At 36.8% G+C, this 288,358-nt stretch overlaps 1 long non-coding RNA gene across 1 annotated transcript; it reads left to right on the top strand.

Moving 5' to 3' along the window:
• Window positions 1–135,116: 135,116 nt before the first annotated feature.
• LOC129022468 (uncharacterized) lies at window positions 135,117–270,633 on the top strand. The gene is made up of 3 exons (XR_008496438.1): window positions 135,117–135,179; window positions 196,378–196,518; window positions 270,345–270,633. It is a non-coding gene; the product is annotated as an uncharacterized LOC129022468 (long non-coding RNA).
• Window positions 270,634–288,358: the final 17,725 nt, after the last annotated feature.

Below are 288,358 nucleotides of genomic sequence, written 5' to 3'. Positions count from 1 at the left end.
TTTAGTGTCAGGGTCTTGCTCTGGAGTGGACTTTAACGGTAGCAAGAGAAACCCTACATTATGTGATGTGATGGATGATAGACAATGGATACTTGGAAAGATGAGGGGATGAAAGGAGGGTGGATGATGAGAGATTACTTAATGGATACAATGTACACTATTTGGGTGATGGATACAGTAAAAGCTCTAACTTCACCACTACACAATCTACCCATGTAAGAAAATTTCACTTGTACCCCATAAATTTCTACAAATAATTTTTAAAAAGGAAATCCTACATTATGTGATGAAATGAAGCCTAATTGTAAATGAGTATAATTAATAATCTTGGAGTTCTAATAAAATTTTTATTTCATCTTATAAAGAGACACAATTTTCTCAAACTTTGAATCTGGTTTTGTTTGAATACCTGTTCCCTCTGTTCTCCTGATTCACTTTTTCATTCTAAAGTGTTCTTGTCCCACTGCCTTCTGTAGTTTGATGTCATATTTGTGTACCCGTCTTCTAATTCTCACCCTCTATTAATAGGCTTGCTCCAAGTACAGCCTTTATCACTCAATAGTTAGAGAGGATTGACTTTTCCTCTCAGGTTGCTAGAATTCTTGCTGTTTTTATGCATTATCAAAGTGAATTTATTCTCTTATGCAAACTGCCTACTAACACTTAAAATTTCTGCCCCAAAGTATTTCATGCCACTTCTATTTGTATTTCTTGGTGAATGCCAGTCACACGGTCACACCTCATCTAAAGGAGCAAGGAAGCAGAAAGCATGCCCTAGAGTCTTTCCATATTTGGTTCTCATATAACAATGATTTCATGATGGTCAACGATATTGGCTTTTTGTAGTGCGTGGTTGTGTCTTGACTTCTCTGTTTAGGTCCTGTGGATAGTTGAAAGCTTTGCTTAGAAAGCTTTCAACACATTCGGCCCAGCACAGTGGCTCATGACTGTAATCCCAGCATTTTGGGAGGCCGAGGCAGGCGGATCACGAAGTCAGGAGATCGAGACCATCCTGGCTAACACGGTGAAACCCCATCTCTACTAAAAATACAAAAAATTAGCCAGGCGTGGTGGTGGGCACCTGTAGTCCCAGCTGCTCAGGAGGCTGAGGCGGGAGAATGGTGTGAATCCAGGAGGCAGAGCTTGCAGTGAGCAGAAATTGTGCCACCACACTCCAGCCTGGGTGACAGAGCAAGGCTTCATCTCAAAAAAACAAAAAAACAAAAACAAAAACAGAAAGATCCACTCATCCTTGAATGTAGTGTTCAAGCCAGCCTATCATTCACTTATTTCCCTGCCAGACACAGCCACAGCATGTTACTTGAAGATGTACATCACTGCTTCCTTAAGCCGTTGTTTCAGCAAAGTACTGCTCTCCTTTAACTCACTGCTCAAACAACAGGTGGCTATTTGGCTCTAATCCTTTATAAGGCCACTTCAGTTAAGAGGTATGTGAGTTATGTCATGATAAATTTTCTTTCAAGTTCCTGTCTTGTCATTGTTGCTGACTTAATTACTAATATTGGGTGATCTTGAATATGTTGTTTACTGTCACTAGGCTTTAGATGTCTTATCTGCTATGAAAGTTGTAATTTTTTTTCTGTATACGGTTCTTCTAACTCTTCGTTATGCCACTTCACTCCATGGCCCCCACTAGTCCCTCCATAGAAATCATGAGCATTTTCCCTCAGGAAGAAAGATCAATATTCAGAGAGATTCTCTTCATCATGTTGCCAGGAGCACATATGCCTCATAACAATAACAGATTAGAAAATATAATATGAAATGAGTGTAACCTTAATTAAAATGCCTTCCTGTTGCTAATTCTATAGTCAAATTGCAAAATTAATAGGATTTTTTTGGTTCACTTTTAATGATCTTTGGACTCTTTCCAAACTATTTCTTCTTCTTCTTTTTTTTTGGTTGGGGTGGAGGGGACACACTGATGATGATGAATCAGATTAGACTTGCTAAAGTAGAAATGTTTACATTTCCTAAGAAGCTTCGTGTTTCCCTCAATATTGGTTGTGACATATTCTCCCTGTAATATATTCAGGTGGAATTGAATTCAGTCTTAAAGTGTATTTATTTTTACATTCATTACACAAGCTTTAAATGATTTTGGCATCTAAATGAGTGCATTTTTATCTCACTAAAATGGAAAAAAAAAGAATTCCTAAAAACTGTTACCTTTTCTGCTTGATTTGAAATTGTACCTTTCCGAAGATCAGTTGATCTTAAGTTCATATTATCAGTGGACTGTCTCAAAAATAGCTAGTTGAATTTTGCTGGGAATCCATCTCCTAGTTTACTTACTTACTAAGAACTATTTTTATATGAGTTTAAATGTTTATAGAAATTGAAGGATTTTTAATGGAACAAAGATTATACAAAAGTGAAAATACTTGAAATTATAATATACTTAAATCTATTATTTGTATCATATTTATTAACGTTTAAAATGCTTTGACATTTTGATGATTTTTCTAAAAAAGTCTAAGTGAACAGTATTTATATCCATATATTCATGTTTAAACAGGAAATACTTGGAGGTTGGCTATCTTTTAGTCTGAAATTTTCTGTGCTTATTTTTTTAGGTATCAATTCAAAATGTTCATTATTTCAGATGTGGCAATTCTGTAACAGTTATTTTTAGAATGATTCCAGCTGGTTTATGTCAGAGTTCTCAGTATCAATTTTCTCTGTTCTTTTAGGAGTAGTTTTGGGTTATTTTAGTTATCTATTGCTGTATTATAAACCACTCCAAAACTTAGAAACTTAAAATAACTGTTTTATTACTCATGATTCTGTGGGTCAGGAATTCAGGCAGTGCTCAGAGGGGACGGCTTGTCTCTGTTTCACCTGGTATTGGCTGAAAAAGTTCAACTGGGGCCAAAGGATCCAAGATGGTCTACTGGTGGTGAATGTTGGCAGGGTCTTTTGGTCTTCCTCCATGTGTCTTGGCTCTCTTCACATTGTTGCTCATCATTCAGTTGTCTTGCCCGTGTTTCTTTATGTAAAAGATAAAATTCTGCAGAAACTAAGAAAAATATTGCAAGACCTCTTAAGACATAGACCTGTAACTGCATAGGGTCACTTCCACCACATTCTACTGGTCAAGCAAGTCACAAGGATATCCTAGATTGAAGGAAGGTAAAAACAGACTGTAACCTTGCTGGGATGGGTGGCAAGGTCCTATTGCAAAGGCACACATGGGAAAGGAGGTATCATTGTAGCCATTTTGGAAAACAATATACCACAAACAGAAATGAATAAATTCCATGTCTAAGGCTACAGCTTTATGTTCTTCTGCCCAAATTATAAGCTAACAGTTTACTGTATGAAAATCTCTGTCTTTGTATTTCTGTTTGGAAGCTGTTGAATGTCTCAATAAATATAATTGAGGAGTTCAACATCCTGTGTTTCAAATCTTTGGTAGTTTGATGTGGTTTGGATTATGCCTCAGGAAACGAATGAGTGTGGGAACACTATCAGCAGTATCAGAGCGTTCATTCTTCATACGTGTATTGAGGACTCACAATGGTCAAGTATAGTCCCAGGCACTGGATATACAAATAAAGATAAATGAGAACTGGTTGTTATTCTATAGTATTTGACCTGTTGGTCACAACTCTTCACTTCTTTGTCATGATAATATGTACTCACAGCCTCCTCTGGGGCTGCACCCTGATGTTGGGTTTGTTCATATGATTTGCTCTTGCCAAAACAATGTTAGCAGATGTGATGAAAGCAGTTGTACAAAATGTGCTTGTGCAGTGCAGGTTGATTTATTGATTGCTGCTCCATCACCATAAGTAGATACTGGGCCCCAGAGGTAATACACATACAGATCTAAGCAAGGACTCATATCCACTCTGACCCACAGCTTGATGAAGAATAGGCCAAAAAGGCAGCCTCAATCAGGCAACTACTGGGTTATTCTTCTACACCCAAAGCTACCTGAAGCCAGTCATGGTGATCCATGTCTGTAGTTCTATCTACTCCAGAGGCCAAGGCAGGAGCATCACTTTGCTCAGGATTTCAAGAATATAATGTCCCATAATTGTCCCCATGAGTAACCACTGCAGTCCAGCCTAGGTGCATAGAGAGACTGTCACTTAAAAAATGAAAAACCTTCCTGAAACAATATTCTGTCTTGTAAGGAAGAATGACATATAAACTATTAATTGTACCATAATGCCATATGTGCAGCAATAAAGATCTTTATAAAGGGGCATCATTTTGCCTGGGAGTAGGTATGTGTGGTTTTTAGTAGGGCAATAAAGAAGATGTTTTAGAAGGTGACACAAAGATGTGTCTTAAAGAATAAATGAAAGGATATCTAAGACTTTACAAAGGAGGAGGAAATATTTTAAGCCCAACTCAGTGTGAGCAAAGGCATAAGGATAAGTTCCAACATGGTGTGAAGAAAACTATATAAGCAGTTTATTGTTCTTTGAAATGTAATAAGTGAGAGAGTCCTGCTTTACCAAGATACAGAAACCTTTAATTTGGCTTTACAATGGATTCTAATTCCAAGAGATTTCTAGGCTGATAATAACTAGGATTGACATAAACTTTGTTGCTCTGGCTAAACATTTTAGAGTGCATGCTCTACTAAAATTAATATGAGCACAGACAGTTCCATTGTTTCTGCCTTTACAAATAATGAAATTACACTTCAGTCAAAGATTTCAGTTGCACAGCTGAAAAAGGGCACAGAAAGTAATTGGAGACATGATTTAAAAAAGGAAAATTGTTAATTGAAAATTAACAAGAAGTAATATTACACTGCATGGCATTTTATATAAAAATTAGAGGCCGTTCTCCTTTCAAATGGTAGCTGTGCATCTAAAATAAGTTTATAAATTAAACTATGTTAGATATAATTATAAAGATATTCCAACAGAAAATTATTTTTAGAAATATGGATGTTTCTTAAGTATAATTTTCATGATACTTTTAAAAAAGAAGTCTTGTGTTTATGTAAAGTTAAAATTCAGTCAGTGACTCCTATTTTACTCTGAATTTTAGAACTTAAAGGGTCTCTCAATGTCTTTTATTCTTAATTCAGACCTTATTTAATTTTCTGGTTATGACCTTTGCTAGCTGTGAGAGCTTACATAAATTTCTAAACCTCTCTGAACCTCAATATCTTCATCAGTAAAATGAGGAAATCATTGACTGTATATAAAGCTCTCACGGTAATGAAATGAGATCTTATAGAGACAAGCGCCCAGCTCACAAAGTGACACATGGCAAATACCCAGTAAATATTAGCTACTTACTGTTATTTTCAGAATAACAGTAATAACATCACTAATAATTACTATTGCTACTTAGTCTTATAGTTGAAGAAACAAGAGCCTTGGAGAACTTAAAGAATTTGGGCAATGATGTCTGCTTAGTAGCTTCAGAACCTGCAAAACATTTTGGTCAGTGACTTTCACATGGTGCCTTTCTCTGCGTAAGGCTGTTCCTCTCACTCAGTTTTTAAGAAGTTCATAATGGAAGTGAGAAGTGATTCTGGAAACCACTGTACCAGTGAAGCTGCTTTGAAACAGAAAGGACATGAATTACTAAATGTAAACATAAAAAAGGTGGGCGATTGTCCTCAAATATGTGTGTCATCAAATACAAACATTTTAATTTGAATAATTGCATTAAGATAAGCTTTTGTTTCTGGGAATTCTCCATTTGTGATAAGCAACTTTGCTTGTAGTTTCAAAGCTTGTAGTTGAATTCCAACAAAAGAGGTAGAAAGTTTTTATGTGAAACTATGAGACCATTAACTAAAGTTAAACAAAAAGGCTGCTATTTCATTTAGAGTGTATAACTGATGGCACTTTCAATTTTATCCAAATGACTGCACACAGCCCTACTTCAATTTCATTATGAAGGTAAAATTAGAAAAGCTAAACATTAAATCTTCTAAGAAAATATAATTTGATTTAATGTCATTAAAAGCCAGTGCAAAATAGAGGAGAATATGAAGCTGTCTAAACTGCTTCTGTGCTGAATAGAACAACAGCCCTTACACCATTCCCCCGCATGCTCCCAGCTATACCTGTAGAAGCTCACTTTTACTCATTACCCCAGTCATTTCATGGTCTACCATTTGAGGAACACACATGTATTCTATTAGCAGGAATGAATTAGTAGGGGATGTGTGGTAATATGATAGCAAAATTCAGTAAAAATTCTATTTGAACTTCATTCTGTGGGATACGAACATAACCCACAAATGAATACTCTGATCTACAGTGAAGAACAATTTGCCTACTGCTCTGGTTTACAATTAGTGAAAAGTCCTCAGGAAATCCCAATTTCTGATTAAAGAGAGTTGATTATGATTAATGTATCCAAATTAACTGCTAAAAAAGAAGCCACCTCACAATGATCTACATTGTTCCTCCAATTTTGAATTCCTAAGGCTATTCCTATCTGTTTCCTTTTCTCTAACCCTTAAAGATATATATTTTGTTTTTAACTTTTGGCTTTTGGTTAGCCAGACAATATGTGTCATTTGTTTCCATATGTAGAAAATATTCAAGGGCCTATGAATTCTCTTTTCTCCCCTCTCTAACCTTCTGTAAAAATAGTGTCATTGGTGTTTGCACCAAGTTGCCATAAAACCAGGATGTCAACCTTGAATGCACCTGATTCATACTTACAAGCACAGCCTCACTCCAGAGTCTTAACTCTTAGCTGTTGTCCCATGCTGTTTCCCATGGCACTTGGGTGAGGTTTGAGAAGAACCAAAGACATATTTTCAGGCAAATAGGGCATGGAAGCCTGCTCATTTCATTTTTCAATTTGGTTTCCTTAGGTAAGTAAGTAAATACATTCTCGCAGACCAAATTTTTGTAGCATTATACATTTTTGCATTTTTCAGAGTATTTACAAATGCTTTTGTGGGGAATTTGGATATCACTAGATGCCATTTTAAAGTAGAAGTCTCTCATGCGTAGTACAGTCGACCCTCAGTATACGCAGGGCAGTGGTACCAGGACGTCCACAAATACCCAAACCTATGCACGGTGAAGTCTCACACTTGGCCCTGTGGAATCTGTGTATATAAAAAGTTGGCTTTCTGTATGCACAGGTTTTACATCCCAGGAAGGCTGTATTTTCCATCTGTGTTTGGTTGAAAAAAAAATCCGTGTCTAATTGGACACACGCAGTTAAAACCCATGTTGCTCAAGGGTCATCTGTATTTATGTCAGAAAGTTTCTCCTTCTATCAGAATCATATATGTAGTTTAAAAGCAGCCAGAAATTATTGTAATTTGTGAGCTACAATAGTTAGAGTAACAGTCAAACAAATTAATGTTTAATTCAGTTAGGTTGCATAATGTAATTCAGTTAGCTTACACAATACATTTTCTCCTACCGGAATTTATTTCCATACTTCTCTTATACATATTTTGGTTTTTAATTTTTAAGGATTTCTTTTCTTTTCTTTTTTCTTATTATACTTTAAGTTCTAGGGTACATGTGCACAACATGCAGGTTTGTTACACATGTATACATGTGCCATGTTGGTGTGCTGCACCCATTAACTCGTCATTTACATTAGGTATTTCTCCTAATGCTATCCCTCCCCCAGCCCCCCACCCCATGACAGGCCCCGGTGTGTGATGTTCCCCACCCTGTGTCCAAGTGTTCACATTGTTCAATTCCCACCTATGAGTGAGAACACACAGTGTTTGGTTTTCTGTCCTTGCAATAGTTTGCTCAGAATGATGGTTTCCAGCTTCATCCATGTCCCTGCAAAGGACAGGAGCTCATCCTTTTTTATGGCTGTGTAGTATTCCATGGTGTATATGTGCCACATTTTCTTAATCCAGTCTATCATTGATGGACATTTCAGTTGGTTCCAAGTCTTTGGTATTGTGAATAATGCCACGATAAACATACAAGTGCATATGTCTTTATTGCAGCATGATTTATAATCCTTTGGGTATATATCCAGTAACGGGATGGCTGGGTCAAATGGTATTTCTGGTTCTAGATCCTTGAGGAATCACCACACTGACTTCCACAATGGTTGAACTAGTTTACACTCCTACCAACAGTGTAAAAATGTTCCTATTTCTCCACATCCTCTCCAGCACCTGTTGTTTCCTGACATTTTAATGATCGCCATTCTAATTGGTGTGAGATGGTATCTCATTGTGGTATTGATTTACATTTCTCTGATGGCCAGTGATGATGAACATTTTTTCATGTGTCTGTTGGCTGCATAAAGGTCTTCTTTTTGAGAAGTGTCTGTTCATTTCCTTCGCCCAATTTTTGATGGGGTTGTTTGATTTTTTCTTGTAAATTTGTTTAAGTTCTTTGCAGATTCTGAATATTAGCCCTTTGTCAGATGGGTAGATTGCAAAAATTTTCTCCCATTCTGTAGGTTGCCTGTTCACTCTGATGGTTAGTTTATTTTGCTGTGCAGAAGCTCTTTAGTTTAATTAGATCCCATTTGTCTATTTTGGCTTTTGTTGCCATTGCTTTTGGTGTTTTAGTCATGAAGTACTTGCCCATGCCTATGTCCTAAAGGGTATTGCCTAGGTTTTCTTCTAGGGATTTTATGCTTTTAGGTCTAACATTTAAATCCTTAATCCATCTTGAATTAATGTTTGTATAAGATGTAAGGAAGGGATCCGGTTTCAGCTTTCTACATATGGCTATCCAGTTTTCCCAGCACCGTTTATTACATAGGGAATCCTTTCCCCATTTCTTGTTTTTGTCAGGTTTGTCAAAGATCAGATGATTGTAGACATGTGGTATTATTTCTGAGGGCTCTGTTCTGTTCCATTGGTCTATATCTCTGTTTTGGTACCAGTAGCACACTGTTTTGGTTACTGTAGCCATGTAGTATAGTTTGAAGTCAGGTAGCATGATGCCTCCAGCTTTGTTCTTTTGGCTTAGGATTGACTTGGCAATGCAGGCTCTTTTTTCATCCATAGGAACTTTAAAGTAGTTTTTTTTCCAATTCTTTGAAGAAAGACATTGGTAGCTTGATGGGGATTGCATTGAATCTATAAATTACCTTGGGCAGTATGGCCATTTTCATGATATTGATTCTTCCTATCCATGAGCATGGAATGTTCTTCCATTTGTTTGTGTCCTCTTTTATTTTGTTGAGCTGTGGTTTGTAGTTCTCCTTGAAGAGGTCCTTCACATCCTTTGTAAGTTGGATTCCTAGGTATCTTATTCTCTTTGAAGCAATTGTGAATGGGAGTTCACTCATGGTTTGGCTCTCTGTTTGTCTGTTATTGGTATATAGGAATGCTTGTGATTTTTGCACATTGATTTTGTATCCTGAGACTTTGCTAAAGTTGCTTATCAGCTTAAGGAGATTTGGGCCGAGACAGTGGGGTTTTCTAAATATACAATCATGTTATCTGCAAACAGGGACAACTTGACTTCCTCTTTTCCTAACTGAATACACTTTATTTCTTTCTCCTGCCTGATTGCCCTGGCCAGAACTTCCAATACTATGTTGAATAGGAGTGGTGAGAGAGGGCATCCCTGTCTTGTGCCAGTTTTCAAAGGGAATGCTTCCAGTTTTTGCCCATTTAGTATGCTATTGGCTGTGGGTTTGTCATTAATAACTCTTATTATTTTGAGATACGTCCCATCAATAACTAGTTTATTGAGAGTTTTTAGCATGAAGCACTGTTGAATTTTGTCAAAGGCCTTTTCACCATCTGTTGAGATAATCATGTGGTTTTTGTTTTTGGTTCTGTTTTTATGACAGATTACATTTATTGATTTGTGTATGTTAAACCAGCCTTGTATCCCAGAGATGAAGCCAACTTGATCGTGGTGGATAAGCTTTTTGATGTGCTGCTGGATTCGGTTTGCCAGTATTTTATTGAGGATTTTTGCATTGATGTTCATCAGGGATATTGGTCTAAAATTCTCTTTTTTTTGTTGTGTCTCTGCCAGGCTCTGGTATCAGGATAATGCTGGCCTCATAAAATGAGTTAGGAAGGATTCCCTCTTTTTCTATTGATTGGAATAGTTTCAGAAGGAATGGTACCCACTCCTCTTTGTACCCCTGGTAGAATTTGGCTGTGAATCCATCTGGTCCTGGGCTTTTTTTTATTGATAGGCTATTAATCATTGACTCAATTTCAGAGCCTGTTATTGGTCTATTCATAGATTCAACTTCTTCCTGGTTTATTCTTGGGAGGGTGTATGTGTCCAGGAATTTATCCATTTCTTCTAGATTTTCTAGTTTATTTGTGTAGAGGTGTTTATAGTATTCTCTGATGGTAGTTTGTATTTCTGTGGGATCAGTGGTGATATCCCCTTTATCATTTTTTATTGAGTCTATTTGATTTTTCTCTCTTTTCTTCTTTATTAGTCTTGCTAGTGGTCTATCAATTTTGTTGATCTTTTCAAAAAACCAGCTCCTGGATTCATTGATTTTTTGAAGAGTTTTTTTGTGTCTCTATCTCCTTCAGTTCTGCTCTGATCTTAGTTATTTCTTGCTTTCTGCTAGCTTTTGAATGTGTTTGCTCTTGCTTCTCTAGTTCTTTTAATTGTGATGTTAGGGTGCCGATTTTAGATCTTTCCTGCTTTCTCTTGCAGGCATTTAGTGCTATAAATTTCTCTCTACATACTGCTTTAAATATGTCCCAGAGATTCTGGTATGTTGTGTCTTTGTTCTCATTGGTTTCAAAGCACATCTTTATTTCTGCCTTCTTTTTGTTATTACCCAGTAGTCATTCAGGAGCAGGTTGTTCAGTTTCCATGTACTTGTGTGGTTTTGAGTGAGTTTCTTAATCCTGAGTTCTAATTTGATTGCACTATGGTCTGAGAGACAGTTTGTTGTGATTTCTGTTCTTTTACATTTGCTGAGGAGTGCTTTGCTTCCAACGATGTGGTCAATTTTAAAATAAGTGTGATGTGGTGCTGAGAAGAATGAATATTCCACTGATTTTGGGTGGAGAGTTCAGTAGATGTCTATTAGGTCTGCTTGGTGCAGAGCTGAGTTCAAGTCTTGGATATCCTTGTTTACCTTCTGTCTCATTGATCTGCCTAATGTTGACAATGGGGTATTAAAGTCTCCCATTATTATTGTGTGGGAGTCTAAGTCTCTTTGTAGGTCTCTAAGGACTTGCTTTATGAATCTGGGTGCTCCTGTATTGGGTGCATATAATATTTAGGATAGTTAGTTCTTCTTGTTGAATAGATCCCTTTACCATTATGCAATGGCCTTCTTTGTCTCTTTTGATCTTTATTGGTTTAAAGCCTATTTTATCAGTGACTAGGATTGTAACCTCTGCTTTTTTTTTTTTTTTTTTTGCTTTCCATTTGCTTGGTAGATCTTCCTGCATCCCTTTATTTGGAGCCTATGTGTGTCTCTGCATGTGAGATGGGTCTCCTGAATACAGCACACTGATGGGTCTTGACTCTTTATCCAATTTGCTAGTCTGTGTCTTTCAACTGTGGCATTTAGCCCATTTACATTTAAGGTTAATATTGTTATGTGTGAATTTGATCTTGTCACTGTGACGTTAGCTGGTTATTTTGCCCATTAGTTGATGCAGTTTCTTCCTAGCATTGGTGGTATTTACAGTTTGGCATGTTTTTGCAGTGGCTGGTACCAGTTGTTCCTTTCCACATTTAGTGCTTCCTTCAGGAGCTCTTGTAAGGCAGGCCTGGTGGTGACAAGATCTTTCAGCATTTGCTTATCTGTAAAGCATTTTATTTCTCCTTTACTTATGAAGCTTAGTTTGGCTGGATATGAAATTCTGGGTTGAAAATTCTTTTCTTTAAGAATGTTGAATATTGGTCCCCACTCTCTTCTGGCTTGTAGAGTTTCTGCTGAGAGATCCGCTGTTAGTTGCTGTTAGATGGACTTTCCTTTGTGGGTAACCCACCCTTTCTCTCTGGCTGTCCTTAACATTTTTTCCTTCATTTAACCTTGGTACATCTGACAATTATGTGTCTTGTGGTTGTTCTTCTCAAGGAGTATCTTTGTGGTGGTGTCTGTATTTCCTGAATTTGAATGTTGTCCTGCTTTGCTAGGTTGGGGAAGTTCTCCTGGATAATATCCTCAAGAGTGTTTTCCAACTTGCTTCCATTCTCCCTGTTACTTTCAGGTACACCTATCAAATGTAGATTTGGTCTTTTCACATGGTGCCATATTTCTTGGAGGCTTTGTTTATTTACTCTTTTTTCTCTGAACTTCTCACTTTATTTCATTAATTTGATCTTCAGTCACTGATACCCTTTCTTCCACTTGATCCCATTGGCTAGTGAAGCTTGTGCATGCATCACAAAGTTCTTGTGCCATGGTTTTCAGCTCCATCAGGTCATTTAAGTTCTTCTCTACACTGTTTATTCTAGTTAGCCATTCGTCTAATCTTTTTTCAAGTTTTGGCTTCCTTGCAATGGTTTCAAATATCCTCCTTTAGCTTGGAGAAGCTTGTTATTACCAACCTAAGAAGAGCTAACTATCTTAAATATATATGCACCCAACATAGGAGCACCCATATTGATAAATCAATTTCTTAGAGATCTTCAGAGAGACTTAGACTCACACAATAAAAGTGGGTGAATTTAACACCCCACTGTCAATATTAGATCATTGAGACAGAAATGTAAGAAAGATATTCAGGACCTGAACTGAGCTTTGGATTAAAATAAACCTGATAAATATCTACCGAACTCTCCACCCCAGAACAACTGAATATACATTTTTCTCATTACCACATAGTATTTACTCTAAAATTAATCACAGAATGAGAATTACAGCATTCCTCAGCAAATGCAAAAGAGCTGAAATCACAACAGAAAGTCTTTCAGACCACAGCAAAATTAAATTAGAACTCAAGACTAAGACGTTAACTCAAAACCATATGATTACATGGAAATTGAATAACCTGCTCCTGAATGACTTTTGGGAAAATAATTAAATTAAGGCAGAAAGCAAGAAGTTATTTGAAACTAATGAGAAAAAAAGATACAACCTGCTAGAATCTCTGGGACACAGCTAAGGCAGTGTTAAGATGAAAATTTATAACATTAAGTGCCCACATCAAAAAATTAGAAAGATCTTAAGTTAACAACCTAACATCATATCTAAAAGAACTAGAGAACCAAGAGTAAACAAATTTCAAACTTAGCAGAAGACAAGAAGTAACCAAAATCAGAGCTGAACTGAAGGAGATAGAGACATGAAAGACCATTCAAAACCCCAACAAATTCAGGAGCTGTTTTTTTTTGAATAAATAAATAAAAGAGTTAGACCACCAGCTAGACTAGTAAAGAAGAGGGGAAGATTCAAGTAAACACAATCAGAAATGATAAGGGAGATACTGCTACTGACCCCACAGAAATACAAACCATCAGAGAATATTATAAATACTTCTATACATACAAACTAGAAGATCTAGAAGAAATGAATAAATTCACAGGCACATACACCTTCCCAATACTGAACCAGGAAGAAATGGAATTCCTGAACAGACCAAAAGTGAGTTTTCAAATTGAAGTAGTAATAAATAGCCTACTAACCTTAAAAAGCTCAGGATTAGACAGATTCACAGCTGAAATTTACCAGATGTTCAAAGAAGAGCTGATACCATCTCTATTGAAACTATTCCAAAGAAGTGAAGAAGAGGACTCATCCATAACTCATTCTGAGACCAGCATCATCCTGGTACCAACCTGGCAGAGATACAACAAAATAAGAAAACTTCAGGCCAATATCCTTGATGAACATTGATGCAAAAAATCCAAAAAAATACTGGCAAACCAAATTCAGCATCAAAAAGTGTATTCACTATGGATAAGTAGCATTCATCCCCTAGATGCTAGGTTGGTTCATCATATGCAAATCAATAAATGTGATTCATCACACAAACAAAAGACAAAAAACTAAGACAAAAACCACATGATTATCTCAATAGATGCAGAAAAGGGTTTTGATAAAATTTAACATTCCTTCATTTTAAAAACTCTCAATAAACTAGGTAGTGATGGATCACACCTCAAAATAATGAGAGTCATCTGTGACAAACCCACAACCAATACCATACTGAATGGGCAAATGCTGGAAGCACTCCCCTTGAAAGCCAGCACAAGACAAGGGTGCCCTCTTTTACCACTCCTATTCAACATAGTATTGGAACTTCTGGCCAGGCAATCAGCAAGAGAAAGAAATAAAGGGCAGTCAAACAGGAAGAGAGGCAATCAAATTATTTCTGTTTGCCGATGACATAATCCTATATCTAGAAAACCCGTCGTCTTGGCCCAAAAGCCTCTTAAGGTGATAAACAACTTCAGCAAAGCCTCAAGATACAAAATCAATGTGCAAAATCATTAACATTCCTATACACCAACAACAGTTAAGCCAAGAGCCAAATCACGAACAAACTCGCATTCACAATTGCCACAAAAATCATAAAATACTTAGGAATACAGTGAACAAGAGAGGTGAACTACAAACCACTGCTCAAAGAAATCAGAGATGACACAAACAAATGGAAAAACATTCCATGCTCATGCATTGGAAGAATCAATAGTATTAAAACGACCATACTATCCAAAGCAATTTATACATTCAATGGTATTTCCATTAAACTACCATTGACAATCTTCATAGAACTAGAAAAAAACTATTTTAAAATTCATATGGAACCAAAAGAGAGCCTGAATAGCAAATGCATCTGATATGGTTTGGCTGTGTCCCCACCCAAATCTCACCTTGAATTCCTACGTATTGTGGGAGGGACCTGGTGGGAGGTAATTGAATCATAGGGGCAGGTCTTTCCTGCGCTGTTCTCATGACAGTGAATAAGTCTCATGAGATCTGACAATTATATAGGGGGTGTTTCCCTGCACAAGCTCCTTCTCTTGTCTGCCACCATGTGAGACATGCCTTTCACCCTCCACCATGATTGTGAGGCCTCCCCAGCTACATGGAACTGAGGGTCCTTTAAATGGCTTTCTTTTGAAGCTTGCCCAGTCTCAGGTATGTCTTTATCAGCAGCATGAAAACAGATGAATATAGCATCCTAAGCTAAAAGAACAAAGCTGGAGGCATCACTCTACCCAACTTCAAACTAAAATTCAGCAAAGAATTCATCAGGTCCCAGGCTTTTCTTTGCTGTGATACAGTCTTTTATGGTTTAAATCTGTTATTTGTTATTTGTCTATTTATGTCTTTTATTGTTTTGTTTTGTTTTTTGAGATGGAGTTTTACTCTTTTGCCCAGGCTGGAGTGCAGTGGTGCAAATTCAGCTCACTACAGTCTCTGTCTCCTACATGAAAGAGATTCTCCTGCCTCTGCCTCTTGAGTAGCTGGGATTACAATTGCATGTCATCATGCCTGTCTAATTTTTTTTGTGTGTTTTTAGTAGAAATGGGGTTTCACTATGTTGGCCAGGCTGGTCTCAAACTCTGGACCTCAAGTGATCCACCTACCTTGGGCTCCCAAAAGTGCTGGGATTACAGGCATGAGCCACCGTGCCCAGCCTCTATTTATGTTTCGAATTTCTTCATGGTTTACTCTTGGTAGGCAGACATCTATGCCTAAGAATTTCTCCATCTATTCTAGATTCTCTGTATTTTGCTTTGACTTTATTTATTTGGGTCATCTCTCTTTGTTCTTAATTTGTCTGCTAAAGGCTTATCAATTTTGTTTATCTTTTCAAAAAACCAATATTTTATTTCATTGATCTTTTGTATTGTTTTTTCATTTCAATTTCATTTATTTCTGATTGATCTTTATTATTTGCTTTCTTCTACTAATTTGGGGTTTAATTTGCTCTTGCTTTTCTAGTTCTTTAAGATGCACCATTAGATAGTTTATTTGAAGTTTTTATACTTTTTTGATGTAGGCACTTACAGGCTTAAAATTTACTCTTTGTACTTCTGTGGCTGTATGCCACACATTTTGATATGTTGTGTTTCCATTGTTATTTACTTAAAAAAGTTTTAAAATTTTCTATTTATTTATTCATTAACCCACTGGTCATTCAGGAACATATTGTGTGATTTCTATATTTTGGTATAGTCTCCAAAATCCCCCTTTTTATTGACTTCTAGATTGACTCTTTTGTGGGCAAAGAAGATACTTGATATAACTTCAAATTTTTTGAAATTTTTAAGACTTGTTTTGTGGCTTAACCTATGGTCTAGCCTCAAGAATGATCAATGTGCTGAGGAGAAGAATGTGTATTCTGCTGTCATTGGTTGAAATATTCTGTACATATCTATGAGGTCCATTTGGTTTACAGTTCAGATTAGGTCCAGTATTTCTTTGTTGATTTTCTGTCTGGATAATCTGTCCATTGTTGAAAGTGTGGTGTTGAAACTTCTAGCTATTATTGTATTTGGGTCTCTCTCTCTCTTTAGCTCTAATCCAATTAGCTTTATATATCTAGGTGCTTCCGTATTGTGTGCATATTATATTTACAATTGTATATATTCTTGTTGAATTGGCCACTTATCATTATATAATGACCTTCTTTGTCTCTTTTTATGGTTTTTGTCTTGAAATATATTGTGTCCCATGTAAGTATAATGACCCCTGCTCTTTTTTGGTTTCCATTTGCATATGATATCTTTTTCTGTTTATTTTCAGTCTACGTGTGTCTCTATAGGTAAAGTTTGTTTCTTGTTGCCAACATATCATCAGGCATTTTTGTTTAAATTCATTCAGCCACTCTAAGTCTTTTGATTGGAGAGTTTAGTCCATTTACATTCAATGTTATTATTTATAACTAACCATTTTGTTATTTGTTTTCTGCTTGCTTTGTGATCTTTTCTTTCTTCTTTCCTTACTTTCTGTCTTCCTGTTAGTGAAGGCGATTTTTGCTGGTGGTTTTAATGTCTTGCTTTTTATGTTTTGTGTATCTGTTGTATGTTTTTTAATTTCAGATTACCTTGAGACTTGTGAATAATATCGTATCACTCATTATTTTAAACTAATGATGACACTGATTACAGGAACAAACAAACAAAGAAAAAAACTAACAAAAATAAAAACTCCACACTTCAGCTTTATCTCCTGGCTTTTTAAACTTTTTATTGTTTCTATTTATATCTTATTATACTGCCTATGCCTTGAAACATTGTTGTAGTTATTATTTTTGATTGGTTCATATTTTAGTCTTTCTACTCAACATATGAGTAGTTTACACACCACAATTACAGTGTTATATTATTCTGTGTTTTTTGTGTACTTTCTATTACCAGTGAGTTTTGAACTTTCAGATGATTTCTTATTGCTCATTAATATCCTTTTTTTTCTGACTGAAGAATTCCCTTTAACATTGCTTATAGAACAGGTCTGGCATTGATTAAATCCTTCAGGTTTTTCTTGTCTGGGAGAGTCTTTATTTCTCCTTCATGTTTGAAGAATATTTTTGCTGGTTATACTATTCTAGGATAGGTTTTTTAATTCCTTCAGCTCTTTAACTGTGTCATACCACTCTCTCCCAGCATGTAAAGTTTCCACTGAAAAGCCTGTTGGTAGATTTATTGGATCTCCTTTGTATGTTATTTGTTTCTTTTATCTTTCTACTTTTAGGATCTTTTCTTTATTCTTGACCTCTGGGAGTTTAATTATCATATGTCTTGATGTAGTCTTTTTTTGGTAAAATCTGCTTTGTGTTCTATAACTTTCTTGTACTTTAATATTGATATCTTTTTCTAGGTTTGAGATGTTTTCTGTTATTATCCCTTTGAATAAACTTTCTGCCCTGATCTCTCTCTCTCTATCTCTTTAAGACCAGTAACTTTCACATTTTCCCTTTTGAGGCTGTTTTCTAGATCTCGTAGTTGTGTTTCATTCTTCTCTGTTTTTTGTCTTCTCTGACTGTGCATTTCCCAATAGTCCATCTTCAAGGCCACTAATTCTTTATTCTGCTTGATCAATTCTGTTCTTGAGAGACTAGATGCATTCTTCAGTATGTCAATTACATTTTTCAGCTTCAGAATCTTTGCTTGGTTCTTATTAGTTATTTCCATTTCATTGTTAAATTTATCTGATAGGATTCTGAATTATTTCTCTGTGTTATTTTAGATATCATTAAGTTTCCTCAAAGAAGCTATTGTCAGCTGGGTGCAGTGGCTCACACCTGTATTCCCAGCATTTTGGGAGGCTGAGGCAGGCAGATCATCTGAGGTCAGGAGTTCGAGACTAGCCTGACCAACATGGAGAAACCCCATCTCTACTAAAAATACAGAATTAGCCGGGCGAGAGGGCACATGCCTGTAATCCCATGTGCTCGGGAGGCTGAGGCAGGAGAATTGCACGAACCTGGGAGGTGGAGGTTGCGGTGAGCTGAGATCGCACCATTGCACTCCAGCCTGGGCAACAAGAGCAAAACTCTGTTTCCAAAAAAAAAAAAAAAAAAGCCAAAAAACAGCTATTTTGAATTATCTGTCTGAAAGATCACATATCTCTGTCTCTCCAGTATTGGTGATGGGTGCCTTATTTAGTTTGTTTGGTGAGATTATGTTTTCCCGAATGGTCTTGATGCCTGTGGATGCCTATCAATGTCTGGGGAGTTAGTAGTATTTATTGTAGTCTTTGCTGTACCCGTCCTTCTTGGGAAAGCTTTCCAGGTGTGTTGGTGGGAATTGAACGTCTTGATCTAGGTTTTCGGCCACTGGAGTCATTTCTTCATTAGAGGGCACTCCAAGCCCAATAATGCTATGGTTCTTGCAGAGTCATAAAATCCTAACTGGCATGCCAAAGGTGTCACAAACACAAAAATTAAGTATCTCAAGAAGAAATGTAAATAATGTTTTATGTTTATTCATTAATTTTCTATTTTTTAAAATGCTTTGGAGAAGCATCATTAAGATACTCCTCAAATGCTGAGGACTGCCAGAAGCAGCTGATATATACCCTGAAGACATGACTCATCACCCAATAAGGTACTTGCTATTCTGTCCCCAGAATGCCTTTATTTCTCAAATTTTAAAAGTCAATCTGGTATTGAAGAAGACTTCTCAAATAGTAGCCACAAATAAATAAATACCTCCACTACTAGAATTAATGCAATGATAATAAATAATGGGCAATTTAAAAGTCTACTTTGTAATATGCTCACTATATCAGTGTTTCATCTGTGACCAAAACAAACTAGAAATATTTACTTAATGTAGCCACCTATTTTTCCCTTGTGCTTTTCTTGTTTTATTTCAAGAGGGGAAATGTCAATGAGTAAACATGTAGCCTCATTAGCAAGACATTATAACTTATTTTATTTTATTTTATTTTTTGTTTTGTTTTTTTCTTTATTGTGACTTAACTTATTAAGAGGAAATGAAGGCAATATCTATCTTCCTTAGTTTCTTCACCTGTAAAAATGAGAATGATGTTTCCGCAATATTAGATGTTATTGTCATCATCATCAATGTCATCATGATTGCCTTTACCTAAGTTCTTCACAAAGCATACCTGGAACACAGGGTTAAGGACAAATGCTTTATTCTAGTGTTTGACCCCAGAGATCAAATGAGAGTGACAGCGGAAGGAAGCAGAAACAGGAAAGAGGCAATGCAAAGATGTCTTCTTTAGTTGGCTACTGATAGAGGTGATTAGTTTCTTAAATTTTATAGGACTACCTGAGAAACAATATAATCTACACCTTGAAATCTCATGTAGGCAAGGTTTGGGTGGGGAGCATACATCTACTGGCTTCTGTCCTTGATTGCTTACTGTGTGCCCACATGGGGAGTTAACTCTCATTTACCCTCAGGTTGTGAAAATATGGACATCAAGCAGATCCCAGTGGGATTCCACCTGGAAAAGCCCCAAGTAAGGAGAGAGGAGGCATACAACACAGACCTGAGACAAAGTGTGGTCAGAAGTTACCTACAGGAAGCTGGACAGAGCTTATACAGGACCGTTGTCCAGGTGCTGGAATAAAAGCCAGATGAAGCTGAAAGAATTCTCTGTGGTGCCTTAAAAGTAGTTGCTATACCTGTCATTATAATCATATGTAGTCATTCTCTGCCTCTAATTACCAGAGATTACCATTATTTACCAAAAAAAAAGAAAGTCACAGCAGATGTTGGTCAAGTTTGTGTAAGTAAGGTTTTTAATAAAAGAAAAGCATAAGAAGTTTATTAGTTTTACATGTGCATGAGGATCTTTAATACTTCCTTTAACAAAACAAATTACTTTCTGTTATACAATCTTCTTTGCTTTTATTGACATTTGGATAATCCTGTCCATGTCTGATTCTCAGGTTGATCCTATTATATGTTTTGTCTTCTTACTCAGAGCCACCATTTTTTTGACAAGAATCTTTTATGTCACTATTCAAACATTTTTTCCTTCTTGATCTCTCTTTGTCCACAGTGCCTCTGATATACAGTTGCTTCCACCTACTGCCACCTAATTGCTTTTTCTGAAAGATAAATTTCATTCTGTCACTTTACTGCTCAAAACTCCACTTCCAGGTAAAAAAATATAAGACCATCCTGAATCTGGCCTTAAGCAATGGAGTATATCTTTTTTTCTCTGGAGAACTCATAAAGTTTCCCAAAATAGTACATTTTCTGTTTTACATGACTTTTTTTTTTTTTTTTAAGCTAAATCCTAAGTTATTTCTCCTCCAGACACCTCAGAAATGCTGTGTTCACAAAACAGGTATGGTTTTTTTTCTAGGCTGGCTTTTGCTCTCTACGCTATAAAAATATAGATTGAGCACTTATCATTGATACCACTTATGTAGCAATCAGAGACATACTGATTTATGACATATGTCTTATTACTACCTGTGCTATTATTTGAATAGTTGCTCTTATATTGCAAATTAATAAATTTAAGCCATTTCTTCTTCATGGGCAGGACCTATGACTTTCTTTTCTTATTGCCTCCCACAACATGACAGTGTCTGGGTGTCTTATTTGATATTTCTTATGTCAGTGAATTCTAGGGTTTCTCAAACATGGCCCCATTGACATTTGCGCTGGATAATTATTTGTTGTAGGGGGCTATCTTTTGCATTATAAGATATTTAGCAACATCCTTGGTCTCTATGTATGAGATTCCAGTAATGCTAACATCCTGACCCGTGTTATCACAGCAAAAATGTCTTTAGACATTGCCAACTGCCCCTAGAGGGAGGGGGATGATTCACCCCTCATTTACAACCAGTGGCTTACATGAACAAAGGGTGAAATTCAGCACGGAATGAAAGTTTAGTCTGACAGAATCCGTATTTATTTCATTTAGATGTTAACTGACTCTACTTCTCTTGGTCAGACTTTATCAGGGTGCAAATGCTTCTTCTCTCTTCTATCCTCTACACAGGATTGAATATTTTTATTTTTATGCTTTCTTCACATCCTTTTTTTCCCTGGGTCACCTATGTTTTCTTCATCAAGCTATATTTCATCCTGATTAAAACTCTATCACCTGCAAAGAGTTTAAAACTCTATCACCTGCATGGAGTTGTTCACTAGTAGCTACTGTTAGAGACAGATTAGAAGGGAATGTAAAACCCATTTCTAGTAGTATGTGTTAGATTGTCATTCCACATATCTTATCACCAAGTTCTAGCCATTTTATTTCCTAAACATCTTTCAAATCTTTTGTCTTTACTCCATCCCTGTTTCAGTCCACCATCATGTCTCACTGAGATTGGTACCCTACTTGTTGGCTCTGGTACTTTCATATGGGTGCAAAAATCAGGTAAATTTATTGGAAAAGGAAAGGTGTCAAGGAGACTTGTCTTAAAACTGCATTTGCTTAAACTTTCATGTATATTTTAAGTTAAAGGTAAAAAAATAGATCTCTCATAAAGGTTTTTACCAAAAATTTACTCATCAAGAGAATGTCAATTGTCTGTTGACAATTGTCCAAGGTTATTATCTTGGGTAGTACAGTAATAGCAGTAATAACACAGGTAATTGTAGAAGTAGCTTTGTTTGAGGTGAATAGTGGGAGTGAGAGTTGATGAAAGCCAACAACTTGTTATCACTATGGTTGCCCAGTCTTCCAGCAGCCATTTGGATATTCACACTCATCCTCATCATTGATTCTTCATCCCTCAGGTATGAGCTTGCGGAGGGATTAGGGAAGACTGGACTAAAAAGGTCATTTTCTCTATGATATGCATACACACACACACACATACGAATGAAAGATGTTATGACACAACTTAAATTATGTCATATTTGTGTTTTATTACTAGAGGCAATGGCCTGTGGTGCCCTGTGAATTTTTCCATGTGTTCTATAATATAATTAGCAAAGCACTATGTTATGCCATTGATCTTTTTGTATGTGTGTTAAAGTGTTGATAGTGTATGTGGAAATACTTAAAATATATCTCAAGTTTTATGAAAAATTTTGGCAATTTTTTATTTTAAAAATACTCATATACTGTTAACATGAGTGTGCATTCTAGGAAATGGATGCACAAAAGAGGTTGTTAGAGATTTTTAAAATAAAGACACACTTGCATGACACCATGGTGATAGTTCTTCTGATATTTTCATATCTCTGAAATCATAATGTGCCTCCATCTCTAGTTTCTTTTATCTGTCTTTCCTGTAATTGTTGTTCAATCTTTCCAAGCTGTTTTATCCATGATGTTCCCTAAAGCACAGCACCATATGACAGCTTGCATACAGGTAGTTTATTTTGAGAAATGATCCCAAGAAACAGTACTAGGGACTGGAAAGAGTGAAGCAGGGGAAGGGAGAAAACCAATCCCAGGGTGCTTTATTCATCTAATCGCTACTGTGGACAACTGGAGCTCAATCCTACCAGATACCCTTGAGGACCTGTGTAAAATGAAACTCAGAACTGTCCAGCTTACAGATGACTGAGGGTACTGTTTATTCACTACTCTCCTTCTTTTTCCATTGGTCAAGGATTGTCCTTGTAGTGTTAGCTTCCTCACTCCTCTGATTTATGCGTGAGTCAGAATGGCTTAGCAAGTTCTTAAAGGAGTCCCATGAGGTGGTGGCAAAAAAGCCTGAGGGATGAAAATGAGAGATACAGGAGGCAGCTGAAGCAGCTGCTGTCAGTTTACAAATAGATGGACCTGATTTCATAGCAATGTCTGAAGTAAAAAGATGGGTTGTAAGAGTGTGAGATGGGGCCCTATGGGTATCCATTACATAGGTGTTAGTGACCATCATGATCGTCTTCATAATGTCAAAGGAGTAAATAGATTGACCATTGTCATTTAAACTTGGAAAGTACTTACTTTGCATGACTTGATGATCTTTAATGAGAAAAATGTTGACTACACTGCCCACAGTACTGGATTTATGAATTTTTACAAATATAAAACTTAATATTAAATGTTCATTAGATAATCAGCACTTTAATAATCTGGCATTGCTTGGAGCTCTACTAAGTAAACTATGCAGTGTAGGAAACCTCTCCAAACAGAAAATAATAGAAGTAGAGAGTTCCACTTTCACTTAATTTGTGGTGGATAAGGAAAGACCATTTCACTTGCTCTGGCAATGACACAATGTTGGCTAAATTCACAAGTCATATTTTCCTTAAAACTATCAAAAATTGTGGATGCAAAAGTGTCTACATGCAGTAAAGTACAGTGAGGGATCTGATATGAGCAGAGAGTGGGAGCTACTTTCACCTCTGAGCATACTTACTGCATTTGGGTGCCCAGGCAGTCAGAATAACACACTTGACATGAGCAGAAACACTTCTGTGAGAAGGAAAATCCAGCCAGACTTTTATTGGCTGCACGTGGGCTGGGATGGTGACTTGAAACATGCAGGAGTTTCAGATGTGTAGTGAATTCTTCCTGCCCACCAATTCTTCTCCATAGGACTTCTGCTGAATAAATGGTGGCATGGGAGCCCAAGGACCAGGCTGAAAAGCAAAGAGAAATCTCAGTCTTGCAATGCTTAGATCTCAACGTCCTGCTGGAGAAAGGGTCTTGATCTCATACTCAAGACATTTGAAACCAGGCAAAACTATCTAAAGCAACTACTAATTCCTAATCCAGCTTTAGTCTTGGTTAGATCAAAGAGCTCATCCCTCATCCTGGCTTTCTGACAGGGTAAAAAGCAAGCCCTTTATAGAGGAAAATATTACTTGCTCCAGTGTCTTAAGATCATTTGACTAAACATGAGACAGGCACAAAAGCAGGAATATGAGACTCATAATCAAGAGGGAAACCTCAATAAAAATAGACTTACAGGTGACCCAGATGTTGGAGTTAGCAGACAAGAAATTTTAAATAATAATTACAAATATGTTGAAGAATTCAGAGGAAAATAAGTATAATAAGTAAAATAAGATGGAGGATTACATTAGAAAAATGCAAACTCTGAAAAAGAACCAAATGGAAATTCTAGAAATGAAAAATGTCATATCTGAAGAAACAGAAGTAGGTCAGGCCTCTCTTGACCCACTGAGAGGCCTTACACATTGGTGATACGACTGTTTTCGTTTTCTCTGCTTCAAATATTTTAACCCAGCTTCCACACTTGGATTATGATGCCCTGTTATATTTGACCTCTTCTTACCTCTTCATGTCTTCATTCATACTTCTGACCTCAACCATAATAAAGCAAGTTTTGAAGGGATGACCCTATGCCACAAATAATGTGGCCTGCACAATTCAAGGGAGGACCTCATGGGCTCTGGTACTCTCCTCAGAGATGTACAGTATAGAAGCCCAGACTTTAGATTTCATAAAATGTCTCTTTTTGATATGTATGGTGCTAATGACTTTTCTTCATCTGGACTTTGTCACCCCTTCACCTGGTCAATTCTTATTTATATTTTAGGGTGATATATGTCACTTCCTCCAGGAAATGTTAACCCTTTAAGTCAGAATTAAATATTTATCCGTGTTCTTATATGCCTCACATGCCCCCATCATAGTTCTTAGCACCTTGCTTGTGTAAATGCTTGCTAATCTGTCTTTTCCGGCAGCCCTTAAACTCTGTGAATACACAAAAGAGATATCTCTATTTACTGTCGTAGGTGAAGCATTTGGCACATTATCTGACAGATCATAGGGGAATTAATAAATACTTCCTAAATAAATGTATGAATGAATCTTATGATCACATTTGGAACACTGCAATTCACAGAAGAAATTATATGATATATCAGAGAAATTTACAGGTTGTATATTTTTTCCCCATAGTACATTTCAAATTGATATGATGAAATAATATGGGATCATAGACAATTACAGCTAGGACTTTGGAAATAAATGGGCAACGTAGGATTTCACAGAAGGGGAATTTCAACCCAACCCCTTCCAAAGTTAATGTGTTGTTAAGATTGTGTACTCTGAAAGAAATAGTTCTTGAGTCTAAGTTTTCCGATTTCTAGTGTAACGGTCTTGAACTGTGATTGGTATCAGGTTGTGCAATCTACAGTTCTCAGGAGGAAGAATGCACAGTGGCTTTGTTGTCTACTCCTTCAGATGAGATACTGCACAGGCCTGGAGGCAGAGGAACAACATCGAGAATGAAGGAAAAAAATATGAGTAGAGCAGTTTTGTTTTCATTTTCATTTGCACCTGAATTTTTCAGAGTGTCTTTAGCTGAGGAAACAAAAAAATTGTGGTTTACTAAAGACAAGGAGGTTTTAAAACAATATATTAGACACTAAAATCTTTAGTTGTTATCAGTTAGTAGTAAAGCACTAGTCTTTTTTTTTTTTTTTTGATAAGAGGTTCTCTCTGTTGCCCAGGCTGGGGTGCAGTGACGCGATCTCAGCTCACTGCAACCTCTGCTTCCCAGGTTCAAGTGATCCTTTTGCCTCAGCCTCCCAAGTAGCTGAGACTACAGGCATATGCCCCAATGCCATGCTAATTTTTTTTGTATTTTTAGTAGAGACGGGGTTTCACCATGTTGGCCAGGCTGCTCTTGAACTCCTGACCTTGTGATCCACCCGCCTCGGCCTCCCAAAGTGCTGAGATTACAGACCTGAGCCACCGCACTCAGCTGGCACTAGTCTTTACTTTTACACTGTATTTACTTTCTCTTCACATTCCCTCCCTCCCTCCCTCCCTCCTTTCCTTCCTTGCTTCCTCTCTCACATTTTCCTTGTGCAGCTATGTTAGCTATGTGTGTTATGAGTTAGCATTATCCATTTCCAGAAACACTGAACTTTATGTTTAAAACATGTTTCCTTTGTTTAAAATTGTGCTTAATTTTGTTTTTCTTCAAAGACTTTGCTCCTGTGGACTCCTGTTATTCTAAAAATTTGCTACAGTATAGTCTAGAGGCAATGTAACAATGTAAAATTTCCCTTATTGTTTAGGTTGGTGCTTTTCAAAATTTTAAATTTCTGTCTTTCTCTCTCTCTTTTTGAGACAGGGTCTGACTCCATCACCCAGGCTGGAGTACAGTAGCATGATCATTGCGCACTGCAGTTTCGACCTCCTGGGTTCAAGTGATCCTCCTGCCTCAGCCTCCCGTGTAGCCGGGAACACAAGTGCACACAACTATACCTGGCTTGCTTGCTTGCTTGCTTCCTTCCTTCCTTCCTTCCTCACACAACTATACCTGGCTAACTTTCTCTTTTCTTTTCTTTCTTCTTTCTTCATCTTACTACATTCCCCAGGCTGGTCTCAGACTACAATCCCAAAGTGCTGGGATTATAGGCATGAGCCACTACACTTGCCCTTAATTTAATTTGTATTTCTATCAATAAGTATATTTGAGCAACCATGCACCCTACAATATAAAGATAATTATCTATACATTAGTAATATGTGCCTTGTTAGTCTAAATATTAATAAAGCTTAATCACCAAATTTTGGGTAAAAATTATTAGAAGTTCTAATACATTCTTCACATATCTCCATGACCCCTCTTTCATGTATTCTGGGGTGTATGTACCCCAATTTGGTGCCCACTGGCAGAAAGTAACTCTATTTATAAGCTGGTGTACTTTCACTACTGACACTTTAATTGTTAATTTTTATTCTGATGAATATCATGCCTAAGATGATAAGGAAAATTCCCATATAATTACCCTCTTTTCACTTCTTTGTTTTGTTTGTTTGCTTGTTAGTTTTATTTAAAATTTTATTTAGATTCAGAGGGTAGAAGTGCAGGTTTGTTACTTGGGTATATTGTGTGATGTTGAGGCTTGGGGTATGATTGATCCTGTCACCCAGGGAGTGAGCATAGTACCCCATAGGTAGTTTTTCAACCTTTGCTCCCCTTCCTCCTCCTCCCTTTAGTAGTCCCCAGTGTCTATTGTTATCAGCTTTACTCCCATGAGTAATCAATATTTAGCTCCCACTTCTAAGTGAGAACATATGGTATTTGGTTTTCTGTTCCTGCATTAATTCCTTAGGATAATGGTGACTACTTGCATCCACATTGCTGCCAGGGACATAATTTCACTTTTTAATGGCTACATAGTATTCCATGGTGTATATGTACCACATTTTCTTTATCCAATCCACTGATGATGGTCACCTAGGTTGATTCCATATTCTTGCCATTGCGAATAGTGTTGTGATAAACATATGAAGGCATGTGTCTTTTTGGTACAGTGGTTTATTTTCCTTTGGATATATACCTAGTAATGCGACTGCTGGGTTGAATTGTGGTTCTATATTTAGTTCTTTGAGAAATCTCCAAATGGCTTTCCACAATGGTTGAACCAATGTACAGTTCCACCAGCAGGATATAAGCATTCCTTTTTCTCCAAAGCCTCACCAGAACCTGTTATTTTGTTTTTATTTTTTATTTTTTTTGAATGCTTGCACTGATTTCTTCTCATCTGTGGGGCTGGTACTTCCTGTTCTTTTTAAATTGCTATTGTTTGGATGGGGTTTTTTGTTTTTATATTCTTTTTTCCCTTGAGAGTTTGACTGTGGTATATATTGTGTACCATTAGTTGGCTTCATTTCTGGATGTTCTTTGTGCTTTCAGAGTGCCAAGGCTCTGCATGAGTTCCTTAATTGTGGTTAGTTTCCTGCACTGGGTTTCATAGGCATTGCAAAGTGAAGGAATTTGTTTTTATTTGGTGGTATAATTCAGGTTCCGATACAATAGATGGTGCTTAAGAGTAAGGTCTAGCAGATAGGCTCTGCCACACACCTGTTTTGTATTTCAGTGCATTTAGAGCAGTCTTCTGGGGAAGGAGAGATAGAGGGACAAGAGATGACCGTTTCACCAAGGTCATTCTTGGGCCTTAGGGGAGCCCTCTGCAATCACTGGCACCATGCCTGTGTTTCCTCAGCCTCAAGAGGGGACCCTGGCAAGTTGCACTCCCCCCTCCCTTAAGGGTGGCCTGAACTGAAGGTTAGGTCACTACGAGATCTGTAGCTTCCCAGGGACCCACTGATCTAAGCTGGGCAGTCAGAGAAGGTTGTAGGATATGTCTGTGGGTGATCTGGTGATGCAGTTAGTCAAGGGTGAAGGATCCGCTGGCAAGACTGTGATGCCACAGGCGTGTAGCTGGTGTGGTGTGCATGGCCTGTGGTTTTTAACCAGCAGGTGGCCTTGGGGCCACACCAGCTTGTGTTCCCCTGACCCAGTTTCCCTCTGTTGTCTGCTCCAGGAGTAGGCCTGTATGGCTAGATTTGTCTGAAGCCTTCTGCACCCAGATCACTAGGCTATTCCAGGTGTTCCATGCCATGGGGCTGCCTTGGGCAAAAGCTGTGGCTGGCCAACAGGCTACACCCTTCCTGCACCAGTCTTGCTGAGGGAGGGATGCTCAGTTCCCATGCCTGAACATAAACCTGTGCCTCAGGGGAGGAGCCAAGATGGCCGAATAGGAACAGCTCCAGTCTACAGCTCCCAGCGCGAGCGATGCAGAAGACGGGTGATTTCTGCATTTCCATCTGAGGTACCGTGTTCATCTCACCAGGGAGTGCCAGACAGTGGGCGCAGGTCAGTGGGTGAGTGCACCGTGCACCAGCCGAAGCAGGGGCGAGGCATTGCCTCACTTGGGAAGCACAAGGGGTCAGGGAGTTCCCTTTCCAGGGGTGACAGACGGCACCTGGAAAATCGGGCCACTCCCACCCGAATACTGTGCTTTTCCGACGGGCTTAGGAAACGGTGCCCCAGGAGAGTATAGCCCACACCTGGCTCAGAGGGTCCTATGCCCACGGAGTCTCGCTGATTGGTAGCACAGCAGTCTGAGATCAAACAGCAAGTCGGCAGCGAGGCTAGGGGAGGGGTGCCCGCCATTGCCCAGGCTCGCTTAGGTAAACAAAGCAGCCTGGAAGCTTGAACTGGGTGGAGCCCACCACAGCTCAAGGAGGCCTGCCTGCCTCTGTAGGCTCCACCTCTGGGGGCAGGACACAGACAAACAAAAAGACAGCAGTAACCTCTGCAGACTTAAATGTCCCTGTCTGACAGCTTTGAAGAGAGCAGTGGTTCTCCCAGCATGCAGCTGGAGATCTGAGAACGGGCTGACTTCCTCCTCAAGTGGGTCCCTGACCCCTGACCCCCGAGCAGCCTAACTGGGAGGCACCCCCCAGCAGGGGCAGACTGACACCTCACACGGCCAGCCAGGTACTCCAACAGACCTGCAGCTGAGAGTTCTGTCTGTTAGAAGGAAAACTAACAGAAAGGACATCCACACCAAAAACCCATCTGTACATCACCATCATCAAAGACCAAAGGTAGATAAAACCACAAAGATGGGGAAAAAACAGAGCAGAAAAACTGGAAACTCTAAAAAGCAGAGTACCTCTCCTCCTCCAAAGGAATGCAGTTCCTCACCAGCAATGGAACAAAGCTGGACGGAGAATGACTGACGAGCTGAGAGAAGAAGGCTTCAGACGATCAAATTACTCTGAGCTATGGGAGGATATTCAAACCAAAGGCAAAGAAGTTGAAAACTTTGAAAAAAATTTAGAAGAATGTATAACTAGAATAACCAATACAGAGAAGTGCTTAAAGGAGCTGATGGAGCTGAAAACCAAGGCTCGAGAACTACGTGAAGAATGCAGAAGCCTCAGGAGCCGATGCGATCAAATGGAAGAAAGTGTATCAGCCCTAGAAGATGAAATGAATGAAATGAAGTGAGAAGGGAAGTTTAGAGAAAAAAGAATAAAAAGAAATGAGCAAAGCCTCCAAGAAATGTGGGACTATGTGAAAAGACCAAATCTACGTCTGATTGGTGTACCTGAAAGTGACGGGGAGAATAGAAACAAGTTGTAAAACACTCTGCAGGATATTATCCAGGAGAACTTCCCCAATCTAGCAAGGCAGGCCAACATTCAGATTCAGGAAATACAGAGAACGCCACAAAGATACTCCTCGAGAAGAGCAACTCCAAGACACATAATTGTCAGATTCACCAAAGTTGAAATGAAGGAAAAAATGTTAAGGGCAGCCAGAGAGAAAGGTCGGGTTACCATCAAAGGGAAGCCCATCAGACTAACAGCGGATCTCTCAGCAGAAACCCTACAAGCCAGAAGAGAGTGGGGGCCAATATTCAACATTCTTAAAGAAAAGAATTTTCAACCCAGAATTTCATATCCAGCCAAACTAAGCTTCATAAGTGAAGGAGAAATAAAATACTTTACAGACAAGCAAATGCTGAGAGATTTTGTCACCACCAGGTCTGCCCTAAAAGAGCTCCTGAAGGAAGCGCTAAACATGGAAAGGCACAACCGGTACCAGCCACTGCAAAATCATACCAAAATGTAAAGACCATCGAAACTAGGAAGAGACTGCATCAACTAACGAGCAAAATAACCAGCTAACATCATAATGACAGGATCAGATTCACACATAACAATATTAACTTTAAATGTAAATGGACTAAATGCTCCAATTAAAAGACACAGACTGGCAAATTGGATAAAGACTCAAGACCCATCAGTGTGCTGTATTCAGGAAACCCATCTCATGTGCAGAGACACACATAGGCTCAAAATAAAAGGATGGAGGAAGATCTACCAAGCAAATGGAAAACAAAAAAAGGCAGGGGTTGCAATCCTAGTCTCTGATAAAACAGACTTTAAACCAACAAAGATCAAAAGAGACAAAGAAGGCCATTACATAATGGTAAAGGGATTAATTCAACAAGAAGAGCTAACTATCCTAAATATATATGCACCCAATACAGGAGCACCCAGATTCATAAAGCAAGTCCTGAGTGACCTACAAAGAGACTTAGACTCCCACACATTAATAATGGGAGACTTTAACACCCCACTGTCAACATTAGACAGATCAACAAAACAGAAAATCAACAAGGATACCCAGGAATTGAACTCAGCTCTGCACGCAAGCAGACCTAATAGACATCTACAGAACTCTCCACCCCAAATCAACAGAATATACATTTTTGTCAGCACCACACCACACCTATTACAAAATTGACCATATACTTGGAAGTAAAGCTCTCCTCAATAAATGTAAAAGAACAGAAATTATAACAAACTATCTCTCAGATCACAGTGCAATCAAGCTAGAACTCAGGATTAAGAATCTCACTCAGAACCGCTCAACTACATGGAAACTGAACAACCTGCTCCTGAGTGACTACTGGGTACATAACAAAATGAAGGCAGAAATAAAGATGTTCTTTGAAACCAACGAGAACCAAGACACAACATACCAGAATCTCTGGGATGCATTCAAAGCAGTGTGTAGAGGGAAATTTATAGCACTAAATGCCCACAAGAGAAAGCAGGAAAGATCCAAAATTGACACCCTAACATCACAATTAAAAGAACTAGAAAAGGAAGAGCAAACACATTCAAAAGCTAGCAGAAGGCAAGAAGTAACTAAAATCAGAGCAGAACTGAAGGAAATAGAGACACAAAAACCCTTCAAAAAATAAATGAATCCAGGAGCTGGTTTTTTTGAGAGTATCAACAAAATTGATAGACCGCTAGCAAGATTAATAAAGAAAAAAAGAGAGAAGAATCAAATAGATGCAATAAAAAATGATAAAGGGGATATCATCACTGATCCCACAGAAATACAAACTACCATCAGAGAATATTACAAACACTTCTACGCAAATAAACTAGAAAATCTAGAAGAAATGGATAAATTCCTCAACACATACACAATCCCAAGACTAAACCAGGAAGAAGCTGAATCTCTGAATAGACCAATAACAGGAGCTGAAATTGTGGCAATAATCAATAGCTTACCAACCAAAAAAAGTCCAGGACCAGATGGGTTCACAGCCGAATTCTACCAGAGGTACAAGGAGGAGCTGGTACCATTCCTTCTGAAACTACTCCAATCAATAGAAAAAGAGGGAATCCTCCCTAACTCATTTTATGAGGCCAGCATCATCCTGATACCAAAGCCTGGCAGAGACACAACAAAAAAAGAGAATTTTAGACCAATATCCTTGATGAACATTGATGCAAAAATCCTCAATAAAATACTGGCAAACCGAATCCAGCAGCACATCAAAAAGCTTATCCACCATGATCAAGTGGGCTTCATCCCTGGGATGCAAGGCTGGTTCAATATATGCAAATCAATAAATGTAATCCAGCATATAAACAGAACCAAAGTCAAAAACCACATGATTATCTCAATAGATGCAGAAAAGGCCTTTGACAAAATTCAACAACCCTTCATGCTAAAAACTCTCAATAAATTAGGTATTGATGGGTCATATCTCAAAATAATAAGAGCTATTTATGACAAACCCACAGCCAATATCATACTGAATGGGCAAAAACTGGAAGCATTCCCTTTGAAACCTGGCACAAGACAGGGATGCCCTCTCTCACCACTTCTATTCAACATAGTGTTGGAAGTTCTGGCCAGGGCAATTAGGCAGGAGAAGGAAATAAAGCGTATTCAATTAGGAAAAGAGGAAGTCAAATTGTCCCTGTTTGCAGATGACATGATAGTATATCTAGAATACCCCATTGTCTCAGCCCAAAATCTCCTTAAGCTGATAAGCAACTTCAGCAAAGTCTCAGGATACAAAATCAATGTACAAAAATCACAAGCATTCTTATACATCAATAACAGACAAACAGAGAGCCAAATCATGAGTGAACTCCCATTCACAATTGCTTCAAAGAGAATAAAATACCTAGGAATCCAACTTACTAGGGATGTGAAGGACCTCTTCAAGGAGAACTACAAACCACTGCTCAAGGAAATAAAAGAGGATACAAACAAATGGAAGAACATTCCATGCTCATGGGTAGGAAGAATCAATATCATGAAAATGGCCATCCTTCCCAAGGTAATTTACAGATTCAATGCCATCCCCATCAAGTTACCAATGACTTTCTTCACAGAATTGGAAAAAACTACTTTAAAGTTCATATGGAACCAAAAAAGAGCCCGCATCACCAAGTCAATCCTAAGCCAAAAGAACAAAGCTGGAGGCATTACGCTACCTGACTTCAAACTATACTACAAGGCTACAGTAACCAAAACAGCATGGTACTGGTACCAAAACAGAGATATAGATCAATGGAACAGAACAGAGCCCTCAGAAATAATGCCACATATCTACAACTATCTGATCTTTGACATACCTGACAAAAACAAGAAATGGGGAAAGGATTCCCTATTTAATAAATGGTGCTGGGAAAACTGGCTAGCCATATGTAGAGAGCTGAAACTGGATCCCTTCCTTACACCTTATACAAAAATCAATTCAAGATGGATTAAAGACTTAAATGTTAGACCTAAAACCATAAAAACCCTAGAAGAAAACCTAGGCAATACCATTCAGGACATAGGCATGGGCAAGGACTTCATGTCTAAAACACCAAAAGCAATGGCATCAAAAGCCAAAATTGACAAATGGGATCTAATTAAACTCAAGAGCTTCTGCACAGCAAAGGAAACTACCATCAGAGTTAACAGGCAACCTACAAAATGGGAGAAAATTTTCACAACCTACTCATCTGATAAAGGGCTAATATCCAGAATCTACAATGAACTCCAACAAATTTACAAGAAAAAACCAAACAACCCCATCAAAAAGTGGGCGAAGGACATGAACAGACACTTCTCAAAAGAAGACATTTATGCAGCCAAAAAACACATGAAAAAATGCTCACCATCACTGGCTATCAGAGAAATGCAAATCAAAACCACAATGAGATACCATCTCACACCAGTTAGAATGGCAATCATTAAAAAGTCAGGAAACAACAGGTGCTGGAGAGGATGTGGAGAAATAGGAACACTTTTACACTGTTGGTGTTACTGTAAACTAGTTCAACCCTTGTGGAAGTCAGTGTGGCGATTCCTCAGGGATCTAGAACTAGAAATTCCATTCGACCCAGCCATCCCATTACTGGGTATATACCCAAAGGACTATAAATCATGCTGCTATAAAGACACATGCACACGTATGTTTATTGCAGCATTATTCACAATAGCAAAGACTTGGAACCAACCCAAATGTCCAACAATGATAGACTGGATTAAGAAAATGTGGCACATATACACCATGGAATACTATGCAGCCATAAAAAATGATGAGTTCACGTCCTTGGTAGGGACATGGATGAAATTGGAAATCATCATTCTCAGTAAACTATCGCAAGAACAAAAAACCAAACACCACATGTTCTCACTCATAGGTGGGAATTGAACAATGAGAACACATGGACACAGGAGGGGGAACATCACACTTCGGGGACTGTTGTGGGGTGGGGGGAGGGGGGAGGGATAGCATTGGGAGATATACCTAATGCTAGATGACGAGTTGGTGGGTGCAGCGCACCAGCATGGCACATGTATACATATGTAACTTACCTGCACGTTGCGCACATGTACCATAGAGCCTAAAGTATAATAATAATAATAATAATAATAATAATAAAAAGAAAAAAAAACTTGGAAAAAAAACCCAAAAAAAAACCTGTGCCTCACTGTTTTCTGTGTTCTGAGAGTAGAGGCTCCTCCCCTGCTCAAGCTTTAGCCACAGATCTCAGCTCAATACCTGTGGTTGGTATACTCAAACTCTAGGGGTTTGGGAATTGGGCCACAGCTTTTTCCTCTGGCCCCTCAGGGTCAAGCACCAGTTGTACTTGGGGTGCTGAACTAATCCCAGGTTGTGAGCAAAACACTCAGATGGGAAGTGCAGGCTGTTCTGAGTTCACTCTCTTGTGGGAGTGGCCAGACCGGTGGCCTTGGAAGGGGCTGGCAGACAAGGGGGCAGCACATGGATCACATGTTTTCTGGTCCCAGAGGAAAGACAATCCTGCTCTCTCCTGGCCTGACAGTCAGCAGGTGTTACAGTCACTTGGATCCAGATGGAGAGCCTTGGGGGATGAGTGCCTGGGGTCATGTTTTGCTGCAGCTGTACCATGTGCTATGACACCTTCTGAGCTCCACACAGTTTTGAGTTCTTCTTCTTACTTTCCAGGCAGCTTCCCCTGCCAATTCAAATGTCTATGGAGTCACGGGATCTTTCGTAGCTAGGATCCCAGAGGTCCATGATGGAAGTGTGGTGCCCTGGAGTTCCTTCACTTATCCCTTCCTTAGGACTTGTTCACGACCAGGAGCCAGTCTGACACTCAGTGACTCAGTGTAAGCTTCCCAGCTTTCTCTCTCTTCAACCTCAGTTTCTGCATCCCCCCTCTGTTGACTTTCAGTATTTTCTCTCAAAAGATCTGTTCAAATTATGATGGTTTACTTCATATTTTGCTTTCTTTCAATGGGAGAGGTATTTCCTAGCTGCATCTAGTTGGCCATCTGGTCCTTTCCCCCTATTCTAACTTTTTTATTGCTTATTGAAATACTTGATGTAACTTACCCAATGATTCTAGAATCAAGGTGAAATTATATGAAGGGTTTGAATAAAATCTCATTTTATCATTCTGAGTTGCTTCAAAATACATTCACAATTTTTGTTACACAACCATGAACCAATTAGAAATGGCAGAACTTTTTAAATGTTCACAGTGACATTTTAGAACCTCTAATTCAATTAATACCATTTGGGATTCACAGCAACATACAGCCTCTCTTGATAGACACATATTTGTGGTTGGGAGGAGTGGAAATATTCCAGCATAATGATTTTCAGGTCTGTAGCACCCATCACTCAAGAATTCTAAAAAAAGAGATACAAAAGGATAATTACTATGACACGTGTTTCAAATTTGAAAGACAATTAGCTGCAAACCTCAAACTTTCCTTTCTTATTCAACACACACAATAAAAACAGTTTCATATTGGGTAAGCATTTTATACCTTATGAAGTACATGAATATTCATCATTTCATTTGATGTTTATAACAATCCTGTGAACTAGCTAGGGATAATTTTGTGGAAAGAAAGGAAAGAATTGATAAGGAAGAGATAAATGGCTTACAGGCAATACAACAAATTTGTATGGAACACACTAAGGACAGGTCACTAGTGCTCTGAGATTGCCTTTCTTTAATAATTTTTTATTGTTTTGTGCCTCTTCAGTGTTAATGTGATTTCTTTGCATATTTATGTAAATAAATTTTTGCAATGTTAATTAAAATCCTGACAAATTTCTTAACATAAGAACACTCTATGTAACACAAGTGGAATAAATATTATTTGTAAATCTCGCTCCTCAGCTGATTCTCCATTCTGAGGATGAAAAAATTGAAAGGAAACTCACACACTATTGTTCCACTGAATTCTCTTGTTCTTAACATAACTAAGGTTGCACTTATTTGCTTATCCAGTTCTTAAAACTCTTTTGAAATGATGACTTTGTGCAGCTGTGCTTAATAATCTGTTTGCATTTTATAACAATAGAATATAAAGTTAAATGTACCAATTTAGACATTTTTCAATAGAATCATGACATTTTATATATATATATAAAATTTAAAGTGTGAAATTGAATAGGAAAATCTTACATTACTGAAAACTCAAGATAGTATTCTAGCTGACATTTAAACTTGCCTGTCTTTGCAAGGTAGGGGCTTCTGTAAAACAACATTCCCAATTCACTGTCTATCTCAAACATAGTATCCAGTGTCTGATCACCAGGAAGAATGTTATTTACTATTGCTTTTAGAATTGCTTTAATTCTTAAGAAAGTATTTTAATCTTTAGTAATAATCTATTATTTTATATATCATGATCTAAGCTGTTTATTTGCCTTATATATGTTTTCCTTTATCAGGTATATGAAGTAATTTAAATTCTCCTTTCTTCAATACTTATTGTAGAAATGATAATAAAATTGAATCTTTTTTTCAGGATGCCTAAAATAAATATGTTTTGTTAACTCTTTTAATGAGCTTTTATTTATTATCCAGTAATGGTGAGAGTGATAAAAATATATAGTAAATGCTAGTGCAGCTCATAGATATAAAAATTATATTTAAGGAAGAGCCTTCTTATAGATTGATTTGGAAAGAAGCTGAATTTTGGCAAAATCTATAAAGGTTGCTAGAATTTTCTTAAGTCAAAATTGATGAGCAACAACATCAGGCAAAAACATGAAAATGAGAAAGAGTGGATGAGTCAGGGATAAGAAGTAGTTTCTTTTTCTCCTCTAAATAATATTTAAACTTCTTAAAATAAGCTTAACTATCCAACTCTAGTTTTCTAACTACGCTTTCACAAAGTTCATTCCTTTTTTTTTTGAAATGGAGTTTCACTCTTGATGGAGTGCAATGGTGCCATCTTGGCTCACTGCAACCTTCACCTCCTGGGTTCAGGTGATTCTTCTGCCTCAGCCTCCTTACAGGCCATGAGCCACTGCGCCCGGCCCACAAATTTCCTTTGTATTATCTTTATAAACTATTCATTATGGAAAACATCACTCTTAATTCTCTAAGGAAAAAAATATGAATTGTTCCCATTATGAGGGACTGCTGCAAAGCCCCCAAAATCTGTGTTCCTCTGCAAAGCTGGGAATTGTTCCCATTGTGAGAAATGTCCATTCTTCTTAATTGTCTCCTAGAAGCCTTGGGGCCATGACTTTTTGAACATCCTGGTCACTTGGTTATAAATGTTGGTTTAACTTTCAGATATCATCCCTAGAAGCCAAAACCATGTGTTTTATTTTACAGGTCATTTTTCTGTGTAGTACCATATTATTCTGTTAAGGTTCTGCAATTATCTCTTTTGACAAGAGATCCTGAAACTGTTGAATACTATGTATTATACTCCTTTTGACAGAAACTAATTTTTTAAATCACAAACACACTTCCACTATTAAAAATATAAAAAGAACCAGATGTATTTTATTGGGGAAATGTGAACAACAGTTTTACAGTGTTCTGGTTCATGGGATAGAAGTACATTCCTGAGTGTTATTATCCACTAGCCACAATAGGGATCTTCAGGACACAGAGGAATCAGTCAGTGGGGTGCTCTGGAGAGGTGGAAGGCATCCTTGCTGAAGCTTTGACCAGGAGAATTAGTGTTTAGAGAAGAGTTTGAAGTTGTATATATTTCCTTTTTGGGTTTAGGTAACATTAGGTGAGTGGGGTAGGAGAATTGGAGAAAGGCAGATTGATAGGTCCTCATTGTCTCTGAGCTGCCACCATCGAAAGAATGCTGGGAGAAAGATCTGAAAGAGCCTAGCCCAAGGATGCATTTTCCTCTTTATTTCCTGTGTGGCCTATCACAAGCAGGCCCCCAAAATGGCATATCTCATTTCATCACCCATGAAATGTGGTTAGTAGTAACTCACTTAACATGGTTGTGATGTACATTAAGCAGAAAGTATACTTGTAATCATTGGTAAACTATACTGCACTGGCCTTCCATGCATGCAATCCAACCTCATTTGGATTCATCTGTGTTACTCTGTTTTATGTGATTTATGATTAAATTTAAAATGTACATCCAGGTAACGCAGGTGGTGAGGAGGAATTGAAGGGAGGCTTTGATTCTGTTTTCCAGACCTCAACCTGAAGGATGAGGAAAGCTTTGGTTACTGTGGTCCACTTTTCTTTCTTTTTGGTTGAAGTCCAGATTTGCAAAACAGTGTCTCCAATGAGTTTTTGTGGAATTCATTTAGGGTCAGGGTGACCTTGTTCTGAGATAGGTTCTGGCATATTCCATTTGACACCGTTTCCTTTGCTAAGCAATCTTTCACCTGCCAAGAGAAGCTCTGCTTCCACACCAAAGCAGGACCTCGAGTTTCAAACTGAGGGGATGACAGTCAGCAGCTTCCACCAAGACAAACCTATGTCTGCTTTGCAGGAGCTTGTCAAGAATCCTGGTGACTAAGGACTGATTTGAAAATAAGTGGTATTGTCCACAGGCTGATCATAGGAGTTGATCTTTGGTGAATTTCAATGACTTTAAAGTTCCTGATGAGCATGGCTTTGCCTTCATTGGAGCAAAACCAGTCAAAATATATGAGCAAGGGGCATGTGATAAATAGAAAGGAAAGGAAAACAGGTTAATGTGTAAAACACCCTTGGGGGAAAAAGCACTCTTTATCTTTCATAGCGTGTAAAAACATTTTCCACTTCGCGCATTGAGTTTCCTTAAAAATAGCACAGAATGTGATATAAAATGAGAAAAGAAACAGGAAAGTGCTCCAACAGGTTTTCAGAGAGTTATAAATTGAATTTCACCTGTATGCTGAATCTGAAAAAAGCTGTTCTAGAGTTTTATTTTTAAAGTAGAGCTTTTTACTAGTGAAAAGTCATTATAATTGTTTGTCTTAACTTTTTTAAACAAACTTCAAATAAAGTTTTGGCAGGAAGGAGCAGTTGCTCCACATTATTATTCTGTCTCTCAGAATGCATTGTTTTTCTGTTAGAAAAATGTCAACAAAAACACTTTTATTAGTTGAGATCAGCAGGGCTGAGTCCGAAAAGAGAGTCAGCGAAGGGAGATGGGGTGGGGCCATTTTATAGGATTTGGGTAGGTAAAGGAAAATTACAGTCAAAGGGGGATTGTTCTCTGGCGGGCTGGAGTGGGGGTTGCAAGGTGCTCAGTAGGGGAGCTTTTTGAGCCAGGATGAGCCAGGAAAAGGACTTTTACAAGGTAATGTCATCACTTAAGGCAGGGACCAGCCATTTTCACTTCTTTTGTGGTGGAATGTCATCAGTTAAGGTGGGGCAGGGCATTTTCACTTCTTTGGTGGTTCTTCAGTTACTTCAGGCCATCTGGGTGTATATACTTGCAAGTCACTGGGGCTGCGATGGCTTAGATTGGGCTCAGAGGCCTGACATTCCTGCCTTCTTATATTAATAAGAAAAATAAAACAAAATAGTGTTTAAGTGTTGGGGTGGTGAAAATTTTTGGGGGGTGGTATGGAGAGAGAGAATGGGTGATATTTCTCAGGGCTGCTTCAAGTGGGATTGGGGCGGCATGGGAACCTAGAGTGGGAGAGATTAAGCCGAAGGAAGATTTTGTGGTAAGGGGTGATATTGTGGGGTTGTTAGAAGAAACATTTGTCATTTAGATTATTGATGATGGTCTGGATATGGTTTCATATGAATTGAAAAACTAAATGGAATAAGAAAAGGAGAAAAACAGGTATTAAAGGTCTAAGAATTGGGAGGACCTAGGACATCTAATTAGAGAGTGCCTAAGGAGGTTCAGCATAGCCTTGCCAGCAAAGACTATTTATTTACTTTAAGAGTTAAGTGTGGCGGTTTGGGGATAGCACCAAGAGATATCAGCTGTAATGGCTTGGAGAAACAATGTAAACTGGCAATGTAAACAAGAGCAGGGCATGTATGAGTAGTTGAGAATGGTGAATAGGAGTATGACTAGACAGAAGATAGTAGGGATGACAAGTTTTTTGGGGCAGAGTCCAAGTTGGTCTGGTCTCTGGAATGAGACTGGGGCCTAATAAAAAGGACCATCTATACAGGAGCTCAAATGGGCTGTACCTTGAAGCATTCTGAGGACAGGCCTGAATTCTGAGAAGGGAAAGTGGTAAAAGTATTGTCTAGTCCTTTCTAAGTTGGTGGCTGAGCTTGGTGAGGTGTGTTTTTAAAAGACTATTAGTCTGTTCTACTTTTCCTGAAGACTGAGGACTGTAAGGGATATAAAGGTTTCACTGAATACTAAGAGCCTGAAAAAATGCTTGACTGATTTGACTAATAAAGGCCTGTCTGCTATCGGACTGTATAGAGGTGGGAAGGCCAAACTGAAGAATTATGTCTGACAGAAGGGAAGAAATGACCATGGTGGCCTTCTCAGACCCTGTAGGAAAGGCCTCTACCTATCTAGTGAAAGTGTCTACCTAGACTAAGAGATAGTTTAGTTTTCTGACTTGGGGCATGTGAGTAAAATCAATTTGCCAGTCTTGGGCATGGGCAAATCCTCGAGCTTGATGTGTAGGAAAGGGAGGAGGCCTGAACAATCCCTGAGGGTTAGTAGAATAGCAAATGAAACACTGAGAAGTGGTTTCCTTGAGGATAGATTTCCAGGATGGAAAGGAAATGAGAGGTTCTAAGAGACAGGCTAGCGGCTTATAACTACATGGAAGAGGCTATGAAATGACGACAGAATAGAATGGGCCTGTGAGGCTGGAAGGAGATATTTTCCTTGGTCTAAGAACCACTTGCCTTGTGTGGGAAGAGATTGATAGGTGGAAGTTTCAGTGGGGGAGTAGGTGGGAGTGACTGATGTGAAGGAGAAAAACTGGCCACGAGGGACAGGGGGTGGAAAGCTAGCTGCTTGTCTAGCAACCTTATCAGCATAAGCATTGCTTAGAGCAATGGGATCTGATGCCTTTGATGGCCTTTGCAGTGAATGACTCCAGCTTCCTTTGGAAGTAAAGCGGCCTTGAGCAGAGTTTTTATTAAAGAGGCATTAATGATGGAGGACCCTTGCGTAGTGAGGAAACCTCTTTCAGCCTATATAACAGCATTGTGGTGTAGAATATGAAAGGCATATTTAGAGTCACTATAAATATTGATGCATAGTCCTTTTGCAAGAGTGAGGGCCTGAGTTAAAGCAACTAGTTTGGCTTGCTCAGAGGTAGTGGAGGAGGGCAGAGTGTTAGCCTCAATAACAGATGTGGAAGATACTATTGCATAGCCTGCCTTTGCTGGTGAGTGGTGATTAGGCCTGGTGGAACTGCCATCAATAAACCAAGTGTGATCAAGGTGAGAAACAGGGAAGAAGGAAATGTGGGGAAATGGGGTGAATGTCAGGTGAATCAGAGAGATGCAGTCATGAGGGTCAGGTGTGGTATCTGGAATAATGTGGGAGGCCGTACTGAAGTCTGGGCCAGGAACAATGGTAATTGTGGGAGACTCAATGAAGAGTGAGTATAGCTGAATGGGCTGGGGAGCAGAAAGTATATGCATCAGGTGTGAGGAAGAAAATAGATTTTGGAAGTTATGAGAACTGTAGAGAGTGAGTTGAGCATAGTTTGTGATTTTTAGGGCCTCTAAAAGTATTAAAGCAGTGGCAGCTGCTGCACGCAGACATGAGGGCTAGACTAAAACAGTAAGGTCAAGATGTTTGGGCAGAAAGGCTACAGGGTGTGGTCCCAACTCTTGGGTAAGAATTCTGACCGCACTAACCATGCCTAGGAAGGAAAAGAGTTATTGTTTTGTAGAAGGGGTTGGGGTTTGGGAGATTAGCCAGACACAGTCAGCAGGGAGAGCACATGTGTTTTTATGAGAATTATGCCAAGATAGGTAACAGATGAGGAAGAAATTTGGGCTTGACTGAAGTAATGGGAGCTGTCTGTGAAGCCTTGCAGCAGTACAGCCCAGGTAATTTGCTGAGCCTGATGGGCGTCAGGGTCAGTCCAAGTGAAAGCGAAGAGAGGCTGGGATGAAGGGTGCAAAGAATAGTAAAGAAAGCATGTTTGAGATCTAGAACAGAATAACAGATTGTGGAGGGAGGTATTGAGGATAGGCGAGTATATGGGTTTGGCACCACAGGGTGGATAGGCAAAACAATTTGGTTGATAAGGCGCAGATCCTGAACTAACCTGTAAGCCTTGTCTGGTTTTAGGACAGGTAAAATGGGGGAATTATAAGGGGAGTTTATAGGTTTTCGAAGCCCATGCTGTAGCAGGCAAGTGATAACAGGCTTTAATCCTTTTAAAGCTTGCTGTGGGATGGGATATTGGCATTGAGTGTGGTAAGGGTGATTAGGTTTTAATGGGATGGTAATGGGCATGTGATCGGTTGCCAGGGAAGGAGTAGGCATGTCCCATATTTGTGGGTTAAGGTGGGGGGATACAAGAGAAAGATGCAAAGGAGGCTTTGGTTTGGGGAGAAGGGTGGCAATGAGTTGCAGCTGTAGTCCAGGAATAGTCAGGGAAGCAGATAATTTAGTTAAAATGTCTTGGCTTAATAAGGGAACTGGGCAGGTGGGGATAACTAAAAAAAAGTGCATAAAAGAATGTTTTCTAAGTTGGCACCAGAGTTGGGGAGTTTTAAGAGGTTTAGAAGCCTGGCCATCAATACCCGCAACAGTTATGGAGGCAAGGGAAACAGGCCCTTGAAAAGCAGATAATGTGGAGTGGGTAGCCTCCATATTGACTAAGAAGGGAACGGACTTGCCCTCCACTGTGAGTTATCTAGAGCATCTGTGATGGTCCTGTAGGCTTCTGAGGCAATTGGGCAGTGTCAGTCTTCAGCTGCTAAGCTGAGAAGATCTGGGAAGGAGTCAGAGAGCCTTGGGCCAGAGTTCCAGGGGCTCTGGAAGTGGCTGCCAGGTGAGTTGAACAGTCCTATTTTCAGTGGGGTCCTGCACAGATGGGACTGAGCTTGGGAGGAATCCTGGGCTGCAGGCATTCCTTGCCCAGTGGCCAGATTTCTGGCACTTGTAGCAAGCTCCTGGGGGAGGAGGTTCTGGAGGAACCCCTGGCAGCTGTGGTTCAGGTGTTTGGAGCTCTTGTGTGCTGGAAATGTGGCTGGGATTTGTCTCACAGTGGAGGCAAGGAATTGCAACTCAGAAATACATTGCTACTTGGCTGCCTCTACTGTATTACTGTACACATTGAAGGCAAGGTTAATTAAGTCCTGTTGTGGGGTTTGAGGGCCAGAATTTAATTTTTAGAGTTTTATTTCATGTTGGGAGCAGATTGGGTAATAAAATAAAATGCATATTGAGAATAAGACAGCCTTCTGACCTTTCAGGGTCTAGAGCTGTAAAGCATCTCAGGGTTGCTGCTAAACGAGCCATGAACTGGGCTGGGTTTTTATATTTGATGAAAAAGAGCCTAAATGCTAACGGATTTTGGGAGAGGTCAGATAAAGTAAAAGGAGCATTAACCTTGACTATGCCTTTAGCTCCAGCCACATTTTTAAAAGGAAATTGCTGGGCAGGTGGGGGAAGGCTAGTCATGGAATGAAACTGTAAGCTGGACCGGGTGTGAGGAGGGGAGGTGATAAAAGGATTATAGGGTGGGGGAGCAGAGGCTGAGGAAGAATTGGGACCTGGCTCAGCCAGGTGAGGAACGGAGAGGTCAGATGGGTCTGTAGAAAAGGAAGATTAGAAAGACTCAGCGATGCTTGGGGTTGGGACTGAGGGGACAGGTGGGAGGGAAAGAAGGAGGATCTGGGATGAGTCACATTGGGAACAGAGACTAGGGAAGGAATGATGTATAAAAGAATGTCTGGACATCAGGCACCTCAGACCGTTTGCCCATTTTATGACAAGAATTATTTAGATCTTGTAGGATGGAAAAATTGAAAGTGCCATTTTCTGGCTATTTGGAACCACTGTTGAGTTTATATTGGGGTCAAGCAGCATTGCAGAAGAAGATAAGGTGTTTAGGTTTTAGGTCAGGTGTGACTTGAAGAGGTTTTAAGTTCTTGAGAACACAGGCTAAGGGAGAAGGAGGAGGACTGGAGGGTGGAAGGTTGCCCATAGTGAAGGAGGCAAGCCCAGAGAGAAGAGAGAGTAGAGACATGGAGGGAAGGGGTTCAGGAGTTCTTACCCTCCAGAAAAGCAGGAAAGGGATTAGGGCATGGAAATAAGGGGTGGGGGTGGAGAGATAAGAGGTCAGGGTGTGGAAATAAGGGGTTGGGGTGCAGAGATAAGAGGTTGGTGCACAGAAATAAGGGATCAGGGTACAGAGATAAGAGGTCAGGGTGGGGAAATAAGGGATGGGGCACAGAGATAAGAGGTTGGGGCATGGAAATAAGGGATTGGGGCACAGAGATAAGAGCTCGGGGCACAGAAATAAGGGATTGGGGGTTCTTGCCCCTAGAAAAGCAGAGAAGGGGTAGAGACATGGAGAGAAGGAGTTGGGGGGTTCTTGCCCCCCAGAAAAGCGGTACTTGCCACTAAGGGTGAAGGACCAAGGAAGGTGTCCCCGCATGGTCAGACACCTCTGAAACCTGGGTGAATAATCAGAGAGGCATCCCTGCAATGATTAAACCCCAAGGAAAGGCTGCCTGCCTGAGTCTGTGACCAGCGCTGGAGTTTTGTGTCCATGGATAAAACGTGCCTCCTTTGTCTCTACCAGAAAATGAAAGGAATTGAAATTAAGAGAAGGGAGAGATTGAAGGGTGGTGCCAAGATCGAAAGGAGAAAGTGGTTGAAGGATAGTGAGTGAGGGTGGAGAAGAGAGTAAGAAGAGGCCGCTTACCCAATTTAAAATTGGTGAGATGTTCCTTGGGCTGGTGGGTCTGAGGACCCGAGGTTGTAGGTGGATCTTTTTCATGAAGCAAAGAGCAGGAGGACAGGGGATTGATCTCCCAAGGTAGGTTCCCCGATCTGAGTCACAGCACCAAATTTCATGCGCGTCCATGTGAAGAGACCACCAAACAGTCTTTGTGTGAGCAATAAAGCTTTTAATCACCTGGGTGCAGGCGGGCTGTGTCCAAAAAGAGAGTCAGTGAAGGGAGATAGAGGTGGGGCTCTTTTATGGGATTTGGGTAGGTAAAGGAAAATTACAGTCAAAGGGGGGTTCTGTGGTGGGCAGGAGTGGGGGTCACAAGGTGCTCAGTAGGGGAGATTTTTGAGCAAGGATGAGCCAGGAAATGGACTTTTACAAGGTAATGTCATCACTTAAGGCAAGGACTGACCATTTTCACTTCTTTTGTGGTGGAATGTCATCAGTTAAGGTGGGGCAGGGCATTTTCACTTCTTTTGTGATTATTCAGTTACTTCAGGCCATCTGGGTGTATACGTGCAAGTCACCAGGGATGTGATGGCTTAGCTTGGGCTCAGAGGCCTGACATCTCTCTTGCCACCTTTGTAACAATTTGTTTTCATTGCTCTTTATTAGTTATTATGACAGCAAATTTTATTAGAGTTAAAAAAGCTTTTTATTAGATGAAACATGAGACATAAGCAAAAGTGGAGAGAGAGAACAGTAGCATGAACTTGAACCATCTACCTGCAAAGTTCCACTCATGGCCAATCCATTTGCATTTGTAGTCATCCCCTCTACTTCCCTCTATTGAATTGTTTCAAAATTATCACCAGGTATAATATTATTCACACTGTAATTATTTTAATATAAAATATAAAAGCAATTTAAAAATGTAACCACAAGCACGGTATGGTGAGTCACACCTGTAATCCCAGGACTTTGAGAAGCCAAGGCAGGAGGATTGCTTGAGCCCAGGAGTTTGAGACCAGCCTGGGCAACATGGCAAAACCCTGTCTCTAAAACTACAAAATTTAGCCAGGTGTGGTGGCTGGTGCCTATAGTTCCAGCTGCTCAGAAGGCTGAGACAGGAGGATTATCTTGGCCCATGAAGTTGAGGCTTCAGTGAGTCATGATCACACCACTGTACTCCAGCCTGGGTGACAGAGTGAGACCCTGTCTCAAAATAAATAAATAAATAAATAAATAAGTGTAACCACAGCATAATTGTCACACCTAAAATATTGTGTCTTTAATATAATCAAACATCCATTCAGTGTGCAAAGTTCCCCCAAATGTCTTGTAATTTTTAAATTGGTTTGTTTAAATCATTATTCAGACAAGATTCACACATTTTGTGGAGATGCATATTGTCATGTCCTTTATGTCTTTTAACCTTTAGGTTTGCTTGCTGTCTTTCTCTCTCTCTTCTCTCTCTTTCTGTTTTTCTCTTATGGTTTATTTTCTGAAGACTAGGTCACTTTGTCCTCTGGAATTTGCCGCATCCTGAATAATGTTAACTGTGTGCCTGTTGGGTCACATAAGTTCTTCTGTCTCATATAATTTTTGAGCCTTTGTGGTTATATCTAGTGGTTTGATTGTACCCAGGTTTGATTTTCTTCAGAGGTGGTGTTGGATACTTATTGGAAGGCATGTGATTCTCATAGTCTCTTTGGTTTTGAGCAGCCATTGATGATTATTTCTTAGACTCATTAGAGATGGGGAATCTTCTAATTCTTTCAATTCTCTTTATTTCTGGATATTGAAAGTACAACTATCAAAATTTTCCATTGCTTCTGTGTAGTCTCAGAAAAAAACAAAACAAAAAACAAAACAAAACAAAAAAATGAATCAATGATAGCTTTGAGAATTGGGCCAGAGCAACTGGAAGGATGGGGTTACCATCGGCTGAGATGGGAAATATCTCATCAGTATACGTACAAGCTACTATTTCTCTTGAGTTTACTCTCTCATCCTACTACTATTCCATTTTTTTTCTTTTTATATAGCAAAACTGCTGGGAACAGTTGTCTACATATTCTGTACCCAATTTCTCCCTAGTGGTCTCTCTTGACTCCTCACCAATCAGCCTCTCACTAGCCTATCCAGAGTCAGGAATCCATCAGTTCACTTTGCTAAATCCTTATTTAGTGCGTGCTCCTCATTTGTTTTGACATAACTGTAGCATTTGACATGTTGATTACTCTGTCCTCCTGAAACACTTTCCTGACTTGAATTTCAATGACCATGTTCACCTATTCTCCTACCGGAATGGCTGCTCTCTGTCTTTGTTGCTGGCTCCTCCTTATCTTCTCCAAATTAGGTTCAGCTCAACCCTCTCTCCCAGACTCCAGACTCCTATCTGTCTCCACTAGGATAATTAATAGACCTCTAGAAGTTAACAAATTCAAATCAGAGATCCAGAGAATTCCCTGCCAAGCCTATTTTGCAATGCTTTCTACTTCAGTGAGTCATCAGTTTCTCATGTCGGAAATCTTGTAGTCATTCTTTAACTCTCATTTTTTCTCACCCCCCACAATCCAGATTTTTATTAAATATTGTCAGCGCTCCCACAGAAATACACCTAGAACCCATTTGCTTCTTACCACTCCCACAATACCATGCTCCTCATGCCACCATCAGCACTTTGCTGGATTATTGCAATAGTACTTCATGGTCTCCCTAATTTTGCACTCATCCCTTTGCAGTTTAGTCACAACAAAGCAGCTGGAGTTATTCTGTTAAATACAGATAGAATCTCTCCATTGTTTAAAATTTGTCTCTCATCTCACTTAGAATAAAAGCCAAAATGCACTTACTATGCATTGGCCCTCAGTTTTGTCTCTGACCTCATCTCTTGCCACCCTCTGTTCCTCTTACTCCACCCTTTCCACAGTGGTATTCTTGCTTTTTCTTTAGTACACCAGTCACACTTATGCCTCTGGGCCTTTGCACTTACTTTGCTCCTCCCATATACCTGCAATTATGTTTCCTTAGATAAGTCAAGTTCTTCCTTCTGATCTTTGCTAAAATGTCACCTTTTAAAAAGGTCTTTCCTGATCTTACTATCTAAAATGTCAAACCTTCTTCGCAATTCTTCTTATTCCCTTTTCCTACTTTATATTTGTAAAGTTTTGCTCTTGAAAGACAGGTCTCAAATGACCATGGCCAAGCCAGCTTATCTCCCTTTTATTGGCAATTACTAGGCAGAATGTACTGAGAATGCAACATCCTGAGATAAAGAGAAAATGTCTGGAACAACTTGAGCTGTGTCTTCCTCTTCCCAGGACAGGATATTCTGCAATGCTTGGGTCAGTGAGCCAAGAAATGCCCAGGGTACAAAACCCAGAGCATAGTGCTTTCAAGGTTGCACAGCTGTGGTGTGATAAGGGGCATTCACAGAGGAGAATCCATTTGCCCTGGGCAGGTTTTCCTGACCCTTGAGGGACTGGCTCACCATGCATCCTGGCTTCTGTTTGTCTTTGCTACCTATCTGTGAATATTAAAGTTGGTTTGCTTGACTTGTGGTATGAGTGTTCTGTCTCACCAGACCAGATTCAGGAACCTTTGAACTTGTCATTCTCTAGTATAGCATGTATTTTATGTATTTACATTGCTTATTTTTGGAGTGCAAACTCTACAAGGACAGGGGTATTTAAATTTTTTTTTTTTTTTTTTACTTCTTTCTCCCCAGCACTTATGCCAGTACTCTCAGTATTCTCAGGTAGTACATAATCAATACATATTTGTTAAAAAATGAATGAAGATAAGTAGTCACTTATGTCAAGTGGAACAGAGAAAAATGAGTGCTTAGATTTTATAAGATAGTAGTCAGAGGTGACTTTGGCAAGATCACGTATAGTGGCATGGCAGGGAAAATGCCAGCTGGAATGGGTTGAGGAGATAGAAATCATGAATGACCAACTCTGATTATATGTGAAGGGGAGGAGAGAAATTGTGTTCTAACTAGAGGGAGCATTTGTCAGAAAGGACCGACTATGGCATGCTGGAATGCCGTGAGAATATTCCCATGGAAAGGGAGAAGATGATGCAGGAAGGGGAAGTTTGAAGTCTGTGTAGTCAAGAACAGTCACAAGTATTGAGGTTGGTCCTAGATTTTATAAGGGAGGTTTCATCAGTTATAAAAGATAGAGTAGGTTATTTAGTACAGATGGTGGGAAAGTTGATAGAATTTTGTGGTGACAAAATGAAACCTGAAGTCCACATTTGATTGTCTCTTTTTCTCAGTTTTGAGGAAAACTCATCACAGCTGAGATGAGAGTACTGTGCTGAGTGTTTAACCGCACTTGTGAGAGGAGTTGGATTATAGATAAATGGAAGACATGCATACAAAAACAGACTACCATTATTATATTGTGAGTGCCCCCTTTTATTGAATAAGTACACAGATGTTTACTGAGTGTCTATGATTTGCAAGGTATCTCACTGGAAGGGTAAAGTAACAAGAGATTAAAGTTCTAAGATCATATTTATTTTATTTTCCAGATCATCAGAAGAAAAGTGGGTTAAATTGGCCAAACATGCCCGCTCCCATCCACTGTCTGTCTTCCAATCCCTGAATCCCAAGATAAATAATAATCAACTTTCACTGTACTTTACTTTTATGTGTGCAGATCTGGCATTGTAATAAGGCTTGAATCTCTTGAGAAAATGGCAAGTAAATATGAGCAGAGAAGAGCACTTCACCATCCTGTGTTTTCAAAATTTGCTCTAATTATTTTATTGGCTTTCTCAGATTTTTATAGAAAAATAAGAGCAATGTCAAGCCAAGGCCTCCAAAGCAACAGGGTATAATATACATATGTAAACAATTCCCTTCTTGTGTAATTTTCTATCCTTCCACAGGTTTTAATTCAAATAATTCATAGAATTGGCACCCACCTAGACACTGGAAACTAGCTTAACAAGAAACATTCAACTAGTTAAAAATAATGAACTTTTGTATTTTAAAATAGTAAAAGAGAAATTTACATGATTCTAACAGAAATTTCTCTTATTTTTAGTGACGTGCCTTTCCTGACCTATTAGCTCACAAGTCAAATCAATACGCTCCTCAATTTTATTGTTTTTATTATGACATGGCAAAAAAATAAAAGCCTAAATGAGAAAAATAATGCCCTGAAGAACCCAACTAACACAAGTTCAGAGGACTGGGAAACTAGATAAATAATTAAGAGACTGGCTTTGAACTATGCTGGTTGTTGAGAAGTTTCTGGGTCACTTAATAGGAATTAACAACCTTTTAGGGTCAAATAATAGATTTAAGAGTTAAAATGTGTGGAATTTCAGCTTGCTGCCTGGCCTTGGTTTCTTTCTGTGAAAAATGTGTAAATCCATGAATTAAAGAATGACTAGGGGATATAGTTTGCAATTGACAAAAAATGGTAAGAAAAAATAAATGAGGTTAGATTTTATAAGGAAGGAAAACAATTAGGAGTTAAAAATTAGAATAGCAGCAAAAATATATGAAGGAACTTTCACAACAATTAGGAAAGAATGTATGCTAAAAACTGACAAAGAATAAGAACAAGCAATTAATGAAATTGAATTATCAATGGCTAATTCTGAAAAAAACACCATAATCTATAATCTAGCTGTTATGAACTGATCCTCCAGTATAAGGTAGCTAGAATTCCTTTCTTTCTCTCCAGTTAATTATTTGGGACCTCCAACCTGCTATTATTGGTGCCAATAAATATTTTTTTCCTGAGATTTCTTCATCCCAAATTGTCCAAGGACCCTTCAGGTTTACTCAAGCCAGGAGCATAAATCCTGCTTTCAAAAACCAGATGGGTTTGATTTGCATTTCCCTGATGATTAGTAATGTTGAGCAGGAGCGTATTTTCATATATCTGTTGGCCACTTGTACTTTTTTTTTTTTTTGAGACAAGGTCTCACTCTGTCACCTAGGCTGGAGTGTGGTAGCATGATCACGGTTCACTGCAGCCTCAGAGCCTCCTTGGCTCAAGTGATCTTATCACCTTAGCCTCCTGAGTAGCTCAGACTACAGGCACACACCACCAAGCCTCACTAATTTTTGTATTTTCTATAGAGATGGCTTCTCCATGATGCCCAGGGTTGTATTTCTTTGGAGACATTAATAAAAACCACAATGAGATATCCCCTCACATCTGTTAGAATAGCTATAATAAAAACAAAATCAAAGATAAGTGTTGACAAGGATGTGGAGTAATTGGAACACTTTTACACTGTTGTTGGAAATGTAAAACGGTGCAGGCTCTATGAAAAATAGTACAGACTTCTTTTTTAAGTATTAAAAAAGTAGAACTACCATATGATCTAGCAGTTTCACTTCTGGGTATTTAAAAGAATTGGAAGAGAAATGATGAAATATTTACACTCCCAAGTTCACTACAGCACTACTCACAATAACCAAGATGTGGAAATAAGTTAAATGTTTATCACTGATGAATGGATGAAGAAAATGTGGCATGAACGTACAATGAAATATTATTCCACCTTAAAAAAGAAGGAAGTCCTGCAATACGTGACAACAGGGATGAAACTTGACATCATGCTAAGCGGAATAAACCAGCTGCAGAAGGACAAATATTGCATGATTCTACTTATATGAGGCATATAAAGTAGTTAAATTCATCAAAGCAGAGAGTAGAATGATGGTTGCCAGGGGATGAGAGGAGGAAGGAATAGAGAGCTGTTAATCAATGGGTGTAAGGTGTCAGTTATGCAAGATAAATATATTCTAGAGATCTGTTATATAACACTGTTCCTGTAATTAGCAATATTGTGCCCTTAAAACTTTGTTAAGAAGATAGATCTTGAGTTAAATATTCTTATCACAATAAAAAATTAAAGGATAGGTGGGAAGGAATTGGTAATCTGCTCCATTCACTGATACTATCCTTGGTCAGGTCGCTGTCTGAAGTTGCTGTTAAACACTGGCTGTGTTCCTTCTGATGTATGCACATGAGTTTCTTGCTGTTCTACATCCCTCACAAATTTTATTATGCCCTTTATTTGGGCTGCAAAAGAATGTGTACTTCTGTTCTAATTCAGAGGCTCAGATGGAGATGGAGTTTCCCTCTTGTTGCCCAGGCTGGAGTGCAATGGCGCAATCTCGGCTCACTGCAACTTCTGTCTCCCAGGTTCAAGCGATTCTCCTGCCTCAGCCTCCCAAGTATCTGGGATTACAGGCGCCTGCCACCAAGCCCGGCTAATTTGTATTTTTAGTAGAGACAGAGTTTTGCCATGTTAGACAGGCTGGTCTCGAACTCCTGACCTCAGATGATCCACCCACCTCGGCCTCCCAAAGTGCTGGGATTACAGGTGTGAGCTGCCATGCCTGGCCTACTTTTTGTGTTCTTAAAAGAACATGCAGTTTTTTTAATATAAAAAAGTATAAGAAACAATAAGACATGGTGAAAAATTGGGAGATCCTTGATATAAATAATTCTGAAAATGCAACTTTTTATTCATAAACTCAAAGGGATAGTAAATAATAGCATAGGATGCATCCCGAGTTTGCACAGGTTAATTCTGACACACAGATTTTGATCTTTTAAAATTGTTGTTAATGGATTGATTTTTATTCTTAAGTAATATTAATTTGGATAACACTAATCAAAACATCCAAAAGCATCTACTGGAATATCTTTAAATCAGAGCTTAGACTGTCAGCGTCCTGTGATATGGGGAGGATGTATAGTCATTCTCTGGGGATTTTAATAACCTAGACTATTTTCCCAAAAATTAGAATTAAAAAAGGAACATAGAGCCACCTTTTGGTTTATTGTTATTCACTTGAATTTATAACATCAAGCTGATTAGAAAAGGCTCCTCTGATGCATCATAGTTGGAAAGCAGGAGCTTTTCTTGCATGTACTATGTCAGAAGCCCTGAATGGATTTCCAACCCAGAAATGTGAATGCCTGTGATGGTTGAGAGTTCTCTAAGGCTGTTTTAAAAGAGGCCATTGACTTTCTTAAAAGGCGTGTATATTCAAAAGAACAATACATTCTGTTTTTCAACTCCTCCAGCAATAGGGTATTTTTAAAGTTAATTCACACATTCATTCCATTTAGCCTACTTGATTTGATTTTTTTCAGACTTGCCTGCTACATCTAATACCTGGGGCACAGGCTAATTAAGTGAAACATTTGGATGGAATTGTAGGGACTGTGCAAATTATTTTTCCCCCTTAAATATCAAATGAATGTAGTTTTAGATTGGTAAACTAAGTAAATAGCAAATATATAATAAAGTTAATATAAGTATGATGCTATTCTGAATAGACAGGAGGAGAAGGCAGAAAGCAGAAACAAACTCCAATATTACAGATTACACTATTGTGGGACCTGTTAGCGAAGAGGCAAATGGCTTATAATGCACAATGGTTCCTGGGGCATTAATATGTTATATTTCATTCCAGTGGTCCTAATTTTCAAGGTAAGTTAAGAGTCTAGGAAGAGAGGAGTATAAATTGCATGATTTTAATGGGTCTATCAATGGTGATCTTATTAAAAAATATTTGCTGAAAAAAGAAACTTCATTTATTTAGAAATTTTTTAAAAAAACTTTTAAGTTCAGGGGTACAAGTGCAGATTTGTTACAAGTACAGATTTGTTGTACAAATTATTTCATCACCCCAGTATTAAAGCTAGTACGTACCTATTGGTCATTTTAACTGATGCTCTCCCTCCTCCCACCTTCCATTCTCTGAAAGGCTCCATTGTGTTTATTTAGAAAATTCTTTTTAAAAATATTTATTTATTTATCTTCATTTTATGGTATGGAGCAGAGAGTCCATAATCAGAACACTTTATGGGAAGTTCTAACACCTAGCCCTAATGCCAAGACTGAGAATCTGATAGCATAGCTATTAAAAATTAAGAGCTCTGAAAGACTTCCATTTCTGCTAACAGAAATGCCCAAGGCAACCAGGCACTGTGTCTCCCTTTCTGTTTTAATGTAGTTGCATCAATTCTGCTATTCTGTTACAAAGCAAGCACCTAGAATGACATTTACAAAGCAGGCAAAATAAAAACAGAACAAAAACTAGAACTATCACATGCAAAAATCTTCACCCATGCTGAGACGCTATAGGTAATGTTGAAAGAGCTTTGGGAAAATTTAAAATCTGGCTGCTCAAAGTATGGTTCTTTTTTTCCCCACTTTAAAGTTCAGGGGTACCCGTGTAGGATGTGCAGGTTTCTAACATAGGTAAACATGTGCCATGGCAGTTTCCCTCACAGATCAACCCATTACCTAGGTATTAAGCCCAGCATCCATTAGCTATTCTTCCTGATGCTCTCCCTCCTCCAACCCCCGACCCTCCAACAGGGCCTAGTGTGCTTTGTCCCTCTCTCCCATGTGTCCGTGTGTTCTCATTATTCAGCTCCAACTTATAAATGAGAATGCATGATATTTGGTTTTGTGTTCCTGCATTAGTTTCCTGAGGATAATGGCTTCCAGCTCCATCCATGTCCCTGCAAAGGACATGATCTTGTTTCTTTTTATGGCTGCATAGTATTCCATGGTGTGTTCTTTATCCAGTCTCTCACTGGAGGGTGTTTAGATTGGTTCCATGTCTTTGCTATCATGAATAGTGCTGCAATGAACATACACGTGCATGTATCTTTATAATAGAATTATTTATATTCCTTTGGGTATATATACAGTAATGGGATTGCTGGGTCAAATGGTACTTCTGCTTCTAGATCTTTGAGGAATTGTCTTCCATAATGTTTGAACTAATTTCCTGTCCTACCAACAGTATATAAGCATTCCTTTTTCTCACAACCTCATGAGTATCTGTAATTTTTTGACTTTTTAATAATAGCCATTCTGATTCGTGAGAAATGATATCTCACTGTGGTTTTTATTTGCATTTCTCTAGTGATTAGTGATGTTGAGCTTTTTTTTCAATGTTTTTTGTCCACATGTATGTCTTCTTTTGGGAAGTGTCCACTTATGTCCATTGCCCACTTTTTAATGAGGTTTTTTTTTTTTTTTTCCCTGTAAATTTGCTTAAGTTCCCTGTAGATGCCGGATGTTAGATCTTTGTCAGATGAATAGATTGTAAAAATTTTCTCCTATTCTATAGGTTGTCTGTCCACTTTGATGATAGTTTCTTTTGCTATGGAGAAGCTCTTTAGTTCAATTAGATCCCATTTGTCAATTTTAGCTTTTGTTGCAATTGCTTTAGGCATTTTTGTCATAAAATCTTTGCCTGTGCCTATGTCCTGAATGGTATTGCCTAGATTGTCTCATAGGATTTTTATAGTTTTGGGTTTCACATTTAAGTCTTTAATCCATCTTGAGTTAATTTTTGAATAAGGTATAAGGAAGGGGTTCGGGTTCAAATTTTTTTTTTGCATCTGGCCAGCCAGTTCTCCCAGCACCATTTATTTAATAGAAGATCCTTTTCCCATTGCTTGTTTTTGTCAGGTTTATTGAAGATCAGATGGTTGTAGGTATGTGATCTTATTTCTGAGTTCTCTATTCTGTTCCATTGGTCTATGTGTATGTTTCTGTATGAATGCCATGCTATTTTGGTCACTGTAGCCTTGTAGTATAGTTTGAAGTCAGGTAGTGTGATGACTCCAGCTTTGTTCTTTTTTCTTAGGATTGTCTCGGCTATTCAGGCTCTTTTTTGGTTCCATATGAATTTTAAAATAGTTTTTTTTTCTAATTCTGTGAAGAATGTCAATGGTAGTTTAATGGGAATAGCATTGAATCTACAAATTACTTTGGGAAGTATGGCTATTTCAATGATATTGATTCCTTCTATCCATGAGTGATATGGTTTGGCTGTGTCCTTGCCCAAATTTCAACTTCAATTGTATCTCTCAGAATTCCCATGTGTTGTGGGAGGCACGCAGGAGGAGGTAATTGAATCACGGGGGCTGGTCTTTCCTGTGCTATTCTCATTATAGTGAATAAGCCTCACAAGATCTGATGAGTTTATCAGGGGTATCCGCTTTTGTTTCTCCCTCAATTTTCTCTTGCCGCTGCCATGTAAGAAGTGCCTTTTGCCTCCCACCATGATTCTGAGGCCTCCCCAGCCATGTGGAACTGTTAGTCCAATTAAACCTCTTTTTGTTCTCAGTTTTGGGTATGTCTTTATAAGCAGTGTGTAATGAACTAATACAGTAAGTTGGTACCAGTAGAATGGGGAGTTGCTGAAAAGATACCTGAAAATGTGGAAGTGACTTTGGAACTGGGTAACAGGCAGAGGTTGGAACAGTTTGGAGGGCTCAGAAGAAGACAGGAAAATATGGGAAAGTTTGGAACTTCCTAGAGACTTCTTGAATGACTTTGCCCAAAATGCTGATAGCGATATGGACATTAAGTTTCAGGCTGAGGTGGTGTCAGATGGAGATGAGGAACTTGTTGGGAACTGGAGCAAAGGTGACTCTTGTTATGTTTCAGCAAAGAGAGTGGCAGCATTTTACCTCTGCCCTAGAGATTTGTGAAACTTTGAACTTCAGAGAGATGATTTAGGGTATCTGGCGGAATAAATTTCTTAAGCAGCAAATCATTCAAGAGGTGACTTGAGTACTGTTAAAGGCATTTAATTTTATAACGGGTGCAGAGTGTAAAAGTTCAGAAAATTTGTAGCCTGACAATGTGATAGAACAGAAAAACCAATTTTCTGGGGCGAAATTCAAGCTCCTGCAGAAATCTACATAAGTAACAAGGAGCCTAATGTTAATCCCCAAGCCCATGGTGAAAATTTCTCCAGGCCATGTCAGAGACCTTCACGGCAGCCCTTCTCATCAGAGGCCTGGATGCCCAGGAGGAAAAAGTGGTTTTGTGGGCCAGGCCCAGGGTCCCCATGCTGTGTGCAGCCTAGGGAGTTGGTGGCCTGTGTCCCAGCCACTCTAGCTGTGGCTGAAAGGGGCCAACATACAGCTGGGGCTGTGGCTTCAGAGGGTGGAAGTCCCAAGCCTCAGAAGTTTCCATGTGGTGTTCAGCCTGCGGGTACACAGAAGTCAAGAATTGAGGTTTGGGACCTCCACCTAGATTTCAGAAGGTGTATGGAAATGCCTGGATGCCCAGGCAAAAGTTTGCTGCGGGGGTGGGGTCCTCATGGAGAACCTCTGCTAGAGCAGCACAGAAGGGAAGTGTATGGTCGGAGCCCCTACACAGAGTCCCTACTGGGGCACTGCCTAGTGGCGCCATGAGAAGAGGGCCACCATCCTCCAGACCCCAGAATGGTAGATCCACAGCAGCTTGAACCGTGCATCTGGAAAAGCTGCAGACACTCAATGTCAGCTTGTGAAAGGAGCCAGGAGGGAGTCTGTACCCTGCGAAGCCACAGGGGTGGAGCTGCCCCAGACTATGGGAATTCACTTCTTGCGTCGGTGTAATCTGGATTTGAGACATAGAATCAAAGGAGATCAGGCCAGGTGCAGTGGCTCAAGCCTGTAATCCCAGCACTTTGGGAGGCCGAGGTGGGCGGAGCATGAGGTCAGGAGATGGAGATCATCTTGGCCAACATGGTGAAACCCTATCTCTACTAAAAATACAAAACAATTAGCAGGGCATGGTGGCGGGCACCTGTAGTCCCAGCTACTCGGGAGGCTGAGGCAGGAGAATGGCATGAACCCGGGATGCGGAGCTTGGAGTGAGCCGAGATGGTGCCACTGCACTCCAGCCTGGGGGACAGAGCCAGACTCTGTCTAAAAAAAAAAGAAAAAAAAAGAATCAAAGGCGATGATTTTGGAGCTTTAAAATTTGACTGCCCTGCTGGATTTTGGACCTGTATGGGCCCCATAACTTCTTTGTTTTGGCCAATGTCTCCCATTTGGAATGGCTGAATTTACCCAATACCTGTACCTCCACTGTATCTAGAAAATAACTAGCTTGCTTTTGATTTTACAGAATCATAAGTGGAAGGGACTTGCCTTGTCTCAGATGAGACTTTGGACTTGTGTACTTTTGGGTTAATGCTGAAATGAGTTAAGAATTTGGGGGACTGTTGGGAATTCATAATTGGTTTTGAAATGTGAGGACATGATGATATGGTTTGGCTGTGTCCCCTCCCCCTGCCCAAATCTCAACTCAGATGGTATCTCCCAGAATTCCCATGTGTTGTGGGAGGGACCCAGGAGGAGATAGTGGAATCATGGGGGCTGGTCTTTCCGGTATTATTCTTGTGATAGTGAATAAGTCTCACAAGATCTGATGGGTTTATCAGGGGTTTCCGCTTTTGCTTCTTCCTCATTTTTCTCTTGCCGTTGCCATGTACGAAGTGCCTTTCACCTCCCACCATGATTCCGAGGACTCCCCAGCCATGTGGAACTGTAATTCCAATTAAACTTATTTTTGTTCCCAGTCTTAGGTATGTCTTTATCATTAGCGTGAAAACGAACTAATACAATGAGCATGGAATATTTTTCTCTGCTTGTGTCCTCTCTGATTTCCTTGAGCAGTGGTTTGTAGTTCTCCTTGAAAAGGTCCTTCACTTCCCTTGTTAGCTGTATTCCTAACTATTTTTTTCTTTTTGTGGCAATTGTGAAAGGGAGTTCATTCATGATTTGTCTCTCTGGTTGCTTGTTGTTGGTATATAGGAATGCTAGTGATTTTTGCATTTGAGCTTGTACCCTGAGACTTTGCTAAAGTTGCTTATCAGCTTAAGAAGCTTTTGGGGTGAGATGATGGGGTTTTCTAGATGTAGGATTATGTCATCTGCAAACAGACTTCCTCTCTTTCTATTTGAATGCTCTTTATTTCTTTCTCTTGCCTGATTGCCCTAGGCAGAACTTTCCTATGTTTCGTATGTTGAATAGGAGTGGTGAGAGAGGACATACTTGTCTTGTGCTGATTTTCAAGGGGAATGCTTCCATCTTTTGCCCACTTAGTATGATATTGGCTATGGGTTAGTCATATTTGTCATATATGGCTGTTATGATTTTGAGGTATTTTCCTTCAATACCTAGTCTGTTGAGAGTTTTTAACATGAAGGAATACTGAAACAGATCAAAAGCCTTTTCTGCATCTGTTGAAATAATTAGTGGTTTTTGTCTTACTTCTGTTTATATGTGATGAATCACATTTATTGATTTGCATATGTTGAACCAACCTTGCATCCCGGGGAGGAAGCCTACTTGATTGTGATGGATAAGCTTTTTGATGTGCTGCTGGATTTGGTTTTCCAGTATTTTATTGAGGAGTTTTGCATCAATGTTCATCGAGGATATTGGCCTGAAGTTTTTTGTTTTTGTTTTTGTTTTTTTTTTCTGTATGTCTGTCAGGCTTTTGTATCAGTATGATGGTAGCCTCATGAAATAAGTTAGGGAGGAGTCTCTCCTTTTCAATTTCTTTGGTATAGTTTCAGTAGAAATGGTACCAGCTCTTCTTTGTACCTGTGGTAGAATTCAGCTGTGAATTCATCTGGTCCTGGGCTTTTTATGGTTGGTAGGCTATTTATTACTGCCTCAGTTTCAGAGCTCATTATTGGTCTACTCAGGCATTCAATTTCTTCCTGGTTCAGTCTTGGGAGGGTGTATGTGTCTAGAAATGTATCCTTTTTAAATATATATTTTCTAGTTTGTGTGCATAGAAGTGTTTATATTATTCTCTGATGGTTGTTTGTATTTCTGTGGGGTAAGTGGTAATACACTCCTGATCATTTCTGATTGTGTTTGATTCTTCCTTCATTTTTTCTTTATTAGTATAGCTAGCAGTCTATTTTATTAATTTTTTCAAAAAATCTGTTCCTGAATTTGTTGATTTTTTGAGGGGTTTTTGTGTCTTTATCTCCTTCAGTTCCACTCTAATCTTGGTTATTTCTTGTCTTCTGCTAGCTTTGGAATTTGTTTGGTCTAGGTTCTCTAGTTCTTTTAGTTGTGATGTTAGATTTTTAACTTAAGATCTTTCTAGCTTTTTGATATAGGCATTTAGTGCTACAAATTTCCCTATTTATCATGCTTTAGCTGTGTCCCAGGAATTCTGGTACATTGTATCTTTGTTCTCACTGGTTTCAAAGAACTTCTTGGTTTCTACCTTAATTTCATTTTTCACCTAAGAGTCACTGAGGAGCAGGTTGTTTGATTTTTATGTAGTTGTGTGGTTTTGAGTGAGTTTCTTAATATTGGGTTCTAATTTGATTGTGCTGTGGTCTGAGAGCATTTTTGTTATGACTTCAGTTCTTTTGCAGTTGCTGAAGAATGTTTTACTTCCAATTCTGTGATCAATCTTAGAGTAAGTGCCATGTGGAGACGAGAACAATGTATATTCTGTTGCTTTTGGGTGAAAAGTTCCACAGATATCTGTCAGGTCCACTTGATTCCGAGCTGAGTAAGGTACTGAACATCTTTGTTAATTTTCTGTCTCTATAATGAGTTTAATATTGTCAGTGGGGTGTTAAAGTCTCACATTCTTAACTGTGTGTGAGTCTAAGTCTCTTTGAAAGTCTCTAAGAATCTGGTTTTTGAATCTGGTTGTTCCTGTATTGGGTGCATGTATTTTCAGGCTAGTTGGCTCTTCTTGTTGAAATGACCCCTTTACAATTGTGTAATGCCCTTCTTTGTCTTTTTTGATTGTTGTTGGTTTAAAGTGTGTTTTGTCAAAAACTAGGATTGCAACCTCTGCTTTTTTCTATTTTCCATTTGCTTGGTAAATTTTTCTCCATTCCTTTACTTTGAGCCTATGTGTATCATTGCTTGTGAGATGGGTCTCTTGTGAGATGGGACCCTTTTTAAGTGGCCTGGCCTTTCTCTCTGGCAGCCATTAACATTTTTTCTTTCATTTTGACCTTGGAGCATCTGATTATTATGTGTTTTGGAGATGATCTTCTTGTGGAGTATCTTACTGAAGTTCTCTGCATTTCCTGAATTTGAATGTTGGCCTGTCTAGCCAGGTTGGGGAAGTTCTCGTGGATGATATCCTGAAGTATTTTTTTCAAATTGGTTCCATTCTCTGTCTCTTTCAGGTATCCCAATCAGTCATAGGTTCAGTCTCTTTATATAATTCCATATTTCTCAGAGGTTTTCTTTCATTCTTTTTCATTCTTTTTTTCTCTATTCTTGTCTGCTTGTCTTATTTCAGAAAGATAGTCTTCAAGCTCTGAAATTCTTTCCTTCACTTGGGCTATTCTGCTATGAATATTTGTGATTGCATTGTGAAGTTCCTGTAGTGTGTTTCTCAGGTCTAACAGGTTGGTGTTTCTCTCTAAACTGGCTATTTTGGCTGTCAACTCCTGTATTGTTTTATTATGATTCTTATCTTCTTTGCATTGGATTACAACATGCTGCTTTAGCTCAGCCAAGTTCATTATTACCCACCCTCTGAATTCTAGTTCTATCATTTCAGCCATCTCAGCCTCAGCCCATTTCTGAGCCCTTGCTTCAGAGGTGTTGCAGTCATCTGGAAGAGAAGGGGCCCTCTGGATTTTTGAGTTTTTGGTGTTTTTGTGCTGATTCTTTCTTATCTTTGTGGGCTTATCTACCTTTGATCTTTGGGGATGCTGACCTTTTAATGGAGTTTTGTGGGGTCTTTTTTGTTGCTGTTGTTTTCTGTTTGCTTATTTTTCTTTAAATATGCCACTCTTCTGTAGGGCTGCTGAAGCTTGCTTGGGGTCCACTCTGGACCCTAATTGCCTTGGTTTTTCCCATATCTAGAGGTATCACCAGTGAAGCTTGGGAAACAGAAAAGATGACAGCCTGCTCCTTCCTCTGGAAGCTTCACCCAGCGGGGTATTGACCAGTTGCCAGCCCAAATGTGCCAGTAGGAGGTAGCTGGAGACTCCTGTTTGGAGGTCTCACCCTGTCAGGAGGAACAGGATCAGGTGCTCACTTAAAGGAGCAGTCTGGATGCTTTTTGGTAGAGAAGGTATGCTGTGTTAGGGATCCTTTCAGACTCTGTTCACTATGGGCTCTTCAGGGCCCACAGGCTGGATTGACTGAGATGCCTGAACAGCCACCATGGCAGCCTGCCCCACCCATGGGACACTTTGTCTCAGAAGAAAATTAGAGCTCTGTTGGCCATAGAATATGGGAAGGGGTGGCTCAAGACCCCCAGCTGGGAAGACTTGAACCGTGAGGAGGAATGGATTAAAGTTCTGCTTGAAAAAGATATCTCTCCATGATCTGGCAAAGTGGCTGTGCTGCTCTGGGGGTGGCCTTTCTTGGCTGGATTGTTTGGACTTTCCAAAGCCAGATGAAATGGCTAAGTCAACCAAAGAGTGGTGATCATGGCTTGCTCTTCCTCCAGGGGCTCCACCCGAGGGAGAGATCAGAGCTGTGTTCATAGGAAACTGGCTGGGATAGTTGAAGCCCTGGCAGGGAGGTCCTGCCCAGTGAGGAGGAATGGATCAGGGCCCCATTTGAAGAAGTAGTCTGGCCATGATCTGGTAAAGCAGCTGTGCTGCCTTGGTGGGGACCCTTCCTTGACCAGGCCATTTGCACTCTCCAAAACTGGCAGGCTGGAACAGCTGAGTTGACTGGACTATAGACATGGCAGCCACTCCTCCCCCGGAGGACTGAAACTCTGTCCTGTCTCAGGCAGGCTCTACCCTGTTGCCACTGGCTCACTGGAATTCCAAACCAGTGAGTCTTATCTTGTGAGGTGCCATGGAAGTGGGGCCTGCAGAATGACACTGCTTGGCTCCTTGGATTCATTCCCCTTCCTAGGGGTCTGTACAGACCTCCTGTTTTGCCTGAGCTGCAGACATGTTTGTTGGAAATCCCAGGGCCAGAGTATGGAAAGCTCCCGGGTCTCTGTGTCTGACTGAGTAGCTGCTCTGCTGAGACTACACAGTTTTATATGTTGGACCCAAGGTCCTGGTGGTGTGTGCTCATGAGGGGATCTCCTGATCTGAAGGTTGCAAACATCTGTGGGAGAAGCATGGTTTCCCAAGTGGGGTCACACAATCACTCATCGCTTCCTTTTGCTTGAGGTGGGGGTTCCCTTGGCACTGTGTTGCTCCCTGGTGGGCCTTTGCCCCACCTTGCTTTTCTTCATTCTCCACGGGCCGAGTTGTTTGCCTAATCAGTCCCAATGCAAGAATCTGGATATTTCAGTTGAAGGTGCTGTATTCACTCACCCCTTTTGTTCCTCTTTGTGAGTGCCATGGACTGCATATTCTTCTAATCAGCCATCTTATGGCTAACTCCTAGAAAATTCTTTATGTTCTCTTTATCTTTCATTATTTTTTGTCTTATAAAGATCAGGTTATTTGGTAAAGTGATGGGGAGAGATTTGTTCCTTTAAACCCCACAATGGTTTCTCCCAATGAAAGCTTATCTAGAGGTCTAGCTTATTGCATGGAACTTTGACAGTTGGAGCAATGGTATAGGAAAAAGATCTGGACTGCTATCTGATTGGCATCCTTGATCCAGTTCTCTTGTTGACCTTTAATACAGCTTTAGAGCCCTCCTGGCCTCTACGAGAATCTGGTTTTAACCACTGATTTGAAGTATAAAGCAAGACAGTGTTGTTCTCAGAAGTAAATCCATATATCATCCAACTGACCACTACCACTTTAAAAACTTCACTAAAAATCTATAAGCTTATTATGGTCAGCTTTCAGGGGTTTATAATTTCTATCAAGAAAATATTTTAATTTCAACATTTCCAGTAAGATGATTGTACCCGCATCTATTGGAGGCAAATTTAACATAGTATTACCTATAATTAAGGTCATGAAAGATTTATTTAGGCACTTACACACAGGGTTTCTTATTTTAATGTGAGAAAAAATAATCTGTGGTTTGGTATCAAGGAACCAAGGTTACGGAGTACAGGTAACATGAGAAATAGGAGACTTTTTTTTAAATTTATGAAAACAGGCAGATGATCTAGTGTTTTAAGTCCTGGCAAGACAAAGGAAGCTTTGAGACTTGCACCATGCAGTTATTACAAGAAGCATTGAACATTTAGAACTAAGCTATGCTCAGGAAAGGGCAGCAAAAATGTTACTGAATTCCTCCAAGGTTTTGATCTTAATGAAAACCAATTCTGCATCAATTATCTTATGCTCAAACCAGTCAGATGGTAGGGGTACAGGGTCTTATGTAATTCGTGAGGCCTAGTAAAAATGAAAATGTGAGGCCTCTTGTTCAAAATTAAGGAAAAACATCCTGCTAAAGGTGTTAAAATTTGTTTTTTTCTTCACTTCATGTTTCTCTCTGAGTTATTTATTTTTATTTGCTATTTAATGTCAAGGTAAAAATAAAATAAAATTTTAAATCATTAGCATAATTTTTACTGTTAATCTTTGTCTCATACAATGACAGTTTTAATACAAATTTCAGAGAATCGAATTCTTATGAATCAACAAAATCACATAATTCAGATTTGGTAGAATGTATATGCAAATATATTTTCTGAAACAGTGCAAACAGTACCCTAAACTAATGCAACAGTTTTCATATCACTTTTTGATATGCACACATTCTAATACTTTCTACTTTCAGCCTACTGATAATTAAGGAAGGACTGAAAGGAAAAAGAACTATGGTTACTCTATTGAATTAGTCCATTTTCACATTGCTGACAACGACATAGTCGAGACTGGGAACAAAAAGAGGCTTAATTGGACTTACAGTTCCACATGGCTGAGGAGGCTTCAGAATCATGGCAGGAGGTGAAAGGCACTTCTTACACGGTGGTGAAAAGAGAAAATGAGGAGGAAGCAAAAGTGGAAACCCCTGATAAACCCATTGGATCTTGTGAGACTTATTCACTGTCATGAGACTAGCATGGAAAGACTGGCCCCCATGGTTCAATTACCTCCTCGTGGGTCCCTCCCACAACACGTGGGAGTTCTGGGAGATACAATTTGACTTGAGATTTGGGTGGGGACACAGCCAATCGTATCACCTTTCTTTCCCTTTCCTTCTATATTATCATTTTCAGCATGAGTGGCTGGTTAACATAGGAAAGCAATGTAAGTAAGAAAAGATATGGTAGGATTTGCTGTGTAATTTCTATCTCTTAGATTGCCTTCTTTCTGTATTTGAAACAAGTTCTTGTTTGAACTGGAAGGGTGGCCTGTCTGAGCTATCAACATCCACATTTATTCAGTCATATAGGTAATGAACTTATCTTGTACTCTCATTAAATTTTGCTGAACTCCTGTGCATTGTGAGTACACCAGAATTCTCTGCTCAGGGCCATTTTGCAAATGGCAAAGGGATCTAAGTAATCATTATAATTATAATTATTTTTGTTATTGTTTGTTTATAGAATTCCTCCACCTTGGATTGGCCATGCCCTCAGATATTTCTCTTCTTGGGCACATTGTCCATGCCTTCTGTTTCTCCTCTGCTCAGCACTACCTATTTTATTCGTCATGTCCAGTGTTTCTCCTCCTAGTTGACTTACTGGTAAAAGAAGAGCTCAGAGTCAATGGGAGAAGAAGACATTTAGGAGGTGGTAAATGCAGCTTTCCCAGAAATACCACTTTCCATCCTCCTACCTTTCTGTTTTGTCTTTTTGTGAAACTTACCACTTAGTCATATTTAGGTTTTTCCATCCTGTTTAGAGATTTTTCATCACCTAGAGAACACAGTGATCCTCTAGACATATGGCTCTAGTGGTTGTGATTAAACTTTGTGTTTTCTCAAGATTTTAGATTGTAATACTTTCTGGATTAACCTTTTGTAGTTTTGATAAGGTCATCCAAAAATGTCCATATTCTAATCCTTGGAACCTGTTGCAAAGCAGATCACTCTTCACTGGTTACTGCTTCAGTCCACTGCACCTTGGAATGCAGTTTCTGCTGCATACATGAATCTGAGGAGAAAGAATACACACACAACACATTGAATGAAGCAACTTTATTACTCACATATCGGCAGCAAGGGACAGTAGAAGCCTGGGCTTCGTGGAGCTCATCCAAGGCTCAGGAAAGCTACCTAGTGTGGAATCTCATCTGTGTGTGGCCCATGTTGCACTGTAGCTGAGGGTCCTGGAAAAGCAGCCTGTCCTGTGCTTTATCCTTTGTGAATTCGAGTTACTGGGCTTAAAGTATTGTAGGACATCTTGTTCTAGAAAGAATAGGAACAGGTCCCAGGCTGTTCTGGTCGGTTCCTCCTTATCTCAGGAAGTTAAATTTTGAAGGGGACAAATAAACAAACCTTAGCACAAACTAGTAGGATAATTATGGTTCTCATATAGATTATTTCTAGGTTACTTTTACTAACCTGGTCTAATAGAGTTAATTAAAATTAATTTCATTGGGTCATTTAAACAAAATTCAGAATACAGTGATGATGGAAATAGGAATTTTTTTTGGTCTGTTACCTAATTTTAGCATATTTGATTATAAACTATGACTAGAAGAGGTGTATGATACAAAGAAGAATATTTGACCTCATGGGGTTTATAATCTATTAGTGAAATGAAACAAATACAGAAATAACTGCAAATCAAGGCAAAATGTAAGTTCAGAGAGAGATACAAAGTGATATTGGAGCTTAATGTATAAAAGTAATATATTCCAGATGACAGGATGGCAGGTCATCAGAGTGGGCACCATTATATAGCCTTTACTTGTGTTGAATTAGGGAATGGGAAAGGTAGGTGGAGACAGCAGGAGTAGTGAAGGAAAAGGATGTTTTATTGAGAGAAGTAATATAAACCAAAAAACGGTGGCAAAATAAAACAAGTATTTTTTTCTTAAATTTAGGAAGAGGGGAAGAGACTGGTTTGCTTGAAATATGTGAAAAAAGGCCTAACAGGAGATAGGATGGAAAGGTAGACACCAGTTCAAAGTTTAGAGAACACTGAATGCCGTGTTTAGAAGTTTTGGACTTGGGTCTACAGGCAAAGAAGTCCGATGTGTTTGAAGAGCCAAGAGTATTCATAGCATAAGTAGAGATTTTTGAAAGGAGGGGTTAAAAAATTTCAGGATGAGCAACTTTTATGTCTCTGATATATTGAGGGGAATGGATTTTCTGAGAGTGAAAGAAATTGAGTGGTAGAAAATCTAAAAGAAGAGGAAAACTGAACAATTACAGCTGAAAGTCTAAAAGGGAATTAGCTAGAATTATTTTTTAAGGTGGTTTGCAAAGATGAATAATGAGGGAACATATACTTGATAAAATATTAAAACATGAAACAAGGCTGAAATAACTAAAACATCATGAATTTGCAACATGACCTGTCTGAATGATAAGTGGATCAAAATACACAGTTCAGAAATAGATTTGAGTAAATTGGAAAAGTTAGCATATGATGGGGAGAATATCATGAATCAGCAGAAGAAAGGATTTTTTTAAATATATAATGTTGGATCAACTTTGTAAAATTGCTAAAATTTTACAATTGTTAAAAACCTGGCTAAACTTGTAAAACAATCCTATATTTTTCTCATTCCACGTATCAAAAATTGCAGATGACTGTTTTCAAGATGGAACATTGGTCTTCACGTTCTGACTGGAATTATAGGGGTCTCCTGGGTTTCCAGCTTGTAAATGGCAGATGGTGGGACTTCTCAGCTTCTGTAATTGCATGAGCTGATTCTCTGTAATAAATCTTGTTTTATTTATACTTATATATTTTACTGGTCCTGTTTCTCTGGAGAAACCTAACTAATACAGATGTTGTTATCAAAAGAACCCCAAAATTATAAAAATATAGTAAATAAAAATAATGGATATTTTGCTAATTCTTGAGGTGGTTATTTGTAAGCACAAAAAAGTCATAACTTAGAGAAAAAGACTAATAGATATGAATCTCATAGATATATATAATATATAGGTAGAAAGAGAGAGAATTATAGAAAGACATTAACCAAAATGTTAATAATAATTCTCTCTAGATATTCAAACTTGGAGTCATTTCCTTCCTCATTTGTATACTTCTCTATATTTTTTACAGGAAAAGAAATTCTTATGAGTAAACTAACTTTTAATTTTAATAAAAGGTAAATTAAAAAGTGATTATGAATTAGAGGTGTTTAAATTATAAGAAATTGAGGTAAAATGAAGTGAATTTGTCACTGCTTTGGCAGCCTATGGGTCAAAGTGGAGAAAAAGGTTGTGACATCTACTAAATATTAAGAGATAAATAAAGTGGGTGGTAGAGGGGCTTCTAAGATGCTGGTGAGAAACTGGTTAAAGGGACAACACGTGGGCTTCAAGGCAGACTAGGAGGCAAAGAAGTGTGGAGAGACAGATTGGCTATGGAAGAAATAGTGCTTGAGAGGACAAATGATGCTGGATTCCTTAGGATGGACCTGATGGCAGGTTAAGGGAAATTTCTGAGTTCTGGGTTTCAGAAGTTAAAACACTGAGAGTAATGGGATTCAGAGTAGAAAGAATTAATGTTTCCTTTAAGGAGTTGAAGTAAGTTTGCCAAATGAATGTCATTTGAGTTGTGCAGAGTAAGCAACTGTCACCCAATATTTTCCTAGAGGGTATTATTTGAAGAAAAAACTAACAATGGTCTTAAGTGTTAAGAATTGGAACACTATGTTTTATATATTTGTTAATATTAATAATATTATTACATTTATTTAATTGACTAGCAGATGTGTGAGCATAACAGGGTAAATTAATTATTTTCCACAACTCACAATCTTTAGTCACCCCCAAGTCTTTTTACTGATATAAAATATTTTACATGTTTATGGGGGTACATGTATTTTTTATGTACATAAAATGTATAATGACTGAGTCAGAGCCTTTGGGGGTATCCGTCACCTTGAGCATTTATCATTTCTACGTGTTGGTAACATTTCAAGTTCTCTCCTCTATCTACTTTGAAACATATACTATATTGTTGCTAACTATAGTCACCCTATTCTGCTATTGCATATTGTAGGTTGTTTCATCTATCTAACTGTATGTTTGTACCCACTAATCAACCCCTGTTTCCTGCTCCCACCCACATACTCTTCCCAGACTCTCATATCTATCATTCTGTCTTTGTAATGACATAATTGCTTTTAAAAGGTAATGACATTAATAAAATTTAAACCATTGCACAAAGCCTGTATTTACACAATTTGGACAATCTCAGTTCAATATACCAAACTGTCCTTAAATTTTGCATTGTATTATACTATCTTTTCCATTTTCTATTTCAAAAATAGCATTTAACTTTTCTTCAGGACTCATACTGGCAATATTGTTTTGTCAGCAGAAATATTTGTGCAGTTAAGAAAATATTTTTTTTTAAGTTACACAGTCTTGGCATGTGTAAATATATTTAAAATTGATTAGCTTTAATGTAATCAGCATTATCCCTTGTGTTAGGTGACCTCTAAGAGTTACATGAGTTGAAATATAGTTCTTTGATTAATAAAGGATTCAATGAAAAAAATATGAATTGAATTTTGAATTTGTTTTTACATCTGTAATAGAGAAGAGAAGAAATGAATCCTACAAAGATTAATAACCTTTCTCTGTTGATAGTTCAGCATCTCCAGCAACCCCTCATAAAACTCAATTTTTATACTTAGGAATCTGTATATTCTGAAGTTGGCTTTCATTACATTTTATGTGGTTGCCTATTTACAACCTATTTTCAAATATTATCCTCTCTTAAATGTGAGAAGTCAGTCTTATTATCTCCTTTTATACACATAATGAAATTAAAGCTTGACGAGGTTAACTGGTTAAAACAAGGATACATACAAAATTGTAAATACTTATGTGCTTAGTGTTAAAGTGCAATATAGGTTCATTTCGCAGAACCACATTTTGAAAATGTGTAGCACATAAATGAAAATATAGTTTTTCCTAATTCCATTGAATGAAGATCCTTAACAGTAGGTCAGATGAAAAATAAGCAACAGCACTCTAAAGGCAAATCATTATATTGACGTAATTTCTTCGTGTTGATGAGGACTAAATTATAGTTTTTGATATCAGTTTTTTACTTGGAATTCTCTTCTCTTAAAAAATATTTAATGATAATTGAAACAGCATTGTGTTAGTCCATTTGTGTTATTATAAAGGAATATCTGAGACAAGGTAATTTATTTTAAAAAGTGGTTTATTTGGCTCATAGTTCTGTAGGCTGTACAGGAAGCATGGTGCTGGATCTGTTCCTGGTGAGGGCCTCAGGAAGCTTCCACTCATGGTGGAAGGAAAAGGGGAGCTCGTGTATCACACAGCAAGAGCAGGAGCAAGAGAGAGAGAAGTGGGAGGTCCCAGACTCTTTTAAACAACTAGATCTCTTGTGAACTGAGTGAGAACTCACTTATCACCAAGGGCATAGTGCTAAGCCATGAACCAAACACCTCCCACCAGGACCCATCTCCAACACTGGGAATCACATTTCAACATGAATTTTGGAGGAAACAACCTTCCAAACCATATCAAGCATATTCTGGAAAAATTGAAACAGCTAATTGGAACAATATAGGCAATGTTCTACATTTTCCAGTTAACTATTTTTATTAAAATCCTGAAATAAACTGGAATCAAAGAAGATTTTGTATGGTAGTTAGAAAAATTTCTCATACTTGAAACTCTAAATTCTGCACGTAGGCTTCCTAATATTGGTCAGTCTTACTTTTGCTTGCAAATTATTTCCAACTTGCAAATCTTAGCTGCAAAGACACACTGACCGATTTGTGATGGTTCATTCACTCTGACAGGCTGAACTGTGTCCCCTGAAAATTCATTTGATGAAGTCCCAACCCCCAGTACCTCAGAATGTAACCATATTTGGAGATATGGCCTTCAAAGAGATAATTAAGGATAAATGAGTTCATATGGGTGGGTTCCAATCCAATATTCTAATGAGAAAGAGACACCAGGGATGCACATGCACTGAGAAAAGGCCACGTAAAAACATGGCAAGAAGATAGCCATTTGTAAGCCAAGAGGAGAAGTCTCAAGAGAAACCAAACATGCTGACATTGTAATCTTAGATTTCCACCTTCCAGAACTGTGAGAAATTAATTTCTGTTGTTTATGCCAACCAGTCTGTGATATTTTGTTATGTCAGTCCTAGCCGACTAATACATTCACTAACCAATGATGACTTCCAAAATATTCTATAAGATTGAAACTTCAAGTTCTGTAAATGAATGCGTGCCTTGCCTTGCTACGTCTCTGCACTAAGGTAAATGAAAGGTTGACTTTTCTGGACCCCCTGTGGATGCAAGGCCTGTGCTACCAGTTCTGAAGTGTTTAATTGGTTGTGTAGGAATCTGTAGAATTATTTTCCCCCATCCAGGTGATTGTGGGAACATGAGGTAGGATATTTCCCTGATGTACTGAATACTTTTATCCACAAATTTTTATGCTATGAAGCCATCAAGATTGGGAAAGTGGGGGTTTATTTGTGACCACAGCATAATGTAATGTATTCTTGCTGTTACAATTGTATGTTAAATTTGTTAAAAGTGAGTGACAGCTGACTATACCGTCCTGCAATTAAGGAAGACATACCAAAAAATCAGGTATTGGCTAATGTATACATGACCAGCAAAAACATTCCAATACTTTGTTTTTGCAAATTGATGCTAAATCTGCAGATAATTTCATCATTCCTATTCATCTCCATAGGATAACGTTAAAAATATTTTATCCATATCAAGGGAAGGATATTTAAAGGCCTAGAGCTGGCAAATGTGACTCTTCACTGTTTATAGAACAGGTTTGGCAAGATTCCTAAACATCACCATTTATAAAATCATAAAAACCGTCTATTCAATATGAAACAAAGCCAAAGTTCATTTGCACAGTTTTGCTGCTGTAATTGAAACCACTTAGGGCTGTTTATTGTTCTAAGACCAGAAACAATAAAGACAGAATAAACAAGAAACTGACCCAGTGTGATGCTATCGGATGAATCAAAGAAAAACAACTAAGTTTTTACATACACAGTTGAGCTCATTCTCTCCCTGACTGTGATTAACTTGCCAACATGAAGCTTTATATTATCTTTTTTGAAATTGAGATGAGGGAAAGGGCAAGTCCACAGCAGTTATAAAGATAGCTCTGTCTCAGTATGTTTCTCTTCTCTCTTTCTCTTTTAAAATTTACATGTTACAACATAAATCTGACTAGGGAGAAAATGAAGCTAGTATTTTAGTGCAGCCAGTCATTCCACACTTTACAAAGAAAAGACAAAATGTTTTCTTCTTTACTAACAAAGTTTGGTTAAAAAATTGAATGTGCCTTACATAAAGACAATACATTTGAAGCAAACCCAATAAAGGCCAAAAGTTAGAATAATGTGAACTGATTCACAAATATTCAAACTCTTAGAAGACACTAGCAAACTGGAACAGGGCTTGCAAATTCAGAAAGTAACGGAAAGCAACCGAGTGGTTGTCGTCATTCTAAGAAGACCTTGGGTCATTCCTTCTGCTGTGTTTGGTTTTCAGTTTCAACCCTGTTAGTTGAATGAGTGTGTGAATGAGATTCAGGTAAAAGAAACAAGATGGCAAATGGAGGTTGCAGAGTGAATCCATTTAGCCACCCAGACACCACTGAAGGGCTGCTTGGACCAAGCCATCAGCTACATCCATCAATAGCCAGAAATTCGACATCAGGTGTGAGGACACTGGAGTTAGATTCAGGAGAGAGGAGACAAGGGTTCTGCTAGCTACAACTTCAGATGGAACAGTATCCAGCTGTGTGGGGCCCTGATTGGAGCATCCATCCATCATTACACAACAGTGAAGTCCTGGGGGAAGGTGAGTGACAGGCTCCTCCTCCATCTTGGCATGTTATTTCTTTGCTTTATTTGATATATATAGAGTATGGTTGGGAAATTACTGAATGTCTAGAATTTAGAGGCTGGGTTTACCTGAAAGATGATGTTTTATTATGGAAGAGAGTAAGATAATTCTTCAATTCTTCGTCCTTCCTCCTCCCTCCTCCATCCTTCCCCTCCTCCCTTCTTTCACTGGCGTCCATGTGAAGAGACCACCAACCAGGCTTGGTGTGAGCAACAAGGCTGTTTATTTCACCTGGGTGCAGGCGGGCCGAGTCCAAAAAGAAAGTCAGCCAAGGGAGATAGGGGTGGGGCCGTTTTATAAGATTTGGGTAGGTAAAGGAAAATTACAGTCAAAGGGAGTTGTTCTCTGGTGGGCAGGGGTGGGGGGTCACAAGGTGCTTATGGGGGAGCTTTTGAGCCAGGATGAGCCAGGAGAAGGAATTTCACAAGGTAATGTCATCAGTTAAGGCAAGGACCGGCCATTTTCACTTCTTTTGTGGTGGAATGTCATCAGTTAAGGCATGAACAGGCCATTTAAATATCACTTCTTTTGTGATTTTTCAGTTACTTCAGGCCATCTGGATGTATACCTGCAGGTCACAGGGGATATGATGGCTTAGTTTGGGCTCAGAGGCCTCCTTCTCCTCCTCCTCCTTCTCCTCCTCCTCCTCCTCATCCTCCTTCTCCTTCTTCTTCTTCTTCCTCTTCTTCTTCTTCTTCCTCTTGCTCTTCTTTTCTTCTTATAATTCTTCTTCTTATAATTCTTCTCCTTCCCCTCCTCCTCCTCCTCCTTCTTCTTCCTCTTCCTCTTGTTCTTTTCTTCTTCTTTTTCTTCCTCATCCTCTTCCTATTCTTCTTCTGCTGCTATTTTTCTCCAGACACCCAGTGGAAGACGGATTCACAGATGGTAGATTCATATTCATTATATAACAACAACAAACTTTTGCACAATTCGAGTTTTATTGTGTACATTATTGCTTGCTGTACAAATGCTTATTGATACCTGCTATAAACAAGGCACTGGGCTAAGGAATTTTTATTTTTAACTTTTTAACTTTCCAGTACACAATTTATTATGGCTATATGTTGCCCTTTTCACTAATTAAGTACAAATTTACTTAATTAATTTTAAATACATTTGTTTATTAAGGTTTAGTTTAACATGAAAAGTATAATCTGCCATCTATTTGGGAATATGGCTTATCTGTAGTGGTTTTATTAGAATTATATGTTTTCAATTCTTGTTTATCTTCATTACTGTGCTCCTGGTCAGAGTACCCATTTGACTGCTCTCTTTCTGTCTCTCCCTTTTAAATCTACCACACCTATTTTGGTGCCTACAGTATGACAAAATCATAGGTATATAATAAAAATTTGGAGAATAAATTATTATGTGATTTTCTAGACTGTTCAACTTGAGAAAAAATTGCAGGTAACTTTTAATCCTGAACATACTCTATAATTCAGATTTATCTCTTTAAAATATATATGTATTTTTAACAACAGACTGGTAATGTTGATTGTAGAAAATCAGGAAGATACAGACAAGCAAAAGATAAGTAAGTGGATATGTAAGTGTCCAATCCATGTTGTCCCCTAACTTCCGCTTATTCTTATGGTAACAAGAGATACATACAATAGTAGCTGATAATAGCTAAGATATAACTATCCTTGGAAATACTTGTGTTGTAAAAAGTAGCTCTCAGGTCAAAATATCTCAAAGATCCCATGAAATAACAGTGCAGAATGGCAGGCTGTTCAATTCATATTTTAGGTTGGGTTTAAGTTGTAAGAGAGGCTAGAATGTATACTGAGTTACATTGCCATAGCACGCACAAAAATTATTTCAGTACAATCTCTCTTGACTCTGATTTAATTTCTGATTTTTCATAAATATGCTCATTTTATGAATAAAGGAAGTAACAGTTTAGATTTAATCTAATGAACCAGTTTGCTATAGAGAGACAATGTTTTAGAGTAGTTAAGAATAGGCTCTGGAACCAGAAAATCTGAGTTCCAGGTCTAGTTCTACTACGTAACTAGATGAATAAACACAGGTAAATTGCTTAACTTCTCCATACCTGTCGCTCATCAGCCTAAAATACTAGGCTGTACCTTATAAAACTGTTGTGAGGATTGAATATGTTAATAAATGTTAAGAGCTCAGATCATCAACTGCACAGGGCAGCTAATATTGGTGAATCTAATCACTTCAGATTTGGAAACAATATTGGAGGAGAAGGATTCAGAAGAGAGTAATATAAATCATTTATGAAGCAGAAGTGATTTTATAAGAGAAAATAAAGGGTATAAAATATGCATAATCTGGCCAAAGAACAGAGAGGAGAACATAACATTTGAAAAATTTAGAGAGCAAAGAAAATTATTTAACATGGTATGAAGTAGTAAAACTATAATGAATAAGACAGCCTAAAAAGAAAAAACATTTTGGCTAAATATCAGGAAAGCAAAAAAGATATACTTATTAGTAATGAGAATGGTGTAATTTTGAAACACTTCCAAGAAATCTGAGTGAAGTCTTGCTTGCAAAAGCATTTTAACACTCTAGTGTATAAGATACTGTAAAATGTCACTGTCCTGTTCAGCTTAAAAAGCAAACTAGAGCAGCTTGCAATATACCAAATACAAGCTCAGTCTTCTTCCTGCTGTGTCAGCAGAGAAAATAGTTCATTGGTAGGTGTTTCAGATTTTTGTGATATTTGTCTTCAGGACCCAAATCTTTAGTTCATAACAGGAATAGAAATGCTTAAATAAAGCAAAAAATGAAAATGCATTTTATTTCTAGGCAATATTAAAGTACTTTTAATTTCATAGGTCACAAGAAAGCCAGATTACCATTCTTTGTTTTTGAGGGTTATTGAGGATCTCATTCCCCTGAGCTAGCTTGCATCCTGACTTTCCTTCACCTTTGTTGGTCTGGCCTGGTCTACCCAAGTTTATGTTGAACATACATCATGGGAAGGACCATTCAAGCCTTCTCCTTGGAAACTTGATCTTCTTTCATACTGTTAGAAAAGCTGAAGCTACATTACCATGCCACATGAGAAAAATCAATAACAACACCAGTGACCCAAGTCGATATATATATATATAGATATATCTATATATCTGTTTCTCTCTCTCTCTCTCTCTCTCTCTCTCTATATATATATGGCTTCTAGAAAAAGAGAATAGAGAAAAACATATATGATTCCTAACATGTAATCAGGTGAAAAGGCAAAATAAAAAAATGCACGAGAACTGCAAATACAATATACAACTCATTTCCTTGCTATAATAATTTTTTAAAAGTGATTTGATTACCTCTTTAGAAGTATTCACAGGATTTGCCTTTAATACTCAGGGATACAATATTTTAGATTTTGTTTGCTTTTCTCCCTAGACTATACTATAGTAGAAATTCTAACAGAGGTAATGTAAACCAATTATCAGTTTGGAACTATCAGAGGAAAAAACTAGATGGTAGAATGCTAGTCTTCAGATGGTTTCATTGAGTGCAGTTAAATACTAGTATCTTACATTTTTATAGCTTTTTAACTTTCAAATGATTTCACATATATTTTCTCACTTGATCAGTTTTAATTTATCATTTAAAGAAATCATTCAGGGAGGGAGGGTCAATCCACAGTTAAGAAATATATATATTGATTTATTTCTACATGGCTTTTGTATACAGAGATTTCTGTGTTTAGACAACAAGAAAAATATTGAGAAGAATTAGCAATTTAACAAATCATATTCCATTAATGCTTGTATTTACAAAGCTAATTTATTAAGGCTTTTAGCCACTTGAAATTAGATCCCAAGAGATATTATTTTATATTTATAAATCTTGACTCTTCACTGTAAGTTTTCACTATAACTTTTCACTGTAAGTGACTTTTCACTATAAGTACCTTAACTTATAGGTACTAAAACCCGATCAGAGACAAAGACCAATTGTACATTGTAATTAATAAAGGCAATCCACAGTCTACAAAAATAAAATCAATGTTTTTAGAAATTGTATTTGGTTATATCATGGTTTTATGCATAAAAATGAAAACAAAAACTTAAACAAAAATGACTGAATCTAGTCCAGGTGGAATTGTACTTGGTAAATAAAACAACTATTACTTTTAATGACATTGATAATATTGAAGTTAAGACAATAGTTTACTCAAACAATTGTCTGAAGATAATTATATGCATTTTATATAGAATTTTAAGCAATAAATTTGCTAATTGGTCATCCCTGCCATGGTTATTTCATGTTTGCTTTACAACTATATTATATATCTATGTTAGTCTGCTTTTTATTGCTGTAACAGAATATCCAAGGCTGGGTAATTTATAAAAAAAAAAAAAAGAGAGGATTATTTGGCTTATGATTCTGGTGGCTGAAAAGTCCAAGAATGGACAGTTGCATCTGGTGAGGGCCTCATACTGCTTTCACTCATGGCAGAAAGCAGAAGGTGAGCTGATGTATGCAGAGGCCATATGGTGAGAGAGGAAGCAAGAGAGAGAGAAGCCAAGAAAGCCATACTGTTTTTAAACAACCCACTCTCATTGGAACCAATCCATTTTCTTGAGAGGGAGAACTCCCTCATCCCTGAGGAAGGATTCATGAGAGACCTGCCCCCATGACCCAAACACCTTCCATTTTATCCCACTTCCAACACTGCCACATTGGGGACCAAATTTTCGACATGAGGTTTTGGCCAAGTCATATTAAAATCATAGCAATGTGGAAATTGCTTGACACTAAAAAATGGTTCTATAGCATTGGAACACTCTTTTTGCCTTCCATTCTGGAGTTAGTCTTTTAATTTTAATTCTTAAAGGGATGATACTCGGGCACTAAAATTTTCTGTTGAATACAGGGCAGTAAATCTTCATTGAAATAGCTTATCTAAATAATGTCAAACAGAATGGTTTTCTTCCTTTTCTTCAAGTACTTCAGTGTTATAATCTCTCCTAAGACCAGCCACGTACAGCACAGATCTTATCTTGCTCTGTAATAATTGAGGGCAGTAAAGGGTGGGATGGCAGGGAGTGATTTACTCCTTGATCTTGCCTGAGGTGGGAATCAGAGAAGACCTGACATTTGGCCTGCATCTGGAAGGAAGAGGGGGACTTAGTTCTGCAAGACAAAGAGGGAAAGAAATACTAGGTGTAAAGGCATACAGATGTGGATTTGAGAGAAAGCAGAGTGTTTGGGGTCTTGCATTGCCAAATAAGTAATTTAAAAACTCTAGGCCCATATGGTGTGTAAAGCTGTGTGGGCCTGCTGGGGCAGTGGGTGGCAGCAGAGGAACAGACCACTGGAATTCAGAATTTAATTTAAATAAAAGTGTGTGTGTGTGTGTGTGTCTGTGTGTGTGCATGCGCACACATGTGTGTGATTTCTGTATGCATATAGGTGATGGGGTTCAGGACATGCTACCTTCAAACCTTTTAAAGTAAGGAATTTGAGAAAACCAAAGAAGTAGGAAAAGTCCTCTTTGATTTTCTGCTGCCCTTCTCCCTCAAAGCAGGTAATAAATCCTAGGGAGAATTTTCTGACCTTCCCCTGAAGCAGGTCATAAGATCGTCATTTGAGAGATGCCCTCCCTATACCTGGAAGAAAGGAACAGCCTTATATCTGAAGACACGGGGACACAGAGAAGGGACACATAGAAGGATGTGAACAAACAGGACTTACTAAGTTCTCCCAGTTTATTACCATTAGCTCATAGCCCCTTTGTCCAATTCTACATCTTCATGACTATCTGCTTCATCAACCTTAGCATTAAAAAAAAGATACAGGTACACTTTGGGAGGTCAAAGCAGGCAGATTATTTGAACTCAGGATTTCAAGACCATCCTGGGCATTGTACAAAAAATTAGCTGGGTGTGGTGGTGTGTGCCTATAGTCCCATCTACTTGGGAGGCTGAGCCCAGGAAATCAAGGTTTCAATGAGCCATGATCATGCCACTGCACTGCACCTTGGGTAACATAACAAGAATGTATCAAAAAGAAAAAATACACAGGTAAACTCATTTTTCTGGGTCTTCATTTCCTTAGTAAGGAAAACTTATATTAGTTTCTTGTAAAACTTATATTAAATACATTTTTATGGTTTTCTCCTGATATTCTGTCTTTTATAATAGGGGCTTCAGCCATACATCTAGTGATGAATGAGGAAACATATTTCTTGTCCTCTACATAGGTATTATACTGGGCACTGAGGACACAGAGAAGAATAAGAGAGCTTTATCCTCAAGAATCCTATCAGTCTACCAGCCACAAACTGCATCCTGCTCACATCAAGCCCCTTGGTGTGTCCTGACAGATTGGATGGGAGCACTCCCAGATAAAAAGTGGTAGGAGTTGGTACTAAACCATGAAAACTTTGGAGGACATAAGGTCATTGAGCTCATTTCCCCACTGATAAAGCAACATTCCTACTCTCCTTTACCTTGTAAGGTTGTTGTGAGGATGATATAAGATGATTGATGTAAAGGGTTATGTAAACTCTAAAAAAACTATACAGATATAATGAATTAGGGTGCAGCTCAGAGGTAGGGCATTCAATGCAAAAAGTGACAGTTAACCATAGTTAACATCTTCATTGCAGTGATTAGACGTTTAAAAACCAAGTCAAACAGCGACTTCTATAGCTCCATCAGGTCATTGAGAAAATAGCCTGCACTATCTGGAACCAAAAGTGTCCAGATTATGAAAAAATACTGTTTTAATAAGTTATCTCTCTTCAGTATTTGGATAACATTTTGAGGGCCCTCTATTTTGTTAACCTCGGTGGATAAAGAATTGAGAATTACATTCCTGTATTGTATGAGGAATTTCACTTTATCAACGTCTGACATAACTTCAGAAAATGCTGATGGTTTTGAAAGTTTGTTGCTCAGTAAGTCACCCATCGCTAAAAGCATTAGAGACCCTTATCAAATAAAAATTGATTAAACTTACAACTTCCCAGAAAGGCTATTAATGCAGATTAATGAGTTTCTGGGAGATTAGAGTTAGAGAGTTTTGATATAAAACATGCACTAAAATTAGCAGAATGCCATGTTAGGGAAGAGCAAAGGAAAAATGACATTTCAAACTTTCTATCTGATCATTTCATCTTTATTTAGTGTGCAGCTATAGGATACATGCTTTAAACGATGGTGATGTTAAAATACCACGAATATTGTTTTAAAAACTAATTTTCTAGTGAGCATAGATATGTAATTTTATTCTTAAGATGCAAAACTTTGGTTATCTTCAGATAAGCTGAACTATATTGAAGATTGCTACAATTGTCACTGGGCTAAGAAATCGATGCCCGTAAATACTGCACTCCTATTTGTTTCTACGTCTTGTTTTTTTATTATACTTTTTGGAGAAGTTACCAACCACCCAAAAAGTGAAGGGTAAGATTCCTCTGCTACCCCACTAAAAACTTCAGAATCAGATTAACAAATTCTTCAAATACTGATAATTTTAAAAAATTGTATTTAAAAAATATATTGGTGACTTTAGAAAATAATTAATAATTTTATTAAATTAAATAAATATAGCCACAAAGATAAAATATTGTTTTATTAATTCACATTTTCATTTCAGCCATTGAAGAGAGCTTAACTTTTTTCTCCATTAAGCTCGTGTAAATATCTTGTTAGGTTATCTGTACATACTTTATAGTTTGTATTGCTATTGTGAACGTTTTCTCATTTTTTATAATATTTTTTCACTGGTTATTGTTCTGATGAGGAGCAGCATTTCTCAATAGCCTTGTAATTAATGTTTTGGGTTGGATAATTCTTTATTATGGGAGGCTGTCTTGTGCATCGTAAGATATTTAGCAGCACCTCTGGTCTCTACTCAGTAGATGGCTATAGCACCCACCTCTCACACCGCCCCACTGTGATAAGGAGAATGTTTTCATATTTTGTCAAATGCTAGCAAGAAAAATCATCCCCATTTTGATAATCATTGGCATTGAGGAACAGTTTTTGTTATTGTTGTTGTTGTTTTGCATATTAATCTTATATTTGACAAACTTGATGAACACATTTAATAGTTCTAAGGGTTTGAGGATTCTTTTGGTTATGCAAAAATTATTTACCAACTGCATATAGAGATATTTTTACTCCTTGTTTTCCAACCACTACACCTTAAGATTTTTAATTTTTATTTTTTATTGGGACAGAGCTTTGCTCTGTTGCCCAACGTGGAGTGCAGCTGTGCGATCATAGCTCACTGTAACCTCAAATTCCTGGGCTCAAGCGATCCTCCTGCCTCAGACTCCCAAAGTGCTGGGATTACAGGCGTAAGCCAGAGTGCCTGGACTTTTTTCCCTTATATTATTGCTTTAACTAGAATCTCATGTTTGCCCTAGAACTATAGTAGCAGTTCTGAGCATCCTTGTCTAATCGCACACCTAAAGTTTCTTCATTAAGTAGGACACTTGCTGCAGTATCATAGTTTTCATTAAAGCAGGGAAACTATCTGCTTTCAGTTTAGTATGAGTTTTTCTCCTTTTCTCAAAATCATATGTAGGCCTTGAATGTTATTTTATATATATATATTTTTTCATTTATTCAGAAGATTGTGTTTTTTTCTCTTATTTCTGTGGTAAATTGAATTGCACAGATAAGATTAAATCATCTTTGCATGATTGAAAAAATTTCTCCATAAGCATCATTATATCTGTATCTCTAAATATTACATTTTTTGGATTTGGACTAACTTTCTTATTATATCTTACTTCATATTTAGTTTATTTATCAAGATTATACCAACTTCATAAACTAGTTGGCGAATTCATTTTCCTACTTTCTTATAAAAGTTTATTAAAGTTTATCTGTCTTATCTATTTATTTTTCTTATAATGTTTTCGCTTAGTACTTGTATATCTCAGATATCTTTTATCATCCTCTACCACCCACTTTTTTCTGGAACTGTCTGACATATTCACAAGAAAAGTGAATCTGCTTGGTAGAAGAGAGGTTACCTAGGCCATAGTTTGTTCTCTTCCAAGTTATTTTAATATATTTGGAGGCCTTGTTTAGAGCAAAAAGCTTCTGGCATTGCAAGCTGGACCAACTACTTTTCATTTACTGATTTCAGCATCTTTGATGTTGAAAGCATAGTGTGTGAACAATGGAGCCAGTCATGTCAGATCTACTGTCTTTTTCCTTGGTAATCACTCTTGTGTTCATGGTATAGGGGTATTTCCCTTTTGGTATTTGATTTTATAAACATTTTACTACATTTTGCTATTTTGGGTTTATTTCCTCAGATGACAGGAAGATTCTGGACTTCTGATTCATTTCATAATTTTGCTCAAAATGTTTATTTGTTTATTTGTATTATTGTGGGTAAGGGCAGTTATCAGACACATTTTCTTAATCCTTGTTGGTCCTAGAGTGATTTTTCTTGTCACGGGACTAGATTGGGGTCATGTCCAGTTCTACCTTCTGAGATCTCAGGCTCTCTGGCTGGAACCTGAGCCAGACCAAGCTTCTTCTATTCTGGAATGCAACTGCTGTGCTCCTAAAACACAAACCAGTTTTATAATTTTTAGTGATTTCTATGACAGTGAGTGAGTAATTCTCATCCCCAAACTCAATAGCAATGCAAGGACCATTTTGTGATTAGGTTTCTAAGATTTGTAATGGAGGATGGATTTGGACCTCAAGTTTTATAGGTGAGAAATTAGAGGGCATTAACATGCTAAGTTATCTGCTTCAGGGGCAGCACACAGGTAACCAAAATGCAAAATGGTTTATATTTTAGGAGCACAGCAGTCACACTATAATGAAAGAAGCTTGATCTGGCTCAGGATCAGAAGGTAGATCTGGACATGACCCCCATCTAGTCCCTATCAGGCCAAACTCTTAAGTTATTTTCACAGTTCTCTCATCTCCTGCCACACTACCCAGCACTCACCCCCAACTCCTGCCAAGATATAGGGCTATTGGTAGCACCTGTGCTCATTTTGCAGGTTAAGCCGTGGATGTAGGTGATCATTGCCTCCTCTCCCACGTTTTTGGATACATGTAGCAGTTCACTTTTGTGGTTGCTAAAGATTTATTATAATATATATGTATTAGCTCTTGACCACTCTAGTCTAGGTCTTCTGGTTTCTTATTTCCTCAGGTTGGTTAAATCACACTTCCTAAAGTCCAGTGACTTTTCTGTGAGCAGCAGAGTAGAGAAATAAATAAATTCAAAGACAAATTAACATCTTATAGTAAGAGTGAAAACAGAGACTGTGTCTTCTGTGTGTTCTGCTCATGTCCTTCATGTTACTTCTTAGAAGAAGCCCTTTATATATTATTTATTTAAGTATTATCACCTCGGTATCCTCTTTCAATGTCACCAAAATAAAGAAGCTCAAGTTGGTGATGTTAAGAAATTTTGCCATCACCATCAGGTGATCTAAAACTGTTTCTGTGTGGAAAGTATTCACTAGCTCAAGACCGGGAAAGGAACACAAAGACTCATATTCTAGTAAAACTATAGGATCAGAACATATGGAAATTTCTTTAATTGGATTCACAGACTCTGAGGGGAGAAGAAAAAAGTAATTTGAAGGAGGTCAACCTGGGAGAAAATCAGCTTCCTGGTTAATGGGAATGAATTTACCATGCAATGAACATACTAAATACAGGAAATATACCCTGATAAATACTATCTGGAGTGAGTAATCTCAGCTATGTCTCATGATATTCAAGAGAAACAACAATTTCTTGAATGCAGAAAGTTCCTCATTTATGATTCTGTTCTTTAAATCTGTGAAGTTATAGTTTACGTGGGATCTGTGGTAGCCGTAAAGTGTATATACCACATAAAGAGGCAGCTACTTAGGGTAATGGAGTACAATGTTGAATTTGAAGAGCATGGATTCTGCAATTCTATATCCAATCTTTCTCTTGCAGATCTTATTTGTAGGAATCAAGTATAGGAAAAAAGGAAAGCTATTTTGCACTTTTGTTACTTGTGTGCTTCCCCTGGAGCAGGTAACTTAGCATGTTATTTGGGAAAGATTCCTTATCCTCTGACTTATGCAATTCCCACTTCGGTGTAGTTTACTATTCTTTATTTCTATGTCTCAGAATCCATTTCATCATGAAATGAAGTCCAATGTTCATTCCACTTGTCTTCAGTTTTGTGTCTACAACTTTTCTAAGTGTCAATCTTACTCAACTAGCTTCACTGATTTTGGAATTTCTGGTCCATAGAAGTTAAAAGTTATAAATTGAAAGAGAATAGACAGAACAAGAAGGTGCACTATAGCAGTAAGATGTAACATCTCATGATGATGATTGATAGCATAGGAAGAGAAGAAAAAATGACAAAGAGTAGATTTAGAGTTAAAAGCTTAGGAGCTTGGCTGTTTATGTATGATTAAGCAAGCTTCCAGAAGTCTTATAGCATTTCTGTCACAGAGCATGAAAATAACTTAGGTTCATAGCAATAACTGTAATTCATCAAGAATAAATTAAATAATGCCCAATGTATTTCAACACAGAATGTAAGAAGTTCTGTTTATTTCACAAATATTTTATTTAAAAATAATTTAAAAGATATGCATTCAAAAATTTAAAGATGATGGTTTCAGTCATCTTAAAAACTAACATGAGTTTATTTTGAATGATGGATTAAAGATTACTGTTTTATTTTTAACTATTTCTTAAATTGGCATTAGAAACATTTATTACACTTCCTTTTGCAAAATTTATGTTCACGTTATTTCAAACATTACTGAGAAACCATTTAAAAACCATATATGTTAAGTATTTTCAAAAGAAAGCCATATGCCTTGAAACAGCAGATGTAGAGATTCAGAAATTAGAGCCCCATTCTTTACACATAAATTGCTCTGTGCCTTTGGACAATAGAAAATTCAACTTTTAAAATTAACATATTAAAACAGTGAATTGGGGAAACATATTTTATTACCAGCTAAAATCAAATTGTTCTAAAAAAATCTTAAAAAATGGCCTAATGAAGATGTTAGGTACTAGTACAGTTAGAGGATGGAATTTAGTCTTATTTATCCTCCATTATTTGTTGAATATTACCTATAAGCAAGAAAGACAACATAGTAAAGCAGAAAGAGCCATGAATTTGAGGCGGGGTGAGTAACATTCAGGCCCTTTCATTTACTGCTGGCTGAGTGATATTAAGTATCATACTTAACCTGTACCTGTTTCTCTTGGTACATTGGGGATAATAAGTTGACTCTACAGTTTTTTAGGTTTCCAGATATTTCTGTTTATGTTATTTCATTTATTTCTTTTTTCAGTTACTTCTTAGAAGAAGCCCTTTATGTATCATTTATTTAAGTATTATCACCTCAGTATCCTCTTCAATGTCACCAAAATAAGGAGCTCAAGTTGGTGGTGTTAAGAAATTTTGCCATAGAAGTCATAGGGCTGATATTGTGGACAGCAGCCTAGATAGATTTGCTGACTCAAAATCCCATGCTCATTTTCCTTCTCCATAGCATCTAATTTCCTACAGAATATGAGAATAACTTTTAAAAAAGTACATGAAAACTGACTAGACATTTATTATCTATTTTCTGAGCATTTAGCCTTGATTTCTATTGACTTTCACCTCATGAGATCATGCTCAAGATTCTACATTTTAAAAAATGTTCTGCCTATAGTTTGTAGGAAATGGGGTTGCAAGAGAGAAAAGAAGCTGGGTACATAGGGTTTGTTATACTAGTCTCTACTTATTACATGATTGACAAAGTAGAGAAAAAAAACATTGTGAAAGGGTTATGGAATGAATGCCTGTGTCCCCCATCCCCAAATTTATATGTTGAAGCCTTAATCTCTAATGAGATGTTATTTGGAGGTAGGGTCATTAGAAGGTAATTAGGTTTAAATGAGGTAATGAGGGCAGGGCTCCCATGATGGGATTGGGGTCCTTATAATAAGAGGAAGAGAAGGGAGGGATCCACCCTCCCTCTCCCCACTGCCCACTCCATCTTGTAAGAATACAGAAAGAAGCAGCCATCTGCAAGCCAGGAAGAGGGCAAATGCTGGCACTCTAAGGTTTGCAGCCTCCATAACTGTGAGAGATAACTTTTTTTGTTTAAACTGCTCAGACTACAGTATTTTGTAATGGAAGCCTGAGATGACTTAAGCAAAAAGGCAGCAAAACCTTTACACATGCCATGGTTCTCTCTCTCTTTCCTTGGCTTCTCAGCTAAACTTGCAAGAAGAACTGTATCGCTGCCTCATTCTCCATTCTCTGGGCACACCACTGTGGTCCATCATCTACCTCCTCTAGACCTTTGAAACTGCAAAAAGGTCACCAATAAACTATTGAAAAACTAAGAAAAAACCATAATTCTTACTTCACTTGATATTTTCTTGGGATTTATTATTGTTACCCAATGTTGAGGCACACAGTATTTTCTGAATAAATCAATATTTTTCTCTTGAATTTTATGACAAGAAATGAAAACTATTCTGTTTTTTTCTTTTCAGCCCTACTAGTTGACTCTTTCATTGCTTTTGCCTTTTGTGTAGATATCCCTCATACATCCACATTTGGTTCTCTTCCTTTTCAGCCTTCACATAGTCTCTGAATGATCTCAAGCTTGTCTAAAATTTCCACCATTCATAGCTTCCATTTCCACAAATAGCTAATGATTTCCAAATGTGTGCTCTCCTTTCTAGATTTTGATTCTAAACTGTAGCCTAGCTACTGGATATCTCCATCTGTGTATCTTCACGAAACTCAAACTCAACATGTCTGTGAAGTTTCTAAAATATATCCACATATTTTTGACATTCCTCCCTTCAAGATTTGAAGCTTAATTTCCTACCCTTTGAGTGTGAGCTGGACTTAGCAACTTGCTTCTAATGAATGGAATATAGCAGAAGGGATGTGTGACTTCTGGCTAAGTCATGGCAGGCATAGTCACTTCCTTTTTGCTCTCCCTTGGATCACTAGCTTGAGGTAAACTAGCTGCCATGTTGTTAGTACTCACCAATAACCCTATGGAGAGATTCACGAGGTAAGGAGCAGGCCTCCAGCCACAGTCACATGGGTGAAAGTCTTAGTTCATTTGTGTTGCTATAAAGAAATACCTAGGCTGGGTAATGTATAAAGAAAAGAGGTTTATTCAGCTCACATTTCTGCAGGCTGAAGAAGAAGCGTGGCACCAGTATCTTCTTCCAGTGAGAGCCTCAGGCTGCTGCCACTCATGGTAAAAGGTGAAGGGGAGCCAGCATGTGCAGGGATCACTTGCCAAGAGAAGAAGAAAGAGAGAGAAGGGGAAGGTGACAGGCTCTTTTAAATAACTAGCTCTTGCAGGAACTAATAGAGTGAGAAATCACTCACCACTCCCTCAGAGAGGGTGTTAATCTATTCATGAGGGATCTGCTCCCATAACCCGAACACGTACTAATAGGCCCCAACTCCAACATTGGTGATCAAATGTCAACATGAGATTTGCAAGGTACAAGCATCCAAATCATAGCAGTGAGTTTGGAAGCAGTTTCTTCAGTTCCAGCCAATCCTTCAGATACCTATAGTCCTGACCAATATCTTGATTGCAACCTCATGAGTGGCTGAGACCCAGAATCACCCAGGAAAGCACTCCTAAATTTCTAACCCACAGAAACTGTGAGATAATAAATGTTCACTGTCTTAAGTCATGTTTTGACATGATTATGCAACAATAAATAGCTACATGGTGTTTAAAACTGAATTAATTATTGTTTTTATATTACACACTTGTGTTTTTTTTCCTTTGATTCTATAGATCTCCAAACCAGAAATATCCATTTTGTTCACCTTTCTTTTTCCCCTCCTCCTCCTCCTCCTCTTCTTCTTCCTCCTCCTCCTCCTCTGCTTCCTCTTCTTCTTCTTCTTCTTCTTCCTCTTTCTTCTTCTCCCTCTTCTTCTTCTTCCTCTTCTTCCTCTTACCCTTACCCTTACCCTTACCCTTCTTATTTTTTTTTTGAGATGGAGTTTCGCTCTTGTTGCCCAGGCTGGAGCGCAATGGCAGGATCTTGGCTCACTGCCCTCCTGGGTTCCAGAGATTCTCCTGCCACAGCCTCCTAAGTAGCTGGGATTACAGGCACACACAGCCATGCCTGGCTAATTTTGTATTTTAGTAGAGACGGGGTTTTACCATGTTGGCCAGGCTGGTCTCAAATTCCCGACCTCAGGTGCTCCACCCGCCTCAGACTCCCAAAATGCTGGAATTACAGGCAAGAGCGACCACATCTGGCCAGGCTTTCTTGAGTAGTTAGCATGTTTTGCTGATTTAACATTCATAATATCTTCCTCTTCTCTGATGCTCTATGACTTAATACCACATTCCAAGCCCTCATCTTTGGTTATTTGTCTTCTAGACCTTTTCAACATCGATCCCTCTTGCTGTATTTTTATTCTTTACCAAAATAGTCTACATGTTGGTCTTTCAGGACTCTTATCTAAAATTTAATATGTTTACTTCCTTGCTAAAAATTCTCTAATATCTATCCCCATTTTCATAATGTATAATAGTCCCCAAACACTGTGAACAATTGTTCATGTTCATGTGTAATATTAAAGTAAAACATTGGGCTGGGCGCGATGGCTCAGGCTGGTAATCCTAGCACTTTGGGAGGCCGAGGTGGGTGGATCACTTGAGGTCAGGAGTTCAAGACCAGCCTATCCAACATGGTGAAACCCTGTCTCTACTAAAAATACAAAAATTAGCTGGGAGCATGCCTGTAATCCCAGCTACTCAGGAGGCTGAGGCAGGAGAATAGCTTGAATTTGGGAGGTGGAGTTTGCAGTGAACCGAGATAATGCCACTGCACTCCAGCCTGGGTGACAGAGCGAGACTCCATCTCAAATAAATAAATAAATAATAAAAATAAAAAATAAAACATTGTGCTGGAAGTCAAAGCTGAGTGAAGCATGTGACTTTATTCAGGAAAATATAACCTCCTAAGGAAGGCAAAAATGTGTATTTTATATATTTAAATAGCTATAATAGAAATGAATATCATGTTGGTGGAATAACCATGAATATGATTCATGTTATGTAAAAGAATTTCCAGTTAAGATGACTGAAAAGGCTTCATGTGGGAAGTAACATGAGCTAAATGTCATAGCTGGGAATTTTCAGACCAGGGAAAATATTCCATGCTGTAGGAATGATCAAATATGTCTTGGGGTTTAAAAGAAAGTTGAAGCTTTCAGCTGGGCTGATGCGCAGCATTGGTGGAACAGTGGGAAATAAGTTTAGAAGCATAAATGGGGCTAAGTGTGGAAAACTTTTAATACTAGGCTGAGAAATTCAGGTGAGAATCGAGAACCATAGAAATTTGTGCAGAAGGAAATGGCTCTATCAGAACTGTGAGTTAAGAAGACTGATCTGTAGGCAGTAAGTAGATTGTGAAGAGCAAACCTGGGTATAATAAGCCTGATGAGGGACATATTACATCAGTCCAGGCAAGAAGCAAAGAGAGTCTGAGACATGGTGAAAGTAGTGGGAATAGAAGTGGGAAAACGATGCTGGAGCTGGTACTTAGAAGACATTGGCAACTAATTGAATATGAAAAGGGAAGAAGAAAAAGAGGCAAATCATATTTGAAAGTTTTGAATATGTGCTATTTGAAGAAATTAAAGAAGTTATGAGATGTTGGGTGGATAAAGGGTAAGGTCTTAATCTGACTTTATATACACTAGTTCTGGGAGGAGGAGGGGAAAGAAACTATTGTTTGAGGCAACAGTAAAATGACCAAGATGGGATAAAATGAACCAGTGTAAAAATAGCTCATTTAAAAATAAGCTAATCTAATTATGTTATAATAGAGTAAACTTGAAATCCAAAATGCATATTCTTTCTATTTCCAATTCTATCACATTCAATTGACTTCCTCCCCAATTATCCTAGTTGCAGTTATTATTGCTCTTTGCCAAATGGAAAGACATGTGACTAAGGCAGTCTAAAACTAGGCCACAACTGAACTTCCAAATGCCACAGGTACATGGGGCAAGCCCAGGCCAGATTAACAAAGGCTGGTACAGACCAGCAACTGCTCATAAGAATTGTCAGCTAAATAACTGGTTGTTGTTTAAATTACTTAATGCTGAGATAGACAACCTATTTGGTCACCTTATGATATGGTTTGTCCGTGTCCCCCCACCAAATCTCATGTTGAATTGTAGTTCCCATAATCCCCATGTGTCGTGGGAGGGACCTGAAGGGAGGTAAATGAATCATGGGGGCAGTTACCCGCATGCTATTCTCATGATAATGAGTGAGTTCTCAGGAGATCTGAGAGTTTATATAAAGGGCTTTTCCCCCTTTGCTTGGCACTTCCGCTTCCTGCCGCCCTGTGAAGAAGGTGCCTTTCTTTCCCTTCGCCTTCTACCAGGATTGTTAAGTTTCCTGAAGCCTTCCCAGCCACGTGGAACTGTGAGTCAATTAAATCTCTTTCCTTTATAAATAACCCAGTCTCAGGTATTTCCTTATAGTAATGTAAGAACGGAATAATACACCTTATTTCTTCTTGTATTATAAGATTTCCCTAATTTTACACATTAGATTGCCCAAAGGGCATGTACTATCTTATATGTGTCTTAATCATTTTTATACGAGTGCCTATTCCAGTACATTCCAATCAACACTCATTGAAGTTAATCCTAATGTTATCAGAAAATGTTGGCATCTCTTCCCCAAACTTGAATAAAATAAAAAAGAAATATTTGAAAACCTAGGTAGCTAAGTAGATAGGTAAATGAGGCTTGCCTAGTCTTTGTTTAAATGTGACTGATGGCTGATGGATGCCGACTGGCACTTGTTGTCACCTATTTTTTTTCAAAATGATTCTCATTTATCAGAGTTTGAGCTAATATATTTTTCCATTTCAAAATCATATTTCACTTCCTAGTCCAATTTTCCACAGATTTACCTTTTGGCTCTTAAGTAAAGTAAAAGTTTTCCGAAAGGCACAGCACTATATTTAATAGCTATTGCCAAGCAGAGGCAACCAGAACATTACTGAAATCAAATTAATTGGCCAGAGGAGACTGAGCCTGGAAGCATTTTAGATTAAAACTGGTTTCTTTTTTCACTGCTGTCTGGAACAATATATTTCAAATAAAACTGCTTTATGTAAAGGTTCTGTTGCAATTCAATCCTATAGAGATTTTTCTCTCCTTACAAAACATCTAGTGTGTTTTTCCAATAAAAAACAATGACTTGGGATCCTTTTTATCTCCTTCTACGTTAACTTCCCATATTTCCCATGATGAAATTAAAAATAGCTCACTGTTTTATGCATTGTGCTAGGAGTGCCTTTATAAAAGTACATTTTAAAGGTTTATAATTATGTGCATATATTTTAATATATGAGTCTATAGGTACTAAGGCATTTGAGAGATGAGAGAAAGCAAAGGAAAAAACCATCAAAGGAATACATACTCGTTAAAATCTACTTGAGTTCTATTGAAGAGTTATTGTTTCAGAAACTGCACTGGAGAAGGTAAAATGTTCACTTTTGAAATCATTGAAAACCTGAAGTTAAGAGAAGATGCTTCCAAGATTGCATACATATCTATGGGGTTGAAGCTTTTTGAATGTGTTTATATTATTTTGATATATTTTTTCTGTAAGAATAGTAAAGCCTGTAAATGTAGGAAATGAGAGACATATTCCTTAAATATGTCCCATAGCTCTGAAAAATGGTAAGACAGAGGGTTAGCTCTTCTCTTTAAGCGAGGCATTAGTTTATTTGGGTCCTACTGGATATACTTTGAGATACATTTGTGTTCTATTTTTCCCTAATCCTTCTGAAGATTGGCTGATATAGAACTTCAATTTTACTTTTTTTTCCAAAAACAGGTTTGATATGTGATTCTGATGGAATGAGGTAATGAGAAGGGAAAAAATATTTATCAGAATAGGAAATTGAAAGAAAACATTTTTTTTTTTTCTTAAGAGGTGGGGTTTCCCTATGTTGCCCAGGCTAGACTCAAACTCAAAATCCTCCAACCTCAGCCTCCCAAACAGCTGGGACTACAGGCATGGCCACCATACCCACCTACAAAGTTTTATTAAAAAAAAAATATATACACACATATATATGTGTATATATATATGTAGAGAGAGAGAGAGAGAGTAGTTCAAGTCTCCTCTTTCAGTTCAGTTAATGGAAGTAGTCTCCTGAAACATAAAAGATATAAAAAGAAAACATTTAGTGAAAATAACTAAGGTTGAGATTTCATTTTGACAGTTGTAGGAATTTGTCAGGGTGAAAATAACTGTTAAAAAAAGGACGTGGATCAGAGTCATAGAAACATAGTTAAAACAAAAGTGGTATCTTAACGTATTTTTTCTTAAAAACCACTTTGCTTGTAATGCTAGAAAGAAAAGGCTTGGTATAGAGAAGGCTGTAATCAGAATTCAAAACACAGTTAAAGTTCGTGAACACAGATCTTATTAATAGATTTGCAGACATTAGATTAGGACTTGGGTTAAATTTAACTTTAGAATTTTCCCCTATATATTTTTTTTAAAAAATAAAACCAATAGAAAAATTAAAAGAATAATATTACAAATACCCATAGAAACTTTACTTATGTTAACAATTCACCAGTTGTTAACACTTTGCCATCTCTCTCCATGTCTTTTTTCAAAAAATTCTTTGCAAAGTACATTGGTAATATCAACACTTGGTCCTTTAGTATTTTAGTAGGCAGCCATGATATAATTACAAATGCATGATCAAACTCAGAAAACTTAATATTGATACAGTAATATCTAATATATAATTTATACTCATATTTACTCAGTTGAGCCCACAATGTTCTTTTTAGCTATTTTTATGTTCAATTCAGGATCTGATTAATGATCTGATAGTATATTTGTCATTTTTAAAAACATCTTTAATTTAGGACAGTCTCTTTACACTTTTTTTTCATGATTATGATATTTTTAAGTAATCGAGGCTGGTTGTCTTACAAAGTAACTCACAATCCAGATTTGTCCAATTTCTTCCTTATGATCAGACTCAAGTTAAATATTTTGTCAAGAATAATACAGATGTACTTCCCATTGAATTAAATTAGAAAGCTAATGAAGTCTGTTTTTTTTCCTTCTCTTATTGGTGATGTCAAGTTTGATCTCTTGGTTAAGGTAGTATCTACAACACCACCCCATTGTAAAGGTGCTTTCTTCCCCTTGGTCACTAATGTGTATTCTGTATGTTGACACATTGTAATTTATGTGAAATCCTGATCCTCAACAAATTATCAGCTAAAGGTTTTAGCAACTATTGATAACTAAATCAATTCATACATTGATGTTTGAAAATGATCTAATTCTTTTAATATGGTCATTTCACATTAAGGAACTGGCATTATTCCACAAAAAAGAGCTTCCATCCACTCTTCTTTTCAGGATACATATGGATATACTAAATATATTCAGAATATATTTAGTCAAATTATTTTCTCATTCAATATTTGAAAACTCACTGTCATCATTATTCTTTTTGATATTTACGTTAGCCAAAAATTAACTAGTGAGCATCTTTCAAACTGGTTCCTGTGTCTTTTAGACATGTCCTTATCAGTACTTAATCCTTCTGTAATGGAGGGCAGGCTTTGCCACTCAGATTTCCACTTTAAGACTAAAGGATTTATTCCTCAGTTATCCCAAAGGTTGAGGGTTAAAATTTCTTAGCTGTCTACCCATTCGGAAACTTGTCCTCGACAGACAGTAGCTGCCTTATTCAAGATCATACCCCCTTCCTGGGATTGGGTTCCCTGTGGGAGAGGTGGTAGCTTGCAACCAGTGACTGGTTAATCATGGCATATTAAAGGCTTGACCCCTTTCTTTAATTCTGAAGAGATTTGCCAGCTTCAGAGCATCCTGTAAATTTGGCTGAGGGCTTGTTGTGATTTTACACACCACCTAAATTTGCTTTTGTTTCCTTCTCCCACAGTTGTTGATCCCAAGAGCATTTCTTAATGAACCCTCAATTTTCTAAATGTCATCTGAGGCTACTTACTACAGAACTAGGCCTGACAGTTGATCTGAGAATGGTCTGAAAACGGAGAGGCTAAAATGAGATTTTGAAGCTAGATCACCCATTATTCAGTGGACAATGAGGTAGAGAACAAAGATGCTGTGACACAAGATGGAAATTATAAAGCTTTCATCATAGGTAAACTGGGATGCTATACTGGTAGAAGGAAATGCATTATTAGGTACAGGGTATTAATCATTAGAGATAAATGAGACAAATAGTTATTATAAGGGCAATGGTATTGGACAGTACTTGCTGGGGGCAATTGATGCTTTGGGAAGCAAGAATGAAAGACTGAAAAAGATTAACCATCAATAAAAGGCTAAATGTGAAAGCCAAAGGAAATCTTTGGAAACACAAAGAGAGATTCCTATTTCTTGCAGCTGGAGGACAGAAAAGGCTGAGGATCAGGCTCAGGAACTAAGGACATCAGAGCTCCAGAGAAAGTAAAAGTCCCCAACTAGTTAGGTCTGCCATGACAAGAGTAGGGGCCTGGCTGCAATAAATGAGACCCAAAGTTATTGGATGAAGACATTTGTTTGATGCATTTGAAAATCTCATCCCCTCAGATTTCCTGGACCGTTTGAGCCTGCAGAAGTGCCCACCACTCCTTTAAGAGTAGCCTTGCTTGAAGGTGACACAGAGGCACTACTGCATAGGACAGCAGATGTCCCCCTCAGCATTTGTGTCTACCGTATGTCCTGGCCACTAAGGCAATTAAGTAAAGTTAAGCCAAATAACTAAGTGTATTATTGCACTAGTGGAGACCTGAGCTACAAGACCTAGCTCAGATGTACTGGAAAGAGAATGTAAAATACATGGAATAGGATATTGGGATTGCATTCTCAGGATGGAAGATTAAGAGGGGTGGGAAATAAAGCCAGAAAAGGGAAAATTTATGGATGTGCTTTTTCAGGATACAACATTTAACACACTGTCAAGAACAGTAACATATGGTGCTAACATGCCCCTGGAATGTCTTTGGGAGGCTTGGAAAACTCAATGGCTCAAAAACCTTTAGTAAAGTTTTGTTAAACAGTATTCTCAGTGTTTACTTTCAGAAATACTGAGACTGCAGTGAATCCATGTTTGAGATAGAGTTATGTTGAGAGAAGGCATAGTTTGGAGGAGATGTCTATGATAAGACAGTAAATCAAAATCACAGCACATTTGTGAGATATGTAAGCATCCTCTGGAAATTCTTGAAAATATTAAGATAGAGAAACATGATTCCAAATGGATTTTTCTTGTAGTCATTCAGGGTGGGGATTCAGATGCTTTAACTGAGTGAAAAATATTATCTGATACACAGTCTCTCATGCTGTAGAACAGAAACAGATAATTGGGGAAGATACTCAGATTTTACCAATTTATAAAACAGAACGAATTAGTGGCCTCTGATTAAATGGAGTTAGGGGCGGAAAGTTGCATCTTCTCGACACCAGCCCCTCCCTAGGAAAGAATAGACCCCCTGAAGTCCCTGGGGAGAAGGGATTGAAACCTCTGGACTGGAGCACATGTAAGATTCTTTCCAATTTTACAGTTACACAAAGATGAAACAATATTCTGTGTCACACACTTTAGTGGCATGAGTGGGCTTCCTTAATTGTAGCCAAATCATTGGGGTTTGACTTACAATTTAACGTAATTTCTAGTATGCCGTAGAGAATTTGTAGGAGAAACTAACTCATCAATTTAAATTAGATAAGCCATAAGGGCGCCTTAGTGGCTCCAAAACTCCATTGTCCCTTTATGACAATATAGCATAATTCTGAGATTTTACCTATAAGATGTAAAGGATTATCTAACTGGCAGGAAGACTGTGCTGTAGTCTACATCATAGACACTATTAAAATAATGAGAAAATATGAGAATCAAAGTACTAAAAATTTTAAAAAATAAATCAGAAAACTCTCCTGGAGAAAAAGGTATTTCCTCTAAAAGTGGTTTGTATGTAATGGACTGCATTCCCCCAAATTCATATATTAAAATCCTAACCTCAAACATGCAATATTAAGAGTTACGGCCTTTGGGAGGTAATTAGGTCATGAGAGCAGAGCCCTCATTAATGGGATTAGTGGCCTAATATAAAGGACCCCAGAGAGCTTTCAAGCCCTCTTTTCACCATGTGAGAATACAACAGTTAGGCAAAGGTCTGCAACCCAGAAGAGGCCACTCTTCAGAAACCAATCATGCTGTACCCTGTTCTTGGACTTCCAGCCTCCAGAACTGTGTGAAATAAATGAAATAAATTTGTGTTATTTATAAGCCATTCCATCCATGGCATTTTGTTATCACAGCCTGATTTGACTAAAAACAGTGTGCCTTATCAAGATTAAATTTAAAGCTAACTTTGGAATGAAACAAATTGGCTTTGATACACATTTAATAGATGTGCAGGAAAATAGGTTCTAATGGGAGAAAACAAGTAACATATTATGTATTCGAGCATTTACAGCAATGTAAAACCAAAAAGTTTAACTGAAATTTCTATAAGTCTCATAAGGGAAGACTTGCTTGGGGTAGGAAAGTGAAGATGCTGCAAAACATAAAATCAATAGATACTGGGCTTTTCAAAGTATATGTGGGGAAGGCGTGACTTGACAATTATGTTCAGACAAACACCTCCTATTTATTACTAATGCAGACAGGCATTCCAGCCTATAGAAGAATCATAAAGAAAGTTAAAAATATTTTACTTAAAGGAAAGATGTGTATGATGCTTACAAGTACTTTTTTTGGAAATAATAATATATATTGATGATTTGTTAATGCTCAGCTTTCCTTGGAAGGCATTTGAACTTCACTGAAAAATAAGAAAAATCCAAGTGAGAGGTTATAATATCTGTCTCACTGCCTGGTTGGATTAAACCAAGCACAATGCTATAAGGTTGTTGGCTCCAAACCAGAATTTTTCAAGACTAAGATTGATGGCTCTTTTATATCCAGCCAAAATTTATTATCTCTAGAAACAATATGTATGCCTTCCTCAGTTATGGAAATTCTACATGATCCTGGATATGGTACTTCATAGAAAGAACTGAATTCATTTGTTCATCATTACCCCGATGTGGCAAACTGATTTAGAAGAAAAGGGTCTCTCTATTAACTGAAAAGAGGTAACAGTCAAGGAGCTGATACCCTGTGTAAAGGCACAGAAACATAAAAAGCAAAGGTTTTCAGTTATGGGTAAGAACACTAATAGCCCACAGTCCTGTCTATGTGAGAACCTCACACCTAGAGATTTGATTAAATAGCAGTCCCATGTAGAGACAGGATACTCACCCAACACACATACACATACCCACATAGAACTCTCTTCCTTCTCTCCAAGACAGTATGAATGGGATGCGAAACAGACCCATGAATGTAGGTTGGTCAGCATGAGCTTGTATACCCACTGAACTAGGAATTTGAACAAGGAGACAGAGAAAATTTGGCTAATATTTTCTACATTTCTCTGAAAGTAGTGGAGGATTTAGGTTTGTGGAAAATGAATAATTGTACTTGGGAGAAAGGGTGAAATCAAAGGTCTAGAGCTTGAAATGTGTGTAGAAATTCAGGGCCAAAGAAAGGGGAAAGAAAAGAAGAAATACAAAAAAAGGCTAAGGTGATTTGAGCAGGGAATTTTATATGGCAGTGACTGAAAGGAAAACAAGGCCTCACAGAATATATGGGATTGGTAACTGAAGAGTATAAATCCTGGGCAATTAATCAATAATCCAAGATCTCTCAAAACCATAAGGCAAGGGAGTGTTATCATCAGAGCAGCATGCATGGAACCTAACACAGCAGTGATGTGCAGGTGAGGTCAGGGCAGAAGTACTTGTGGGAGAAGTTCCTAGCGGAAGGACAGGGGTCTGGCCAGGAAAACTCACCCCACAATACAGAATCATAATTTGATACTGTTATTGTTACCATTTTATTATGTCATTTCATCTTGTTATTCCTTCTTCTTGACTTTATTCTACTCTGCCATATTCCTTTTCTATCTCCTATCCCACTGTATATCTTGCCATTGATACTCTGTGATTACTGTTGCAAAATTTCTTGAATAATGACCCCTCTCTCCTAAATCACTGTCTAGCCTCACTAGTTAAGTTTTCTGAAGTAATAGATTTTTCTTTTTTTTTTTGCTAAGAATATATTTTACTCTGAAGAGTGAGAGGTAGTACTTTTTCTAGGATATAGAAGCTTTATTAATTTTCAGAAATCATTAAACTATAAAAATGTTATTTAAAAAATTTTACTTTAATTTTAAGTTCTGGGGTATGTGTACAGAATGTGCAGGTTTGTTACATAGGTAAACATGTGCCATGGTGGTTTGCTGCACCTATCAACCGATCACCTAGGTATTAAGCCAAGCATGCATTATCTATTTTTCCTAATGCCCTCCCTCCCCCACCCCACCTCCTGACAGGCCCCAGTGTGTTTTGTTCTCCTTCCTGTGTCCATGTGTTCTCATTGTTCAGTTCCCACTTACATGTGAGAACACATGGTGTTTGGTTTTCTGTTCCCGTGTTAGTTTGCTGGGCATAATGGCTTCAAGCTCCATCCATGTCCCTGCAAAGGACATTATCTCATTCCTTTTTATGGCTGCATAGTATTCCATGGTGTATATGTGCCACATTTTCTTTATCCAGTCTATCATTGATGGGCATTTGGGTTGATACCACGTCTTTGCTATTGTGAATAGTGCTGCAAGGAACAGACATGTGCATGTATCTTTGTAATAGAATGATTTATATTCCTTTGGTTATATACCCAGTAATGGGATTGTGGGTCAAATGGTATTTCTGGTTCTAGATCTTTGAGGAATTGCCACACCATCTTCCACAATGGTTGAACTAATTTTCATTCATTCCCACCAACAGTTTAAAAGCATTCGTAATTCTTCACAACTTTGCCAGCATCTGTTGTTTCTTGACTTTTTAATAATCGTCATTCTGATTGGCGTGAGATGGTATTTCATTGTGGTTTTGATTTTCATTTCTCTAATGATCAGTGATGTTGAGCTTTTTTTCATAAGTTTGTTGGCTGCATAAATGTCATGTCTTTTTTGAGAAGTGTCTATTCATGTCCTTTGCCAAGTTTTTAACGTTTTTTTTTTTTTGAATTTGTTTAAATTCCTTGTGGATTATGTATATTAGACCTTTGTCAGATGGATAGATTGCAAAAATTAGAAAGGTCAATTCTATTTTCCAAGACTGTTTTGGCACTGCTTGTATTTCTCCTTCATGAACGTGCTTAATAACTTTGCTGCTTCATATATCATTAGATTGAAGAATATTGAAGAATATAAGCAACTGCCTTTAATAAGTACATACTAATATCAGGGAAGCCCAAACAAAATGATGAAAGTAATAATAAAATAAAAGAAAGAAAAGAAGGATATGTTTAATTCTTAGAAATCTCACTCTTTGATACATATATAAGCGAGTCTTAGCATTTTGGAGATTCCTTTAATGACTCCTCTTCAGGTTTATTTAAGCATCAGGTGTCAAATGATTATTTTCTGGCTCATAAGAGACAAAGACCTTAAAGTCCAAAATGCTGAGGGATGATTAAACAATAATAGAAAATAAAGACAAAAGAACTGATATCGTCATAAAATTAAACTGGAAATACAGAAAGGATTTATCAGAATTTTATATATTCACGATTTCTCAGCACTTCTTTTGGGTAAGTTCAGGAGCAAACTTTATATTCTTTTTAGTTATCAACTAGAAAGGCTTGTTTTACTTTGTTGGCTATTGTACATGTGGATGAAGCTGATTTTTCACGGTGGTGTGGGGAGGAGAGGGATTTTTGTGAGATTAAGAGAAGGTTATTTACAGTGTTCTCTTCATATATATTACAAAACAGTAGACATGAGCTCTCCTTTCTCGATGATCTTACCAGTAAACTACAATTAAAAGATGGGTGTTGTTAATTGGTGCCTCATCAGTCAGAGAAGTCCAGTTATTGTCATTTTGACCCCTTACCACACCTCATATCTACCATATAACTCTGACGACCTTCAATTCTGCTTCTAAGTGGGACTCCCCTGTGGAATTGCACATGAGTTTTTTATTTCAGAAGTTACAGGGCAGTGAAGAGATTGCATTTAGCAGAGGTGTTACCAGATTAGTGGTCACTGGGCCCTCACAAAAGCTTAAACCTGTATCAACAATGTGTGAGGTTGCACAAGATTGACTTTGTAGCATTTACATCTTTTTTTTTTTCCTTCTTTGCACCCTCTGGTTTTGTCTTTGCACTTTTAGAAATGCTGTTATTACTATCATTTTCTTGTTCACACATTTTCCACCATCTATACCAATCCTTATCCTTTGTTTTTGTCAAAACTCATCTCAAAGTTAATTTCTTACAAGGGGTTATTCGTAAATAGCCTGGCTTGATATTTTTGATAACTTTATTGCTACAAAATTCTAAAATGAAATTTGAGCTAGATTAAGCTATACTGATCGTATTAAGTTCACTTACATGGTATTCCCTTATGTGTACTTCAGTTTTAGTGTTTTAGTGTAGGTTTCTGTGTGTATAAATAGTTTCGAGAATCCCTGAAGTGAGGAACGGTGTCATGGATTTCTTATACTTTCTTGTGTCTCCATACTGTCCTTTCCTCAATAAAGAAACATTGCTAGCTTACTGCCCAGGACAAGGATATAGCAGCCTCTTCATAGAGAGGTCTTTTAATAGGACAAAGGTGCTTTGGAGAACCTGGAAGTTTTCAGGGTATTCCCCTAAGTGTCTCCTTCAGTCCCAAATTTGTTCCTCCCGAATGCCACTTTTCAGGCTCACCTGAGTGTATCGTCTTCCAGCCATTGAGGACATCTTGCAAATTCTAAGCTCCTCTTGTTGTTTTTTCTGCTTTTGTTTCAATAGCAGAGTGCACACACTCCCAGTGATTTCCATAATATGACAGTTTGTGAATGTTAATATTACTCAAATTAAAATGCCTGTTTCTTTGTGTCTAATCCTTACTGATCTCCTGCTGAGTCCTACGACTGGGCTGTGAAAAGTCCCCCAAATTGTGCAGCTGTTTAATGGCTCTCACTTATTCATTGCAGCACTCATAAATGACAGATCACAGAAAATCAGAAACTCAAATGTCAAAACAGACTGAAAATTTCATCAAAATCCAAAAAGCCAGGATTGTTCTGACTTTTTTTCTCTTAATTGCACCAATAAAGAAACAGCTCGATTTACCTTGGCCATCATCAAAATGCAAATGATCATGAACTTGAAAACCTTAAAGGGAGATTTTCCAAAACTGGCTAATGGGAATAGGGGAGGCTGTGAGAATGAACTAAATACTTCTTAATCATCTATTACTATACATCAGCCACGGTAGTGAGGACCTTTATGTAATTGTCTAAGTATGTTAAATCAAATCTCCCTGTACCTACAACTGGTTTTTTTCTGCTTCCCACCTGGGCCTTCTCTTTTCCTGAGACAGTAACCAAAACAATGTACTGAAAAGAAGGCTTAGGAATAAAGAAGATTTTAGTTCACCACCTGTGGGCCATCAAAGACAATTGATAATGACAGTACAGTCACGTAAAACAACCCTCAAGGTAAAGTTAATGAACCTAAAGATCTAATGTACAAATGAGGACTATAGTTAATAATAGAGTATTGTATTTGGGATTTTTGCTAAGTGATTAGATCATAGTTGCTCTTGCCATGGGTGGGTGGAGGGAAATGAATGCTTATGTGAGATAATGTTAATTTGCTTCACTCTAATAACTATTTTACTATCTATATGTGTCTCATAGCATCATGTTTTATACATTAAGTATACAAAACAAAATTCATTCAAATGAATATAAAGTTAATGACTGACGATTGTTTAAGAGGAAATATAACACATAATCTTAGAGACATTCTCACTTCATAAATAATATTTTACATATATGATTTATTTTGTAGAATTCTCTTTAATACAAAAGTAAGCAACAAATTTGCAGATACTGTGAAGCAAAATATAATAAATTCAAAAATATTTGTATTCCTTCAACAGACAGCTATGTTCAGCAATGTATAGGCAGCTGTTGCTGCATAACATCTGCTCTAACATTGGGAGGTTTAAAATATGAATCATTTAAATCACTCACATGTCTACCAGCCAGCTTAGGGTGAGCAGATCTAGGCTAGACTTAGCTGGGTTTGCTTCCAGACCTCAAGTCTGTGGGTTGGATGGACTCTTCCCCATGTTTTCCATTCTCCTTGGGGCAGTGGGCTAGTCAGAGCATGATCTTCATGCACTGGCAGAGGGGAAAGAGAACAAGTAGGCATTGGGCAAGCACAATTCGTTTTCACACTCCTTCTGCTAACATTCCGTAGGTCACAGTTAATCATATGGTTAATCCTAAAATCAGTGGGACAGTGAAATATACTATATTCACTGAGGGAAGAACAGAGAAGTGAAGATGTCGTGAACAATAATTCATGATGTTCCTTCTTCTAGGCTTTTCTCCATCTTATAAACAGTATGAATATATAGTGCAAAGTATTTCTTGGATTCGATAACTTAGCTAAATGCTCTTTCCAGTCTCCTGGCCTTTTCTCATGCAGTTCCCTCTGCCTGAAATGTCCTTCTAGCTTTCTGACTAAATCCTACTATATTTTAAAATTTCCTCAGCATCATCTCCTCTAGGAAGATTGGACTAAATGCATATCCTCACTTTTTATGTAGTTCTTGGCATGTTAATTTGGAATTCTCTGCTTATATTTGTCTCCTGTGGTAGATAATAAGCTTCTTTAGAATAAGTTTTAGGTTTTAATTCTAGACACTTTGTAAGGTTTTCTTGAACTGGAATGCAAGCACATGTCCGATGTATGTTCTTTCCTTACCTGGTTGTCACCTATAGCCATTTTCGAAGGGATTTAAGGAATCATATACACATTATTGGACTAATAATGAAAACAATACCTCCCATCTGCTCAGGGTGTTAGAGCCTATAAGGTGCATCCATATTCACACAATTTGAAACAAGAAACCTCTCCCTGTCCCCAGTTCCCATATTTTTACTCATCTTTTTCATTATCCTCTATTAAATCTGTCCTCTGACCTCATTGTGCCTGCCTATCCTCTGTCCTAGTCTTTGATTCTTGTATTAATAAGTGATGCTGTAGAAATTACAAAACCATGAACAGTCTTTAAATTTTTAATCTCAGTTACATTCTGAAAGAAAGTCATTTGGTAATCTTTCATCTTGTCAATGATCTATTCGTCTCATCTGCTACTATAATTCTTTACAGTAATTTGAGTCTCCTAACTAATGTCCCAAGCTATTTTTTTCCCCAAATACTTACTTGGAAAAAATAATTGTAGGAATGATCTGTTTTGTACTTATCAGAAGAATATATGCAGTTGCTTATACACACAGTGTTCTTTGCCCTGGAGCTTTGGCACTTTTACTTCCTTGACATGGAATCCTGACACCTCTCCTCCCTCTCAGAAGCTCTTCATTCATAATTAATGCATCCACATTCTCCTTAGATATACATTTTGAAAACATTAATGTCAAATCCACAAATTATAATTATTTGTTTATATGTCACCAATTAGAAAATGAGCTCCTGGGATGTGACCATTTTAGGACCTGCAGCCCCTGTCATTCTGTAGTTTTCTGACCACTCCACAGCAGCTGTGTACCTATTGCCCCAACTGGGATGTGGTTTGTAGTGAGATGAAGTGTGAATCTCTTTCTTCAGCTTTGGGTGCATGGCAAGAGGGTGAGATAGAAAGTAAGGACAGACATGGAGAAACATGTCCATTTGGACATTGAAGGCAAGGGAGTTAGAGCCAAAGTTGAGATTAAGGGATCATGAGTTGCAAAATACAGACATAGATTATGGTAGGGTAGGGTCTACTGGATTATCCTGCAGGCTCTTGGTGAATATTTGAAGGTTGTCACTCATTTGTGGGGTACTAGATGTCTCTGATCTAGAGTGTATACACATACCACACTTACCTATTATAAGGCTCAGTTAGAATGTACAAATGAGTAGAGTGCATAATAAATACTTAACTGACCGAGCAAATTGGGTATGACAGGTACTATTATTATTTTTTTAAATACATAGAATTAGTACTTTACTCAAGGGCTCAAGTCAAGGATATGGAAAGCACCCAGATTCAAACTCAAGTGTTCTTTATTTAAGCAAGTTTCATAACATTTGTAACTAGTTTTTGAATTTATTTCAGAGAAAACCTTTGTCAATTAGGTACAACTCTCTCCCGTCCTTCCCATCCACTTTATACTCTTTTCACAAACATCCTATGACTTTCTTCAATATTCCTTTGTAGGCATATTTTAAGAAAGGCAAGGTAAATTTATGAAAAATTCCAGAGTGTCACAAAGCTATAATGGGCACAAAAGTAAATAGCTACATACCCTGAACTGTATCCATCTCTTGCTTTAGAAGACATTTGAAATTTGATAAAATTCAACATCCCTTCATGAACAAAGCCCTCAGAAAATCAATCATCAAAGGAACATACCCCAGAAATAATAAGACCCATCTATGAAAAACCCACAACCAACATCATACCAAATGGGAAAACTGGAAGCATTCCCCTGAAGAACTGAAACAAGACAAGGATGCCCACTGTCACCATTCCCATTCAACATAGTACTAACAGTCCTAGCTAACGCCCTCAGAAAAGAGAAAGAAATAAAAGGCATCCAAGTAAGAAAAGAAGAGACCAAATTATCTTTGCTGACATATAATTCTATACCTAGAAAATCATAAAGACTCCACCAAAAGGCTGCTGGAACTGATGAACAATTGCAGTAAAGTTTCAGAACACAAAAATCAATGTACAAAAATCAGTAGCATTTCTATACATCAGTAATGTTCAAGATGAGAGCCAAATCAAGAATACAACCCCATTTACAATAGCTACCAAAAACATAACTAAAATATCCAGGAATACATCTAACCCAGGAGGTGAAGGATCTCTACAAGGGGAACTACAAGATACTGCTAAAACAAATCCTAGATGATTCAGACAAATGAGAAAAAAGTTTCAGGATACAAAAGCAAAGTACAAAAATCAGTAACATTTTTATACACCAATGGTGTTCAAGCTAAGAGTCAAATCAAGAATGCAATCCTATTTACAATAGCCACAAAAAACTAAGTTACCTAGGAATACATCTAACCAAGGAGGTGACAGATGTCTGTAAGGAGAATATTATACAAAACACTGCTGAAAGATACCATAGAGTACACAAACAAATGGAAAAATATTCTATGCTCATGAATTGGAAAAGTCAATATTATTAAAATGGCCATATGGCCTAAAGCAGTCTACAGATTCAACACTATTCCTGTCAAACTTCCAAGGTCATATTTTACAGAATTATAAAAAAACTATTTTAAATTTTATATGGAACCAAAGAGGAGCCCAAATAGATAAAGCAATCTGAAGCAAAAAGAACAAAGCTGGAAGCATCACATTATCTGATTTCACACTATTTTTATGAAGCTACAGTAACTAAAACAACATGGTACTGATACAAAAACAGACACATAGACCAATGGAACAAAACAGGAAAAGCAGAAATAAAGCTGCACGCCCACAGTCATCTGATCTTCAACAAAGTCGATGAAAACAAGCAATAGAGAAAGGATTCCCTGTTCAATAAATGGTGCAGGGGATAATGAGCTAGCCGTGCAGAAGAATGAAACTGGACCCCTACCTTTCACCATATACAAAAATTAACTTAGGATGGATTAAAGATTTAAATATAAGACCTCAAACTATAGGAATTCTAAAAAAATACCCTAGGAAACACCATTCTGGACATTAGCCCTGGGAAATAATTTATGACTAGGTCTTCCAAAGCAATTACAACAAAACAAAAATTGACAAGAAGGACCTAATTAAAGTAAAGAGCTTCTGTACAGCAAAAGATACTATCAATACACTAAGCAGCCTATAAAATGGGAAAAATATTCATGAGCTATGGTTCTGACAAAATCTAATATCCAGAATCCATAAGGAACATAAACAATTCAATAAGCAAAAACCAAATCACTTCATTAAAAATGAGGAAAAAATGAACAGATGCTTCTCAAAAGATCACATACAAGCAGCCCACAAACATGAAAAAATGCTCAACATCAATAATTATCAAAGAAATGCATATAAAAACCACGATGAGACACTATCTCACATCAGTCAGAATGGCTATTATTAAAAAGACAAAAAAATATTGCCGGGCACAGTGGCTCACACCTGTAATCCCAGCACTTTGGGAGGCTGGGGCAGGAGGATCACTTGGGGTCAGGAGTTTGAGACCAGCCTGGCCAACATGGCAAAACCCCATCTCTACTAAAAATACAAAAATTAGCCAGGTGTATTGGTGCATGCCTGTAATCCCAGCTACTTGGGAGGCTGAGGCAGGAGAATCACTTGAACCCGGGAGACGGAGGTTGCAGTGAGGCAGTGAGGCAAGATCATGCCACTGCACTCCAGTCTGGGCGACAGAGGAAGACTGTGTCTCAAAAAAAAAAAAAAAAAAGAAAAGTCAAAAAATAGCAGATGCTGGTGAGGCTGTGGAGAAAAGGGAATGCTTATACACTGTTGGTGGGACTGTAAGTTATTTCAGCCACTTTGGAATGCTGTTTGGAGATTTCTCAAAGAATTTAAAACAAAACTACCTTTTGACCCAACAATCCCATTACTGGGTATATATTTAAAGGAAAATAAATCATTCTATCATGAAGACACATGCCCTTATATGTTCATTGCGGCACTATTCACAATAGAAAAGACATAATGTAGGTGCCCATCAACAGTGGACTGGATAAAGAAAATGTGGACATAGACACCATGGAATGCTACATAGCCATAAAAAAAGATCAAATTCATGTCCTTTGTAGAGACATGGATTCAGTTGGGGCCGTTATTCTAAGCAAATTAACACAGGAACAGAAATACCTGATGTTCTCCCTTATAAGTAGGAGATAAATGCTGAGTACTCATGGACATAAGGAGGTAACAACAGACACTGGGGACTACTAGAAGGGGCAGAGGAGGAAGGGGCAAGTATTGAAAAACTACCTACTGGGTACTCTGCTCAGGACAGCATTCATACCTGAAACCTCAGCATCATGCCATATACCTATGTAGCACACCTGCATGTGTACCCACTGAATCTAAAAAACAAACAAACAAAAAAAGTTAACATTATAAAAAAAGTTAAGAAAAGAAATTTTAAATTCATTTGAAGTGTTCAACACCAAGGTATTTTTGTTTTATCTACTTGATTTCTCCCAAGAGGATCTTTTCCATCTGCATTATTTACCTTTTATTTTTCTGATACCAATTAAAATTTTTTTTCAGTATCTTCATTAGGAATGATTTTTAATTTACCCAATTTTCTGAGTAGGTGTCATGACATAGTTTGACTTATGTTAAATTTTAAGAAAGGGAAATTAACCTCCACGTTATTTCTTCAAATTTTCCCTTTTGCCTAAAATGCTATGTCAACCTGAAACATTTGAGAAAATTCCACTTAATCTTTAAAACCATTTCAAATGACCTCTCCTCCTTCCTCTCGAGTAATCGTTGCTTCTTTTGTTCAAAACACTAGGTCAGTACTCTTTCTATTGCATTCAGTGAAATGTCATGTTTATCTGTCTCTCGTGTAGAACAGGCTTTCCTGCGGAACATCCTGTCATGGCTGTGTTTAGCCAGCCCTTATTGCATGTATGCTAAGTAAACAAATGAGGGCTGAAGTCTCAAAGGGATTATTAAGAAAATAGGTGCAAAAGGGAGAAATATTCATGAAATTCAACGAACATTCATAGTGAGTGTATAGGCCATATGTTTCCACAAGCCATCGTTGTTAGGAGTCTGGGAAAAATAAAAACAATTGGAATAAAGACATTGGTTTTCTTCCTGAGGTGATCACCTGCTGATTGCACCATTCTGGAAAAACGGGCAAAAACATCAATTTTGAGTTAATGTGGTGAAGGTAGAGGTGGAGAACGATGCTCATTTCAGTCACTAAAGCTGGCAGTGAGTGTGATCTGTTCACAGGGCAGAAAATCACCCTGAATTACCTGAAAATTTATTATTAACCAAGCCCCACCTAAGGCCTAGGTGAATTCAATAGGAAGTACATTTCAAATAGATGCATTTATCTATTCATCTGCCTCAATCTAACTTACAATTTGCAAGTATAAACCTTTCATTAATCAGTTAACAAGGCATATTTACAAGGCACATTAATTCACAGGTTACAACAGTAAACAATTTTAAAGGCAAACTTGTTATTTTAGCAAGGAAAAACTAATGCTGTTTGTTCCAGTGCTCAGTTTTTACATTAAAGTGTTGGATGGAGAATTAGGTTTAAAATATAAATCAACCAGCATGCTAACAAATGCTTTAGTTTATTGCTAATAGTTTAAAGAAGTGAATTGTTGATTGAGTCTGGATGACATATGATAGATGCAACATAAATGTAGATAGATGCAACATGAATGTCTATATTTAAAAAATACACAAGCCATAGAAGAATATAATTAAAGTTAATCTTTCATGTTAGCATATTAGCTTCCTGTCTTTGTCATCTCTGTGAAATGTGATCATAATAGCTTCACTAATCCCAAGAGACAAGTTTAAAAACACATAATCGAGAGAAAGGATGTAATTTTTAAGTTCTCAGAAGCATTTACAATCAACTATTCTAGAATATTTCAGTAACTAAATAAGTAACTGAAAAGATACTGTAATTTGGAAAAGATAATGTAATCCTGGTTTCCTACATCTGTGAATTTTAGGTCTAAATTGTGTGACTGATGGTGAATAATTATCCCAAGCAAATTTCAATTTAATCACAGATAAGCTTTCTTCTCTTGGTCTGAAAGTCTCCTTATATCAGGATAAGTTTGAATCTTTGGATTGATATGAGTTTCCTGTTCAAGTTCTTATCTATTAGATTGAACCAAAAGCAAGAAGCCACTTAGATGCTTTCTACTGTTAAGTTCTCTTTCTTTTACCTTTTTCTGCCTTTCTGAGCCAAAATGGAGTTCTCAGTCATTCTTATACTTAACCTGACATCGACCATCTCATTAAGTGTGAAAATATCAGAAGCACAATCAATGTTTGCTGAAACTCCCATGTCCTAACAGATAATCCAAAACCTCATGGTTCAATAGCAAATCTTACCTGATAATCACAACCCTACTATCATTTTAAAGAGTGCCAGAAACACGTAAATCTGACTTTATGTTTTCTGTCTAGTAGTGTTGCATATGATTAGCGTCTAGTGCCTGGAGCTTTAGCAAAAAGTATTGATTATCTTTCAAATAATGCCGTGGGTAGTAAAATGTTGAATATTGCTGCAGGTAAAATGTGTCCTGTCAAATAATCATCAGCAGGCAATTCACGTGTGTATTTGAGGAGATAATTCACATTTGGCAAGTCACAAACCAACAGAAAGAGACATTAACATTAATTTGAGCACTCTTATTAGTTCTGAATACTTGTCACACATAGTCTTGGAAACACCTTGGCTTTGGATATTTATTCACATTAGTATTATTATATACATTCTCTTAGTTAAAAACTACGTGAAAGGTAATTATCATTTCCATACTGTTTAATTTCTCACCTGTGAAGGAAAATGGCCAACTTTAAAAATCACCCTGAATATATTATCTAGTCCAAATAGTAGCCACTGAAAAATGCTTCGATATTATGTCAGAGGCCTCAAGCTTCAGTGGGAAGTCTGTGGGAAAACCACCCTCATTCAAGTCTGGATTTGGCAATGAACAGCTTGAGACTGCAAGCATGTTTCTGCCTCTCTGCATTTCAGTCATTACAAAGTGAGGAGTCTGCTCTAGATTATATCTAAAGTCATTTTGACACAGGATTCTTTTGGTGCCTCTTCACCAGCCAGAACTCTTTGCAGCCAGTGGTGCTCCTGCCTGGGCCTTGCTTGGCTCCTGGCCCGCTGCGGGGCTTGCTCCACCCACTCGGCCTGGCTGGCTGCACTCAGCTTGTGCCACTGGCCGGGATTCTGCATCTGCCGTGGTTCTGTGCTCAGCCTACGGCTGGCCTGGGCATGCTGTGACCGTCTTTCACCTTGGATGCTGGCGTCTGGATGAGGAGGATGCAGCAGTGCCCCAAAACCAGCAGATGCCAGCAACTGCAGAACCCCAAGGGGTGTTATGGCTCTTGCCTGGGGAGTCCCGAGGTCTGAGCCCAAAAGGGTCATTACTGCTGTCTCTCCTTCCTGCTACCCACAGTGCCACGAGCAGGAGGGACATGTTTCAGTTCATTTGTGTTACAGCTCGTTCAGTGCAACCCGGCTACAGCCCATGGCTCCTGGACTGGCCCAGCCCCATCACTGCTTCCTGTCGTATATGTGGTGCGGCCACCCAGTACCGGTGGAAGGCACGAGAACTACAGTGTTACAGCACCTTTTGCACCCACTGTTCAGTGGGTCCTGGGTTCTTGTCTCATGTCCAAGGAGAATGAGATTATATGGACAACCAGAGAGTGAGCAAGGCAGAGGAGGGTTTTCTTGAGCAACAGAACAGCTCTCGATACAAGATGGGACCTGAAGTGCATAGCCCCTACACAAAGGTGGGTAGTCTCAATGTGTCACTGAGTCTGGGGTTTTTATGGGCTCAGAAGGGGGAAGTGTGTGTTGATTGGTCCATGGCCTGGAAAAAGCACCATTCAATTGGCTAAAAGGCATTGAGGAAGTTCTCACTCCAGTTGTGGACTCTGGCAGCTCAGTTTTCAGGCTTTAAGCTGTCTTTGGCTTGAAGGTCTGGTTTCACCAGACCTTCTGCCCTGTCTGCCTAGAAATTTGTCTGCCTCCTGATGCTATCAATTTCCAATTCCAGAAAAAAAAAAAAAAAAACTTTCAAAATCAGCAAATTCTAATTTTCAAGCCATTAGATTCCTTCTCACTTTTCCTGTTAAATTATTTGGTATGTTTCAGGAATTGAACTTTAATTAGTCATTAAAGTGATTACTGTTCTTCAGCCCTGGCTGACTCAATTATGGCAACCTATTTCTTAGTGACCTTTTTCTGCCTAAATTAAGCAAAACATAAACAGGATCCATGTATTACATCAGGGAAAGAATATGTGAATAAACTAAACAAAAAAGTATCTAGTTCTCATATTTGAGACATTTTTACTCTCAGAAAGTCAATGTTGCGCCTTTAGACTCTGCTTTTATGATGCAGGAATGTGGAGAGTGATGAGCAGGGGTGAAGTATTCAGATAGCTACACAATTGATTCACATTACCAGAACTAAGTTGGAACCATAATGTTTTCAAGAGGTTTTTGAGTTAAGGTCTGAATTGCTACTGTTTCACCTCGGGAGGACTGAACACTTATTTAATTTTATGTGTAATTTCATTAAATAGCACTTAATACCTACAATAAACTATGTTGGAAATGGCTAAGCAGAGAGATAAATTTAAGGCAGCTTATGACTTTATCATTATCAGGTACAAAGGAAGAAGACTATTTCTTTGTATATAATTAAATTTACATTTTATGCCATAACAGTTGAAATGAGAATTGTTAGTCATTTAAAGAGGCACTTTAAAGATTAACTTAATGACACATATTTTGACTATTTAAAGAGGCCTAAAAGAACAAAGGGGAGTTTTATTTGGAAAAATCTCTTACTTCTTTGTAGCCATTATCAGAATGTATTAATGGGGCTTTGTGCTGGATAAATAGGTTTGTGTGGGTGGCTGTGGGGAGGGAAGTGAGGTGGCATTTACTCAGCGGCCTTTCATTTTCTAAAATTGAAAATTCTATCAGTTACTATAAATTAAGTTTAATTTAAATCATTTGGTATCAAATATCTAAAAACAATAACTAAACTTAAAAGGAGAAAAAGATAAAATGAGAGTAAGAAAAAGTGGCAAAGAGCTGAAAAGTCTTCTAAAGCAAAACCCCAGACTGAAATTATAAATCTCTTAAAGCAGTGTTTTGGTAATTTGGGTTATTACTCATGCACCAGCCAAGCTCTGAATTACAAGGGCGTGCAGACAGCACCCTGCCTTAGGGTTATGCAACCAGATCTGTTCCCCTTGGTTCTGCTGCTGACTCTCTGAGAGACACCCGGAGCAATCTTCAAGGAAATTCAAAAGGGAAACAATTGGTAGTTTGGTAAGATGAGAAGGAAAAAGAAAGGATGAAGGGAGAGAGGTAAGGAACAATCTGCATAGCACAGAGAAGACCTGAAGGAAGAGAGAAAAGTTAAGATGTATGGCATAAGTGGGAGAAAAAAGTGATTTAAACTCTTTCGCAATCTTGACATCTCTACATCCCAGAAGATTTAGAATAGAAAAGCAACTGTGGGAGCTTCTGAGTTAAGCAATTTCTTTCCTGAAAGAATTTACCAATCTTGCAAATCAGAAAATCAGGATTGTTTGAAATCATCATTATTATTATTTTTGGCAATGTGGGATCCTACTATGAGTTGTTTATGTTTTATAAATACTATTTCCAATCTCACAGGTTTTGACTACTTCCATTTAGTCAAAACTACATTGTTAAAACATTGTGAACCTCTATAAAGGATTCGAAATAAAATTATTTGTCATTTAGATGAGGATTTTAGTACTGGTTGTGCATTATTAAATATGCAACATTAACATCTGAATTTAAACTTCTGAATTAAGAATAATGCTTTGTTTCAAAGCAATGTAATAATGCAACATTCATACTCTCCTGGCTGGAAATTGGTAAAATATTAATACACTCAGTAAATTTTACCTTTGAAAAGCCATTCCTTTTACTATGGCTTAGATATGGTTTGTTTGTTCCTTCCAAATCTCTTTTTGAAATTTGATCCCCAATGGGATACAATTTGGAGGTGGGGCCTAATGGGAGGTGTTTGTATCATACAGCCAGATCCCTTATGAATAGATTAATGTGTTCCCACAGGGGTAAGTGAGTTCTTTCTCTATTAGTTCTCTTGAGAACTGGTTGATAGAAAGAACCAGCACCTCCTCCCTTCTCTTCTTTCCTCCCTTGTCACATGATCTGTACACCCTTCACCTTCCATTATAACTAGAAGCAGCTTGAGGCCCCCACCAGATGCTGTGGCCCAGTACTTAACCTTCCAGCCATCCAGAATTGTGAGCCAAATAAACTTTTCATCTTTATAAATTACCCAGCCTCAAGTATTCCTTTATAGCAACAAAAAATGGAATAAGATGCCTTTCTTTACAGCATTGCTAATTCAATGGGGCAAAAAATTGGGTAAGAAAAAGTTTTAAATACTAAGACAATTTTCATCAAAAGCCACAAAGCACTTTAAAAGTACCCACTGCACTAAGAACACCCATTATATTAATTAGAGATTATTTAAATTTATTTTTCAAATAGTTGTGTAAGGGTCTTACTGGGTCCTCTGTTAGCCCAATTGAATTAGTGAATGTATAAAAATAGGCAATATTTGCTACCCTTTGAGTAGGTCATTGTGGCAAGTGCTGTTAGTTGCTTATCCAATATATATTTTCCTCTTCTTATGTGAACAAAACCTGGATTTTATATGACGCAACAATATCTTCAGGTGTATATTCTCTTTTCCAGCTTCCTTTGCAGCTAGGTTTGACCATGTAACATTTATAGTTCTAATGGTTTGAATGGTTATATGTAACCAATAAAATCAAAGTGAATGTTTCCTAGGGATTCTGGGAAAGCTTTATCTTTCTTGATGAAAGGACAGAGTGTCTAGTACTGCTTTTCACATTTCTTCTACATTATAATATTGATGCAATATCTGAAGTTGTAGCATGAACTGGAGCTTGCAACCATGCAGTAACAGACATGAAGATGAAAGTCAGCACTGTTATAATGGTGGAGTGAGAGAACAGAAAGATATGAGGTCCTGATGGCATCTCAGAACAGTCAAACTAATGCTAAAAAATGCCAATCTTTTGACTTCTCATTTTTTGAGAAAAATTAATTCTGTTTGGCCAGGCGCGGTGGCTTACAATGTAATCCCAGCATTTTGGGAGGCTGAGGTGGGTGGATCATGATGTCAGGAGATGGAGACCATCCTGGCTAACACGGTGAAACCCTGTCTCTACTAAAAATACAAAAAATTAGCCGAGTGTGGTAGCGGGCACCTGTAGTCCCAGCTACTTGGGAGGCTGAGGCAGGAGAATGGCATGAACCTGGGAGGTGGAGCTTGCAGTGAGCTGAGATCTCGCCACTGCACTCCAGCCTGGGTGACAGAGGGAGACTTTTCTCACAAAAAAAAAAAAAAAAAAAAAAAAAAAGAAAAAGAAAAATTAATTCTGTTTGTTAAAATCACTCTTAGGCATTTTGTCACTTGTAGTCAAAATCCAACCATAAGTGGAAAAATAATGAAAAATGAGGAAAGAAAAGGCAAAACAGTAAAAGAAAAGATAGAAAAGATATGACTGTGAGAGAGAAAAGTAGCAGGAGGTTCTCTTGAAAGAAAAATAAAGGGTAAATTTAAAAAGAAATTTAATAGTCAACTTGAAAATGAATATATTTTATATTCTTAATCATCTGCATTAGTCTGTGTGCCTTAATTTATTCAAATATTTTTAAATGCCTGTAAAATAACAGATAACACTGTTTTACAAAGATGTGGGCATTTAATTTTGGGAAGAAGGTGGTGAAGCTTGGAGGAGTAAACACAATCTCAATTAGTGAATGTGAATTTCCACGGGATAGGTCTGTCCACTCTGTGGACATTCTCTTTTGGGTTTTCTGAGACAAAACACATTTTTTTTTCCAACTTGTCAAAGTGGATTGTAAGCATAAAAAGAAAAATAATTAAATTGTATTTATTTGTTGATGAACATTAGTTTTTATGCTTACAACATTTATAATTTTTTTAAATGGCAAGATATATATTCATGTTTGAAAAGGCATGAACATCATCAATCTTGTCAATTTCTTTCAGAAAAAATAAATTTTCTTCTAATATTTTCTTCCCCATACATCACTCTCCTTCACCACCCGGAGAAACGTACTCTGAAAACTCTTTCACTTGATCATAGCCAAAAAGGCTAAGTAATTGAAAACTCTTGCAATGAATATATATATAAAATATGAATTTATTGCCAAAACACAGATATTTATCTTTTTAAATTTACTCATCCTCTCACTACTCAGAGGAATTCACTATGAATATTTTACTTACAGTTCTTTCAATTGTGTATCTATTTATCTGACTGTTCTCATCCTCACCAAATTGTGTCCTACAGATATGTCATAGGGTTTATTATAACTTTGAATCGTGATTATGTGCTTAGAGAAGTATATTTCCATAGACTAAGTGGGATTTTTTGGGAAACAAGGTATTGAAGAGCCCATCACACCCCAGCAAATAAGTAGAAGGGAGAGGGAGATATATAGGGATGAATGTTAAATGCAGAAGCCGTGAATAATTGAAAGATGCTGGTAGTAAACAAGGTTAGAAGTCACTAATCTAGAATAGGGCTTGCAAACTGATAGCTTTTTGGCCACATCTGGCCTGCAGATGTTTTTAGTTTGGTCCGCAGAATGTTATATTTAAAAATGGAGTTAGGGGCCAGCATTGATATATTGATAGATTTCACATACAAAACCTGAACTGACATTTTGGAGAATCCAGAAGAATTGGCAAATCAAGGACCACAGTCCTACTTGGAAAATATTGGCTGGAGCCGGCAGCAGATACTCAGTGACATGGGTTATGTGTTCTCTGGTCTCCTCACTGCTTCATATCCAGTCTGGGTTCTACAGGCCTTTGAATTTACAAACACTAGAGGGCAGTCTAAATGGTGATTTCTTCATAATTTATTAATGATCATTTTTTTGAAAGCATACCTCTCACTGAACCCACAACTACATAGGACAGAGCAGGGATCACGGTTTTTCTTCTTTTTGATCTTCTTGACTTGTTGACTTATATTACAGATTCTCTTAATTACTTGATGATTGGCCATAATCTTTGATGGATAGAAAATTTTAGTTTAAAATATTTTAGCATAGAATGTGGTAAATTGAAAATGTATTTTAAAATATCATATTTCCTAAAGAATAACGTAACAGCAGTAGTAAGTTACAGCTTCCATCAAGTTTTCCTATGCATTAATTGAACCACTGAGAGGCCATTGGTTTGGTTTCAGAAATGAAAAATGAAACGATTTTCATTTAAACAAAAACTCCAGTGTTTTATATTCAACCTGCCAGAAGAACAGGTCTTTCTTTCACACTAGTCCTATATGGATGGTAGGGGTAAAGAGGAAGACAGAAGTGCTATTAAAATTCGTAATTTGTAAGCAATATAGCAGTGGTGACCTTTGTATCAAATGCTACATCTAGTTCTTTTGAGATGAAGATCATATTCCTGAGTAAATAAAACTATTCATCAGAATGAACTATAGAGTTTAAGTACTGCTTTATAACATCCAAACAAAGGAGGAGTACAGGATATAAGACAAAGAATGCCCTATGGAGCCTTAGAAATTAAAAAACAATCTCATAGGAGTAATGGTTTTTAAAATCCACATATGGATAATGATTTGGAATAGTTGGAAACTTTCTCATGTCTTATGGCCCTCTAGGTACCTTCTGAAGTTTCATGCCCTCATAGTGGAGAAAGAGAGAACTAAGGGCAAAAGGGATTTCCTTTGTATTCAAATCACCCATTTTAAACGCATACGATATGTTTTCCGTTTCCCATTTTGTGAAATCTGCTTTTTTCAGCTGTCTTTTTCTTTTAAGGAGAAAATTAAAGGGGTTCTCTTTGGGACCACTGACCTCGACTTGTCAGTTATCTAGGTCTCTGCTGAGTACCATTTGTTTCTCACTCATACCAGATAAAGCATTAGAGTTAAATGGGGACAGAAAGATAAGGGTTGAGGGGGGCACGAGACGAGAGAGCTCGCAAGAGCCATTTTTATGTGGTATAATAGAGCTGGATGTTATGTCTTCTTGGGACAACATGTCACTCAGATATGACACTTTGCTTCCTTCTTACGTGCTAAGAGAGGTTTGAATCTAAAGGCCAGGCCTTCAGGAATTCGTTGATTTATCCAAGGCACTTTGCCAAATGTAATGGCTTTCACCCAATCAACCTTAGCAGGTCTGTATTCCTCAAGCACAAATTATTGTAAAGAAGCAAAACAGACAATGCAGCCTAACAGTCAAGGATTTTAAACAAAATACATAAAAATATTTATTAAAATATAGTGGGGAATTTATTATTTTCAAATTAGTTATATATAGATATATATCTTAGAGGAAAATATCATAAGCAAGATTTCAAGGAATACACTTTGTAGATATGGATTGATTTCTTTATGCTTTTTCCAGCATTTTAAGTTAATATTAATTTCTTCTCCACAAAGTTTACTTCCAAAGCTAAATGATTACAGCTTTAAGTCACCCTCAACTTTTGTTGTTTAGAAGACTTTAGCTTCTTACAGTCAGGCATCTTCACCAACATATGGACAACCCAAAGCAAGCTGAATACTTTTTCAAGCAAAAGCATAACTAGGAAAGATGTCACAATTAGTCTCTCAGCCCACACCATTTTAATAAGCCAGCTACACCATTTGGATATTTAAGCAATACATTTGTTATACAGTTAGCTTTATGAGATGGACAAGACTTTAACTTCTTCATCAGTCAACCCTAGCTATGTCTATCCTCCTGCCCTGTGGTAAGATTCCAAACGTCAACAATAATTGTTTTTTAAAAAAATCAGGACATAAAATCATCAGATGAGATCATAGATGTAGTCTCTCATTCCAGCCTCACTGATAGTTATGAGATACCAGTTGGAATGAGGAGAGGTTGAGGAGTGGGGAACAGGAGAGAGAGAGAGAGAGAGAGAGAGAATTTACTGGAAGGGAATTGATAATCAAGTCCACCACTAGGGTTTGAAGTCCTCCAGTTAAATATTTTTGGGAGGCACTTGTCTAGATAATGATTTGGAATGGTTGACAGCTTTCTTATGTCTTATGGCCCTCTCTGTGGAGGGCCATAAGTTTCATGCCCTCATAGTGGAGAAAGAGAGAACTAAGGACAATTTGATTACAAATTTATTACAAAATTTATTACAATTTGATTACAAATTTATTACAAAATGTATGCTTCCACATGAAGAAGAGTGATTTGTTAATGATGATTTAAAATAGAAGTAGGGAAGGGCACTTATTTTTAAAAAATATTGTTCCATCGGTGCACATGAAGTTTTGTTACAGGGTTGAGGCACTGTCTCTTTAGCTTCAGGTCTAGGATCCATCTCTTCCTGTTCTTCATTATCAAATGCATCATTCTTGAATAACCTCATTTCTTCCTCCATGAGGAAAAGAAAGCAATGCTGATGTAGAGAGGACAGAGATCAGTCTGTTCTGCAGAACTTAAAGACTTAATTAACCTGACCTCAAATACATACCATTATTGTCATGAATTAAGCAAAAAGAAATTTTAAGCACAGTTGAAAGAGGTTAACATTGACCAAGGTTTATGTCTGTTCATCAGCCCTTTAACATTACAGCTTTATTATCGAGACTACTTTTCTTAAGTCCATGCAAGCCAGGCCCCTTCCCTGGTCTGAGATTAACAAAGTTTTATGCTTTTGTGTGCCATTTTCACATTTTCTAAGCCCTTCTCCCATACTTGAGAATTCAGTGCATTTTATGTGAAGCATCTGAGTCTGAACTGAGCCTCAGCTCTCTTCTAGGGGACACTTTTCAATATTCTACTCAGTGGGTGAGGTTGACCAGATGTCACAAGGAGCTCTGAGATCTGTTCCTATGGAGTTGTCCCTGAAACCCATTCCAGGTCCTAGTTCCGGAAGCCCAGACTGGCAAGGAGATCATGCTCACTGGCCAGAGTGATGGGTTTTTGTTGTTGGTGGTGGTGGTCTATTTGTTTGCATGGTTGCATGACACTGGACAGCTGTGTTAGTGTTTACACACTGAATTTGAGTGACCCTCACGCACACTGTGGACTGCAGGAAGACTTTAAGGCTGTGGGTCTCCCATGCTCATTACCACCCGTTGGGCTTAAGCAACAGTGTGGGCTAACACAATGGCTCATGAACATGTCTGTTCCGACAATAGTGCAGTCTCCAGTCTCTTGCACTCATACACAGGGGTAACAAGCAGGCATCATTTACCCTGTGCAGCCTGACCACTGACATTCAGAGCGGTTACTCCAATCCTTCTGAGCCTCCATGCTGCATGTCGGGTTATCCTCCAGAAATGGCCTCGGCTCCTCTCTCCTTCTACGTCCTCTGAGGACTTTAAGACTATTTTCTCCTTAACACTAACGCTTCACTGATGTCATACTCTCCTGGGTTGGTCTTAACACATGGTTGACAACGGACAGATATTCCTTGTACAAAATGAGATCATTCTTATCACCCCACGTAGAGACTTGTCTATCCTTTCTGCTGGTGGCAATATGTAGAAGTGAGCGTGTGAAAATATGTTGATATGTGACTGCAATATTGAATTCCAAATGGCAAATATAACATGACCAGAAAGCAAATTACCATTTACTTTCTTGCATCTTCTGGGTAAGACTTGCACTTATGGTCATCATCAACAAAACATAGTAGAACTTTTGAGAGAGACAATGAGTGCGGATATTTAGGGCAGCATGATGGATGACATAGCATCATGAGTAATGATATAATAGCAGTAAGTAAGTAGTTCAAGCATGTTCTTACTTACCAGTGGGAGCTAAACACTGAGTACACGTGGACACAGAGAAGGGAACAACAAACAACGGGGCCTACTTCAGGGTAAAGTATAGGAGGGGGGTGAGGACAAAAAAACTACCTATCAGGCACTATGTCTATTAGCTGGGTAGTGAAATAATATGTGCTCCAAACCTCCGTAACATACAATTTGCCTATATAACAAACCTGCACATGTACCCCTAAACCCTAAAATAAAAGTTAAAGACAAATAATAAAAAATAAAACTAATGTAAAGATATTGCTTCACTACAAACAGGCTCCAAAGAACAGTAACACATGAGAAATAACAGCATTAACAGTTAATGTGTTAAAGGGATTGGCAATCTCTGTCCTCTCTACATTAAGTGACCACAGCTACTGCTACTCAGTGAAGATTTCTCACCAGTATTGAAACACAACAAGGGACAAAAGTCCTCCCAGAAGCTGATATCTCTCCTTTATCCCAAGAATGTAGTGCTAAAAACATGGTTGGATATGATGGCAAAATTGCGAACTTAGAAGACAATTTCTGCGAGCAATTTTCTCCTATTCAAGCTTCCCTTTCATAATCTCATTAGATTTCACTTCTTTTCCTCATTCTCCTACTCCCTTTATTCCTCTTCCCAGTACCTGAGTGCTATGTATTTGCTCCAAAGTTGTAAAATGAAGTTAAGTAGAAATTGCAAATATATTTTTCTTGTGAAACCTCGACAGAGGGCAATTGGCAGTGGTGCAAGAGAAAGTCTAGGGATTTATTAAGAATTCAGAAATGTAAGCCATGATACAGAGTTTCATATTAAATAGTTCCAAGGGAGGTACCAAAAATCTTCAGTTTGAAAAACTACCCCTACTGATTTTGATGGAGGTGGTGTGAGAAACATCCTAATTAATATAAGAGGAAGTCATGGCTGGGCTTGGTGGCTTATGCCTGTAATCCCAGCACTTTGGGAGGCTGAGGCAGGCAGATCACAAGGTCAGGAGTTCAAGACCAACCGGGACAATATGGTGAAACCCCGTCTCTCCTAAAATTAATGATAATAATAAAAAAATTAGCTAGGCATGGTGGTGCACACCTGCAATTCCAGTTACTCAGGAGGCTGAGGCAAGAGAATTGCTTAAACCTGGGAGACGGAGGTTGCAGTGAGCCGAGATCGTGCCACTGCACTCCAGCCTGGGCGACAGAGAGAGTGACACTCTGTCTCAAAAAAAAAAAAAAAAAAAAAAAAAAAAGTCATGATTGTATAAGCCTATTTATTTATTTATTTATTTATTGTTTTATTGTTTTATTATACTTTAAGTTCTAGGGTGCATGTGCACAATGTTCAGGTTTGTTACATAGGTATACATGTGCCATGCTGGTTTGCTGCATCCATTAACTCATCATTTACATTAGGTATTTCTCTTAATGCTATCCCTCCCTCTGCCCCCAACCCCATGACAGGCGTGGTGTGTGATATTCCCCTCCCTGTGTCCAAGTGTTCTCATTGTTCAATTCCCACCTACGAGTGAGAACATGCAGTGTTTGGTTTTCTATCCTTGTGATAGTTTGCTCAGAATGATGATTTCCAGCTTCATCCATGTTCCTGCAATGGACATGGACTCATCCTTTTTTATGGCTGCATAGTATATTCCACAGTATATACATGCCACATTTTCTAAATCCAGTCTATCATTGATGGGCATTTGGGTTGGTTCCAAGTCTTTGCTATTGTGAGTAGTGCCGCAATAAACATACGTGTGCATGTGTGTTTATAGTAGCATCATCTACAATCCTTTGGGTATATACCCAGTAATAGGATCACTGGGTCAAATGGTATTTCTAGTTCAAGATCCTTGAAGATTCGCTACACTGTCTTCCAAAATGGTTGAACTAATTTACACTCCCACCGACAGTGTAAAAACTTACCTATTTCTCCACATCCTTTCCAGCATCTGTTGTTTCCTGACTTTTTAATGATCACCGTTCTAACTGGTGTGAGATGGTATCTCATTGTGGTTTTGATTTGCATTTCTCTGATGACCAGTGATGATGACCATTTTTTCATGTGTCTGTTGGCTGCATAAATGTCTTCTTTTGAGAAGTGTCTGTTCATATCCTTTGCCCACTTTTTGATGGGGTTGTTTGATTTTTTCTTGAAAATTTGTTTAAGTTCTTTGTAGATTCTGGATATTAGCCCTTTGTCAGACGGGTAGATTACAAAAATTTTCTCCTATTCTGTAGGTTGCCTGTTCACTCTGATGGTAGTTTCTTTTGCTGTGCAGAAGCTCTTTAGTCTAATTAGATCCCATTTGTCAATTTAGGCTTTTGTTGCCATTGCTTTTGGTATTTTAGTCATGAAGCCCTTGCCCATCTCTATGTACTGAATGGTATTGCCTAGGTTTTCTTCTAGGGCTTTTATAGTTTCAGGTCTAACATTTAAGTCTTTAATCCATGTTGAATTAATTTTTGTGTAAGGTGTAAGGAAGGGATCCAGTTTCAGCTTTCTACATATGGCTAACCAGTTTTCCCATCACCATTTATTAAATAGGGAATCCTTTCCCCATTGCTTGTTTTTGTTAGGTTTGTCAAAGATCAGTTGGCTGTAGATGTGTGGTGTTATTTCTGAGGCCTCTGTTCTGTTTCATTGGTCTATATATTTGTTTTGGTACCAGTACCATGCTGTTTTGATTACAGTAGCCTTGTAGTATAGTTTAAGTCAGGTTAAGTCAGGTTAAGAACAAAGCATGATGCCTCCAGCTTTGTTCTTTTTGCTTAGGATTGTCTTGGCTATGCAGGCTCTTTTTTGGTTCCATATGAACTTTAAAGTAGTTTTTTCCAATTCTGTGAAGAAAGACATTGGTAGCTTGATGGGGATGGCATTGAATCTATAAATTACCTTGGGCAGTATGGCCATTTTCGTGATATTGATTCTTCCTATCCATGAGCATGGAATGTTTTTCCATTTGTTTGTGTCCTCTTTTATTTCGTTGAGCAGTGGTTTGCAGTTCTCCTTGAAGATGTCCTTCACATCCCTTATAAGTTGGATTCCTGGGTATTATTCTCTCTGTAGCAATTGTGAATGGGAGTTCGCTCATGATTTGGCTCTCTGTTTGTCTGTTATGGTGTGTAGGAATGGTTGTGATTTTTGCACAATGATTTTGTATCCTGAGACTTTGCTGAAGTTGCTTATCAGCTTAAGGAGATTTTGGGCGGAGACGATGGGGTTTTCCAAATATACAATCATGTCATCTGCAAATAGGGACAATTTGACTTACTCTTTTCCTAATTGAATACCCTTTATTTCTTTCTCCTGCCTGATTGCCCTGGCCAGAGCTTCCAACACTATATTGAATAGGAGTCGTGAAAAAGGGCATCCCTGTCTTGTGCCAGTTTTCAATGGGAATGTTTCCAGTTTTTGCCCATTCAGTATGATATTGGCTGTGGGTTCGTCATAAATAGTCTTTATTATTTTGAGATCTGTCCCATCAATACTTAGTTTATTGAGAGTGTTTAGCATGAAGGGCTGTTGAATTTTGTCAAAGGCCTTTTCTGTATCTATTGAGATAATCTTGCGGTTTTTGTTGCTGATTCTGTTTATGTGATGCATTACGTTTATTGATTTGTGTATGTTGAACCAGCCTTGCATCCCAGGGATGAAGCCAACTTGAACGTGGTGGATAAGCTTTTTGATGTGCTGCTGGATTCGGTTTGCCAGTATTTTATTGAGGATTTTTGCACTGATGTTCATCAGGGATATTGGTCTAAAATTTTCTTTTTTTGTTGTGTCTCTGCCAGGCTTTGGTATCAGGATGATGCTGGCCTCATAAAATGAGTTAGGGAGGATTCCCTCTTTTTCTATTGATTGGAATAGTTTCAGAAGGAATGGTACCATCTCCTCTTTGTACCTCTGGTAGAATTTGCCTGTGAATCTGTCTGGTCCTGGACTTTTTTTGGTTGGTAGGCTATTAATTATTGCCTCCATTTCAGAGCCTGTTATTGGTCTATTCAGAGATTCAACTTTTTCCTGGTTTAGTCTTTGGAGGGTGTATGTGTCTAGGAATTCATCCATTTATTCTAGATTTTCTAATTTATTTGCATAGAGGTGTTTATAGTATTCTCTGACGGTAATTTGTATTTCTGCAGGATTGGTGGTGATATCCCCTTTATCATTTTTTATTGTATCTATTTGGTTCTTCTCTCTTTTCTTCTTTATCAGTCTTGCTAGCAGTCTATCAATTTTGTTGATCTTTTCAAAAAACCAGCTCCTGGATTCATTTATTTTTTGAAAGGTTTTTTGTGTCTCTATCTCCTTCAGTTCTGCTCTGATCTTAGGTATTTCTTGCTTTCTGCTAGCTTTTGAATGTGTTTGCTCTTGCTTCTCTAGTTCTTTTAATTGTGATGTTAGGGTGTTGATTTTAGATCTTTCCCGCTTTCTTTTGTGGGCATTTAGTGATATAAATTTCCCTCTACACACACTTTAAACGTGTCCCAGAGATTCTGGTATGTTATGTCTTTGTTCTCATTGGTTTCAAAGAACATCTTTACTTGTGCCTTCATTTTGTTATCTACCCAGTAGTCATTCAGGAGCAGGTTGTTAGTTTCCACATAGTTGTGCGGTTTTGAGTGAGTTTCTTAATCCTGAGTTCTAATTTGATTGCACTGTTGTCTGAGAGACAGTTTGTTGTGATTTCTGTTCTTTTACATTTGCTGAGGAGTGCTTTAGTTGAAGCTATGTGGTCAATTTTGGAATAAGTGAGATGTGGTGCTAAGCAGAATGTATATTCTGTTGATTTGGGGTGGAGAGTTCTGTAAATGTCTATCAGGTCTGCTTGGTGCAGAGCTAAGTTCATGTCCTGGATGTCCTTGTTAACCTTCTGTCTCATTGATCTGTCTAATATTGACAGTGGGGTGTTAAAGTCTCCCATTATTAATGTGTGGGAGTCTAAGTCTCTTTGTAGGTCTCTAAGGACTTGCCTTACAAATCTGGGTGCTTTTGTATTGGGTGCATATATATTTAGGATAGTTAGCTTTTCTTGTTGAATTGATCCCTTTACCATTATGTAATGGCCTTCTTTACCTCTTTTGATTTTTGTTGGTTTAACGTCTGTTTTATCAGAGACTAGGATTGTAACCCCTGCTTTTTTTTGCTTTCCATTTGCTTGCTAGATCTTCCTCCATCCCTTTATTTTGAGCCTATGTGTGTCTCTGCATGTGAGATGGGTCTCCTGAATACAGCACACTGATGGGTCTTGACTCTTTATCCAATTTGCCAGTCTGTGTCTTTTAATTGGGGCATTTAGCCCATTTACATTTAAGATTAATATTGTTATGTGTGAATTTGATCCTGTCATTATGATGATCCTGGTTATTTTGCCTGGTAATTGATGCAGTTTCTTCCTAACATTGATGGTTTTTACAAGTTTTTTTTTTTTTTTTTTTTTGCCTTGGCTGGTACCAGTTGTTCCTTTCCACATTTAGTGCTTCCTTCAGGAGCTCTTGTAAGGCAGATCTGGTGGTGACAAAATCTCTCAGCATTTGTTTGTCTGTAAAGGATTTTATTTAACCTTCACTTATGAAGGTTAGTTTGGCTTGATATGAAATTCTGGGTTGAAAATTATTTTCTTTAAGAATGTTGAATATTGGCCCCACTCTCTTTGACTTCTAGGGTTTCTGCAGAGAGATCTGCTGTTAGTCTGATGGGCTTCCCTTTGTGGGTAACCCGACTTTTCTCTCTGGCTGCCCTTAACATTTTTTCCTTCATTTTAACCTTGGCGAATCTGACAATTGTGTGTCTTGTGGTTGCTCTTCTTGAGAAGTATCTTTGCGGTGTTCTTTGTATTTCCTGAATTTGAATGTTGGCCTGCCTTGCTAGGTTGGGGAACTTGTCCTGGATAATATCCTGAAGAGTGTTTTCCAACTTGGTTTCATTCTCCTCATCACTTTCAGGTACACCAATCAAATGTAGATTTGGTCTTTTCACATAGTCCCATATTTCTTTTTTACTCTTTTTTCTCTAAACATCTCTTCTCGCTTTATTTCATTAATTTGATCTTCAATCACTGATACCCTTTCTTCCACTTGATCAAATTGGCTATTGAAGCTTGTGTATGTGTAACGTAGTTCTTGTGCCATAGTTTTCAGCTCCATCAGGTCATTTAAGATCTTCTCTACACTGTTTATTCTTGTTAGCCATTCATCTGAACTTTTTTCAAGGTTTTTAGCTTCCTTGCGATGGGTTCAAACTTCCTCCTTTAGCTCAGAGAAGTTTGCTATTACTGACCTTCTGAAGCCTACTTCTGTCAACTCGTCAAAGTCATTCTCAAACCAGCTTTGTTCTGTTGCTGGTGAGGAGCTGTGATCCTTTTGAGGAGAAGAGGTGCTCTGGTTTTTAGAATTTTCAGCTTTTCTGCTCTGGTTTCTCCCCATCTTTGTGGTTTTATTTATCTTTGGTCTTTGATGTTGTTTACCTACAGATGGGGTTTTGGTGTGGATGTCCTTTTTGTTGATGTTGATGCTATTCCTTTCTGTTTGTTAGTTTTCCTTCTAACAGTCAGGTCCTTCAGCTGCAGGTCTGTTGGAGTTTACTGCAGACCCTGTTTGCCATGGTATCACCAGTGGAGGCTGTAGAGCAGCAAATATTGCAGAACAGCAAATATTGCTGCCTGATCCTTCCTCTGGAAGCTTTGTAGAGGGGCACCCACCTGTATGAGGTGTCAGTTGGTCCCTGCTGGGAGGTGTCTCCCAGTTAGGCTACACAGGGGTCAAGGACCCACTTCAGGAGGCAGTCTGTCTGTTCTCAGAGCTCAGACAACATGCTAGGAGAACCACTGCTCTCTTCAGAGCTGTCATACGGGGACGTTTAAGTCTGCAGAAGTTTCTGCTGCCTTTTGTTCAGGTATGCCCTGCCCCCAGAGGTGGAGTCTATAGAGGCAGCCAGCCTTGCTGCACTGCAATGGGTTCCGCCCAGTTCGAGCCTCCCGGCACTTTACCTACTGAAGCCTCAGCAATGGCGGTTGCCCCTCCTCCTGCTGGGTTGCTGCCTTGCAGGTCAATCTCAGACTGCTGTGTTAGCAGTGAGCAAGTCTCCGTGAGCGTGGGGCCCACCGAGCCAGGTGTGGGATATAATCTCCTGGTGTGCCGTTTGCCAAGATCACTGGAAAAGTGCAGTATTTGAGCAAGAGTGTCCCATTTTTCCAGGTACAGTCTGTCACAGCTTCCCTTGGGTAGGAAAGGGAAATCCCCTGACCCCTTGCACTTCCTGGGTGAGGTGATGCCCCACCCTGCTTCAGCTCACCCTCCGTGGGCTGCACCCACTGTCCAACCAGTCCCAATGAGATGAACCAGGTACCTCAGTTGGAAAATGCAGAAATCACCCGTCTTCTGCATTGATCACGCTGGGAACTGCAGACTGGAGCTGTTCCTATTCCAATTGTGTAAGTCTTAAGAGGCTGTTCCAAATTGCTACATGTATATTAACTGTGACCTCATAAGGAAAATATCCAATATTTTGACATAGCACTTTAGTACTGGGGGATAATCAGACTGGATAATATGAGAAATAGGGAATTTTAACTGAGGAATAATCAGCCTAGATAATACAAGAAATAAATGGCCAGTGGAAGAATTATTCTTAGCTATAATGAAAAATTTTGTGCCATTTAAATCATAAATGTGTAAGCATTAGTTTTGTAATTTTGTTGATAATAATGAACACAATTTAAAATATAAATTTTCCTGTAATTTGAAGTGTGTACTCTTTATTTTTTGTGTTCTGCACATTTTCTTTCAAGCACAAATCTTGTGTGGCCAAAACTCTCAATGCCCCCAAAGTTCTGATGGCACGCACTATGGTTAACTTGAACCATTTTTAATTCCTTATCCAATGTTTCTATGTATTTTTTTTTAAAAAAGAAAAATAGTCTTCACACATGTGCCCATGTTTTGACTAGTGGAAGACAAACCCCTCTCTGCCTTAGTGATTTCCTTAGTGTTACTCAAAATATACATAGTGCAAGGAGTGGCAGGGCAGAGGTAACCCAAATCAGTTCATTTGGTTTCTGGGACACATGCAGGTGCCAATCAAATGGACTTTGTAACATCAATGGATAGATAAAATAGGTTAAAATTAATTTTAATGATATGAAGCTAATGACTGAATGTGTTCCCCTAAAATTTATATGTTGAAATTCTAACACCCAGTGGTACCAGGAGTTTGGATGGTGATTAGGTCATGAGGGTGCAGCCCTCACAAATGGGATTAGTGCCCTTACAAAAGAGACACCAAAAAACTACCTCACTCTTTTTATTTTTTTATTTTTATTTTTGTGACAGAGTCTCGCTGTGTTGCCTAGCCTGGATCACAGTGACATGATCTCAGCTCACTGCAGCCTCCACCTCCTGAGTTCAAGTAATTCTCCTGCCCCAGCCTCCTCAGTAGGTGGGATTACAGGCACCCACCACCACACCCAGCTAATTTTTGTATTTTTAGTAGAGATGGGGTTTCACCATGTTGGCCAGGCTGGTCTCAAACTCCTGACCTCAAGTGATCCACCTGCCTTGGCCTCCCAAAGTGCTGGGATTACAGGCGTGAGCCACTGTGCCTGGGCTCCCTCCCTCTGTCTTCTATGTGACAGTAAGAAGTATACACAGTAAGAAGGCAGCCATCTATGAACTAAGAAGGGGGTTCTCACCAGGCACTGAATCATCCAGTACCTTGATCTTGGACTCCCAGTCTTCAGAATCATGAGAAATAAAACTTGTTGTTTAAGCCATCCAGTCTATGGTATTTTTGTTGTAGCAGCCCAAATGGACTAAGACATATAGCATTGATTTATTTTGAAATTTCCTTTAAAAAATAAAATCCATCAGAAATAATTTGCTGTTATTTATGTCCCTCCTCTGTCTAGACCAGATATTGTGTTGTATTCTCACCTTATTTTACCATAAAAGGGTCCTCCCATCCCACTAAGTCTTTTGCTGTAACAGCCAAACTTCACTTCTGTTCCCAGCAGTCAGGAAGACTTTGGCTCCTAGGTTTTTGTTTTGTTGGTTGGTTTGCAGCGCCCTAGCTCTGTGAATGTTTAACCAACACAAATCTTTTTAAGTACTTACAGCAGCACTTGTACATGACTAATAGTTTAGGTCCATTCAGTGTTGCATTTAAATTGCCCAGTGTAAAATTCAAAATGGGTGCTTAGGAGGTTTCAAACTCTGATAAATGTTGGGGAATGTGGTGTTTTCAATGCCTTAACTGCTGTCATGCTGCTATGCAGAGTCACCACGTGGCACATTCCCAGGTTTTGAACCCACCTGTGAGTCAAGAGTCAGAGGAAAGATTTCAGAAAATAAGGACTTCTGTGCACAGAATTCAGTTATTGCTTGGGAAAATAAATGTAATTTATATTCATGTGTTGTACAATCTAATTATCTATAAGGTAATAATGTCTGGAAAATATTCAGAGAAGGGCATAAAATGAAAAGTTCAGGGAAGCCTCAAGGAATAACTTGATGGAGAAGAAAAATAAAGAGGCCTGAACTAAAACTTTATAATGTGGATGAATGTCTAGATACTCTTTAATATTGCTCTGATCCATTCTATTCTATTCTATTCTATTCTATTCTATTCTATTCTATTCTATTCTATTTATAAATGCTGGCCAAAATTAGTGTCATGATTCACCAATAATTATTTCTGCACAGTATGAACACACTGTTCTAAAGACTAAATTATCTACAGGGAAATCATGGGACATAACATTAGAGGCTTAGGAAAGAGATGAGAATAGGCCTTAAAGGACATTTCTAAAAAGTAGTTTAAGTAATTATTAGGCAATTGTTAGAAAATAACGTAATAGTCACTGAAGGTCTTTGAGTTTATATAGAATTCTCACTGCAAACTTTTAGACAGATCTATTGGCAAAGTGTAAGGCAGTATTGGAGAGTTTGTTAACATGCTGTAGGAATTAGTCTAAATAAGAAATCTCCATTAGAATAGAAATGGAGAGTACAAAAAGGTGACATAGTAGAATTTGTACAAAACCTATTTGAATGGAAAGAGGTACAGAGAGGAAGGAGTCAGACGGCATCAGCCCTTCTTGAGTGATTAGAATATTTGGATGTTATTATGGGCTGGATTGTGTTTCCTAGAATTCCTATGTCGAGGTTCTGACCCCCAGTATCCTATGAATGTGAGAGACAGGACCTTTAAAGAGGTAATTAGGTTAAATAGGCTTTCAGGGAGGGTCCTAATTCAATCTAACTGTTATTTTTATAAGAAGAGAAGATCAAGACACATACAGAGAGCGGAGAGTGGAGAGAGAACAGGGGTGCCTGTGCACATGTACCAAGAGATGACCACCTGAGACCTGAGAACGTGGCAAGAAGGTGTCCACCTGCAAGCCTAGGAGGGAGTCCTCAGAGGACACTAACCTTGCCAGTGCCTTGATCTTGGACTTTTAGCCTCTAGAAGTGTAAGAAAATGGATTTTTTGTTGTTTAAACCACCCAGTCTGTGGTATTTTGTTATGGCATTTGGAGCAAACTAAGACAGATATATAATATTAGCAGAGACAGAGACATTAAGAAAAGGGATACATTTGGGGTTAGGTGGTGGGGAGAAAGGAACATGTTCTGACTTTGGATCTATTGAGCCTGAAATATCAATGAGATAGGCAAAAAGGCAATGAGAAGAGAAACAAGTACAAGTGATTTTAAATTCGCTCAAAAACAAAGTAAAAGTAAACAGCTTTTTTTGAGAAAGATAGATTGTTTTTCCCCATATTTTTTGAAGGCGTCCATAAAATGCCACTTTCTGAGATGTGAGTTTTTCCTTTTGCAATTTTGTCAACTAGAGGCTTCAAATTTGTAATTCAACTTTACAATATGCTTTCATTAAAAATATTGGTTGAAGGCCAATAATAATGTGATGATTTAATTTAAAGTAACATTTTGCAGTTTTTATTAGTTATTAAGATATCTTTAGAGATGCAGCAGCAACAGCTCATACATAGTATGCATAAGGAACCGAAGGAGAAAATGAAATACTTGGTTAAAACCTGTGAAGGATATATAGCTTTTTGTGGCAGGCAATTCCATAGCTAATTTTAATTTTAGACCAGCTTTCCTTCTTTACCTGTATCTAACTATGAACAACAATAGCAACAATAAAACCACAGAGACCAAAATGTACAAAGAAATTTATTTAACTCTCTTTTAAAAATTTTGTTTGAAATAAGATTACATGTTATGAAAATTACAAGTCTGTTAAATATCTTTTATTCTGCTTGAAAGAATCAGTTTCAGTTTTAAACAAAAATCTTATATTTACTTTTCTTTTCCTTTTGTTTATCTAGAAAAAAAATTCTGTAGCATAGTATGCATAGTTCTGCTCATTGCTTTTTTCACTTAACAAGTCCTTAAGAGCTTTTTGTATTTGAAAATAGGGCTCTTCCTCAATTTTTACTCACAATTGAATAATGTTCCATTGTACGAGTTCCCATAATGTCCTTAATCTGTCCTTTTTGGAGGATTTTTAGATTGTTTTTGTTTATTTTTGCTATTGCAAACAGTGGTGCTGTAAATAGTTTTGAATATATATCAGTGTGGTAGGGAGAATTTTAACCCTATAATTTTCAACCTCTAGTGTTATGTTGTGTGCATGTTATGTTGTATGGTACAAGGAATTGTGCAGATGAAATTATGGTCATGGATCTTCAAATAGGAAGATTACCTAGGTGGGCCTAATGTAATCACACGGGTTCTTACAAGTAGAAGAGGAACTTTTGCAACTTGAGTTGACTAGAAGAGGTCAGTCAGAGTGACACAATATGGACACAGAGGCAGAAGAGATTTGAAGCATGAGAGGAACTTGACCCATCTTTGTGGCTTTTAAGATGGAAGAAGTGAGTCAGAATTCAGGGACTCCAGGCAGTTAGCCTTTAGAAGCTGGTGACTCTTCTTAGCTGACAGTCAACAACAAATCAATCAATCAATGAATAATTGAATGAATGAATGGATATATAAATAAATGGGGTTCTTTTCCTTAGAACTGCAAGAGACTGAATTCTGCAGAATTTGAATAAGTAGAAGCTTCAGATTAAAGTACAGCCCTGTTAAAACCTTGAGAGATTCTGAACTAAAAACACAGCCAAACCCATCTGTCTTCTGACCTACAGAACTGTGAGATAATAAATGTGTATGCTAAAGTTTAAATTTGTGGCAATTTGTTACAGCAGTGATAGAAAACCAATACAAGTACGTTAACAATAGAAAACGAATACATGTGTACCTACATGGTAAATTTCTAAAGTGGAATTATTGGTTCAAAGAGTTTGTACAATGATAATTTTAGCAGATTTTTCAAAATTGCTCACAAAAAGTTAGAGCAAGTCACCCTCCTGTGATCAATGAGAGTCCAGATTTTTCCACTGGTATCAGGCTTTTGGATGTTTGTTACATAGATAGAAAGTGGTATCTCAATTGTCTTTTAATTCACATTTATCTTATTATAAGTAAAATTTTGCATCTTTCACATTTTAAAAATACCACTTTTATTTCTCTATATATGAACTTTTAGTTCATATCTTTTGTTCATTTTTCAGTAAGATTGGCCAATGTATCTTGTTGATTTGTAAAGCTGTTTACATAATGTAGAAATTTGTCCTTTGTCTATAGGCTGCATCTTCCCCTCAATTGGACATTTGCCTTTGACTCTGTTCATTGTGGTATTTTAATTCATATTTTTTATTTTAGTTTTTAAAGAGTCAAATGTATTTGTCTTTTATTTAATAGCTTACAGATTTGATGGTATGCTAAAAAGGTCTTTCCTAGGTAAATGTTTTAAACAGAAAATTTACTGATTGTTTAAAATTACTTTTTGGTTTTATTTTCGAAATTTAAATCCTTGATCTCATAGAGTGAATAATAATTACTTTTTCTACTGATTTAAAATGGCACTTTAATCATGTTACAAATTCCCATTTGTATTTTGCATATTTCTCATCTTAGTCTGTTTCTTTCATGATTCTCTCTGCTCATGCACTAACAACATACTTTAAATCATTTAACCTTTAAAATCTGTTTTAATATCTGGTAGTGCTATCTGCTAAATTGTTCTTCCTTTATTATTGTTCATAATCTTTAGAATCACCTTGCTAATTAAAAAAATGTATGGCTAGTGAGTTTGTTGAGGTATTAATAAATTTATAGATTAGCTTAGGGAGAATATTTATCTTTATGATGTTGAGTCTTTTTCTCCAAGAACCAGACTTATACTTTTATTCATTCCAGTACACTTTAGTCTCCTAAATATAAATTTTCACATTTACTTAATTTTATTTTTAGATATTTATTGCCATAATAAATGCAATCTTCCATCATATCTTCTAACTAGTTGTTGCTTATGAGTATAATGTTGTATGTGTGTATGTAGATACATATATTATATGATGTGTATATTTGTTTTTCTGTATACTCTTTTCTCAGGCATTTAATAAACTTTCTGTTTTCCTATTGATTCTATTTAAGTGTAAAATTTGATAATTTTACTTCATTATAATGAAGTCATTAATATTATTAATGATAATATTACCATAATTATCATTTATGTGATCGTTATAAATGAATGATAATATTACTTCCTTATTTTATTTTATTTTTTTGAGACAAAGTCTGGCTCTATCACTCAGGCTGGAGCGCAGTGACGCGATCTCGGCTCACTGCAACCTCTGCCTCCCAGGCTCAAGCAATTCTCCCACCTCAGCCTCCCTCTTGAGTAGCTGGGACAGGCACATGCCACCCTGCCTGGCTAAGTTTTTTTTCTTTTCTTTTCTTTTTTTTTTTGAGATGGAGTCTCACTCTGTCGCCCAGGCTGGAGTGCAGTGGCGTGATCTCGGCTCACTGCAAGCTCCGCCTCCCAGGTTCACGCCATTCTCCTGCCGCAGTCTCCCGAGTAGCTGGGACTACAGGTGCCCGCCACCACGCCCGGCTAATTTTTTGTATTTTTTGTAGAGACTGGGGTTCACCATGTTGTCCAGGCTGGTCTTGAACTCGTGAACTCAAGTGCTCCTCCCGCCTCTGCCTCACAAAGTGTTGGGATTATAGGTGTGAGCCACTGTACCTGGCCCTTTCTTTTAAATTGTAAATGTATAATATTGTTGCTTGTCTAATTGTGTTCAGAAAGATTGAATAGCTATTGTAATAACTCCCAGTGTTTTAGAGTACTACTCAGCTACAAGTACTATCCTGAGAGCACCTTTTTCCTTTGAACACCGTGACTTAGACAATTTGCTGTGCTCCTTTGTGGGTGTCTCTCCAACACAGGTTGTCTCTCCAAGCCTGGTTCCAAGTGCTTCTAGCTTTTTCCCTTTTATCATTTGTCTAAGTGTCAGGCTCCATCTTGACTGCTGGGTAATTTAGCCTTTGTATGATATAATGATTTCCAAACTTGGGTATGTGTTAGAATTATACAAGGGACTTAATGAAAACAAATTAGGAAGCTTCAAAGAATATCCACTGAATCAGAAATTTGGGAGTAGAGTCTTTTTTAAAAGACATCCCAGGTAATTTTAATGCCATTACAAAAAAAATCTCATCAATCCAAGAGAGTGTTTCTCAGTCAACAACATTTTTTCCTCTCAGAGAGCATGGGCAATGTCTGGAGGCATTTTTCATTGTCTCAACTAGAGGTGGGGAGGGCTACTGGCTTCTAGCATGTATAATTCAGGGGTGCTGTTAAACATTGCGAGGCAGAGAACAGCCTCCACAACAAAGAATTTTCAGACCCAAATATTAATAGCAATAAGGTTGATAAACCTAGTCCAAGACCTGCACCTGCAAACCATCAAAAAATTATTCATCCATACTGACCATTGCAAGTAACATGTTGTTTAACAATTTAAAATAGTACAAGGTATATAAAGTAAGAATACACTATGCCAAAACCATATGATCTGATCCTTGTTATGAGCTGAAGAATAGATAGGTTTTCACTGAAATTGTGAGAATTAGAACTTTTATTTTGGTAGACACTATGACCCTATAGTCAAAATCTTTTCTCCCTAACAACAGAACTTCAATTTAGTTGAGGGTAACAATGTACCTCCATTGAAGCTAGGAAAGGCTGTGTGAAACAGAATGAGATATAAGTGGAAATACTGGCGGTGCTTCCATCAAAGCTCAAGACAGCTAGGTTAAGTTGGCACATACCTTCTGTCTTTTGTCTCCCCATCTTCCTGCCTGGGGACGTTGATGTAATGTTCAGGATGGACATGCATCTTGTGACTATGAGGTGACAATGATGTTAATGACATCTGAGTGGAAAGAAGATGAAGCCTAGATTCCTGAACACATTCAGACCTGCCACAGCAACCTAGCTCTGAACTCCCTTCAAGTAAGACAAGTAAACACCCTCATTTGTCATTTTTTTTCAGCTGAATGTAATTCCTTACTATGCAGTTTTCATAATTAAGATACATAATGTGAATAGAGTTAATCATTATTTTGAAGACATTATACTGTGTTAAAATGTCACTTATAGTAGCAAAAGATTATGATCTTAAGAGATGACACTATTTTTTTAATAAGTAAGGAAAATAACGTAAGTACTTGGGGCTTGAAAGTGAGATTTTCAAGGCATGGCTTGAAAACAAGGCATGAGTTAGCAAGTGATAAGGATTACAGAAATATTGCTGAATTCCTCTACATGAAAAATTAGCTTGAAATTATGTGTACGGGGAGTGAGCTCAGGTTATAGTGGTAGATGAGACTGGACAAATGGCTGAAAAAATTTTAAGAGTGGGGATATGTAATATTTAATTTTAAGGTATTTGCATGACTTTGATATAGAACTCTGACACCAAAACATTCAATAATGTCTACTATATACTTTGTATTTGTGGGTGTTTTTGTTTATTATTATTTAAGTAAAATTCAAGAAAAAAGAGGCCAAATTTCATGTCTAGATTGGCAGAAAGAAAAGAAACAAAAATTGTTGAATGGGAGCTGAAAATCCCATCAATAATTCAGCAGAAATGAGAATGGAGGAGGTATATGGGAGTTTGAAGAGAGAGGAAGAAAAGAGAGTGGGCTTGGACAAAGAATGCCAAAACAAGGCAGAGAATGCTGGGCAAAGGAGCATGTCAGAAAGAGAAAAGGCTGGGAATAGAGTGTCAGAGAAAGAGGAGTATAGATGTACTCATAATAGGCTAAAGGAGTTGATATTGATGAAAATCAAGTGTGCCTGGATAAGAAAGCCAAAGGGAGAGGGGAAATTAGGACACTTTATGAAAATATCTCAATAATTCTGGATATGTAAAACAGAGTCATGCTATAAGAGCTTTTATTTTATTCTTTAAAATGCATTGTTGTTTTACTATAGTCACCAAGATTTACAACAGATATCTTGAACTTATTCTCCCTTAAACGTTCAAAATTGTAACTGATTAGAATCATTTTTTATGTTTAATTTTTCTCCTGCTACATTTAATAAAAGATATGGAAGTCATTATGGGAGCAGAGGGTCTGAAAAAGTAAACTGCCTTCCCTTTGATTAAACTGTTCCTGAGAGAGAATAGAGAGAAAGAAAATCATTGCCCAGAGATAGGCAGCCATGAGAATTTTACCTTCAGGCCTGAGAAGAAGATGGTGTAAAATGTGAAACATGAGCTAGGATATAAAATCTATTAAAAATGAATGTTATGAATCAATAATAAAGATTTTCCAAGGCATTTGTTTTCTTAAGGTTGCTCAGAAAAAACACCTTTCCAAATAACAGGTTTAAAATTTTTGTTCTGCCTTAAAGAAAAGTTACAATTTTGAACATTCATACTTAAGTGAGGAGCAGCCAGCCACCACCATCTGGAAACTTCAAGAAAACAAGAGTGTGACTCAAGTTTTTTTCTGTGTCTGTAGCAAAATCCTGATACCTGTTGTCACACCATCCAAGTTTGAATAAATATACCTAAGGGAGGGGAACACTTATATGCTAAGATTTAAAAAAATTATGTTGTGAAATGACAAGGGAATGTCACAACTAGTATAAACAGAGAGTAACTAGATGAATCTATTTTAGAAAATTAGATAGTATAGCCACAAACCAAGAATATGTGGTTTCTAAAACTTGTCCATCAATTAGAAAAGATACACTATTTCATAAAAAACAAATTATGTTTCTCACTAAGAAAGTTATGTATTTCTACTTTGAGTTTCATCCAAGTCTGTACACATGCTTTAAGTTAATTTTACAAAGCAAATGGAAATATGGAAAGGAAATTAGATAAAGTATCTTTTTACTGAGCAAAACCAAAATCAAACAAATGAGTAAATGCACACAAAAAAATCTACCCTCAGAGAATATTAAGTCAAAGAACTGTAGAAAAATACCCTGGATTCAAAAAAGAATTCCAAGAAAAAAAAATTATAAATTGAAATAACCAGGTATGCCTGTTTCTAAACTTTGGAGTGTTAGTTTTGGGGAACATAAATCTAATTATAGATTTTACTTCATGATACTTAATGCTCTTTATTTAAGAGAAACTAGCTGAAAAGTCAGATGTCATTTCCACCTATGGCTACCTAATATAATTTTCCCGTAAAATTTTGCATCAGTGTTGTTTAGTTCAATGGGCACGTTAGCCAAGGGAACAAGTTACTACAGACACCTGTGAAATCACTATTTCCATAAATTTTGGATTCCAACTTATCCCATGAATGGGGCTTTAGATTTTGAAGGTGTCTAGATTATTTTAATGTAATTGGCACTTGATTCTGTGTGGAAATTCAAATAAACATTAGACACTGGGAGAAGAGCTCAACTCTAGTTCCTAAGGCAGAAATGAATTTGCCTTAATTTCTTCCTCTATATTAACTGCCTGTAGAGGGTCGAAGGACTAAAAATAAACAAATGAATTGCATCTTCTCATTATTATTTAAATATAGGAAGTTATTAAAAAATTTAATATCATTAACCTGTCAAGTACAGTGTTCTTCATCAAAGAGAGTACTATTTGTAACAATAACTTTATGGATTAAAAGCAATTATATGCACAAATTGCTGCAGGAAAAGAAAGATAATGAGAAAATGTGGAACCCCCTAGAAATAAATCAGCAAAAAAGATAGGAAAAAAGATATGGCAAGTTATCTCAGACCTTTCAGAAATTAGCAATTTAGTAGCTTGATATTATGGGTAAAAGACAGGTGGTCAAGCATGTTCTAACCATTCTTTTCACCCAGGCATTATACCTGGCACGAGGTGAGCAAATGATTAAAGGACTTATTTCTCTCACTCTTGGTTTACTCGTTTACCCCACAGGTACTTTTTGAGCATTTAGGGTTTTTTTTTTTTCTTGTTATTGTGTGACACATAGGTGACAGCAGAGAAAAGCTGAACCACATTCCTGTACTTCAGGAATTTTAAACATTGGTAGGTCAAATTTATACTGAAAAAATCAAGTGGAAGATTTGCAATAACCTGGTGATTTGGATCTTTAGAATTAGATAAGCTAAAACATTTGGGACAAAAATAAAGAATAGTCATTTTCTTGCCCAACTATCTTCTGAATGATCTAAGTGGAGGTGACATCAGCGAAGGAAGATGTAAAGGTAGGATTTCAAAATTGATAAAAATTAATAGCCATTTCCTCTTTGATGATGTCTTCATTTACAAAACAAAACAATACAAGCAATAATAAGTTATAGTGGACTTCAGAGTAGACGTCAAAAGAAAGATTTCAGCTGTCACTCATTATTATTATTATTATTATTATTATCATTATTATTATTATTATTATTTTGAGACAGAGACATGCTCTGTCACCCAGGCTGGAGTGCAGTGGCACGATCTCAGCTCACTGCAACCTCTACTTCCTGGGTTCAAGTGATTATTCTGCCTCAGCCTCCCGAGTAGCTGGGATTACAGGAATATGCCACCATGCCCGGCTAATTTTTGTATTTTTTGTATAGACGGGGTTTCACCATGTTGACCAGGCTGGTCTCAAACTTGTGACCTCAGTGATCCTCCTGCCTCAGCCTCCCAAAGTGCTGGGAGCCACCATGCCTGGCCTATTATTTTTAATTGGATTAACGTTGAGTTTATCATTAATGCCATTTTAGTGCCTATTTGTTTGTTTGTAACGTAAGACATTATAATTACACATTTCAAAAGGGAAATATCTAATAGTAGTTTTCCTGTGGAGATATTATTTAATTTTAAAGTATAACTTAAGGAAAAAGTTTAAAAAGTCATTTTGAAGCTGTTTGGCTACTGCTGGTTTTGAATGAAAAAAGCTGATTTGGAGAAAATAGAGTGTGTATCTTTGACCTCCAAGTTTTTCACTCCATAGTTTTGTTTTTCAATCTTCTCCTGCGCTTAAGCATAGCAAAATATCTTTGATCTCACCTCCTATTATTCTATATATTTTGCTGCTATTAATATCCAGACTTTCCTAATCTGCTCGAGATCTATTCTCTTAAACCTTTGAAATCTTCCTGGACTGTCCAACTGTCACGTCTAAAGGCTGCCTGAAGCAAGTATTTGATTCTGGCTTATGTAGCTATTTATACATCCCATATTCAATTTGCTGTCCTAGCCCCATAGTACGTCCTGGTTAATTCCCACTGTTATTCTTCAGTTGCTGACAATTCATTTTTTAACCATTCTCTGATTACTTTCAAGTTGATATTATTAAACTTGAGTCCTTTGATGTCTTGGAATTTTGGTCCTGTCCATTCATGTGTAGTTCCAAACATCGTATTAGGTGATTAACATGCTGATTGCAAACCTAGAGCAATAATGCTTTCTTGGAAAATCCTTGCTTTAAACTTGGGACACAGTGAGTCTTCTTTATACATTTTTTTTTAATACTCACAGAAACCAAGGCTATTTCTGAGATAATGTATTAGAATCAAAAGCACCAAGCAAGGAGTAACTCAGTCCAGAGAGGTTTCATTTATTTATTTTTTTTAAAAAAGAGATCTGAGTTTAGATTTTTCAACTTTCATGTTTTAATCATCCATCCATCTTTCCTTCAATCGATCAATTAATCCATCTATCAAATATTTCTGTGTCAGTCGTTATCCTAGATATTCTTGGGGAGATAATAATAATTTAGATATTCTCACTAACTTCATAGTGCTTGGAGTTTAATTAGCAGTATGGGTAATCAGTCAGGAAATTTAGAAATGTGTGTGTGTGCATGTGGGAGAGAGAGAGGGTGGGGGCAGAGAGAGAGAGAGAAAGAGAGAGAGAAGGAGAGGGTGTGGTAATATATAGAGAGGCAACTACTTGAGATTTGTGAATTTAGAGAAGATATCCTGAAAGAAGGTCTATTTAGGCAAAACTCTGAAGTTAGATTGACAATGAGAGTTGGGTAGAGAAATGACCTATGCAGAAGCAGCAGCACAGACATTGGAAGAACTAAAAGCACTTTAGCATAATGTGAGGTAGAAGGAGGGAAGGAAGGAGAAAAGTAGACTGGAGGGTTATCCAGGATCCTAATTATGAAAAGCCCTATAAGCAAAATGAAATCATTTGAACCTCAAACAAATAACAAAGAGGAGTTAATACAGTGCTTTGAATTGGGGAATGATGAGAGAGACTGAAGAACAGATTTGAAGGAAGAAGCAAGGAGGTGTGGAGACCAGTGTGAGGCTGTTGTGGGAAACTAGGCAAGAGATGATGGAGATGATGGCTTAAATGAGAATGGAAGTTCTAGGACAGATAGAAATTGATGGATTTTTAAAAATTAACAGACAATTGAAAATAATTAAGGGATGATTTAATATTTGAAGTAAGGATGAAGCTGATTTTAACAACTATGCTATTGTCTTGAGTAAACAATAGGCATACCATGTACTAACAAATAGAATATAAGTGTATAAGCAGTTTTGAATGACAGAGATGATAGGTTATTCTGGGACATGTTGATTTTGATATGTGACTGGGGCTGTCAAGTGAAAATGCCATTGTAAGTAGGAAGGCATCTTCTCACTCTCATGAAAGAGCTCTCGATGGGAAATAAAAATTTGGTATACATTAACATATAGTAGTTACTAAAGTGATGGGAGTTAAGGGGGTCACATGGGGAGAGTAACAGAGTGAAAATAACTTGCTAAACTGCTAAACTTGCTAAACTTTATGGACAATAACATTTAAGGACAGAATAGGAATCTCTGTCTCTCTCTCTCTCTCCCCCCCCTTATTTACACACACACACCCACACACACACCCACCCACCAAGATGTGATGAATACAAAAGAAGCACGTGTTAAAAAAGGAAGGAATAAATAATGTGTCTAATACTTCTGAGAAGTAAAATAAGATAATAGGTGAGTGACCATTGATTTTGGCAATAGATAGGCAATTATTGACCTTGGGAGTGAATTGGGGCAGAACCCAGATTATTATGCATTGAAGAATGAATGGAAATGAGATCGCGCGAGAGAGAAGTCTTTCAAGATTAGCTGTGAATGAATGAGAAGAAAGAATTAGGGTAATTACTAGATTAGGTTGCAGGACTAAGATGGAGATGTAAGTACTTCATATTCTGACAAGCACTGGTATCATAGAAAACTGTAGTATTGTAGATTTTATAATAAATGAGTAAGGATGGCAAGTTCCTTTAGGCTGGATCTTCTTGGCACTGAATTTTTGTGGACATCATTAAGATCCCTAGAATGACTCTGTTATATGGATTCCAAAAATTGATCTTACTTATATTAAAGTATATCATGGGTTAGTCAGAATATTGATTTTATTAATTGACTTTATTTTTTTTATTTATTTATTATTTTTTGAGACAGAGTTTCACTCTTGTGGCCCAGGCTGGAGTGCAATGGTGTGATCTCAGCTCACTGCAACCTCTACCTCTCGGATTCAAGTGATTCTCCTGCCTCAGCCTCCCAGGTAGCTGGGATTATAGGCATGAGCCACCACACCTGGCTAATTTTTTGTATTTTTAGTAGAGATGTGGTTTTGCCATGTTCATCAGGTTGGTCTCGAACTCCTGACCTCAGGTGATCAACCTGCCTCTGCCTCCCAAAGTGCTGGGATTACAGGCATGAGCCACTGAGCCTGGCTAATTGATTTTATGTTTTATAAAAGTTTTACATTTACAGAAAGATGGAGTAGATAGTAGGGATAATTTGCATATATCCTCCCTCTACCCTTCAATCTCACACACAGTTTCCCTTATTGCTAACATCGTACATTAGTACAGTTGGTTAAAATTAATGAACCAATATTGATATATTATTAACTGATGTCCATAATTTATTCTGATTTTTTTTTTAGCTTTTACCTAATGTTTCTTTTCTACTCTAGGGTCCTGAGTCCTTAGTCCCCTTTCAGCTCTGATGATTTATCACACTTTCCTTTTTTTTGATGACCTTGATAGTTTTGGGAAGTGCTGGTCAGATACATTGTTGGGATGCCTTTCTATTAGAATTTCATGTTTTTCTCACTATTGGACTAGAGTTATGGTTTTTTGTGGAGAAAGATCACAAAGGCAAAGTATAATTTTTAATCACGTTACATCCAGGGTATGTAAAATTTACAGCATTTGTGAGTATTGATGTTGATTTTGATGGCTGATATAGTGTTTGTCAGGTTTCTTCACTGTTTTTCTTATCCCCTTTCTTCCATACTGTATTCTTTGGAAGAAAGTTACTATGTGCTTCCAAGACTTAAGGATCTGGGACTTATGCTTCCCCTATTTTAGGGTGAAAGGTCTAAAGTTATTTGGAATTTTTCTGGATAGATGTGTTTCTTCTCTCCCATTTATTAGTTTATTTAATTATTTATATCCATAAGGACTTATGGATATTTATTTTATCCAATACTACTTTATTTTATTGCTCCAATTGCCCCACCTTTGGGCATTGGGAGCTCTTTCAGTTGGCTCCTGTGGCACTTTGACATACCCTAATCATTGTGAGTTTGTGTGTGTGTGCGTGTGTGTGTGTGTATGTTTTGAGCACTGTGCTTCACTTATTCATTCCTCCCGCTCTTGCCTTAATGCCCTAAGCTCTGGCAACCATTGATATTTTTTGTCTCTATAGTTTGCCCTTGCCAGAATATGATATAATTGAAATCACACAAAATGTAGCATTTTCAAGCTAGCTTCTGTTACTTGCAATATGCATTCACATGCATTTAAACGTAGCTTGCATTTAAGCATGACCTACCTTTTTGTGGCTTGATAGATCATTTCCTTTTATCACTGAATACTGTTCCATTATTTGGATGTCCTAGTTTGCTTATCCATTCACTTATTGAAAAACATCTTGGTTGGTTCCACTTTGGGTAGTTATAAGTAAAGCTGTTATAAACATTTGAGTACAGGTATTTTTGTGTACATAAGTTTTCAAGTGAATTGGGTAAATAACTAGGAGCCTGATCATATGGTAAGACTATGTTTAGCTTTGTAAGAATGTGCCAAACTGTCTTGCAAAGTGGCTGAACCATCTTGCGTTCCCACCAGCAATGAATGAGAGTTTCTTTTGTTGTGCTTCATTGTCAGCATTTGTTATTGTCAGATTTTTGGATTTTAGTCACTCTAATAGGTGTATAGTGGTATCTCATTGTTTAATTTGCAATTATTTAATGAAAAATGATGTTGCACATCTTTTTGTATGGTTATTTGCCATTTGTATGTCTTTTTTGATGAGGTGTATGTTCAGGTCATTTGACCATTTTTTGTTGGATTCTTTGAGTTCTTATTGTTTTTATTTTATTTTATTTTACTTTAAGTTCCAGGATGCATGTGCACAATCTGCAGGTTTGTTATATAGATATATATGTGCCATGGTGGTTTGCTGCACCTATTGACCCATAATCTATGTTTCCTCCCTTGCCCCCACCCCCCCAATAGGCCCTGGTGTGTGTTTTTTCCCTCCATGTGTCCATGTGTTCTCACTGTTCAATTTCCACCTATGAGTGAGAATATGTGATGTTTGGTTTTCTGTTCCTGTGTTAGTTTGCTCAGGATGATGGCTTCCAGCTTCATCCATGTCCCTGCAAAGAGCATGATCTCATTCCTTTTTTGGCTGCATAGTATTCCATGATGTATATGTACCACATTTTCTTTATCCAGTCTATCGTTGATGGGCGTTTGGGTTGGTTCCAAGTCTTTGCTATTATGAACAGTGCTATAATAAACATACATGTGCATGTGTCTTTATAGTAGGATGATTTATATTCCTTTGTGTATATACCCAGTAATGGGATTGCTGGGTCAAATGGTATTTCTGGTTCTAGATTCTTGAGGAATCACCACACTATCTTCCACAATTGTTGAACTAATTTACATTCCCACCAACAGTGTAAAAGCATCCTTATTTCTCCACAGCCTCTCCAGCATCTATTGTTTCTTGACTTTTTAATAGTTGCCATTCTGACTGGCATGAGACAATATCTCATTGTGGGTTTTGATTTGCATTTCTCTAATGACAGTGATGTTGAGCTTTTTTTCATATGTTTTTTGGCCACGTAAATGCCTTCTTTTGAAAAGTGTCTGTTCATATCCTTTGCTCACTTTTCAATAGGGTTTTTTTTTCTTGTAAATTTGTTTAAGTTCCTTGTAAATTCTGGATATCAGACCTTTGTCAGATGGGTAGATTGCAAAACTTTTCTCTCACTCTCTAGGTTGCCTGTTTGCTCTGATGATAGTTTCTTTTGCTGTGCAGAAGCTCTTTAATTACATCCCATTTGTCAATATATTCAGGTTATTTGACCACTTTTTATTGAATTGTTTGAGTTCTTATTGTTGAGTTTTAAGAGTCCTTTTTATATTTTGAATACAAGCCCTCTATCAGATATGTGTTTTGTGACAATTTTCTCACAGTATGTGGCTTGTAATTTTATTCTATTAACAATGTCTTTCACAGAGCAGTTTTCAATTTTAACAAAGTCAACTTTTAATTTTTTCTGTAATTTATGCTTTTGATATTGTATATGGAAACTCATCATCAAAGATTGTCTTGATTTTCTCTTATATTATCTTCAAAAATTTTATAGTTTTGCATTTTACATTTAGTTTGCAATCTATTTTAAGTTAATTTTTGTGAAAGTAGTTAAGTTTCATATCTAGATTTTGTTTTTATACAGATGTCCAGTTGTTCCGGTGTGATTTGTTGAAAAGACTATCTTTTTCTTCATGTAACTGATTTTGTTCTTTTGTCTAAGATTAGTTGGCTATGTTTTTTGGGTTCTTTATTCTAATATATGTGTCTACTGCCAATATTATACTGTCTGGATTACAGTAGCTTATACTTAGTCTTGATGTCAGATAGAGTTTGTTTGCTAATTTGTTCTTCTTCAACATAGTGTTGGGTATTCTGGGTCTTTCCTCTTTTTCATATAAACTTTGGAATTAGTTTATTGATATCTGCAAGGTAACTTGAAATTTTGATTGGGATTGCCTTAATCTAGAGATTAAGTATCCATGAGTATGGGATATCTCTATTTTTTTCAGATATTCCTTGGTGTTTTTGATGAAAGGTTTGTAGTTTTTCTTGTATAGATCCTGTATATATGTTATTAGATTTATGCCTGAGTGATTTATTGTCTTTGGTGCCAATGTAAATGGTATCATATTTTTCATTTAAAATTCCTATTGTTCATTGTTGGTATGTAGAAAAGCAAATGACTTTATATATTAACCTTATATCCTGCATTCTTACTATAGTCATTTGCTTGCTCCTGGGGATTTTTGTTGATTCTTTGGCATTTAATACATAGATAATTATGTAATCTCTAAACAAAGACAATTTTATTTCTTGTTTCACAGTCTGTATACATTTTATTTTTACTTTTTGTCTTATTGTGTTAGCTAGGACTTCTAGCACAATGTTAAAGAGAAGCTGTTCCAAGTGGAAATGCATCGGTTTCTCATCATTGAGTAGGATGTTAGCTGTAGGTTCTTTACAGATGTTCTTTATCACGTTGAGAAAATTCCCCTATATTCCTAGTTTGCTGAGAGTTTTTACCATGAATTGATTTTGGATGCCAGGATGCATCAATCTTTTCTCTGAATCAACTGATGTAATCATATTTATTTTCTTCCGTAGCCTGTTTATATGATTGTTTACATTAATTAATTATGACACGTAGTGCCAATTTTATATACCTGTGATAAATCTCAGTTAGTCATGGTATGTGATTCATTTTATATATTGTTGGATTTAATTTGCTCATAGTCTCTTGATGATTTTTGCATCTCTGTTAATGAAAGATATTAGTTTGCACTTTTCTTGCCCTAGAATAGTCTTTATCTGGTTTTGGTATTCATTTTTAATGGTGATATTTCTAGTTTATGAGTTGGTACTTTTATCAATGCAATAGCTTCTATTTTATTCAATTAAATTCAATTTGATTTAATTCAGTTTGATTCAACTCAATACCATCATTAATGTATAAGGCAGTCTGATATGTACTGAGGCAGATTCAGAGATAGATAAAACAGATTCCAGACTTCTTGAGTTTGGCAATCAGATTGAACATGTTTCCTTATAAGACCAAACCCTAGATCATATTAGTTGGTAAAGAATGAAGAAAGTTCTTTAGAAGCCATTTAACAAAGCTTTGGTAGGCAATGAATTTATGTAGGTACCTTAGAATATTTGCTCCAATTGAGCATGGATTTTACCTATTTTTGTTTCTATTGTACCCCGGGCTAGAAAAGCTCTGTGTATATAGTAAATACTAAGGATATTTTTAGTGAACAAAGGAATATATTGTTGGCATATTTCTGGATGATGATCTGTAAGTGGTACTCTGAATCTGGGCATCTTTAACTGTCCTCAAAATGTTTTTAAGTGCTAAATTTAAGTGTTTTTCTTGATCATTTTATGTATACTTTCATCACAACATGTTTTTCCTGTCACAACATTTTAATATCATTGCAATTGCAAACTATGAAGATTTTTAAAATTATGTTTTGATATATTTTTATTGATCCTTAGAGGGGATATAAAGAAAATCATTTTATTACCAAATTGCTCTATTTCCTCATTACTAAAAGAGGTTCATTCTTATTTTGATGATATTCTCACCTCACCTCATACACAGTGCCAAGTCCTCCTTTCCCTTTTCAGTGAAGTCACTTACAGAGAGCACAATCCAATTATTATGTGCACTACCATAAGTTAAAAAAAAAAAATGCCTTTTCACTGACCTATGCTTTTTTCCCCTCAGAATTATGCCTCTACTGTTCTCTTAGTTCCTTTGCTGTATAATAAAGTACATTGGCTACATGTACCTACTGGGGACTTAAAATATGGATAGTGCCACAAATTGTAACTATAATATTTTCCATATATTGGGTTAAATTAAATGTATTATTAAAATAAATCTTACCCGTTTGTTTTACTTTTTAAAATGTAGCTACTAAGAAATTTAAAATTACATATGTGGCTCACATATTTCTAATGAACAACATCGGAGACTCTTAAGGGTATGTGGAGCTGCTATTCATTTGTCGTTGGAAGTAAGCTAATTATGGCTTTTAAATTGCTCACAATGCATCTGGCGATATTTTTAGATGCTCAGAGAAGAGCACAAGCTGCTTGTCATTCAAACATTAATATATCCAACAGACTTTTCCAATAGTGGAAAGAATTGATAACAAATTAGTTGAGCTTATTATTCATAAAAGAATATGATACTGATGAGTCAAAAAAACATATCTAGGAAATGTAGATGAATTGTTATTGGCCCCTAGGTAGGCAGTTTTGCCTCCTTTAACATGAGTATTATATAATGTTAGACTCTTATCCTAAGACTTCTGCTTTGGATCCTAGACTACATTCAAGTTAGTGTAGTTTTTCAGCTACTTTTTAAATAGAGGAGGCAGCTTTTGTTTTACTTTTTAATTATTCTCATTATCTGTACTAGTAACCCTTGAAACCTAGTAAATTATTTCTCTAGCCTTGATGTTTGTGCTTTCTACATTCTGTGGACCATCACACAATTTTCCAAAAGTTGTTTTTTATCTCAGCAAGTTTCTTTTGTATAATTTATGCCTCATTTATATTTTCACATAAATAAAATACTCTCACTCATTCATCATTTTGATTGCCTTCCTCTGAAACATTTTCTATGTTTAAACTATTCTGGATTAGAGAAACCTCAGTACAGTCCCTTTCTTTCCTGAAAATAAGTGCAGACAATCTCCATTTCATGATCAGCCTGTATTCCAAAAGGACAAGCATCATGTTGCAGCTTGAGTTTCCATAACAAGGTCAGCTCACTAATCACATTGTATACAAAGTAGCGTGCTGTGTCAATAATGCTACAAACCTAACACTGCATACTAAAAAGTTTCTATGAAAAATCAATCATGCATTTTCAATTTTGGATGGCAGTAATTCATCTTCTTTTACTGTGATGGAATAACAGAAGTGTCCTCCTCAACCCTCCTATCCTTTGGAAAGAGGAATGGAAAATCTTCTAAATGAATTATTGTAGGTCCTGTGGCCAATTTAGGGATTTGAGCACTGAGGAGATAGTGATAAAAATCTCACTTTTTAGCGTTCCTCCTGCGTTACTTTCTTTTCTTTGCTTTTCTTTCTTTCCTCCTTTCTTTATCTGTCCTTCCCTCTCTTCCTTCCTTCCTTTTTTCCTTCCTTCCTTCCTGTTACTCACTTCTTTTATTCACAACCATTATCTATGGCTTAGAAGTAAAGTGTTTTTTCATTATACAAAAATATAGTGTTAACTATTTTCCTTTATTCTCCATTCCTAAAACAAACACAATCATATCTATCTATGTATTTTGGCTTTTATTGGCCATTTGTAGAGATGAGTGAATATTATTCTTTCCTATTTGACGTTACTGTTTTGTTTCTACTTAGAGGTGCATATAGATGATGAAGATAATCTTAGTGCAAAAGGGACTTACTGTGAAAGGGACTTAAAGAACATCAATCCACATTTCAGTGGAAAATCAGTCTCAGACCACATTCTATCTTATTAGAGGAGCTGTACCAAAGGCACTAGCTCTCAATGAAGAGAAGCTCTTTTTATGGAAGCCTGGGTAAGGGCTAGTGAGGACTGCCTGTGTGAATGACCAGGACTGGCAGACGAGCTGTAGAGAGATGGAACAGCTTCTAAGATACTAACATTTCCTCTTTCTTCATTTTTTTTTTCTCTTCTGTCATTGACTAATGGACGAGCTGACAAGTGGAGAGAAAATGGATCAATAAAAGGAAATTTTAGGTAGTTTGAAGTCAATGAGTAAAAGGAAGATTAAAAATTTTCTAGGTTCTTTTTCCTATTTTGGATGTATATCTACATTATCTCAAATTTATTTTCCTTGACAAGCTTTATATATGCTTTGTATAATCACTTTATCTTTTTTGAAAAGGTACTTTAGATATTCCATGGTTTATTCTCAGTTAAATCTGTGCTTATGGAATTCAACTTTATGGAAGTAATATTCATTGAGTTGCTATTACTACAGTAAGTATCATTTGAGAAGCTGAAAGAAGGCTGAGATGTTTAAAGTAGGGTTCTTGGAGTTCATAAGCTTGTAATTCATATTAAAAACCATGATTCTTCTTGGTACATTCACTTTAGGTGAAAAAAAAGTGACTCAAGGTTATTTATGATACATGAAAATAAACAAATTCAACAGATTTCTTTTCTACAGAACTTGATTGATTTCTTAACTTGATGTAAGTATTGTAACTCTCAAAAAGGGAGATGCAGTATTCATTATTCAATGATATTATTAACCAAAGAATTCTTTTTTAAACATCACTTTCAAGAGTTATGACATTAGGAATACAGTATGAAAAATGCTAAAATATACTTCAGTTCAGTATCATTTTCCCATGTTTTAAGGCTGTACATGCTCTAAAATATAAATCTAAGAGCTCAAAGGAGAAGGAAGTTTTTAGTTTTTCATATTTATTTTGCTGCAATTTCACTAGCATTACTTATTTGAAATCAACCTAAGAATTTACTTGAAAAAAAGAATTCGGTAACAAAACAATATATGATACTAACTTATCTAGCTACCGCCCTCATTTTTATAAGTGAGATACCTCAGGTCAACACATTTCTTGAAGTAATTTGTTATAGATCTTATAACAAGTTAGAGGTCAGAACCTCAGTCCAGTGTTCTTTCATATTCCGCAAACTACAGTGAATATGTCCAGTAAAGCTTGGATATAACAAAAAAAATGAAGCCTATAATACAGAGCTATCTCACAGACAACAGAACTTAGCTCTTCCCAACCTGTTACACAAGAGTATTTGCCTATTTATTTCATTCATATCATTTTCTCTCATGTTAAATTAAGGAGCTTCATCAAAATTTCAGTCCTATGCAAATTTCTTCATTAGAATAATATTTATGCTATAATATTTTCCTTTTCTAATTAAATTGATTGTGCTAATGTATGTTAAGTAACTTTGGTTTTGCTGTATATTTCTATTGTTCTCTATTTCTTACGGTTCCATTTCTCATTATTGGTTTAAAATTCTCATGTGTTGGCCATTGTGAGGGAAGACTATGATTACAGACCAGAGTGAATCACAATTATGTTTGAATTCTAACTCCACCATTTGCTAGTTGTGTGACCTTGGGCAGCTAAAAACACTTCTTGTTAGCCAAAATTTCCTTGACAGAAGTATAATGTCACATCTGCTTACTTCATGAGTTACCAAGAAGTTCACAGCTTGCTCCATTCAGACCTAGGGCAAAGTTTTCTTTTTGCTTTTGGTCTTGAAGCTGTTCTTCGTTTCCCTCCCTCCCTTCCTCCCTTCTTCCCTTCCCTCCCCTCCCCTCCCCTCCCCTCCCCTCCCTCCTTTCTTTCCTTCCTTCCTTCCTTCCTTCCTTCCTTCCTTCCTTCCTTCTTCCTTCCTTCCTTCCTTCTTCCCTTTTGGTTGTAGCAAACAAAACCTCAAGTATCCTTTGGGGATGTCATTTCTCAACCTGCATTGGATTAGATGCAATTTCTCCAGTGGCCAATCTATTTTATGACTCAAAGTTTAAGACCATTTTTTGCTTTAAGGCCAACAACTTTATGACAGTAGATTGGAAATCACAAATAAAATAGGCTGTGGAAACACAGAAAGTTTAAGAAATGTTATTTTTTATAGTTGTCCCACATCGAGAGATGCCAACTCTTTTGTTTTCTCACTATCTAGAAATCTGTATTAGATTTCTGCTACTAACTTTTATTTCTAAAGATAGGGTTCATCAGATTACACCTCTCCTCTCTTTAATTTTACTCCAGGAATGAAATGGACGTTCTTACTCATCATACTATAAGCATCCAGGTAAATGATTGCTCACTTCTTTCATCTAATGAGGAATTGGCTTTCTTGAGAATCTCAATACAGTGTACCTCCAACCTTAACAGACTGCTGTAAAACACCCTGACCATTCTTTAGTATAAGCACTGAAGAAGACAGTATGTTGACCATGAGGCACCTGGCCTGGCTCATAGTATGCCATCAAGAAATGCTAATTTTCCATTTCCTCTTTTCTCTTTTTCAAAGAGTTATTTCAAGAAAGAAAGGAGGGGAGAGGATGTTACAAATTCCATGTAAATAAAATTTGTCACTAATTCTATGAACTAATTGATATCATAATTTGATTCTCTTACCTCTTTTTAATCTCTCTATTAGTCCATTTTCGTGCTGCGAATAAAGACATACCTGAGACTGGGCAATTTACAAAAGAAAGAGGTTTAATAGACTCTCAGTTCCACATGGCTGAAGAGGACTCACAATCATGGCAGAAGGTGAAAGGCACATTTCACATCTGGCAGACAAGAGAATAGAACTTGTGCAGGGAAACTCCCCTTTATAAAACCATCAGATCTCATGAGACTTTATTCATCATCAGGAGAACAGCACAGGAAAGATGTGCCCCCATTATTCAATTACCTCCCACCGAGTCCTTCCTACAACACATGGGAATTGTGGGAGCTACAGTTCAAGATGAGATTTGGGTGGGGACACAGCCAAACCATATCACTCTCTTACTTTCTTCTAGTGTACTTCTGACTGTTCTGACTTAGGTTTAGCTACCTTACTCTTGGGATTTTCAGTCCTAGCATCTTCCCTTTATTTGTGCTTTTAATTCATTTTTTTGTTTTGATTTTTTTTTCTGCTTCAGCTTCTCATTTAAATATGACTTTAACTCTCTTGTTTATATATTCATCCAAAATGTCACTTTGCCTAAAATATCAATTTTTTGGTTTGTCTATCCACAATTTTGGTACATATACAAGCTCTCCACACTTTCTACCCTCTACTTCTCATTAAAGTAGTTCTTGAGTTTTATAAGCCAGAAACAACCAAATTGTTTCTGAACATCCAGGGATTGCTTTATCAGTGCTCCATCACAGATTTTTTTCTCACAATTGGTCCCAGGATATTATGCTAAGCAGGTAGACAGAGAAAGTCCTAAAGAGCTTAGTTATACACAAATCCCTAATTAAGAAAAAGCTGAATAGACGTGTATATTAAAAATCAATGACGTACAAATGACAAAGTTTGCATTTGAATACTTGTCTGTGTTCTGCTTTCAGGGAATGTCCAAATACCCAAACTTTTGCTCATTTAGGAAGACATTCTGCCTTTAAAAAACTTTTAGACAGGAAAATTTTTGCTGCAGCTATTACAAAAGTTGAAATGCAAGCCAAAATACTCAGGCCAATACCCATGCAAATATGCCATTTGCTATATGTATTGTTAGAATTTGGAGTAATTTCATCACTCATGACAGGTAACTCTCAAATGGCACTGTTATTAAAATTTTCATTTTTATTTTATTAAATCAGCCAAATAATATAGTTAAAATTGAGTGAATCAGTGAAATTACGAATAAAATGACTTTCATATTGTTAAAGTATTTTGGCATTTTTAAATTCTAAATTTCTGCACTGCCATAGTAGCAGAGGGTACTGGCATTATAATATTTTCTTTTGTCCTTTGAGTTGTTGCTACTGTCAAAATAATGCCATTTTTAAGTTTGTCATGTAACTCTTGGTAAAATAATTAAGAAAATTATTATTTAAATTAAGGATCCCATATAGCTTTAGCCTTACTAGATATTCATTTTATTACCTTTAGTTCAATCCACTGAAGTGTGAAAAGTAAGTGGAAGTAGGAGAAAAAAGTAAAGTGAAAGTAAAATATTTAAAGTAAGAGAAACTAAGTGAAAGTAAGAGAAAATGTTAAGGACCAATAAACTCTGGTCCCTCGGAGAGAAGTTGGCATTTTACATTAGAAACAGAAATCTGGCTCTCATTGTATTTGTTCTTAGAAACTTGAAAATGTAGGCTAGGGCTACTGTAAGAGTCTTGACATTTTATAATTTGAATAGAAATCAAGATTATAAATGAAAGTATATCTGTGAGGTATCTGGGACTCTTCCAAGTCCAAAAAAGTGACCTAAGGACTAAAGGTGAAGAGAGGGAAATAACAGATTGTGGTGAATCTACAATCATTATGGAACTTCTGTTCTTTCCCATGTCAAATTTCTATGTATTGTACCACTTACTGTTCTTCACTGTTTCCAACTACCATTAGAATTTCGTCCTATAGATAACCATCAGATTTCTATAAAGAAAAATACTAAGCTATTCCAGGTCAAACTAGGGATTTCTTTTCTATAATTTTTCCTTATTTTTGTTTCTTTTCATTTTATTTATTTATTTTTAAATTTTATTTTAATTTCATGGGTACATGTGCAGGAAGTGCAGTTTTGTTATATAGGCAAATGTGTGTCATGGGAGTTTATCACACAGATTATTTCATCACTCACTTATTAAGTCTAGTATCCATTACTTATTTTTCCCAATCCTCTACCTCCTTCTAGCCTCTGCTCTTTGATAGGCCCCAATGTGTATTGTTTCCCTCTATGTGTCCATGTGTTCTCATAATTTAGCCCACACTTATAAGTGAAAACATGCTGTATTTGTTTTTCTATTCCTGTGTTAGTTTGCTAAGGATAGTGGCCTCCAGCTCCAGCCACATCCCTGTAAAAGACATGATCTCATTCTTTTTTATGGCTGCATAGTATTTCTTGGTATATAAGTACCACATTTTCTTTATCCAGCCTATCATTGGTGGGCATTTAGGTTGATTCCATGTCTTTGCTATAGTGAATAGTGTTGCAATGAACATACACATGCATGTGTCTTTGTAATAAAAAGATTTCTATTCCTTTGGATATATATCCAGTAATGGGATTGTTGGGTTGAATGGTATTTCCATCTTTAGGTCTTTGAGGAATCACCACACTGTCTTCTACAATGGTTGAACTAGTTTACACTTCCACCAACAGAGTGTGAGTGTTCCTTTTTCTCCACAACCTTACCAGCATCTATTATTTTTTGACTTTTTATAATAATAATAGCCATTCTGACAGGTGTGAGCTGGTATCTCATTGTGGTTTTAATTTGCATTTCTCTAATGATCAGTGATGTTGAGCTTTTTTTCATCTGACTGTTGTCTGCAGGTATGTCTTCTTTTGAGAAGTGTCCGTTCATATATTTTCACCCACTTTTTAATGGTTTTGTTTGTTTATTTCTTGGAAATCGGTTTAAATTCCTTATAGATGTTGAGTATTAAGCCATTGTCAGATGCCTAGTTTGCAAACATTTTCTCATATTCTGTAGGCTGTTTACTCTGTTGATAGTTTTGCTGTGCAAATGCTCCTTACTTTAATTAGATCCCATTTGTCAATTTTTGCTTTTGTTGCAATTGCTTTTGGTGTCTTTGTCATGAAATCTTTGCCTGTGCCTATGTCCTGAATGGTATTGGGTAGATTGCCTTCCAGGATATTTTATAGTTTTGAGTTTTACATGTAAGTCTTTAATCCATCTTGAGGTGATTTTTGTGTATGGTATAAGGAAGGGGTCCAGTTTCCCTCCTCAGCATATGGCTAGCCAGTTATCCCAGCACCATTTATTTAATAGGAATTATTTCCCCAATGCTTGTCTTTGTCAGGTTATCAAAGATCAGATAGTTGTAGGCATGCAGTCTTATTTCCTGGTTCTCTCTTCTTTTCTGTTGGTTTGTGTGTCTGTTTTTGTACCGGTAGCACGCTGTTTTGGTTACTGTATCCCTTTAGTGTAGTTTGATGTCAGGTAGTGTGATGCCACCAGCTTTGTTCTTTTTGCTTAGGATTACCTTGGCTTTTCAGGCTCTATTTTGGTACCATATGAATTTTAAAAGCGTTTTCTCTACTTCTGTAATGAATGTCGTTTGTAGTTTAATAGGAATAGCATTGAGTATATAAATTGCTTTGGGCAGTATGGCCATTTCCATGATGTTGATTCTATGTATCCATGAACGTGAAATGTTTTTCCATTTGTTTGAGTCATCTCTGATTTCTTTGAACAGTGGTTTGAGGTTTTCTCCCTGTACAGATCTTTCATCTCCCTAGTTAGCTGTATTCCTAGATATTTTATTATTTTTGCTGCAATTATGAATGGGAGTTCATTCATGATTTGGATCTCTGCATGCCCGTTGTTGGTGTATACGAAGGGTAGCGATTTTTGCATATTAATTTTGTATCCTGAGACTTTGCTGAAGTTGCTTCTCAATTTCAGAAGGCCTAGCCTTCTACCTGTCTTGGCTTTCAACATGTCTTTCTCACTAAGACTAATCATTTCTAGCTTTCGATGTAAAGTGGGAGACATGTGACTTTTCTTTCACTTGAACAACTAGAGGCCATTGAAGGGTTATTAATTGATTTGATTTCAAAATTCTTGTGTCTCAGGAAATAGGGAGGCCCATGGAGAGGGAGAGAGATGGAAGAATGACTGATCAGAGAGGAAGTCAGAACACACACAACATTATTGTTTAAGTTTATCATCTTGTAGAGGTGTGGATGTGGCTCCCTCAAAACAATTACAACAGTAACATCAAAGATCACTGATTACAGATCACCATAACAGGGAGAAAAAATACAAAAAGCTTTCAAATATTATGAGAATTAAGAAAATGTGACACAGAGATGCAAAATGAGCACATGCTGTTGGAAAAATGACACCGATAAGACTTACTTGACACAGGGTTGCCGCACACTTTCAATTTGTAAAAAAAATGCAATATCTGCAAAGTACAATAAGATAATTTATACTTGTAAGATGTAAAAGGGTCAGGACCACAACTAAATACTAAGATTAGTATTTCTGAAATTCTCCCTACTGCTTGTAATGTATATTTAATGCAGTAATATATACCCATCCAGAGCACAGAATATTTTCAACTTCTTGGAGTAATTAGTTCTTTGCTTAACTTTATACTTTCTTTAAATATTAGTATCATCTAAATCCAATATTTTATGACATGGACTTTATCCATATTATTCAAGTATATTTTTATTTTAGCCATATTTTCTGAAAAATTCTCACATTTTTAAATAAAGATATCTACATTTTTTATCCTTAAATGAAAATGAGCTCATTATTCACTATGGATGCCTTTCTAGGAATACACTTTCTGGGGTTCCTTTTTTCCCTGAGATGTGGATTTCAGAGGTTCCAAAGACAAGATACATGTTTTAGTAAACAGGCAAAACCATGTAATTTTTAAAATACCATTCTTTATTAGGCTATTTTCTTCTAGGAGCAGTTATATGATTCACATTTAATTAGTGATTTTTAATTTCTTTTTTTTTTTTTTGAGAACGGAATCTCACTCTGTTGCCCAGGCTGGAGTGCAGTGGCATGATCTCGGCTCACTGTAACCCTCTGACTCCTGGGTTCAAGAGATTCTTCTGCCTCAGCCTCCCAAGAAGCTGGGACTACAGGTGCATGCCACCACACCTGGCTAATTTTTGTATTTTTAGAGGAGACAGGGCTCCACCATATTGGCCAGGCTTGTCTCAAACTCCTGACCTTGTGATCCGCCCTTGACAGCCTCCCAAAGTGCTGGGATTACATGCATGAGCTACCGCGCCCAGCCTAGTGATTTTTTAATAAATAGGTTCTCTTCCTTTTTTTCCAAGTGAAAATATCACTGTTCTGCCATCTCATTGAACTGAGTATGATTTTTTTGGGGGAGGGGGCAAATTTATGATTTTTCTGTATGAGAAAGCTTAGTGTTAACCAAAAATTTAGAGATTTCAGAGTGTTTTCTCTTCTTCTTTTTTACCTAAAACTATATTTCCTGACTTTATCATGACTGATATCTGGGAAAAACAATTTGTTTCTATGATGATTAATCCGCTTTTAAGGCTATTTATAACACAGAAACTAATACAATTTTACATTCATATGAAACTTGTAATAGAAAATGTGAAAGTATGACACCAACAGTAAAGCTCTCAGGATTGCATTTTAGCCCATGAATCATAAAGTTAAGCTACACACACAAAAAAAAAAAAAGAAAGAAAAAAAGAGAAACAGAAAGTAAAAAGCTTAATCATGAGAACTTTGTAGTTACAAAGACTAGCAAAATGAATTTGTTCACGGATCACTTCCTGGCGGTGCTGTCCAAATTAAAACTGTAAATCTTTTGAAGTCGAACTTTTTTTTTAAGTGGTTAGTTTGAAGTTTTGGCAGTTGGTATGAAAATTCCCAGTGTACATGTGAATACTTGATGGATAATGACTATATATACTACAAGAACAGACATAAAGTATGACTCCATCTACATCTGTCATTTTAGATCATAATTAGTATAGTTCTACATTGTTTGAGTTACATGATATCATTTGGTTTTAAAGGAAACAAAATACTTCATCAGAAGAAAAATGTGTAAATGTTGAGTCAGCAGAGCCTTAAAGCAAATTTCCTGCACCTTAACATCAAGATAATCTTGCAGAGAAGAGTGTTTTAGAAACTTCTGAAGCTAAAATAACAAAGGCAAGTGTCACATTGTTTCATGCAATTGAAATAAAAGTGAAGAGCCCTTGCTATAAACATTGTAGCAAAAAAAAAAAAAAAAATCATGGTAAGATGCACCTATTTCATTACTGCCTCTAGTATACTAGCTACATTTGGAGCATACAACACTTAGTATCAAATAAGAGGTTAGAAACTACAGGAATTTGATTTTTAGAATTTCTTTGCAGTGCTTTTCATTTTCCGAAAGAGAAACAGACAATGTGTTTCCAAGGAATTCCCGACTCTCTTGAATGGTATTTGGTATGGATCCTCAAGTATGTCATCACTGCCCCTTGGTAAATAAGTACCTCTTTTAAAGCAAAGGGCAAACTTCTGCAGTCAGATAATCATACATTTTTCTGTCAATACTGATTTTAGTGTGGGTTGAGGAGGGCTGAGAATGGCTATGTTCTTTTGGATTCTCCCACACTTGGGGAATTTTTCCTTAGGCAACTTTGGATGGATCCATGCTGGGCCTTTGAGAATTGAGCTCAGAAGAGGAGACTGAAAAGGAATCTTTTTTCATCACCAAATGAAAATGCAAAGAGATATGTTTGTGGAACAGAATGTAATTAACCAACGTGGAATTGGGCCAACTAAGCAGCATTAACAGGCTACATGTGTCCCCAGTTCTTGGAGCCTTCAGAAGATGGGCTCATTCTTGACTGTGTGAAGAAAAGGTAAAGCATCTACAAGAGTCTAAAATGGGTAAATGGAAGATTTGAAAGGAGAAAAACAGCTCAATTCTCTCACAAATTAAAGATGACAACTAAGGCTAGCCACCCCTTCCCCAAACTAAAAATCCATGTGACTAATTTTTCTAAGCAGTCACTGGAATGTTCCTGCTGGGAATAGGACAGATAATATATGTAGCTGGCACTCTCACTCAGGAGGAACTATTGTTCCATTTGGGGAGTGGAAGCCAACTCCCTTCAAGACTTAAAGAAAAGCTAATTTAGGACATGGCTAAAAGCAACTGAAATGAGAAAGAGGAAAAAAATCTCAAGTTTCTGTGCAGTGTGCCAGCTGACCAAATGTAAAGTAAAACAAAACAATTAACCCCCAACCCCTGCAAAAAAGAAAAAAAAAATCGAGAGAAGAAAAAGAATGAAGCATTTGTCATTGGACTTGCTCTGTGCTCATTTTGGCTTGCTTCAGATATTTTTCCAAGTTCAAATTGGAAAGTTTATGACTTTCAGGTGCAGAAATATTCTTTTCTACGTGTCATTTCTATCTATTTCTACCAAGCCTTTTAATAAGAAATCAAAGAAATAGTCACTTAAGGGAAGAAAAAAGGATACAAATGATGGCTGACCCCCATGATAAAAGGTAGGACAAATACAGTACATTTGCCTAAAGGGGGAAATATTTCTTTGGTTAGTAGAAAGAAATCTGCAAACAGTACCTTTTAAAATGTGGTATTTGGAACTCTAGTTTTCAGTGAAAACACTAGAAACACTAGAATTAACAACTTGATTAATTAAAAAAAAACTATTCACATAAAAATATCTTCAAGTTTTATATTTTACCAAATGAAATGTAAGCCTGCAATTTCCTTTTAGGTAAAAAGACAATATAAGTCTTGGAGATAAAGTTGTATTTACGTGCTTTTATAATTCAAAAGCAATTTTGATTTTAGCATCAAACTCTTTCAAATTTTGACTCATCATAAGAACAAATGCTTCAAGGCATTGTTTTAGTTTTTAACTCAAACACTTCTGTGTGAAACTTGAAAGAGATCTTCACAGTATTGTTTTCAAGGACATTTCATACGTGTAATATGGGCTGCGCAGAGAACACTAGGCTGAATGTTGAAACAATTGGATTTGAATCCCAGCTGATTGAGAGTGGACAAATTGCATAGCCATCTAGAAAATGATGATATTTGACTTCTTATCTCACAAATTTATTTAAAAAAAGTAATACATGTGAGAACATAATAAAACCTATGTAGTAAAACCTAAAGTTTAAAATAGATAATATTTTCCTCAGAGTTTGCCCTTTACTCAATGCACTTGCTTTGTATTACGATCTTCTCTTCGACTCTTTATTTTTAGCTTATTTTTTTCAATTGTACTTAGATTTCATTGAAAATTTATTAAAGAAGAATTAAATGCATAGTGGTTACATCATTCAGTTTTTTCTCTTCATTTATTTTTGTTAATAATTTCTGGAATTAATTTTAGAGACTTTGATTCAGATCAGGTGAGTAACTCTCTGAAACCACACCCTGTTGACTTTACCACAATATACAGAAATCACAGATAGGAATGGAGGCAAGGGAGGCCAATATGATTTTAAAGTGATTACAACCACCTAACATTATTTATGAAAAAATGAACACTTATGCTTAAGTATGGGGAGATTAGAAGAGGTGGGGGAAAATGACACATGAAAAATGGGGGCAGGTCTAGTAAGAAAAGGGCAGTGACATGGGACTGTGGAATCAGAATCAAAGAACATTGTAGAATTATCTAGTAACACCCAGGATATGATACCTGAATCTTGTAAACAACATCTCTGATGAGAAATTTTTGTATTGATTTTTACCTTTCATTTGAGCCAGAGCTCTTGTTTGTAGAGCAGTATGTCTCAAACTTTAAAGTACATGTAAATCACCTAGAGACCTTTTAAAAAATACGTAATCTGATCAAAAGCTCTGGGGTGGTGGTATGGCTAGTGAAAAGACTCAGTGTTTCTAAAAGCTCTCTCAGTCAATGTCAAAGCTGTCTCTTCTCAGACAACAATCTGAGTAGCTAGGCTGAATGTCACTATAATTATTTTTTCCTTCACAAGTAACACTCCAAGAGTAATATTTATGTTGGAGAAATTGTAGTTACAAAAATTTTGTCTAAGAAAAGTTTCTATTTTTGTATAGCTTTATTGAGGTGAAATTGATGCACAAGAAGGTAACATTTTAAAGCGCACAATTTGATTAGTTTTGACATATGTATACAACTATGAAATCATTATGACAATAAGGATAATAAACATTTCTATCAATCTCAAAGATTTCTTCATTCCCCTTTGTAATTTATCCCTTATTCTACCTACCCCCATTTCCATGCATCCACGAATCTCCTTTCTGTTATTTTAGGTTATTTCATATTTTCTAGAATCATATAATATGTACTCTTTTACTATTTAGCCCCTTTTACTTCTTTCATTAAGCATAATTATTTTGAGATTCATTCATTTGCCCGTTACTTTGAAAATCAGGTTGTTTGCCTTATTATTCAGTTGCTTCTATCACTCTTTTTATTACTGAGTACTATTATATTGACTAGACATACCACAATATGTGTATACATTCAGCTGCAAATAGATGTTTGTACAGTTACTAGTTTTGGGCTATAACATACTAAGCTGTGATAAGTGTTCATGTACATGCCTTTGTATTGGCATATTCTTGTATTTTTCTAGGTAAATACCTAGGTTGACCTAGGTTTAGAATGACTGAGTTGTATAGAAGTTGTACATTTAGCTTTTAAAGACATTATCAAATTATCAAATTTTCAAAAGTGATTTACAATTGTTTTTTTCACATTCCCACCAGCAATATTTGTGAATTCTGGTTGCTTCTCCTCCCATTTTTCAGTTGGTACGAACAGTCTTTAATTTTTAATTTTAGCCATTTTAATGGGTTTAAAGTGCTGTCTATTGTGTTGTTAATTTGCATTTCCCTAACGACTAATGATTTTGAAAAGCTTTTCATATGTTGATTGGCCATTCATATATCTTCATTTGTGAAGTGTCTGTTCAAATCTTTGCCCATTTATGAAAATTGGGTTATTTATTGTTGAGCCACACAAGTTCTTTATATTTATTCCAGCTCAGGGGTTGATATACCATGTCTGTAAAGGATCAAACAGTGAATATTTTAGGCTTTATGGGCCATATGATTTCTGTTGCAGCTATTCAACTCTAGCCTTCTATCATGAAAAGAGCTACATACAGGACATAAATAAATGAACATAACTTTACTTTCAAAAATGGCAGACCATGTTTGCCCCATTCCTTGGTTGGCTGATTCCTGTTCTAGCTGGAAGTTCTTTATGAGATATACATTTTTAAAATATATTTTCCCTGTTTGTGGTTTGTGCTTCCATTTCCTTAATAATGTCCTACAAAAAACAAAGGTTTTACCTTTTTATAAAATCCAACACTTTATTGATATTTTCAATAGGTCATTGATATGGTTTGGCTGTGTCCCCACCCAAATCTCATCTTGAATTCACACATGTTATGGGTGGGACATATTGAGAGGTAATTGACCCACACGGGGCAGGTCTTTCCCTTGCTATTCTCATGATAGTGAATAAGTCTCATCAGATCAGAAGGTTTTATAAGCAGAGTTTCTTTGCACAAGCTTTCTCTCTGCCTGCCGCCATCCACGTAAGATGTGACTTGCTCCTCCTTGTCTTCCACCATGATTGTGAGGCCCCCCAAGCCATGTGAAACTGTAAGTACATTAAACCTCTTTCTTTTGTAAATTGCCCAGTCTTGGGTATGTTTTCATCCACAGTGTGAAAATGAACTAATAGAGTCATAATCTTCATGTTCTCTTTAGAAATCTTTGCCTAATCACAGATTTACTTGTAAATTATTTTTCTGAATTAAGGGATGATTGATGTTTTCTCTTTTACCTGTAACTGGACATAGAATTGTTCCAGAGTTATTGGTTGAAAGAGTATCCTTTTTGTGGAATTGCTTGGTCTCTTTGACAAAATAAATTTACCATATGTGCATTTTTTTTTTTTTTACTTTCTTTCCAGTTCCACTGATCTGTGTATGTTTATATAACTTGATATGAATCTAACACTAACTTGATTAATTGGGGGTTGCAAAATAAGTCTTCAAGTCAGGAAGTATAAGTCTTTCAGCTTTGTTTTTGATTTTCAATCTTTAGCTATTTTAGCACTTTTGTATTTCCATTTAATTTCATAATAAAGGCCTGTTGGGATTTTCACTGGTATTCATTGAATCTACGGCAGGAGTCAGTAACGTACAGTCCATGTGTCAAATTCACCCCAGAGTCTGTTCTTGTAGTGCTTTCAAGCTAAAAATAGCTATAATTACAGTTTTAAGTGGTTGCAAAAAACAAACCTAAGCAAAAAACAAAGAATGTATAATAGAGATGATATATAGCTTGCAAAGCCTAAAATATTTACTATCTGGTTCCTCATGGAAAAAGTTTGCCAACCTTTGACCTTGGTCAACCTGGAAAGAATTTAACATTTTAACAATACTGGATCTTCTGATTACTGGCTGTGCTATATTTCTCTATTTATTTAAGTCTTCCTTTATTTTGAGGATAATATTTTGTAGATTTCCGTGTATAAACCTTCCACAAGTTTTGTCAAATTTCAGTCTTATGTATTTAATATTTTTATGTTTTTGTAAATGGTATTAGGTTTTTTTTCTATTTCATTTTCTGGGCTTTTTTGCCACTATATTTAGTTTTGTAGTATTGAAATTGAGTCAAGTGATTTTGCTAAACTCACTCATTAGTTTTACTAGCTTTTTAAAAAAATAAAAAATTTTCTACCTAAATCTGCTTTTTTATCATTATACTTTTTATTTACATTTTTCTTTATTGAACTTACTAGCATCTACAGCATAATGTTGCATAGTAGTAAGAGTGGACATACTTGCTTCCAATCCTGGTTTTCAATCTTAAGGAAAAAGCATTCAGTTTTTATGATTAAGCATGATGTTAGCTATTGATTGTTCTTAGATGCCATTTATTGGGCTGAGGAAGTTTTCTTCCATACTAGTTTCCTGCAACAGCTTTAACAAATTACTGCAAAGCTGGTGTGTTAGCACAACTCAAAATTATTTTCTTGCACTTCTAGAGGCTAGAGATCTGAAGTCAGATATACTGGGACAAAACCAAGGTGTCACCAGGGTCATGTACCCTCCAGAAGCTCTAGGGAGAAAATCTATTTTCTTGCCTTTCCCAGGTTCTAGAGCTGCATTCCTTGTATTCCCTATTCTGGATTGGTCCTTCCATGCTCAAACGCTCATGCAGAGGTCATCATATCCCTTTCTTCTGACTAGAATCTCCCTCTGTCTCCCTTTTATAAGAATGCCTGTGGCTGTTTTAGGACCCACACAGATAATCCAGGATGATTACCTGATTTCAAGATTTAATCATACCTGCAGAGTCCTTCTTGCCATATAAGGTAACACTCACAGCTTTCAGTGATTAGGAGTCAAGTATTCAACCTACCACAATTTCAATTTCTATTCACTGAGTTTTAAAGTCATGAGTTGATGTTAAATTTTGTAAAATGCTTTTCCACTTCTATTGAGAATATCTTTTCTTTCAGTTTGAGTCTGTATTGTGGTGAATTATGCTATTTGATTTTCCAATGCTAAACAAAACTTTTATTTCTGAGATAAATCCCACTTAGTCATGATGTATTAGTCTTTTTAATATTGTTAAATTTCATTTTCTAAAATTAGGCTGACAATTTTAGATCTGTGTTCATGAGTGTTATTGTATATAGCTCACCAGAATGAGCTGAAATAAAAGCTTGTACTATTTTTCCTTAAATGTTGTTAGAATTCACCAATGAAGTCTTATATACCCTAGATTTTAATTACTGTGACTGTTGTAGTACAAATCCAATTTTTAGAGAGATAAAGGGCTATTTATGTTATCTAGTTTTTCAGGAATGAGCTTTGTTAGTTTATTTTTTAAAGTTCATTTCATCTAAGTTGTTGAAATGATTGACATGCAATTATTTATAATATTCCTTTAATGTTTGTAGCCTCTGTAGTGAGTTTTCTTCTCTCGTTTATTTTTATTTTTATTTATTTATTTATTTATTATTATTATACTTTAGGTTTTAGGGTACATGTGCGCAACGTGCAGGTTAGTTACATATGTATACATGTGCCATGCTGGTGCGCTACACCCACTAACTCGTCATCTAGCATTAGGCATATCTCCCAATGCTATCCATCCCCCCTCACCCCACCCCACAACAGTCCCCAGAGTGTGATGTTCCCCTTCCTGTGTCCATGTGTTCTTATTGTTCAATTCCCACCTATGAGTGAGAATATGTGGTGTTTGGTTTTTTGTTCTTGCGATAGTTTACTGAGAATGATGATTTCCAACTTCATCCATGTCCCTACAAAGGACATGAACTCATCATTTTTTATGGCTGCATAGTATTCCATAGTGTATATGTGCCACATTTTCTTAATCCAGTCTGACATTGTTGGACATTTGGGTTGGTTCCAAGTCTTTGCTATTGTGAATAATGCTGCAATAAACATATGTGTGCATGTGTCTTTATAGCAGAATGATTTATAGTCCTTTGGGTATATACCCAGTAATGGGATGGCTGGGTCAAATGGTATTTCTAGTTCTAGATCCCTGAGGAATCGCCACACTGACTTCCACAAGGGTTGAACTAGTTTACAGTCCCACCAACAGTGTAAAAGTGTTCTTTTTTCTCCACATCCTCTCCAGCACCTGTTGTTTCCTGACTTTTTAATGATTGCCATTCTAACTGGTGTGAGATGGTATCTCATTGTGGTTTTGATTTGCATTTCTCTGATGGCCAGTGATGGTGAGCATTTTTTCATGTGTTTTTTGGCGGCATAAATGTCTTCCTTTGGGAAGTGTCTGTTTATGTCCTTCGTCCACTTTTTGATGGGGTTGTTTGTTTTTTTCTTGTAAATTTGAGTTCATTGTAGATTCTGGATATTAGCCCTTTGTCAGATGAGTAGGTTGCGAAAATTTTCTCCCATTTTGTAGGTTGCCTGTTCACTCTGATGGTAGTTTCTTTTGCTGTGCAGAAGCTCTTTAGTTTAATTAGATCCCATTTGTCAATTTTGTCTTTTGTTGCCGTTGCTTTTGGTGTTTTAGACATGAAGTCCTTGCTCATGCCTATGTCCTGAATGGTAATGCCTAGGTTTTCTTCTAGGGTTTTTATAGTTTTAGGTCTAATGTTTAAGTCTTTAATCCATCTTGAATTGATTTTTGTATAAGGTGTAAGGAAGGGATCCAGTTTCAGCTTTCTACATATGGCTAGCCAGTTTTCCCAGCACCATTTATTAAATAGGGAATCCTTTCCCCATTGCTTGTTTTTGTCAGGTTTGTCAAAGATCAGATAGTTGTAGATATGTGGCATTATTTCTGAGGGCTCTGTTCTGTTCCATTGATCTATATCTCTGTTTTGGTACCAGTACCATGCTGTTTTGGTTACTGTAGCCTTGTAGTATAGTTTGAAGTCAGGTAGTGTGATGCCTCCAGCTTTGTTCTTTTGGCTTAGGATTGACTTGGTGATGCGGGCTCTTTTTTGGTTCCATATGAACTTTAAAGTAGTTTTTTCCAATTCTGTGAAGAAAGTCATTGGTAGCTTGATGGGGATGGCATTGAATCTGCAAATTACCTTGGGAAGGATGGCCATTTTCACGATATTGATTCTTCCTACCCATGAGCATGGAATGTTCTTCCATTTGTTTGTATCCTCTTTTATTTCCTTGAGCAGTGGTTTGTAGTTCTCCTTGAAGAGGTCCTTCACGTCTCTTGTAAGTTGGATTCCTAGGTATTTTATTCTCTTTGAAGCAATTGTGAATGGGAGTTCACTCATGATTTGGCTCTCTGTTTGTCTGTTGTCGGTGTATAAGAATGCTTGTGATTTTTGTACATTGATTTTGTATCCTGAGACTTTGCTGAAGTTCCTTATCAGCTTAAGGAGATTTTGGGCTGAGACAATGGGGTTTTCTAGATATACAATCATGTCATCTGCAAACAGGGACAATTTGACTTTGTCTTTTCCTAATTGAATACCCTTTATTTCCTTCTCCTGCCTAATTGCCCTGGCCAGAACTTCCAACACTATGTTGAATAGGAATGGTGAGAGAGGGCATCCCTGTCTTGTGCCAGTTTTCAAAGGGAATGCTTCCAGTTTTTGCCCATTCAGTATGATATTGGCTGTGGGTTTGTCATAGATAGCTCTTATTATTTTGAGATACGTCCCATCAATACCTAATTTATTGAGAGTTTTTAGCATGAAGGGTTGTTGAATTTTGTCAAAGGCCTTTTCTGCATCTATTGACATAATCATGTGGTTTTTGTCTTTGGTTCTGTTTATATGCTGGATTACATTTATTGATTTGCGTATATTGAACCAGCCTTGCATCCCAGGGATGAAGCCCACTTGATCATTGTGGATAAGCTTTTCGATGTGCTGCTGGATTCGGTTTGCCAGTATTTTATTGAGGATTTTTGCATCAATGTTCATCAAGGATATTGGTCTAAAATTCTCTTTTTTGGTTGTGTCTCTGCCAGGCTTTGGTATCAGGATGATTCTGGCCTCATAAAATGAGTCAGCGAGGATTCCCTCTTTTTCTATTGATTGGAATAGTTTCAGAAGGAATGGTACCAGTTCCTCCTTGTACCTCTGTAGAATTCGGCTGTGAATCCATCTGGTCCTGGACTCTTTTTGGTTGGTAAGCTATTGATTATTGCCACAATTTCAGCTCCTGTTATTGGTCTATTCAGAGATTCAACTTCTTCCTGGTTTAGTCTTGGGAGAGTGTATGTGTCAAGGAATTTATCCATTTCTTCTAGATTTTCTAGTTTATTTGCATAGAGGTGTTTGTAGTATTCTCTGATGGTAGTTTGTATTTCTTTGGGATTGGTGGTGATATCTCCTTTATCATTTTTTATTGCATCTATTTGATTCTTCTCTCTTTTCTTCTTTATTAGTCTTGCTAGTGGTCTATCAATTTTGTTGATCCTTTCAAAAAACCAGCTCCTGGATTCATTAATTTTTTGAAGGGTGTTTTGTGTCTCTATTTCCTTCAGTTCTGCTCTGATTTTGGTTATTTCTTGCCTTCTGCTAGCTTTTGAATGTGTTTGCTCTTGCTTTTCTAGTTCTTTTAATTGTGATGTTAGGGTGTCAATTTTAGATCTTTCCTGCTTTCTCTTGTGGGCATTTAGTGCTATAAATTTCCCTCTACACACTGCTTTGAATGCATCCCAGAGATTCTGGTATGTTGTGTCTTGGTTCTCGTTGGTTTCAAAGAACATCTGTATTTCTGCCTTCATTTCGTTATGTACCCAGTAGTCATTCAGGAGCAGGTTGTTCAGTTTCCATGTAGTTGAGCAGTTTTGAGTGAGATTCTTAATCCTGAGTTCTAGCTTGATTGCACTGTGATCTGAGAGATAGTTTGTTATAATTTCTGTTCTTTTACATTTATTGAGGAGAGCTTTATTTCCAAGTATGTGGTCAATTTTGGAATAGGTGTGGTGTGGTGCTGAAAAAAATGTATATTCTGTTGATTTGGGGTAGAGAGTTCTGTAGATGTCTATTAGGTCTGCTTGGTGCAGAGCTGAGTTCAATTCCTGGGTATCCTTGTTGACTTTCTGTCTCGTTGATCTGTCTAATGTTGACAGTGGGGTGTTAAAGTCTCCACTATTAATGTGTGGGAGTCTAAGTCTCTTTGTAGGTCATTCAGGACTTGCTTTTTGAATCTGGGTGCTCCTGTATTGGGTGCATGTATATTTAGGATAGTTAGCTCTTCTTGTTGAATTGATCCCTTTACCATTATGTAATGGCCTTCTTTGTCTCTTTTGATCTTTGTTGGTTTAAAGTCTGTTTTATCAGAGACTAGGATTGCAACCCCTGCCTTTTTTTGTTTTCCATTTGCTTGGTAGATCTTCCTCCATCCTTTTATTTTGAGCCTATGTGTGTCTCTGCATGTGAGATGGGTTTCCTGAATACAGCACACTGATGGGTCTTAACTCTATCCAATTTGCCAGTCTGTGTCTTTTAATTGGAGCATTTAGTCCATTTACATTTAAAGTTAATATTGTTATGTGTGAATTTGATCCTGTCATTATGATGTTAGCTGGTTATTTTGCTCATTAGTTGATGCAGTCTCTTCCTAGTCTCGATAGTCTTTACATTTTGGCATGATTTTGCAGCGGCTGGTACCGGTTGTTCCTTTCCATGTTTAGCACTTCCTTCAGGAGCTCTTTTAGGGCAGGCCTGGTGGTGACAAAATCTCTCAGCATTTGCTTGTCTGTAAAGGATTTTATTTCTCCTTCACTTATGAAGCCTAGTTTGGCTGGATATGAAATTCTGGGTTGAAAATTCTTTTCTTTAAGAATGTTGAATATTGGCCCCCACTCTCTTCTGGCTTGTAGAGTTTCTGTCAGGAGATCAGCTGTTAGTCTGATGGGCTTCCCTTTGAGGGTAACCCAACCTTTCTCTCTGGCTGCCCTTAACATCTTTTCCTTCATTTCAACTTTGGTGAATCGGACAATTATGTGTCTTGGAATTGCTCTTCTCGAGGAGTATCTTTGCGGCATTCTCTGTGTTTCCTGAATCTGAATGTTGGCCTGCCTTGCTAGATTGGGGAAGTTCTCATGGATAATATCCTGCAGAGTGTTTTCCAACTTGGTTCCATTCTCCGCCTCACTTTGAGGTACACCAATCAGACGTAGATTTGGTCTTTTCACATAGTCCCAAATTTCTTGGAGGTTTTGCTCGTTTCTTTTTATTCTTTTTTCTCTAAACTTCCCTTCTCGCTTCATTTCATTCATTTCATCTTCCAGGGCTGATACCCTTTCTTCCATTTGATCGCATTGGCTCCTGAGGCTTCTGCATTCTTCACGTAGTTCTCGAGCCTTGGTTTTCAGCTCCATCAGCTCCTTTAAGCACTTCTCTGTATTGGTTATTCTAGTTATACATTCTTCTAAATTTTTTTCAAAGTTTTCAACTTCTTTGCCTTTGGTTTGAATATCCTCCCGTAGCTCGGAGTAATTTTATCGTCTGAAGCCTTCTTCTCTCAGCTCGTCAAAGTCATTCTCCATCCAGCTTTGTTCCGTTGCTGGTGAGGAACTGCGTTCCTTTGGAGGAGAAGAGGTACTCTGCTTTTGAGAGTTTCCAGTTTTTCTGGTCTGTTTTTTCCCCATCTTTGTGGTTTTATCTACCTTTGGTCTTTGATGATGGTGATGTACAAATGGGTTTTTGGTGTGGATGTCCTTTCTGTTAGTTTTCCTTCTAACAGACAGGACCCTCAGCTGCAGGTCTGTTGGAGTACCTGGCCGGCCGTGTGAGGTGTCAGTCTGCCCCTGCTGGGGGGTGCCTCCCAGTTAGGCTGCTCGGGGGTCAGGGGTCAGGGACCCACTTGAGGAGGCAGTCAGCCCGTTCTCAGATCTCCAGTTGCGTGCTGGGAGAACCACTGCTCTCCTCCAAGCTGTCAGACAGGGACATTTAAGTCTGCAGAGGTTACTGCTGTCTTTTTGTTTGTCTGTGCCCTGACCCCAGAGGTGGAGCCTACAGAAGCAGGCAGGCCTCCTTGAGCTGTGGTGGGCTCCACCCAGTTCAAGCTTCCTGGCTGCTTTGTTTACCTAAGCGAGCCTGGGCAATGGCGGGCGCCCCTCTCCCGGCCTCGCTGCCGACTTGCTGTTTGATCTCAGACTGCTGTGCTAGCAATCAGCGAGACTCCGTGGGCGTAGGACCCTCTGAGCCAGGTGCGGGCTATACTCTCCTGGGGCACCGTTTCCTAAGCCCATCAGAAAAGCACAGTATTTGGGTGGGAGTGGCCCGACTTTCCAGGTGCCGTCTGTCACCCCTGGAAAGGGAACTCCCTGACCCCTTGCGCTTCCCGAGTGAGGCAATGCCTCGCCCCTGCTTCGGCTGGCGCACGGTGCACTCACCCACTGACCTGCGCCCACTGTCTGGCACTCCCTAGTGAGATGAACACGGTACCTCAGATGGAAATGCAGAAATCACCCGTCTTCTGCGTCGCTCGCACTGGGAGCTGTAGACTGGAGCTGTTCCTATTCGGCCATCTTGGCTCCTCCCCCTCATTTCATTCATTTCATCTTCCATCACTGATACCCTTTCTTCCAGTTGATCGCATCGGCTCCTGAGGCTTCTGCATTCTTCCCATAGTTCTTGAGCCTTGGTTTTCAGCTCCATCAGCTCCTTTAAGCACTTCTCTGTATTGGTTATTCTAGTGATACATTCTTCTAAATTTTTTTCAAAGTTTTCAACTTCTTTGCCTTTGGTTTGAATATCCTCCCGTAGCTCGGAGTAATTTGATCGTCTGAAGCCTTCTTCTCTCAGCTCGTCAAAGTCATTCTCCGTCCAGCTTTGTTCCGTTGCTGGTGAGGAACTGCGTTCCTTTGGAGGAGGAGAGGCGCTCTGCTTTTTAGAGTTTCCAGTTTTTCTGCTCTGTTTTTTCCTCATCTTTGTGGTTTTATCTACTTTTGGTCTTTGATGATGGTGACGTACAGATGGGTTTTTGGTGTGGACATCCTTTCTGTTTGTTAGTTTTCCTTCTAACAGACAGGACCCTCAGCTGCAGGTCTGTTGGAGTACCCGGTCGTGTGAGGTGTCAGTCTGCCCCTGCTGGGGGGTGCCTCCCAGTTAGGCTGCTCAGGGGTCAGGGGTCAGGGACCCACTTGAGGAGGCAGTCTGCCTGTTCTCAGATCTCCAGCTGCGTGCTGGGAGAACCACTGCTCTCTTCAAAGCTGTCAGACAAGGACATTTAAGTCTGCAGAGGTTACTGCTGTCTTTTTGTTTGTCTGCCCTGACCCCAGAGGTGGAGCCTACAGAGGCAGGCAGGCCTCCTTGAGCTGTGGTGGGCTCCACCCAGTTCGAGCTTCCCAGCTGCTTTGTTTACCTAAGCAAGCCTGGGCAATGGCGGGGGCCCCTCCCCCAGCCTCGCTGCCACCTTGCAGTTTGATCTCAGACTGCTGTGCCAGCAATCAGCGAGACTCCGTGGGCGTAGGACCCTCTGAGCCAGGTGTGGGATATAATCTCCTGGTGCGCTGTTTTTTAAGCCCATCGGAAAAGCGCAGTATTTGGGTGGGTGTGACCCGATTTTCCAGGTGCCATCTGTCACCCCTTTCTTTGACTAGGGAAGGGAACTTCCTGACCCCTTGCGCTTCCTGAGTGAGGCAATGCCTCGCCCTTCTTCGGCTCATGCATGGTGCGCGCATCCACTGACCTGCGCCCACTGTCTGGCACTCCCTAGTAAGATGAACCCGGTACCTCAGATGGAAATGCAGAAATCGCCCGTCTTCTGCATGGCTCACGCTGGGAGCTGTAGACTGGAGGTGTTCCTATTCGGCCATCTTGGCTCCTCCTCTTCTCTCATTTCTGATACTGGTAATATACATCTTCTCTCCTTTTATTCTGTCTAGAAGTTTATCCATTTTATTGATCTCAAATAAGCCACTTTTAGTTGATTTTCTATGTCTGTTTCTCTCTCTCTCTCTCTCTATATGTGTGTGTGTGTGTGTGTTTGTGCATGTGTGTGTAGTTTTATGTATACAAAGTGATACAGATTTATATAACTTTACTGTTTCATCGATTTGTGTAATTTTCTTTCTTCTGCTTATTTTTAATATAATTTGCTCTTCTTTTTCTAATTGCTCATTGTGGAAGCTTAGTACATAGATTGTAGACCCTTCTGCTTTTCTTAAATGTACCTATAAAATTATAAACATTTCTCTAAGAACTGCTTTAGTTGCATCCCCAAATTTTTGACATAATATGCTTTCATTTTAGTTTAGTTCATATATTTTCTAATCTCCTTTTTCATATATTTTCTAATCGCCTTTGTGATTTCTTCTATGACCCATCAATTATTTACAATTAGGTTGTTTAATTTCAATATATTTATGAAATTTATATATTTTGTTATTAATTTTTAATTTAATTCTGGCTAGACAACATATTTTGCGTGTTTTAAAATCTTTTACATTTATTGAGACATGCTTCATGAGTCATAATATGCTCTGTTTTGGTGAATGTTAGAAGAGTATTCTAAAACAATGTGTCTTTTGTTTTATTTTTCTTATTTGGAAATTTGATTTTGATCTTTTTCCCCCATGTCTCTCCTTATTATGCTTGTTTTCATTTATTTTCCTGGACATAATGAGTGTATTTATAATGACTGCTTTAATTTTCGTATCTATTAATTCTGTCATGTCTGTCATTCCTGTGTCTGTTGGTACTGATTGATTTTTCCCCTGTTTTTGTCTTATGCCTATTTTTTAATTGAAATTTTATATGTGACATTCTAGAGAATTTGCATTCTTTTTAGTAGTTTTGAACTTTATTCTGTAAAACAGTAAGTTGCTTGAAAAGAAGCCAATCCTTTCTAGGTGTGCTTGAAGCAATGCCCTTCTGAGGACTCTACTTAATGCCCCATGAGATAGGGAGCTTTTCACTCTGCATGTGCTAATCATGCTCATGCTCATGACGAAGCCTCAAGGGGAGCCCTTTGCAGACCTCTGAAGTTCTTTCTTAGGTAGTTGCCTCTTTCCAGTATGCTGCCTGTGAATTCTAGATGCCTTGGCATCTCTGAACTCTGTACTTGTCTTCTCAATTCAGCAATATCATAGGCTCTTTCTATGCATTTCTTCTTCCTGTGCTCTAGCCTGGAAACATTTGTAGTTAGCAAGATGGGACAATTGTAGGGCTCACTTAATTTTTTTCCCTTTTCTCAGAGGTTATTGTTCTGTACTACCCATTGTCTAATATCTGAAAACCATTGATTCTTTATATTTTACTTTATTTTTTAGTTGTTTGTTGTTTAAAATGGGAGGGTAAATCTTAGCCCTATTACTCCATCATGGCTGGAGGCAGAAGCAAAAACAGATTACTTCTTAATTGCATTCTTACTATAGACATATTGAGAGATGTGCCTTAGGTGGGCTAAACATTTAGAAAGTGTCAAAAGATTCATTATTTTGAATGCTATTGTGTATGCATACGATAACTTTAAGTCTTGTTGTGTGTTACCTGTTTGAAGAGACAATAACCAAAGTTAAATCCAAATATCTGCATAGTGTCTACATCTGTGCAATTGAACATCACTGAAGAAAAACACAGAAGTAAGACAGCTGTTCCTCCTTAAAATCCATAATCATTAATTCTATATGTATTAAGATGAAAGGCTAATATCAAGGTTATTAAAGAAAACAAAAGTTTTAATAACATAGAATAACTTGAAAAGTTGAACCCAATCTTTACCTTCATAACTGAACAGAGGAATACTTTTCTGAAAAGAATCCCATATACAGCTTTTTTCACACCTATAGTTGTGTAGAAGATCATTAGTGCAGGAGATGTTTCTGTGTTTGTAGAAACCAGCTCAGGCACATAGAGCTGTGAAACAGACAGACAAGGGCTTATTTTGGCACATGGAATTCTGAGGACACCAGAACAATTAGAAAAAGAGGTAAGAACTGAATTGAACTGGCAGGCCACACTATTGCCTCCACTGGCAGAGATTTGTTAGAAATGTGAGATCAAAGCCCAGCTATCGGCCCAGGGGAAAGCCTCATGGAGCTATTAACTAATGGAAAAAGAAATGGAAAATGGGCTATGTTAAAAACACATACACACAAAAAACAACAGTTTTTTAAAATTTAAATCTGTTTTTATTCTTGTTGAGATTTTACCAAGATATCTAGATTGCATTTATTATTAATATATTAATTGGATTTCAAGTGGGATTGTCATCATTAATTTATACAAAATAAGTGTACAGATGTGTATCATACTCCTTACTCCTTTCTTCTCTATGTCTAACATACTGACAGCTTGAGCATATAATAATGATGAGAAATATACTCCTAGGAAATTCATAGGCATTTGACGTCTATTTAAAACCAAACCAAACAAGACAAAACAAATACCTTATGGAAAGTAGAAATTAACTCTAGATTCAGACTGAAACAACATCAACAGTGACTTATATTCTTGCTTTTTTTTTAGATTACGGCATTTCATACCAACCTAATTTAACTAAATACAACCTCACACATTATAGTTATATTCTGGGCAGATAATAGAAAATAGTTATATTGTAAGTTCAAGGAACAGTGTTAATGTCTTATAAAATGCTACCTATTGAATATCGGGTTTTTAGCATCATCTTTGTCATCTTCTGTTTCAATTTCTGTTGTTATATTAGATAAGATCTTTGATCACTGGTGCAACTCAGGCAATATTGCTAAATTCTCTTGAGGCAAACGTTTATTAGAGACTTCAAGGAATTTTCATGGGTCAAGTAACACCAGGTTGGGCTCTGAGTGGAGCTGCAGTGGGAGTTCTGTTTTATTCAGTAAAAAAAAGATATAAGCTATGTTTGCAAGTTCTTATCATCTGAGGAGTTTTAATTTATTTATAATATGATGTCATTAGTCAGTATAATGTCTGGCAGGTAATGCTGTTAGAACACAGCTCACCAATAACATAATTTCTACTAAGTAAATGTGGTGCAGCTGCAAAATGTTTAGTGTCTCCTTGTCCACAGTCAGTTACTGAGTCAGCAGAGGGTCAGAAATAGAAACAGAAAATTCAATATCTTATGTATCTTCAATATCTTTCAGCACACACACAAAATATTCCATGAGATGAACAACACACAACACGCTGAGTCTTCGTGCCTCCCACTTGATTGCATTAGCTTCCCTTCATTGGTTTTTGCCCCAAGTTAATTTTAGTTATTAGATCTGCGAAAAACATGGCCATGTCCTTGGGGCCTCTGGACATGCACACTGAAACAAATCAATTATTTGAAATGCCACAGAATAAATACTATAAGAATAAGCTCCTTGGGAGAAGAAAGGTGTCATATAATTCAAAGCAATTTATAAATATCTGCTTTCAGACACAGTGTGAGACTGATCCAAACTTCTTTGAAGGGAGTTTAAACAGAGCTGTCGATATTATGATTACATTTTCTCTTGTATCATGCCTAGAGTAATGTTCAGGCAGCAGAGTTCAAGTATTTTCTCTAATATTGGATGAACAGTGTAAAAATAATGTAATTACTTATAAAGGGACATAATATAGAAAATTACTTTGACTCAGATAGCTATAGCTTGTAAAACAGAGATTTATTCCCACTGGGATAGTGGAATCTTTGTTGAGATTTCAATGCTGCTCTTTGACTATTGAAAAATATTTATAAAATAAAATAAGGTTCTAAAGATTTTAAAGTAAATGAATTTTAGATTATGTGAATATGATCAAAGTTCTAATCTATTACTACCAACATGCTGAATGCTAGAAAAGGAAATTCTGAAAGCTGAGATAATAGGAATTACAAAGAAGACTTTGATAAAAAATGCATATTAAATAAGTGGAGTAAAATATTGATATGTACATATAGATGTATTATATATAAGATATATAATACATTATATATAAGATATATAATACATTATATATAAGATATATAATACATTATATATGATATATAATACATTATATATAAGATATATAATACATTATATATAAGATATATAATACATTATATATAAGATATATAATACATTATATATAAGATATATAATACATTACATATAAGATATATAATACATTACATATAAGATATATAATACATTACATATAAGATATATAATACATGTATATGTGTATAATATATGTATAATAAATGTATATATGTACCCACATATACAAACACATACATAGTCCTTCTTTTATATATATTATATGTACATATATAGATTTATACAATTTATTACATGTTGTAGTTATAAGAATTGGCTGATATGATTATAGAAGCTGGTAAGTCCAAAATCTGCAGGATGGGCTGGTAGACTAGAGACAACCCAGGAAGAGTCAATGTTGCAGTTCAAGTTCAAAGGCCTCTAGTGGTAGAATTCCTTGTTGTCAATGAAGGGCAGTCTTTTGTTCTATACAGGAGTTCACTGATTGGATGAAACTCCACCCCCCCACCCCCCTACCCCCCACATCAGGGAAGGCAACCTACTTTACTCAAAATCCACTGATTTAAATGTTAATCTCATCCAAAAACACCCTGATGAAAACAGCCAGAATAATGTTTGATCATATATCTGGGCATCTCGGCCCAGCCAAGCTGGTACCTAAAATTAAACATTGGACACTTGTGATGAATTTGAATGAAGGAATGGGGGAAGAGAAAATGTTGGGTTATGCAGAAATTGTTGCCCTTGAATGGAAGGAAAAAAATAGCAGTTTTAGGAATAGTGGAGTTGTCCGGCTATTGTAAACTGTTATGATGCACTGAAAAAAGAAAATGACTAGTTTGTTTTTAGCTAATGATCTATTTAAGGCATACTGTTAAAACCAGAGGGGCTCTGTGGCAGCTTCTAAGGAGATTCTTATCTCCTACATTTCCAGACTTTCTGTTATAAAAATGAGGCCCAGCATCTAATTGTAAGTATAGCTGAGAAATAATGAATGTCTAGCCTTGGCAGACTAGAAAATATAGACACAACTTTAAGCACTTCAGATATGGCTATTGATTTGGTGAATGTAATCTTCTTAATGCCAATCAATACAGATGATTAAATGCAACTTGCTTTCACATGGAAAAGACAACTATACACATTCACTTGCCTCAGGTTTGTGTTAAGTCCTTTGCTTCTGATCACAGTTTTGATTGTGTCGACATCAGATAGAACACATTATTGGCTTTAACCAACGGGGCATGAAATGTATAGCTAAGTTTTCTTCTTTCATTTCCTGGGAGGTTAATGCAAAATAATTTTCCTAATGATCCTCAGAAAATACTTTGGAATTGAGTTTTAGTCACCTGTTATGGTAGCCAACTTAACAACCTGTTCTTATATTTGCTTTTCTTCCTTCCCTGTCTCACTCACTAATTTTTTCATTCCTGATTAGTGAATTTACTTCCCAAATAAACTACCTGCATTCAAGCCTTAACCTGAAGCTTTGTTTTGAGAAATCTGGGCTAAATATATCACTACAGGTCCAAATAATAAATACATCTATCTTGAGTCATGTTATTCTCCTCCATTTGAAAATAATGATTTTAGCATATTTTTTCTTCTTCTCTTCTGTTTTCTCTGCCACCTTGATAATTATGTTATTATAAATTCATTTTTGGTTTTCTATCTCACCTTAAAATATTTTTATTAGGAATCTCAATTTTAGAAAATTTCTATTAAATTTCATTACGTAAAATTAAACCATGGTACTCTGAAAACTCCCTCCTCCTCTCCATTGTCCTTGTTTTTCCCTCCAGAGCTCCTATGGGATAGATGTTAGCTTTTTGAATCTAATCTTTATATATCCTATGAATTTTCCCTCATGCTTTTCCTCTTTATCTTTTTTGATCTAATTTACAAGAGAATTTCTAGACTGTCTTTTAGACTCCTACTTAAGTCTTTAGTCATGCCATTTTTTTTGTATTTAGTGATTTTCATTTTAACTGGAAACTATATTTTTTAAGAGAAAAATAATACTATATTTTATAACTTTATAAACATATAAACTATATGTTTATAGTTTCTTTATGCTCTTCTTTGTGTATTATCTAATCTCCACTCACTAACTGCATAATACGTAAGGCTGTCAGATTTAGCAAATACAAATACAGGCCACCCAGTCAAACCTGATTTCCAGAGAAGCAACAAATTACTTTGTCCCTTCCTTGTCAATAAATTACCTATACATAGGCATGTTTCATGCAATATTTGGGTCATACTTAGACTAAAAAAGTAATCATTAGGCATCTGAAGTTCCAATCTAGATGGGTGTCCTGTATTATATCTGGAAATCCTAAGATAGGACTTTAGACTCAGAAATACTCATTTGGTGATTTAATGGAAATTAATTTTTTATTAATAGTTTCTATGAACTCTTTGATTTCTTATTCTTTTATTTCTCTAGCAGTCTCTTTTTATGAAGTCAGCATTCTCTTTATCTACTTGACATAATCATGGATTTGAAATAAAATGATCTTCTCTTATTGAATTATTGTATTTTTATTTAAAATCTGTTTGATTTATTCATTTTTCATCTCTTCCTACCTGTTGAATCTCTTTCAATGTTTGGTCCCTTTTTTTGACTGTTTAACAATCATGCATGCAGGGCTATTTTGATTAGGATAGGTAGCAGCATTGCTTTTTATTTGTCATTGCGTGTGTCTGTTTTACCAAAATGACTCTCTTTTAGAGTATATTGACAAAGAGTTGACACCTCTCACATGAGCTCCATGCATAATTTTATTTGATTAGTGAATGAGTGCATCATTCACCAAAATATTTGAAGACCATCGGGTTTTATGTATAAAGAGTGAAAAGATCCAGTTTGATTTGGATGTGTTAATTTTGAGTAAACAGTGTCTGTGTTAAAAATTGAACTAATCAGCTGGAAATTAATCTGGAGTTTGGGTGAATTATTGCAGATCAGATAGAGACATTGAAATTACTTGTTTAACATTAATGAGCAATAAGAAATCATCTAAAGGTGGAAAACTCATTGGTAATAGTAAGTACATAGAACAACACAGAATATGATAATGCTGTAACTGTGGTGTGTAAGCTACTCTTATCCTAAGTAAAAAGAATAAACAATGAACTAACAAAAAATAATTACTACAACAACTTTTCAAGGCACAGGCAGTATAATAAGATATAAGTAGAAATAACAAAAAGTTAAAAAGTAGGGGGACAAAGTTAAGATGTAGAGTTTTTATTAATTTTCTTTTTGTTTGTTTGTTTATGCAGTGTTAGGTTGTTATTGGGTTAAAATAATGGGCCATAAGGCAGTATTGTGCAAACCTCATGGCAACCTTAAACCAAAAAACATACAATGGAGACACAAAAAATGAAAAGAAAGAAACTAAATCAAACCATCTACACTAAAGGAAGACAAGAAGGAAAGAAAGAAGAAAGAGAAGGCAACTAAAAAAAAGAAAAAATAAATAACAAAATGGTAGAAGTAAGCTCTTACTTATCAATAAAGACTGTAAATGTAAATGGACTAAACTCTCCAATCAAAAGACATAAGATGGCTGCATGGATGAAAAAAAAAATCAATCAATCTGTTGCCTACAAGAAACATACTTCACCTATAAAGACACACATAGAATGAAAATAAAGGGATGAAAAAAGATATTCCATGCCAGCAAAAGCCAGAGAAAAGTAGCAGTAGCTGTACTTATATCAGACAAAATAGACTTCAAGATAAAAACTATAAGAAGAGTCAAGGAAGGTCACTATAAAATAATAAAGAAATAAATTCAGCAAAAGGATATAACAATTTTAAATATATATGCACCCAACGCTAGACCACCAATATATATAAAGGAAATATTATTAGAGCTAAAGAGATAGGTAGGCCCCAATAAAGTAATAGCTGGAGACCTCAACATCTCACTTTGAGCATTGGACAGATTTTCTAGACAGAACATCAACAAAGAAACATTAGATATAATCTGCACTGTAGACCAAATGAATCCAATAGATATTTAAAGAACATTTTATCCAAGAGCTACAGAGTACACACTTTTTTCCTCAGCACATGAATCATTCCCCAGAATAGACCATATGTTAGGTCACAAAACAAATCTTAAAACATTAAAACATTTGAAATAATATCAAGCATCTTTTCTAACCACAATGAAATAAAATTAGAAAATAATAAAAAGAAGGATTTTGGAAACTATTGAAACACATGGAAATCAAACAATAGGCTCTTGAATGGCCAGTGGGTTGATGAAGAAATTTGAAGGAAATTGAAAAATTTCTTGAAACAAATGATAATGTAAACACAACATACAAAAACCTATGAGATACAGTAAAATCAGTACTAAGAGGGAAATTTATAGCTATAAGAAAAACTTCAAATGAACAATCTAACATTGCATCCTAAATAACTAGAAAAGCAAGAGCAGACCAAACACAAAATTAGTAGAAGAAAATAAATAATAAGGATCAGAGCAGAAATAAATGAAATTGAAATAAAAAATACAAAAGGTCAATGAAACAAAAAGTTGTTTTTTAAAAAAAAATTACACAAAATTACACACTTTTAGCCAGAATAACTAAGAAAAAAAGAGGAGATCTATATAAATAAAATCAGAAATGAAGAAGGAGACAGCTGATAATGCAGAACTTCAAAGGCTCATTAATGGGTACTACATGCAACTATACGCCAATAGATTGGAAAATCTAAAAGAAATAAACAAATTTCTGGGTACATACAACCTACCAAGATTGAACCAGGAAGAAATCCAAAACATGAAAATACTGATAACAAGCAATGAGATAGAAGCTGTAATAGAAAGTCTCCCAGTAAAGAACCTGATGGCCTCACTGTCAAATTCTACCAAACACTTAAAGAAGAACTAATATCAACCCTACTCAAACTATTCCAAAAAATAGAGGATGAGAGAATACTTTCAAACTTATTCTATGAGGCCAGTGTTACCCTGATACCAAAACCAAAGACACATCAAAAAAAGAAAACCGCAGGCCAGTATCTCTGATGAACATTGATGCAAGAATCCTCAACAAAATACTAGCAAACTGCATTCCACAATACATTATAAAGGGCATTCATCCTGACCAACTAGGATTTATCCCTGGGAGGCAAGGATGCTTCAACATATACAAATCAATCAACACCATACATCATATCAACAGAATGAAGGCCAAAAACCTTGTGATGATTTCCATTGTTTCTGAAAAGGCATTTGATAAAATTCAACATTCCTTCATGATAATAACCCTCAAAAAACTGGGAATAGAAGGAAAATACCTCAATACATTTAAGAACCATATACAACAGACCCACAGGTATTATCATACTAAATGGGAAAAAAAACTGAAAGCTTTTTCTCTGAGATCTGGAAAATGACACGATGCCCACTTTCACCACTGTTATTCAACGTACTACTGGAATTCCTGGCTAGAGCAATCAGACAAAAGAAGGATATAAAGGGCATCCAAATTGGAAAGAAATAAGTCAAATTAACCTTGTTTGCTCATGATATGATCTTATAATTAGGAAAACCTAAAGATTATAAGAAAACTGTTAGAACTGATAAACAAAGTCAGTGAAGTTGTAGGATAGAAAATCAACATACAAAACTCAGTAGCATTTCTATATGCCTACAGTGAATAATGTGAAAAAGAAATTAAAAAGTAATGAGATCTATAATAGCCATGCATAAAATAAATACCTAGGAATTACCCAAAGAATGGAAAGATCGCTATAATGAAAACTATAAAACACTAATGAAAGAAATGGAAAAATATTCCACGTTCATTTATTGGAAGACTCAATATTGTTAAAATGTCTATACTACCCAAAGCAATGTATAGATTCAATCCAATCCCTATCCCAAAATACTAATATTATTCTTCAAAGAATTAGAAAAAAGATCATATAATTTATATGAAAGACTCAGAATAGCCACAGCTATCTTAAACAAAAAGAACAAAACTGGAGCAATCACATTACTTGACTTCAGATCTTGCTACAGACTTGTGGTAAACAAAACAGCATGGTATTGGCATAAAAACAGACACGTAGACCGATGGAACAGAACAAAGAACCCAGAAATAAATCCACACACCTATAGTGAACTCACTTTTGACATGGTGCCAAGAACATACACTAGGGAAAGGAGAGTCTCTTAAATAAATTGTGCTGGAAAAACTAGGGAAAGGAGAGTCTCTTAAATAAATTGTGCTGGAAAAACTAGGGAAAGGAGAGTCTCTTAAATAGATTGTGCTGGAAATATCCATATGCCGAAGATAATGAAACTGGACCCCTGTCTCTCACCATACACAAAAGTCAAGTCAAACTAGATTAAAGACTTAAATCTAAGACCTCAAACTATGAAACTACTACAAGAAAACATCGGGGAAAATCTACAGGATATTGGTCTGGGAAAGCATTTCTTGAGCAATAACCCACAAGCACAGGCAACCAAAATTGCCTGTTTATAAGTAGTAGATAAATGCGAAAAATTTATGGGTTTTCCATCTTGGTTTTTAATGTCATTGTTCACATGGTCAGGATCATAGACATCTATTGGAATTTCATATAAAAAAAGAGCCAGGAAACAAATGTAGATATGTATTTGCTGTCTGTAGATATGTTCTTGAAATTATGATTAGGAAACTCAGGGTTACATTGTTGCATTATTATATATTTATGCAATATTTTTGTTTGGTCAGCAGTAAAATGAATAAATTGATGCCCTTGGTGAACAAAACAGTAATTTTAAACAATTTAAGAAATATAAGAAATAAAACAAGTATGCCACAGAGATGTATTAACACATGTTTTCCAAAAGATTTTATGGCTTCTACTAAATTTTTTGTGTCTTATTCAAAAATCGTATTTCTTGATTGAATACTTTGGGCTTATCTGAACATAACGGGGTTAAAGGTTTGTCTACCAAAAGTTATGCACATTTTCATGGTTTAGCATGATGGCTGCTCCCGGTGGAATTTTATCTCTTAGTTTCCCTTGAAGCTAGGTATGACCTTGTAAATAATTCTGGAATGTGAGAGGAAGTGATGTGTTCAAGTTCTAGGTATGACTTTTAAGAAGCAATGGCGCCTGTCTCATACACCTAGAGCCAGGTAATAATGTTGAAGCCTTTAGGACAGAGCAGAGTCACAGTTTAGAAAAAGTTTGGGTCCCTAAATTATAGCATGAGGAAGAGTCTCCACCAACCAGGAGCGCACACTTACGACTGAGAAATAAACTTCAGTTGTATTAAACTGCTAAAATTTTGATTTTATTTATTACTTTACCTTACCTTACCCTAAATAATATAATATTCCTATTTGATACTTTACTCTTTTACTAGTGCCATCATGTCTTATATAAGTAGTTACAAGTTATAAATACTGTTATTAGAGAGGGATAAAAACAATTTTTATATTATCTGATGCTTAAGTAATTTCCAAAAGACAGCATACCAGTTATAAACATACCAAATATTTTTAGAGAATTATTTTTGCCAATATTATGATCTGTGTTCATAGATTTCTGAGGATTATAAATTTCTTCTTTTAGCAAAAACTAACTTGCAAAATGAACAAATATAGTTTATAATAAATTTGGCCTTGCCAAGTAAGATAATTTTTTTCTTATCTTTCAATACTATGGAATTCATTTTGAAAAAGGTTAAGTGAATACCACAAACAGAGCTAACATTTTATTTTCCTTTCCCTCTTTTTTTTAAAATCTTGGTCAGTAGGGTGTAAATATTTATTGTTACATAGCAAGTAAAGTAAAAGAAAACTAAAATGGAAAAAGAGCCCACCATTTAATAGTGTCAAGTATCATAGACCTTAAGTAGAGGAAACAATTTCAGGTTCTAGTAAAAAAAGTGATTCATGTAAGTTTCTCTGTGTGTGCACATGTGAATACACATGCACATGCTTGTTCAGAGACAGGAAATTATAAAAGGGGGTATAGTAGTAAGAAAAGAATGAGAGAATTCCATTTAGAGATTATTCACTGAATTCATCAGTTAACACATCTTTTATTCTTACTGTCTTTTTGGGGTATAAACCAAAATTTTGAAATACCCTCACTATTTCTAGATGTATGTATTGTAAAGCAGTGATATTTCTGGCATATCATCAATCATATGAAAACATTTTATGATAGAAACAAAATTCTACACTTTCCAAGAAGGATAGTTATATGCCTTTGATTTTACTAAAGCCAATAAAAACCCTGACACTGATGGAGAGCCACTGTGGAGATTCCACAAACAAGGACCTGTGGATATCGTACCATACTGAGATGGGAAGTTTCTGAAACAAGAAGGTATAGAGGGAACCAAAGGCAACCAGCCAAGCTTATAGGTTATTTTGTACAATTATTTGCTGAATAATGTCCATACTTATGAAGAAGTACAAATACTTGATAAAAACTGATCTTGGTGAATATAGTAGCCGGTAATATTTAGTCTTTGGTCTACTTTCATGTGTTATGTTTTCTGAACACGGGAGTAGAAAAAAGGAGAAGGAAAATCACATTGCCTTGAACATAGTATGTTCTAAAAATAATTTTTAGATGAATATATAGTGAATCGAACTTTCAGCATGATGGGTTTGCAGTGCACGACACATCTAGGTAGAAGTTTTAGCTGTCTGGCTTTAAACTGGTCAGTTGAATATCTTAATAATCAGTCTGGGAATTAAACGAAGGGCATTTCAGCCATATAACGTTCATTATTTTTATTACATTTTATTTTATCATGTTATGACATAATTTCTGTATGTGTATTTTTGTTCACCCTAAACTTGTACTCCACACTATAGGGGCTAACTAGCTGAATGAATCAAAGAATGTGAGTTTTCCTGATCCTATGATGTAGATACCCTTATGTAATATCTCCAGCCAATCAGGCAAGTTCTAAAATAATATCGGGACTGTCTACCACTACCAAACTAAGCCTTTGAGATGAATACTTTTTTCCTCAAAATAGGAAATAAGAAAGTTTTGTTGTTCTTTGTATAGTTTTCATCTTTTACTTATTTCTCAGAACTCTCTTAAGTTAGCTAATATTTGTAAATTTATTGGCAAATAAGAGAAAAAGAATGTGCATAGACTTCCTTAAATTAAAATTTTCAAATTTTATATCTTATTGTAAATTTCTTGAGGGTAAAAATTATGTTTTTTATATAAAAATATGCCAGTTTTCAATTTGTTATCTTTGTTGTTTCAAGGTTATCTCCTGGGTCACATAAAAACACAATCCTGGTGTGGTTACATCCATATCTCTTTCTCCGGGTGTTGTGCTAAAAACTCTTGACTGTAAATGAGTCCATGTCAATCAGCAATCCAAACTAAGAAGTCATTTTGTAATCATTCTTTAAATAGGTAAAAAAATAACCCACTAATTGTTCTATTAAGCTTTCACCCCCTTTCCCTAGAATTATCTAGCAGGATGCTGTTATGTCTCTCTCAGTGTAGGCACATTATGTCAATATGACTGATGGCAAACAACTTGCTTGGCACACTCAATGTTTGCTCTCTGTTTTCCCTACAGTCTTTGGCAGTTTGTTATCTTGAACTCCATTTGTAAGCTTTAAAATGGAGAAGTGCCAAAAGTATGCCTGATATCATTCATATATATATATTTTTTAATTTCAAAAAATGAAAAATGAGCAAATATGTGGACCTAATGAGAACATGCCCTTAAAGTCTTCATGGAAATCAAGAAAAAAGAAAGCCAATGAAGGCTGAAGTTGTAAAAATAATTGTTTTGTTTTCTTAATATAATAAGTTGATTAAGGGAGAATATAATTTAAATGTTTAATATTCTTTAAAGGGATATCACAATGCTTACATATCCAAAATTAATTAAAAATTAATTCAGCATGGACAATTATATTCGAGTAAGGTAGCTATTTTTGGTAACATTTTGTTTTTTCATTGTTCAATACCAGAAGGGGGAGAAGAGCGAAATATATCACATTAGATCATCAGATTTCTAGGCAATGTCTTCTTATCTTTTGTAATGGTCAATTTAGTTCTAAAATTAAAAAGTATGTGATAGTTTTTTTTGTTTTTAACACAATAATTGTATTATTCTTACCGTGTTCCACAACGTATTTTTACCTGGGTTTGGGGTACATAGCAAGGGAATTAATGTTAAGATCTTTATTATGCTTATATATATATTCCACCCTTCTTTATACTACAACAAAACAAATATGTATTATGCTGTTTGTTACAATTTGGAGGTAAGCAGTGAGACAGAGCTGTATATTTCCATAGTAGTGGTAACTTTGTTTAGTCATTACAATTCAGGATTAGAGGGGTCTTAGAAACATGGGAGTTAATATATGTAGAGTTTAGAGGGTGCTGAAACTTAACTACCTAAGTCATAATAAATGCCTTTATAAAATGTAATGCTAATTTTGAAATTAATAATACAAAACAAATTGAACCAGAGAGCAGAGTTCAATAATCAGTATACTTTCTTTAAAGGTAAATCACATGCAAACCAAAAGAAAACCAGAAAGTTGATGGTAGGAATAGAATCAGAGTAAGGGGTGTTGATCAGATGATTTTAATGACTAGTCTTATGGAGCTATGAAAGTCTAATGAACTTATAACACCTTGGAGTCATAGTGGCCGTGAGTACCAGACAATTCCTTTTATAGTTCAGCACATCCTTTCCATTGAAAAGTGCTATAGACCAACTGATATTTCTTTATTGATGATTCATTTTCAATAATCATAATAATTGTCAACCTCCTTTTGATTAATAAATTATTTCTTGATCTATGACCAAGCCCTCACTGAGCTCTTTTAGAGTTTTAGTCTAAGAATTATTTGGCCTCTTTAATATGGTTCATAATATCTTTGCTCTTATCTTTGTAGGGATAAGTAGTCTATCCTTTTATTAAATCTTGGAAAGGCACCCCATTACTGCGAGTATAATACTAGCTTCATATTTAATCTCTTATATGAGTTATTCTGCACCCCCTCATCAGTATGTTCTTTTTAAAATGCAAGTTTGACACCATATGTTCTCACTCATAAGTGGGAGTTGAACAATGAGAACACATGGACACCGGGAGAGGAACATCACACACTGGGGCCTGTTAGGGGGTGGGGGACAAGGGGAGAGAGAGCATTAGGAGAAATACCTAATGCATATGGGGTTTAAAACCTAGATGACAGGTTGATAGGTACAGCAAACCACCATGGCACATGTATACCTATGTAACAAACCTGCGGGTTCTGCACATGTGTCCCAGAACTTAAAGTAAAATAAAAAATAAAAATAAAAATAGAACACAAGTTTAAATGTTTATGTCCCTTCAAGTTTGAGATTCTATTGTGTTCTCTACTGATGTGGTTCCTATACTGTCAGTAATTTCCTATTGTTTGTAGCAAGGATAACAGACACGTACCATTTCATATTGCCCTTATCTTAAAACTCTATTTCTTGCACAGATTGAATGTGGTCTCAGAATTCTTGTCAATGTAGTTTACTAGATTTGGCATTTGAAATAAAACCAATAGGCCATCTCTGGCCTGTAGGACAAAGTATTGGTTTTTAACCTGACATCAACACAATTCACATTCTGCTCTTACTTTAACTTATACAATTAAATATGATGTTAGCTCCACTTTTTTTGTAGATGCTTTTTATCAGTTTGAGAAAGTTCACTTTCATTCCTGATATGGAGAGTTTTATTTATTTTTGTCAGAAATGGGTGTTAGAATTCGTCAAAGGCTTTTTTTTTTTTTTTTTGCATTTATTGACATGGTCACATGGCTTTTATTTTTTAAGTCTTTTAATACATTGATTTTTTTTGAAGATATAAAGCCAACCTTGCATTTATGAGAAAAACTCAACTTGGTTATGATGTATTATCATCTCAATGTATTGTAAAATTTGATTTGCTAAAATTTTGTTTAGAATATTTGCAGCTACATTTATGAGGGATATGGTCTGTTGTTTTCTTTTCCTTGTTTTCTTTTTCTTGTTTTCTTTTCTTGTAATATATTTTGTTTTGGTATCAGAGTAATCCTTGCTTCATACAATGAGTATTTCATCTTCTTTAATTTTTGGAAGAGTTAATGTGGACTTGGCATTATTTTATTCATAAACGTAGGTAGAAGTCACCAGTGAAAATATTTGGATCTCTAGTTTTCTTTTGGGAAAGACTGTTAAATACAATTTCAATTCATATAATACATACAGCTGTCTGAGTTATTTATTTTCTCTTTATTGAGTTTGGTAATTTATGCCTTTTAAGGAAATTGTCTATTTTATCTAAGTTGTAAAATTTATGGGCATTAAGTTTTTAATAAAATTCCTTTATTAATTTTTAATACACATGAAATATGCCATGATATCACCTCATTCATTACTTTTTCTGCTATATTAAAGATAATTAAAAAATAAAAATGTTGTAAGAATTAGTTTTTCTTCCATTGAAAGAATTGTTAAAATTGGGAAAGGCTTCAGAATTGTGAGAGAAAATGAAGAGTCAGACCTTGGAGAATGTCTCTCAGCAAGTTCAAAAATCATAGACACACTTTCTCTCTGTTTCTGATAAGTTTGGGCTGAACAACACTTGTGCTTTGCTTTCTTGGGGTGGCCTGGTGTGAACCCAAGCCCCTAGAGAAGCTTGTTGAATAGAAGGATGTCAGTAGAGGGGTAAGCTCTCACAGATTTCTGCCCATCCAGTATGGTACATGAAAAAGCACAGCAAAGTTGCCTAGAGTCTAAGTGAGAGAGGTGAAAAAGGAATGGTGAGTAAGCTGGAAGACTTCACTGGCATAATTGGTGTGATGAAGATAGCGTATGGCTGGCATCAACCTGGTGATCAAAGGGTAGATAATACACCAGAGGTCAATGCCAGCCATCAAAGGTTGGTGAGGGATGTGCATCTTGATAGAGATCAGTAGAATGGAGGATTGCTGCAGACCAGGCTGGCCTTCTCCTCAATTTTAGAGGGGTAAGTAAGCTGCCTGGAATTTAGATTATCCCTAGATAGGATAAGTATATGAAATGAGACTGAGTATATCCTGAATTTTAGAGAATGGGAGTTCAAGAGTTGGTAAAGTTCAATTTTAAGGAGAAAAAGTTTAGATTATATCTGATCTGTGTTTTAGGGATGTGAAATTCACTTTCAGAGGACACAGAATTCGAGCAAACAAATGGTCATATTTTTGTCCGCAGTTTACTCTGTCTCACAAAAGCATTTGAGACACTTCTTTAGCAGGGTCATTACACTTTTCCTGTAAAGTGCTAGGTGATAATATTTTAGACTTTGGCTGCCAAACAGTCTCTGTTGAAACTATTCAACTTTTCTGTTTTAGCATAAAACTGATTCTTAGCTCAGGAGCTGTCCAAAAACAGGTAGGGGTAGAAGGTTGGAGGGTGTGGGTGGGAGGATGGTCAGATTTGGCTCACAGTCCACAGTTCTGCTGATTCCTTTTTACTAGGATTCCACATTATATGCCTACATTTTTTCTTGTTCCTTCCTTGTCAGTCTCTTTGCTGGCTATTCTATCTCTACTACATTTCTCATTGATATCAGCCCTCTTGCTTCTGCTTATAAAACTCTTCCCTAGCTGATGTCATTCATTCCTATAGACTTTTATTTTCTTAAATTCTACACTTTTTAGAATTTTGGTAGAGAGACAAATTAATTATAATCCCAAGTTTATAGCTATTTATCATTGTTAATTTATGTAAGGAACTGCAGTTTAAATTTTGTTAATTTCTTTTCCATTGTATTTCTGTCATCTATGGTCCTCATCTCCATTCTGCTGGCATTTCTAGATAAATGACCTTATCCTCTGGAAAGAATGACAGTTTTACATTTTCCTTTTCAATCTTTATAACACCTATGCATTTTCCTTTTTTTTATAGGATTTTCTGGGTACTGGGTTTGCCACTTACCAGTTATATTAGTTAGGGTCTAATTGGTAGATAGAAAACACAAAGTTTTTTTTGAATTTAAAGATAATTTTAAAAAGACACAATTAATATAAGAAATTATTAACAGGGTATTAGACTAACAGGAGATTGACTAGAAGTAAAGACATTAAAAAAATAACAATAAATAGAAGAATAGTAGGTATAGGAAACAGCCACTTCCCCCTGGGTATGAAAAACAATATCCAAGGAATAAAAAAAAATCAAATCTGGATGCCCCTTCCCATCCTGAGACTGTCTGGATTTCATTGGAGACAGTGCAGCAGTAGCTCACTGTATGGCAGAGATGTTCACAAGACTGCAAGGACACCCAAGGGGATTCCAGAAAAGTTCCAGGGAAAGTCATCCACCAGGAGGTGCCATGTTGGCAGCATTTACTGAGAAGCCCCTCTCTTAGCTGCTGGGGGAAGCTGCTCTGGAGAGCTGCTGTACCTTGGAACTCACTGTGAAGCTGCCCCAAGGAAGTTCTCTAGAGAAGCCATGGATGGGGCGGTGCCGGGCTGGCTAGCAGGATTCTGTTGTGCAGCCACCCAAGAGGGCGCCTGGAGAAGCTGCTCATGGTAGGTCCCATGCTGGTGATCCTTTACCTAAAAGCCTTATAAGAGGAAGCTGGTAGCAGCTGTCCGTGGGGAACTGCCATGTGCTGCTGTCTGATAGGTGTTGCTGGAGCCATGTGCTGCAGAAGCCAAACATACTACAGGAGCCTGGTTCTGCAGAGGCTGTGCTGCATATGCTACAGGGGCTTGTCTAGTGCAGCATACCAGAACCAGGATGAGAAACCCTTTCTCTTCCAGTGTGTCTTCTGCACCTTCTACTGACAAAATTTAATACTATGCAGCTGCAAAAGAAAAAATTTACAGAGTGTTATGGGCTGAATTGTGTCTCCCAAAATTTACATGTGGAAGTTTCAAACCCTAGTACCTCAGGATAGCACTGTGTCTGGAGATAAGATCTTTAAACAGGTAATTGAGGCTAGCTGAGTTCGTTAGAGTGACAGCTGATCCAATATGACTAATGTCCTTATAGGAAGAAATTAGGACGCAGACGTACAGAGAGAAGACCATGTAACGACACAGGGAGAAGACAGCCATCTGCAAGCCAAGGAGATAGGCCTCAATTAAACCAAGCCTGCCAACACCTTGATCTCAGACTTCTAGCCTCTAGAACAGAAAATAAATTCCTATTGTTTAAGTTGCCCTGCTTGTGGTACTTTGTTATGGAAACTATAGAAAACTAATACCCAGGGTCTGTTTCTATCCTGAATACCAGGCAATGGAGAGTAGATTTGAAGCTGAGACATTACAAATTGGTAACTGACACACTAGGTTTATAAGCCTGAGAAACTTTGAAAATCCCCTGAACCTGTTTTCTTATCTGTAAAAATGGGATTCTTGCCAAAATTGAAGGCTCTTTTCAAACGCTTAAGAATTATTTCCATTTTGTCTCTGGCTATCAACCTCTTGACAGGGACTTCCTTATTCACAGAAGCAGTGTCAGGTAGAGCTCAATCTTTGAAATCAGAAAAACCTGCTCATTTTAGCACTTACAGGCTCTTTGACCTTGGCCAAGTCACTTACTTCTCTGGTCCTCACTTTCTTCATATGGAAATTGAGGGTTCTAATATTTACCTCATTGTGATGATGTGAGGATGAAATGAGAGAATATAAATAGAACACTTAGTTCTGTGCTTGATGCATAATTAGTGCTGGGTAAATTGCAGATATTATTTTTGTAATTTCAATATCTAAAGGGATGACTATCACATGGTATGTGAAACTTGCGTTTGTTAGAATAAACTGATGGGAGCCCTTCAATGGGAGAACTTCAGACATAACAACTGGCAGTGTGTGTGTGTGTGTGTGTGTGTGTGTGTGTGTGTGTGTGTGTGTGTTAGAGATAACAGTTTCAGACAGAGAAAGGATCTACTTGGTACCTTTCAAATCACAAAAATGTTCCTGCTTGCTTACAGTGAAGCAGTTGCAGATGATCACCCAAGATCATTACTTTTCTATCATTAAAATAGAAGCTAGATGTCATTGAATAGTGAAGAAAGAAAGAAAATCTTAAAATAAACACAGAAATAATTCAGAGTTCACTCAAAAGAGTGAGAAGCTGGAGAAAATACAGTCATTTTAAATCCCTGAGAAGGGAACTAGCAACAAAGAGCAGGAAATCCACCAAGCCTCAACCTGTTTTCAGAAAATCCCTAATTAAATCACGAAATTGCAATCTGACAGACAAAACAAAATCTGATTTTAATGACTTTGTCAACCCCACAGCCTTTGTTTTGGAGGGCAGTTTTAATATGGGCTTTCCCACTATTTTGTATTTTAGAATCTTTCTTCTTATGATAATGCATCAGGAAACGATAAGTTTATTTTAAATCTTACATCTCAAACAAGGTCAAGCCAGGTCTTATGTCTTCAATAAAGTGACTGTTTGAAGCTGAACTTGTGTATTAGTGATGAGGCGTTAAGTAAACACAAGACTTTTCAACACCGGAGCAGGAAGAGAAAACACACGATTAGATATTGAGATTTCTAATGCTAAGTGAACAGAACCAAAATTTTTAAAATTAAAAATGTTGCTACTAATTTTTGCTCTCAAGGAGCAGGCAGTCACACACACTCACACAGTTACAAGATTGACTGCTTAATATCATCTTAACCACAGAAAGTGATTCTGTTTATGTTAGGAAAAAGAAGCCAAGTAGAAAGGTCATTATGTTGGGTCTGCAGCTTTCACTCCTAATATGTGACTGTCATTTATAAGTAGAGGGAAAAATCAATAATCCTTTTAAGTTGCCTTAGATTCCAAGTGGAAAATGCTTTCACCCACTGCACTGTGGTGACTTAAAGCCACTGTGAGATATTATGCAATGTTGTTTCACCAAGAATCCCAACTTACTTCAGTAGCGTTTAATTGTTGTTGAGCTGTCTTGGCTTGTGAGTAAAATGAATGCTGTCACTGCTTTCTGAAAGTTTAACTCTTTTATTTATCAATTGTTCTTTGTCATCTTCTTGATAATTTATTTTGATTTTATAAAAGTTACCTGGAAGGCCAAAGTAGTTTAAGAAACACAGGTCTTGCAACCCAGAAGTGAAAACCTTCAAGCTTTTAATTTAGTTATGTTCATTTAATATTTACTAAGTACCAACCATACATAAGGTCTCATGCTGCATTAAGTGACAAGAAATGGTAAGAAAATTTGTTTTCGAGAAGCTGTAGTTAAATAGGGAGAATGAGTTAAGAATACAAATGTCTATAATTTGAAGTTCTATGTACATGTCATAGAAGAAGAAGAAAACTTTGTTCTGAGTTCAATGACTCACTGGGTGTGGTAGCTAACGCCTATAATCCCAGCACTTTGGGAGGCTGATGTAGGAGGATTGCTTGAGCCCAGGAGTTCAAGACCAGCTGGGCAACAAAGCAGGACTCCTTCTCTATGAAAGAAAAGAAAAGAAAAGAGGAAAGAAAAGAAAAGAGAAAAGAAAAGAAAGAGAAAAGAAAGAGAAAACTAAGAAAAAAAAAAGGAAAGAAAAGAAAGAAAAAAGAAAGAAAGAAAGAAAAAGAAAGAGAAAGAAAGAAAGAAAGCCAACTAGCCGGGTGTGACAGCACATGCCTGTAGGCCTAGCTACATGGGAGGCTGAGGTGGGAGGATTGCTTGAGCCCAGGAGGTCAAGGCTGCAGTGAGCTGTGACTGCAGCACTGCACTCCACCCTGGACAGCAGAGTGAGACTCTATGCACTCCAGCCTGGACAACAGTGAGACTCTATTAAAAAAAAAAAAAGTGCAAAGATTCAAAGAAGCTGTGTTTATGTTAGGGGGAAGGAAAAAGGCTTCACAGGCCTTAAAGAAAGGTGGATATGTGAAACAAAGATGCAGATACATGTGGGAGTAAGTGAATTCATGAGTCAAAGTGAAGATGGGATTAAAAACCAGACCTGCCCCAAGCTGGAGCCCAAGCAATAGGAGCAGATGAATTTCAAAAGCAGTCACAGGTCCGGTTGTGAAGGGTTTTAAGTATAGTATTTTCCTGCTAAAATTAGTAACATGATCAAGTCACAGGGCCAGAAGGAAGATTACTCTGGTGGTAGAGGAGGACTACTATGGCCAATAGGCATTGAGAAGAGAGAATAAGACCAAGATACAAGGTGTAATTTAGACGTCAGATACTTTGGATATAAGAATATTGTATGTTGATTAGTTAAGGATGTAACTAGTCTCCTGGAACAAATAGTGAATTAATACCCAAAAGCATGGGTTCAAATCCTGTTTCAGCTATGAAATATGTGGGCTTAGTGAGAATAAATAAATAAATAAGTGCCAGTTACGTACTCCCTGTAACACTCACAGCAATTCTTTAAATAGGCATCAGTAACTTCATTGGACAGATTAGGAACCAAGGCACAGAGAATGTAGGTAACTTGCCAAATGTCAGAGAATTGATAAGTAGCAGTGTTTTAGGATTTGAACAAAGTATTTCTGACTAAAGCCTGTGTTCCTCCAAACCTAGGTTTGAATTAATTCCTCCCTTGCGTTAGCTCCCTGACTTTTTCACATTCTTAACACCTCAGTTTCTTTACCAACAAAATGGGGATAATAACCACAAACCTGCTGGATCCTTATCAAAATAAAATTAAAATGACTGTACTGTAGTTCAAGCTCCATAAACTTAGTTTTTAAAGAAGAAAGAAATTAGTTTATAAAAGAAGTTATACAAAACTTGTTTAAATAATGATACTTTCTTGTTTCCCAAGAAAAGGTTTACTATTTGCCAGTGATTAAAAAGGAACTTAATTTTTATTTTAATCCTTGTTACTGCTCTATAACCCATCTCTAGTTCTTATTATTTATTCTCCCAGTTTTTTTTATAGTTTCTCTACAGCAGGCTATATGCTGCATATCAAGCAAAATCCTGTAATATCCCTAAACGTAAACATGTGAATGCTCTGAGCATGTGTAGTGTAAGCACACTCAAAGTACTTCATTAATTTTGTATATTAAATATAACTCACTTTACTCTTTGTAGTGAAAGATTAGGTGACACTGAATTGATTTTCCTTCTCACTTATTCGGTTTCCACATGCTTTGAGAGTGCATATTTCCAGGTGGTTCTGGTAGAAAATTAGATATATACTATGGAGAAATGTTTTAAATATATAAATATCAACATACATGTATTCTCAAAATGTAGTGTCCATAAAAAATAAAAAGGATTTTTATTAAAAACCCAATTTATTCACACTAAAAATGTATGTGCAATCAAAACATGCATTTTGAAAGGACACATACAAACAAAATAGTGTTAAATCCATTAGAATATTTGTCTGTTGTAGGGGGAAGGGCATAGACTTTGGGAATATAATGGTGCTATAGTTTGGATATTTGACCCTCCAAATCTCATGTTGAAATTTGACCCTCAGTGTTGAAGTGGAGCCTAACTGGGAAGAATTTGGGTCGTGGGGACAGATCCCTCATGAACAGATTAATGCCGTTCCTGGAGGAAGTGAGTGAGTTCTCATTCCATTAGTTCCTATGAGAGCTGGTTATTAAAAAGAGCCTGGCACCTTCCTCTCATCTCTCTCTCTTGCTCCCTCTCTTAGCATGTGATCTCTGCACATGCTGGCTCCCTTTCTTCTTCTGCCTGGAAGCAGCCTGAAGCCTTCACCAGAAGTACACCATGCTTCTTGTACAGCCCACAGAACCATAAGCCAAATAAACCTCATGTATATATCACTTGTGTTGCCATAGAGGAATACCTGAAGATGGGTAATTTATATATTTGTATATATATATAAATTAAGATATGTAAAATAATGTCTCATATATTGTATATTTATATTATATAATATCTTATATATTTATATTATATAAAATATAATATATTATGTATATTATATAGTATATATTTCTATTATAAATATATAAAACTGCCTATAAATATACAAAATTGCCTATAAGACTCCCAGATCTGACCTGCTTTCAAAGTACTTTTCTGTGTCATTTATTTCACTCCAATTTGCTTAGAAAATCAGTTGACTAGTGTGAAGTTAATTCTGTTTTTGATAAGGTTAAAATGACTTCTTTTTTTGGGGCCTTGAAATCCCTGGGAACTATTTTTCTAAACTCTGAATTAATCCATTTATATTTGGTCAGTGTTTGTGTTTCATCTTTTTGTTAAGTGATTTTAAACAAGAACTCATAATTTGTGCATATGTGTATTTATATATGATGTATATCAGCATATATCTCTTTTTTTCTTAAAAAGAAAATAAGAAAGATTATGTTTGTATAGGCTGCTATTAACCCAATATGTAAGCGTGATGTCGAAAATGTTTTTCCTTTACAGATTCTACTAAAATGGCAAGACTTTCCTGAAATAACATTTAGTATTTGTTTTTAAAACAAACCCCTGGGTTTATTTTATAAAAACTCATGAATTTTTTTATTCGTCTCGTATCCTTTTTAGGGCTGCTCTATGCCAAAGGAAATAAGATTAAAGCAACACAGGAAGAGTTCTGGTTGGCAATAAGACACAATGGATATATCTTGTGTGGGATTTGAAAGGAAGAATAGAAAAATCTACATGAGTACTCTTGGGGGGAAAAGAGTAAGTTAAAATTCTTAAACTCTTTTCAAATGATAAGTCAGACCTTAAAAAATAGTCTAGTCCTCAAATTGATAATAACTTAAATTTAGCTCCAAAGCTTCTTTAGAAAAGGAAGAAATCTAAGTCTTAAAAATCTTATAAAGCCCAGTGGCAATACTAAAGCTGGTATTGACAAAACACTTAAATAGATCTATTCCCTGAATGTTTACTTTTGTGGTTCAAATAGTTTAAGATGTAATGTACCCTGGGAATTTTCCTCTCTTTGCTTTAAGTATTAACAGCGCTTGAAATAAAACATGTTTATGATGTAACCTAAGAGAATAGATTTCTATTGAACCCTCCCCTCTGCCCCCAGTGTCCCCAGTCACTGTCCTCATCTTCAGAATGCATCAAGGTTTAGAACCTGCTTTGATGTCAATAGAAATGCTGCATTTTGCAGAGATACATGGGCATAAAGTGGAGTTAAGTTTAGGAAAGACGAGTGCTAGTGCCAAGAATGGGTATCTAACTTTAAAAGTATCAAGGTACACAAATGACATGATACAAATACCTTCTCCAAAATATATTCAAGACCCTTTAAGTCACATAGATTCACATTTTCTATCATCTCTCTGGAAACCTAATAACTAATAGTTTTGGATTTCCCTATATGTCCATGGGTGCAATTCGGAGTTGCACTATTCAGGAATCTGTTGTGATAGGTCAGTTCATGTGAGCCAGTGGATTTTAATAACCGAAAAAATAAAATAAAAATGCTGTCAATAAAAACATAAAAATATTACATTGAAAAGTCTCTATGGCAGTTTGAAGACATTGTAGTTTCTTGAAACTGAATTAGCAAAAGAAGGCAGATGTTATTTGCAAATTTTTGTGAGTGGCTTTACAAGAAAATAAGTAGTAATGATGCTGGCTACCTTGAGTAAAGAACATTAAGAATACCTCTCTGTGTATATGTGTATTTGTTTCAAGCAAAGTGTAAAATTCACACCTTCTCTAGAATGTCTGGATGGTCTGGCCAATGCCTGGCAAGTTTTCAAAGAATGTTTGGTGATGTGCTGTACTTTTGTTTTGTATGCTGCTTCTTTTGTATGTGCCAGAGTTCAACTATGGTCTTGGTGTTTGGCCATAAATGTCTGCTAAGCCTTGGATTTGGCTTTAGCTATTGTGATAACCGAATGGTGAATGCCTACTACAGTGTCACTTTATTTAAAATTTCCAATAAATAATGATATTATAAATGCATTATAAATGAATAGAACATTCTAGATGTAAGTTGATATGGAAAATTCCCTTAAATGTTTTCTATGTTGCAAATTCATCAATAAGTTGGTATGTATAGATGTTATTTCAAAGGTAAAATACATCAATAATGATCACTGTAAAATTGTGTGTTTATAGAGTGGTTAAGAATGTTAAGTAATTAAAGTAAGGGAACAGCACTTATAGCATTAAACCATCTTACAATATATTTGATTTTTAATTATTTAATTTCAATTAGAATAGCAATTAGGACAGGAATCTTTCAAGGAAAAGTCTTACTTGTTAATATTTTACAGCTTGTGAAAATGAATTAATAAGCAGAATGTCCTAACAAAGCATATTTAATTAAACCTGAAAACAATACATGCCATACAAATTAATTTCTTACAGTTCTGAATCTATGAAGACTAAACATTTAAATACGTTTGTGAAAATTATTGATGTAAACTGCCTAGCATTTTCAGTACTGAAGATAAAGAATTTATGAGATTTGGCCAAGCTGTGGATTTTAGCTATGACGTTCCATAAGGAAACACAGGAACAAAAGTCTTCCCGAATTATATTCTGTCCTGTACTATGTCAATAGTAATATTGCTAAAAGTATTCTATTTATATACTATATATGGAATATAGAGAGGGGACTATTTTAAAAAGTTGGACAGCAAGATGAAATAATGATGAATTCTATGCTTCTGTCTTACTCATTGCTTAGAGATTCCTAAGTTTTACACAGTTGACATTACAGGGAGTCAAGCTGAAAATACATTTCTAGGCCCAGGACACCAAGAACAGTCACACTTCCCAGGCCTGAGGTGAAGTGGCACATTGCACCTGGATAACTATTACCTTGGCTGAGATAAGTAGCTCCACTTGCCAGAGCTGGACTGAGATAGCACCCCCTGTTCTAGGGAAGCAGAGTAGAAGCTGAGCTGAGACACCCCACGCTACAGGCCAAACAACTGTAGAATCTTGCTTCCCTGAAGCTGGACTAGACCCCTAGCATCTGAGCTTCTGAGACACCCCCTGGGGGGCAAGAAGCAGCACAGCAATGACTCTATTCCCCGGGATGGAGTGGAATCATTGCTGTGTTGCTTCTTGCCTTCCCCAACTGGGCTCAAACAATAGCCATGCTCAGTCATTTTAGGGTACTTGCTGCTGCTGCACATGGCCTCAACAGTTTGGGATGCTGCTGAGCCCCATCACCCTAAGGTCTAGATTCACCGCTACATGATGTCTCATCTGCAGGGACCCAAGTTGCCACTGAACCCTATTATCTCAGGCTCCTGAATTACAACTGTACCCTGCACTCCAGGCTTAAACCCACAGAACTCTCTTTCTCCCTTAGAGTCAGGCCAGATCTGTGCTCTGCCATCCAGGGGTATAATCAGAGCTACAACTATACCTCCCAGACCTGAGCTGCTACAGGGTGCATCAGTCAGATCCTTGTGCCATGGGCACCCTACATCCAACTCTGACAGAGAAAGCCAACCTGCACCCAAAGATTTAGGTGCCACAGTGGATTCACAAGACCCTAAGCCTAGTGCCCTGGCTCCACAGCCACTCTGAGTACCTGCACCCAGAACTAGGACCATGGCAGCTGCTTGTCGGCCATATTAGATTTAATACTAAGAGAAATATCCCCATCTATATCTCTCCATTATGGGGAATGCAGGTAGAGGTACAGAAAACCCCCAAATCCCATACTCCAAAGATATTTACAATCTATGCCACCACTACTATTACCACAAACTTCTACCACATAGGCCACTGAGACACCCACAGTTATTACTAACGTTGAATGCAGCTAAAGAATCTAAAAGACTACCCCTGCACATAGCTGTATGTGCAGGGGTCACGATACCTTTCCCAAATGGTGCTCTAAGACTCAACCACAGATGAAAGTATTTCTCTACAAAAGGCACTCTAGAAAATCTGAAAAAGGTGATTGTCTTATCAGATGCATAGACATCAACATAGAAACACAAGAAACATGAAAAAGCAAGGAAATATGACACAACCAAAGGAACATAATAATTCTATAGTATTAGATTCCAATAAAAAGGAAATCAACAAATTTCCATAAAAGGAATTCAAAATAGTGATATTCGGGAAACTCAAGGAAACCCAAGAAATACAGACAGTTCCCAGGAAGATACTTCATGATATGAACATGAAATTCATCAAAGACATAGATATCGTAAAAGAAGAATCAAACAGATATCCTGCAGCTGAAGAATCCAATGAATGAAACATTTTAAATACAATAGAGAGCTTTAACTACAGATTTGATCAAGCAGAAGAGAGAATTTCTGAACTTGAAGATAGGTCATTTGAAATTATACACTTAGAGAAAATCAATATAAGAATGAAGAACAGTCAAGAAGTCTACAAGATTTATGAAATGGCATTAAGCAAAGAAATACTTGTCTTACGGAATTTCCAGAAGGAAAATAGATTAAAAAGGCATAGAAAACTGATTTAATAAAAAAAATGCTTAAAACTTTCTAAGTCTGGAAAGAGATATGGACATTCAGATCAAGCAAGCTCAAAAGTCCCCAAATGTGTTTAACCCAAAAAGGGCTTCTCTGAATCACATGTTAGTCAAATTGTTAAAAGTCAAAGACTGAGAATTCTAAAAACTGCAAGAGAAAAGCATCAAGTTACATATAAGGGAATGCCCATTAAACTAACAGCAGATTTCTTAGCAGAAACCTTACTCACAAGCAGAGAATGAAATGGTATATTCAAAGTACTGAAAGAAAAAAGTTTGGCAGCCAAAACTACTATACTCAGCAAAGCTGTTCTTCAGAAATGAGGGAGGAAGGAAGTCTTTCCCAAACAAGCAAAAACAAGAAATTAATCACCACTAGATCTGCCATACAAGAAACATTCAAGGGAGTCCTGTGTTTGAAAGTGAAAAGATAATAATCATCATCATGCAAATGTGCAAAAGTATAAAACTCACTGGTATAGCAGATTCACAAAGGAGAGTGAGAAAAGAGTCAGATATTACCACTACAGAATACCACTCAGCTGCAATGATAAATAATAAAAGAGAAAGAAAGGAAATAAGGATATACAAAACAACCAGAAAACAATTAACAAAATGACAGGAGTAAGTCCTCACCTCTTAATAATAATCTTGAATGTGAACAGATTTAATTCTCCACCTGACTATACTGTATGCTGCCTTCAAGAAGCTTATTTTACTGTAAAAACACATATAGACAAAAAGAGAAAGAATGGGAAAAAAAATTCTGTGTAAATGGAAGCCAAAAATGAGAATGAGCAGGAGTAGCTATATTTAAAGAAAACAGTCATTGATTAAAAAACCATGAACAAAGAAAGTCATTATATAAATATAAAGGAATCAATTCAATTCCACAAAAGGATATAACAATTGTAAATATTTATGCTCCCTATACTACTGCACCCAGATACATAAAGCAAATATTATTAAATCTAAAGGGAGAGATAGACTCTAATGCAATATTAGTTGAAAACTTCAACACCCCACTCTAAGCATTGGACAAATCATCCATACAGTAAATCAACAAAGAAGCATTGGATTTAAACTGCATGGTAGACCAAACGGACCTAACAGAATTTTACAGAACATTTTATTGAACAGCTGCAGTATAGACATTCTTTTCATCAATGCATAAAACATTCTCCGGGGTAAACCACAGATTAGGCTACAAAACAGGAACAGAATATAGAATTTAGAAATAAGTTTATGCATTTTAATCTAACTGTCTTTTGACACAGGTGCCAAGAACATGCACTGGGGAAAGGACATCCTCTTCAGTACTCCATTAATGGCTGGGCCTGGTGGCTCATGCCTGTAATTCCAGCAGTTTGGGAGGCTGAGGCAGGCAGATCATGAGGTCAGGAGTTCGAGACCAGCCTGGCAAATATGGTGAAACCCCCTCTCTACTAAAAATACAAAAATTAGCTGGGTGTGGTGGCATGCACCTGTAGTCCCAGCTACTCAGGAGGCTGAGGCAGAAGAATCATTTGAATCCCAAAGGCAGAGGTTGCAGTGAGCAGAGATCGCACCACTGCACTCCAGCCTGGGTGACACAACAAGACTCCGTCTCAGAAAAACAAAACAAAACAAAAAAACAACAAAAAAACCTCCATTAATTTATTTACAACCTTTTGCCAGAACCACACTGTCTTGCTTATTGTAACTTTGTAGTGAATTTCAAACTAGGAAGAATGAGTGCACCAACTTTACTCTTTTTTTCAAGATTGTGTTGCCCATTCTAGGTCCTTTGCATTGCCACATAAATTTGAGGAGTATCCTGTCAATTTCTGCAAGAAGAAAAGTAGTTAAGATTTGGATAGGTATTGTGTTGAATCTGTGGATAAATTTGAGGAATATTGCTATCTTAACCACATCAGGTCTTTCAATTTATGAACATAATGTCTTTTCATTTACTTATGTCTTCTTTACTTCATTTCAACAATGTTTGTTGTTTCCAATGTACAAGTCTTAACACATTTGTTAAAGTTATTTTTAAGTATTTTGTTCTTTTTTAAGGTAATTGTGAATGAAATTTTTCTTCAAATTTTATGTCTGGAGTGTTCACTGCTATTAGATAAATACGGTTGTTTTTTGTATATTGGTCCTGCAATTTAGCTAAAGTCACTGATTAGTTCGAATAGCTTTTCAGGCATGTGTGGAACCCTTAGGACTTTATTCATTTAAGATTAAGTCATTTGTGAGTATACATAGTTTTACTTGTTCCTTCAAACCCAGATGGCTTATAGTACTTTTAATTGCATTATTACCTGATTTTTTTTTGTTTGTTTTCTTCTTGGTCAGCTTTTTGTTTGACCAGCTAGTATTGGTGCCTCAGGCAGTTGTAGTATTAAATAATTGTCATGGCATTTTACAAAATTAATTTTAAAAAATCAGCCTGATATAAAAGTCTGGCAGAGACACAACAAAAATAGAAAACTTTAGGCCAATATTTCTTATGAACATACATGCAAATGTCATCAACAAAATATTAGCAGACTAAATCCAGCAGCATATCAAAACATAATACACCATGACCAAGTAGGCTTTATTCCTAGTATGCAAGGCTGGTTCAACATATGCATATCAATAAATGTGATTCACCACATAAACAGAATTAAAAGCAAAAACCATATGACCTCTTTAATTGAAGAAAAAAAAGAGCTTTTGATAAAATCCAGCATTCCTCCATGATAAAATCTCTCAATAGGCTAGGAATTGAAGGAACATATCTCAAAATAATAAGAGCCATTTATGACAAACCCACAATCAACATTATACTGAATGGGTAAAAGCACAAATCATTTCCCTTGAGAACTGGAACAACCGTTCCTATTCAACTAAGTACTGGAAGTCCTTCTCAGAGAATCAGGCAAGAGAAAGAATTAAAAGGGGTCCAAATAGGAAAAGAGAAAGTCAAACTATTTCTCTTCACTGGTTATATGATTCTATACCTAGAATATCCAAAGAACTCTACCAAAAGGCTTTTGGAACTGATAAACAATTTTAGTAAACTTTCAGGATGCAAAATTGGTGTACAAATATCATCAGTAGCATTTCTATTAACAAACAATATCCAAGTTGAGAATGAAATCAAGGACACAATCCCATTTACAATAGTCCCAAAGAAAATGAAATAAACAAATGGCAAAACATTCCATTCTCATGGATTGGAAGAATTGATATTGTAAAAATGACCATTCTCTCTAAGGAAATTTACAAATTCAACACTATACCTATCAAAGTACCAATGTCATTCATCACAGAATTAGGAAAAAAACTATTCTAAAATTTATATGGAAGCAACAAAGAGTGTAAATAGCCAAAGTAATGTTAAGCAAAAAGGACAAAACCAGAGGCAGCAGACTCTTTGACTTCAAACTATACTAGCCTACAGTAACCAAAACAGCATGGTAATGGTACAAAAACAAGCACATAGGCCCATGAAACAGAGTAGAGAACTCAGAAATAAAGCCATACACCTACAACCATCTGATATTCAACAAGGCTGACAAAAACAAGCAATGGGGATAGGACTTCCCATTCAATAAATGGTTCTGGGACAACTGACTAGCCATATGCCCAATATTAAAGCTAGATCCCTACCTTTAATCATTTATAAAAATTAATGCAAAATAGATCAAAGTTTGAATTTAATACCTCAAACTATAAAAATAATGGAACACAACCTAGGAGATACTCTTCTCAACATCAGCCTTGGCAGATAATTTTTGGCTAAGTGCTCAAAAGCCATTGCAACAAAAACAAAAATTGACAAGTGGAACCTAATAAAACTAAACAGCATTTGCACAGTTAAAAACCAAACAAACAAAAAAAGTATCAACAGAATAAACAGACAACCTACAGAATTGAAGAAGATATTCACAAACTATGGATCAGACAAAGGTTTAACATCGATATCAAGAATCTCTAGGAAACTTAAGTCAATAAGCAAAAAACGACAACAAGAACATCACTACAAATGGGCAAAGATAGTGCTGGGCAAACAGGATATCCATATGCAGAAGAATGAAACTAGACCCCTATCTCTCACCATCTACAAAAATAAAACAAAAATCAATTAAAGACTAAAATCTAAAACCTAAAACTATAAAACTACTAAAAGAAACATTGGGGAAAATCTCCAGGATATTGGTCTGGGCAAGAATTCCTTGAGTATTACCCTACAAGCACGGGCAACTAAAGCAACAATGAACAAATAAGATCACATCAAGCTAAAAAGCTTTTGCATAGAAAAATGAGGGACAAAGGGAAGAGCCAACTCACAGAATGAGAAAAAGTATCTGCAAACTATTCATCTGACAGGGGATTAATAACCAGTATATATAAGAAGCTCAAACAACTCCATAAGAAAAAATGTGCAAAATGTTTGAATAGCTATTTCTCAAAAGAAGACACACAAATGGCAAACGGATAAGAAAAGGTGCTTAACATCACTGACCATCAGAGAAATGCAAATCAAAAGCATTTTAGAAATGCTAATATCCAAAAGACAGTCAATAACAAATGCTGGTGAGGATGTGGAGAAAAGGGAACCATTGCACACTGTTGGTGGGAAACTAAATTAATATAGTCATTGTAGAGAACAGTTTGAAGGTTCCTCAAAAACTAAAAATACAACTACCATATGATCCAGCAATCCCACTGCTGGGTATATACCCAAAAGAAAGGAAATAAGTATATTGAAGAGATAAATGCACACCTGTGTTTATTGCAGCACTGTTTACAATAACTAAGATTCGGGAGTAACCTAAGTGTCAAATTGTGGTAAATATGAACAATGTAGTATTATTCAGCAGTAAAAAATGACATCCAGTCATTTGCCACAGCATGGATGGAACTGGAGATTATTATGTTGAGTGAAATAAGCCAGACACAGAAAGGCAAACATCACGTGTTCTCACTAATTTGTGGGATCTAAAAATCAAATTAATTGAACTCATGGGCATAGAGAATAGGATGGTTACCAGAGGTGGGGGAAAAGGTAGTTGGAGGTTGCGGGGAGGCATGGTAAATGGGTACAAAAAAATGGAAAGAATGAATAAGACCTACTATTTGATAGCACAATAGGGTGAGTATAATCAATAATAACTTAATTGTATATGTTTTAATAACTTAAAGAATGTAATTAGATTATAACTCAAAGAAGAAACGCATGTGGGATGGATACCCCATTCTCCATGATGTGCTTATTTCACATTGCATGCCTGTATCAAAACATCTCATGTACCCATAAATACATATACCTACTATGTACTCACAAAATTTTGAAAAAAAAATTGTTTAAAAGAGATATGTGGAAGAGTAGAAAGTAAAAGTTGTCTGCAAGCTTTTCTGGCATTTATTTTACAAACCCTTATGGCCTTAACAGAACTACAAACAGTGAGGAAGTAAAAGAGAGTTTGAATTTTAAGATATATCAATAGTATTTTTGGGTTAAATTTTAATTTGAACTTTCAGAATAGTTGTAAGAACAGTGCAAAGAACTCTACAAACTTTGTCCAGATTCCACAATTTTTAACATTGTACATTTTTCTTCTCTCTATTTTTCTGTTTTGAGCTGTTTACAAGTTGCAGACATGACGGCCCAAATTCCCGAAATTTTCTGTTTCCTAAAAGCAAAGGAATTCTTCTTTATAACCCTAATACACCCAACAAAATAAGAAAATTAACATTAATGCAATACTTTTGTCTAATTCCCAGAACTTCAGGTTTTCCCAGTTTTCCTTATAGTGCCCATTATAGAGTAAAATAAATTGTTTCCCCTTTTCTTCATTTCTTTTTTGGTCTATGAACCAATTCGGGAGCACACATTGCATTTAAAGGCCATACCTCTTAGACTTTTGAAATCTTTCTTCATGTATCATGGCCTTGACTTTTTAAAAAGATACAGATTTTCTGTGGTATTTTCTTATAATTTATTTTCAGTTATGCATTTTTTTTGGCAGGAATGCCACAAAAATAATGCACTGTTCTTCTTATTCCATCCTAATAGAAGGCATAAATATTTGGACTATTGATGATATCATTTACCATTTGTTTAAAATAATCTGTCAGATTTTCTTCATTTTAATGTTAATTAATAAGTATCTCAAACTTATTAAATAACAAGTAAATAGAAGTATTTTGTGGAAACATACTTTCAGACTATGTAAATAGCCTGTTCCTCATCAAATACTCATCTACTAATTTTAGCATCCATCGACAATTCTTTTCTGAATCAATGATTACTAAGATTATTGCCAAGCGGTGCTTTTCTAATTCCATCCTCCCTTCTACATTTGTTAGTTGGCATTCTACTATAAGGCAGGAGCTTATTTTCTATTCCTACTTTATTCAGGAGGTTACAATATGTTATTATCATTATTTTGATGCTAAAATTTTTGCAGGTTTAATCAGTGGGTTCCCTTCAACTCAACTTTTTTTGTTCTTTTAAAATGTCCCCATTAATCTTTGAATAAGCTTTCTTACATTCTGCCATGATAGAATGCTCTAGATTTAACTCATTTGTTTTCTAACCCATGCCCTGAAATCAGCCATTTCTCAAAGAATCAGGTTTCTTTTATTGGAGAATGAATGTAGAACCCAAAATCTGGGGACTCGGTATGTGCTCATTACTGCCAGTGTGCCGTTGCTTTCAGGACGCCTTACAGGACAGCTAGAAAATTATGTGTGTGCATATACAAACTCACATACACATGTATCTATGTATCTATATTTATATTGAAAATCGTTAAGTTCACACTGATACCTCAAATTTACTCCAGCCATTCTCCCTTAAGTATTTTTACCTTCTTTATTCAACAGTAGACACCTAATTTCTATTATACTGAATTCACTCACTTATTTGCTAAATCTTCTTGTCTTCAACTAATTCGAAAATTTGAAGAGCTTTGTTGGTGTCAGTCTTGTAAAACATGCTGGTTATGCTGACCAAGTTCCTTCCTAGCTCCAAAGTCACTGACTCATACTACTGAGCAGTTGACTTTCCACAGGAAAGGGATTGAGAAGGAGCTAGCTAGAGCATTTTGAAGGGGCATTTTTCTTACCTACTAATATGGTTTCAATGTGTGTCTTCTCCAAATCTCATGTTGAAATGTGATCCCCAGTGTTGGAGGTGAGGCCTGGTGGAGATGTATGGATCATGAAGGCAGAGCCTTCATTAGTGGCTTGGGGCTCTTCCCCTGGTAATGAGTGAGTTCTCATTGTCAGTTCACAGATATTCATGTGAGGGTTAGTCATTTAAAATAGCCTGGCACCTACCCGCTCTCTCTCTTGCCATGTGATGTGCCTGCTCCCGCTTCCCCTTCCACCATGATTGTAAGCTTCCTGAGGACTCACCAGAAACAGATGCCAGCACCATGCTTCCTAACAGCCTTCAGAAGCGTGAGCTAAAACAAACCTCTTTTCTTTATGAATTGCCCAGTCTTGGGTGTTTCTTTACAGTAACACAAATTGACGAACACAGAGACTCATAAAAGAAATTACCTTAGCAATGAGGTAAAGTGGATGGTAAATCCTGAGTAGAGATGATCCTCTCTTTCCTAGTAAGTGCCTCTGTGGAGGGAGTAAGATAAATAAATCGTAAAGAGAACTGGCTGCATGGTGATTCTAGTAAGAAGAATTGAAGACAGCCTTTAAAAAAGTTACTGGAGCCTGGGCATGGTGGCTCACACCTATAATCCCAGCACTTTGGTAGGCTGATGTGGGAGTATCACTTGAGCCCAGGAGTTTGAGACCAGCCTGGGGAACATAGTGAGACCCTGTCTCTACAAAACATTTTAAAAATTGGTTGTGCATGGTGGCATGTACCTGTGGTCCCAGCTACTCAGGAGCCTGAGGCAGGAGAATAGCTTGAGCCCAGGAGATTGAGGCTCCAGTGAGTTGTGTTCACATCACTGCACTCCAGCCAGGGCAACAGAGGGCAATCTTTTCTTGCAGGATCTCAGAAAAAGAGAAAAGTTGCTGGGCCTCAGTCAAGGCATGGAAGCTAAAGGGAATTGACAGAACTGAAGCAGCCATATAAAGAATAAGAGTTGTCTGTGAAGAAAAATGATTGATGTCCAGACAGTGCCCCCTCCCACAATACCTTGACATTAACTGAAGATACTGGAACCATGGAATGGTCTTGGGGATGGAAGAAAAAATAAAAGTGACTGAGGAAAAATCAACTTCAGCTCAGAAATAAAACTGAGTTACAGCAAATAAAGTGCTATTTCCTGAGCCCTCAGGTTTATGGATTGAAATTCATAGCCACCACATATGGAAGTGGTATAAGATAACCACACAAATATTTAAAAAGGGAATTAAATATTAATACATAGTTTTCAATGCCCTTAACAACCATACAACTAGACTTTTATGGTAAACTACAGAGTTAATGAAATCATGACTCGTCATAGCCTGATGCAACTGGAAGACACTTTTTACCTCAAATTATTTTTACAAACATGATATAAAATTTCAAAACAACCTCTTTTTAAGATAGCTTTTCAATTTGTATTCCAAATTTATATAATTAGATTATATAAAAACTTTTAATGACAGATTTTTTTTTTTGCAATGATCTCTGCATTCATGACTTTCCTTGCCCTTTGTAAGTCGTAATCCTAAACTAAGTTCCCAGGTGGGAAGCATCATCTTTTGACATCACCTTGATAAATGCTCCATATTATGCACATATACTCTGCCTCTGTCATCATCCGGAAAAGGCACTGGATTATAGAATCTATTTTTGTCAAACAAGCTTCTCAATTTGCTTTGCTTGTCACAGCAGGTTATCTTGGCCTTTCCTTTTGCTGACTCTAACTTTTCCTTCTCATTCTGCATAATGCACACATGTCCCAGACTTTCAAGCAGTTACAGAATTTGAATCACAAAACAATATGAAAAAAAGTGTGTTTGTATCCTATTGCTTTGACCTAACCTTGGTTGTTTCCCTGATCTTCTGTGTATCTTTGTTTGTGAAAAACTCCCATCCTTTACTCATGTAATTTCCTCACCAATGAAGAAGTTTTGCATGTCAGTGTTTTAACTGTCCTTAAAGGCCCTCCTTAAACCACATCTTCTGAGAGGACATTCCAAAATTTTCCCATGTGAGTTTCTATTTTTTAATTTTTTTTCTTTCTTGGTTCTATCATTGCAATGTATACCACTGATATAGCATTTAACTCATTCTTTCCTGGATTATAATTACTTGGGGAAAATACAACTAGGTAAATGCAAAGTAGCCTCAGAGAAAAAGTAGATATGGTTTTATAATATAAAACTTTGGAAAGGACTGATGATGTTCAAATTTTTATTACAAATTCAGGTGTACATGTGCAGGTTTATTGCATGGGTATATTGCATAATGCTGGCATTTGGGATTCTAGTGAACCCATCACCCAAATAGTGAACAGAGATACCCAATAGGTAGTTTTTCAACCCTTGTCCTCCTCTTTCCCTCCCCACTTTTAGAGCCCCCAGTGCCTATTATTTTCATCTTTATGTTCCTGTGTACCCACAGTTTAGCTCCCACTTATGAGAATATGCAGTGTTTGATGTTCTGTTTCTGTGTTGATTCACTTAGGATAATGACCTCCAGCTGCATCCATGTTGCTGAAAAGGACATGGGTTTTTTTTATGTCTGTGTAGTATTCCATGGTGCATATATACCACATTTTCTTTATCCAATCTGTCCATTGTGGACACTTAAGTTGATTCCATGAGCTGATCCACAAATTTAAGAGTTTAGAACAGAGGGCAGCCAGCTTTTTCTGTAAAGAATTAGATAGTAAATATTTTTGGCTTTGTGGGTCATTTCTATTGCTACTATCAAACTCTACCATTGTAGTATGAATGCAGCCACAGACAATATATAAATGAAAGGGTGTGTTGTGCCATTCACAATAGAAAAGACATGGCATCTACCTAAGTGCCCATAAGGATGGAAACAAAGAGACACTAGGGATGCCTAAGGGGAAAGGGAGGGAGGGGTCAACGGTTGATAAACTATCTATTGGGTACTGTGTTCACTAATTGGGTGATGAGTTCAACTGAAGCCCAAACCTCAGCATCATGCAACATATCCATGTAACACACCTACATGTGTATCCTTTGAATTTAAGATTTAAACAAAACGTCAGGATGGAGTGTGGCTGTGTTTCAATGCAACTTTATACAAAAACAGGTAGTGAGCAGAATTTAACCTATGGGCTGATTTGTTGACCCCTGAGCTTGAAAATCATTGTAATGAGGAAAAGAAAGTACTAGTTGACCTTTTTGTAAGTATGATTGCAATGTTGATATAACCAGATTTTAATATTTTTCTATCATCTGAATCAATTTCCAGTTTCTCATTGAATATTTTCATTGTATGTGCTATAGATAACTCATATTCTCTATGCTAAAGCTAAATTAATTTCTTACCCAGGACAAGGGTTCTCATCTATTAAATCAAAGATTACATAATATTACCAGCAATTTAGCTTCTAAATCCATGTTTCTTTATTTACTAATGCTCAATAAATATCTCAGTGCTCTCAATTCTAAATATCTATTAATTATTGTTCAAAGAGAATTCTCCATGGGTCTTTCATACCTGCACTTCTTTTAACCAGAGGCATTCACAGTTTTGTCCAGACTGTCTTTTCAAGGATGTATGTATAGCAAATAGCCTTGCAAGACAGAGACAGGGTCTTGCCCCTAGAACAGATGACAGGTTTGTTTGTTGTCAAGTATAATAAAGATAATGCCTTCCTCCAGGGCAAATGTTGAGCAGGTTTTCGGGCAGCCCGTTATAAACAATTGGAGATTCCTAAGATTGGATTTCTCAGCTATGACACACACTCACTGTGTTTACAGCATCCACCTGTGCCTGCCTCTATCATGACCATGAGACTTAGAGGCCAATGTTTACATTGAAGCTCTTGCTGCCCACTGTGCCAAAAGTAATAACACCCTTTTTTTCTAGCTGAGGAGTCTTATGTCTTCTGCCAGCATTCATGAAACAGTGGCAGGCTGCTTGTTGGCTTACAAGCAGGCTAAAATCTGAGACGCTTCTTAGTTTTAATTGTTTTTGCCAGCATCTATCGAATGGTGGTAAGTACTTTACATACATACTCCCATTTAAGTCTTACAACCCTGTGAGCTGGATGCTGTTATTTTCCATCTCCACTTTATGCCCTCTCACTGTAAAAGTAATTATTCCAAATTGGTGGCACATGGCTGTTCATAGTTGTTAAGGGTCATAACTTGAACTCCTTCAACCAAGACATATTTTCCTTCCTCGGTCTAGTTTGCAAAAACTACCTAGGGAAGAGCGCTAATTAATCTAGCTTTCTTGATATTTACCTATGAACAAATAAACTGTGCATGAATGTTGGAGTGGAGTGGGTACTAAGGTGATAGGAGAACATGACAGTTTTTCTGCACTCAGTAATGCAGCAATCTAATTGAATCATAACATCTCATTGTTCATTTGCTCTATAATTAAGAGGGAAAAATATGATTATTTGGAGATGAAGACATCAAGCCAACGTTTAACATAAGAATTGACTAGAGAAAACAAGATATTTGTTCATAATCTTGTGCAATGATAAGAGTAGTATTTGTGAAACCTGAAACGGTCATCAATAAATCAGCAAACAGGTTGGGTGCTGTGGCTCACGCCTGTAATCCCAGCACTTTGGGAGGCTGAGGCGGATGGATCACCTGAGGTCAGGAGTTTGAGACCACCCTGGCCAACATGCTGAAACCCCGTCTCTACTAAAAATACAAAAATTAGCTGGGCATGGTGGCATACCCCTGTAATCCCAGCTACTCGGGAGGCTGAGGCATGAGAATCACTTGACCCCAGGAAGTGGAGGTTGCAGTGAGCCAAGATCACACCACTGCACTCCAGCCTAGGTGACAGAGCGAGACTCAGTCTCAAAAATAAACAAATAAGGTAAAATAAATCAGCAACCAGCAAAGCCTAACATTTCCTTTGGAAGCTGATGAGGAAGGTGCCAAACACTTGGGCCTTGCACTAAAGACAAAATTGAATGAACTCCAACCTACCTTTTAAACGTTGCTAAATGGCTACTTGCAAATTCTTGTTTTAGCAGCCATCTTTAATTTTAACTAGCATGAAAGCGTTCTTAATTGCGAGGTTCTAGGAAAGCTCAGTCTTTCAGCATGGAGATACTTACCCTGCTCTAGGTCAGCTTTGCTAGACTTGATTTTGAAAGACAGCAAATCTAGCAGGGGCAGGTAGTAAAATACTGAAGGGAACATTAGAAAAAAATCCACATTGTGAATTACAATAAAAGGGTAAAAAAAAAAAAAAAACAATACAGAAAAACTGGGTATATTAGTTTGCTAAGGCTCCTGTAATGAAATACCACAGACTGGATGACTTAAAAAGGATAGATTTATTTTCCCACAGTTCTTGAGGCTAGATGTCCAAATCAAGGTGTTGGCAGGTTTAGTTTCTTCTGGGGCAACTCTCCTTGGCTTGCAGATGGCAGCCTTCCTGCTCGCAAACGGTAGCCTTTTCTCTGTGCTTCCTCATTCTTGGTATTTCTCCGTATTCAAATTTATTCTTTTTTTTCCGATTTTTGTAACAGCTTTATTGAGATGTAATTTATATGCCATACAATTCACTCATTAATTAATTTTTTTACTTTATATTTAAGTTTTGTGGGTCCACAGTAGGTGCATATATTTATGGGGTACATGGGATACTTTGAAATAAGCATACAATGCATAACAGTCACATCAGGGTAAATAGGGTATCTATCACCTAAAGCATTTATTCTTTCTGTTACAAACAATCTAGTTATATTATTTTAATTATTTTTAAATTTACAATAAATTATTGTTAAATACTAGATCTTTTCTTATCCTAACTATATTTTTGAACCCATTGACTATCTGCCATTACCCCCATCCTTCAACTACCCTTCCCAGCCTCTGGTAATCATCCTTCTACTCTCTGTCTCCATGAGTTCAATTATTTTAATTTTTAACTCCCACAAATAAATGAGAACATGGGAAGTTTGTCTTTCTGTGTCTGGCTTATTTCACTTAATGTAAAGATCTCTCCGGTTCCATCGATGTTGTTGCAAATGACTGGATGTCATTCGTTTTTATGGCTGAATAGTACTGAATTGTTTATATGTACCACATTTTCTTTATCCATGCATCTGTTGATGGACACTTAGGTTGCTACCAAATTTTGGCTACTGTGAATAGTGCTGCAATAAACATAGGTGTGCAGATATCTCTCTAATATACTGATTTCTTTTCTTTTGGGTGTACTTAACAGTGGGACTGCTGGATCATATGATAGTTATATTTTTAGTTTTTGAGTAACTTCCAAATTGTTCTCTATAGTGATTGCAATAATTTACATTCCCACTAACAGTGTATGAGGGTTCCCCTTTCTCCACATTCTTGCCAGAATTTGTTATTGCTTGACTATTGGATAAAAGCCATTTTAACTGGGATGAGACAATACCACATTGTAGTTTTGATTTGCATTACTCTGATGGCCAATGATGTTGAGCACCTTTTGATATACTTGTTTGCCATTTGTGTGTCTTCTTTTGAGAAATATCTATTCAAATCCTTTGCCCATATTTTAATCGGATTATTAGATTTTTTCCTGTAGAGCAGTTTGAGCTCCTTATGTATTCTGGTATTAATCCTTTGTCAGATGGATAGTTCGCAAATATATTTTCCCATTTTGTGGGTTGACACTTCTCTTTGTTGATTGTTTCCTTTGCTGTGGAAGCATTTTGGCTTGATGTCATCTCATTTGTCCATTTTTGGTTTGGAGGCCTGTGCTTGCGGGGTACTACTCAAGAAATTTTTGCCCTGTGCAATGTTCTGAAGAGTTTCCCCAAAGTTTTATTTTAGTAGTTTTATAGTTTGAGGTTTTGGCAAGTCTTTAATAATCCATTTTGATTTGATTTTTGTATGTGGCAAGAGATAGGGGTCTAATTTGATTCTTCTCCTTATAGATACTCATTTTTCCCAGCACCATTTATTGAAGAGGCTATTTTTCCCAATTGTATATTCTTGGCAACTTTGTGAAAAATGAGTTTATTGTAGATGTATGAATTTGTTTCTGTGTTGTCTATTCTGTTTCCATTGGTCTATGTGTCTGTTTTTATGCCAGTACCATGTTGCTTTGGTTACTGTAGTATTGTAATATGATGTGAAGTCAGGCAGTGTGTTTTATCCAGTTTTGTTCCTTTTGTACAGGATAGTTTTGGTTATTCTGGGTATTCTGTGGTTCCATATAAATTTTTGTGTTTTTTTCTATTTCTGTGAAGAATGTCACTAGTGTTTTGATGGGAATTGCATTGAACCTATAGATTGCTTTAGGTAATATAGGCAATTTAACAATATTTATTCTTCCAATCTATGAGCATGAAATATCTTTCCACTTTTGTGTCCTCTTCGATTTTTTTCATTAGTATTTTCATTTTCATGATAGAGACCTTTTTCTTCTTTGATTAACTTAATTCCTAGATATTTAATTTTATTCGTAGCTATTGTTAATGGGATTACTTTCTTGATTTATTTTTCTGATTGTTTACTTTTGACATACAAAAGTGCTACCAATTTTTGTATGTTGATTTTGTATCCTGCAACTTTGCAGAATATCTTAGTTCTAATCATTTTTTGGTGCAGTCTTTAGGCTTTTCCAATTATTAAATTATATCATCTGCAGACAAAGGTGACTGTATTTCTTCCTTTCCAAGTTGCATGTGCTTTCTTTCTTTCTCCTGTCTGATTGCTCTAGCTGGGACTTCCAGTACTACGTTGAATAACAGTGGTGAAAGTGGGCATCCTTGTCGTGGTCCAGATCTTAAAGAAAATGTTTTCATGTTTTTCCCATTCAGTATTATTGTACCTATGGGCCTGTTATATATGGCTTTTATTGTGTTCCTTCTACCCCCAGTTTTTTTAGGATTTTTATCATGAAGATATGTTGAATTTTGTCAAATGCTTTTTCAGCATCAATTGGAGTGATTCTATGGTTTTTGTCCTTTATTCTTTTGATATAACGTCTCACATTGAGTGATTTACATATTTTGAACCATCCTTGCATCCCTGGCATAAATCCTGCTTGATCTTCTTAAAAGATGAATGATCTTTTGAATGTATTACTGAATTTGGTTTATTTGTTGAGGATTTTTGCATCAATTTTCATCAGTGATATTGGCCTATAGGTTTTTGTTTGTTTGTTTGATGTGTCTTTGTCTGGTTTTGGTATCAGAGTAACACTGACCTAGTAGAATAAGTTTGGAAGTATTCCTTCCTCTATTTTTTTTAATAGTTTGAGTAAGATTGGTATAAGTTATTTAAATGATTGGTAAAATTCAACAACAAAGCCACTGGGTGCTGAGATTTTTATGCTGGGAGAATTTTTACTATGGCTTCTGTCTCATTACTTGTTTTTGGTCTGTTCAAATTTGGGATTTCTTCATGGTTCAATGTTGGTAGGTCATGTGTGTCTAGGAATTTATCCATTTCTTCTAGGTTTTCCAATTTATTGCCATATAGCTGCGATAGTAGCCATTCATTAGCCTTTTAATTTCTGTGGTATCATTTATAATGTTTCCTTTTTCATCTCTGATTTTTAAAATTTAGATCTTCTCTCTTTTTTTCTTAGTGTGGCTAAAGGTTTGTCAATTATTTTTTAGTTTTTTAAAAAAATTTTGCTTCGTTGGTCTTTTATATTGTTTTCTTTTTTTCAATTTCATTTGTTTCTGCTCTGATCTTTATTAATTTTTTCTTTTACTAATTTTAGGTTCAGTTTACTCTTGCTTTCCTAGTTCTTTAAGATACATCATAAAGTAGTTTGTCTGAAACGTCTGCACCTTTTTGATGTAGGTGCTTATAGCTATAAACTTCCTTCTTAGTACTGTTTGCATGTATCCTCTAGATTTTGGTATGTTATGTTTTTATTATTGTTTCAAGAAATTTTTCAATTTTCTTGTTAATTTATTCAGAGAGCCACTAGTCATTTAGGAGAATATTGTTTAATTTACATGTGTTTGTATAATTTCTAAGTTTCCTCTTGTTATTGACTTTCTAGTTTTATTAAATTGTGATCAGAGAAGATACTCATGTAATTTCACTTTGAGAATGATCCATGTGCTGAGAAGAGAAATGTGTATTCCACGGTCATTGGATGAAATGTTCTGTAAACATCTATTAGGCCCATTTGGTCTATCATGCAGATTATGTTCCATGTTTATTTTCTGATTTTCTGTCTGGATGATTTGTCCAATGCTGAAAGTAAGGTGTTGAGGTCTCCAGCTATTATTGTTTTGGGGTCTATCTCTCTCTTTAGCTCTAATAATATTTGGTTTATATATCTAGGTGCTCCAGTGTTGAGTGCATATATATTTACAATTGTTATATCCTCTTGCTAAACTGACCACTTTATCACTATGTAATTACCTTCTTTTTCTCTTTGTATAGTTTTCATTTTGATGTCTATTTTGTCTAATGTAAGTATAGCTACCCTAGTTCTTTTTTTTTTTTTTTATTATTATTATTACTATCATACTTTAGGCTCTATGGTACATGTGCGCAACGTGCAGGTAAGTTACATATGTATACATGTGCCATGCTGGTGCGCTGCACCCACCAACTCGTCATCTAGCATTAGGTATATCTCCCAATGCTATCCCTCCCCTCTCCCCCCACCCCACAACAGTCCCCGAAGTGTGATGTTCCCCTTCCTGTGTCCATGTGTTCTCATTGTTCAATTCCCACCTATGAGTGAGAATATGTGGTGTTTGGTTTTTTGTTCTTGCGATAGTTTACTGAGAATGATGATTTCCAATTTCATCCATGTCCCTACAAAGGACATGAACTCATCATTTTTTATGGCTGCATAGTATTCCATGGTGTATATGTGCCACATTTTCTTAATCCAGTCTATCATTGAGCTACCCTAGTTCTTTTCTGGCATCTGTTTGCATGGGATATGTTTTTCCATTTCTTTATTTTCAGTTTGTGTGTTTCTTTATAGGTGAAGTATGTTTCTTATAGCAAACAGATCACTGGGTCTTGTTATTTCATCCATTCAGCCACTCTAAGTCTTTTGATTAGAGAGTTTAGTCCACTTAGATTGAATGTTATTATCGATAAGTAAGAACTTACTCTTGCCATTTTGTTTTATTTTCTGATTGTTTTGTGGTCTTTTCTTTCTTCTTTACTTCCTTCCCATCTTCCTTTTATTTAAGGTGATTTTTGCTGGTGGTATGTTTCAATTTCTTGCTTTTTATTTTTTGTATATCTAGCGTATGTTCTTTTGTTTGAGGTCAGCATGAGGCTTGCGAAATAATGTCTTCTAATCCATTATTTTAAACAGATGACAACAGTGATTGCATAAACAAACTTACAAACAAAGAGAAAACTAACAATAACTCTACACGTTAACTTCATTCCCTTGCTTTTTACCTTTTTGTCATTTCTATTTATGTCTCATTCTACTGTCTATGTCTTGAAATGTGGTTGCTGTTATTATTTTTGATAAGTTTGTCTTTTAGACTTTCTACTCAATACATGAATAGTTAATACATCACAGTTACAATGTTATAATATTCTATGTTTTTCTGTGTACTTACTATTACCAGTAAGTTTTGTACCTTCAGATGATTTATTATTGCTCATCAGCATTCTTTTCTTTCAAGTGGAAGAACTTCTTTAGCATTTCTTGTACATCACCTCTGGTGTTGATGAAATCTCTCAGCTTTTGTTTGAGAAAGTCTTTATTTCTCCTTCATGTTTGAAGGATTTTTTTTTATATTTCTTCCTCATGTTAACATCTTTATTTCTTCTTCATGTTTGAACGATACTTTCACTGGTTATATTACTCTAGGGCAAAAATTTTTTCCTTCAGTGCTTTAAATATGTCATGCCACTCTGTTCTGGCCTGTAAGGTTTCCACTGAAAAGTCTGCTGCCAGACATAGTGAAGCTTCATTGTATGTTATTTTTTTCTTTTCTCCTCCTGCTTTTAGGATCCTTTCTTTATCCTTGATGTTTGGGAGTTTGATTATTAAATTCCATTAGGTAGTCTTCTTTGTGTTAAGTCTGCTTGGTATTCTATAACTTTCTTGTACCTGAATATTGACATCTTTTGGTAGGTTTGGGAGGTTCTGTTATTATCCCTCTGAATAAACTTTCTACCTCATCTCCCTGTGCTTTTTCTTTAAGACCAATTTCTCTTAGATTTGTCCTTTTGAGGCTATTTTCTAGATCTTGTAGGTGTGCGTCCTTATTTTTGATTATTTTTTCCCTTTGTCTCTTCTTACTGTGTGTTGTCAAATAGCCTGTCTCTAGCTCACGAATTCATTTTTGTTTTGATCAATTCTGCTGCTAAGAGACTCTGATGCATTCTTCAGTATGTCAATTGCATTTTCAACCTCAAAATTTCTGCTTGATTCCTTTTAATTATTTCAATCTATTTGTTAAAATTATCTGATAGGATTCTGAATTTCTCCTCTGTGTTAGCTTGAATTTTGTTGAGTTTCCTCAAAGCAGCTATTTTGAATTCCCTTTTTGAAAGATTACATACATATCTCTTTCTGTCCAGGATTGGTCCCTGGTGCCTTATTTAGTTCATCTTGTGAGGTCATGTTTTCCTAAATGGTCTTATTGCTTATGGATGTTATTGCTGTCTATGCAGTGGGGAGTTAAATATTTATTTTGGTCTTGACTGTCTGGGCTTGTTTGTATCTTTTCCTGGGAAGGTTTTCCAGGTATTTGAAGTGACTTGGGTGTTGTCTAGATTTTTGGTCACTGCAGCCATATCTGCGAAGTATAACATTGATGGTCTATGATAACATCTAGAGGAATTCTGTGGATTACAAGGCACAAATCCGTGTTATCTTCCCTTACTTTCTCCCAAACAAATGTTGTCTCTCTGTCTCTGTGATGAGCTGCCTGGAGCTGATGGAAAGGTGGAACCAGCACATTTGTGGCCACCACCACTAGGACTGCATTGTGTGAGAACTGAAGCTAGCACAATAATGGGTCTTGCTCACAGCCTACAGGAACCACTCCCTGGCTACTGGTTATGTTTAGTCAAGGCCCAAGGGTTCTGCAATCTGCAGGTGGCAAAGCCAATCAGGCTTGTGGGCTTCCCTTCAAGGTGGAGAGTTACCCCCAGTTCCAGGTGGGTCTAGAGAAGCTATGTGGGAGCCAGTGTCTGGAGCTGGAAATCTTAGGGATCCACTTAGTGCTCTATTCTGTGGCTGAGCTGGCACCCAGGTCATAAGTCAATGTCCCGTCCACTCTTTCTCTCCTTTCTGCAAGCAGGGGAGTCTCTCACCATTGCCACCACTGCCCCAGGGCCATGGACAAGTACTGCTTGGCTACTGGTAATGTTCACTCAAGGCCCAAGGGCTCTTCTGTCAGCTTTGGTGAATGCTTCTAGGACTGGGACTCTCCCTTTAGGACACCAGGCTCCCCTTTGGCCCCAGGCAGGTCTAGAAATGCCATCTAAGAGCCAAGGCCTGCAATCAAATATCCCAAGAGCCTGCTTGGTGCTCTACTTACTTGTGGCCAAGCCATACTTAAGCTTCAAGGCAGAATCCCCTTTACTCTCCCCTCTCCTTTACTCAAGCAGAAGGAGTCTCTTCCCAGAGCCACCACAGCTGGGAATGTGCTGGGTCACACCTGAAGTCAGCAGCTCTCTGAGTCTCACCCAAGGACCACAGCAAATACTACCTGGGTTCCACTGCTGATTATTCAGTGCCCAAGGGCTCTTCAGTCAGCAGGTTGTAAATCCTGCCAGAACTGGGTCCTTCCCTTCAAGGCAGTGGTTTACCTTTTGGCCCAAGGTGCCTAGAAATGTCATCTGGGAGCTAGGGTCTGGAATAGGGGCCTCAGGACTCTGCCCAGTGTCCTATTCTACTGTAGCTGAGATGGTATCCAAGTTGCAAGATGAAGTCCTCCTTATTCTCTTTCTTCTCCTCAAGTGGAGGGAAGGAGTGTCTTCTGGAGCTGCAAGTTATACTACCTGTGGCTGGGGTGGAGTGATGTAAACATTCTCTCAACCACTCTGGCTGGTGTTTCACTAGGTCATGTGCTTCTCAAGTCCACTGGCTCTGTGCCCAGCATAGCACCAGGACTTGCCCAGTAATTGCAGTTCTTGTGGCCTAGACTACTATTCAATTTTATTTAGGACCATAGAACACTTTGTCCTGAGGTGGTGGGGCTTGCCTGAATTCGTCTTCTGACATCTGGGATGGACAATTCCCCACTGGCTAGGGCTGGTCTAAATGCTCCCTCCATAGACACTGGCTGCATTGTGCCTGGTATTGCTTTCTGGGGCAAGTGGACAGCAGTGAGTTCCAATGCAAAGTCCCACGGTCTCTGCACTCTTCCTCCCCCAGGAAAACAGATTTTCTCTCTGTGCCACGTGGCCACCACTAGGGTCTGTGGGAGTGGGAGTGTTGGCAATTCAAGAAGTAACAAGAAGTTTAAATCAGGTACTGTGATCACTCACCTGATTTTTGGTTGTTCTGAAGGTGCTTTCTTGTGTGGATAGTTGTTCAATTTGGTGTTCCTGCAGGGTAGACAATCAGTGAAGGCTTCTATTAGGCCATCTTGCTCCATCCCCTTTCCAGAATTCATTGTTTCTATAAAGTCACAAGTCAGATTAGATAAGGATTCACCCTAATGGCCTTATTTTAACATAATTACCTGTTTAAAGGCTCTATCTCCAGTTACAGACACATTCTGAGGTACTGGGAGTGAGGGCTTCAACATATGAACTGTGGAGTGACACAATTCAGCCCATAACTCTTGGTTATTGTCATTCAGAAACAAAAAGAGACTCATTTTGGAAGACACCATTGTTGAGGAATATAGCATTACAACATAAAAGCACTAACCGTGTGCAGTTAATCACTTTTGTTGTTGAAAAAGGAGAAAATCTTATGGCCCTATTCAGCATAGTTTTTATTTTTATTCCTGTTTTGGATAATATCAGTGCTAATACTTATCTTTGAACACAATAGACAGTGATGTTGATAGTACTTGCATTTCTAAACACTTAAATTTTTTCAATATAACTCTACAATTTCTGAACTTTATTTTCCAAAGGTAAAATAAAAACCTCAAACTTTGTAAAAGCTAGGTTTTAAATTTTTTATATAATTGTAAGATGATAATAATATTTGTTTTCTTAATGTCCTTAAGATTTTTCTTCCTAACATAAATTCATCTACTTTACATAGTAGGTGAATTTATTTTTTTCTTTTTTCCAATTTTACTTCCTGCTAAGGCTTGATAGTAACAATTAACCATGGGTGGAATATGTTCACTAGCGTGTCCTTCTGTTTAATTTTAGTCAACCTCTTCATTCTTGCTCAATACGGCTTCTAGTCATTGTGAATTTACACTTTTATATTCTCTATAAAACACATTGCCAGACTTGGTAAATACTTAACTTCTATTCTTCTGCTTTTGGTTACCATGGATGACCTTTTATTTCCTTTTTTTTTTTTTTTTTTTTTAGAAAATAAGGAATAAGGCTCTTGTATGAAAGTTTCCTCTGTCCTACATTATGTCTCAAAAGTTTTCTACCTTCACCCACTTCTTCCTTTTCTTTCTTTCTTTTTTTTCTTTGAGACAGAGTCTTGCTCTCTCGCCCAGGCTGGAGTGCAGTGGAGCAGTCTCGGCTCACTGCAACCTCCGCCGCCTGGGTTCATGCCATTCTCCTGCCTCAGCCTCCCAAGTAGCTGAGACTACAAGCACGCATCACCACGCCTGGCTAATTTTTTGTATTTTTTAGTAGGGACGGGGTTTCACTGTGTTAGCCAGGACGGTCTCGATCTCCTGACCTCGTAATCCGCCCACCTCAACCTCTCAAAGTGCTGGGATTACAGGTGTGAGCCACTGCGCCCAGCCTTTTCCTTTTCTTAAAAATATTTCTTCAAGGAAGATATTCTATTTTTTCCTTTCCTGGTTTGTCTCTCAATTATATACATAATTTGATTTGTTTTTATTTTTTGCTTATTTGGGGAACTTGTTCTTTCATAAATTCACTTTCTTGCTTCTACTCTTCAATCTTACTCTCCTAGAGGTTTCCTTCCATTTGGAAGCAATCAGGTTTAATTCTTCTATATGTTGTATATCTGTCCATCTATCTAACATCAATCTATAATGTGTAAATTTATGATCGCAACAATTTTGGGGTACATTCTAATAAGTATAAACATATTTCCTTTAATTCACACATAAATTTCATGAAGAGTTGGTCTAGTGCTTTCTATTCTTTCCCACTTTATTTTTACCAATGTATAGGATTTCTGGTTCCAAAATAGCAGTGTAGAAGAAAACTGACTTAACCTCCCCACCATAGAAAACCAAAAACAAATATGCAGCACTGAGATTATCACTGCCAGTGTCTTGGAACTAAAATATGAGGAAGACACAGTTCCCAGAGCCAAAGAGAAGTGAAAAAACTCTGAGCGATGGAAAGAGAATTGGACTTCTATATCCTTGATGCCTCTCCCTTCAATCTGACTGTAACCAAGTGCATAGAAATTTCCCCTTGTTCACAATTTGTACACAGAAAAAAAGGTGAAATCAAGGCTAATAGCCAGCTTCCCCATCATCTTGGGATCCCTGAAAGGAAGTCTATTCTGGTATCAATCTACAGGAAGCATTGCAAGTGCCTAAAGGGAGAAATATCTCTGAAGACAGCCAGAGACAAAGTGGGGTGATAAGACTATCATTCTCAACTCTGGAAATTCTGATAGGTAACTTGGCCAAAGTTGACACCAAATCAGAATGGCTGTTCAGCAGCACTATACTATAGGAGGTATGTTCTGCAGGTTCCTAGGGCACAAACTCCTAGCCAGCATTCCCACACTATTGGGACATTCCCTTTGGAACCCCTCCCACTTAAGATGAGCAGCCCTCCAACTGTTTACTAGAGCTGAGGCCAACCTGGGCTTAAGGTGCCACCTAGTGCTAAAAAGGAGGCAGCAACCCAGCAGGAAAAAAAAAATGAGAAAGAAAACCAGCAGCTAATTATAAAAACATCTAAGGAAACATGTCCAATAAAAACCAAAATAAACCGACAGAGAAGACTGGATTCAACAACTAATCCTTTAATGCAAAAACGCTGATGTACACACACACACACACACACACACACACAACAGCAAAGAGGGAATCATGATCTTCCCAATGGACAAAGCAAGAAACCAGTGACTGACTCTAGTGACTGTGATGTGTGAACTCTCTGAACAAGCATTCAAAAAAGCAGATTTAAGGAAACACAGTGATCTCCAAGATAGCACAGAAAAGCAACTTAGAAATTTATCAGAGAAATTTAATATAGATTGTAATTTTTAAAAATCAAACATACATCTTAGAAGTGAGAAATACATTTGCTAAACTGAAAATCTCACTAGAGGCTCTCAACAGCACAATGGAACAAGCAGAGGAAAGAATCAGTGAGCTCAAAAACAGGCTAATTGAAAATACATGAAGAAGAAAAAAGAAATATGAATGAAAAGAAATGAAGATCACCTAAAGACATAGAACATTACCTTAAGATACCAACTCTAAGAATTATTGGTGTTCAAAAGGAAATTAAGCCAGAATAATGGATAGAAAGCATATTCAAAGAAATAATAGAAAAGTTTCCAATACTTGAGAAAGACCTAAATATCCAAGTACAGGAAGCTCAGAGAACACCAAACAGACATGGACAAAAAAGACTACCCCAAGGTATATAATAATTGAACTCTCAAATGTCAAGGCAAAGAAATTATCCTAAAAGCAGCAAGAAAAAAATAATCAAATAACATATGAAGGCATTCCAATTTATCTGGCAACAGACTTCTCAACAGAAACCATAGGAGCCAGTAGGAAGTGGGATGACATTTTCATAGTGCTTAAAGAAAAAAACCTGCCATGCAAGAATATTATATGCAGCAAATTTTTATATCAAATATGGAGAAATAAAGTTTTACTCAGATAAACAAAAGCTGAGAGATTTAACCACTACCAACATGTCTTATGAGAAATGCTAGAGGGAGTTCTTCAAATTGAAAGAAAAAACAAAACAAAACAGTAATGTGCAAAAAAAAAAAAAAAAAAAAAAAATTGAAGGTATAAAACCCCCGGTAAACTTAAGTACGTTGACAAACCCAGAATACTCTACTAATTATAATTATGGTATACAACCCACTCATAACTAGTATGAAGCCCAAAAGATATATCTATGAAAAAAACAATTATAGCTGTAACAACCTATTAAAAGATATGTGATATAGAAACATGTAAATTGAGACAACATGAAGTCAAAATGTTGAGGGACAGAGATGAAGTTAATGCATACAGTTTTTTTTCACTTGTTCTTTGTTTCTATTCTTTTATTTGTGATCTGAGATAATTTGTCATAGATTTAAACTAATTTGTTAATCTTTAAGATATTCTTTGTAGGCCTTATGGAAACCACACACACACACACAAAACTATAAAAGACACACTAAAAATAAAAAGGCAACAAATAAAATCTTACTACCAGAGAATATTACTTATCACATAAGAAGGTAGTAGGAAAGGAAAAAAGAAAGAGTTATAAAACAACAGGAAAATAAGCAACAAAATGTCAATAGCAAGTTCTTACTTATCAATAATAATACTGAATTCAAATGGACTAAATTCTCCAAATAAAAGGCATTGAGTGGCAGAATGGGTAACAAAAACAAAAACAAAAACAAAAAACAAAAAACGAGACCCAACTATATGCTGCCTATAAGAAACCCACTTTACCTATAAAGACACGCACAGACTGAGAGTGAAGAGGTGGAGAAAGATTGGTTGCCATGCAACTGGAAACCAAAAAAGAGCAGGAATAACTATTCGTATATCAAATAAAATAAACTACAAGTCAAAGACTGTAAAAAGATACAAAGATACGAAGAATGCTACTCAATAATGATAAAGGGGTCAATTCAGTGAGAGAATATAACAATTGTAAATATATATGCACCTAACACCAGAGCACCCAAGTATATAAAGCAAGCATTAATAGATCTAAAGAGAGAGTTAGAGTGCAATACAATAATAGTAAGAGACTTCAACACCCCATTCTCAGTTACAGACATATCACCCAGACAGAAAATCAACAAAGAAATATGAGTTAAAAACTTCACATATGACCAAAGAAGTCTAACTGACATTTACAGAATATTTCACCCAACAGCTACAGAATACACATTCTTTTCATCAGCACATGAAACGTTCTCAAGAATAAATAATCTCTTAGACCACAAAATGAGTCTCAACAAGTAGAAATCATATTAGTGTCTTTTCCGAACACAGTGATAAAACCAGAGATCAGTGGAGAAGCAGAACCTTGGAAATTACACAAACATGTGGAAATTTAAAAACATGCTCCTGGATGACTATTGGTCAAAAAAGATACTAAGAAGGAAGTTCTAAAAAATTTTGAAACAAATGAAAATGGAAATATAACATACCAATCTATGGGATACAGCAAAAGCAGTTCAGAGAGGAGAGTTTATAGCAATAAATGTCTATATAGAAAAAAGTAAAAATACTTCCAATGAACAACCAAATGATGCACCCTAAGGAAGCAGACAAGCAAGAACAAACCAAACACCTAATTAGTAGGAGAAATGAAATAATAAGGATTAGAGAAGAAATAAATGAGATTGAGACTAAAATAATACACAAGATCAAAATAAAAAGAAGTTGGATTTTTTGAAAAGATTAACAAAATTAACAAACCCTGAGGTAGACTAACAAAAAATGAGAAGACTGAAATAAATCAGAAATAAAAAACGACACATACCAATTGAGACAACAGAAATACAAAGAATCATTAAAGATTATTATAAATAATTATATGCCAAAAAAATGGGAAAACTAGAGGAAATGGATAAATTCCTAGAAACATACAAGCACCCAAGATTGAACCACAAAGAAACATAAAATTGCAACAAACCAATGAGTAACAATATCAAAGCTGTGATAAAAATTATTCTATCAAAGAGAATCCCTGGACCTGACAGATTCACTGACAAATTCTACCAAATATTTAAAAAATAATTAATGCCATTTATCCTCAAAGTCTTCAAAAATATTGAAGAGAATGGAATACTTCCAAATTCATTCTACAAGGACAGGATTACTGTGATAACAAAATCAGACAAGGACACAACAGTAGAGAAAACTACAGGCCAATATCACTTAGAAACAAGATGCAAAAATCGTCAACAAAATACTGGCAAATTAAATTCAACATCACATGAAAAAGATCATTCACCATTATCATGTGTGATTCATCCCAGGGATGTGAGGATAATTCAACAAACAAAAATCAATAAGCATGAAACATCACATTAACAGAACCAAACCCCAAAACCACACGATCATTTCAATAGATGTTTAAAAAGTGTTCAGTAAAATTCAAATTCATAATAAAAACCCTCAACAAACTAGGTGTAGAATGAATATATCTCAAAATAATAAAGGCCACGCATGACAAACCCACTACTAACATCATATTGAGTAAGGAAAAACTGAAAGCCTTTTCTGTAAAAACAGGAACAAGACAAGGATGTGCCCTTTCACCACTTTTCAACATATTATCCAACATAATACTGGAAGTCCTGGCCAGAGCAATCAGACAACTAAAAGACATACAGGGCATCCAGATTGGAAAGGAAGAAATCAAATTAGCCTTGTTCACAGGCAACATGATCTTATACTTAGAAAAACTTAAATACTCTGTCAAAAAAAGTTAGAACTAATAAGTTAATTTATAAAGTTGCAGCATTCAAAATCAACATATAAAAATCAGTAGCATTTATATACAGCAATAGCAAACAATCTGATAAGGAAATCAAGAAAGCAATCTCACTTAATATAGCTAAAAAGTATGTAAAATACCTAAGAATCAATTTAACTAAAGAAGTAAAAAATATATACAAGAAAAATAATAAAACACTAATAAAAAAATTGAAGAAGACACATATGAAAAATGGAAAGATATTCCATGCTCATGAATTGGAAGAACTAATATTGTTAAAATTATAATACTACCTGGTACAATCTCTGTCAAAATACCAACAGCATTCTTCTTAGAACTAGAAAAAAATAACTTTAATATTTATATGGAACCACAAAGACCCATGATAGCCAAAGTAATTCTGAGCAAAGAGAACAAAGCTGGAAACATCACAATACCTGACTTCAAAACATACTACAAAGCTGTAGTGATGACATTAGCCTGATATTTGCATTAAAAACAAACACATAGACTAATGGAAAATAATAGAGATCCTAGAAGTAAATCCAGGCATTTATAGTCAAGTCATCCACAACAAAGTCACCAAGAATATAAAATGAGGAAAGGACAGTCTCATCAATAAATGGTTATGAAGAAAACTGTATATCCATATGCAGAAGAATGAAACTAGACCACTACCTCTCACCATATATGAAAATAAAATCAAAATAAATTAAAGACTTAAATCTAAAACCTGAAGCTATGAAACTACTAGAAGAAAACATTGGAGAAATGCTCCAGGACATTGGTATGGGCAAATTTTTTGTGTGTATAAGACCTCAAAAGCACAGGCAACCAAGAAAATAGACAAATGGGATTATATCAAGCTAAAAAGCTGCCTAGCAAAAGAAACAAGCAACAGAGTGAAGAGACAACACACAGGATGGGAGAAAATATTTGCAAACTATCCATGTGACAAAAAAATTAACCAGAATATGTGAGGACCTCAAACTCAATAGCAAAAAAAAAAAAAAAAAACCAAAACCAAAAAATCCAATTAAAAATGGGCAAAGGGGCTGGGCACAGTGGCTCAAGTCTGTAATCCCAGTACTTTGGGAGGCCAAGGCGGGTGGATCATTTGAGCCCAGGAGTTCCAGACTAGCAAAACACGGCAAAACCCCCCTCTTTACTAAAAATAACAAAAATTAGCTGGTCGTGGTATTACACCTGTAGCCCCAGCTATTTGAGAGGCTGAGGCACGAAGATCACTTGAGCCTGAAGCAGATATTGTAGTGAGTTGAAATCGTGCCATTGCACTCAGCCTTGGTGACAGAGTGAGTTGGCATCTCAAAAAAATTAAAAAAAAAAAAAAGGAAACAACAGATATTGGAGAGGATGTGGAGAAATAGGAACACTTTTACACTGTTAGTGGGAGTGTAAATTAGTTTAACTATTGTGGAAGACAGTGTGGCGATTCCTCAAGGATCTAGAACTAGAAATACCATTTGACCCAGCAATCTCATTACTGGGTATATATCCAAAGGATTATAAATCATTCTACTACAAAGACACATGCACAGGCATGTTTATTGCAGCACTATTCACAACAGCAAAGACTTGGAACCAAACAAAATGCCCATCAATGATAGACTGGATAAAGAAAATGTGGTATATATACACCATGGAATACTATGCAGCCATAAAAAAAGGATGAGTTCATGTCCTTTGAGGGACATGGATGAAGCCGGAAACTATTCTCAGCAAACTAACACAGGAGTAGAAAACCAAACACCGCATGTTCTCACTCATAAGTGGAAGTTGAACAATGAGAACATATGGACACAGGGAGGGGAAAGTTACACAGAGGGCCTGTCGAGGGGTGGGGGGCAAGGGGAGGGATAGCATTAAGTGAAATACCTAATGTAGATGATGGGTTGATGGGTGCAGCAAACCACCATGGCACATGTATACCTATGTAACAAACCTGCACGTTCTGCACATGTATCCCGGAACTTAAATTATAATAAATAAATAGAAATAGAAATGGCCAAAGGATTTGAAAGGACATTTCTCCAAAAAAGACATACAAATGGCCAACTGGTATATGAAAAAATCCTCAATATCACTAATCATTAGAGAAATGCAAATCAAAACCACAATGAGATATCATCTTACCTCAGTTAAAATGGCTTTTATCAAAAAGAGAAAATAATAGATGGTGGTGAGGATGTTGAGAAAGAAAATCTCTCAGACACCGTTGATGGGAACGTAAATTAGTGCCACTAGTATAAACAACTTTACGCAAATTCCTCAAAAAACTAAAAATACGTCTATCATATGATCCAGCAATCCCACTGCTGAGTGTACATCCAAAAGAAAGAAAATCTGGCCAGGTGCAGGAGCTGACGCCTGTAATCCCAGCACTTTGAGAGGCTGAGGGGGCAGATCACTTGAGGCCAGGAGTTCGAGACCACCCTGGGCAACATGGCAAAACCCTTTCTCTACTAAAAATACAAAAATTAGCTGGGTGTGGTGGTGTGTGCCTGTAATCTCCACCACTCTGGAGGCTGAGGCACAAGAATCACTTGAACCCAGGAAGTGGAGGTTGCAGCAAGCCCAGATGACAATACTGCACTCCAGCTTGGGTGACAGAGTGAGACTCTGTCACGAAAAAAAAAAAAAGGAAAATCAATGTATCAAAGAAATGTCTGCACTCCCATGTTTATTGCAGCACTACTCACAATAGCCAAGACATGGAATTAACTTTACTGCCCAACAGAGAATGAATGGATAAAGTGTGATATACATTCACAGAGAAATATTATTCAGCCATAAAAAGAATAAATTCCTGACATTTACAGCAACATGCATGGAACTAAATGTCATTATGTTAAATGAAATATGCCAGACATAGAAAGACAAATATCACATGTTCTGACTCACATGTGGGAGCTAAAATGTGAATCTCACAAAGACAGAGAGTAGACTGGTGATTACCTGACTCTAGGGTGAGTAAAGGAGAGGGGGGGTGGATAGAGGTTGATTAATGGGTACAAATATACAGTTAGATGAAAGAAATGAGAGCTACTGTTCTGTAGATTAATCAATAGGGTGACTATAATTAACAATAATCAAAATAGCACATTTCAAAACAGCTAGCAGTGAATAATTTGAATCTTTCTAACATAAAGAAAAGATAAATATTTAACATAATGGATATCCAAATTATGTTGATTTGGTCTTCACACATATATGAATGTATAAATTATTACATGTGCCTTCAAGATATGTATATCTAGTATATTTCAATTAAAAAAATTCACAAAGGCCTAAGAATAACAGCAATTAAATTCTAAACCCAAAAGATATTACCATTACCTAAGAATAAAATTCATGAAAAATCTTCTTGGGATGAGCTACTATGTAAATAACTGACATACATAAATATTTATGTATGGAAATCATACATAAATGTGTGACTGAAGAGTTCTTGGATATCCATTTTTAGTTAATGCAACTTAGGAAAATTTGGAATCTGATTGTAACATAGAAAATTGAACCTAAGTTAGTTGACCACTGTCAGAAGCACAAATATATAGGTAGAAGGGTAGTCATTAGCTTAATGCCTAAAAAAGTGGAGCCCGAAGCACAAAGATTTGCTAGGATGTCTTTAACACAATCTAGGAAGAAGAGTAGCTAATTAGTAGATGACTGTTTTTTCAGGATTCAGGCTATTCTAAAGTTTTACATTTTTCTATAGCTTCTTATTCACTCCTGGGTAAAGTATAAATTTCTTAATATGTAAAAACCTTGGCATAATTTTGTCCCTGAGTACATGGCAATAGTTATTTTGATCCTACTGTGTATTTTAGATACATCCCAGACATACTGGGCTGATACATGCAATTGTCTATGCATTCCCTACTATTTCTGGAGATAATGTTTCTCCTGAATATGTTTCTCATGGTTCTTTCTTAGTTAACACCTACTAATCCTTAACACTGCACCAATAATCCCTGCTGAGAAATGTCCTTGATCCATTAGTCTGCCTAAGTACCCTCATTTTGAGATCTTATGAACTTTGTGCTTACCTCTGACATAATATGTGTTATAGTGAATTATATTCTCTGTGTCTGCTTTCCCACTACAGCTGTGAGCTTCTTGGAGACATAGACAATGTTTTAATCTTCTTTGTGTTCCCAATGCCAAGCATATGGCTTGGTATATAGAAATTCAAATTGATCGTGAAAAAAATTAATGAAGACTGTCACTATAGTAAAGATGAGTACATTAGGTTATTATAACTTGTTAATAACCATTAAATTAATCTAATTAACATTCTTGTGCTTTTGCTCTTTTCACCAAGCAAATTTCTGATTATAATTCCCTTTCCTGTGATAATTTGCCTTCTGGTAGAAAATATTCTGCAGAATATTTAAGGCTCTTCTACCTTTGGCATTCATATTTCTTATTATAATGTGAATATTGAATTGCGATGCGCTGGGTGGTTACATTTGTCCCTCTAGCTCCAGTCTCCATTTTTTTTTTTTAATACATTCTATTCTCTGCTCCAAGTGACTTACTTCAATGGGTTTTCTTATCTACTAGTTTCTTGTGTTGAGCCAATGGGAAGTTTCTGAAGTGGATAAGAGGGAGAGAGGATTGAAGATTCAGGAGATCTTTTCTCCAGCTCCCTCTCTAGTGCCTCTGGCTCACTATGACCTTTAACTAAAAATTACCCATCTTTTCAAGGTGGTCTTGTTTATAACCCCCTCCACTTCTGGAGTCTGGTATCAACAACTCTACTTCCTTCCCCCAAGTTTTATCCAGAGGTGGTAACCGGCCTGTTGTAATTAGGCCTGGAGTAAGGTGGTATCCCATTGTGCTTTCCCTTTATTCAGTCCTCAAAATAATCTGAGTCTTGTTTGAGTGTTTCTTCCTGCGACTGTACTGAGGTTTAAGTTTGCTATGCTTGGTCTTGACTAATATAGTAATTGGTAAATGGCCCTAGGAAACTGATCCTCAAAATGGAATTCTAGAGAGGAATCACTCATACATGCAAAGAACACAGGGATAATAACACATTGCTAAAGGGGATGGTGCATGGGTAATCCATGGCATAGTGTGGCATTATAATTAGTCAAATCAAATGACTAGATGGCACACGGAGGGAGAGCAAGTGGCTGTGGCACTTGTTAGCTATGGAAACAATAGTAATTATAAGATGTTTTGGTTGGGGGGAGGGTCCCTGGATTTGGTTTATAGTCCTAGAGATGTGCACATAGGAAAAGCAAAAGTATGAGCTATGAACAACTACAAATTTCTGTGGAGAAGGCCCATTGGCAGTTTTGAAGGAATCCTTCATCTCACAGATTCACAAAGGATATAACACTAAAGACAAACAAGGGTTTACTGTAAACATCAATTAAATACTTAACCTTGTTAAGTATTTCACACTAAGATAAGGACATTGCTGGGGAAGGAATGGGACTTTTATCTATGGAATGAGAATATTTATATAGTAGGGACAGAAAGGTACCTATCTTGTTTTGCCTCAAGGCTGTGTTGTATTTGCCTACCTATCTGATACAGTCTTGGTCAGTGCTTCTCAAATTTTGACGTGCATATGAATTATCTGTGACTCCTATTAAACTGAAGATTCAGATTCAGTGGTGCTGGGGAGTGAGTGGAGCTGTGGCCTGACTATCATCCTAATCCTTTATACCAGGGTTGTCCAATCTTTTGGCTTCCCTGGGCCACATTGGAAGAAGAATTGTCTTGGATCATACATAAAATACACTAACCCTAACAAAAGTTGATGAGCCAAAAAAAAAAAGAAAATCACAAAAAAAACTCATGATGTTTTAAGAAAGTTTATGAATTTGTGTTGATCCATATTCAAAGCTGTTCTGGGCCGCATGTGGCCTGTGAGTCACGGGTTGGACAAGCTTGCTTTATACTGAAGACATTATACTAACTGAAAATGGCAAACAGAAAGTAAAAACATTATAAATATCCTAGTAATATAGGTGCATTGCAGAAAATGGGAGATAAATGACGAAAAAGTTCTGTGGTATGCCACATCAGTGAAATTTTTGGTAAGATAGTCCTTCTGAAATATGAGTCAAGTTATGTTACCCAACACAGTGAAAGAAACACATAACTTAGTAGGCCTCTTTGGATTTTGGAACCAATATATACTGTATTTGGTCAAGCTTCTCCAACTCATTTACTTATTTGGACAGGTGCCAGCATTGATTTGAGTCTTGAATAAGAAAAAGCTCTGCAACCAGACTGGTTTCGGTTCATGCCATATTGCCTTTTGGGTCTAATAACCTAGCACACCCACTCGTTTTTGATGCATTTGTGACAGACATGATTTTTGTATGAAACCCTTCCAAACCCAGATAAGAGCAATTACAGCTCAGATATCTACACTTAAGGAGTAATGTAATTCCCTTCTATTCTATCAACTATTTGCATTTGAAAAGTTTCTTCTGTCCTGCAAATGGGCTCTGATAGAAAGTGAATGCATGACCTTGTAAAAACCCCATGGCTACGTGAATCATACTGTTTAAGATGAACTGTATGTTACCTGATTAACCCAACCATAAAATTGGATATGCATGACAGCATTACTTTATAAAATGGAAGTGGTGTATATCAGACTGAGCTGAAGCTGCTCTGGGAGACACAAGTAAAAAGCACAAATGGATGGCTCAGTTTAACATGGTATCTGCTTCATTGCTTTGCCGTCAGGGAGAAGGAAGAAGAACGAACCTGGTTTGCTACTGGGTGTGATTGTTATACCAGCACTAGCTAGAACTGGACAGCAGCTCCCAAGAGGGTCTCTGAAAACAGTGGCTATCTATAGTGTGTGGCATGGTTCACTGCCAACATTCAGTCCTCCAGGTCTGAAATATTCATTTCTTGGATTGCTGAGAGTCTTGGCAGCCAATGGTTCTCAGCTGACTTCCTGTCCAGGACTTTCTTTTGGTTGAATAGTCTACCCACCTAAGGTCATGCCCTCTTCCTGGGGGCAGCCCAGTCCAATAATTGGTCAACAGAGAGGTATATGGGCCTGTCCGTATGCCACAGTGTAGAGCATCTCTGAAGCATTCCAGCTCCAAATTCATCCATAGAATCAACTGATTTCTTGGTTGTGGCTGCATCACTACTCAAATTATCTTACTACCCAGTTGTGTGTCCATACTTCATAGCTGTTTATCTTGAGCATGTCCAAATAAACTTTTTGCACACAAATACCACATTTCTTTTTTTTTTTAATTATTATACTTTAAGTTTTAGGGTACATGTGCACAATGTGCAGGTTTGTTACATATGTATACATGTGCCATGCTGGTGTGCTGCACCCATTAACTCGTCATTTAGCATTAGGTATATCTCCTAATGCTATCTCTCCCCCGTCCCCCCACCCCACAACAGTCCCCAGAGTGTGATGTTCCCCTTCCTGTGTCCATGTGTTCTCATTGTTCGATTCCCATCTATGAGTGAGAACATGCGGTGTTTGGTTTTTTTGTCCTTGCGATAGTTTACTGAGAATGATGATTTCCAATTTCATGCATGTCCCTACAAAGGACATGAACTCATCATTTTTTATGGCTGCATAGTATTCCATGGTGTATATATGCCACATTTTCTTAATCCAGTCTATCACTGTTGGACATTTGGGTTGGTTCCAAGTCTTTGCTATTGTGAATAGTGCCACAATAAACATACGTGTGCATGTGTCTTTATAGCAGCATGATTTATAGTCCTTTGGGTATATACCCAGTAATGGGATGGCTGGGTCAAATGGTATTTCTAGTTCTAGATCCCTGAGGAATCGCCACACTGACTTCCACAATGGTTCAACTAGTTTACAGTCCCACCAACAGTGTAAAAGTGTTCCTATTTCTCCACATCCTCTCCAGCACCTGTTGTTTCCTGACTTTTTAATGATTGCCATTTTAACTGGTGTGAGATGGTATCTCATTGTGGTTTTGATTTGCATTTCTCTGATGGCCAGTGATGATGAACATTTTTTCATGTGTCTTTTGGCTGCATAAATGTCTTCTTTTGAGAAGTGTCTGTTCATGTCCTTTGCCCACTTTTTGATGGTTGTTTTTTTCTTGTAAATTTGTTTGAGTTTCATTGTAGATTCTGGATATTAGCCCTTCGATTTTTTCTATGCAATGCCATTATTCAAATCCTCCTAGCATCCCATCCCTGTCTTTGCTGGTAGCACAAACCAGAGATCTTGACAACACTGAAATTCAATTGCCTTTGTTTAGAGCACTGTCTCAGTCTGTTTTCTGCTGCTGCATCTGAGACTGGGTAATTTATAAAAAACAGAAATTTATTTCTCACAGTGATGGAGGTGGGGAAATTCAAGAGCAAGGGACTGGCATCTGGTGTGGGTCTTCTTGCTCCATCCTCCCATAGTGTAAGGTGGAAGGGCAAGGGTGGTTAAACACCATGTCCTCACATGGAGAAAAACAGAAGAGAGAGAACCCACTCCCCACTCCTGAAAGTTCTTTTTTTTCTTTTTTTTTTTTTTTGAGACAGGGTCTCACTCTGTCACCCAGGCTGGATTGCAAAGGCATGATCATGGCTTACTGCAGCCTCAACCTACCTAGCTCAAGTGATCCTCCCACCGCACCCTCCTAAGTAGCTGGGACTACAGGTATGCAGCACCACCACAACTAATTTATGCAAATCTTATTTATAGTGGCATTAATCTATTCATGAGGCCAGAACCTTTATGACATAAACACTTCCTTTTAGGCCTCACCTCCTGACACTGTTGCATTGGGGAATACGTTTTTAACATATGAATTTTGGGGGACGTATTTAGCACATATTGCCATAATGAGAAATGTTTCCTGGGCTTGTTAAAGATAATATTTGGGGATCACATCTTTTTAGAGCTGAGGGCTGAATCCTAAGAGAAGGAGATGCCCATATCTTCTTTTATAACAATGTAGTGTGTGAATATGTTTGTGGTTTGAAGGGCTCTTTAGTGGTATGAGATGGCCCCTTCTCTGAATCTAAAGGTGGTACTCCCAATGATATATGCTCCTTTCTAAATCCAGTGACATTTCTATGTATTTTATTTTCTCAGCTTTTCTGTTTTCAGCAATATTACATCAATTACCTCTGTATTCTTGAAAATCTGATTTTATCATGCTCTTTTCTACTGATCCTACTACCTACTTAATTTTTTTTTCTATAAACTTTTACTCCAAGCCAATGTTATACATGTTCTACCTAACTTCTGTCCTTGGATCTTACTCCAAGCCAATGTTATACGTGTTCTACCTAACTCCTGTCCTTGACTCTTACTCTAAGCCAGTGTTATACATGTTCTACCTAACTTCTGTCCTTGACTTTTACTCTAAGCCAATGTTATACATGTTCTACCTAACTTCTGTCCTTGACTTTTACTCTAAGCCAATGTTATACATGTTCTATCTAACTTCTGTCCTTGGATCTTACTCCAAGCCAGTGTTATACATGTTCTACCTAACTTCTGTCCTTGACTCTTACTCTAAGCCAATGTTATACATCTACCTAACTTCTGTCCTTGGCTCTTTGCTGTTTTTATATGCTTATATCTTCAACTATTATTTGTAAGAAGATGACACTCAAAGGTGTATCCTGAGCTTGAGTATTATATTTCTAGTTGTCTGTTGAACATCTCTTCCTGTACATCACACAAGTTTCCCAAACATGGTACTTTCAGAATTTACTATATCAAGCTCCTCCATATATTTTTAATTGCTGTGAACCTTATATCTGTTAAAGACACCACAAATAGTCTCTTCACCCTGGTCAAAAAACTTGCTCTCATTGTTCTTCACTTAATTTCCTGATGTTGTTATCTTGCTTTCTTGATTTCTCTTGTTTCTGTCCCCTTTTTTCCATTGTCCTCTTTTCTTCATCTTGTACATAGTAGGCACTTAGTGATCATTTACTGATATTGGCTTTCTATCTAACCAGAACTTATTTTATATAATAACATGATAAAATATGATAACATTGACATACCTGGATAATTCAGTCTTTCATGGCATAACTTTTTGAAAATAATTCTTCTAGTACTTGTTGGATAACTAAACTTTTTTATATTACCTCCATTGCTTTTTAAATTTCTTTCAAATAGAACATCACAATATATTGTCAAATAATGAAATGTTTTAAGGCAAAACAAAAGTGCAAAATCGATACAATAAACACTGCAAATCCAATACGCTTAAAAGGTGTTGTTAAGTTCTTTTACTGTAAGAGGTCAAATAGTAAAGATTTCAGGCTTTGTGGGCTATACAATCTGTCACAACTACTGAATCCTACTGTTGTAACACAAAAGCACCCATAGATAATACCCAAGTGAATGGCGTGGTTACATTCCAGTAAAACTTTATTTACAAACATAAAATTTTAAATTTTATGTAATTGCCATGAGTCACAGAATATTATTCTGCTTTCGATTTTTTTAAACACTGGAAAGTGTAAAAATTATTCTTTAGCTTGAAGGCTACACAAAAATAGAAATATACCCAGATTTGACCCATGGGCCATAGTTTGCCAATGCCTGTTATAAAAAATAAATTACTAAAATTCAAGAATCATAATTTTTGTGATTCTTGAAGAATCCCAACAATTGAACATCAATGACATAATTTTACTTTCCCAAGGCATTACAGATTTATTGATTCAGAACAAAAAAATTAGCACTGATTATGCCAATAGGTACTGGGTTAGTTTTTTTGGAAAATGCAAAAAGATACTAGATGCTGTCTTTCCTGTTTTAGAGATCACACTCTATTAGAGGGGAAAGGCAATGAAGTAAAACTGTATAAAACAAAATAGTGTGTGATAAATGCTACTATTATAGAAATTTTAAAAAAATCTATAGAGCTCCAAGGCAGTGGTTGATTCCGTTCGGGAGGAAATAGAAATGTGTCCTGATGATGTTGCTTAAGGTAAGTCTCAAGAGTGGGTAAATCATGATGGACAGTGACAGCCTGGAACCAGGGAGAGAGCCTGTGTTTTTGATGAAGGAAATAATAAGCTGGGGATGGAGGCTAGGGATGCAAGATGGCCTTGGTTGAGGGCAGGAGTTAGTGTTGGGCACACATATTTGGGGAGTTACAAGTTTGAAAACTTTGAGATGAGAGCCTTAAAATCTAGGTTAACCATTTAGCTTTTATTTTTTTCTGCAAAGAAATTCGCTAAAGAAGATTAGGGAAAGAAAGATGTCAAAGATCCCATTTAAAGTTGAATTTCCTTTATGGCAGTGATTAATAAAGAATCTAATCTTATTTGGGCAATACTGGAAATTATGAAAATTGAGTTTAGATGTTGCTGTAAAATTGGTTCTTTAAAATCTATTCAAAACATTGTTTTTAAACAAAATGAAGATTGTTAATTGATCTAGAGTTTAAAATATTCATTCCTTTTTGTAGTTTTAAAATTTTGCTAAAAAATTAGAAAAAAACTTCTTGAATTTGTTTCACCATCTATCAAACCTCTCATAGTTACAGTTAGGATATTCATGCCAATGTTATAATGTAATCAATGCTACACTGAACAATCACTTAGTTTCTATCTGACTGTTTTAGTCTGCTCAGGCTGCCATAACACAATACCATAGACTGGGTGGCTTAAACAACAGTAGTTTTTCTCACAATTCTGGAGGCTAAAAGTCCAAGATCAAGGTTATGAACAATTCAGTTTCTGGTGAGGACTCTCTTCCTGGCTTGCAGATGGTTGCTTTTGACTTTGACCTTCTTCACTCCATGTTTTACGGGAAAGGGAAGAGCAAACTCTCTGATGTCTCTTCTGATAATATTAATCCTATTGGATTAGGGCTCCACCTGTACGGCCTCATTTACTGTTAACCACCTTCTTAAAGGCTCCGTTTTCAAATACAGCCACGCTGGGGCTTAGGGCTTCAACCCATGAATTTGGGGGAAGGGTACAAACATTCAATTGTTGATATTCACCATATTTTATACCTGCTATGTAATAAATTCTTGGCTAAAATTCAATTTCTACTTTGTAGATCGCAAACTTTCCAAGTTCGGTTAAAAAATAACAATTCAAATTGATTGTGAATTGACTAAGTGCACACAGATAACTGTATGTGAATAAATAATTCTTCTCCTCTTCTTAATTGTACTGTGCATTTTTATCTCTTCTTTTAAATTTATATTACAAAAGAAAATTTGTCAATTTACACATATGAGTCTAAAGACAAAATTAAAGGCCATGGAAAAGAAAATCATGACCGGAGGTAAAAACTGAATTGCATTATAGGATTTGAATGTCTCTTATTAATCCATGGCATTTCAGAATTACATGTAATGCTATTTTAGAGTAGTTGTTTGACAAGGGCATTAGGAAGAAATGGCACGCCCTCCTGATTTAAATAACATTCTTGTTTCACATTTAAAATTTATATGTGCTTTTAAATTCTTCTGAATAAAAATGCAAGCAACTTCTTTGACATTTAATTATTGCTTGTCTATTATATGCATTCTTGCAATGGTGCCCAGGTCAAGAGAATTAATGTACACACTTTTCAAAGAGATCTTATTGTTAATTTCTGAGGATTAGTAACAGAACAAAGATAAATAAAGAATACTATTTTTTATCTATCTGATATTAATAATACAAGCATACATTTCATAATTCCAGCCATCTTATAAAATGTAATAGTGAATCCTTGACTATAGAAAGTTGTTTCTTTAAATTTTTGCTATCAATTAAAAAGAATCAATTCTTGTTTAAAAGAGGGAAAAGAAAAAAGGTAGAAAAGATAAATTCTTTCTTTAAAACATAATCTATGTATTTTTATCAGAAGTTCCCTCATTTTATTTAAATTTTGCTTACTGTCTATTTTGTATTCAGAAGAGAAAATTATTCCTTTGAAATGTTGATAATGGCTGGACATAAAGAAAAAACTAAGTTTCTTCAAGGACTCAAATGCGGGGATTGACATTTGATATTGTTGATATTAATCTGGTTATTTGCTATTACCAAATAAAATCCGATGGTTACTCTCTTGACACTTTTATTTATTTGGTCATTAAAAAATCTAAGTGGACTTTGTTGAAACCTCCAAATAAATAAGGAGCATTTCTCACTGCTGCTGTTGATATCAGGTTTACATGATAAATATATAGTTGATAGCCAATAGCATTTGAAAATATACAGAGCTATATTTCAACAAAGGAAAGCTTTAATAATGTATCTATTTAATCACAATTCTCAAATCACATTAAATGTAGAGGGGAGGCAATAAACATTAGTTAAATAATAGGAAAATGAGAATAAGAGATTATTTTGAGAACTCTCTAAATTGTTAGGGGAAAAGTTTCTTAATGAGCTATTTTAATATTCAGATTCATTGAAGGTATTTTTTTGTTGAAGAAGTGATCTGAACTTTAAGCTCAAATCCATTATTCATGGATATTTTAAAAAACACAGTAAAGTTTATTTTCAAATGTTTTTCTAGTCTTAGAAGGTAATTTTTTTGAAAATTTATTAGCTTATTATCATTCATGTATTAATTTTATATGGGTCAAATTTATTATAAATTAATGTCATTTTTAATATTCTCTATGTGTTTATAGTACTTTAGAGATTTTTCTGTAATTAACATGTCTAATACATTTTATGTGTCTTTGAGTATAATATTCAAATTGCAAAATATTTTATAGGTTTTAGACATCTATACAACTTATCTTGCTTTATGAAATAATGTTCAATATTGATCAATAATGCAATCTAGCCCTAAAAGCCTTTATTACTTAGAAATAAAAGAAATAAAATAAATAAACATTCAACTCATGAATTTAAACTATTAATATTTAGGAGAAAGTGAGTAATAAAGATAATAAAAATATCCAGAAAATGTCAAAGAGTAGAATTATAGAACTAAATAAATTGTTAATTGTAAATAAGCAAATTCAAGAGTTGATTTTGTTTTAAGTCAGTTAAATACACAGTTGTAGTCAATAAATAAAGGACAAAAGCAGTCCCACCACCCCCACTTCCAAATTTTGGAAAATGAGAGGACATGTATTAAAAACTAGAGAAGATAAATGTATACATTAGAAAATTTTTTGAAGGGGATGTGTTATGGAAAAATTATTTTCCATAACACATTATTAAAATGAAGCCAGAAAAGAATAAAAACTAAATAGAACAACAACTACGGAAGAATATATGTATATGCTGTTTGTGTATACACACACACACACACACACACACACACACACACACACATATACAGGCTTCCAAATTGCTTTTCCAAAACTAGCATTAAACCTAATATCAAAACTTGCCAAATGCCATACAAATGAGAAAACAGCCTCAACAATCATACTTACGGGATAATAAAATAACCCTAAATTCTTTGGACCTCAACTTCACTCATGTCCGTGTGAAGAGACCACCAAACAGGCTTTGTGTGAGCAATAAAGCTGTTTATTTCACCTGGGTGCAGGTGGGCTGAGTCTGAAAAGAGAGTCAGTGAAGGGAGATGGGGTGGGGCCCTTTTATAGAATTTGGGTAGGTAAAGGAAAAAGGGGGGTTATTCTCTGGCAGGCAGGAGTGGGGGTCACAAGGTGCTCAGTAGAGGAGCTTTTGAGCCAGGATGAGCGAGGAAAAGGAATTTCACAAGATAATGCCATCAGTTAAGGCAGGAACAGGCCATTTTCACTTCTTTTGTGGTGGAATGTCATCAGTTAAGGCAGGAACTGGCCATCTGGATGTGTACCTGCAGGTCACAGGGGATATGATGGCTTAGCTTGGGCTCAGAGGCCTGACACTCAACATAAATTTTACTTCTAAAAGCATTTCCTGTGATAACTGGCTGTATCTACTTGTAAATATGTTTTTTTAAAAGCATTATCTCAAGTATGTAAAAATAACTGAGGCGGGGCGCAGTGGCTTACACCTGTAATCCCAGCACTTTGGGAGGCCAAGGAGGGTGGCTCACCTGAGGTAAGGAGTTTGAGACCAGCCTGGCCAAGATAGTGAAACCCTCTTCCTACTAAAAATACACAAATTAGCCGGGCCTGGTGGCAGGCGCCTGTAATCCCAGCTGCTTGGGAGGCTGAGGCATAAGAATTGCTTGAACCCCTGAGGTGGAGGTTGCAGTGAGCCAAGATCGTGCCACTGCACTCCAGCCTGGGGGATAGAGGAAGACTCTGTCTCCAAAAATAAATAAATAAATAAAAAGAAAAAAGAAAAAAATAAATATACAAACATTAATATACTTATACATGTAATCATTTAAAACACATGGAGCATATAAAGCATATAATGTACATATGCATATGTATGAGAAATGAAAATATTAATATTTGATTTCTGTGTAAGCTGGGATTATAGGTGATTTCAGCTTTTATGTTTGCTTGAAATTCCTTGTACTTTTAATTTATTTGTGTTATTATTATAAACATAAATAAATAATTCATAGTTTAATTATGGTGTTCATCTTATAAGACAATGTATCACAGAGTGTTACATGATTTTTAGACAAGTACAGAAACAAAAGTTATTGCACATGATTTGGATTTGACTTACTCGTTGCTTTGTTTTGCTTCTCTGAGAAAGATTCACTACTAGGTAGGCCTTTGGAAAACTTTGTGCTACTTGTGTGCCTCAGGGTTTCTGCAAGGGAGGATGAGAGTTGACCAAGGGTGACTGGTAATCACCGTAGGATACGGATGCCAACACAGCAGGCCCTGAACACATCGCCCTCTGGCTGTTCACTGACAGTCACAACCAACAATCTGTTTTCAGCCACCACTAAGTGCTTGGAGAAAGAGTCACTAACAGCTCTTTGATTTCACCCTACTTTGCTCCTTACTATTTCCATTTTATAAGCCATTTTTTCAATTTTGTGGCTATTACGGTTTTTTATTTAAATTGGTAACAATATATGTGGTAAAATCAAAAGAAATCAAAAGTTAACACATGATATTGTGAAAAGAAAGTTTTCCTCCTAGCCCTGCCTGTGAATCCACCGTGTGTCATCCCAGAAGAGTGCATGCTTTCCAGTTTCATGTAGATCATTTCAGAGACACTTTCCGCTCATTCAAGCATGGATGTATACACATTCCCGAGAAAACTAATGTTAGCTATATATTGGGGGTTTCCCATATTAGGTCATACAGAATTTCCCGCCTTTTATTAATGACTGCTCATTATTTTATTGAATGTTTTTACACAGAATGTATTTAACTAGTATTTTATGAAGGACGTTTAGAAAAATGAACGGAGAATGTGAAAAGGCATCCAGTACTATGAAATACAGGAAAATAAGTCAAACACTGATAATGAGAGAAAATATACTGTGTTAATATGGATATACAAATGTGGGGAGGGTAACAGGTACTAACTCTTATGTATTGTTAGTGAAATATAAAGAGGTATAACATTTACAGAAGTTTTGACTGTAGTTAAGATTTTAAACAACCTTAACTTTTGATCTATTTTTAAGAGTAACTTAGAAATAAACTTACAGATATGTGCAAGGAAGTTTATAAACGATTCCTCAGAGTAGCATAGTTCACAAGACAAATGACTGAAACCATTTCAGTGGTTTTTAAGCTAGATTTGCAGACCAAATAACAGAGCAAGGAAAAGAGAGGGTGAAGAAGACAAGATGACATTCTAGTTAGTCACTTTTACCCTGTAAAAGCATTTCTGAAAAGAGGGCTTGGCAGGGCAAAACGTTGACAATGCAAAAGATACAATTTAGATTAGAATGCAGGGGAAATTTGTCTATTTCCTTAAAATCTATCATGAGCTGTCAAACATATACCAACCTCGCTTGCATGGGGGTATGTGCACTTGACTTTATTCCCATCCAGAAAACTGGAAAGTCCTTCCACTGGATACCTTGCAGTCATATTGGTCACGATATTTAGGGAAAAAAGGAAGGTCACTAGAATAAGAAAAGCAATTTTCTATAAAAATTAAACCCTCACTTTTGTCATTGGTCTGGCATTGGCAAACCACCCAAATCCCAATGACTTCCACCAAGAAGCCTCATCTCAAAGCAGCTGCCTCCTTATTTTAGGAACCTGCATTCTGCCAGAATAATCACTATCCTAGAATTCCCAAGGAATTTTGTTCCACCTTCTCTTCTTAGGACTTTTGTTACATAGTGCAATGCTAAACTTCTTAGGGTGACAATTTGCCCCTCTCTAAAATGAGGCCTAAATAAACACTTACTTCATTTTTCCAGATCTGATATTCTTTGGTTCAACCATCCTAAGTACTTTTAAAAGGATACAGGTCCTCAGGGATGGTGGCAGTGGCCAACATTCTAAAAGCAGGATCTGATAATTATATCTACTGTATAAACAGGGCCTAGCTGTACTGAAATATATATCCTAGTGATATTTAAAGCTATCAGTTTCAAATTATTTTTTTAATTCAAGAATTTGTGTTCTGCATGTGTTCTCGATCATAACCAAACCAAATAAGATTACCCCAACTCACTTTCACTTCAGTTTAAACTCATTAGCTAAATGTTGATCATTTTCATTTGGAAATCAGCCAACATCTGAAATACATGACAAACTTATGAAGCTGTTTCTGAGGGAAAGCTGTAGAATTTGGGCAAATTACACAGCAGATACCCACAACTTGAGAACCCAGAGCTAGTTCAGATTTGATAGTGCAGTCTCATCTATTTTATGTATATCTCTGTATTTCATTTCTATGTTGGTTGTTTGCTGGCCAAACTTTAAATAGACAGCTAGGTTCAAACCAGCTTTCATTTAATTTTGTGATGTCCCTAGGCAATCTAATTATACTTTCACAGTTTCAGGCTTTGTAGACTGAAATTTCAGACAATTATTGATGTCATAATAGATCACCATTATGAAACATTCTATGTCAAAGGCAGGACACAGTGTACAGAACACTGTATTAGAGAGAAATTCTCCTCACTCTTCGTGGTAGTCACAAAAGAACTCAAAATGGGAATTGGCAGCCCATATTTAAAAAGAAGATAAGACAGGATAAACCAATTTTTTATCTCTTCCGCCCATTGTTTTGAAATGGGTTCAAATTGAAGAATTAGTAAAATATAAAAGAGCTTAGAGTTACTATAATAAATAACATTTATTTTTCATGAAAATCTTATGGATTAATAATATAGTCCTTTATTGCTTTCCAGTCTTGAAAATTTACTGTTTTTATTCTGGGAGGGATGTTTGCTGGGTCTTTATATTGTCTACAATCTGGGATCCAAATAGATTTGGCTGCCTGAGTAGACACAGTATGTGTCATCCCAATGTGTTGTGCTGATGGTGTATATATGACTGTGTATATTTGACTCATTGGATGCATGTGACATCTGAATATAGACATGTAGCTGAGAAGCAGTGAGAAGACCACATAGAGTGCAGCAGACAGGGCTGGATGGCTTTTGGGTGCTTCTCACTAACGTCGCAGTGAGTGTATTTAAATGTGAAAGGCAATGAAGATCTAACCATGAATCTTGACTATCCTTCAGTGCAAAATCTCTTCTTTAAGTAACACATTCTTTGAAACTATGACAATTTCCATTTCAAATTATTTTGCTTATCTATTTTCTTGCCTCTAAGAACTCTCTGCCTCTTCTTGGCTTCACATTCCTTCAAGTACTGGTTCAAATAGTACTTCCTTAATTCTTACTTTTAAATCTTCAGGCTCAGGAATCTTTCCTCTCTCAATAAAATACTACATTACACACCACTCATTTGTTATAAATTGCCATGATGAAATGTTACATTACAATCTTTCATCTATGTTACTTACACATTTGTGTGTGATTACACATGTGTGCTCTCACGTGTGTCAATGAATATGTATGTGTTTATGTCTCTGTGTCTCTGAAAAGGCTGTAAGTTGGCAGAGGGATTTCTACCTATTTCCCCAACTCCCTAACATTGCTACCTGGTATCCCGGAAGGAACAAGGCAAGGATCTGTAGCCCAAAATAAAAGATTCAACTATTCATGGTGTTACTTTCCAATTTTGCCTCAAATCTTGCAAAACACTACATATCATCATTTATTCAACGGATATTTATTTAGTCCTTAGTTTGGACAAATCCTTGCCCTGGACTCTAAGGATATGCCATGAATAAAACAGTAGTACCTATGGGATAATATGTTTTAGTGTAATACATATTAATACAAACATAATTTTATTTCTCTCTCTCTAAATATTCTTCTAATATTTCTAGTAGATTGAGCCAAGTGTATTAAATACAACACATATCAGTCAGTAATCGTAGGATTCTGTGCTTGGTATTCTTAATATTCTAAAAGTGTAAAATATGATCTTTATAATTAAGAGTTTACAATCATGAAAAAAACAAATACATGAATAAAAAGTTAAATAATCACAGGTTAAAACTAAATTTTAATAAAATAACAAAATTATGATGATGATTTAATGATGACAGTTAGCACTTATTGAGACTTTATCAAGTGCCAGGCAGTCTTATTTACACACATGATATTATCGATCTCTCACAAAAACCTTCCAGGTGCAAATACTGTTTTAATTCTATTTTTTTTTCAGATGAGGAAACTTAAGCACAAAGAGGATAAATCAATTACTGAAGGAGCCCTTATATACTGAAGTTGGGTGTTCATAAATTATATAGTTTTACTAACTATTACAGCCCCATTCTGGTGTTGCCTTGGGGAACAGCAGTGTAAGGAAACTTTCCGAGGCGGAACATTAAGTAGTACAACATCGTTCATTTTTTCTAGAAGGAAAGATGGTTAGAGAATTCTAAGAAATGTGATTGGAAAACTGGTGACAAGGAGGTCTGAGGAAAAGTTTTGGGAGTGAAATATGAGGTATGGAAATATTGTATTCCATATGATTACTTACTGAGGACACTCAGGGGATGCAATGACTCATTCTATGCATATCTGTCCCACGTGATTTTCCAAGGCCATAAACAGAATAACAATGGTGTTGATACATGGAAACTGCAACATGGACTTTTGCTTACCACAGTCAATATGGTGGCAGCCATTCTGAGTCTCTATCCTTCCAGCAGCAGAGAGCAAAACTGAATCTCTAATATGGCACTAATCTTGGAAGATCAGTGAGCCATCTGACATTAGGTTGATTACATAGGCCCTCTTCCGTCAAAGAAGAGGCAATTCTTTGTTTACACTGAAACAGACATTCATTTTACAGCAATGTGGCAATGGGTTTATGCTTATCCAACCAATTAACTTCACCATGTTACCCCATTGAATATTGAACTAAATTTTTGATGATTGAGTTATGGCACCAGCTTGGTGGCAATAGTTCATGAGGCTGAGGTAATGTTTTTCAGGGTACCTTTGTTTTTTCTAGAATGCTTTTACTGGGATGTCTTTGTTTTTTCCTCTCAAAGCTAGGTATAATGGTTCCAGGGATCAAGAACTAAAAATTGAAGTAATTTTTTTTACTGCTATGTCTAGTGTTCCATTAGGGGAAACATTTGTTTTTTATCTACATAACTGTGGGTTATATTAGTCTTGTTCCCAAGGAAGAAATACTTCTATTAGGGGACAAAGCAATGGTTTCATTAAACAGGGAGTTAACATTGCCAAATTGGCCACCTGCCTTCCTCATGCCAGTGAATCAAGAGGTTTACTTTATGAGTGAGTGATTAATTATGACTGTCAAGGGAAACTTGGGTCACTATTACATAATAGAGGCAAGGAGGACTAAGTCTGAAATGCTGGAGATTTCCTGGAGATCCTATTACCATTTTTGTGTCCTGTGATTAATTTCAACAGAATACTACAACTGAATCAGGCAAGTTGGCTACTAATCCAATCTTTTCAGAAATGAAAGTTTAAAATATATAATGCATTGTTGTTAACTATAGTCACCTTACTTTGCTATTAAATGTTAGAATTTATTTCATCTCTCTAACTTTATGTTTGAACCCAATACCTGTATATTTGTTCCCCCCCCCCCACTCCTCCTTTCCAGCTCTGGTATCTGTTCTATCATTCTACTCTCTACCTACATAAGATTAGCTTTTTTAGCTCTCACATATGCATGAGAACATATTTGTCTTTCTGTATCTGACTTATTTCACTTAACATAATGACCTCCAATTTCATCACTGTTCCTGCAAATGATACAATTTCATTCTTTTTAATGGTGAAATAGTATGCCATTGTGAATATATAGCACATTTAAAACAATCCATTCATCCATTGATGGACACTTAGGTTGATTCCATATCTCTGTTATTGTACATAGTATTGCAATAAACATGGGGGTGCAGTTATCCCTTTGATAAACTGGTTTTATTTTATTTGAATAATATCCAGTAGTGGAATTGCCAGATCATATGGTAGTTGTATTTTTGCTTTTTTTTTTTTGAGAAATCTCCATATTGTTTGCAATAGTGGCTGTACAAATTTACATTCCCACCAAAAGTGCATGAGTCCCATTTTCTCCATAACCTTGCGAGCATGTTTTTTTTTTTTTTGGTCTTTTTAATAAAGACCATTCTTTTTTTTGAGATGTTGCTCTGCCACCCAGGCTGGAGAGCACTGCCTCCTGGGTTCAAGCGATCCTCCTGCCTCAGCCTCCTGAGTAGCTGGGATTTCAGGCGCTTGCCACCTCACCTGGCTAATTTTTGTATTTTTAGTTTTTTTATTTTTAATTTTTTTAGTAAAGATGGGGTTTCACCATGTTGGTCAGGCTGGTCTTGAACTCCTGACCTCAAGTGATCTGCAGGCTTTGGCCTCCCAAAGTGCTGGGATTACAGAAATGAGCCACCACTCCCAGCCAATAGTGACCCTTTTAACTGGGGTAAGATGATATCTCATTTTGGTTTTGATTTGCATTTCTTTGATAATTTGTGATGTTGAGCATTTTTTTCATAAGTATTGGCCATTTGCGTGTCTTCTTTTGTGAAATGTCCTTTGCCCACCTTTTAATGGGATCGTTTGTTTTCTACTATTGAGTTGTTTGAGTTCCTTGTATATTCTGGGTTATCAGTTCCTTGTTAGACAGTTTGCAAATATTTTCTCTGATTCTGTGTGTTATCTCTTCATTTAGTTGATTGTTTCGTTTACTGTGCAGAAGCTTTTTAGTTCAATATGGTCTTATTTGGATGCTTCTTTTTACATGTGTTTTTAAGGCCTTGGCCATAAAATCTTTGCCTAGAACAATGCCCTGAAGTACTTTCCCTACATTTTTTTCTTGTAGTTTTAGGGCGTTCAGTTTCACATTTAAGTCTTTAATCCATTTTGAGTTTATTTATATATGCACTGAGAAATAGGAGTCTAGTTTCATTCTTCTGTATATGGATCCAGTTTTCCTTGCATGATATATTTAAGAGGGTGTCCTTTCTTCGATACATGTTCTTGACACTTTTGTTGAAGACTAGTTGGCTGTAAACACGTGGATTTATTTGTAGGTTCTCTATTCCTTTTCATTGCTCGATGCTCTATTTTCATAACAATACCAGGATCTTTGGTTACTATATCCTTGTAATATATTTTGAAGTCAGGTAGTGTGGTGCTTCCAGTTTTGTTCTTTTTGCTCAGGACAGCTTTGGCCATTTTGGATCTTTCTTAGTTCCATACAATCTTTAGGATGGTTTTATTTATTTCTCTGAAAAATGACAATGGTATTTTGATAGAGATTGTATTGAATCTGTATATTTATTTGGGTAGTATGGTCATTTTAACAATATTAGTTTTTCCAGTCCATAAACAGGAAGGCCTTCCACCTGTGTGTCTTCTTTAATTTCTTTCATCGGTCTTTTGTAGCTTTCTTTGTAGTGATCTTTTACCTCTTTGGTTAAATTTATTCTTAGGTTTTCCTTTTTTGTAGCTATTACAAATAGAATTGCCTTCTTGATTTTTTTCAGCTAGTTTATCGTTGATGTGTAGAAATGCTACTTATTTTGTACATTGATTTTGAATCCTGCAAGTTTACTGAATGTATTCATTAGATCTAAGAATTTTTTGGTGGAGTCCTCAGATTTTTCTAATTTATAAGATTATGTCATCTGCATAAAACAACTTTACTTCCTTTTTTTTGTGGTTTGGAGGTCTTTTATTTCTTTCTCTTGTCTGATTGCTCCAGATAGAGCTTCTAGTACTACATTAAAAAAGTGTGGTGAAAGTGGACATTGTCTTGCTCCAGTTCTTACAGGAAAGGCTTTCTGTTCCTCCTCATTCAGTATGATATTAGCCTTGGGTTTGTCATATGTGGCCTTTATTATGTTGAAGTATGTTCCTTCTATGCCTAATTTGCTGAGAGTTTTCATCACGAAAGGATGCTGAAATTCTTCAAATACTTTTTCTGCATCTAATGAGGTAATCATATAGTTTTTGTTCTTCATTCTGTTGATGTGATGTATTATCTTTATTGATTTACATATGTTGAGCCATCCTTGCATCCCTGATATAAATCTTTCCTCATCATAGTGTATCATCTTTTTGATATGATGTTGGATTCAGTTTGCTAATATTGTATTGAAGATTTTTATGTCTATGGTCATAAGAGATATTAGCCTGTAGTTTTCTTTTTTTGTTCCATCCTTGTCTGGTTTTAGTATCAGGGTAATGTTGGCCTTTTAGAATGAATTAGGGAGTGTTCCTTTCCCTCTCCAATTTTTTGAAACAGATTGAAGAGGGGTGTTGGTTTTTCTTTAATAGTTTGATAGAATTCAGCAGTGAAGCCATCTGGTCATTGGCTTTTCTTTGTTGTGAGACTTTTTATCACTGATTCAATCTCATTACTCGTTATTGGTCTGTTCATGTTTTCTATTTTTTTCTGATTCAATCTTGCTAGGTTGTATATGTTCAGAAATTTATCCACTTCCTGTAGGCTTTCCAGTTAGGTAGTATAGTTGTTCATAGTAGTCTCTGATGATCTTTTTGTATTTCTGTTGTTTCAATTGTAATGTCTTTGTATCTGATTTTATTTATTTGGGTCTTTTATCTTTTTGTCTTGGTTAATCTAGCTAGAGGTTTGTCAGTTTAATTTATCTTTACAAAAAAACAACTTTTGTTTCATTGATTTCTTGTAAATTTTTTTAGTCTCTGTTTTGTTTAGTTCTGCTCTGATATTTATTATTTCTTTCCTTATACTAATGTGGATTTGGTTCATTCTTGCTTTTCTGGTTCGTTGAAGTGAATCATTAGATTGTTTATTTGAATATTTCTACTTTTTTGATGTATGCATTTATTATTATAAACTTTCTTCCTAGTACTGCTTTTGCTGTATCTCAGGTTTTGGTATTTTATGTTTCTATTTTTATTTTTTTCAAGAAACTTTTTGATTTCCTCTTAATTTCTTCATTGACTCAATGGTCATTCAGGAGCATGTTGTTTAATTTTTATGTATTGTATACTTTCCAAATTATTCTTGTTACTGATTTATAGTTTTATTACATTATTATTTGATAAAATATTTGTGTATTTGTATACTTTCCAAATTTTTTCTTGTTACTGATTTATAGTTTTATTACAATGTTATTTGAGAAAATACTTGACATAGTTTCCATTTTTTTTAAATTTATTGAGACTCTATTTGTGGCTTAACATATCACCTATCCTGGACACTATTTTATGTACTAAATAGAAAGATGTATATTATGAAGCTGTTGGATGAAATGTACTCTGTCTATTAGGCCCATTTAGTGATCTGGAAAAGAGGACTTGAAATGTTCCCAACACAAAGAAATAATAAATATTTAAGGTGTTGATACCCTAAATACCCTGACTTGATCATTACAAATTCTATGCATGTAATAAAATCTCACATGTACCCCATAAATCCAAACAAATATTTTGTATCAATTTAAAAACAACAGTGAAGATTTGGCTCACTCTGACAGACAAGAGACCACAACCAACTAGAGCTTTCTGAGAGCTAAGGTAATATGGATCAACAATGGCAGAAGAAAGACATAAATATCAGCTACAACCATGTGACCAGTTGCAGAAAAGAGCATCATAATGGCTATGAATGTTACTTTATTATTTTCACATGGATATTTTTCTGGATACATTAATCATTTTCCTTATTTTCATACTATATGACATGTTACATGTATATAGATGACTTAATTTCAATTTGATATCTCAGTGTCATTAGAAAGCGTTCAGAGTATGAATTTTTACCCTACTTGCAGGTTAACAGATTAGCCAGTTCCATAGATACTAGCAGAAGACATGACATGCCTGGGTCAGGGACAAAAGACAGTTTATTACTCACAACAGCAGCCCTAGCCTAAGTAACAGTATTGTGCCCCGATGTTATTCAAGCCCCAATTCTTACAGAATGATGTGATGAGAGCTATGTGTTGCCTGCCCATTGCATTGAAGGCATTGCAGGAAGGTAATACTGATATTAGGACTCCTAGATCATATAGAGGAAAATCTTGGCAAACCTGATTATACTCTCCTCTGGATAAAAACGTTTTCTTTCTTACTCTAGAATAATAACTTCTATTTTTACTATCCTAAGAGGTAACAATTTCTGTCTTCCAAATGTCCTTGGAAAGACAGTACAAAGCAAAACAGCTGTTAATATCTTTGGTGACATGCAGAAATACACAATACTTAAGAAAATTTTCCTCAAGAAAAAATCAATGTTTAAGTGATGGAATATTGAAAGGGAAGAAGGTGTCAGCTAGAAGAAGAGTAAAACCATCCTAAGATAGATAAAGGACTTGTGTTTTCTTCTGCAGAAAAGTTTATAATGCAATTAATTGGGCAAAGGAGGTTGCATGGCACTTTTGGTGACTCAAATATTGTCTTTATTTGAATGATGGGTATAATTGAGAGAAGTTCATATGTTTGAAAAGTAGACAGAAGGTTGATGGTGATGTATTTTTCTGTATCAGCTTAGGTTAAGCTGAAAATACTTTTCTCTGAATGCACTTCTGGTATGGTTCCTGGTTAGGGCAGGCTGCAAGAGAAATTAGCAAAAAATTCAGACGGCAGAAGTAAAGCAGAAGGTGGACCTTCTGAAATTCAGTGTAGGGCACTAGATATTGCTTCTGCTTTCTCATGTTTTTGTGTATCTACTAGCTCATCTTGTTGGTATGTGGCAGCAGCCAGGCTTACAAGCCCTCCAGATCCTACTGGATCTTCCATTTCAGAATTTTCAAGTTCTGGAACAAGTGCATTAGCAACTCTGTGACAAAGGACACTACATTCTCCTGCAGGTCCCTTAGGTCAGGTTAGAGGTTCTGAAAATCAGATTTGAGTTCTAATTTATCCTCATGAGTTCCAGTTTATCCTGATGAGTCCTAGTTTATTTCCACTCAATTCTACTCTATCCAGTGCAGCCCTCCTTCCCAACTGCTGACTCTGACAACCAACAAGACTTCAGGTACAACAGCCTGTCCATGATCTTCCTCATCAGATCCCATAGTTGTGTAAAGGATTACCTCATAATAAATTCTTTATTCTATATCTCTCTTTGTCATCTGCTTCTGTGATCAAACACCAATGGATCCAAATTCCAAATTCATTTTAACCTAAATTCTTAAAGTACTATTCACAGTAATATTTCTATTACTTTGTAACATTGAGTTCTCTATAATATTTGTAGATTTTTATCTTTAAATATTTATAACTGTATTACCATCTTTACAGCTTATAAACAGGAGACATTAATCATATTCTGAAATAATTTCATATGTTTTTCTATTGCTCCAAATACAAGAGGAATAAATAAATATTATTCCTTATAAATAAACTAGGCCCTACTGAGAAATAACTAATACAAACATAAATATATTATTGCTTGTAGAAAATCTGACTATACTAAAATGCTAGAATTTTTTTTTCTTTTTGAGACAGAATTTCACTTTTGTTGCCCAGGCTAGAGTGCAATGGCACAATCTCGGCTCACTGCAACCTCTGCCTCCTGGATTCAAGCGATTCTTCTGCCTCAGCCTCTCGAGTAGCTGAGATTACAGGCATGCGCCATCACACCTGGCTAATTTTTTGCATTTTAGTAGAGATGGGGTTTCACCATGTTGGTCAGGCTGGTCTTCATCTCCTGACCCCAGGTGATCCACCTGCCTCGGCCTCCCAAAGTGCTAGGATTACTAGCATGAGCCACTGTGCCTGGCTTAGAAAGAAATTAAGTGTGTCAGACTGTAAAAGAATAAAATAAGAGAGAAAAGAATAGAAAAGAGGAAAGAACACAAAATGAATTAGCAAGGTTAGGAAGAAAAAATTTTGTTTCCTCAAATCTAGAATTGATTGCCTTTCATTCTCTGGGAAAAATCTACATTGAATTCGCAGAGAAAAATCATTTTCTTTATCAGTCATTGACTACATTAAGTGCATAAGGATTTTTTGGTAAAGTTTATAGACTTACATCATTGATCATTAAACTAGTTATTAAACACCATTTAATCACTTCTCATGTGCTCTCAAGAATTTTCTATTATTTCAATACAAAATTTCATAAAAATTAAAAGCTGTTAATAGAATAGTAATTCTTTTTTGCCTATTTTAGCACATTTATATGCAGCTTTTATATATTTGTCCCTAAAATTATATTTTAGTTTATGGAGCACCTTAAGGACAACCTCTTCAAAAACAAAATTACACAGTTTTCAAGCTTCACGTACTCCACTGACTCAGCCCAAAAAGATGCCAATTTATTTCAGTTGAGATAAAAAAAAAACTTTGCAAAAATCACTAAGTCATAATGATTTTATAATAGATCTAGGTTAAATGGATCAATAAAACACAATAGCAGGGCAACTTCCTTCCCAACATCTACACAGAATCAGTATGCTAAAAAAAGAAAATAACAACAACAAAAAAGAAAAGCAACACACATATGAATTTAAAGAGAAGTAATAACAAGAAGGGGATGGGTGAGGAGAATTAGAGTTAAGAAATAGGGAAAATACAGCCATGAGCATTAAGACTACTAAATTGTCTTCATTTATTCATATATGTAAAATGCTTCATTCATCCTAAGTACCATCATGGGTTGAGGCTACTAATCAAAATAAAATTCATGCAAATATATGTACATGATTTGCAGATGAGCCATGGCCTCCAGGTTTCTGGAAAGTTGCCAGTATTGTCCTTGATAAAGCAAACTTCAAGCCGTTCCGAAGCTCTAAAATTGTCTTTTATTGTCTTTTCTTTGTTAAAGATGCAGAGGTCACACTGTGAGGGGAAAGAATGAGGTAGGAGGTATATTAGCCAAGATATAATCTTTATTTAAGAGATATGTGCTGAAGTCTTTACACTGCATGATAATTCTGACACTGGGATATCTAATATTTTCAGACAAAGAAGGATCAATTCAGCACAAAATCTTTAGAAAAGTATATGATCTTCTTTCATAGATTTAAAAAATATAGCTATTTTTAGTGTAATTTTTAAAATTTTCTAAGTATAAAAATAATTTTATAATTTAAAATTTATCTCAAAAAATGTTTTACAGGATAATGTTATTAGTTAGAACCAGGTTATCTTCTTTTGGCTCAAATGGAGAAGAGATACTGCACAGTAACAATTGTATATTATTGGTTCTATATTGTTCTGAATTATTTAAAGATCTTAAAGGTAGAAATGGTGTCTTAGAGAAATAGTGCAGTGTATTTCTTGGAGTATATAGTAACTCAATGGAAGTTAAAAAGGAATTATAAAGTTTATAAAAGTAAGAATTAAAAATTTATAAATATAGAGTACATTTATTGTTCATTCATTCACCAAGTATCATTAAATACTATATTGAGATCAAATGTTAGACATGTAGAGATAAATGTTATCTCCCCTCTTAAAGTATTAAAAATCCAGTAGAAAACATAGATAAATCATCAAATTGTAGGGGTATGTAGTGAATGGCATAACAGGAGAGCACAGGATGCTGTCACTCTTCAAAGGAAGAGCAAACCATTTTATGTAGACTTATTACATGTATATGTTTTATAAATATATGTATATGTTATATGTACGTGTGTGTGCAATTCTCGTGCTGTTATGTATTCTCCAATGACATACTCTGTAAAGTCCCAAGATATGCATGATGAATAGCAAGATAGAGACTCAGGGAGGCCAATGGTATAGTTCCTATACTTCCTGTACGAAGGCTGGAAGGTTTGAGGTCCTGGAAGAGCTGATCAATCTGAGTCCAAAAGCAGGAAAAACAGTTGATGTGCCAGCTCAAAGATAGGCAGATAGTAGGAATTTTCTCTTATTCAAGGAAGGGTCAGCCTTTTTATTGCATTCAGACCTTGAGCTGATTGGATAAGGGCCATACACATTAGAAAGTGTAATCTCCTTTACTCCAGTTCAAATGTTAATCTCATCCAGACACACCACAGATACAACCAGAATAATGTTTGAAAAAATATCTGGGCACTCTGTGGCCAAATCAAAATGAATGATCATACCTGTTTTTGAAACTGGGCTGTATTTGTTGCTTTCTTTGACCTATAGAATGTGGCAGATATGTCATTGTGCCAGTTCCATTCTGGGTTTTGATTTTAAGAAGCCTGTTATATTTCATGTTCTCTCTTGAAATTAGCTGCCATATAAGAAGGGACACTAGTCTGAAACCATGATGCTTGGAGGAAGACTACACTAACCAAATGGAGTGACACTAAACCATTTAGTAAAGTCTTATTTATCCTTTTAGCCTCAGATTAGCTAGTCCAACTTCCAAGCTTAACGCTGCTAAGTGAATGACCATACACAGAGCAGAGAACTACCAAGCTAAGCCTAATAAAGATGAGATATTTCAGAAATAATAAACTGTGAGTGTTTTAAGCCACTATGATTGGGGATGGTTTTTTACATAGCAGTGAATATGAAATAGGAATGAAGACAGTCACCAAAATCTTCATAGAGATGATACATTAAAATTAAATATTAAAGAACACATTGGCATTGTCTCAGTAAGCAAGGGGAACAAAATAGAGTGAATACTATGTTCACAAGGCATATAGGCAAGAATGAACACTGGTATGGTTTGGCTTTGTGTCCTCAACCAAATCTCTTCTCGACTTGTGATCCCAGGTATCCGGGGAGGGCCGTGGTCAGAGGTGATTGGAACATGAGGACAGTTTCCCCCATGCTGTTCCCATGATAATGAGTGAGTTCTCACAAGATCTGATGGTTTTATACAGGGGTCTTCCCCCTTTGCTTGCTCTCTCTCACCTGCCACCATGTAAGATGTACCTTCTTCCCCTTCTGCCATGATTGTAAGTTTCCTGAGGCCTCCCCAGCCATGTGGAACTGTAAGTCAACTAAACTTCTTGTCTTTTTAAATTACCCAGTCTCGGGCAGTTCTTTATAGCAATGTGAGAATGGACTAATACAACATTTTGATAACCACAAGTCATTTGGTATTGTTGAAGCACTCTGCTTATTTCCTTCAATAACTATGGAGCTTTTCATGTGTATAAGAGTCCAGTTTATATTCTGGGCACTCAACAGAAAACAAGTTTGTTTCCAATTTTGTGGAGCTTATATTCAAGCAGGGGTGAGAAACAAAGGTAAACAACTGAATAAGAGAGTATCAAATAGTAATAGAAGCAGAAAAAAGGAATAAGTTTCATGTGCATCTGTGTGAAGAGACCACCAAACAGGCTTTGCGTGAGCAATAAAGCTGTTTATTTCACCTGGGTGCAGGTGGGCTGAGTCCAAAAAGAGAGTCAGTGAAGGGAGATAGGGGTGGGGCCGTTTTATAAGATTTGGGTAGGTAAAGGAAAAAGGGGCATTGTGCTCTGGCGGGCAAGAGTGGGGGTCACAAGGTACTCAGTGGGGGAGCTTTTGAGCCAGGATGAGCCAGGAGAAGGAATTTCATAAGACAGTGTCATCAGTTAAGGCAGGAACAGGCCATTTTAACTGCTTTTGTGGTGGAATGTCATCAGTTAAGGCAGGAACTGGCCATCTGGATGTGTACGTGCAGGTCACAAGGGATATGATGGTTTAGCTTGGGCTCAGAGGCCTGACATTCCTGTCTTCTTATATTAATAAGAAAAATAAAATGAAATAGTGGTAAAATATTGGGACGGTGAAAATTTTGGGGGATGGTATGGAGAGATAATGGGCGATGTTTCTCAGGGCTGCTTCAAGCAGGATTAGGGGCAGTGTGGGAACCTAGAGTGGGAGAGATTAAGCTGAAGGAAGATTTGTGGTAAGGGGTGATATTATGGGGTTGTTAGAAGAAACATTTGTCATTTAGAATGATTGGTGATGGCCTGGATATGGTTTTGTATGAATTGAAAAACTAAATGGTATAAGAGAAGGAAAAAAACAGGTACTAAAGGACCAAGAATTGGGAGGACCTAGGACATCTAATTAGAGAGTGCCTAAGGAGGTTCAGCATAGCCTTTGACAGCAAAGATTATTTATTTACTTTAAGAGTTAAGAGTGGCAGTTTGGGGATAGCACCAGAAGATATCAGGTGTGATGGCTTGGAAAAACAGTGTAAACTGGCAGTGTAAACAAGAGCAGGGCATGGATGAGTAGTTGAGAATGGTGAATAGGAGTATGACTAGACAGAAGACAGTAGTGATGACAAGTTTTTTGGGGCACAGTCCAAGTTGGTCTGGTATCTGCAATGAGACTGGGGCCTAATAAAAAGAAGCATCTATACGGGAGTTTAAATGGGCTGTGCTTTGTAGCATTCTGAGGACAGGCCTGAATTCTGGGAAGGGAAAGTGGTAAAAGTATTGTCTATTCTTTTTTAAGTTGGTGGCTGAGCTTGGTGAGGTGTGTTTTTAAAAGACCTTTAGTCTGTTCTACTTTTCCTGAAGACTGAGGACTGTAAGGGATATAAAGATTTCACTGAATACTAAGAGCCTGAAAAACTGCTTGGCTGATTGACTAATAAAGGCTGGTCTGTTGTAAGACTGTATAAAGGTGGGAAGGCTAAATTGAGGAATTATGCCTGACAGAAGGGAAGAAATGACTGCGGTGGCCTTCTCAGACCCTGTAGGAAAGGCCTCTACCTATCTAGTGAAAGTGTCTACTTAGACTAAGAGGTGTTTTAGTTTTTGTGACTTGGGGCATGTTGAGTAAAGCTAATTTGCCAGTCCCGGGTGAGGGCAAATCCCTGAGCTTGATGTGTAGGGAAGGGAGGGGGCCTGAATAATCCCTGAGAAGTAGTAGAATAGCAGATGGAACACTGAGAAGTTATTTCTTTTAGGATAGATTTCCACGATGGAAAGGAAATGAGAGGTTATAAGAGGCGGGCTAGTGTCTTGTAGTATAGCATAGCCTGCCTTTGCTGGTAAGTGGCGATTAGGCCTGGTGGAACTGCCATCAATAAACCAAGTGTGATCAGGGTGAGAAACAGGGAAGAAGGAAATGTGGGGAAATGGGGTGAACCTCAGGTGGATCAGAGAGATGCAGTCATGAGGGTCAGGTGTGGTATCAGGAATAATGTGGGAGGCCGGATTGAAGTCGGGCTAGGAACAATGGTAATTGTGGGAGGCTCAACAAAGAGTGAGTATAGCTGAAGAAGCCATGGATCAGAAAGTATATGTATCAGGTGTTTAGAAGAAAATAGAGTTTGGAAATTATGAGAGCTGTAGAGAGTGAGTTGAGCATAGTTTGTGATTTTAAGGGCCTCTAAAAGTATTAGGGTGGCAGCAGCCGCTGCATGGAGACATGATGTCCAGCCTAAAACAGTAAGGTCAAGTTGTTTGGACAAAAAGGCTACAGGACACGATCCTGGTCCTTGTGTAAGAATTCTGACTGCACAGCCCTGCACTTCAGCTGTATGTAATGAAAAGGGTTGGGATGAGTCGGAGAGAGCTAGGGTGGGGGCAGTCTCTAAAGCTGTCTTCAAGGAATGGAAAGAGGAGTGGGGGAAGGATTTAGGATCTATGGGGTCAGCTAGGTTTCCTTTTGTGAGTTTATATAATGGTTTTGTTAGGATGGCAAAACCAGGTACCCAAAGGTGAAAGTATCCAACCATGCCCAGGAAGGAAAGGAATTGTTGTTTTGTAGAAGGGATTAGGGTTTGGGAGATTAGTCGGACATGATCAGCAGGGAGAGCACGTGTGTTTTTATGAAGAATTATGCCAAGGTAGGTAATGGATGGAGAAGAAATTTGAGCTTTGGAGGGGGATACTCAATATCCTTTGAAGAATAAATGCTGAAGGAGCAGAAGTGTGTCTTGTTAAGAAGATTCAAAGGAGGGGCTATAAAGAAGAAGGTCATCAATATATTGAATAAGGTGAGAAGCAGAGGGGTGGAAAAAAAGTAAATCCTGAGAAAGAGCTTGGCTGAAGTAATGAGCACTGTCCCTGAAACCTTGTGGCAGCATAGCCCAGGTAAGCTGCTGGCACTGATGTGTGTCAGGGTCAGTCCAGGTGAAAGCAAAGAGAGGCTGTGATGAGGAGTGCAGGGGAATAGTAAAGAAAGCATGTTTGAGATCCAGAACAGAATAATGGATTGTGGAGGGAGGTATTGAGGATAGGAGAGTATATGGTTTTGGCACCATGGGGTGGACAGGCAAAACAATTTGGTTGATAAGGCATAGATCCTGAACTAACTTGTAAGGCTTGTCTGGTTTGAGGACAGGTAAAATGGGGGAATTGTAAGGAGAGTTTATAGGCTTTAAAAGGCCATGCAGTAGCAGGTGAGTGATAACAGGCTTTAATCCTTTCAAAGCATGGTCTGGGATGGGATATTGGCATTGAGTGGGGTAAAGGTGATTAGGTTTTAATGAGATGGTAAGGGGTGCATGATTGGTCACCAAGGAGGGAGTAGAGGTATCTTATACTTTTGGGTTAAGGTAGGGGAATACAAGAGGAGGATGCAAAGGAGGCTTTAGATTGGGAAGAAGGACAGCAATAAGATATAGCTGTAATCCAGGAATAGTCAGGAAAGCAGATAATTTAGTTAAAGTGTCTCAGCCTAATAAGGGAACTGGGCAGGTGAGGATAACTAAAAAGGAGTGCTTAAAAGAGTATTGTCTAAGTTGGCACCAGAGTTGGGGAGTTTTAAGAGGTTTAGAAGCCTGGCTGTCAATACCCACAACAGTTATGGAGGCAAGGGAAACAGGCCCTAGAAAAGAAGGTAATGTGGAGTGGGTAGCCTCCATATTGATGAAGAAGGGGACGGACTTACCCTCCACTGTGAGAGTTACTTAAAGCTTGGCGTCCGTGATGGTCTACAGGGCTTCCGAGGTGTTCGGGCAGTGTCAGTCTTCAGCTGCTAAGCCAAGAAGATCTGGGAAGGAGTCAGTCAGAGAGCTTTGGGCCAGAGTTCCAGGGGCCCTGGGAGTGGCTGCCAGGTGAGTTGAACAGTCCAATTTCCAGTGGGGTCCTGCACAGATGGGACACAGCTTAGGAGGAATCCTGGGCTGTGGACATTCCTTGGCCTGGTGGCCAGATTTCTGGCACTTGTAGCAAGCTCCTGGGGAAGGTGGTTCTGGAGGAATGCCTGGCCATGGCGGTTTAGGTGTTTGGAAGTTCTTGTGTGCTGGAGATGTGGCTGGGGTTTGTCTCACAGTGAAGGCAAGGAATTGCAACTCAGAAATATGTTGCTACTTGGCTGCCTCTACTCTTTTATTGTACCCCTTGAAGATGAGGTTAATTAAGTCCTGTTGTGGGGTTTGAGGGCCGGAATTTAATATTTGGAGTTTTATTTAATGTCGGGAGCAGATTGGGTAATAAAATGTATGTTGAGAATAAGACAGCCTTTTGACTTTTTAGGGTCTAGGGCTGTAAAACATCTCAGGGTTGCTGTCAAACGAGCCATGAACTGGGCTGGGTTTTTATATTTGATGAAAAAGAGCCTAAATGCTATCTGATTTGGGATAAAGAAAAAGGAGCATTAACCTTGACTATGCCTTTAGCTCCAGCCACATTTTTAAGAGTAAATTGCTGGGCAGGTGGGGGAGGGCTAGTCACAGAAGGAAACTGTAAGCCAGACCGGGTATGAGGAGGGGAAGTGATAAAAGGATTATAGGGTGGAGAAGCAGAGGCTGAGGAAGAATTGGGACCTAGCTCAGCCTGGCAAGGAGGGGAGAGGTCAGATGGGTCTGTAGAAAAGGAAGATTAGAAAGACTCAGCGACGCTTGGGGTTGGGACTAAGGGGAAAGGTGGGAGGGAAAGAAGGAAGATTTGGGATGAGTTGCATTGGGAACAGAGATTAGGGAGGGACCAATGTGTAAAAGAATGCCTGGACATCAGGCACCTCAGACCATTTGCCTATTTTACAACAAGAATTATTTAGATCTTGTAGGATGGAGAAAATGGAAGTGCCATTTTCTGGCTGTTTGGAACTACTGTCAAGTTTGTATTGGGGTCAAGCGCATTGTAGAAGAAAATAAGGCATTTAGGTTTTAGGTCAGGTGTGAGTTGAGAGGTTTTAAGTTCTTGAGAACACAGGCTAAGGGAGAAGAAGGAGGAATGGAGGGTAGAAGGTTGCCTATAGTGAAGGAAGCAAACCCAGAGAAAAGAGAGAGTAGAAAATGGAGGGAAGGGGTTTGGGGGTTCTTACCCCCTAGAAAAGTGGGAAAGGGGTCAGGGCATGGAAATAGGGGTTGGGGCACAGAGATAAGACATCAGGGTGCAGAAATAAGGGATTGGGGCACAGAGATAAGAGGATGGGGTGTGGAAATAAGGGATCGGGGAGCAGAGATAAGAGATTGGGGCACGGAAATAAGGGATCAGGGCGCAGAGATAAGAGGTAGGGGCATGGAAATAAGGGATTGGGGTTTCTATCCCCCTAGAAAAGTGGGACTTGCCACTAAGGGTGAAGGAGAAGGGGTTGAGTTGTTCTTGCCCCTCTGCCAGAAAAGCAGAGAAGGGGTAGAGACATGGAGAGAAGGGGTTGGGGTACTTGCCTCTCCCCCAGAAAAGCAGAACTTGCTGCTAAGAGTGAAGGACCAAGGCAGGCATCCCTGCATGGTCTGACACCTCTGAAACCTGGGTGAATAATCACAGAGGCGTCCCTGCAATGGTTAAACACCAGGTGAAGTCTGCCTTCTGCAGTCCGTGACTGGCACGGGAGTTTTGGGTCCATGGATAGAGGTGTCTCCTTTGTCTCTACCAGAAAATGAAAGGAATTGAAATTAGGAGAAGGGAGAGATTGAATTGTGGCACCAAGATGGAAAGGAGAAAGAGGTTGAGGGATAATGAGGGAGGTTGGAGAAGAGAGTAAAAAGAGGCTGCTTACCGGATTTGAAATTGGTGAGATGTTTCTTGGGCTGGTTGGTCTGAGGACCTGAGGTCGTAGGTGGACCTTTCTCATGGAGCAAAGAGCAGGAGGACAGGGGATTGATCTCCCAAGGGAGGTCCCCTGATCCAAGTCACGACACCAAATTTCATGCACGTCCATGTGAAGAGACCACCAAACAGGCTTTGTGTGAGCAATAAAGCTGTTTATTTCACCTGGGTGCAGGTGGGCTGAGTCTGAAAAGAGAGTCAGCAAAGGGAGATGGGGTGGGGCTGTTTTATAGGATTTGGGTAGGTAAAGGAAAAAGGGGGGTTGTTCTCTGGCAGGCAGGAGTGGGGGTCACAAGGTGCTCAGTGGGGGAGCTTTTGAGCCAGGATGAGCCAGGAGAAGGAATTTCACAAGACAGTGTCATCTGCTAAGGCAGGAACAGGCCATTTTCACTTCTTTTGTGGTGGAATGTCATCAGTTAAGGCAGGAACCGGCCATCTGGATATGTACGTGCAGGTCACAAGGGATATGATGGCTTAGCTTGGGCTCAGAGGCCTGACAATAAGAATACAAGAAGAGCTCTGTATATGTGTGTATGTGTGTGAGATATTTTAAGAGTGGTCACAGATGCCTTACTGTAAAGATGACATACACCCACAACTTGAAGAATGAGAAAGAGCCAGTCTAGCAAAGAGTAGGAAGAGAAACAATCTAGACAAGTGAGTGGCAAGGGCAAACATCCTCTGGTAGAATAATTTGGCACATTGAAGGAAATGAGAGAATGTTAGCATTGCTTGAGCAGAGTAACAAAGAGAGGAATGTGGCAAGATGCCATGAGAGGCGAAGGAGGGAGTTGTTTATGCAATGCCTCTTAGGACATGGGAAGGATTTGGGCTATTATCCTAATGTATATCAGAAATACTGAAGTGTATTAATTTGCTATACCTGTTATAATAAATAACCACAACTTTAGTGGCTGAAAACAACACATGTTTATTATCACGCAGTTCTTGATGTCAGAAGTCTGAAATGGGTCCCCTTGGGCTAAATCAAGGCATCATCAGGGCTGTATTCCTTTCTGAAGTCTCTTGGAGATAATCTATTTCCTTGCTTTTCCCAGCTTCTAGCGACCACCTACATTCCTTGGCTTATGGCTGCTTCCACCACCTTCAATGCCAGCAGCATAGCATGTTCAAATATCTCTCTGAATTTGACTTATCCCTCATGTGTTATTAGATTGGCCCCACTCAGTAAGAAAATTTCCTCATTTTAAGGTCAGCTGATTAGCAACCTCAATTTCATTGACAACCTGAATTTCCCTTTGCCATATAACCTAATATATTCACCAGTTGGAGATTAAGACATGGGCATCTTTGGGTGGAAAGGGCATTAGTCTGCCTACAACAGGTGGTAAAATCAGCACAGTAGGAGTCCTCATAGAAGACATGGCATGAATGTAGGAATATGTTGATTTCCATATAGTCAGAAATTGTACCCATATTTATACGTATGCATACAAACAACTCTAATGACAAACAACAAATCATTTTTACATATTAAAAATAAGAAATCCTAATAGGTAATTTTGGTTGTTGAGTAAAGGTTTTCACAAGGATATTATGCAAGGGCATTTAACTTTCAAGTAGGCTAACAGAATAATCAGAGAAAAATCAGAGCATTTATAGTTCAAAGTATTATTTCACCATCAAACATTTTGATATCATAATTTTTGGGTTGGTTTTGTTAACAAAACAAAACCAAAATTCCCCGGGGTTTGTGTAGCAAAACACCCTCTCTCATTTAGAGCTTGTTTCAGGAAACAGGGATTTCATAAGGACTCTGCTGCTTTTCATTGCCTTTGTAGAATTGGCTGATAAGAGAAAGCTTTTGCTTTTCAGGGCCCATCTCTAAATCATAAACCATGTCTTAGAAAATATTTAATAAAAAAAAAATGTAAGTCAGAAAGAGTGAAGTCAGACCCTAATTGTAGTCATAGTCCTCCCTAAGGTGCAAATTTAACCACAAATTTGCTTTCCAATATTTTGATTCAGTAGTATTAATTTATGTATTTCTCCTTCAGAACTGTTTTCTTGATTTGCAGTTTGATACATATTCAAGGACATTCTTGTTACAATGTTTAACATAGCTGGAATTATACAATATTAAGATTAGGGAATTTACTTTTATTAGCTTTGCAGATCCCCTGGTGACATTTTTCAAGTCACATTTATTGTATCATAAATACCTTTATTGTTTTCACCAGTTCCTGTATTCCAAAGAGTAGAACCAAGAACCATTCAATTTGCCTCTTTTGTGTTTTACCCTCAGTGCTTTTAATGATAGGAAAATTCCCCTCAAATCCAAATTTGAGATCTCTAAGTTTACCAGTGTTTCTGATTTTCTAGAAAGTGATGTCTTGAGTACATGTAAGGATAAGCTCAATGCAGAGTAGGTGGAGAAAAATGTCTTGAAATGATTTTGTAGGCATTATTTACACACTGTCCTTTTTATTTAACTGTGGACTTGTCTTAGTTCATTAAATAAGATTTGCCTTTAAAAGTAATATTTCTTACATATTTTATCTGATTTTATCCTGGTAGGATGTATGAGTAAAAATTTCATAAATACAGAGTACATTTGTTAATATAGGTTTTAATGCCAGTTTGAGCATTTTTGAATACATTTTGAACAGTTTTCCAGACAAAACCATCACTAAGCATTAATATTCTACATAATTATCAACCTTTGCTTCATAAGGTTATAATTTTTTAATATTTCTCATAGAACACCTTTCTTGAATTCTGAATGGTGAGTTAGAGGAAATTATAGAAGTGTTTTATTCCAGTTTGTACAAATTTATTTTGCTGAAACAAGGGTTTTACATATATGAAAAAAAGGAAAAAGACTTCCTCCAGATGACCATCAGAATTTTGAACATTATAAACAATACCATCAATATTTCAATTAAAAATACCAATTAAGACACAGTGATATCTCATGCCTGTAATCTCAGCACATTGGGAGGCTGAGGCAGGAGGAATGCTTGAGTTCAGGAGGTTGAGACTAGCCTGGGCAACAGAGGGAGACCCTGTCTCTCCAGGAAAAAAAAAAATTAGCTGGGCATTGTGGTATCCATCTTTGGTCCCAGCTACTTGGGAGGCTAAACTGGGAGGATCTCTTGAGTCTGGGAAGTTGAAGCTGCAGTGAGCTATGATTATGTCACTGTACTCCAGCGTGGGTGATAGACTGAGACCCCGTCTCAAAACCAAAAACAAAAAACAACTGAAATCTTGTTATCAGTTTCATTTAGTCTCGCATAATTAATTTTTATCCCTTCAGAACCAAAGGCATCAATAAGCATGCAGGAAGCCATCCACTCCTGGACCATGGTGTTTTGGAAATTCTGATTTAGTCCTCTGGCATACTCTGGCAGGTAGTAATGTCAGCTTACACCAGGACTCTTGTAAGCATTAATCTACTCGTTTAACTACCAAGAGCCTACAGTAGCTGATATAGTCCTAACTGAGATTATCATTCCTTAGAAGTTTCCTCCAAAAGATGTAATTTCTTTCCTATAGCTTATATAGCATGAGCTTTAAGGGCAATGTTGTGGTTGGGGGGAACATGTTTTATGATATGACTGAATGCTCACTGTAAATTTTATAATAGTCACCAAAAATGTAAGAACAGAGGAGATTAAAATTTCCTGTTGAGGCATAATCTATCGTTCTTTAGAAAGGATCCAGTTAAAGTTTACCCTGTATATAAGAACATAATGTGAATACTAGGAACACTGAAAAACCTCCAGAGCTTTCAAGCCATTCAGTCGAATATATGTTACATGTGCAGCCACTGAGAAGGGTATTAAAAACATAAAGACAACATTTTAAAGAATTGATTTGTTCTAGCAATATCATGCCAGGCTTTGCACATGAACATGAGAACACTTCAGTCTATCCTGAAACCAAATGACTGGAAATAAGTTCTTATTAACAGTATCTTACTTGTACATAATTGACCTATGGAAGTTGAACTTCTCTTTTTGATTTGACAGCTCTTCCGATACTGTTAGTTTGACAAATAGAATGGCTCTCTTTCACAATTATGGTGATATAATAAACAATAGAAAATACCAAATCTATCTATTTCTAGTCACTCCTCGTTAGAAGGAAAATGAGCAAGTATTGCACAAAAGAGTAAGGATGTCAAATATATTTAAACAGTTTTATAATTTTAAATTTCATGCTTGAGTTTGGGAAAGGCAATATCAAAAAGATTGGTGAGAGGACACTGATCACTATATCAAAATATGAGCTTAAGTCATGGGTAAATTATTGTAGTCTTGAGTTCTATTAGAGTGATGGTATATTAAATAATAGAAGAAGGTAACATAAAACAACTACTTATTTCAGAAGTGAAACATTTTATTGTTTATTATCAAATAATTTATAAGTAGGATGAAAACTTAACAGGATTGCACGCGAGAGAATTCTGATGGGTTAAGGAAACTCTGCAATCTGGGCTGATTACACAGAATAATCCATTAGCCTTTTTTATGAAAAGGCTAAATACTTCCAGACCAATTTTAAATTATTAATCCTCTACTCTTTATCATACCAAGCTTTATTTGTCTAGTAATTTGGATATGTTTACATAACCTTATAAAAACGTATGATCAGATGCTAAATTAAAGCTTTCAACTTTAGTTTTAAAATATTAACTTATCAGCATAAGGGGATGCACATAACTTGCTGAAATTTTTACTTTAATTAGAGGGATTACTTGTTCATTAACTTAATTTAATAGTAGCCCAAAGTCTTAAAGTCAATTAATAATCTTGGAAATCGCATTTAAATTGCCCCTACAGAACAACACAATCAAAATGGATATAACCTGTTTCTCAGACAGATAACCTTTTATAATTTCACCAAGATAGAGTAGGCGGAGATTAGTGATTAAACTCACAGGATTTGCAACATAGGTTCCACTTCATAAGTTCTTTTAAAGGGTATTAATATTTATAATTCAATTTAGTTACACACATATGTTTATATTCTCATAATCTTACATAATTTATGGAAACAATAATAATCTTTCCCATAAACATAGCATAGGAAATTTAGCAAACTCTAATGATTAGATTAGCAATAAAAAATTATACTCAGGTCTTACATAAAATATGCTTGCTGTGATAGACTGCAAAAATGGCAGGACATTCTTCTGCCTTTTTATGCATCCTTCCCTTTGTAATGTGACTTTGCAGCTCCATTCATTAGAAGGTGGAAACCTTTTCACTGTTTCTTGAATCTGGGCTTGGCCATGTGACTTGCTTTGGGCAAAGGGACATATCAAAAGTGACATAAGCAGTGGCTAAAAACCAAAATAAGACTGCTCTCTCTGATCTCGAGAATGTTGCAATCACTGAATGAGTCCAAGTAAACCTGCTGGATGAAGAAACAGTTGGTAAAGTCATTGCTGTTATCCAACTGACAGCAGGCCTACTGCCTGATACATGAATGAGGCTCTCTGAAAACCCAGCACCAATGAATCTGGTTCAGAGAAGAAGAACCAGCCAGGCGAACCACTGAAGCATAAAAATAAATATTTATTGTCTAAAGCAAATTGTTGTTTAACACAACAAAAGTTAACTGATATAAAAACTAGTACCAGGGGTGGGGTGTTGCTATAACAAAACCTAAAACATGTAATAAAATACTAAAATACGTAATATTGGCTTTGGATGGACACTGAAAAAACAGTGAAGAAACTGTTAGTGAAGGTTGAGACAGTGGCAGACAAAGTTGTTCTATAGTGGAATATTTGGCAAAGCTTTAATCTGCAGAAACTTGGAAGATAGAAAATGTACCTAATGAACTTGTGCATCTAAAAAGATTTGATGCTAGATGCTGAGCGTGTCAACTGGCCCCTGTTAGCTGCATATAATAATATGGAAACAGACAGAATAAGTTTTGTTTACAAGCAGATTTTAGAAGAAATAAAAAGAAGCCAGGAATTGCTGGGTCAAAAAATAAATTGTCTCCCACATTGGTAAAAATTAACAAAGTAGGAAATGGCCTAGTATAAACATAGACACAAATGTGGCTGGTTATAAGATCCGTTTTTAAAAAAACCTCTAAACATTCTAAGGTGGACAGAAGAGTCCTCAGTAAGATAAATTGTCTCCTAATAATTCTACGGGCATTTTTTTTTTTCATAGCAGCCTACCACATCTAAAGTGGAGGAAGACCTGTTTTGAAATGAATTAGATGTGAATTTTGGAAGTGGAGAATTTTAGAAATTACATACAATAGATGTAAATCAGATTCATAGGCAATCCATGAGTTTTTAAAGACCATTATACTAACAAAAGCACTGCCAGCTTGGACTAAAATCAATTACAAAAAGAAAGGTTTCTAGGCTTCCAACATTTTGGGGGCAGAAATCAGACTGAGAATCATGGCCGTTTCTAGTTCAAAAGATGAAAATCCTAGAGGTGGAGGCAAGAGATCCAGAGAAAAACAGACAGACAAATCGCTCTCAAGGAGCAGAAATAGAACTTAACCAAGGAGCTTACACAGACTTAGAGCAGGGGATCCTTTTAACATGTGCCTGGATGGATTTCAGAATTGGTTAGACCAATGGCTGCTCTATGCCTCTCATTCCTCATTTTTCTGTTCAGAAGTATCTATTACAATTACTCTGCTCCCATCTCACCCTTGTATATTAGGTTGGTTGACCACAGATAACTTATATTTTTAGTTCATAAGTCTCTGGATGAAGAGCAGCTGCATCCAATGGGTCACATTTATACCTATATTAGAAACAAATTATAAGAACCTGGACTTTGAATCAGATGACATAATTGAATGAGACTATTGAAATTCTGGAAGTAAGCATATTTTTCATTTAGGAGAAACAATTTGTGGCTGAAAACAGTCTGCAATAGATTTTAAAAATTGCTACAAATGTTCCATCTCTTTACACATATAATTTTACAACCTGATTTTGTAGTTCCTTCCATCAACGGTTGGTCTATTTCATGAATCTACCTGTTCTTTCTAGGCTTGGTCATGTGAATTACTTTGGTCAATGAGACGTGAACAAATATGATATAAGCAGAGGCTTTAAAAGACTTGCATATTGGAGCTTGCTCTCATTTTCTGTACTTGGAATTCTGCAATTGCCATCATGTGAACAAGCCCTGGCTAGCCTCCTGGATGATTATAGCCAGATCACCTCCATCACTCAAGGTGACATTGAGTCAACTGCCTGAAGCCATCCTAGACCATCCAGCTTCAGCTGAAACAGCCCAGAAGATTAATCATATGAAATAATAAATTATTGTTGTTTGAAAACTACTAACCATTAGAGTGGTTTCTGACTTATCGGAAACTAACATATATTACATTCTTCATGGTGATAAGGTGAAAGAAAAGATGCATAATTTCTTTAAGCCAAAATTCCAAAGCAACTTAATTCATTGAAAGATTTACTTTGATTAAAATAAATGTTACACAAATGAGGATACTTATAATTCTTCTGTATTCATTTATCAAATGTTAAATATTTTAAAGAAGATTTTATTTTATTTTAAGTTCCAGGATACATGTGCAGAATGTGCAGGTTTGTTACACAGGTAAACGTGTGCCATGGTAGTTTGCTGCACCTATCAATCCATCACCTAGGTATTAAGCCCTGCATGCATTAGCTATTTGTCCTGATGCTCTCCCTCCCCTTTCCCCTCTGACAGGCCCCTGTGTGTGATGTTCCCCTCCCTGTGTCCATGTGTTCTCATTGTTCAGCTCCCACTTATGAGTGAGAATATGCAGTGTTTGGTTTTCTGTTCCTGTGTTAGTTTGCTGAGGATGATGGATTCAAATGTCATCCATGCCCCTGCAAAGGGTATGATCTCATTCCTACTTATGGCTGCATAGTATTCCATGGCATATATGTAACACATTTTCCTTATCTGTTCTATCACTGATGTGCATTTGGGTTGGTCCTTGGCTTTGCTATTGTGAATAGTGCCACAATAAACATAGATGTTTATTTATAATAGAATGATTTATATTCCTTTGGGCATATTCCCAGTAATGGTATTGCTGGGTCAAATGGTATTTCTGGTTCTAGATCCTTAAGGAATTGCCATACTGTCTTCCACAATGGTTGAACTAATTTACATTCCCACCAACAGTGTAAAAGCGTTCCTATTTCTCCTATCTCTTACCAGCATCTGTCATTTCTTGACTTTTTACTCATTCTGACTGGCATGAGATGGTATCTCATTGTGGTTTTGATTTGCATTTCTCCAATGATCAGTGATGTTGAGCTTTTTTTCATATGATTTTGGATATATAAATATCTTCTTTTGAGAAGTTTCTGTTCATGCCCTTTGCCCACTTTTTGATAGGACTGTTGTTTTTTTCTTGTAAATTTATTTAAGTTCCTTGTAAATTCTGGATATTAGACCTTTCTCAGATGGGTAGATTGCAAAATTTTTCTCCCATTCTCTAGGTTTCTTGTTTGCTCTGATGATAGTTTCTTTTGCTGTGCAGAAGCTCTTTAGTTTAGTTAGATCCCATTTATCAATTTTAGCTTTCATTGCAATTGCTTCTCGTGATTTCATCATAAAATCTTTGCCCATGCCTTTGTCCTGGTTTTGCCTAGATTTTGTTCTAGGGTTTTTATGGTTTTGGTTTTACATTTAAGTTTTTAATCCATCTTGAGTTAATTTTTGTATAAGGTATAAGGAAGGGGTCCAGTTTAAGTTTTCTGCATATGGCTAGCCATTTCTCCCAGCACCATTTATTAAATAGGTAATCCTCTCCCCTTTGCATGTTTTTCCCAGGTTTGTCAAAGATCCAACTGTTGTAGATGTATGGTCTTATTTCTGAGGTCTCTATTCTGTTTCACTGGTCTATATGTCTGTTTGGGTATCAGTTCCATTCTCTTTTGGTTACTGTTGCCTGTCAGCTTAAGTATAGTTTGAAGTCAGGTAGTGTGATGCCTCCTGCTTTGTTCTTTTTGCTTGGGATTGTCTTGGCTATACAGGCTCTTTTTTGATTCCACATGAATTTCAAAGTATTTTTTTTCTAATTCTGTGAAGAATGTCAATGGTAGTTTGATGGGAATAGCAATGAATCCATAAATTACTTTGGGCAGTATGGCCATTTTCACAATATTGATTCCTCCTATCCATAAGGATGGAATTTTTTTCCATTTGTTTGCGTCCCGTTTTATTTCCTTGAACAGTGGTTTGTAGTTCTTCTTGAAGAGGTCCTTCATGTGCCTTGTTAGCTGTATTCCTACATATTTTATTCTCTTTGTAGCAATTGTGAATGGGAGTTCACTCATGATTTGGCTCTCTGTCTATTATGGATGTATATGAATGCTTGTGATTTTTGCACATTGATTTTGTATCCTCAGACTTTGCTGAAGTTGCCTGTCAGATTAAGGAGCTTTTGGGCTGAGACGATGATGAGGTTTTCTAGATAGAGGATTACGTGTCTGCAAACAGAGACATTTTGATTTCCTCTCCTATTTGAATACCCATTATTTATTTCTCTTGACTGATTGTTCTAGCCAGAGCTTCCCATACTATGTTGAATAGGAGTGGTGAGAGAGGGCATCCTTGTCTTGTGCTGGTTTTTAAAGGGAATGTTTCCAGCTTTTGCTTATTCAGTATAATATTGGCTCTTATTATTTTGAGATATGTTCCATCAATACCTAGTTTATTGAGAGTTTTTAACATGAAGCGATGTTGAATTTTATTGAAGGCCTTTTCTGCATCTATTGACATAATCATGTGGTTTCTGTTATTGGTTCTGTTTCTGTGATGAATTATGTTTATTGATTTGCATATGTTGAACCAGCCTTGCATCCCAGGAATGAAACCGACTTGATTGTGGTGGATAAGCTTTTTGATGTGCTGCCGAATTTGGTTGGCCAGTATTTTATTGAGGATTTTCACACTGATGTTCATCAGTGATATTGGCTTGAAGTTTTCTTTTATGTTGCTTCTCTGCCAGGTTTTGGTATCAGGATAATGCTCACCTCATAAAATGAGTTAGGGAGTAGTTCCTCCTTTTCAACTGTTTTGAATAGTTTCAGAAGGAATGGTACCAGCTCCTCTTTTTACCTCTGGTAGAATTTGTTTGTGAATCCGTCTGGTCCTGGGATTTTTTTTGGTTGGTAGGCTATTAATTTCTGCCTCAATTTCAGAACTTGTTATTTGTCTATTGAGGGATTCGACTTATTCCTGGTTTAGTCTTGGGAGGGTGTATGTGTCCAGGAATTTATCTATTTCTTCTAGATTTTCTAGTTTATTTGCATAGAGGTGTTTATTCTCTAATGTTTGTTTGTATTTCAGTGGGATCAGTGCTGATATCCCCTTCCTCATTTTTATTGTGTCTATTTGACTCTTCTCTCTTTTCTTCTTTATTAGTCTAGCTAGCAGTCTATCAATTTTATTAATTTTTTCAAAAAACAGACCCTGGATTCACTGATTTTTTAAGGGTATTTTGTGTCTCTATCTCCTTCAGTTCCACTCCAATCTCAGTTATTTCTTGTCTTCTGCTAGCTTTTGGATTTGTTTGTTCTTGCTTCTCTAGTATTTTTAGTTGTGATGTTAAAGTGTCAATTTCAGATCTTTATAGCTTTCTAATGTGAGCATTTAGTGCCTTAAATTTCTCTCTTAACACTGCTTTAGCTGTGTCCCATAGATTCTGGTACATTGTGTCTTTGTTCTCATTGGTTTCAAATAACTTCTTGATTTCTTCCTTAATTTCATTATTTACCCAGGATTCATTCAGGAGCAGATTGTTCAATTTTGATGTAATTGTGTGGTTTTGAGTCAATTTATTAATTTTGAGCTCTGATTTGATTGCACTGTGGTCTGAGAGATTGTTTGTTATGATTTCAGTTCTTTTGCATTTGCTGAGGAGTGTTTTACTTCCAATTATGTGATCGATTTTAGAATAAGTGCTATGTGGCACTGAGAAGAATGTGTATTGTGTTGTTTTGGAGTAGAGTGTTCTGTAGATAGCTATCAGGTACACTTGATCCAGAGCTGAGCTCAAGTCCTGAATATCCTTGTTAATTTTCTGTCTCATTGACCTGTCTCATATTGATAGTGGGGTGTTGAAGCCTCCCACTATTATTGTGTGGGTGTCTAAGTCTCTTTGCAGGTCTCAAAGAACTTTTTTTAAAAAATGAATCTGGGTGTTCCTGTATTGGGTGCATATATATTTACAATAGTTAGCTCTTCTTGTTGAATTGATCCCTTTACCTTATGTAATGCCCTTCTTTGTCTTTTTTGATCTTTGTGGGTTTAAGGTCTGTTTTATCAGAGACTAGGATTGTAACCCTTGCCTTTTTTTTTTTTTTTTTTTTTTTTTTACTTTCCATTCGCTTGGTAAATATTCCTCCATCCCTTTATTTTGAGCCTGTGTGTGTCTTTACAAGTGAGATGGGTCTTCTGAATATAGCACACTCATGGGTCTTGACTCTTTATCAAATTTCCCAGTCTGCATCTTTTTATTGGGACATTTAGCCCATTTACATTTAGGTTATGTGTGACTTTGATCCTGTCATCATGATGCTAGCTGGTTATTTTGCGCACTAGTTGATGCAGTTTCTTCATAGTGTCTTTGTATTTTGATTTGTTTTTGCAGTTGCTGGAACTGGTTTTTCCTTCTCACGTTGAGTGCTTCCTTCAGGAGCTCTTGCAAGGCAGGCCTGGTGGTGATGAATTCCCTCAGCATTTGCTTGTCTGAAAAGGATTTTATTTCTCCTTTGCTTATGAAGCTTAGTTTGGCCAGATATGAAATTCTGGGTTGAAAACTCTTTTCTTTAGGAATGTTTCATATTGGCCCCCACTCTCTTCTGGCTTGTAGGGTTCCTGCTGAGAGATCCACTGTTAGTTTGATAGGCTTCCCTTTGTAAGTGACCTGGCCTTTCTCTCTGGCTGCCCTTAACTTTTTTTTTTTTTTTTTCATTTTGACCTTTGACAATCTGATGATTATGTGTGTTGGAACTGATCCTCTCATGGAGTATTTTACTGGAATTCTCTGTATTTCCTGAATTTGAATGTTGTCCTGTCTTTCTAGGTTGGGGAAGTTCTCCTGGAAGATATCCTGAAGTGTGTTTTCCAACTTGGTTCCATTCTCCCTGTCTCTTTCAGGTACTCTAATCAGTCATAGGTTCAGTTTTTTTACATAGTCCCATAGTTCTCAGAGGTTTTGTTGGTTCCTTTTCATTCCTTTTTCTCTAATCTTGTCTGCCAGCCTTATCTCAGCAAGATAGTCTTGAAGCTCTGATATGCTTTCTTTCGTTTGATTGATTCAGCTACTGATACTTGTATATGTTTCACAAAGTTCTCGTACTGTGTTTTTCAGCTCCATCAGGTCATTTATGTTCCTCTCTAAACTGGTTATTCTAGTTAGCAGCTCCTTCAACCTTGTATCATGGTTCTTAGTTTCTTTGCATTGGATTAGAACATGCTCCTTTACCTCAGCGGAGTTTGTTACTACCCACCTTCTGAAGTCTACTTCTGTCAATTCATCCATCTTATCCTCCATCCAGCTCTATGCCCTTGCTGGAGAGGTGTTTCTGTCATTTGGAGAAAAGGCACTCTGGCCATTTGGGTTTTCAGCATTTATTCATCAATTCTTTCTCTTCTTCATGAGTTTGTCTAGTTTTGATTTCTGAGGCCGCTGGCCCTTGGATGAGGTTTTTGTGGGGACTTTTTTTGTTGATGCTGTTGTTGCTTTCTGTTTGCTTATTTTTCTTTCAGTAGTCAGGTTCCTCTTCTGTAGGGCTTCTGCGGTTTGCTGGGGGTTCACTTTAGGCCCTATTTATCTGGGTTGCTTCTGCACCTAGATATGTCACCCAAGCACGTTGGAGAACAGCAAACATGGGTGCCTGCTCCTTTCTCTGGGATCTCCCACCTCAAGAGGCACCAACCTGATACGAGTAAGAAGGCTCCTGTATAGGGTATCTGGTTACCCCTATTGGGGGCTCTCACCCAGTTGGGGGTCATGGGAACCAGAACCCATTTAACAAAGCACTTTGGCTGTCCCTTGGTGAAGGGGGTGTGCTGCTGTGTGAAGCCCGCTTGTCTGGGCTGCCTGGGTTCCTCAAAGAAGCTTCCATTAGCTCATTTAATGACTATTAAATGAGTTATAGCCAAATGACTATTTCAAAAAATTATTTCTTTTCTTTTCTTTTCTTTTTTTTGAGACGGAGTCTCTCTTTGTCACCCAAGCTGGAGTGCAGTGGTGTGACCTCTGCTCACTGCAAGCTCTGCCTCCTGGGTTCACGCCATTCTCCTGCCTCAGCCTCCCGAGTAGCTGGGACTACAGGCGCCTGCCACCGCGCTTGGCTAATTTTTTGTGTTTTTAGTAGAGACAGGGTTTCACCGTGTAAGCCGGGATGGTCTTGATCTCCTGGCCTTCTGATCCGCCTGCCTTGGCCTCCCAAAGTGCTGGGATACAGGTGTGAGCCACCGCACCTGGCCTCAAAAAATTATTTCATGCTTAGCAATCAAACTTTATCATCATAGTTTTATTTTTCTTGAAGTGCAGAGAAGAAATTTTTTCTTTAAGTAACAACACATTCAAAGCAAAAAAAGAAAAATTAACATCTTTTTTAAATGAAATAAACTAGACAATATAGTATATTAGTCTCCTTCTGAGAAAGGTGAAAGTATACCAATTAGTTTTTTTCAATAAATATTTAACATTTGTACAATAAAATAATCTTATCAGACTTTTGGTCAAGCTGGGAGACTTATGTGTCATCCTTTCCCTCCAGAATATTTTATTTTTCCTAGCATTAAGCTGCAGACACTTAGAATGCATTAAGCTAAAAAAAAATGGGGTAAGGAGTTTATCATTAAAATGTACTTTTTTCTGTTTTTTTTTAGTTACAAGAGGGAAAGCTCTGTACACTTTATAGGTTTCTTGAGTAGTATAATAATAATAGTAATAAAAGAAGCTCATGAAGCTTTGTACAATTAAGCAGATCATTCCCTTTCCTTTTACCTTCTTATGCCATTATGCTTTCAGGCTCCTTTAAAAAATGCTAACATCAAAGAAAGGCTCCTTTTTCTCTAAGCCATACCAAACCCAGTTCTCTTCCTTTGATTATTGACAAATCTTTGTACTTTTTGATAATAAATCTGCCTGTTTTAATTAGATATCCTTAGAGTATATGGAAATGAAATTCCTATGATTTATAATATTTTAATGACACTTCCAAAAGAAAATGGCATCAGGAAATACACAAAGACAATACAATTACAGCCCTTGGATTATACAAATCTAAATTCCTTCTTTTTGTAAAGATGACAGAGAGACTTTCTTAGTAACAAGCAATGGCATACAGAAAACAATGATAGCATTAGATGGCTTAAGATGGATTGAGTGCCGGAAAAGAGAGAAAGGTAGTAATAAAAAATGTTTTCCATTTTCTTGACTTAAGCAAGTTAGAGGAAATTGTAGCTGTTATTAATGGTAAGAAAAACATTAAAAAGGAAAAGATTTAGGAAAAGAGAAACATCAAGGGTCAGTTTTGGACGTGTCACATTTTACGCGCTTGTGGTACCTCAAGGTAGAGACGTCAAATAGGGAGATGGATACATGAGTCTGTATCCAGAAGAAAGTTCAGGGCTGGATACATGCATTTGGTAGATGTAATAATGCTAAGGGGGTAGATGAGATCATTCAGGAAGAGAGTGTAGGGGGAGACCATAATAAGGCTTAAGACTGAGCCTTAAAAAATATATAAAATATTTTTAAGTTGATCCACATATTTTTCAGGGTACATGTGATAATTTAATACATTCATATACTTTGTGAAGATCAAATCAGTGTAATTGAGATATCTATAACCTTAAATATTTATCTATTTTCTATGCTAGAAACATCCAAATTATTCTTTTCTAGCAGTTTTGAAATATACAACATTATTGTAAACTGTAGTCAGTCTACTGATCTAACACTAGGTTATATTTCTTGTATCAAGCTGTATATTTGTATTCATTAATCAACTTATTTTTATCAGCCCCTTTTCACTACCCTTCACAGCTTCTGATAACCACCAATCTAATATCTAGCTTCACTTTTTAGCTCCCACACATGAGTGAAAACATGTTATTTTTCTTTCTGTGCCTGGCTTTTTTCACTTAACATAATGACCTCAGGTTCCATCCATGTTGCTGCAAATGACAGGATTTTATTTTTCGTGGCTGAAAAATATTCCATTGCTTATATATACTACAGTTTCTTTATCCATTTATTCACTGATGGATGCTTAAGTTGATTTCATATTTTGACTATTGTGAATAGAGCTGTAATTAACATGGAAGTGCAGACATCTCTTCAATATATTGACTTCCTTTCTTTTATGCTCATTAGTGGAATTGCTAGATCATATGGAGCTCTATTTTAAGTTTTTTAAGAAACCTGCACATAAATTTTCATAGCGGCTGTACTAATTTACATTCCTACCAATAGTGTATTAGAGTTCTCCTTCCTCCACATCCTTGCCAGCATCTGTTATTCTTTCTTTTTAATAAAAGCATTTTAACTAGGGTAAGGTGATATCTCATTTTGGTTTTGATTTGCATTTCTCTGATATAGTTAGTGATGTTGAGCATATTTCCATATGTCTGTTGACCACTTGTGTGTCATCTTTTGAGAAATATCTATTCAGATATTTTCCCCATTTTTCAAGTGGGTAACTATTATTATCATTATTTTTGCTACTGAGTTGTTTGAGCTCCACATATATTCTGGTTATTAATCCCTTGTCAGATGGATAGTTTGCAAATAATGTCTCTGATACTGCAGGTTGTCCCTTTGTTGATTGTTTCCTTAGCTGTGCAGAAGCTTTTCAGTTTTACATAAATAGATAAAAAGTTTGTCTTTTTTTGCTTTGGTGGCCTATGCTTACACAAAATATTTTGCCTAGACCAATGTCTTGGAGTGCTTCCCCAATGTTTTCTTCTAGTAATTTCAAAGTTTCAAGGCCTAGAGTTAAATCTTTAGTTAATTTTTGAGTTGATTTTTGTATATAGTGAGAGATAGAGGTCTAGCTTTGTTTTTCTATGTATGGTTATCCAGTTTTCCCAGCACCATTTTAAGAGACTGTCCTTTCGTCATTGCGTGTTTTTGGTGTCTTTGTTGAAGATGAGGTGGCTGGAAATGCATGGATTAGTATCTGGGTTCTCTATTCTGTTTCATTGTTCTGTGTGTCTGCTTTTATGCCAATACCATGCTGATTTAGTTACTACAGATTTGTAGTATTTTTTGGTGTCCAGTGGTGTAATGTCTTCAGTTTTGCTTTTTTGTTGTTATTGCTCAGGATTGCTTTGCCTATTCAGAGTCTTTGTGGTTCCATATAAATTTTAGGATTGCTTTTTCTACATCTGTGAAGAATGTCATTGGTATTTTGATAGGCATTGCATTGAATCTGTAAATTTTCTTGGGTAGTGTTATTATTTTAATAATATTAATATTTCTAATTCATAAGTACAGAATATCTTTTCATTTTTGTATGTCTTCTTAAATTTATTTCATCAGTGTTTTATAGTTTTGCTGGTATCTTTCACTACTTTGATTAAATTGATTCCTAACATTCTATATTCCTTGTAGCTGTTTAAAATTGGATTTGTTTCTTGATTTTTCTTTAGATTACTCACTATTGGCATGTATAAATGCTGCTGATTTTTGTATGTTAATTTTGTATCTTGCAATTTTACTGAATTCATTTATCAGTTTTAACAACTATTTGGTAGAGTCTTTAGGTTTTCCTAAGTATAAGATCACATCATCTACAAACAAGGCTAATATGACTTTTTCTTTCCAATTCGAATGCCCTTTATTTCTTCCTCCTGCCTAATTGTTCTGGCTAGGACTTCCAGTATTATTTTGAATAAAGTGGTGAAAGTGGGCATCTTTGTCTTGCTCCAGATTTTAGAGTAAAGCCTTTCCATTTTTTTCAGTTAAGTATGTTGTTAGCTGTGGGTCTGTCATATATGACCTTTATCATTTTGAAGTATGTTCCTTCTATACTCAGTTTTGTTAGGATTTTTGCCAAAAAATGTTGAATTTTATCAAATGCTTTTTCAGAACCTGTTGAAATGATCACGTGGTTTTACTCTTGGTTCTATGTTTGTTGAGTCATCCTTGGCAACCCTGGGATAAATCCCACTTGTTCCTGGTTAATGATTTTTTTTTTAAATGTCTCTCCATTGGCTGAGTTATAGAGCAGAGATTTCAGAGCTGGGAATGATAGTCCCACCTTCCACCTTTGTCTCTGGCTGTCCTCAGGCATATTTCACCCTTCAGGCACTCGCCATGCTTTCTTTGGTTTGAAACAGGGACAGGTCTCCTGCCAAGGAAGCCAGGTTGGTGGGGAAGCTAGTTGTCCACCTTAATCTCCCTTTTTCAAATGTAAAAACCATGAGTCAGGAAGAAGCTTTCTGTGCACTTGGTGCTGGGCAGATTGGGAAGAAGGGTGTTGTGGAGATGAAAGTCTAATTCTCTTACCATCTACTCAAAGTTTTTTCATGTCTCTGTTGGTCCAGGCACTGTTGCCTTATCATATTTGAGTTGTGGGATACTGCTGGTGATAATTTCAGCACTATATATGTGTTTTTGGTTTTCTGTTGTAGAAAGTGAAGCCAGGTTGCTTCTATGCTGCCATTTTGGAACCAGAACTCTCTCCCTAATAAATAATTTGACATAAACTCACAGAAGGCCACATATTTATATGCTTCTATATTGGTATTTAGAACACTGACTTAATTTAAGGAATTCTAGAAGAGATGAGAAATATGTACTAGGATCAGTTAATAATGTTTATCACAATAGTAAAAAAACTGGAATAACTTACCTAAGGTGAAAAATAATTTGTAAATTATAAACATCTTTATGATACGTTGCAATTCACAGTGTAAAAATCCCATTGAAGAATAATTTTTTAATGGAAAGCCATTGATAGCATATTAATAAGAGGGAGAAGCAGACTATAAAATATTAAAGTATAATAGAATACTATTTAAAAATAAATGTATGTAAAATGAAAAGGACTGGAAGTATATGTCAAAATATTAAGAGTTGTTATTTTTGAGAGTGGGACTATAGCTCCTTATAGATATTTCAGTGCTTTTTCATTTTTTTGTTGTTGTTTTGTGGCAAAGGTTCACTATATTGTGCATACTCATGCTTGAAAAAAATGTTATATAAAGAGTTAAAATCTGTGACCGAGAAAAGACCCTCATGCAGTAGTGAAATTTATCTTATATCTCTAAATCCCATATTTCAATTTTTAACTATGCTTTCACATGATTAAATTGTACATAAATGTATTCTTTTATTTTCCTACAGAATATTTCAGTACAGAAAGCAATTTTATAATCTAAGTTGGACTACTTCTCATCTTTATTACTAATTTAAATCATATTTCTCAAAGTTAAAGAAGCATATTGTTTCAGGAAAATTAGATGCTTTCCCTCGGTATTATGGCATGCTTAAAATATATTCTAATATTGCAGTAAGAATCATTATTGAGTTTCTCTATATAGCACTGAAAGGAAAAACAATTAAAACTGCTTTAGGGTATCAATAATTCATGAGGGAAATGTCTATTCCTACTAGACTACATCTTAAAAAAATCCAAGTGAGACAAGAGGGAGCCTACTGAATACTTCCCAAGAGAGCTCTCCCCTCTACTTTATGAGGGAGTTCATTTCAAGCTGCCCTTGGGCTTCTAAAATAGCTATACATCTTCCTATTCTTCATCTGCCTTCTCCAGCAACTTACAAGAAGGCTTTCGCAAGAAATGAGGCTTTCACAAGAAGACCCTTGTCAAGTAAATAAATAAACTCCTAGGGAATACCTTCTGCATCTTTCTGATTAACCAGCAGAGCACCTAGCATGATGCCCTCTCCACAGAAAGATCCAGTAGACAGCCATTTAGACATTCCATCCCCACCCATGTTTTAGATATTTCATCCCTCCTGCCCTGCTTCTTAAATCTCCCACCCGCTTGAAACCTGGGGTTTCCTAAATGATTTCCAGGCCTGCTGCCATACTCCATTTTTAATAGGAATCTCTAAAGTGAGCTATAATTTGAAAATACGTAATCAAGGACACTGTGGGATTCTCAGCTTTAGGCAATATGTTCTGTCGGATAGAAGAAAGCTCTGGCAAACAGCAGACCCAGATTCTTGCACCAGCTGTGCTCCCAACTTACTCTATAATTTCAATCAAGTCGTTCTAACGGCTATTGTCTGTCTGTTTCACTGGTGGAATCTACAGAAGTCTTAGCCTTCCTGACTCTTTAACAATGATCATGTGAGGATCAATGAGATGAAGTCTGCAGAGATATGTTGTCCCCTTGGGGAAAGACACTTTGAAAATAAAGGTATTAGAGAAAATCTCTGGTATGGCTTTCAAGAGCTCAGATCCCCAAGTCTCACGTTGTATGCACGTTTTCTGGCAATTAGGTCATCGTTGCTTTTTCTCCTGTAATGAAAGCAATACAAAAAAAGAAAATCCACCAAAATACTACTCCTTTTGAAACTGAATAAAGAAAGCAAACTTTCATTTTATTCCTTTCATGGATGATGTATTTTCTGAGTATAACCATATTGCATATAGCACAAGTTGGCAGGCTTATCCCCAAATACACTTCCATCTGGTGACCGGACCTCAGTTTTACATGCTCAATTGCACATTGCTTAATTGCCTGCCTCTGCCAGTAGCATAAATATATTATATATTAATAAGTTCCTGTATATGTTAGTACATACATATAAACATGTATTGACTCCCCTTGTATTGAGTTTTTGTGTGCAAATTTAAAAAAAACCATGGTCCTGTCTATGCATTTTAACAGAAATAAACCCCCTCAAGGTTTCTGTTTAAAATCATGCCCACAGGCATAGACTGAGGGGTATGCCTGCTATGATTTCACCTTCACTTACTTCAAAAGAATGTGTGCATGTTTGTGTTTGGGGAATGGTGGATATAGGGAAAGAGGGGTTAGGAAGAAAATCCTTTGTGAATGCAAAATATTCCCTGTGTATTCTTCAGAATCAAAATATCTGAACTCAGTGCTTTCATATGGTTCTTCAGTTTAAAATGCTAGCTTCAACTATATTTTATCAGGACCTAATTTGATATTATTCAGTCTTCAAATACCCTGAGAAATACTTTACTCATGCATCAATCTCTCAAAAAATGGGTAAATTGCTCTTAACTCCACATTAAGGCTAAAGAAAAGCTTTTGAAGAAGTAGCAAAGAATTGAAAAATGGGTTTTAGCATAAAACTGCCTTCCAAATAAACCACCAAAATGCCTGTTGTGATGATCTGTGATGAGGGAACCTGCTGGCTGTGTGGTACTCACATCAGAGATTCCAGCAGCTCCTTCTGAGTTGGGGAGATAATTGCTTTAGTAGAATTCATAAACTCACAAGTTCGATTCACCCAGCAAAAAAAAAAAAATCCTAAATAAATATCACTGGAAAATAAAATCTTTATTTGCAGCATGGAGAACCACTAGTCTGAAGACTGTCAGTTTTGAAATCTAAAGTAATGTATTACCCTTCAGGGCCCCATCCATGCCAGCTAAAACAGATGTAAGCGTATTTGTTTCTGGAGTATGCTCTGCTGGAGGAGAAGATATCTCTTTTTTTTCTCTGTCTTATTTCAAGACTGAAGGTTAAGAAAAATAAAACTTGCTTTTGGATTGACATTTCTGTTATATTTCAATATTGAATTAATGTCCATGACTATTTTATAGGTGCCTGAAAATAAGGTAAGATATTAACAGAGAAACAGTTTTGTGAGCCATACTGTGATATTAGCGCTTTCTGCTATAGCGAAGTGGCTTTAGTTTTATATGAACAGTTATAATGAAAATTTAATGTAGTTAAAAAGAATTAACTCTGCACAGTGAGCATTCAACTTACCACAAATTTCTTAGCCAGAAAACAAACCCTACACATCAAAGTAACTGTGAAATTCACATTTGTTTATAAACTATGAAATGAAATTCGTTGTTTAATATTTCAAAGCTTTTAGAGTTAATACATTTAAAAACTGAATAATAGTGATATTCTTTATGTAAATTTGTGTCTCCTAAGAAAGGAAGAAGAAGAGAAAGAAAGAAAAAAGAAAGAAGAGAAAATAAAGCCACAAGTTAAATAAATAAATAAAAACTCTACCCCTCAAACCAAATCAGGACTAAATTATATACATTTAGATATAATTTAAATTCTTTAAAAATTTTATGTAAATTTCATTAATAGGACATATTAGGCCTAAAAGATGATATAACTTTGGATCTAATTTCCCCTTCTTATTAGAAAAACTTCCAGTAATTTGTTTTACAGGTAAAAGCTTCTTAATTTTTGTCATCTACTATTTCTTGCCACAATGATGGAAATAAATCAGTACTTGAAGGAGGATATTTTGATTGAAATAATATAAGAGAGTCCAATGTAACATAATTTATCTCAAAGAAAATGAAAACCAGGGATATTCTCTTCTAGAAGCCTAAGAGAAAAATGTGTCACACTCTCTCAGGAGTCATGCTAGGCCAGAGAGTCTGGAAGTTAATAGCCACTGAAATACCATGCAATTCTTACTAGATCATGTGTTACAGTAAAATGAGTGGCGATCTTGGAATCAAAAACGATTTTTTACTTGTTAGTTTCAAAGATGAGCATCTACCTCTTTACCTATTTTAAAAGAAAAATTTGAAGTTGATGTCCGGGTTTCACATTTTTCTTTCAAAAGGTACTTTCTTAGCATAATGTATACTTCTGATGAAGCTGACACTTGCTGTTGAAAAGGAAGATAATGTCTTAGAATTAAAATATAAGAATTGCTTTTCAGCAAGTAAAGAGGGACGTGACTGATGGTCAGTTCGTAAGGGTTTCCACACCCTAATTTGGTTTTAATGTCTAGATTTTTCTAACACACAAGTACATCCAAAGATCATCTCCCTAAATTGCTGTGCAATCAGCTGAAGGGCCTTGTGACCCTCAGAAAATTTGTAATCACATAAGTTAGGAAAGATCAAGCAAACAATTTAAAAAGCTTATAGCATCTGTCCAGTAAGACAGGAAGTATTGCACAATGATATCCTATAATGATGAGGCTGATTTATGGAAGCTGTTGTGTAAGTTCAAGGGCTTTCAGTATGCAGTACATCAAGCAATGCACTAGAAGTGGCTGGTGCCTCTTCTGAATACTTAGCAATTTCTTTTACTGGTTGATAAAGGTTCCGCTGCTTAGATCTTGGGTAACTGGAGCCACCTTGCCCTCAACCTTGGGCATCCAGGTGACTTCTGTGGGGATAAAGTCCTCCTTTCTTATCTAAAAAGTGGGGTAGATGTGGTATAGTTTATGTTCCAGAGTTCCACACAAGATCAGTCTGGAGCTAGACTTCACCTAAACCATATTGCTACTTAGCTTCTTTCTCTTTCCTTCTCCTTCTTTCCTTACTCTCTTACACATTTTTCCTAGGAGCATTCCCATAAAAAGAAAAATCCCTTGCACAAGAATTTCCATGATAAGAAGTGCTTCCAGGGCACCCTCTCCAAGACAGATGACAGAGAAATTGGCCAAGTTCTCCATGTACCAAACAAAAGGAAGAGTTTTCTAACTTCACAGTCCTACACAACCCAACCATACGATATTTGAACTGGAAGTGACAATAAAAATCTGTATATTGATTAAGGAAACTAAGGCCCCCAAATGACTTGTGATATCACTCAGCAATTTAGTAAGAGAGTCAGGACTAGCGCTCCTATATCCCATCTCCCTGTCTGGTACTCCTTTTGCTTCAATATCATGAGAACATTTTAAAAAGTCTTCTCTTTTTATGACTTCAGTTGTCACCAAATTATCTGTGTAGTCACCTACCTGTGAAAACGATTCTTCCTTAATGAAAGACTCAAACGTGTCAGCTCAGTGATAAAAAAAATTTCCAAGTTATAATGAAGCTCTGACTTGGGCCACTTTTGTAATAGTAAAAATATTAAAAACAAAATAAAATCTAAGATTTATTTAGAATTTACGATAACCTGGGCCCTCTGCTAATTGTTTTGCATGTATTACACCATGTATTTCTTTCAACAGGATTAATGCAGCAGATACCATTATAATATCCACTTTAGTAACAGGAAAGTCAAGGCTCAGAGATGAAAATAGACATGCAGCAATTACATATGAAAGCCAGGGTCAAGGCCATATCTGACTTACTCATATTTCCTTCATAACCCCCGATTACATTGCCTCTCTGTGGACTCCTGGCTGCACATTCTCCCATAAGCAGTCTTGGTGACCCATTGGAACATGCCCTTTCAGCTACTGTCATTCATGAAAGTTTTTTTGTTAATGAGACTAACAGAAAAAATGGCAAGAAACTATTTTTTTAAAGGATTTTCATTTGTGCAAAATAATTCAAAAGAAAAATTTGCCTCTTTATATATATTTTTTAAACTTTTTAATTGGATATTGGCAAGTTATAACTGTATATATTCATAAGGTAAAAAATGATGCTGTGATATATGTATACAATGTGGAATGATTGGCTCAAGCTAATTAATATCCATCACCTCAAACACTATCACTGATTCCTTCCATCTAGTTGGAACATTATATTCTTTGATCATCTTCTTCCCTTTCCCCACCCTTAGCCTCTGGTAACCATCATTCTACTTTCTGCTCCTGCGAGTTCCGTATTTTTAGCTTCCACGTATAAGTGAGGACATACACATTTGTCTTTCTGAATTTGAACTTTTCTTAAGTCAAACTAATACATATTATTTTGGCACTGACCTCAAAGTATTATTCTACTTACTGATTTATTATTCTATTTATTGGGGAAGTACACAATCCCTTGAATATTTCAGAACTATCGGAGTTATATAACATTGTGGTGAACTAACATGTTTGCCTGTCTTGCGGTGTCCCTGGGTTTTGGCCAATTTTAGTTTGGAGCTATGTTTGATTTGATAATCCTTTCTAAATGACAATGCAAACACAAATTCATGACTATAAAATATGACATTATCCATTTGATAGGTAAGAGGGACTACGTTTGGGTTGAAAAGGAAGTCATTTACCATGGTTCCATCAAGAGGGACTCACCTCAGGGTGGACACTACCTTTGCCAGAGAAGTATTTTGATCATTTAATTGAATTTTCTCTTAACTGGAATATCAACTCATGTTTTGTGACCTTTTTATAACAGGGACTCATTTTATTAACAGTTTGGCAATATACAAATATGTTCTTATTTTAAATTAATAACTAAATTAATAAATGCCACAAAATTGGTATTTATAAATTATGCAAAAATAAACCATGGTTTCTTTATTCACTCTAATGGTAAACACAAGATTAAAGGATTATATGTCTATGATCTGCTTTTCTTTTCTTTCTTCCTTTTTTTTTTAAGATGGAGTCTTACCCTGTCACCCAGGCTGGAGTGCAATGGCATGATCTTGGCTCACTGTAACCTCCTCCTCCTGGGTTCAAGCGATTCTCATGCCTCAGCCTCCCAAGTAGCTGGAATTACAGGTGCACATCACTATGCCCAATTTTTTTGTGTTTTTAATAGAGACGGGGTTTCACCATTTTGACCAGGCTGGTCTCAAACTCCTGACCTCAGGTGATTCACCCACCTTGGCCTCCCAAAGTGCTGGGATTACAGGCCTGAGCCACTGTGCCTGGCCTGATTTTCTTTTTGTCGCAGTTTTGACTCAGCAGGTTGCGATCCACTGCAAACTACTAAAATTTGCATTTTCTTTTCCCTAAATGAGTCTTAATATTTTATAGCTTTTAACTGTCCAATTATCCTAATATTTTATTTTTTGTCTAGAGGAAAAGAACCAAAACCATTTTTTTTCTATTTTTTTAAAACTAGCCATAGTAATTGCCATCCTGTTGTAACAGTTGGCTGATGGTTTGGTCTACTTTTGCATTATCCTGCAGGTATCCTTATGGTTGATCTCCACGCACACTCAAACACCCCAACTCTCCAACGCAACGC

Source organism: Pongo pygmaeus, chromosome 22 (genome assembly GCF_028885625.2).
Source record: "Pongo pygmaeus isolate AG05252 chromosome 22, NHGRI_mPonPyg2-v2.0_pri, whole genome shotgun sequence".
Taxonomy (NCBI): Eukaryota; Metazoa; Chordata; class Mammalia; order Primates; family Hominidae; genus Pongo; species Pongo pygmaeus.
Note: the sequence above shows the minus strand (reverse complement) of the source record. Positions and strands in the feature narration are given on the sequence as shown.